This window comes from Staurois parvus, unplaced genomic scaffold (assembly GCF_062004578.1).
Source record: "Staurois parvus isolate SC_StPar_1 unplaced genomic scaffold, SC_StPar_1.0 ptg000071l, whole genome shotgun sequence".
In the NCBI taxonomy this organism is placed as follows: Eukaryota; Metazoa; Chordata; class Amphibia; order Anura; family Ranidae; genus Staurois; species Staurois parvus.
The window spans coordinates 3,993,933-4,230,312 of NW_028317867.1; the positions used below are offsets into that span (position 1 = coordinate 3,993,933).

General features: G+C 42.6%; 2 protein-coding genes across 9 annotated transcripts; both read left to right on the forward strand.

The window, feature by feature from the left end:
- The first annotated feature begins 26,009 nt into the window (after positions 1-26,009).
- EXOC1 (exocyst complex component 1) lies at positions 26,010-131,502 on the forward strand. 8 transcript variants are annotated; one of them, XM_089669268.1, is made up of 22 exons: positions 26,010-26,083; positions 40,871-41,026; positions 59,760-59,890; positions 61,999-62,158; positions 65,299-65,319; positions 66,316-66,503; positions 67,750-67,977; positions 71,249-71,381; positions 72,754-72,863; positions 76,197-76,250; positions 84,554-84,694; positions 87,937-88,042; positions 90,428-90,463; positions 91,228-91,272; positions 99,166-99,329; positions 101,463-101,573; positions 116,300-116,367; positions 119,062-119,290; positions 120,518-120,701; positions 123,056-123,255; positions 124,066-124,260; positions 126,966-131,502. In XM_089669268.1, the coding sequence occupies exons 2-22, from the start codon at positions 40,903-40,905 to the stop codon at positions 127,116-127,118; spliced, it is 2,781 nt and encodes a 926-aa protein (XP_089525394.1). In that variant the 5' UTR covers positions 26,010-26,083; positions 40,871-40,902; the 3' UTR covers positions 127,119-131,502. The 8 variants fall into 8 exon arrangements, with proteins under 8 accessions (XP_089525394.1, XP_089525396.1, XP_089525398.1 ...); XM_089669270.1 differs by lacking the exon at positions 90,428-90,463; XM_089669272.1 differs by lacking the exon at positions 76,197-76,250.
- A 7,313-nt stretch (positions 131,503-138,815) lies between these two features.
- Positions 138,816-224,752, forward strand: CEP135 (centrosomal protein 135). Its single transcript, XM_089669277.1, has 27 exons — positions 138,816-139,472; positions 155,567-155,710; positions 155,880-156,029; positions 161,028-161,218; positions 164,786-164,953; positions 167,096-167,237; positions 167,398-167,482; positions 169,934-170,062; positions 173,857-174,072; positions 177,365-177,430; positions 179,037-179,187; positions 179,270-179,493; positions 192,732-192,887; positions 193,238-193,399; positions 195,588-195,665; positions 200,911-201,062; positions 201,163-201,278; positions 207,150-207,304; positions 209,046-209,101; positions 212,037-212,205; positions 212,772-212,882; positions 215,975-216,160; positions 216,279-216,488; positions 217,753-217,955; positions 219,271-219,375; positions 219,504-219,656; positions 222,768-224,752. The coding sequence occupies exons 3-27, from the start codon at positions 155,917-155,919 to the stop codon at positions 222,787-222,789; spliced, it is 3,519 nt and encodes a 1,172-aa protein (XP_089525403.1). The 5' UTR covers positions 138,816-139,472; positions 155,567-155,710; positions 155,880-155,916; the 3' UTR covers positions 222,790-224,752.
- Positions 224,753-236,380: the final 11,628 nt, after the last annotated feature.

Below are 236,380 nucleotides of genomic sequence, written 5' to 3' on the forward strand. Positions count from 1 at the left end.
TAACATAATCACATACGTGTCTTGCTCTGTGACAGATTCTCTTGAATCTACATTTTGTATAATACATTGCTAGTAGATTATTTTACCTCCTCACATGAGCTTTGGGTAGGAATGTGTGCTCTGAGTTGAATTGCTTAAATGTTAACAATTGCTGAAATGCTATTAGAATGGTTTATTGTGTCAACCCCCTTGTCATTCCCAAGAATCAGTTTGCCAAATGTAAGTTTATTTTTCAAAAGCCCCAAGATGTAATGTGGGGCCCTATTTGGATTTCTGAGTGCCTTCTCTTTTAGACCATAGGTGTATCAATGTACAAAATTCATATAGAAATAAGCAGATATAACTTACTCGGAAAATTACATAATGTATCTAGTGTTATTAGGTTAATGGTCCCCGAATGTTCACAGAATTGAACCTAGGCATGTTCAGCTTATCAGTAGAAGGGAACTTCAGACTTGTTTTTGCACATGAGCTTTCTTCACTCTACATCTGCCAGCGTCTATCTTTTCAACTAGTGTCAAAAACAGCCAGATCTAGTGATTACTTAGGAATACAACGACCCCCAGATTTAGGATCTTTCTGAACATTTACATGTAGATCTTTCACACAGTTAAAAAATCCAGGATATCACGAATAATGCATTATATAGTTCTTCTGAAATAAGTTTTTCTGGTTCCTGGTTATAGGCACTGTATGCTTTCATCACAGGAACGGCATGCTATTGGTAAAGAGTCTGAAAGTAACCCAAATGAGGAGTGCATTTTTCTGGTGAGGAAAAGGTGCAATGCAAGTGCCAGTAGTGATATGTATGTTTTAATTTGGAGCACTTTACTAGTTCATGTGAGAAAATTGAGTTTGCTGGTAAAACATACCTCTATTTCTTGGCAAACCCCAGCTTGGAGCAAACTGGGCAGGCTCCCTGCAAATTTTGACTTGTGCAACTGGATTTCTGATTACCTTACACCTTACTAACCAATCCATGACTGCTGCCCCTCTCTGCCCATCTCTTCACTGGCTTCCCCTACCCCATTGTATAAAATTCAAAAATACATCCACAACATACAAAGCCATCCACAACATCGCCCTCAGCTACATCACCAATCTCATCTGCAGATATCCCCCAAAATGTCCTCTCCACTCCTCCCAAGACCTCCTGCTCTCTGTTCTCTAACCCCTCCCATGCTCGCCTCCAGGACTTCTCCAAAGTCTCTCTCATCCTCTGGAACTCCCTGCCCAAATATGTGTGGTCAGCTCCTACTCTATTTGCTTTAAAGTGATCCTTGAAATCTCATTTATTCAGGGAAGCCTACTCCACCTCCTTCTGAGAACTGTACTTGAGTCACCTCCATCAGATCATCTCCTGCAGCTATTATCTTTTGTATTACCCCCCCCCCCCCTTTAGATTGTAAGCTCCGTGAGCAGGGCCCTCCTATTCCTTCTATATTGAACTGTATTGCAATTGCACTGTCCCCTTTATATTGTAAAGTGCTACGTAAACTGTTGGTACTATATCCATCCTGCACAATAATAATAATTATTATTATTATTTGTTTATGCACACTCTGCGAAGCTGCATATATTTTTACTTGCTGGTTATATTCTCCTAAACCAAGTGAACTGTTAAGAGTTAATTGAGTGCAGCAATATAACAAATTGTCAGTAAATTACACAAGATGATTTATTTGTTCATATATTTTGTACCTTACCATGTCTCTCACTTCATGAATTTTATATCATAATGCATTTTAAAAGCGCTAACAGACAAGACCAGCATAGATCTAAAATGCCTCCCAACAGCTGTGAGTTGTCAGCAGTCTCTAAAACACCAAATAAAGAGCATGTTGTTTCCACATAGTTGTTACAGTGTGCGCTGTTAATAGCAAAGAAAGACATACACATTAGAACGTTACTTGCAGATTAACGAGTATGTCAATAGGGATGTGAAATCCATTTGCACATGTCAAAGTTCGCACTAGTTTGCTCCAAGCTGGGGTTTGCCAACAAATGGAGGTATACTTTACCAGAAAACTCAAATTTCTCATGTGAACTGGTAAAGTGCTCAAAATTAAAACATACGTATCACTTCTCGGACAAGCACTGCACCTCTTCCTCACCGGAACTATGCACTCCTCTTCTGGGTTACTCTTAGGCACTTTGCAGGATCCCATGGGAATCCCACTTTTAACACTTTCCTTATCTAACTAATAAGGTCCAAAGAATATGAAAGCTCTGTACTGCTACATACTTAGTTCGTGCTGATCTTGAATACTCTTTACCAATAGCATGTGTTCCTGTGGCAAAACCATACAGTGCCTATAACAAGGAACGAGAACAACCTATTTCAGAAGAACTATATAATGCATTATTCATGATATCATGGATTTTGTTAATGGTGTGAAAGATCTACATGTAAATGTTCATAAAGATCAAAAAATCTGGGAATCGCTGTATTCCTAAGTAATCACTAGATCTGGCTGCTTATGCCACTAGTTGAACAGATAGACACTGGCAGATGTAGAGTGCAGAAGGCACCAGGGCAAAAACAAGTTTGAAGTTCCCTTCTACTGATGAGCTGAACATACTGTACCCAGGTTTGATTTTGTGAACTTTCAGGGAACATCATTGAAGTTCAGATCCAGAATCCAAACCCCACTGAAATCAATGAGAGCCAAATGGTCCTTTCCATTAATGGCCAGTTTTCCAAGCTAAAAGTCAAAGAATTGGCGAAGAAAGGGCATGAACGGGCTTGTCACTGACCTGGGGGACACATATCAAAGAAAATACATTTTTTAAATTGTCATTCAATGGGTAGAGACCATTTTAGAGAGGCTTAAATGACAACATAAAAAATATACAATTCCTTGTAGTTTATGCTTCTCCTCCTCACACGCCGATCCTGTGTGAGGAGGAGAAGCCAGTAACAGTGATTTACCACTATTTATTTACATTTGTGATCAGCTGTGATTTGAAAATTTCATTAGCTCCTCATTGATCGCTGTGCTGCACACCCTGAGTGGTGTGACCGGGAGGTAAGATATGCCTGCCCGGCCGTCAATCTGCTATAGGCCGATTAAAGTGCATCATTCTCATCAAGTGCATGTCCTCCCTGAGTTCTTTTAAGTTGATATACCTGAAGTGATCCCCAATGAAGAAAGAAAGAAGGCCCCTTGTGGTCCCCAGCATCTGGACAGTACTGCCCATGTGACCCCTCTAATTTTTCCCCAGCTGTTTCCATGTTGCATAAAATGTAATATTTATTCGGCAAGGACCATGCTCCCCTCTGCATGATGTTGTGTGTTGGGTTACTGTGGCACCAATAACACCCAAAACCTAATTCTTCCACCTCTGTTTTACAAATAATAAAATTAATATTTTTTTTTGGATGGATAAACACAATTTTGGTGATAAATATCTGTGCTGCATGACGGTGCATTGTCCCTAAAATTAGACAACACTTAGCGGCAGTAATGTATTTTGATTTTGTGCTGCCCTAGGCAAGACTAAAATCAGGCGCCCCCCCTCTAAATTTGTCCCACCCCTTCATGTTTAAGATCAACCCTTCATCTGTAAACTCCACCCCTTCCTCTTTAGGCTCCACCTGTTCCTATCAGAGCTCCACCGATTCCTCTATGTACATCAAAAGCAGATATATATATACATTAAAAGCAGATATATTTTGTTGTATGTATGGAAGGATGGGTGGATGAATGGAAGAAGGGAATGGTGGATGGGGGAACAGATGCATGGGTGGATGGATGGAAGAAAGGATGGATGGATGCACAGATGTCTGGATGGATTGGTGAATGAATGGAAGAATGGAAGGCTGGATGGGGGACGCTTCAAGGTCCCTCTGTCTGGAGATGAGCCCCTTCCATCCTGGGCTCCCTCCCAGGCTTCTGCGGCTCAGTCTCACATCTCCATCTTCCACCCGCACACTTTCCTGCTACTGAGCAGGGTCCAACGCTTTTAAGAGTGTCCCAGTCCCTTGCCAAGCCTTCTGTTGGGGATTGGCTGAGGTCCCACAAGAGTGCAGCCGGCCACTCCTCAGATCCACCCACTGCCTCTAGAGCCTCCCTCTAAAGCTCCAGAGTAGGGGGAAATTCCAGAGGGACTGGCCTGCAGAGCCTCTCAGCCCTGACCACAATTTGACCCCAGTCTGGCTATTACACCTGGGCTGCTACTTAACCTCTGTCTAATCTAGCTCCCCCTAGCTACCTAGGAGAGCACTACAGTAGTAAGCAATGATGTCATAAATGGATTCCATTTATGTCTGTTGTTTACTAGGTGACATGTGATTGCACAGCGCACAGTAGCCCGATACGGAACACCACAAACGGCTATGTCCTGTGGATGCACTGGTCGCAGACTGCAAGGGGACACATGCAGGGCGTATGATTGAGTGACATACAGGTACAATGCGGAAGGCCTCTGTTAGATATCAGGGGGCCCCGTACAGCCTACCTAACAGGGCCCCCCGACCACCAGATAAATATCAAAATTATATTTATGGTACAAATACACTAAAAACATTATTAATGTACACAATCCCAACAAATGTCCTGTTAAATCTAAATGATAAATCTGTACTGAGTTAATAAATAAATCTCTGTGTGTAAATGAGGTCTTGGGGCTCATTCACATGGGTGCTGTGGCCTGTAGAGTGTGAATCAGTGGTTTGTTTATGTGGCTGGAGCCGCTTGGAGCTGTTTGCAGGCAACCAATGTTACATTATGGAAACACTGCAGATCCTAATTTGACAGGCATATAGGTGCAGGTATACAGCCCTGAACACAGACAGTGAGCATTCAGGACCACTTCCCCGCCCTGCACACCTGTCAGATTAAAACCTGTGTTCATACAGCTGCTGTGTCTCCATTGTATGACAGGTGGCTCCGGCCATGTGAATAGCCCACTCATTCATGCTGTACAGGCCAGATGAACTGTGTGAATGTGTGGCATTTTTGACAATTTGTTTTCCTCAGCCCATTCATTTCAATGGACTGCTTAATGTGTGGGAACATGCAAAAATACTGCAGGCATATTATTTTAAAAGTGTGTTGCACCTAAGCACACAGTAGTGCAGTAACATGCGTTTTGGTGGCTGTGAATGCATCTGTGTTTACTAGATTTGTGGAGGTGCAATCAAGAATTTTTGGTATCTGCGCACATCTGCAAAGGGCATTGCATTTCTTTGCTGTGCAGGAAAATGCACGCGTTTCTGCACCAAAAATGGTGTGAACAAATTCTAAGGGTCAGTTCACAGTCTAGATGTGTTCTGGATGCGTTTTTGCTTGTGCATTTTTAAGCATTTTTAGCATGTTCCGGTGCTTTTTTAATGCGTTTTTGACGCTTTCCAGTGCGTTTTTATGCATTCTAGTTCATTTTTCCCCCTCTCTATTTCTTCAATTTAATTAGGTACATCTACGTTCCAGTGTGTTTTTGGTATGTTCCGGTGCGTTTTTTATGCATTTTATCGCATTACAGTACAGTTCTGTGCAGAAAAAATGCAGCATATTCTACTTTTTTTTCTGCAACTGAAATGCACTAGAACAGTAAGCACTGATGTGAACTATGACATTGACAACCATATAACCTACTTTCTGTGCATTTTGGATGCAGAAAAAAGCAACTGAAATGCATGTAGTGTGAACTGGCCCTAAAGGTATTATAGGTAAGGGAACGGGACTGACCAGGAATTGTGAAGGCAATCAGTGGTGAGATACAATTAGGAATCTTATAATAATGCGAGATTTGAGCTGTAGGTGATAGGAAATGAGACACATTAACTAGATCAGTAAATAAATAGTTAAATAAAAAGAGCTGAGCAGTGATACATAGATTTGCAGATGGAACAAGTGATGACCGAAGAGGACGTCAAGTTGTATAAGGAAAGAGAGGCTTGTAGCAGTGAACAGAAAGGGATCAGCAGTTTGGGGGAGAGGAGAGAAACAAAGTTGCAATCAAATGTAAACAGAAGGAAACTATGGTGTCCGTTTATGAACCAGCAGTAATAGATCGCTGCTCAGTCCTCCGGCATTCTCGGAGAACACAGTTCTCCTGTGAATGCCGTTTATGAAGCATATGTAGATCAGTTCTCCAAACGAAGGGAGAACGGTCTCCAAACGCTGGAAAACGGCTGATTTTACTATAATCTTGCGAGATTACAGTAAAAGATCAGTTTACTAAGCAGAGGTAAATTATCTCTGCTTAGTTTGCGGTCCCTCTGATTCTCCAGCTCTGGGCTGGAGAATCTGGAGGGAGAACACAGATCTCCAGTGAAGGGCTGAACATGTTTTCCTGAGTGTTATAAACTGAATGACCAGAGAATAGCTGTGATCCTCTGAATCGCAGCTATTCTCTGTGTCATAAAAGGACAACTTAGTGTCAAACCTGTGGAGCAGAGCAGGAGCGCCTCTAACATCACAACTAGAGATGAGCGAATTATTCAAAAATTCGATTCGGCTGATTCGGCGAATTCGCGGAATAAATTCGATTCGAGTTGAATATATTCGCTGTGAATTTAACTTATAAAAAGGGTGTTTCTAGGCTTCAGAGAGCCTTTATATTAGTGCAGAACACTGTACCTTTAATTTAAATGCCCTTGGAGTCTGCTGGGGAAGAGAGATAATACTGTCAGTCAGTATGACATGCAGATGAGTGCCGTCGATCTTAGAATCACCGCACACTTCACTCATTTGGGCAGTCACTGGGCCAAAACCAGAGTGTGGAGCCACAGTGTGGCGGTGGAGGCAGCAGCAATGGGAGGCCATACAGCACCCTATGAAAAAATGGAACCCACCAGCAGTGTGAGGAGACCTGAAAGTGGCACATGGCAGAGTGTGGCGATGGAGACAGCAGCAATGGGAGGCCGTACAGGGACCCATGACACACTCTGGACCTGGCAGCAGCATGAGGAGGCGGTACAGGGGCCCATGACAGATTACGGGCCTGGCAGCAGCATGAGGAGTCGGTACGGGGGCCCATGGCAGATTACGGGCCTGGCAGCAGCAATGGGAGGCCATACAGCACCCTATGACAAAATGGAACCCACCAGCAGAGTGAGGAGACCTGAAAGTGGCACATGGCAGAGTGTGGCGATGGAGACAGCAGCAATGGGAGGCCGTACAGGGACCCATGACACACTCTGGACCTGGCAGCAGCATGAGGAGGCGGTACAGGGGCCCATGACAGATTACGGGCCTGGCAGCAGCATGAGGAGTCGGTACGGGGGCCCATGGCAGATTACGGGCCTGGCAGCAGCAATGGGAGGCCATACAGCACCCTATGACAAAATGGAACCCACCAGCAGTGTGAGGAGACCTGAAAGTGGCACATGGCAGAGTGTGGCGATGGAGACAGCAGCAATGGGAGGCCGTACAGGGACCCATGACACACTCTGGACCTGGCAGCAGCATGAGGAGGCGGACCAGGGGCCCATGACAGATTACGGGCCTGGCAGCAGCATGAGGAGTCGGTACGGGGGCCCATGGCAGATTACGGGCCTGGCAGCAGCAATGGGAGGCCCGTAATCTGCCAGCACCCTATGACAAAATGGAACCAACCAGCAGTGTGAGGAGACCTGAAAGTGGCACATGGCAGAGTGTGGCGTTGGAGACAGCAGCAATGGGAGGCCGTACAGGGACCCATGACACACTCTGGACCTGGCAGCAGCATGAGGAGGCGGTACAGGGGCCCATGAAAGATTACAGGCCTGGCAGCAGCATGAGGATTCGGTACGGGGGCCCATGGCAGATTACGGGCCTGGCAGCAGCAATGGGAGGCCCGTAATCTGCCAGCACCCTATGACAAAATGGAACCCACCAGCAGTGTGAGGAGACCTGAAAGTGGCACATGGCAGAGTGTGGCGATGGAGACAGCAGCAATGGGAGGCCGTACAGGGACCCATGACACACTCTGGACCTGGCAGCAGCATGAGGAGGCGGTACAGGGGCCCATGACAGATTACAGGCCTGGCAGCAGCATGAGGAGTCGGTACAGGGGCCCATGGCAGATTACGGGCCTGGCAGCAGCAATGGGAGGCCCGTAATCTGCCAGCACCCTATGACAAAATGGAACCCACCAGCAGTGTGAGGAGACCTGAAAGTGGCACATGGCAGAGTGTGGCGATGGAGACAGCAGCAATGGGAGGCCGTACAGGGACCCATGACACACTCTGGACCTGGCAGCAGCATGAGGAGGCGGTACAGGGGCCCATGACAGATTACGGGCCTGGCAGCAGCATGAGGAGTCGGTACGGGGGCCCATGGCAGATTACGGGCCTGGAAGCAGCAATGGGAGGCCATACAGCACCCTATGACAAAATGGAACCCACCAGCAGTGTGAGGAGACCTGAAAGTGGCACATGGCAGAGTGTGGCGATGGAGACAGCAGCAATAGGAGGCCGTACAGGGACCCATGACACACTCTGGACCTGGCAGCAGCATGAGAAGGCGGTACAGGGGCCCATGACAGATTACGGGCCTGGCAGCAGCATGAGGAGTCGGTACGGGGGCCCATGGCAGATTACGGGCCTGGCAGCAGCAATGGGAGGCCGTACAGGGACCCATGACACACTCTGGACCTGGCAGCAGCATGAGGAGGCGGTACAGGGGCCCATGACAGATTACGGGCCTGGCAGCAGCATGAGGAGTCGGTACGGGGGCCCGTGGCAGATTACGGGCCTGGCAGCAGCAATGGGAGGCCCGTAATCTGCCAGCACCCTATGACAAAATGGAACCCACCAGCAGTGTGAGGAGACCTAAAAGTGGCACATGGCAGAGTGTGGCGATGGAGACAGCAGCAATGGGAGGCCGTACAGGGACCCATGACACACTCTGGACCTGGCAGCAGCATGAGGAGGCGGTACAGGGGCCCATGAAAGATTACGGGCCTGGCAGCAGCATGAGGAATCGGTACGGGGGCCCATGGCAGATTACAGGCCTGGCAGCAGCAATGGGAGACCCGTAATCTGCCAGCACCCTATGACAAAATGGAACCCACCAGCAGTGTGAGGAGACCTGAAAGTGGCACAAGGCAGAGTGTGGCGATGGAGACAGCAGCAATGGGAGGCCGTACAGGGACCCATGACACACTCTGGACCTGGCAGCAGCATGAGGAGGCGGTACAGGGGCCCATGACAGATTACGGGCCTGGCAGCAGCATGAGGAGTCGGTACGGGGGCCCATGGCAGATTACGGTCCTGGCAGCAGCAATGGGAGGCCGTACATGGACCCATGACACACTCTGGACCTGGCAGCAGCATGAGGAGGCGGTACAGGGGCCCATGACAGATTACGGGCCTGGTAACAGCATGAGGAGTGGGTATGGGGGCCCATGGCAGATTACGGGCCTGGCAGCAGCAATGGGAGGCCTGTAATCTGCCAGCACCCTATGACAAAACGGAACCCACCAGCAGTGTGAGGAGACCTGAAAGTGGCACATGGCAGAGTGTGGCGATGGAGACAGCAGCAATGAGAGGCCGTACAGGGACCCATGACACACTCTGGACCTGGCAGCAGCATGAGGAGGCGGTACAGGGGCCCATGACAGATTACGGGCCTGGCAGCAGCATGAGGAGTCGGTACGGGGGCCCATAGCAGATTACGGGCCTGGAAGCAGCAATGGGAGGCCATACAGCACCCTATGACAAAATGGAACCCACCAGCAGTGTGAGGAGACCTGAAAGTGGCACATGGCAGAGTGTGGCGATGGAGACAGCAGCAATAGGAGGCCGTACAGGGACCCATGACACACTCTGGACCTGGCAGCAGCATGAGGAGGCGGTACAGGGGCCCATGACAGATTACGGGCCTGGCAGCAGCATGAGGAGTCGGTACGGGGGCCCATGGCAGATTACGGGCCTGGCAGCAGCAATGGGAGGCCGTACAGGGACCCATGACACACTCTGGACCTGGCAGCAGCATGAGGAGGCGGTACAGGGGCCCATGACAGATTACGGGCCTGGCAGCAGCATGAGGAGTCGGTACGGGGGCCCATGGCAGATTACGGGCCTGGCAGCAGCAATGGGAGGCCCGTAATCTGCCAGCACCCTATGACAAAATGGAACCCACCAGCAGTGTGAGGAGACCGAAAAAGTGGCACATGGCAGAGTGTGGCGATGGAGACAGCAGCAATGGGAGGCCGTACAGGGACCCATGACACACTCTGGACCTGGCAGCAGCATGAGGAAGCGGTACAGGGGCCCATGAAAGATTACGGGCCTGGCAGCAGCATGAGGAGTCGGTACGGGGGCCCATGGCAGATTACGGGCCTGGCAGCAGCAATGGGAGACCCGTAATCTGCCAGCACCCTATGACAAAATGGAACCCACCAGCAGTGTGAGGAGACCTGAAAGTGGCACAAGGCAGAGTGTGGCGATGGAGACAGCAGCAATGGGAGGCCGTACAGGGACCCATGACACACTCTGGACCTGGCAGCAGCATGAGGAGGCGGTACAGGGGCCCATGACAGATTACGGGCCTGGCAGCAGCATGAGGAGTCGGTACGGGGGCCCATGGCAGATTACGGTCCTGGCAGCAGCAATGGGAGGCCGTACATGGACCCATGACACACTCTGGACCTGGCAGCAGCATGAGGAGGCGGTACAGGGGCCCATGACAGATTACGGGCCTGGTAACAGCATGAGGAGTGGGTATGGGGGCCCATGGCAGATTACGGGCCTGGCAGCAGCAATGGGAGGCCTGTAATCTGCCAGCACCCTATGACAAAACGGAACCCACCAGCAGTGTGAGGAGACCTGAAAGTGGCACATGGCAGAGTGTGGCGATGGAGACAGCAGCAATGAGAGGCCGTACAGGGACCCATGACACACTCTGGACCTGGCAGCAGCATGAGGAGGCGGTACAGGGGCCCATGACAGATTACGGGCCTGGCAGCAGCATGAGGAGTCGGTACGGGGGCCCATGGCAGATTACGGGCCTAGCAGCAGCAATGGGAGGCCGTACAGGGACCCATGACACACTCTGGACCTGGCAGCAGCATGAGGAGGCGGTACAGGGGCCCATGACAGATTACGGGCCTGGCAGCAGCATGAGGAGTCGGTACGGGGGCCCATGGCAGATTACGGGCCTGGCAGCAGCAATGGGTGGTCCGTAATCTGCCAGCACCCTATGACAAAATGGAACCCACCAGCAGTGTGAGGAGACCTGAAAGTGGCACATGGCAGAGTGTGGCGATGGAGACAGAAGCAATGGAAGGCCGTACAGGGACCCATGACACACTCTAGACCTGGCAGCAGCATGAGGAGTCGGTACGGGGGCCCATGGCAGATTACGGGCCTGGCAGCAGCAATGGGAGGCCATACAGCACCCTATGACAAAATGGAACCCACCAGCAGTGTGAGGAGACCTGAAAGTGGCACATGGCAGAGTGTGGCGATGGAGACAGCAGCAATGGGAGGCCGTACAGGGACCCATGACACACTCTGGACCTGGCAGCAGCATGAGGAGGCGGTACAGGGGCCCATGACAGATTACGGGCCTGGCAGCAGCATGAGGAGTCGGTACGGGGGCCCATGGCAGATTACGGGCCTGGCAGCAGCAATGGGAGGCCCGTAATCTGCCAGCACCCTATGACAAAATGGAACCCACCAGCAGTGTGAGGAGACCTGAAAGTGGCACATGGCAGAGTGTGGCGATGGAGACAGCAGCAATGGGAGGCCGTACAGGGACCCATGACACACTCTGGACCTGGCAGCAGCATGAGGAGGCGGTACAGGGGCCCATGACAGATTACGGGCCTGGCAGCAGCATGAGGAGTCGGTACGGGGGCCCATGGCAGATTACGGGCCTGGCAGCAGCAATGGGAGGCCGTACAGGGACCCATGACACACTCTGGACCTGGCAGCAGCATGAGGAGGCGGTACAGGGGCCCATGACAGATTACGGGCCTGGCAGCAGCATGAGGAGTCGGTACGGGGGCCCATGGCAGATTACGGGCCTGGCAGCAGCAATGGGAGGCCATACAGCACCCTATGACAAAATGGAACCCACCAGCAGTGTGAGGAGACCTGAAAGTGGCACATGGCAGAGTGTGGCGATGGAGACAGCAGCAATGGGAGGCCGTACAGGGACCCATGACACACTCTGGACCTGGCAGCAGCAAGAGGAGGCGGTACAGGGGCCCATGGTAGAGTGGCGAAGCGTAAGCAGCTTAAATTGAAGGCCATACAGAGGCCTATGTTAAAAATAATAACATGTTTGGGGCATGATTCATGGCGGATTTAGTCAGTTGTGTCAGGAACTGGTGGTTTGAAATCCAGACTAATCCATGCCTGATTCATTTTCACAAACGTGAGTCTCTCCACACTTTGGGTGGACAGTCGTGTCCTCCGCGGAGTTACAATACCTCCTGCCGCACTAAACACGTGCTCCGATGCCACGCTACTGGCCGGGCATGACAGCCTTTCAAGGGCAAATTCAGCTAGTTGGGGCCAAAGGTCACGTTTCGTTGCCCAGTAGTCAAGGGGATTGTCTACCTCGGTTGGCAGGGTGCTGTCCAAGTAGGCCCAAGCCTGTTGTTTGAGGTCCTGCTCCAGGTCCACCTGATGCTGCTGCTGCTGCGGCTGGTTAGTAGTTTCCTCACTGCGCTGGTGAAGAAAGCTACTCATCATCGACTGCAGACTGAGGCAGCCGCTGCTGGTGGAGCTGCCACTGCTCCTACCACCCCACCCCTCCCCTGCTGCCATGGCAGCGGAACGCGAGCGCACAGGGCCCACAGTGTCTGAGGATGGACGTTGGCGCAGAAAGGCAGAGACCAACTGACTACATAGGTGGTTTTTATAGTACGTTATTTTGGCCTCCCTCTCAGCAGGTGTGAAAAAGGCCACCATTTTTGAACGGTAGCGAGGGTCCAACAAGGTGGACAGCCAAAAGTCATCCCTCTGTCTGATGGTTATTATTCGGCTGTCGCTACGCAAGCAACCGAGCATGCTATGGGCCATTTGTGCCAAGGAATGCGAGGGACTCCCTGCCTCCATCTCCACAGCATACTGCCACGGTGCGTCTGGGTCCTCTGTCTCCTCCTCCTCCTCTACCAGATGCTCCTGCTCCTCCACTCCTGTCCGCTGAGTGGAAAAACCACCCATTTCACTCAATAATTCCTGAGCACCAATGTCCTCCTCTACCTCCTCCTCTTCTTCCTGTCCTGCCCCCACAGGGGTCATGTGGCGTCTGAGATCTGTGCGCCACGTCTACCGCACCCTGACCAGCCATTGTTAACAGCATTTGTTCCAGGACGTGCAACAGAGGAATGACGTCGTTCATCCCATAGTCCTGCCGACTCACGAATAGCGTGGCCTCCTCAAAGGGCCTGAGCAAGCGGCAGGTGTCACGCATGATCTGCCAATGGCTGACATCTAAGTTACACAGGGGAGTACCTTTATCCGCTTCTAACATCAGGAAATCGGTGATGGCCTTTCGCTGTTCGTAAAGGCGGTCTAACATATGTAGGGTTGAATTCCACCTTGTTGCAACGTCACAGCATGAGGAGTCGGTACGGGGGCCCATGGCAGATTACGGGCCTGGCAGCAGCAATGGGAGGCCCGTAATCTGCCAGCACCCTATGACAAAATGGAACCCACCAGCAGTGTGAGGAGACCTGAAAGTGGCACATGGCAGAGTGTGGCGATGGAGACAGCAGCAATGGGAGGCCGTACAGGGACCCATGATACACTCTGGACCTGGCAGCAGCATGAGGAGGCGGTACAGGGGCCCATGACAGATTACGGGCCTGGCAGCACCATGAGGAGTCGGTACGGAGGCCCATGGCAGATTACGGGCCTGGCAGCAGCAATGGGAGGCCATACAGCACCCTATGACAAAATGGAACCCACCAGCAGTGTGAGGAGACCTGAAAGTGGCACATGGCAGAGTGTGGCGATGGAGACAGCAGCAATGGGAGGCCGTACAGGGACCCATGACACACTCTGGACCTGGCAGCAGCATGAGGAGGCGGTACAGGGGCCCATGACAGATTACGGGCCTGGCAGCAGCATGAGGAGTCGGTACGGGGGCCCATGGCAGATTACGGGCCTGGCAGCAGCAATGGGAGGCCATACAGCACCCTATGACAAAATGGAACCCACCAGCAGTGTGAGGAGACCTGAAAGTGGCACATGGCAGAGTGTGGCGATGGAGACAGCAGCAATGGGAGGCCGTACAGGGACCCATGACACACTCTGGACCTGGCAGCAGCATGAGGAGGCGGTACAGGGGCCCATGACAGATTACGGGCCTGGCAGCAGCATGAGGAGTCGGTACGGGGGCCCATGGCAGATTACGGGCCTGGCAGCAGCAATGGGAGGCCGTACAGGGACCCATGACACACTCTGGACCTGGCAGCAGCATGAGGAGGCGGTACAGGGGCCCATGACAGATTACGGGCCTGGCAGCAGCATGAGGAGTCGGTACGGGGGCCCATGGCAGATTACGGGCCTGGCAGCAGCAATGGGAGGCCCGTAATCTGCCAGCACCCTATGACAAAATGGAACCCACCAGCAGTGTGAGGAGACCTGAAAGTGGCACATGGCAGAGTGTGGCGATGGAGACAGCAGCAATGGGAGGCCGTACAGGGACCCATGACACACTCTGGACCTGGCAACAGCATGAGGAGTCGGTACAGGGGCCCATGACAGATTACGGGCCTGGCAGCAGCATGAGGAGTCGGTACGGGGGCCCATGGCAGATTACGGGCCTGGCAGCAGCAATGGGAGGCCCGTAATCTGCCAGCACCCTATGACCAAATAGAACCCACCAGCAGTGTGAGGAGACCTGAAAGTGGCACATGGCAGAGTGTGGCGATGGAGACAGCAGCAATGGGAGGCCGTACAGGGACCCATGACACACTCTGGACCTGGCAGCAGCATGAGGAGGCGGTACAGGGGCCCATGACAGATTACGGGCCTGGCAGCAGCATGAGGAGTCGGTACAGGGGCCCATGGCAGATTACGGGCCTGGCAGCAGCAATGGGAGGCCCGTAATCTGCCAGCACCCTATGACAAAATGGAACCCACCAGCAGTGTGAGGAGACCTGAAAGTGGCACATGGCAGAGTGTGGCGATGGAGACAGCAGCAATGGGAGGCCGTACAGGGACCCATGACACACTCTGGACATGGCAGCAGCATGAGGAGGCGGTACAGGGGCCCATGACAGATTACGGGCCTGGCAGCAGCATGAGGAGTCGGTACGGGGGCCCATGGCAGATTACGGGCCTGGCAGCAGCAATGGGAGGCCGTACAGGGACCCATGACACACTCTGGACCTGGCAGCAGTATGAGGAGGCGGTACAGGGGCCCATGACAGATTACGGGCCTGGCAGCAGCATGAGGAGTCGGTACGGGGGCCCATGGCAGATTACGGGCCTGGCAGCAGCAATAGGAGGCCCGTAATCTGCCAGCACCCTATGACAAAATGGAACACACCAGCAGTGTGAGGAGACCTGAAAGTGGCACATGGCAGAGTGTGGCGATGGAGACAGCAGCAATGGGTGGCCGTACAGGGACCCATGACACACTCTGGACCTGGCAGCAGCATGAGGAGGCGGTACAGGGGCCCATGACAGATTACCGGCCTGGCAGCAGCATGAGGAGTCGGTACGGGGGCCCATGGCAGATTACGGGCCTGGCAGCAGCAATGGGAGGCCATACAGCACCCTATGACAAAATGGAACCCACCAGCAGTGTGAGGAGACCTGAAAGTGGCACATGGCAGAGTGTGGCGATGGAGACAGCAGCAATGGGAGGCCGTACAGGGACCCATGACACACTCTGGACCTGGCAGCAGCATGAGGAGGCGGTACAGGGGCCCATGACAGATTACGAGCCTGGCAACAGCATGAGGAGTCGGTACGGGGGCCCATGGCAGATTACGGGCCTGGCAGCAGCAATGGGAGGCCCGTAATCTGCCAGCACCCTATGACCAAATAGAACCCACCAGCAGTGTGAGGAGACCTGAAAGTGGCACATGGCAGAGTGTGGCGATGGAGACAGCAGCAATGGGAGGCCGTACAGGGACCCATGACACACTCTGGACCTGGCAGCAGCATGAGGAGGCGATACAGGGGCCCATGACAGATTACGGGCCTGGCAGCAGCATGAGGAGTCGGTACAGGGGCCCATGGCAGATTACGGGCCTGGCAGCAGCAATCGGAGGCCCGTAATCTGCCAGCACCCTATGACAAAATGGAACCCACCAGCAGTGTGAGGAGAACTGAAAGTGGCACATGGCAGAGTGTGGCGATGGAGACAGCAGCAATGGGAGGCCGTACAGGGACCCATGACACACTCTGGACATGGCAGCAGCATGAGGAGGCGGTACAGGGGCCCATGACAGATTACGGGCCTGGCAGCAGCATGAGGAGTCGGTACGGGGGCCCATGGCAGATTACGGGCCTGGCAGCAGCAATGGGAGGCCGTACAGGGACCCATGACACACTCTGGACCTGGCAGCAGTATGAGGAGGCGGTACAGGGGCCCATGACAGATTACGGGCCTGGCAGCAGCATGAGGAGTCGGTACGGGAGCCCATGGCAGATTACGGGCCTGGCAGCAGCAATAGGAGGCCCGTAATCTGCCAGCACCCTATGACAAAATGGAACACACCAGCAGTGTGAGGAGACCTGAAAGTGGCACATGGCAGAGTGTGGCGATGGAGACAGCAACAATGGGAGGCCGTACAGGGACCCATGATACACTCTGGACCTGGCAGCAGCATGAGGAGGCGGTACAGGGGCCCATGACAGATTACGGGCCTGGCAGCAGCATGAGGAGTCGGTACGGGGGCCCATGGCAGATTACGGGCCTGGCAGCAGCAATGGGAGGCCGTACAGGGACCCATGACACACTCTGGACCTGGCAGCAGCATTAGGAGGCAGTACAGGGGCCCATGACAGATTACAGGCCTGGCAGCAGCATGAGGAGTCGGTACGGGGGCCCATGGCAGATTACGGGCCTGGCAGCAGCAATGGGAGGCCCGTAATCTGCCAGCACCCTATGACAAAATGGAACCCACCAGCAGTGTGAGGAGACCTGAAAGTGGCACATGGCAGAGTGTGGCGATGGAGACAGCAGCAATGGGTGGCCGTACAGGGACCCATGACACACTCTGGACCTGGCAGCAGCATGAGGAGGCGGTACAGGGGCCCATGACAGATTACCGGCCTGGCAGCAGCATGAGGAGTCGGTACGGGGGCCCATGGCAGATTACGGGCCTGGCAGCAGCAATGGGAGGCCCGTAATCTGCCAGCACCCTATGACAAAATGGAACCCACCAGCAGTGTGAGGAGACCTGAAAGTGGCACATGGCAGAGTGTGGCGATGGAGACAGCAGCAATGGGAGGCCGTACAGGGACCCATGACACACTCTGGACCTGGCAGCAGCATGAGGAGGCGGTACAGGGGCCCATGACAGATTACGGGCCTGGCAGCAGCATGAGGAGTCGGTACGGGGGCCCATGGCAGATTACGGGCCTGGCAGATGACGACGAGGCTGCCAAGTGCGATCAGCCTCATCATCATCAATTAGGGTCTCCGCCTCACTACTAGCCCCCTCGGCTGCGTGTGGGTCAGGAGACAGACCTGTCTCTAGACCGGCTACCGAGCCACTCTCCTCGCCACTACTTCTTCGCCTGGCTGCTGAAGAGGCGGATGTCTCCCCCCGTTCCTGACCGCCCTCTGTTAGCTCTTCCTCACTGTACAGTGGGGCTGAGCCCACAGCATGCGATACTTCGCTTGGTGAGGGAACACCAAAGGACAGGGGCAGGTAGAGGACACGTGATTTCAGTGGGCTTGCTCCCGGGCCATGTCAACTAACGGTTGTGTCTGACGTACCCACCGACCGTTGGCTGTAGGTGTCAGAGGTGACCTGGGAAGAGGAAGACGACCGAGCCAACCAATCGATGACGGCAGGGTTGTCGGTGGAGACACGACCGCTGGATGACACCGGGAGCACTGGCCTCTGGCTGCGACTAGTGCTGCCTCGACCCCTTCCTCTGCTGCCACGTCTGCTCGCTCCTGAAACATTGCCTCCTCTGCCACTCCTCTGCGTGTTGTCTGACATACTCTTTAATTCAATGATTCTGTGTCCCTGAGTAACAATTCTGTGTCCCTGAGTAACAATTCTGTGTCCCTGAGTAACCATTCTGTGTCCCTGAGTAACCATTCTGTGTCCCTGAGTAACAATTATGTGTCCCTGAGTAACGATTCTGTGTCCCTCAGTAACGATTCTGTGTCCCTCAGTAACGATTCTGTGTCCCTGAGTCACGATTCTGTGTCCCTGAGTAACGATTCTGTGTCCCTGAGTAACGATTCTGTGTCCCTCAGTAACAATTCTGTGTCCCTGAGTCACAATTCTGTGTCCCTGAGTAACGATTCTGTGTCCCTGAGTAACAATTCTGTGTCCCTGAGTCACAATTCTGTGTCTGTCCCTGAGTAACAATTCTGTGTCCCTTAGTAACAATTCTGTGTCCCTGAGTAACAATTCTGTGTCCCTCAGTAACGATTCTGTGTCCCTCAGTAACAATTCTGTGTCCCTGAGTAACAATTCTGTGTCCCTGAGTAACAATTCTGTGTCTGTCCCTGAGTAACAATTCTGTGTCTGTCCCTGAGTAAAAATTCTGTGTTCCTGAGTAACAATTCTGTGTCCCTGAGTAACAATTCTGTGTCCCTCAGTAACGATTCTGTGTCCCTCAGTAACAATTCTGTGTCCCTGAGTAACAATTCTGTGTCCCTGAGTAACGATTCTGTGTCCCTGAGTAACGATTCTGTGTCCCTGAGTAACGATTCTGTGTCCCTCAGTAACAATTCTGTGTCCCTCAGTAACAATTCTGTGTCCCTGAGTAACAATTCTGTGTCCCTGAGTAACGATTCTGTGTCCCTCAGTAACGATTCTGTGTCCCTGAGTAACAATTCTGTGTCCCTGAGTAACGATTCTGTGTCCCTCAGTAACGATTCTGTGTCCCTGAGTAACAATTCTGTGTCCCTGAGTAACAATTCTGTGTCTGTCCCTGAGTAACAATTCTGTGTCCCTGAGTAACAATTCTGTGTCCTCGAGTAACGATTCTGTGTCCCCGAGTAACAATTCTGTGTCCCCGAGTAACGATTCTGTGTCCCTCAGTAACAATTCTGTGTCCCTGAGTAACAATTCTGTGTCTGTCCCTAAGTAACGAATCTGTGTCCCTGAGTAACAATTCTGTGTCCCTGATTAACAATTCTGTGTCCCTGAGTAACGATTCTGTGTCCCTAAGTAACGATTCTGTGGCCCTAAAGTCTCTCTGGCCCTAACTCTGTCCCTAATACAGACAGGTCTGTCTCTCTTGAATGACCGGAGGCTAATGGAGAATTCTAAGATGGCCGCAATTTATAGCTCCACCATTACACAGTGCTGGCTGGCTGGCTGCTGATTGGCTAATGCGATCACATGTCATGAATGAATGCATTATGGGTCAGCGCGCCTTGTCTGCGCGCCTTCCCAGAGATCCCCGCTCCGTCGCCACATATGTCGCCGCCATTTTTGGGAAAATTCGATTCGTGCATCCGAAGTTTGCTAATTTTCGGATTCGGCGCGAATCGAATTTTTCCTGATCTTCGAAACGAATTCCACTTCGCCATGTTCGATTCGCTCATCTCTAATCACAACACTGAGCCGCTGTGTGATAGAATGACAGGAGGCTAACAATGGAATTTAGCAGTTGCAGATGGGCTTGTCAGCTTCCCGGACCCCCCTTTGCAGCTGATGCTGCCAGGCTCCCTACAAGAAGGCCGGGAATACCCCCTTATCAGTGGCCCTGACATTGTGGTGCCTGCTCAAGCTGCAGGTCAGCAGTACAGCTCAAAGATTCTGTATAAGGGCTTGTTTACACATGCAATACCACCTAAAGAGTTGTCGTTGGTGGACAGAGGGCATTTAACAGGCAGTAACTAAAAAACCAAAAAATAATTCTCAGCTGAATGGGTTGCGTATGGCGGGTGGTAGTCCCCGACAAGCGTGGCAGTGGGGATAATTTTTTTTTCAACTTCTTTTTTGTTGAAGGAATACATTTTGCTGCTCCACAATGCAAAGCATCACAGCCCCCGCATATGTACATGTCAGTCTGCTTAGGCAGTGGTAGAAACACGGCATGTTTTTACCTCCCCCAACTACAAGTGTAAACAAGGACTAACAGTCAAAACAAACACCAAATTACATTAGAGTTTTTTTATTAATGGTGGAGTTATTTTAAATGCATGTTTTGTCTGTGGTCCTCGAAAGGTTTTCAATACCACAGGACGGAGTGCATTAAACATGTCATCACAGAAGCAAATGTAGAGATATTTTACCATTATGGTGGTTGTAGATGTTATACAGATGATACTGTTCTATTTCATTTGTTCTGAAGCCACCTAGATGCCATTATTGCTAAGTTTAATAGTAACAAACCTGAAAGGACATTACTAATACAGAAACACAACATTCCAGTCTAGGAGGAAGTCCTGAATACTTCCTGGCTCTTCACAGCTTCCTGACTTGAATTTATCAAAAACAATGCTTATCATCTCCAACATACTGAAATGTTGCTGCAAAGACTCTGTGCTGTAGGCAGGGGCGGAATGACAACTCATGGGGCCCCCAGGCAATAGGGGATCATGGGGCCCCTATGTCCTTGCCCAAACTCAAAAAAGCCTATGAAAAAGGTACCAGGGGCATCTCATGGGGCCCCCTACTGACCCCGGGCCCTCGGGCAGTGCCCGAGTTTCCAAATGGTCAGTCTGCCCCTGGCTGTAGGTATTTAGTAAACCAGTATGGACTTTGTTTACTGTGCAAGGCCCTGCCACTGTGAAATTGTTTGGGAAAAGGACACAGGGTTCACACGTGTGCAGAGTGTGGGACTCCGGAGTATCAATTTTGGGCGGAGAAAACTGTCTTTACAGCTTTCTCTAGATTTTGGTATTTCCGGATTGGGTTCTGTAGTTTGGAGATTTCAAACTGTGTTGGAAAAAATCTCCAACCCTGTGTCCACGGTTTGTGAAGACTAGTAGGGTGTGTGTCCGGGTGCAAACAGTGCCTTATAATGAAGACTTTATGAGAGCTCAGGGCAGTTGCAGTTGGAGCTACTGCCATTCAGAGACCAAGCCTTTGTGTGAGGATAGATGTGTGCTCCAGCCAGGAGAGGTGACCTCCTTGGGAGACAGGTTGGAGAGATTCCCTTACCTGCAAGACTGGGAGAGTTTGGACAGCTAAGCAGGTTGGCAAAGGACCGGGAGAGCTGAGGCAACTAGAGTCCAGGAGGGAGATCTGTAAGTCTTGAGTGGGAGAGCCTGGGGTGGTATGAGACCCTATCCAGAGGCCAGGAGTGGGTCCATACAGTAAGTTACTGCAAGCATAGACTGGGTGAGCTTGAAGAGTCCAAGGTCTGAAGACCTAAGAGAGCAACAGGGCTGCTGACAGGAGAGCCAGGAGACTCAGCACTTTATGTTAATGTTGTTGCTGAGTAAAGCTGAAACCCCTGTGTGGGAATCTTGGCTGGAACTTAAATTTTGTTTAACCACTTGCCCTCCTGAGGATTTACCCCCCTTAATGACCAGGCCTCTTTTTGCTACTCAGCGCTGCACTAATTCAATTGATAATTGCGCGGTCATGCAATGCTGCACCCAAATGAAATTTATATCCTTTTTTTCACACAAATAGAGCTTTCTTTCGGTGGTATTTGATCACCTGTGCGCTTTTTATTTTTCACGCTATAAACAAAAAAAGACCAAACATTTTGAAGAAAAACTATATTTTTTACTTTCAGCTATAGAAAATATATAGTAAACTCAAAGTTAGTTATAAATTTAGGCCAAAATGTATTCTGCTACATGTTTTTGGTAAAAAAAAATCCCAATAAGTGTATATTGATTGCTTTGTGTGAAAGTTATAGCGTCTACAAACTATGGTATAGATACTGCAATTTACGTCATTTTTTTGCTATACAGCACTACGCTAGTTTAACAGACGGTCATGCAATATGGTACATAAATGAAATTTACATCTTTTTTTCCCACAAATTGAGCTTTCTTTCGGTGGTATTTGATCGCCTGTGTGTATTTTATTTTTTGTGCTATAAAAAAAAAAGTCTGACAATTTTGAGGAAGAAAAACAATATTTTGGACTTTTTGCTACAAAACATGTCCAGTAAAAAAAAATGTAAAAATCAAATTTAGTCATAAATTGCTGCCAAAATGCATTCTGCGACATGTCTTTGCTAAAAAAAAACCAATACGTGTAAATTAATTAGTTTACGTGAAAGTTATAGCATTTACAAATGGCGGGAAAGATACTGGGATTTTTAATTTTTTTACACTAATAATGGCGGCGATCAGCGACTTATGGCGGCGATCAGTGACTTATGGCGGCGATCAGCGACTTATGGCGGGACATTCTGACACTGGGGGGGAACTGACTTGGGGTCACTGACATCCCCAGTGACACCAATACAGTGAGCAGTGCAAAAAAAAAAACCACTGACACTGTACTAATGGCACTGGGGAGGAAGGGGTTAACTTTATTATTCAGTGAAAGGGTTAACTGTGTGAGGGGAGTGTTTTACTAGGGGGCGGGGGTGTGCACTGCACGGAGACACACTGATCCGGACAGATAAACTCTTCTGTCCTGATCAGCATGTCAGGAGCTGTCAGGGAACTGACAGAGAGCAAAGCTACTGCAGCCCTGCTCTCTGTCAGTGATTGCCGCTAATCGCCGGGACACAGCCAGTAACGATCGGCTGTGACCCGGCGACTGACATCCGCGACCGTGATCAGCGGGACAGGTAGGGCGGCGGCGCGCCTCGCGTGTGCCCCCTACCTGTTTTGAAAACACACGTTTGAAAATGTGGTTTTGCCCAGCCGTGCCGCCCTGCCAACATATTTCTACAGTGGCTGGGCGGCATGTGGTTAATAAAAGTGGGCTACCAGGCCTTGAAAACTGATGTGGACTTCCTTAAAAAAGTTGACTACATTGAATGTTATCACACCATCTCTCTCTCTCTCTCTCTCTCTCTCTCTCTCTCTCTCTCTCTCTCTCTCTCTCTCTCTCTCTCTCTCTCTCTCTCTCTCTCTCTCTCTCGTATTCCAGTCATTGAACGCTGTATCCAAATGAAAGTCTTATGACTTTGTTCACACAAATAGAGCTTGTTTTTGGTGGTATTTGATCACCACTGGATTTTTTTTTTATCAATTGCTAAATAATCATAAAAAGACCAAACATTTTGAAAAAAAAAGTCTTTCTTTGTATTTTGTAAATAACTAATTTTTCTTCATAAATGTAGGCCAAAATGTATTTTGCTATATTTCTCTGGTAAAAATAACACAAATCAGTGTACATTATTTAGTCTGTAGGAAAGAACCTTGATCAACTCCCAAATGCAAGATGACCTTCAGGCACAGAGTACAACTGTGCAACTCACTATGTGCTATATGTCGCAATCTGAATGACAAGGGATGCTATGTTAGGAGACCCAGGACGACACAGAAACATTGAAATTCCAGATTGGAGTTTGCCAAAACTTACCTGAGGAAGCTAAAATCCTTTTGAGATAACTTTTTGGTAAAGCCCATCATTCTACTATTTTCAAAAAAAGTAATGAGGTCTATAAAGAAGAGAATACAGTCAAACATGGTGGAAGTTCACTGATTTTGTGGGGTTGCTTTGCTGCTTCAGGCACTGGATGTCTTGACTGTGTGCATGGCATTATGAAATCTGAATACTAACAAAGAATTCTTGTGTGCAATGTAGGGCCCAGTGTCAGACAATTGGGCCCTCTTCAGAGGTCATGTGTCTTACAGCATGACCCAAAGCACACATCAAAAAGCACCCAGAAATGATTTAAGACAAAGCACTGGAGAGTACTGAACTGGCCAGCAATGGGTCCAGATTTCAATCCCATAGACACAGATTATCTGTGGAGAGGTCTTAAAACAGCAGTTGAGAAAAGGAACTCTTCCAATCTAAGAGACCTGGAGCAGTTGGCCAAAGAAGAGTGGTCCAAAATTCCAGTAGAGTGGTGTAAGAAACTCATTGATGGTTACAGGAAGCGATTGATTTCAGTTATTTTTTTCCAAGGGGTGTGCTACCAAATATTAAATTTAGGGTGCCAATAATTTTGTCCAGTCCATTTTTGGAGTTTTGTGTGGAATGTGACAGATTTTAGCTTTTTGTTTCTCCACTTTTTTTGTGTCAAACCAATACAAACAAAAGAAATAAATGTGGGAATGCCTAAACAATTGTAATTCCAACAACTTTCTGAGCTAGGTGGTTCATTATCTGACAGAAATGCAGACGTGTCAATATTTTTCACCATGGCTGCATATTTGAAAATCGATCAGTCCCTGATCTACCAATGGCCTATCTCATTTCTTGAGGCCCAAAAATGCTATGACAGTACAAATACCCCCCCCCCCATGACCCCTTTTTGGAAAGTAGACAGTCTGAGGTATTTAGTAAGAGGCATGGTGAGTTTTTTGTAAGTTGTAGTATTTTCTATGAATTTTTTTTAAATTAAGAAATTAAAAAAAGGGGTTTTCTTTTTAACATTTTTTTTAACATAGTGTTACATAGACTTTTAGTAGCAGTAGCGTTTGACACGTGATGCATGTAAACGCAGTTTAACACTAGGTGCGTTTAGCAAAATTAAATAAATTATTATTCTGGCCAATGGAATTAATGCCCAAGTGCTTGATGCCTGTAAATGCGCCTAAACTCTTGTAAAAGCATCAGGTGTTTTTTCTGACAAAATGCTGCTCCCAAGGGGAGGAGCATTTTAATCCCCTTGGCCCTGAGCGTATGCAAATTTGTGGCCTCACTAGACTGGCCTTTTTTCTGTGGTGCCGCTAATTTGCGTACATTTGTGCTGGAAGCAATGCCTCATGGCGCACTCCTAGCATAAAGACCGGGGGGTCAGTGAGAGCCCAAAGTCCTGTTCTAATAATCGGGTCCAGGAACTTCCGATTCAGGGTCACATGATTGCTGTGAAAGCCTCTGATTGGATATTACAGTGATCAGTCACTGTGAAGCCCGCCCCCCCCTTGTTTTCTCTCTGAATGGAGGAAATACCTTGTATCTCTCGCTGTTCTTTCAGAGAGAAAAAAAAGATAAAATAAATAAATAAAAATAATAAAAGAATAAATAAAAATACCTAGATCAAGGTTTGACCTAGGTCACTCCCAGCGCTAGTGTTTGGGTCAAGGTCAGTATTTTTTTTTTTAATCAGTATTAATGTCAGTTTGTGGCAGGATAAAAAAAAAATAGAATAAAAAAAAAAGCAAAATGCACACTATTGTCTCTGGGCCGTACTATGGGTACAAACAACAAATAACACATATGTGATAATGCTGCGATCGACTGGAGCAGGAGATATTATTTTGGGTGGCTCTTTGGTGGTAGGTTATGGTAGTAGCAAGAAATATACAACTAAATTAAAAAAAAAAAAATTTCTTTACTATTGTGGGTCAGTTTTCCTTTGATATAAAAAAAAATCAGGAGCTATCCATTACCATTCCCACCAAATGAAATCCCAATTTGTCCGGAAAAAAAAAAAAACAGGTACAATCCACCTGGATGTACAAAGTAGTGGCGACGATATATACAGTTTTGCTAACGCGTGTCAAAGTTGCAAAATTGTGCTTAGGCATTAAGATTTTCCCCTTAGGCATGAAGGGGTTAAAAAGTCCCGCGTGCATGATGCGGACACGCCAGTGTGCATGAGGTCCTATCCATACATTTCTGTTCCTAAAAATACAAAATCTTGTAAAACAAAAGCTGTGGAACACACTAAAAAACCCGTTTACACATTACAGTCCATTTCCATCTCTGTCTTTGTTTAGTACAAATAGAGCAGAAAACGGTTAGAATTCTGCCCCGTTTGTATTGCTGTGACTAATTTTGGGAAGCTTTCCTGGCAGCAAACTATTACATCTTGTCTTACAATGAATAAAGTTCGCTATATTTGTATCATGGCTTCCTGTCTCGCAAGGGCTCTCTGGGAAATGTAGTCCGGCAGCTGCGCCTGTTCCTGCCCGGCCCTGAGAAGAGAGAGCGGTGTCACCGGGGATCGGTGAGTGTGGGGCGGATAGAATGAACGATGGGAGGGGACTCCGTGCTGTGTACGATGACTGGGGCTGCTGCGGAGAGGTTTCTGATTGACATGAAGTGTTGCTGGGCCCGGCCTGTAGCACTGTTTGTGATGAGGCCAGCACCAACCCACCTTCCCCCTGTATCGGGCGATCCAGGAATGGAGGGAGAGATGTGTGATCTGATCTGCCCGGCCTGCACCCGACTCTGTTTACACAACAATGGCTGACCCCCTCCTCCAATCATTATACAGGGCCATCAAGAACCCGGATCTGCTGCTGTGTTGTCTGTCAGCTTTGTACTGTTGTGGAATTCCTGGCAATCACTTTATACGTGACTGTACATACAGTATATATAAACAGGGCTTTTTATTCTCAAAAAATAATAGCAGGAACTCCCTTCTTCTGAGTCACGTCTTGTCTCCGCCCCCGACCTACCTCCGATCACCGTCCCTTGGTCCCTCCTCCTACCCACCTCTCAGTATCTCCCCTTTTAGGACCAGTTCATACTACATGCATTTCAATAGCTTTTTTTCTTTTGCATGCACAACACACATAAAGTAGGTTATATGGTTGTCAATGTCATAGTTCACATCAGTGCTTGCAGTTCCAGTGTGTTCCGGTTGCAGAAAAAAAAAGAATGTGCTGCTTTTTTTCTGCACAGAACTGTACTGAAATGCGTAAAAACGCACATGTCCCTATTTAGATTGAAGAAAAAAAGAGGGGAAAAAATGAACTGGAATGCACATGTCCCTATTTAGATTGACGAAAAAGAGAGGGGATAAAATGAACTGGAATGCATAAAAAACAGACTGGAACACGTCAAAAATGCACTGGAATGCTCAAAAAAGCATCAAAAACGTGCATGCAAAAATGCATCTGGACTGCTTTTCTATAATGTGAACCGGCATTTAGGGCTAGTTCACACTAGATGCAGTCCGGTGCAGTTTTTCTTTTCTGCATCAAAAATGCATGCAGTGTTTTTCATGGATTCCAATGGCTCTGATTCACACCAGCGCAGTCAGAAAAATAAGTAGAACATGCTGCATTTTTTTTTGCAAACAACCATACTGGAACATAGCAAACTGCACCGGAACTACATGTGGTGTGAACTGTAAGTAAAAATGTATCCGGAATGCATTTTTGTAGTGTGTACTGGCTGTTAGGGCCAGTTCACACTACATGTGTGTCAGTTGCTTTTTTTTTTCTGCATCCAAAACGCATAGAAAGGTTATACTGCAGTTGTAGGAAAAAAAGTAGAACATGCTGCATTTTTTTTCTGCACAGAACTGTACTGGAACGCAGTAAAACACATAAAAAACGCACCAGCACGCACCAAAATGCAATAAAAATGCAAATATTCCTATTTAAATTAAAGAAAAAGGGGAAATTAACTGGAATGCATAAAAAATGCACTGGAACGTGCCAACAATGCAACACGCTAAAATCGCGCATGCAAAAACGCATCTGGATTGCATTTCTATAGTGTGAACCGGCCCTTAGAGAATACAAAGCCAAGTATCATTTTGTGGTGCTAAGTAACTTGTAATGATAACAAGAAAATCAGAAAAATAGATCCCCGCAGCCAGCAGCAATACCCCCCCCCCCCCCTCGAGCAACAATGGGTCCCCAAAACAAAAAATACTACCCTAGCAACAATAGATCCCCCGCAGCTACAACAGATCTCCCAGCAGCCAGCATCAACTCTCCAGCAATAAGACCCCTCCCTCAACAGAAGATTACTTACAGCAATAAATAGATCCCCCACCAGCAATAATAGACCACACAAAAAAATAGTCCCCCTTCAGTGACAATAATCCCCCAGCAGCCTGCAGCAGTAGATCCTCCAGCACTCCTCGAAATTACATACATTCAGTGCTGGAGGTGCTTGAACTGCGTTCCTCTGTGTTCCCGTGGAGAAAAAGCCCTGCGTATAGGTGACTTATGCACCCACCAGCCAGAAGATTATGACCATTGAAAGGTAAAGTGAATAACAATGATGATCTGATTCTAGTGACCTCTGAAAGTGGGTGGGATGTATTGGGCAGCAGGAGTCTTGGTCGAAGCACACAGCTCTGAAGGAATGGCACAGGTATGCTTCAGAGTTCATGCACCGCTGATGTCACTGGCTTCTGCTTGCTAGAATATCACCGACATTTAGGAGATATTCATTTTACCTACAGGCAAGCTTTATAATACGCCCACCTGTAGGTAAGAATAAAACTTTACTACCACATTAATGCTGGTCCCGATAGAATGGTGTCAGAACGGTGGAGCACTCAGAATCTGGTGTTGCTGTGTATGACAGCCAATCAGCTTCTAACTTGAGCTTGTTCAATTAAGATTTGGCAATAAAACCTGGAAGCTGATTGGTTTCTATGCACAGCTGCACCTGATTTTGCACTCTGCAGCTTTAGTAAATAAACCCCACGGTGCATTGCAGTTTGTTGTTGGGTTGTGTAACCACAGACTGGTCAGGGTGCCTAATCCGTGTCCACAGCCAAAACCACCTACAGTGGGCATGTGAGTGTCAGAACTGGACCATGGAGCAATGGAAGAAGGTGGCCTGGTCTAATGAATTCAACAATGGATTGAGGAAAAAGAGTTCAGGGTGTTGATTTGGCCTCCAAATTCTCCAGATCTCAGTTAATTGAACATCTGTGGAGTGTGCTGGAAAGATAAATCCACTCCATGGAGGCCCCACCTCACTACTTACAGGACTTAAAGTAATAGTAAAGGTTTTTAAAAACAAACATGTTATACATACCTGCTATGTGTAATGGTTTTACATAGAGCAGCCCTGATCCTCCTCTGGTCCCCCACTGGCACTCCTAGCCCCTCCCACCTGCCAAGTGCCCCCATAGCAAGCAGCTTGCTATGGGGTACCCAAGCAGGCTCGCTCCTTCTCTGTTTACACACAGTGCATTGCTTGGCCCCACCCCCACTCTCTCCTCTTTGGCTCACTGGCTGTGATTGACAGTAGTGGGAGGCAATGGCTCCTGCTGATTTCTCCGCCAATGAAGGAGGAGAGACTCCAGAAGAGCTGAGGCTCTTGTGCACATCACTGGTTCAAAATGGGGCTCACGTAAGTGTTAGGGGGGCTGGGGGAGCTGCTGCACACAGAAGGTTTTTTACTTTCATGCATAGAATTCAATTAAAATGGGCAGCACAGTGAATAAATAGTTAGCACTTCCACCTGGCAGCACTAGGGTCATCAATTTGTATTTCAATGGTTTTTATTAATGTATAACAATTAACACAGGAGCAATAAATCACGCCCACGCAGGGGCTATCAATTGCACATAGAGGAACTAGAAATTAGAGAAATCAGTGCTCTAACACCAACAGAGCAAAAGATACACCCATGCAGGGGCCATGAATGGCACTTAAATAACAAAACATAAATATAACACTGATAATAACTCAGACTAAAGGCAACTACCGTATTTTTCACTCCATAAGACGCACCTGACCATAAGACGCACCTAGGTTTTAGAGGCGAAAAACAAGAAAAAAAAATATTCTGAACCAATGGACTGCAGACACAGTACAGGGGATGACCAGAGACTGCGGACACAGTGCAGGAGATGACCAGAGACTGCGGACACAGTGCAGGAGATGACCAGAGACTGCGGTCACAGTGCAGGAGATGACCAGAGACTGCAGACAGTGCAGGGAATGACCAGAGACTGCAGACAGTGCAGGAAATGACCAGAGACTGCTGACCTTTGGGGAGGGAAGGGGAGCGGGTACCTGAATTTGACAGGTACCCGCTCCCACTTCCGCGGAGTTGTCCTTCTCTCTTCTTCCCGGGCCGGCTTCTGTGACAGCCGGGTGGCCACTGCGCATGCGCGAGAAGCGCTGTGCTTTATGAATGGCCCGGCGCCTTCTGGGACCTGTCGTGTCCCAGAAGACACCGGATCATTCACAAAGCGCAGCGCATGCGCAGTGGGCACCCGGCTGTCACAGAAGCCAGCGCGGGAAGACTGTGCAGCGCTGGAGCGAGGAACAGGTAAGGCCCTGCAGGAGAGAACAGCTGAGCGGCTGGCCCGGTATTCTGACATGGTGGCGGCAGAAATATCGGACCGGCCGCTTTATATTCGCTCCATAAGACGCACTGACATTTTCCCCCCTTTTTTGGGGGGAAAAAAAGTGCGTCTTATGGAGCGAAAAATACGGTATCCACTGCTACACCAAACCAAACAGAGAAAAAAAGGGGGGAAAGGAAGGAGAAGTACAAAAGAAAAAAGGATAGCCAAACCAAGAGCAGGGATCCAGGAACGCCAAAGCCGAACAACATCACATCCCCAGGCTAGCCGGGGGGAGCTTGGGAAAGGTACCGTATTTTTCGCTCCATAAGACGCACCTGACCATAAGACGCACCTAGGTTTTAGAGGGGAAAAACAAGAAAAAAAATATTCTGAACCAATGGACTGCAGACACAGTACAGGGGATGACCAAAGACTGCGGACACAGTACAGGAGATGACCAGAGACTGCGGACACAGTACAGGGGATGACCAGAGACTGCGGACGCAGTACAGGAGATGACCAGAGACTGCGGACGCAGTACAGAAGATGACCAGAGACTGCGGACGCAGTACAGGAGATGACCAGAGACTGCGGACGCAGTGCAGGAGATGACAAGAGACTGCGGACGCAGTGCAGGAGATGACCAGAGACTGCGGACGCAGTGCAGGGGACGACCAGAGACTGCGGACGCAGTGCAGGGGACGACCAGAGACTGCGGACGCAGTGCAGGGGACGACCAGAGACTGCGGACGCAGTGCAGGGGACGACCAGAGACTGCGGACGCAGTGCAGGGGACGGCCAGAGACTGCGGACGCAGTGCAGGGGACGGCCAGAGACTGCGGACGCAGTGCAGGGGACGGCCAGAGACTGCGGACGCAGTGCAGGGGACGACCAGAGACTGCGGACGCAGTGCAGGGAACGACCAGAGACTGCAGACAGTGCAGGGAATGACCAGAGACTTCAGGAGATGACCAGAGACTGCAGACAGTGCAGGGAATGACCAGAGACTGCTGACCTTTGGGGAGGGAGGGGGAGCGGGTACCTGAATTTGACAGGTACCCGCTCCCACTTCCGCGGAGTTGTCCTTCCTTCCTTCTTCCCGGGCCAGCTTCTGTGACAGCCGAGTGCCCACTGCGCATGCGCGAGAAGCGCTGCGCTTTGTGAATGGCCCGGCGCCTTCTGGGACCTGTCATGTGTCCCAGAAGACACCGGATCATTCACAAAGCGCAGCACATGCGCAGTGGGCACCCGGCTGTCACAGAAGCCAGCGCGGGAAGACTGTGCAGTGCTGGAGCGAGGAACAGGTAAGGCCTTGCAGGAGAGAAGAGCTGAGCGGCCGGCCCGGTATTCTGACATGGTGGCGGCAGAAATACCGGACCGGCCGCTTTATATTCGCTCCATAAGACGCACTGACATTTTCCCCCCTTTTTTGGGGGGAAAAAGTGCGTCTTATGGAGCGAAAAATATGGTATATTGCAACCACGGCTCCCATATTTTCAAGAATTTACATTGGGAGTCGTTGCAGATACTCTCCGTCTATTCATTGAGCATCATAGCGGTCATACAGTCCCGCACCCCCTGAAGAGGGACAAACGGGCTCTTCCAGGCCTGAGCAATTGTTCTAGAGGCCGACAAAAACAAATAGGAAGCCAACTTCTGCTGGTGAGCCAAGAGGCCCGGTATGGGACAATGAAGCAAAGCATACCGAGCATCCCGGCGTATAGAAAAACGGAACAATAATAATTTGCAGCAAACCGTGAGTCATAGGTGGGGGTCAAGCAAATGCCTAGGTATTCAAGAAAAGAAGAGGCCCATTTATAAGGGAAGTGGGATTGTAGGCGCGAAACCAGATCTGAGACCAAAGTAATATTAAGCGCGGCAGTCTTATTCAAATTGATACAGAGACCCAAAATCAAAGAGAAGCGCTCAAGAAATACAACAAATTTGGAAGCGTCGTCAGGGGATTAGTGAGAGTCAAGAGGGCATCGTCTGCAAAAAGGTTCAACTTGAACTCCTGTCCCGCGTATGGAACCCCCGATATATTACAATCAGTCCGGAGCGCCATAGCCAACGGCTCAAGCGCCAGGACAAAGAGCGCTGGGTTCAGGGAGCATCCCTGTCTCATACCCCGCCAAATAGGAAAGGGATCTGAGAAATACCCAGCGTATTTAACGGAAGCCGAGTCCCCAAAACCCCAGCGAGACCGCACAAACCGCAGATGTTCCCAGGATAGAGAATCAAAGGCTTTATATATGTCTAAGGACAGTAAAAATCCTGCTATTTTCCGCTGTTGTAGAAAATGTATAAGATGGACCACCTTACGAACATTATCACCCGCCTGTCTCCCAGGGACGAAACCCACTTGGTCTCTGTGGATCAGTCTACACAAGTATTTATTGATACGAAAGCTAAGAATCTTGCCCAATATCTTCAGGTCTTCATTAAGAAGAGAAATGGGCTGAAAGGCTTGCAGTTCCTGCACATCATCGGTCGTCTTAGGAATCATGGAAATATGAGCTCTAAGCGCATCCGGAGAGGGCAATGAGCCCTGACGTAACTCATTAAAATATTCAGCGAAGAAGGGTGCTAACAGGGTTGAAAATTTCTTATAATAGAGGCCGGAAAAGCCACCTGGACCCGGGGCCGCGGTGGACTGTAGAGATTTAATAGCATGGAGCACTTCCGATACGGTGACACCGGCGTTGAGGGCCTTCTGCGCTGCCTCAGATAGTCCAGGAAGTTGGAGGTCTTGAAAGAATGTCTCTGCCTAAGCCACAGGGAAGGGATCTGGTTTGGCGTAAAGGCTCGAAAGAAAGTCTGCGAAACGAGAGACAATCTGCTGGGGATTAGAAGTACAGCCATCCACGGAAAGTCGCAAGGGTCATCAATTTGAATCCCAACCACGACTCTAGCTACCTGGAGCTTGCATGTTCGCCCTGTGTCTGCATGGGTTTCCTCTGGGTAGTTTGGTTTCCTCCCACACTTCAAAGACATGCTGGTAGGTTATTTGGATCCTGTCTAAATTGGCCCTAGTATGTGTATGTATGAATGTGAATTAGGGACCTTAGGTCCTCCTTTAACCCTGGTTCACACTAATGCAATGCAGCACATCGCATGTGATTTGCACAGGAGCCTCACCACATTCCTGTGCAAATCGTATGCATTTTCTGTGCAGTGCAGTTTGAGCCATACATTTTTTATGGCTCAAATTGCACCGCATCCACACCAAAATAGTGCAGTACCCTTTTTTTTTTTTTTTTTTTTTTTTTTCCGCTCCAGAATCAGAACCCTTGCGTTACGATTCTGCACATCAAACTGTGGTTTGCGAACCGATTTCGGAGTGTTGTTAACTTAAAATACAGACCATCAGTTGTTCACATGAACGTTGTACAATTATGATGCCGTGCAAATTCCGCACCGCATAAGTGTTAACCAGGGCTGGGCGTTAGGGACTGATGTGATAGTACAATATACAGTATCTCCCAGAAGTGAGTACACCCATCACATTTTTGTAAATATTTTATTCTATCTTTTCATGTGACAACACTGAAGAAGTGACACTTTGCTACAATGTGACGTAGTGAGTGTACAGCTTGTATAACAGTGTAAATTTGCTGTCCCTTCAAAATAACTCAACACACAGCCATTAATGTCTAAACCGCTTGCAACAAAAGTGGGTACACCCCTAAGGGAAAATGTCCAAATTGGACCCAATTAGCCATTTTCCCTCCCTGGTGTCATGTGACTCGTTAGTGTTACAAGATCTCAGGTGTGAATGGGGAGCAGGTGTGTTAAATTTGGTGTTATCAATCTCACTTTCTCATACTGGTCACTGGAAGTTCAACATGGCACCTCATAGCAAAGAACTCTCTGAGGATCTAAAAAAAAGAATTTTTGCTCTACAAAAAGATGGCCTAGGCTATAAGAAGATTGCCAAGACCCTGAAAATGAGCTGCAGCACGGTGGCCAAGACCATACAGCGGTTTAACAGGACAGGTTCCACTCAGAACAGGCCTCGCCATGGTTGACCAAAGAAGTTGAGTACACTTACTCAGCGTCATATCCAGATGTTGTCTTTGGGAAATAGACGCATGATTGCGGCCAGCATTGCTGCAGAGGTTGAAGGGGTGGGGGGTCAGCCTGTCAGTGCTCAGACCGTACGCCGCACACTGTATCAAATTGGTCTGCATGGCTGTCATCCCAGAAAGAAGCCTCTTTTAAAGGTGATGCACAAGAAAGCCCACAAACAGTTTGCTGAAGACAAGCAGACTAAGAACATGGATTACTGGAACCATGTCCTGTGGTCTGATGAGACCAAGATAAATGTATTTGGTTCAGATGGTGTCAAGCGTGTGTGGCGGCAACCAGGTGAGGAGTGCAAAGACAACTGTGTCTTGCCTACAGTCAAGCATGGTGGTGGGAGTGTCATGTTCTGGGGCTGCATGAGTGCTGCTGGCACTGGGGAGCTACAGTTCATTGAGGGAACCATGAATGCCAACATGTACTGTGATATACTGAAGCAGAGCATGATCCCCTCCCTTCGGAGACTGGGCCGCAGGGCAGTATTCCAACATAACAACCCCAAACACACCTACAAGATGACCACTGCCTTGCTAAAGAAGCTGAGGGTAAAGGTGATGGACTGGCCAAGCATGTCTCCAGACCTAAACCCTATTGAGCATCTGTGGGGCATCCTCAAACAGAAGGTGGAGAAGTGCAAGGTCTTTAACATCCATCAGCTCCGTGATGTCATCATGGAGGAGTGGAAGAGGACTCCAGTGGCAACCTGTGAAGCTCTGGTGAACTCCATGCACAAGAGGGTTAAGGCAGTGATGGAAAATAATGGAGGCCACACAAAATATTGACACTTTGGGCCCAATTTGGACATTGTCACTTAGGGGTGTACTCCCTTTTTTTGCCAGTGGTTTAGACATTAATGGTTGTGAGTTGAGTTATTTTGAGGGGACAGCAAATTTACACTGTTATACAAGCTGTACACTCACTACGTCACATTGTAGCAAAGTGTCATTACTTCATTGTTGCCACATGAAAATTGATTCAAAGCAAATTTGTCAAGCTATTACCTTACCATTCTATGCATTAAGGTAAAAAACATTCTGGGTACAGCTACCCCCTCAGCCCCCCTTTATACTTACCTGAGCCCCATCTCAATCCAGCACATGAGAGCTGGGGTCTCTCCTCTTTGGCTAACACAGCAATGGGAGCCATTGGGTCCTGCTGTTGTCAATCACATCCAGTGAGCCAATGAAGAGAGAGTGAGGGGCAGAGCTGAGCTGCGCTCTGTATTTGAATGGACGATGTCCATCCACAGGAGCGTGGCTTAGGAGAGTCTTGCTATTGAGGGCACTCGGCAGAGGGGAGGAGCCAAGACCGCTGGCTGGGGACCTGAAATGAAGAGGATTGGGGCTGCCCTGGGTAAAACCACACATTGCACAGAGCAGGTAAATATAATGTGTTTGTTTTTTTTAATTCAACCTTTAGAATCACTTTAGGCAGCTCATACTTCAAATTTATGGGCCATTGAATGTGTGGGTTGGGGCATCACTCCCCCTGAGTTATTGTATTCTGACAGTGGGGAGACTCCAGTGTGATCCAATTACTGGAAACCACGTGACTGGAAGTGACGACCGAAAGTCCTGCCTCTACTCGTTTCATCTATATGACATCTTCAGGAACCTGTCTGGACAGACAATCAGACATCTCCATTTGTTCATAAATACAGCAAAGAAGAAATGTGCCCACCGCCTAAGAGCCAGGTTCATAGGTAACAAAGTTAGCTTGGCCTAAACTTCATAGGTGTGTTTTAACAGATAAGTATGGCTGATGTCTTCTCCCTCAGGTTATACTTTGTGTTCTTTTGGTTGGTCTTGCAGTGATTTTGGTGGATGTGGCCACTTTCTGGCTGTAGTAAATCTAACGTGGTGATTGGCACTGTGGTTGTATACTGTCTCCTTCTTTTTTTTTTTTTTTTTTTTTTTTTTTTTTTTTTTGATCTGTGATTGTAGCAGTGGTCACTCTCAGCTGTAGTGATTGTATTGTCACTTTGTTCATTGTTCTGCTTTCTTTCTCCTCTTCTTGTGTATATGAATAGCTGGTTGAGGTTTGAATATTTGTTGCTGGTGTAGACTGCTGTCAATTCTAAGAATTTTTGGACAGTCTCAGGGTATCTTTGTCCCCACACAGTCTGAGCTATCCTTCAGTAAAGTGATTCCAAAGGTCTGCTGTTTTTTTTTTTTTTTTCTATAAATAACAAACATGTCATACTTACTTGCTCTGTGTAATGGTTTTGCACAGAGCAGCCCTGATATTCTTCTTCTCGGGTCCCCTGCTGGCGCTCCTGGCCCTTCCCCTTTGACCAGTGCCCCCAGTAAGTAGCTGCCTGCTATGGGGGCACTTGGTGCGTGCTCACTCTTGAGGAGCCCCGCTCTATATGTTCATAAAACACATAGAGCCGCAGCTTGGCCTCACCCCCTGCTCTCTCCTCATTCACGGCCCCTCCTAAACATTCCAAAGCAGGGAAACCATGTAAAGATTTTTAGGCTGGATTCACACACATGCGGTGCGGTTTTGAATGTTCGTTTTGACGGCGAGTTACAAAGCAGTTGTTCAGCAATTCAGGGCCAGTTCAGATGTGGTTTAGGACAGGATTTGGAGAAAGAAAACTGCTGAAATCGTGTTAAAAAACTGATGACGTGCGATTCAGAAGCGGTTCCCGTAGATGTCAATGAGCCTGAATTCACACCTGAACCGGACCACACTGCTCCGAAAGCTGACAGGACTCCTTTTTTAATTCACACTGAATCTGCACTCAGGTTGCACCAGAGATATGTGAACAGGCACAATAGAAAGTATTGATATTTCACATGTGTGAATTGGATGCGGGTCAAAACACATCCAATTTGTATATATGTAAACCGGCTCGTAAAAGAGAAGGTTTGGGGTTTATTTTCCAAATTATATTTACCTAGGTGGATGCTGCATTGGTCCCCTACCGGATCTAAGTGTGAGAACTCAGCGATCACATTGCTGCTGTGAGCTGTTAGTCACCGCTATCTGCTCTGGGGAGCGAGGGATGGAGAGGCTGGCTCAGGCTCTCACCGGCTCTTTCCCCAGCCTGGACCAGCTGAGTGACGTCAGCCAACAGCTAAAAACGGATCACAGGAGTGCAGGAGGAACTGCACTCCTGTAATCCACAGAGTACAGCCAAAAGATCTTTGGCTGTACTTCTCCTTTTAAGTAAATAAAAAAGCACTTAAAAAGGTAACCAGCAATGTTTTATTTTTTCTAAAGTTATGGTATGTTTAAGTGATTGTAAACATTCTTTTTTTTTTTTTTTTTTTACAATAACAAACATGTCTAACATGGTTGCAAAACCATTGCACAGAGCAGATTCGATCGTCCTCTTCTCGGGTCCCTGCCAGCGCTCCTGGCGCCGAATGCCCAGCATGCCGCTTGCTTCGGGTGCAATTATGCGTGCCCGCTCCCAAGCCAGCTGTGTATGTACAGTACATAGTAATGGCTCTGCCCCACCCCCTATTCCCTCCTCACTGGCTGTAATTGACAGCATCAGGCGTAACAAATAAAATAAATGTTATCCCAATTTGGCTGCAAAAGTGGCATTACACTTTACACAAAGAACTCTATCGGACACTGCTACCTGCTTTTATGAATGGGCCATGAATTGCAGGCCGTGGCATTGCAGTAGATTTTGCAGTGACATTGCAGTAGAGAAAGTTATCAGTGATTGACCTGGCTTTCAGTTGTTGCTATTGGCTACTGTGGTTTGCTTTTTTGCCTCTTCACTTGTTACCGCTTTTATTGAATAAGCCTGAAAGTATTCACAAAACGCTCTGCTAGTGTATAATATCTTCACCCCATTGGAACAGATGTTCGCAATATACATTGTATTGCTAAAAGTATTGGGACACTCCTCCAAAACATTGGATTCAGGTGTTCCAATCACCTCCATGGCCACAGGTGTATAAAATGAAGCATCTAGGCATGCAGACTGCTTCTACAAATATCTGTGAAAGAATGGGTCGCTCTCAAGAGCTCAGTGAATTCAAGCGTGCTTCCGTGATAGGTTGCCATCTGTGCAATAAGTCCATCCCTGAAATTGCCTTTCTACTAAATAGTCAACTGTTAGTGGTATTATAACAAAGTGGAAGCAACTGGGAACAACAGCAACTCAGCCATGAAGTGGTAGGTCACGTAAAATGACAAATGGGGGTCAGCGCATGCTGAAGTGCGCAGAAGTCACCAACTGTCTGCAGAGTCAACAGCTAAAGACCTCCAAACTTCGTGTGGCCTTCAGATTAGCACAACAACAGTGCATAGAGAGCTTCATGGAATGGGTTTCCATGGCCAAGCAGCTGCATCCAAGCCTTACATCACCAAGTGCAATGCAAAGCATCGGATGCAGTGGTGTAAAGCACGCCAACACTGGACTCTAAAGCAGTGGAGACATGTTCTCTGGAGTGACAAATTACGCTTCCCTGTCTGGCAATCTGATGGATGTGTCTGGTTGTCTGGGTTTGGTGGCTGCCAGGAGAACTGTACTTGCCTGACTGCTTTGTGCCAAATGTAAAGTTTGGTGGGGGGGGGGGGATTATGGTGTGGGGTTGTTTTTCAGGGGTTGGTCTTGGCCCCTTAGTTCCAGTGAAGGGAATTCTTAAGGCGTCAGCAAACCAAGACATTTTGGACAATTTAATTCTCCCAACTTTGTGGGGACAGTTTGGGGATGGCCCCTTCCTGTTCCAACATGACTGCGCACCAGTGCACAAAGCAAGGTACATAAAGACCTGTATGAGTGAGTTTGGGGTGGAGGAACTTGACTGGCACTGGACTGCCCGATAGAAAACCTTTGGGATGAATTAGAGCGGAGAATGCGAGCCAGGCCTTCTCATCTGACTGGACTTTGGAGTCGTACAAGTGTGACTGGAGCCTAAGCAATGAATTGTTTGATAACAAAATTGTGCAAAGAATACTTTTTTTTCAGTAGCAAAATCATTTTCACCAATATCTTCCATTGATATTAGTCTTTATGGGTTGTACCTCGATTGTTACATTTATTGTTTGGGTTTGGTCAGTCTTGTGAAAAATCTTCCAGTGTATGGCAGGCTTTAGAATTCTCTGATAGAAGTTGGTGAGTTTCTATCAGGTTACACACTTTTTCGTTAGCAGTGACATTCCTTGCAGTGAAGCTAATGTCATAGAACAGCAGCTATCAGAAGAAGCTTCTCATTCAGATTCACTATAAAGTTGAACTTTACCTTAATTTAAAAGAATCTGTGCAAAAATCCCTTTATAATAACCTATACCTTCATTTCAAACACATTATGATAAGCTCCCTTTGCTTTAAAATCATTGTGTACTATTTGAATTACATTTTTAATTTGAATACCATAAGTAAAAGCCTACCAAGGGTGACAATGCTGCAGGGACTGCAATTAATTTTCTGCAGTGTTGTCACCCTTGGCAGCAGTGTCACAATGTTAAAATATAACTAAAGGCAAAACTTTTTTTTTAGTTTTGAACAGAGTGGAAATTAAAACACCTGTTTTTTTTTATTGCTGTCTGTGCCCCCCATTACCCTCTCTATTTGCCATGTTTACCATTATCATTGAAAGTGAAATTTAAAAAAAAAATAGTAAATTGTGGGTTTTCCTAAATTTTCCAGTGGGCACTCTAGTTCTGGTGACCTGGGGGGCCCCAAGGATTCCCTTAACTTGCAGGGATTTCCTCTCACTTCCTGTTTTGGAAATGAAGGTAAATCTCCCCAATGGGACACAGATGGCAAAACAAAAATAAAACTGACAGGCGTTGTGACCCTCCATTACTCTATCCAAAATTAAAGTTTTGCCTATAGTTCTACTTTAAAGCAATACTAAAGGTTATTTTTTTTTATTTTTTGAAAATAACATGTTATACTTATCTACTGTGTGCAGTGGTTTTGTAAAGATCAGCCTGGATCCTCCTCTTCTCGGGTCCCCTGCTGGCTCCTTCTTTCTGTCAGGTCCCCCCATAGCAAAAAGCTTGCTATGGGACACCTGAGCAGGCATGTTCCCAAGCCACTGCTCTGTGTGTCCATTCACACAGGGAGCTGCAGCTTGGCCCCGCTCCCTCTCTCTCTCTCCTGATTGGCTGCCTGGCTGTGATTGACAGCAGCAGGAGTCATTGGCTCCTACTTGCTGTCTCGGCCAATGAGGAGGCAGAGACCTGAGACAGCTAAGGCTAATGTGCACATCACAGGATCGATGGAGCTCAGCTAAGGGGCACTACTGAACACAGAAGGTTTTTTACCTTCATGCATAGATGCATGAAGTTAAAAAACCTTGAGCCTTTACAACCACTTTAGCTCTCCCTGTCACTGCTGAGCTGATTGAATAATTAAACTGGAGAAAGTGATGCAGAACACCCTCTTGGATGTTACTGATAATATCACAGGACAAAAAAGAGGATTCCTTCATTCCTTGGATCAGGTGAGTAAAAAAATAAATAAACATAAGACAGATTGCCACTTACTGAGAGAAGGGGGAGCTGCCGGGGGAACATTTGATCTTTACATTGCATGTGCAGTGTGCATACAAAAATGTAGTTTTTGATCCTGGAAGTTTCTATCATTGATGTTTTGATGTGTCAGTGCTTCCTGAATATTTTAAGCTTTTCATTCAAAGGCTGAACAAATTACCTGATTGACATCTCTGTCTTTTTCTACAGCTTGAAATAGATGTGAGAGAAATTCTGTGAAGATGACTGCTATCAAGCATGCCCTGCAGAGGGACATATTCACTCCAAATGATGAGCGCCTCCTCAGTATTGTGAACGTATGCAAAGCTGGAAAAAAGAAGAAAAACTGCTTTTTATGTGCCACAGGTAAGTCAGTACAACAGTGTAACTGTCAGCTTCTTCATATATAAAAACGTGAGTGCCGTTCAAAGCGCTGTAAAGCTTCCTCCCCTGCAGTTCAAAGCACAGATGGGTGCTGATGTGCAAACAAGCTCAACCGGGCAAACAGAAACACATCGGAAGACAGAAGGTGGAAGTGTATAACTAAAGGCAAAACTTTGTTATTAGTTTTGGACAGAGTGGAGATGGATTAAAACACCTGTTGGTTTTTATTGCTGTCTGTGCCCCCGTTACCCTCTCTGTTTGTCATGGTAACATTATCATTAAAAGTGAATGTAAGAAAAAAATAGCAAATTTTGGGTTGTCCCCAGAAAAGTAATAGAGGGGACATCTTCCAATGGGGACACTAGTTCTGGTGACCTAGAGGATGGGGGGATTCCCTTAATTTGTAGGTATTTCCTCTCACTTCCTGTTTTGGCTATGGGAAAGGGATTGATGGGAATTCTCTCCAATGGGGCACAGATAGCAAAAACAAGCTTGACAGTGTTATAATTCTTCCTTACTCTATCCGAAATAAAAGTTTTCCTTTTATTCTCAGTACCCCTGTGAGTTACTGTATTATTGTTTACAAGTTTACTATTGCAGTGTGTAGCAGAAGCAGTGATTGGCTGTCTGTGCTTGAGCTGCTTATTCATTTTAGTGTGGAGCTCTAAGGGGGAGCAAGTTCTTAACCTCTTGCCAACCGCGCTGTAGCTGAATGACGGTTACAGCGTGGTTGTCCAGTTCTGGGAGGGCGTCATATGACGTCCTCCCAGAACTCGTCCTCCTGCGCGCTCCCAGTGGTGCACACCCGGCGCTCTCCATGATCGCTATATCCTACAGACACAGCTGATCACATGATGAGGTAAAAGGCCAATCACGGCGGTCTTTTACCACGTGATCAGCTGTGTCCAATTGCAGAGCAGATCACAATTTAAATGCAGTTGCTGGTTATGGGCTGCACTTTCCTCATGCTATCACAGTGTGCGGAAAGTACTGCCGATAACTGGCACATGACATTGACAACATCTGCACCGATCATCAGGGCACTGATGATCAGTGCTGCATATCAGTGCCTCCTCGTCAATGCCCACCAGTGCTGCCTCATCAGTGCAGCCTATCAGTGCTGCCCAGGGGCGGACTGACCATTTAGAAACTCGGGCACTGCCCGAGGGCCCGGGGTCAATAGGGGGCCCCATGAGATGCCCCTGGTACCTTTTTCATAGGCTTTTTTGAGTTTGGGCAAGGACACGGGCCCCATGATCCCCTATTGCCCGGGGGCCCCATGAGTTGTCAGTCCGCCCCTGGTGCTGCCTATCCATGCCACTTCATCTGTGCTGCCTATCATTGCCCATCAGTGCTGCCTTTTAGTGCAGCATCATCAACGCACATCAGTGAAGGAGAAAAATTATTTGTTTGCAAAATTTTATGATAGAAACAAAGAAAAACTTTCTTTTTTTTTTCCAATTTTTTGCTCTGTTTTTGTATATAGTGCAAAAAAAAACACCCAGTGGCGATTTAATACTAACAAGAGAAAGCTCCTATTTGTGTGAAAAAAAATGATAAAAATTTCCTATGGGTACAATGTTGCATGACCACGCAATTGTCATTCAAAGTGCTACAGTGCTGAAAGCTGAGAATTGGCCTGGGCACGAAGGGGGTAAAAGTGCCCAGTAGGCAAGTGGTTAAAGTCTAATTGTTGAATTAATTTCCTAGAAAATGATCCGGACTAGGACTCAGTGCAAAATGAGCCTTAAACACATCTAGAGCACACCGTTTACATGTTTGCATGTTGGTAAAGCACTTTAAAACACAACAGCACTAGTAATGCACCAGCCTTAGGGCATTACACTTCCATTCAAAATGATCACAGCTTGTAAGCACACCTCAACTTGTATGTGTTTCAGCACTCTATAACACACAGATTGTATTCATATGTGTATTGTGGTGCAGTGTGTTAAAAAGAAATGGTGCTTGGCCAGTTTTGGGTGTATTGGCAAACCATTCAAAATTCGTGATCTGCCTTAACATAACAAATGATAATGCACCACACATGGTTAAAGTGGGCCTAAATCTGCACTTCATGCAAAAACCGAGGAATGTGGATGTAGAAACTGTATGGTATAGTGTTGTATTATAACTCACTCAGTGGAAGTAAAGGCAAAACTTTTTTTTTTTCTTTTTAGATAGCGTAAGGGAGGGTTAAAACTAGTGGTGTACCGAAATGAAGATTCTAGTTCCGAAAATGAAAATTCAAAATGCACTTGGCCGAAAACAGAAATGTGCAGTTTTTAAAAACGAATATATATTTTTGGAAAAAAATACACTTTGATTTAAAAAAAAAAAATATATACTCCAATTATTTTGTATATGAAAGAGGATGTTATGGCGATTAAATAGATGCCCAACATGTCATGCTTTAAAATTGCGCATGCTCGTAGAATGGCGTGAAACTGCGGTACTTATTAAATTTCCATGGGTAATGCTTTAAAAATTTATACAGGTTAGCAGTGTAAAGTTACACAGGAGGTCTAGTGCGAGAATTATTGCTCTTGCTCTGACATTCGTGGCGATACCTCACGTGTGTGGTTTGAACAATATTTACATATGTGAGCATGGCCTAAGTATGCGTTCAACACTCCGTTCGAGCACGGTGGGATTGGGGCACTTTTAAACTTTTTATTTAATGGGTTTTATTGTTTTTTGGTTTTTTTTGCACTGTCCTTTTTAAAAAAAAAAGTTAATCACTTTTATTCTTATCACAAGAAATGCATGCATCCCTTGTGATAGAAATAATAAGTGGCAGGTCCTCTTTATGGAGAGATATGGGGTCAATAGGACCCTCATCTCTCCTCTGCAATATAAAGCATTAGATAAAAAAATAAACATTGATTTAGTCCTACAAAAAAAAAAAAAAAAAAGGCCAGAACAGGAAGTGACATTGCTCCGGTACTCCAAGGGCATAGAGATGAGTGGTGGCCATCTTTCCTACACTCCTCTCTATGCCCAGCACTGGGATCGATGGTTTTTCAGGTAAGACTGAGAACTACTGAGTGGCGGCAGTGGCAGGCAAGCGGGTGACGAGGGGTGGGGTTTTTTCTGCACCTGTATCGGTGTTTTTTTTTCATTTCGGTCGATGGCCAAAAGGGGTGTTTTTGGTAGCCGAAACGTTTCGGTTACCGAAATTTCGGTGCATCCCCAGTTAAAACCCCTTACATGTTTTCATGCTTTTTTTTTGTCATCTGTTTCCCATTGGGGAGATTTCCCTTAGTTCATAGTCCCTAGTCCATCCAGGGTGGCAATATTCATACATACAGTGGGACCATGGAGAATACACACTCACACACACTATTTTCTTGGTGGTCTGCCAAATGGAGGGACTGACATGTTGTGCTGCAACATACAGCCCAATCCTAAAATAAGCTTATAAATCATTCTAAAGTAACATTGTCTCTCTTGCCAAGTATCATTTCTTCACTTCACTGCATCAAAGTGTATCAAAACCCAAAAACAAAAAAATGTATTATGTTACAGTTTATCAATCCTTAGATGTGGTGACTGAAATTTCTTTCCAGGTATTCTTTTTTTATTTTATTTCCCCTCGTGATCCTGCCAGTAACACACTTTTGTCCTAGGACGACAGTATTTACTGTACTGTATAATAACAGAGACAAGCTGGACCACAGACCCACCCCCCACCCCCCCACTCCTATTCTCCATAATGTAGAGGAGGGTGCTTCTGGAGCTCTCAGAGTAAACTAAGAACAATGTAACTGAACAGCCAGCACAGCAAGTTATAAGTTAATTAGGTTTATGGCAAGATTAAAATGTACTTTTCTGAGCTTCTTAAACAGATGTAACAAAAAGCTTTCAGTTGTATATTTAACTGTTAACAGAAGCTTATTGTTAGGCTTTTGATATACTGTAAATGTGTAGATGTTAAAATAAGCATTAAAGTGGTATTAAAGGAGAAGTACAGCCGAAGCTCGTGTGGCTGTACTTCTCCTGTGGATCACAGGAGTGCAGTTTGTTCTGCACGCCTGTGACCCATTATCAGCCTACAGCAGGCTAAAGTCTGCTGTCGAATGATGTCTCAGAGCAGGTCTAAGCTGGGGAAAGATCCTGACACTATGTCACCTAGCATTGGTGCCTGGCTTCACCACTTAGCGATCTGCTGAGAGCCTGAGCCAGCCACTCCCGCTTCCTCCGCAGCTCAGTAGTGCTCTAGTGAGCGCAGGGGTGGGGGAAAGCAGATAGCGGTGACTGACAGTCACCAGCTCTCTGCTCGTTGAGAACTGAGCAATTGATGGTCTTTGATCGCTCAGTTCTTGGTCTTAGAGCAGGTGGGGGACAGATTCAGCATCGGACTGATGCTGCATCCACCTAGGTAAGTATGATTTCTAAAACAAAGAAAAAACATACTTCTCTTTTAAACGCAAACCCAACATTTTATTATATTGCAGCTTACCAATTCTTAGATGGGATGGTTGTGTTTTCTTTTTTAAAGGCTTGCTTTCCTTTATTTTTAGCTGGTGGTCTGGACAGTAATCCTTTTGCTTTTCAACAGAACAAGCTGTTGCAGATGTAGCTGTTACAGGGTTGAGGAAAACCTTTTGGCACTGACAGGGATGCTTACAATTATCACCTTTTATTTATTTATTTATTTATGTAAATCTTTTATCACGCAAGAAAAAAAACTGTTTGCTGTAACTGCTTATAAAAGGTTAGCTGGAGTTAACTAACAAACTAACAATTTGTTAGAGAATCTAAATTTGCTAGTGCATCTAACACTCCCCTCCTCCCAGCTTAACAATGCTGCTATCCAAATGTGCCTCTGTGCTCATTCATCCAGAGTAGAGGAAGCTCTAATACAGGAGGTGTGTTACTGGCCAGATCACTAGGTGAAAACAGAGGAAAAAAGTCTACAAAAGGAAACTAATGCAGCCATTACAGAACTGATAAGCTGCAATATATTACACTTGGTTTTGGTTTAATACTGCTTTTAAAGTACTTGTTTGTAATGCTTTTATTGCTGACCCTCTGGCTTTAGTACTTTGAGTGGCAGACTTGGAATAAATATGCAGACCGGGACTTTAGACATTTCTCCTAATTTTTCTGATATGCATACCTGTTTCTGGTCACTGACTAAGTAAGTACAGTATTTAATGTGGTTGTAAGGGGGATATATATATATATATATATATATATATATATATATATACCTCTTTTTAGGTCCCACACCACTGCTTTTTGCTCCACCTCTTCTCTGTATGCCTCCATAGGAAGCTGCTTCCTATGGTGGCACACCTATAGGCTTGCTCCTGTGCCAGGCTGCGTGCGTCCATAGACACACACAGCACGGCTTGGCCCCACCCCTCTCCCTCCACTGTTATCACTTCAGCCTGTGAGGAGAGAAACACAGACAAGAACCACTACAGACAGGCACAAGAACCAGCACAGACAGGCACAGTGCTGAATTGAGATAGGACATGGGTAAGTATAAGTGGAGGGGGGGGGGGGTGGAAGGTTGAAGGGGGCAATGCAGCTAGTGGGACATTTTTTACCTTGATGCATGGAATGCATTGAGATAAAAAATGTAAAGCCTTTAGAACCACTTTAAGCAATCACAGCCACCATTTTTTTTCTTACGACATGTTTAGTGGCCTCAATTTGCCTTAAATGAAGCCTGGAATATGTATGGAACATTTAGAGTTAGAATGATCCTAATCTGTATGTAGTGTATCAGAAAGTATTGAAGTTATTGGTTCAGTCTGACCGTCATTCTACTAGTGTCTTTGGAAGGAGTTGGCAATGGCAGTCTATATAGCCGATCAGGTTTCCTTTAATGAACTGCGGTAGATAGAAGGTGGGGTTGTAGTTTCAATCTAATATATACTGCAACACAGAGCTCAGCTGTTTTATTTCCCTTGTGTGTTCATCTGGTGGTTATCCTTTCCTGCTAGGAGATTGCATGCTAACCATGACCTGTGCTTTTACAGAGTAATATTGGCATGATGAATATCCACTTAGGAAACCTTTTATGGCACTTCATTGGCAATGTTGATGGATGTTTTCACAACAAAGTGAGTTACACCATTGTCCAGTAAACCCTATAAATGCCACTTGCTTTTCCTGTATAAAACCGCCAAGGAATGCAAGTAGGATTTGGACCTGTATGAAACAAAAAATGGAAAAAGAATTAGTTTTATCTCTCAACCAAATTACGTTGGTATATACATACAGGTGAAACTCGAAAAATTAGAATATCGTGCAAAAGTTAATTTATTTCAGTACTGCAAATTAAAAGGTGAAACTAATATATGAGATAGACTCATTACATGCAAAGCAAGATAGTTCAAGCCGTGATTTGTCATAATTTTGATGATTATGGCTTACAGCTCATGAAAACCCCAAATCCACAATCTCAGAAAATTAGAATATTACATGCAATCAATAAAACAAGGATTGTACATAGAACAATATCGGACCTCTGAAAAGTATAAGCATGCATATGTACTCAGTACTTTTGCAGCAATTACTGCCTCAATGCGGTGTGGCATGGAAGCTATCAGCCTGTGGCACCGCTGAGGTGTTATGGAAGACCAGGATGCTTCAATAGTGGCCTTCAGCTCTTCTGCATTGTTCGGTCTCATGTCTCTCATCTTTCTCTTGGCAATGCCCCATAGATTCTCTATGGGGTTTAGGTCTGGTGAGTTTGCTGGCCAATCAAGCACAGTAATCCCACGGTCATTGAACCAGGTTTTGGTGCTTTTGGCAGTGTGGGCAGGTGCCAAGTCCTGCTGGAAAATGAAGTCAGCATCCCCATAAAGCTTGTCTACGGAAGGAAGCATGAAGTGCTCCAAAATCTCCTGGTAGACGGCTGCGTTGACCCTGGACTTAATGAAACACAGTGGACCAACACCAGCAGATGACATGGCTCCTCAAATCAACACAGACTGTGGAAACTTCACACTGGACTTCAAGCATCTTGCAGTGTGTGCCTCTCCATTCTTCCTCCATACTCTGGGTCCTTGGTTTCCAAATGAGATGCAAAAATTGCTCTCATCAGAAAAGAGGACTTTGGACCACTGAGCAACAGACCAGATCTGTTTTTCTTTAGCCCAGGTAAGACGCTTCTGACGTTGTTTGTTGTGCAGGAGCGGCTTGACAAGAGAAATACGACATTTGAAGCCCATGTCCAGGATCCATCTGTGTGTGGTGGCTCTTGATGCACTGACCCCAGCCTCAGTCCACTCCTTGTGAAAGTCCCCAACGCTTTTGAACGGCCTTTTCCTGACAATCCTCTCCAGGCTGCGGTCATCCCTGCTGCTTGTGCACCTTTTTCTTCTACACTTTTCCCTTCCACATAACTTTCTATTAATGTGCTTTGATACAGCACTTTGGGAACATCCAACTTCTTTTGCAATTACCTTTTGAGGCTTTCCCTCCTTATGGAGGGTGTCAATGATGGTTTTCTGCACAATTGTCAGGTCAGCAGTCTTTCTCATGATTGTGATTCCTACTGAACCAAACTGAGAGACCATTTAAAGGCTCAGGAACTGTTTGTACGTGTTATGGCTTAATTAGCTGATTAGAGTGGGACACTTTGAGCCTAGAATATTGCACTTTTTCACAATATTCTAATTTTCTGAGATTGTGGATTTGGGGTTTTCATGAGCTGTAAGCCATAATCATCATAATTATGACAAATCACGGTTTGAACTATCTTGCTTTGCATGTAATGAGTCTATCTCATATATTAGTTTCACCTTTTAGGTTGCATTACTGAAATAAATTAACTTTTGCACGATATTCTAATTTTTCGAGTTTCACCTGTACGTACGTATACTCTACTCAAAAAAATTAAAGGAACACTTTGAAAACACATCTGATCTCAATGGGGAAAAATGCTGGATAGCTATACTGATATGTGTTAGAAATATAAGGATGCCTCATCATTTGATGGAAATGAAAATTATCAACCTACAGAGGACTGAATTCAAAGACACACTGAAAATCAAAGTCAAAAAATTATGCAGCAGGCTTGTCCATTTTGCTGAAATTTCATCGCAGCAACTCAAAATGGTTTGTATGGCCCCCACGTGCTTGTATGTATGTCTGACAATGTTGGGGCATGCTCCTAATGAGACGACGAATAGTATCCTGGGGTATTTCCTCCCAGATCTGGACCAGGGCATCACTGAGCTCCTTGACAATCTGAGATGCGACCTGGTGGCATTGGATGGATCTAAACATGATATCCCAGAGGTGTTCTATTGGATTAGGTTAGGCAAGCGTGGGGGCCATTCAATGGTATCAATTCCTTCATCTTCCAGGAACTGCCTGCGTACTCTAGCCACATGAGGCCGGGCATTGTCGTGCACCAGAAGTAACCCAGGACCCACTCCACCAGCGCAGGGTCTGACATTGGGTCCAAGGATTTCATCCCGATATCTAATGGCAGTCAGGGTGCCATTGTCTAGCCTGTAGAGGTCTGTGCGTCCCTCCTATGGATATGCCTCCCAGACCATCACTGATCCACCACCAAAACGGTCATGCTGAATGATGTTACAGGCAGCATAATGTTCTCCACTGCTTCTCCAGACCCTTTCATATCTGTCACGTGCTCAGAGTGAACCTGCTCTCACCTATGAAAAAGCACAGGGCACCAGTAGTGGACCTGCCAATTCTGGTGTTCAATGGCAAATGCCAGTCAAGCTCTATGGTGCTGGACAGTGAGCACATGGCCCAATAAAGGACGTTGGGCTCTCAGGCCACCGTCATGAAGTCTGTTTCTGATTGTTTGGTCAGAGACATTTACACCAGTGGCCTGCTGGTGGTTATTTTGTAGGGCTCTGGCAATGCTCATCCTGTTCCTCCTTGCACAAAGGAGCAGATACCGGTCCTGCTGATGGGTTAAGGACCTTCTATGGCCCTGTCCAACTCTCCTAGAGTAACTGTCTCCTGGAATCTCCTCCATGCTCTTGAGACTGTGCTGGGAGACACAGCAAACCTACTGGCAATGGCACGTATTAATGTGCCATCTTGGAGGAGTTGGACTACCTGTGCAACCTCTGTAGAGTCCAGGTATTGCCTCATACTACCAGTAGTGACACTGACCCTAGCAAAACTAGTGGAAAACAGTCAAAAAAGATGAGTAGGGAAAAAAATGTCAGTGGCCTCCACCTGCAAAACCATTCCTGTTTTGCGAGACGTCTCATTGTTGCCCATCTAGTACACCTGTTGTTAATTTCATTAACACCAAAGCAGCTGATACTGATTATTAACCCCCTCTGCTACTTAACTGACCAGATTCATATCCCAGGAGTTTAATTAACTTGATGCTATAATGTGATTAAAAAGTGTTCCTTTAATTTTTTTGAGTAGTGTATGTGTGTATGTATGTATGTATGTATGTACCGTATATAAAAATGGCATCCATGGGAGAGTTCCAAGGTGAAAGCCACTGCTAACTAAAAAGAACACAAAGACTCATCTCACATTTGCCAAAACACATCTTGATTATCTCAAAGACTTTTGAGCAAATATTCTGTGGACTGATGAGACAAAAGTTGAACTTTTTGGAAGGTGTGCATTCCATTACATCTGGCGTAATACTAACACAGCATTTCATAAAAAGAACATCATACCAACAGTCACACATGGTGGTGGTAGTGCGATGGTCTGGGGCTGCTTTGCAGCTTCAGGACCAGGACGACTTACCATAATTGATGGAACCATGAATTCTGCGCTCTACCAGAATGTCCTGAAGAAGAATGTCCGTGACCTCAAGTTCAAGCACACTTTGGTTATGCAGAAGCACAGTGATCTGAAATATACCAGCAAGTCCACCTCTAAATGGCTCAACTAACAAAATTAAGGTCTTGGAGTGGCTTAGTCAAAGTCCAGACTTAAATCCGATTGAGATACTGTGGGATGACCTTAAACAGGCTGTTCATACCCGAAAACCCTTCAATGTGGATGAATTAAAACAATTCTGCAAAGAAGAGAGGGCCAAATTTCCTCTACAGCGATGTGAAAGACTTATTGCAAGTTATCGAACGCTTGATTGCAGTTGTTGCCACCAAGGTTGGCACAACCAGTTATTAGGTTTAGAGGGCAACTACTTTTTCACATAGGGCCAGCCAGGTTTGGACAGCTTTTTTCCCTTAATAAATTAAATCATCATTCAAAATCTGCATTTTGTATTTACTCCGGTTATCTTTGTATAATATTAAAACTTATTTGATGATCTGAATCATTTAAGTTTGACAAATATGCAAAAAAAAATAATCAGGAAAGGGTCATATACTTTTCTCTAGTCCTCTTCCAGGACAGCACACCTGAAATATGATTAGCTCCACCTGTCAGGAAACACAATCAAAAATTTCCCGCCCTTTCATCCCCACCAGTTTTTGATTGTGTTTCCCTGCCGCAAAACATTTGTTATTTTTACAGACCTAAGGCCTAGGGCTGGAAGATTCCCCCTGGGGTTAAACAGCTGACCTGGAGAGGGCAGGCTGTAACTGGGGTCACTTACCCACTCCAGGGTTCCCAATGCATTGGAGTTTCCCAGGCACTAGGGAGGTGTGCCTGGTGTTCCAGGGACGAGCGTCCTTCCTCCCTCTTCCGAGGCAGCGGGGAGGCTTGTCCAGGTGAGGACCGGGCCGCGAGGTGGCTTCACACGGGTATGGGACTGCTGGCTGGCATTTGAATCGCGTGGCACGCCCCTGTAGGGTGAGTGTGGCGACCGCTGTGGATCTGCTGCTAGTCCTGCCAGAAGGCAGATAGAGAGCCCAGGGTCCGTGAGTGCAGGACTGGAAGTGAGAGCAAGGCTGTGGACTCGCTCTCAGTACACTTCAGGTGAGGGTGAGACTTCTGCCCTAAAGATGGCAGCACTGCTCAGTGATTCTTTCCTCATGAGGCCAGTGAGCAGCCTCCAGGAATTACCCCTGGGAGCGTGGACCCAGGAGCCTAGTGAAAGCAACGCAGTCCCAAAGGGCCCTGCTAAGGATGGAAGAAAAGGCAGTGGCTGCAGCCAGTGAGAAGGCCATGGGCGGTGAGTCTGACTCGACTGGTGGGGGAGAGGAGGGGAGGTAGAGTCCTTACCCATTCCCTCACAGTTGTGCCTTGGGGATGGGGGGGATACACCATTTTAAATGGGCTCCTTGTTTATCTCTTCCTAGAGCCTTGTGGAACTACCCAAGAGAGCACCCACAAGACACTTAAGGATAAAGCCAACCTCCCCCCCCACGCTCCAAATGGTGTGGTTATTGCAATGATAAAGTTCCGCAAGACCATGGCAGATCCTTGTGTTACAAATGTATCCACAAGAATTCAGGAAAAGAAACCCTTTTTTATCGGTGCAAACAGAGATGTTAGCCACCTTACAATCCTTCAAGACGGCCCAGACATCTAGAGAGGTGGACACTCTGTCACCTAGGGAGGGGACTTCCTCCCTGGCGGGGACTTGGGTGGGGAAGCAGTGGAGGAGGTTTGTGTCCCTCATCCTCGCAGGTCACAGAGGAGGAAGACCTAGAGAAGGCCGAGGTTTCTCACCAAAGCTCCCTGGAAGAAGAGGAAGAATTGGAAGTTGATAGCCAGGCTAGCGAGGAATCTAGACAAGGTAGACACCTTTTTGCGGTGGATGAAATGGAGGGGCTCCTAAGGGCTATTTACGCCTCAGAGGACATCCCAAAACCACCAATGCAGGCCTAAGCCCAAGATAAGATGTATAGGAGGTTGGTGAAACCGCAAATTCGAGTACTACCTGTACACCAAAGTCTCAAAGATATTGTCTTGAGAGAATGGAAACATCCTGTGAGGTGAGTCCTAAAATTAAAGACCTGTAAAAGACAGTACCTCTTTGAGGAAGAGGAGGAAGAGAAATTCTTTTAGATGTTGCGCTATCGCAAGTGTCTAAAAAGTCTAACCTGTCCTTTTTGAGGACTTTGGTAACATCAAGAATCCGATGGACCGTAGGTCTGAGATGCTGTTGCATAGATCCTGGGAAGCCAACTGTCACATACCTGATAGGAGACTGAAATGATGAGGTCGGCCTCATTTGTGTAACTAGCCCTGACCCCACTGGAGGTGGAACAGAGGGTGTCTAGGGACCAGGGGGACAAGAGCGCCAGTATATGTTGTTTGCAGCTCTTGCGGTTGGTGACCTTGGAAGACTGATGAACCTGCAATTCAGGCACAGTAGTAATATGCAGAGCTGGTATGGTAGATCGCCAGGTGTGCACCAGAGCAAGGCAGGAAGCTGGGATGGGAGACATGATCAGTGTCAGAGGAGTAGCCAGGGTCATCAACGGGCGGACAGCGAGGTACCAAATCAGAAGCAAGCCAAAGTCAGGAGCAGAGTCGAAGTCAGGAACCAGTATCAAGCAGGAGAGTAATCAGAGTCAGGTCAGGATCAAGCCAGGTCAGCAACAAGGAAATCATACAGGAAACAAGCAGGAAACGGGGAACAGCTGAAGACCAGTCAGCACTCGGCACAAGCAGAGGCACCTTTTAAATAGTACGTCTGTATTAAAATTACCTTTTTACTGAGATCATTGTACTATTTCAGGACGCTGCCAATCATGGTCCCCAAACGGGAACTGTTATTACTACAAGCAGCGGTCCCTAGATTTATATGGAGGGGAAAACGCCCTAGGATTAACAAGTCTACCTTATTCTCCCTGAAGAGGCATGGCGGTTTGGGACTCCCTAATCTCCTGGCATATTTTCAGGCAGCCCAAATATCAGAGTTATCGTGTACTACGGCCAGGGGATATGTCCCCCAGTGGGTCGGGATTGAGGCTCCTTCGTGCCATCCATGCGCTGTGGGTACTCTCATGTGGCTTCCCGGTGGATTGCGTCCTCCTATTTTGTGTCCTACTCTATCCTATTCATTATCGGTGTGGGATAGATGGCGAGCTCGCAAACCTTTCTCCTCTCCACATACCCCATTAGCCCCAGTGTTTGGTAATCCTGAGTTTGCACCGGGTCTATCTCCATCAGTGTTCCAGTGGTGGATTAATAAGGGTCTGTTACTTATCGGAGACTATTTAGATGGGTTTAGTCCTCGGTCACTTCAGCATTTTTTGACGACATATCAGATGCCTCCCGGAGAAATATTTAATTATCACCAACTTCTCTCTTTTATCATTAGCAAACTTAGATTATTCAGAGAACCCTGTGCGCTTACTTCCCTCGAGGTCTCCTGTGGAGCGGGTGGGATGATGCGAGGTCGTTTATCCTTTATTTATGCTTCCGTTGTTTATCCCCTCGCTAAATTGTCCTACATGACCCAATGGGAGTGGGATTTAAATAGTTCATTAGATTTAGATACATGGCGGAATGCGGCTCGTACTTTATTGAAGATCTCGATTAATACTGATCTTGTTGAATCCAATTATAAAACGCTACTTCGCTGGTATTTGGTTCCTACTCGCTTGGCCAAAATGTACCCCTCAGTATCATCTAGCTGGTTCCGACGCTGTGGTCAAGAAGGTACTATGTTCCACGTTTGGTGGAAATGTCCAGTTTTGAGTAGGTTCTGGATCCACATATTTAATTTATATATTCGGTAACAGGAGTTAATATCCGTAGATCACCGGAAGTGGCATTGTTTCATATACTTCCTGCTGACGTTCCCAAAAAATTTACTAAACTAATTTTATACCTCTTAATGGCGGCTCGCATTACCATAGCTAGAAGTTGGAAACAATCTGTGATCCCGTTAGACAGGGTGAAACATAAACTTAATTGGATAATGGTAAACGATAAACTTATAAGTTTTGTCAATGACAATGTGTCCAGATTTGAGGGGACTTGGGAGCCTTGAATTAGTTACATTTCTGTATCGTGAGAGTCTTACAGCTGACCCCCCCCCCTTATTTTTTTCCTTTTTCTTAGGAGCTGTTTCCTCTTTCTTTTCTCTCTTTCTTCTCTCTTTTTCTACTTTATCCGCTGCATTGTTTTTGTTACATTTGGTTTATTCCTACAGTTCAGTCTCTGTTTGTTTATTGATTGATGAAACCTGTACGTCTTGATGGTAATGTCACTCTGTGTGTATCCTTTTTGCCATTGTTAGTCAAGTTTTTTGCGTGCCTATCAGTGTTGTGATTGTGATTCTATATAACGTCCCACCATGTAGGTGGACCCCTTTTTTTTTTTTTTGCCATCCTGTTTTATGCTATTATAAGTCTGTTTCTCAATAAAAAATATTGAAATATAAATAGTACGTCTGACGCCAATCTTCGCCGTGTGTGTACGTGTGCGCGATCGCGCATTTCTGTGCGCATGCGCACGTCTATTCGCCAGCCGTCTCACGGGAATTCCCTTACAGTGCCCCCCCTTAGGGGCAGCCTCCGGTTGCTTACTAAAGCTTGTTTTTCAGGATGAAGATGAAGGTAAGCCTTCACTAACCGTGGAGCATGGACATTAGCAGATGGTTCCCAGGAATTATCCTCTGGACCGTAGCCTTTCCATTTGATGAGGAACTGGGTCTGACCACCCCTCTTTCTACAATCCAGGATGGCCTCCACCTCCTATTCTTCATTACCTTCCACCAGTGGAGAAGGGGTCTCCGGATCTCGATTTGGAAATACACTTGGTATAGTTGGTTTTCACAGGGAGATATGGAATACCGTATGAATCTTCATATTCTTTGGTAGTATTAATTTGAAAGCCACAGGGTTAATTTTTCTCTTAATTGTAAATGGTCCCAGGTACCTTGGACCAAGCTTCTTTTGAAGGACCGTTCAATTTTAGGTTTGTGGTAGATAACCAGACTTTATCTCCTGGTTTCAGATTTAGGTTGCCCCTTCTTTTTCTGTCAAAAATTTTTTGTTACTTGCTTGAGCCTCTAAAATAGTTTTTGTAGTATTTGGCCGTTCCTACTGAGGAAATCCATCCTTTCTTGTACTGCTGGGACAGCGGGTTCCACCTGTATTTCAGGAAGGAAGGAAGGGTGATATCCATAGTTGGAGTAAAAAGGGGACTGTTTGGTAGCAGAGTGGATGGAGTTGTATGCAAATTCAGCTAACGGAAGGAGAGACACCCAGTCATCCTGTGAATAAGATGAGAAACATCGTAGGTATTGTTCCAGAGTCTTGTTTGTCCATTTGTTTGCGGATGATACGCAGAAGAGAAGCGAAGTTCGATCTCTAGTGCCTCACACAGAGCTTTCCAGAACTTAGAAGTGAACTGTACTCCCCGATCGGACACAATATTGTTAGGAACACCATGTAATCTTACTATTTCTCTGATAGAAGCAGTCTCAGCGGCAGAAGGAGTCCCTTTCAAGGGAATGAAGTGAGCCATCTTTGACAGACGATCAATCATGACAAAAATAGTGGTGAACCCTTGAGATGGGGGAAGCTCTACAATAAAATCCAGAGAAATCATACTCCATGGCTTTTCAGGTACTGGCAGAGATTCCAACAGGCCCCAGGTTTTGACTTTATCAGACTTGTTTCGGAGACATACTGAGCAAGATCTAACATAGTTCTTACAATCCTTCATTAAGTTTGGCCACCAGAAGCAACGGGAGACCAAATTTGAGGTCTTTTGGATCCCGAAGTGACCCGCTAAAGGATGATCATGACATCTTTTAAGGATGAGAGTTCTGAGTTGTTCTGGTATGTAAATTTGTTCCTTGTGAAGGTACAGACCGTCTCTTAGCTGAAGATGCATCTGCAAGGGGGGTGGATGATCATCAACCACTTCTCTTATTTGTGCCACAAGGAGTAAAAGTTTGTAGGAGTAAAAAGTTCTTAGCTGGCAGAATCGTGTCAGGTTCGGATGGTACAATTGGGTCATGAAACATACGTGAGAGTGCATTGAGCTTACCGTTCTTTGATCCTGGACAGTATGTCAAGTGAAACACAAAGCGGAAAAGAACAGTGCCCACAAGAGACTGTCTTACCGTCCTTTTGTCAAAACCCTAAGAATGAAAGGGAAAAAAGTTTTCATTTCTTAGATGTCAGAAGGTGTTTGCTGACATATTTGGAGTAAGTGACTTCAGGAAGTCTAGTCACCTTTTTGCTTAGTGTCCCAAGGAAGGGACAGCAAGCATCTAAACCAACAATATCTAGACGGATCAGACAAGCCATCTCCTTAGCTTATGAGCAGTCAGGGGTTACAGTTCCTTCATACCTGAGGGCTCACTCTGCTAGATCGCTGGCGACCTTTTGGGTGGAAAGGGCAAGAGCATCAGTTGAACAGATCTGCTGAGCAGCCACATGGACAAGCCAGGACACCTTCATGAGACACTACAGGGTAGAGATGTTGTTACCATAGGACCTGGCGTTCGGTAGGAACGTATTTCTAGGCAGTAGTCCCACCCTAAGGTAGGCCTGAGTTCTTTAGTTCCTTGCTTGTCTCTGGTTTGCTGTCCTGGAAGATGACGAGAGAAAAGCACCAGTTACACTTACCGGTAATGGTGTTTCTGGGAAATCTTCCAGGACTGCAGGCCTACTTCCCACCCTTATCTGGTGTTGATTAAATTGGCAGAATACTTTTCGTGCATCGGGGTGCGGGAATACTCTTGCATTAACTGAGAAAGGGAGGAAAGGGCGGGGGATTTAAACTCTGTCAATTTTTTATTGTGTTTCATGTCAGGTGGAGCTAGTCATCTCTCATCTTTCATGCTGGAAGATTTCCCATAAAAACTGCGACCGGTAAATGTAACCGGTACTTTTTCACAGCACTGTACATTATGCAGGCATATGAGTATCCCAATGTATTAGAGGGTCAGGCAATCTAAAAGGGATATTCTAGTTATAGGTGGTTCCTGGTGAAGTTCTTAGCTTCTTATGTTTCGAGGTTTCCAGTAGATACCTCTGCTCTCAGTTGTGGGTGTTTGTACCCTCCACATTTTCCATAATACAGAATACATTTAAAAATGAAACTGATAGCAGATATGCAGACTTGGGTTCTGATCTTCTCTCTTGAAGAACTATGCCTAACAAAGTATTTTCATCATGTCTGGTGGTGCTTAATGCCTACGAACCACACTGCATGCTGTGGTTTGACCCGCAGTCTGCTATGTCACTACAGGGCACAGTAGAAACTAAGGCTGGCCATTGATAGCCTAAATCATGGGCGACTCCGACTAAATCGGCTGAAATTCGATCCGTGGGTGGCTTTGCAAACATCATTTTCTACCAGGCTCAGTTGATTTTTAAAATCACTTTTTTGTTGAGCAAGGTGGTAAACTATTGGCTGCTGAATACAATAGCTGACAGAAGAAATGCCCCTATCCACCTGTTTAGCATGGATGGGAAAATGTAATAATTTTCTTTCATTTTAAATCGGATAGCATTTCTCCTGGAGCTTGCTGACTGATGCATCATTAGCGTGCTCTGATGGTAGCGGCCACTGAGAGGCATGCAGTTTGCAGCAGGTAATATGCTATCTGACACAAAAGAAAGTATCATCTAGCAGTAGCAATAGCACCCTTACGTGCTGCTGGACAGGTAGGTATTAAACATGTTATTTTAAAGGGGCTATCGGTTCACATTTTTATATTGGCAATAGTGATATGAACGAAGGCCATTGGACTTTCTCAACTTGTAGCAATTTGGGCAGAGATACAAACCTGACTCAGGAATATACACTAACAACACATAATAGGGTTTTATTATTCATCATATGTGATTATCCATCATTTTTCGTTTTCTTGCTTCACTAGATATCACAGGTACGCGAGGGACTTGGACAACAGGTGCAGGCAATCTAGATGGAGAGTTAGCTTACACAGTAACTAATGGCTGCTAATGCAGGAACTGCTTACTTAACCTCCAATTACCTTTTTATGTTTTTTTTTTCTGAGCAATTAAAGCACTTAGTAATGTAAGGTTAGCTGTATCCTATGCATTGTGTATTTAACGCTTTAGGTTTCAGGTCATCCAAGCTGTTCTATATTATGTTTTGCTTTTCTCTGTCATGCACACAGCAGATGTTGCTGGTCAATTTCAGGGTCCAGGTAGCCAGTGTACCTTGGTATTACTTATGCCTACAGTTTGGAAGTTCACATTATTGTTTTTCGTTAGCCACAAAGCCCTTAAAACGTGTACTCTCTCATTAGTACTGCTTTCTCTTTAGGGCCCATTCACACCTCTCCAGTACAATGTGATTAATTTTCAGTGGCACCCCTATGCACGTGCTTTGCAGCACACCACAGCACACAGTAATGTACTATTGTGCATTGTGATGAAGTATACCTGAAAAAATGATGTATGTCCAATTTTTGGGATGTTGTCAGTGTGTTTAAATGAAAGGGGCTGCCATATTGTATTGCATGCTAATGCAATGCAGCAAAGACAGAACAGTGTGAATGGGTCCTTTATACATGCTGAAGAGTTTGGAGTAAGTGTGACTTTGAGAGCTCATTCATGCTATTGTGTTTCAGTAATTTGCAGCAATGCAGGTTGCATTTGTTGGTGCAATGCAATGTCATTTATTCTGAATGGCACCCTGCTGACGTATGTGCATTGCAGCACACTACTATGCACTGCCAGAAATGGTGCATGCATCATTTTTGGTGTGTTGGCAGCCCATTCATTTTGAATTGTCTGCCATGTTGCAACATACATTGACACATTGCATAACATGTTCAAACATGCATCTGCTTTTGCTGGTTTTGATAGCAGAGTTCTTTTTTTTTTTTTTTTTAATCCATTGTGATTTTCACATTAAATACAAAACTCTCCAATTTTTTCTAAAGTAACAACGGAGCGTCCAGTTCATGTTCGAGTGGTGAAAGTAAAGAAATCTGACAAAGGGGATTTCTATAAGACCCAGACCACATGGCTGCTGCAAGACCTGACAATGGTGGATGCCAAAGATGACCTCAAGGTAAGCTGTGTTTTCACTCACGCGGACTTTTACCCAGTAAATATTGCTGCTCATCTGCCGGGCTTTAAATCTACTCTGTTGTTTAACTCAAAGGGTAAATAAAACAATTCCCCTTAAAGAAAATAGTAGATATTTACCTGTACCACTGTCTGAACCGTTGAACACAATTGTCATAAAAAGAAATCGCCCTGTGAAGTCTCTTCAGACACCAACACTTCTGGGAAAGTCAGTCTTTGGTTTTCTGCTCTGCTCAGTGGTTTTTCCTTCCCACTCGTACATCACTACTGTGTCCTGTAGGGACATAGGGGTAAGTGGTAGAAGAAACCATTGAGCACTCCTGGAAGTGTTGATGTCTGAAGAGACTTCAAGGACAATGTCTCTTTATTAGACCTTAGGCAACATGGGCAGTGGGAGAAGTAATTACTCTCTACAGGAAACTATTTAATTTCCAGCTCCAGGCAAAAATTACATTTAAATAGTGCATTGTTCATCAGTTACTTTACTCTTCAGTCTTGATTCCAAATACCTCCTCCTATGCCACCCCACAGTGTAATCCATCAAAGTCACAGTTTCCTTTATGAGCCAAGCTAACTTCTTGCCCTGGAGATTGCAACTTTCTCCCTGATTGTAATCTTCCTGGGCACCAGTCCCTTCACCATCTCCATGAGTTCTTCTACCTCTGGAGCCTATGAGAGAGGACCTGGCTGCTGGACGTGTTGCCTCCACCAATTAGCGGTGTCCAGATCAAGCAGGCGATGATGTGGACACCCGAAGATGGACCCCAGAAGTAAACAGAAGATATGAAAAGGATCGGGTCAGCAGCATCACTTGACCACAGCTTCAGGTAAGTAAATTGCGGATAGTTTTGTGTGTGTGTGTTGTTTTTTTTTTTTTTTTTTTTAATGGCAGCAGTTATTTAGAGGAGGGTGAGAGGAAGGCTGGGCTCTAATGGTGAAGTTTAGTTAATTTTTTATTTTATGGGATACACTGTAGGTCCAGGAACATTTTGGTTTTTTACACCTAATGAAGAATATCCTGCTAGTTGCTTTTTTAGTATGAAATTATTGCCTGCAGTGATGACTGGTCCTATTCACATTGCTGAACATCCTGGCAGTGTTTGGGTAAAGTGGAATGAAACCTCCATCAAACTTTTTTTTTTTTTCTTTTTTTAGTCATTATAAGCTATTATGCACAGCAAATAAGCTCGTTATGGCAGACTTACCTGGCAAGTGATCTCTACCGCTGCGCTTCAGTGTTCCCATCAGTTACAGGCACTGTCATCTTTTCCCAGCCTTCCTTTTGGATTCCGACCCTTCGGCCGCTTGGCTGACTAGGCTGCAATAACTCTTCATGCGCACAGGAGTCACTTAATCATGGCACAGATCAGTGCTGTAAATGTATGCTAACAATGTAGTACCAACGGTTGCCCACCCCTTTCTCTTCTACATTGAGATCCATCTGAGTGAGGATGAGGCTCCTGCCATTGATCTGCCCTTCACCTATAGTGAAAACTATGCAAGTGCTCTTCTGAATGGAGGAGAGAAAATGTAAGGCAACCATCCTAATTTACTACAATGTTAGAGACAAGGAAGTTAGTTCTCTCAGCCCTGGAAGTTCAGCAATGTGTAGAGGACCTGTTTTCACCGCAGGAACATTTCTACACTTAGGAGTAATGAGCAGGACATGGGATATACTTCATTAGTGGTATGTAATATTACTGAACCTATATCCCAGAGAAAGCATTAACTAAACCTCAGCTTTAGTACTTTGCAGTTAAGCACTTTAAAGGATTCATGCTACAGGCCTCATTGTTTTTTAGTTAGTATGCTAATAAAATAATTCTCTGTATTGATGTGAAAATTTTATTTGACTTTGTGGCAAATCCAGACACTGTTTAGGTCTGTTTTTATATGTGGTTTTTACAAAAGATACACACAGATTTCATCCAGGAGTCACACAATTTTCAAATTGAATTCAAATAGAAAAGCTTGCGAGTCTTTGAATGAATCCTGGGCGACCGTTTACTAATACACCCCCTAGTTCTTGTATATTGATGACCGATAGGTGGGTATTACAACTGTGCCAATATGAATCTATTTTCTTTCTAGGAAAACCCTGACTTTGATCTGCATTTTGATAAAGTCTACAAGTGGGTCGCCAGCAGTCCAGCTGAAAAGAATGCTTTCATTTCCTGTATCTTGAAACTAAACCAAAGATACCTGAGAAAAAAAATTGACCTTGCCAATGTCAGTCCGCAGCTTTTGGAAGGTAGGTCCTTAGGAGACTATATTTCGTCATCAATGGAGTTAATCATCCCACACCTAAATAAAAGGAAATCTTATTTTGAAAATGATGAGCTGTGGGAAATGTCAGTTAAAAATTACACTGATGCCTTCTTTTTCCCTTCAGTCGGGTAGTAGCTTGTTACAGTTCAGGAACTGGATCCATATTGCATAGTCAGCATTGCTGAAATACTGTGTATATTATATGAATAAAGTTAAGGCCCCCACTGACTTAACCCTTTCACTGCCAGGTCCATACAGCGTTTGGACCTATAGCACTGCTTTTAGCTGGCCAAATCTGTATGGACCTGCCATCCTCCTCTGCTATAAGCTCATGCTCCAGACTCCGCTGAACAAAAGGATAGCTCTGACTTAGCGGCTAACAAGCTGCTGATCAGAGCTATTAACCTAAAATGTGACAGTGTCCCCCACCCTCTCTATACAGTGGTTCTCCCTGCCTGCCCTGCTTACTCCACCCCCCCCTTCGCAAACCACAACATGTTTTTACCAGCCCCTTTCCTTTCCTCAATGAATACAGAGACAGGGGTCACTACAGATCACTTCTGTATTCCTTAATCACTGACAGATCGTACAGGGGGTTTTTTTTGGTTTTTTTTTTACCTGTTTCATGAAAAAAAAAAGGTGAATGCACCTTTTCCAAAACTCATCCGCGTCTTTTTGACCATGCGGCTTCCCTGTGGTTACTGCACATGCAATTGAGCTGTGGGCCTTAAAAATCAGTAGCACTTTTCTTTTTTTTTTTAATTGTATTCTACTGCTGATGTGCTTTCAGAAAATATATGGTTTTGGGGGTCTTTTACAAATTCTGAAAGCTGTAAGTGAAAAATTAAAACCTTCAGATTTTTTGAGAGATGTGGTTATTTACATTTTTGCGTACATTCAATTTTCACCATTTTTGCAAAAAGGCGCAATTTAAAATGGACAAATATTTGTTATTTATTAACTCCGTGCAGGTTAAACTTTTATATTTAGCAGCAATTTAGTAAAATTTGCTGTGTTTTTATCTGCTAATAATAATTTTATCTGCTAATAATAATTTATTACTTTGACAAACATCACGGAGTCTTAGAAATCAGTAGCACCTTCTTTTTTATGCTACTGGTCCTGTGCTTTCAGAAAATATATGGTTTGGGGGGGTCTTTTACAAACTCTGAAAGCTGTAAGGTAAAAATAAAAAGCAATGGAAAAATTGCAAAAATGGTCTGGCCAGCTGGGTTTAAAGTAGAGCGCAGGGCCTGGCAGCGAAAGGGTTAGAGGCTAAGTTCACCTTTTACATAAACTGTCCTATGCAGACAAGGGGTTCCAGCAGTTTTAAATGCACTCTGTGGGGTTTGTTAAAATATATAGTTAGACGTATACCTTTTAGGTCATTTCTGTCCATCGTGCATCCTGGCCACAAAATTCCTTTGCTCTATTAACGTGGAAGAAAATTTGGGAAAATGCATCTAGATCTTCTGTTTGTGTGGTTTTTAAGGAAAATATATACAAGCTCATGATGTTATGGTACAAAACACCTGAAGTTCTTCATGCTTATAATCCGAATGCTTCTCCTGCCTGCTGGCGCTGTGGTGGAGACCAGGGTTGTCTCTATCATATCTTTTGGACATGCAGCTCCATTACTCCTTTCTGGAAAGATGTTCTCTCCCTGTTACAATCACTAATGCGTACCTCTCTCCCACTTGATCCACTACATTTTTTGCTAGGTCTACCATTTCCTGGTCTACCTAAACCATCCGGAAAACTTGCTGTACATGTTCTGACCACGGCTAGGAGAAGCATTCCTATGTGTTGGTTGTCTTCTACCCCTCCTTCAATGTCGATTCTGTACAAACTTATTGCTGATGTTAGACAGATGGAATACTTGACTGCACTACATAATTGTTTGTTTACTGTGTTTGAGATGATTTGGCTCCCATGGGATACCTTCATTTCCTCTATGCCGGCCCAAAATGTAAGGTCCTGATAACCTTCACACTGTTATTTTATGTTTCTGTTGGTCCTGTCCTTACGCAGTTTTGCCATCGATGTACCTTTCTGTTTTGCTTGTTTTCTTTTCTTATCCTTTTTTTTTTAAACATACTGTTTGTATATTTTTGAAAATCAATAAAAATTGTTATTACAAAAAAAAAAAAATTCCTTTGCTTACATCCTGTACTAAGTGGGGGACATAGCAGGTGTTGTCACTCACTCTTAGCTTGACAGGCGGCAGTGCGCTTCCCGTTTCTAAAGCCATGTAGTGCTCTCTCTCTCTCCCCTCACTTATCCAAGCAATGACTGAGCTCAGCGTTCCTGGGATTAGGTGACAAGGGAACATGTACTATGCATTCACAGCTTTTGAAATGGGAAGCTCATTTTGTTTCTGCAATGCTGGGGGCAAGCGCCATTGGCTGCTGTGTCCTGCAGTTAACCTAGAATGAAAGGATGTATGAAATGGAGTTTTTCAGCCAGGCTGCATGGCGGACAGAAATGGCCTACAGATATGGCATCTGCTTTGAACTATATTTAAACAAGCAGTATACTGCATTTAAAACTACTGGGGCCCATTGTCTACATATTACAGTTTATGCAAAAGGTGTACTTGGCCTAGAAGTCAGTGGGAGCTCAATGCGCATGCTTGGCCAGCATTGAACAGGTTGTAAAGACCAGAGGAGGATGCAGCTCTGAAACTAAGATAAGTAAGCAATTGAGGAATAAAGGAAGGAATGGGGGCGGGGGGCTGAAGTTTGCGCAATTTGACTTTAGAGGGGGTATTTTAGAGAAACTGTTTATGGAGCTACAGCTGTCCTTTAACAGATCTATTTTGCACATAATATCAAGTGATACAGCTACTGGTTCAAGGATAACATGCGAACATCCTAGAGAAGCCTGTCCTTTGGAGTACTATAGTTAACTCTTTGCATGTCTTGTTTTTGACAGTCAAGTTTTTTTTCTCAAGTCTGTTTAGTTGGTATTTGTCGCACAACAAAATATGTCTGTTGGGTTCTGTACTGCTAATGTTTGTTGGTATATGCCGCACCTGTATGCATTCAGCCTTTGTCTGTCTGGCTTTAATACTCTTTTGCTTACTGTCCTCTGCTCTTTTTCCCCAAACCTATTACACTTCAGAGCTTCCTAAAGTTTCAGAAGGTGGGTGTCCTCGTTTACTTCTCTTTCCCTTATTCAGCGACTGTTCATCTTTGTTGCAATTTTGTATCTACTGTCGAAAAGCATTGTTCATAAAGCATGGTGTCACTGTATGTCTTCAGGATGGAAATACTGCTTTATGTGCATACTGTACACAGCAGAAGAGTCCCGGCTACCAGCTGTGCTAATTATTCTCTATGCAGAATGGATGCTGACTCAGAGTGCATTAGATAATGTAAACTATTCATTTTAGCGCTATGGAAAATATTTTACAGTTGCATTCTTTGCTTCTTCAATTGTTTCAGATTGCTTCCAGTTGTGGAAAAAAAGCAATAAAATTATGTCTTGAAAAATATTCAGCTTTGTCCATTATCGAAGAGTGACGCTAGTGTCTATTTTTAAAGGATAAGCTCACCTTTAAAAAAAAATAATGAATGCACTTTTTTTTTTCTTTTTTTTTTTTTGCAGGTAAAGAAATTTGCGTTTTTTTTTTTTTTTTCTCCAATACAGACAGGCAGTTACTGAATGGCAGGAAGAATCAATGAACTGACCTTGCAGTTCATTGAGGACTGCAAGTCATCGGCTGCAATGGCTGATTGTACTTGTAGACATTCATTCACAGAACACTATGAATGGATGACGTGGCCATGTGGGTGAAGGGGACAGAAGGGGGGCGGAGATGGTCCCGCTGTCACCAGGAGGGGGCAGATTGGGAGACGAGGCAGTGGATGCTATAATTGCTAGTATAAACATATTATTCATGCCCATCTTATTATTTTATTCCATCCCTTGTTTAAGTATTGTTAATTTTTGAACCATTATTTTTTTGTTTCTCTAATCTTTCATTTTCCATTCTTGCTCTCTAAATCTGTAAACCTGACCTTGTGTGTTCCCATGCTGCAGAGCCTCTGCCCAGTAACTGCTGATTTCTTGTGCCATGGATTCTAACAGTGTATTCTTTCCTTAATTATTTTTGCCTTCACCTGCATCATCTTGAAGAGTCTGTTCCTAGTGGAGAGAACCAGAGTGTGGCTGGGGGAGAGGAAGAAGCAGCTGCCGAATACCAAGAGCTGAATGCTAGGGAGAAGCAGGATATCGAGTTCATGATGGAGGGCTGTGAATATGCCATTTCCAATGCTGAGGCCTTTGCTGAGAAACTTTCAAGGGAGCTACAGGTCCTGGATGGGGTATGGCCTCTATATTGTAACATGGTTATTGAGGAAACATTTAAAGTGTTTTTGAAGGCTGACTTTTTTTATGTATGAAGGTAACCCCCCAATACTCACCTGAGCCCCTGATCCAGTGATGTGCACAGGAGCCTCGATTGTCCTGGGTCTCTGTCTCATTGGCTGAGACAGTAGCAGGAGCTATTGGCTCCCACTGCTGTCAATCACATCCAGTGAGCCAATGAGGAGAGAGAGGGGGTGGGGCACATAGAGTGGGACTCGAGAGCAAGCATGTACCAGTGCCCCCATAGCAAGCTGCTTACTAGTGGGGCAGTGGTCAAGGAGGAGGAGCCAGGAGCACTGGCAGGGGGACCTGAGGAGAAGAGGATTGGGGTTGTTCTGTGCAAAACCATTCCACAGAGTAGGTAAGTATGACATGTTTGTTTTAAATATCACTTTAAAATCTTCAGTGCTACTTTCCCTTATTGGCATGGATTAGCAGAAGTTTCGATTTCCACCAGAAAACAATCTATATGAACTTTGTGCTTGTGTTTGCATGGGTTTCCCACAAGGGCTCACCTTTTTGTTATCCGCAATCACCCAGTTCCTGTAAACTTCAGTTACCGTCTTCATTTTGCCTCCACTATGGCCCAGGAGCATTCTAATGCTTTTAAGTAGTGTTTGGGTTTCCCGATGCAATGTGGGTGTTTTAGTGGTCAGTTGAGTTGCACCTGCATTGCGTGGGATGTGATGGGAATGGCTTTTGCTGTGCCAACATTTCACTTTTTGCAAATATGGAACAGTGCTGCTGATGATATATGAACAGATATTTTAGGAACAGCAAAAAGTTACACACAGCTTGTGATCTGGCTTCACTGAAGGCCACAGCCACCAAACAAGGGATGCAAGTTGGCTATTATAAACATATTGGGAGTGATTTACTAAAGACAAATAGACTGTTCACTTTGTAAAGGAAGTTGCACTTTGTGAGGCAATTTCCTCTAGAGCTTAGTGAAGCTCTATTGTCTTCTGTCAGCCAATCATGTGAAATCAATATGTTTTTTTTTTATTATTTTTCTTTCATGTGATTGGGTATCCTTTGCAAAGTGAGATTTAACAACATTCTCTAAGCTCTGGGGAAAATTCCGTTGCAAAGTGAACAGCCTATTTGCTTTTAGTAAATTACCCCATTATGTCACATGTAATTACACTGTTATCTCTTCCAATCTTGTGTTAGTCTGCTAAGGATGTTTCTCGTCACTTCCAGGCAAATATCCAGTCCATCATGGCTTCAGAGAAACAGGTTAACATCCTTATGCAGTTGCTGGACGAGGCCCTAAAAGAGGTGGACCAGATAGAAGGGAAGCTGAGCAGCTATGAAGAGATGTTGCAAAGTGTGAAAGAGCAGATGGATCAGATTTCTGAAAGTAACCATCTCATTGAGCTCAGCAAAACCAACAGTGAGAGACTGCTGGGCGAGATTGAGTTTCTTGTTGTAAGTACAATGTTTTTGGAGGTTCTTTCAGCTGCACAGATTGCATTGGGCCTATACTGTACAATTATTTGTGCCACGTAAAATCCGTTTCCTTCAGATAGCAGTTTGTAATCACTGATTTGAGGAGCATTTTGTGCAGCAAGCAATTACTAGCATTTACATTACTTTTTAAAAGAGAATATACAGTTGTTTCAGCATTATGACAGGAGTGGCTTTTCCTACACAGCAGTCATCCTGTCATCTCTCCATTCTTCCAATCACAGAATGCTTTGTATTCTGTGAATGTATTTACAAAATACAAAGGATTCTGTGAATAAATACAGGAGAAGATGAGTGGATATGATGATTTATGTGCAGGAGAGCCATATTTCTGCTGTTGGAGCTCCAGAAGTGTAGCAAAAAACTATACGATTGAATTTTGCTTTGGTGTTAATGAAATTGACAACAGGTGCACTAGATGGGCAATAGTGAGACTCCCCCAAAACAGGAATAGTTTTACAGGTGGAGGTCACTGACATTTGTTTCCTTATTCATCTCTTCTGACTGTTTTTCACTAGTGTTGCATTTGGTTAGGGTCAGTGTCACTACTGGTAGCATGAGGTGATACCTGGACCCTACAGAGGTTGAGCAGCCAGTCCAACTCCTCCAGGATGGCACATCAATACATGCCATTGCCAGAAAGTTTGTTGTGTCTACCAGCACAGTTTCAAGAGCTTGGAGGAGATTCTAGGAAACAGGCAGTTATTCTAGGAGAGCTGGACAGGGCCATAGAAGGTCTTTAACTCATCAGCAGGACTGGTATCTGATCCTTTGTGCAATGAGGAACAGGATGAGCAATGCCAGAGCCCTACAAAATGACCTTCAGAAGGCCACTGGTGTGACTGTCTCTGGCCAAACAATCAGAAACAGACTTCATGAGGGTGGCCTGAGGGTTCGATGTCCTTTAGTGGGTCCTGTGGTCACTGCCTGGCACCATAGAGCTCGAATGACATTTTGACATTGAACACCAGAATTGGCAGGTCCTTCACTGGCACCCCATGCTTTTCACAGATGAGAACAGGCTCACCCTGAGCACATGTGACAAATGTGAAAGAGTCTGGAGAAGCCGTGGAGAACGTTATGCTGCTTGTAACATCATCCAGCATGATCATTTTGGTGGTGGGTCAGTGATGGTCTGGGAGGCATATCCATGGAGGGACGCACAGACCTCTACAGGCTAGATAATGGTACCTTGACTGCCATTAGGTATCGGGATGAAATCCTTGGACCTATTGTCAGACTCTACGCTGGTGGAGTGGGTCCTGGTTTCCTCCTGGTAATGACCTCATGTGGTGAGAGTATGTAGGCAGTTCCTGGAGGATGAAGGAGTTGATACCATCGAATGGCCCCCACGCTCGCCTGACCTAAATCCAATAAAACACCTCTGGGATATCATGTTTCGGTCCATCTGACGCTGCCAGGTTTCACCCCAGACTGCCTAGAACTGCCTAGGAGCTCAGTGATGCCCTGGTCCGCATCTGAGAGGAAATTCCCCCGGACACCATCCATCGTCTCGTTAGGAGCATGGCCCGATGTTGTCTGGCATGCAAAATGGACTAGCCTGCTGAATCATTTTTTCACTTTGATTTTCGGGGTGTCTTTAAATTCAGTCCTCTGTAAGATGATAATTTTCATTTCCATCAAACAATGGGGCATCTTTACATTCCTAACACATTACCTAAGTCCATATTAGTATAGATATCCAGTATGATATTATTTCCCATTTAGATCTGATGTGTTTTCAAAGTGTTCCTTTAATTTTTTTGAGCAGTGTATTTTTTGATCATCAACGGTCCCGGATCTCAACTCCTTGTTTAACTTGACTGTTCCAGTGAGACCTGTGGTTTATTAATATATGGCTAACCTGTTTGCCTATCTCACATGAACTGATGGGTATTAATTATTTTTCTACCTATAAAGTATTTTATAAAGTGGTTGTAAAGTATATATTTTTTACATTAAAATAATGAACATGTTGTACTTAACCTGCTCTGTGCAATGGTATTGCACAGAGCAGTCCCTAACCTCCTCTTCTGGGGTTCCCCTCCAGCACCTTCAGCTCTTCTCTTTTGTGTGTGCCCCCATAGCAAGCTGCTATCTTTGGGGCACACCTGTGGACTCTTTCGTGATATATAGACACACACAGAATGGCTCGGCAACCAGCCACGTCATCCTCACAGGATTTGATTGACAGGAGCAGGAGCCAAAGGCTCCCACTGCTGCCTCTGTGTCCTGTGAGAAGAGGAACACAGACCAGAATGACTGCAGAAGGGCACAGCGCTGAATCAAGATGGGACTCACGTAAGTATATATAGGACTTTTTTTACCTTAATGCAGAGAATGCATGAAGTTAAAACATATCCTGGCTTTAGAACTATTTTAAATATTTCACACGCGTATAAAAATCTGCATTTTTTGCTAGAAGTTCATTTACCCCACAGTTCTCTACCCAAAAAGTACATATTTTCTGAAAGCAGGAATCCTGGAAAACAAAATGGTGGCATTTGCAATTTTTTTTATCTCCATAGCCACCACTTTAAAAGCCTTTACACCATGGTAATTGTTTATGATTCTAGATTTGTTGCTCTTATTCTGACATTCACAACGATATCGCATATGGATTGTACAAGTTATGTTTACATATATGTGTTTGCACTATGCTGCATGTTTTAATTGGGGTGTGTTCAGAGGTGATGAGGTGCTTTACATATTTAGTTTTTAGTTGCTTTTGTTTATTTGTTTTTTTTATATATTTTTTTTATACATTGTTTTTCTTTAACTTTATTGTCCCCACAAAGGGGCGAACATGCACACTTTCAGAGCCCCATAAAAGGGATCAGGCAGCTCTAGAGCTTTTATCTGAAAGCCTTTCACTGGTTGATTAAGCCTAACTCCAGGTTTTCATGAGGTTTTAAATAGTTTGAGTCGTGCTAGCAGAAACCTCCGCAGCAGCTGTCAGCTCTGTATACATTGTTTGTAACCTCAGCTACATAGAGTATACAGCTCTGTGTTCCGGAAGAGGGGCTGGAACTTTGTCTTACTCTGGAACAAAATCAAGTTGGACTGAGTGGTGCTCATCCATTCACAGGGAGCTTTATAGTCTATGAATGATTACAAAGCTTCCTGTGATTCTCTGAGGCAGTGATCTTGATGTCATGTTGTTGAGGCTACATAATACCAATAAATATCATTGTAGTCTATATTGCTAACCAGCTGTATTGGATTGTTCTAGAACCACATGGACCTATCAAAGGGTCACATTAAAGCCCTTCAAGAAGCTGACCTTTCTTCCTCTCGTGGTATTGAGGCTTGTACTAATGCAGCGGAGGCTCTTCTACAGTGTATGAATGTATCTCTTCAACCAGGTATCCACTTTATACAACATTTCTAATATGAGAGTGTGTGGTATTTCATTGTCTTTGGGATCAGCTCTTTGATATTATCATGCCTTGACCACAAGCCACAACCGCAAAGTAAACAGTTTTAGAAAAATAATGCATTTTACAGTATCTGCTTATGGTTTCCTAAATGTACAGTGCATACAAAGGTCATGGCACCATTAATGTAGTGATAGATCCTGAAAATGAACGGAACTGACCTTGGTGGAACTTTGAGAGGAAAAGGCTGTGGTTTGTGTGTTACTAGGTTTGCATACGTTTCTCTGAATCACACCACTTGATGTTGATGCATTGGGGTTGATTTTCTAAAGGTTAATATTCTATTGACAAAGCTAGAGAATTTTCACTTTGCAAGGGAATTTACCCTTAGCTTAGTGAATGAGGTGAAGCTCTGCTGACTTCCATAATCCAATCATGTGCAAGGAAAAATGCTGTTGTGTATTTTTTTTTCCTTGCACATGGTTGGGTAGTTGCAAAAATTTTTTTTAGAACATTCACTAAGTTCTGGCAAAAAAAATTCCTTTGAAAAGTGAATAGCCTATTTGCTTTGTAGTAAATCACTCCCTTGTCTGCTAGGTGATAAACACCTATGACACAGCACCTAGTATAATTGGTCAAAGCCTGCAGACTTTTAGCTTTTGTCAGCATTTTACCTGGCTTAGAAAGCGGTACATATGCAGTGAATTTCTTTAGTAGTGAGAGAGAATAATAGCCATGCCAGTTGCTGCAGGGAAGCTGAGAGCAGTCAGGGTCACTTCACCTGACCTCTCCATTGCCTTTGGACAATTTGACTATTAAGGGATGACTGTACCCATCTTCACTGTGCGGCTGTGCCTTGTGCTGCATTGCCTTTTCTTCTGGAAGTGTCCCCGTCAGGTCCTCCACATTGTGCATCTGTTCATTCCTATAGGGAGCCATACTCATGTTGGCCTCCAGCATTCTGTGAAGAACACTTCCCATAGGAATGCATGGACTGTGCATATGCAGGGTGAAGAGGACCCGGCTGAAGTAACATTTCCTAAAATATACATGGTTACTGCAGTTGCAGGTCTCCTCTTGATATTACTAGTTGCTTAGCCATGATGCTGACCAGCTGGATTCAATATTTGTCTTTTTGAACATGCTCTGTAAAAGAAGTTTCGTTTTCATTATCTCGCTGCTTTTTTCTAAGCACCTTCCTGAGCAGAAACCCCTCAGAATTTCGCCTGTATGCACTGGGCACAAGAATTTGGGGGCAAATAGTAATCTGTTGATGTTGACTTTAATCTGGTCTGTAGTAGTCAGTTTTTTGCTTTTGTTGACCTCTTTTATATCCTACTGACTTCTTGTTCCTTTTTAGGACACTCAATGCTTCAAGCTGTAAAACAGCAACAGCAGCTCTTCACTGACCTCAGAGAGCAGTTTGCTCGCCGACTAGCCAGCCACCTAAACAATGTATTTGTCCAACAGGTACTTCTACCACTTCATTTCTACACTTTATTATGTTTATTATGAAGCCGGAACACATAACCTTTGTAGCAAAGTATAATATAAATATGTGAAACAAATACATGGAACTGAAGACCCAAGCAGCTGATAGAAACCCTTTAGGAAGTTTAAGTAAAGCACTAAAAGAAACGGAAATACCTCTGTTTTTATTTTATGGATTTTGCAAACACAAAGTTCACTCACCATAACAAACCAGGGATAACAGGTAAATATCAGAGAAAATTAGCTCCTGGCCCTTTCCAAGACACTGCAATTAAGGCACTTTAGATGGTTGTCACAAGATGTCCTGCAAGTTGGTGCTGACTAAAGAAACCTGTCAATAGAGACTTGGGGCTGCCAATATTCATATCTTTCTAAAGATGTTAGATCCCTAGCTGATATCCTCCCAGTGTCTCTAATGCATTAAGTGACACACCCAAAACAAGAATCAGATAAGCCAGAGAATTACAGAAGTCCTTCCCTGCATACTTGTTTCAGGTAAGTCTATTAAAGTATCAAATACAGTCACCGGCCTCTTTGTTAGATGCACCTTGCTAGTGCCAAGAAAATATCCCCCACATCATTACACCACCGCCACCAGCTTGAACCATTGATACGAGGCAGGATGGATCCATTCTTTCATGTTGTTTACGCCAAATTCTGACCCTACCATCTGAATATCGCAGCATTGTCTCCTTCGACCTCTGACATCAACAAGGCATTTTTATCCACACAACTGCTCACTGAATATTTTTTCTTTATTGGACCATTCTCTGTAAATCCTAGTGGTGGCTGTGTGTGAAAATCCCAGTAGATCAGCAGTTTTTTAAATTCTCAGAACAGCCTGTCTGGCATGAACAACCATGCCACATTCAAAGTCACTTGAGTCCACTTTCTTTGACCATTGTGATGCTCAGTTTCAACTTCAGCAAGTTGTCTTCACCACATCTACATGTCTAAATGCACTGAGTTGCTGCCATGTGATTGGCTGATTAGAAATTTATGTTACCAAGCAATTGCACAGATGTACTTAAAAAAGTGGCGGGTGAGTGTGAGTAAGTGTAAATTTCTAATCTATGACAATTTCTACCTATGACACAGGTAGATAGCGTTTTCAGAAGTAGGGTTTACCAATGGCATCCTACAAGTTTCCTTCATGACAGATTTCCTTAAATGTGACATGTCAACCCCACTAGATATAGTTTCTGCTTCTAGAAAGGGGGACATAATCCTCAGAAGCTGAGTTAAACCGGAACTAAAGGCACTGTACTTTCCTTCTCTCCAACAGACCAGGTCCCTCGCCAGCACCAGCATCTCCCCGGTTGCCGGTCTTTGGGCATCTCCCATTAGTCAGAGCGAGATGACGTAACTTCTGTGCATGTGCAGGAGTTAGTTATCCTAGCACACAGGGACCGTAGTGACGATGTAAGCTGAACTGCACAAGTGCAAATCTGTTTACATGCTGCAGAAGACTGCAAACAGGCAGGAAGGCGTATTTTATTGCAGAAGAGAGACTACATGTTTCTTCTGCAATAATAGCCTGCCTGCTAGCAGTCTGTCGTAAAATGCATTCATTTCCTCTTTAAAAAAGAAGCTTTAATGATAATGATCCTCATTTGGTGACACATCTTAGCAGAGCACATCTCTGTACAGCTTAATGGTTTTGCAGTTTGAATTCTTTATTCTAGAATATCTGCAAATTGTTTCCTATGCGTTGAGTGTCTGCGTTTATTTTTATATAGTTTCCTAAAGGACTACTGCTGTGCTTTTTGATTTCCTAGTCATACGTTCTCAAACTTTGATACTACTTTACTGTGTCAGAATGACATATATAAATATTTATTTAAAGTACTTTACATGCTTTCTCCACTGTACTTCAAAGTGGGTAATAAAAAAAAAAAAAGTGCTGTCATTTTATATTCAGGAATTGAAAATTGGTTCTTTCTAAGGAGTTAAACCAATGCTTACTCATAATAAGAGGAGGATAATTTATTTTGTAGCATTTCCACTATATATTAATTGTGTGCTTTTGGGCATGTAAGTTCTTTAGCTCTGGATTTATTATTTTAGTCCCTGGCTTCAATATTTTTGACACTGTCACTATAGGTTTAATAAAAAAAAAAAAAAAATGGCATCCTTATAAAGGAAGACACTATACTTACCTTTCTGGTGGCCTGTATATTCCAAGGGTGTGAATACCTGCTCCTCCTTACACTTTCAAAATGTCCTCCCTTGGGCTTGTATGCCACTTGGACGAGGAGACATTGCGTGCAGTTGAGGTCAATTACCTGCTGTGGCTTGGGGGCTTGAGGAGGTAGAGCAGGATTCATTATCATTTGCATTACCGAGGAATCCGGATTCAAGGATGCTACAGGTTCACTTTAAAGTATATGTAAACCCTCACGTTGTAAAACAACCCATTCATTTTAAAATAGAAATGAAAGGCAAAACATTTGATTATAGATAAAAAAAACAAAAAAAAATAAAACATTTCCCCTTTGGTATATAAGTGATCACATTCCCTCTCTTCTCAGCTGCATAAGAGCCTGGGAAGGAGAAGCAAGTCTGATCATTGGAGGAGAGCAAGCTGAGTTCCCAGCACAGCTAGAGAACTGACCACGGTGTGTTCTCCTGCTTGGTGTGTTCAGTTTTGTTTTTTTTTAAATCCAAACTCTTTTATCAGTAGCAATTGGCGAGATAAGAAAGGTAACAGGTTACCTAATGTACAATTATACAGTATTGCATAGTATAATCATCTTCATCATAGGTCAAGCCAGCCTAATAAAGATAGCAGCACAAGAAAGAACAATAGTGCAAAGTTTTGCAGATATTCTGCAGAAGACAAAAGCACTATCTAAAACTGTTCTTCTCGATGTTATTTAAGGCACAAAGCTTTTAAATAACAAGTACAGAAACTGTAAAACAGTTTCTATCTACTAAGGCAAAAAACCAAACAATGGCATTGTTAGTGTCTCTTACAGCGACGGCAATCTATTCATCGCTAACTCCGATGGGGCAAGTCTGGGGATATCCAACTAGCTTTGTCAGACTAAATGAAATTTGGTCAGTTTTTAATAGGAAGGCAGAGGGACTGGCAGAAACGCCAGGCACTTCACACAAAGGAAGCAATACAAAGAGAACAGGATATGGTACAGTAGGCACATATCAGCAATATGAAATGTTGGGTTTACATACTCTTTAGGTTTATTAGGTTATAACATCATCAATATTTAATCTTCCTGCCTACTTGTTTGCATTTTCCCCTTTTTCTTTCTATGTAAAAATTTTATATTTTTATATTTTATCTTCCACTAGTTTACTCAGATGTTCCCTCACTTATATAGCAGGTCCTACTATCTCTCTATGGCAGTGAGTACTCTGTGTGGTGATGAAGGCAATGTTTGTGTGCTGTTTGTATGGTTGATCTTCTGTTCTGGCCTCCTATTGCAAATTTTCAGTACTAACAAAAATATGTGTGGAGTAGCCTGCAGTTATTGTGTACTCAGATGGAAATGTCTAGATTTTTGTCTTTATATTAAAGTGGAACACTTTTGAAATATATGTTTTTACCAGATTTGAAATTTTGTACAGCCAGTCTTGTAACACATCTGTAGCCCTCTGCGTACACATGGACATGATGATGGCGTGCTGATATATTGTCCAGGCCTGGGGTAGAGATGTGACTTAGGAAGCTGTATTGTTGAACCAGAAATGAGTGTGTCACCTGCCTGGCTGTCCATTATAACAGATTTCTATAAAACTCAAGAATGCCTATATAGAAATATACATTTTTAATTGTGCTTTTAGCGTGATTTAGAGTATAATTTAAAGGCAAACATTTTTTTTTTAGATCTGGATAGAGTAGAGAGGGATTACAGCACTTTTCATGAAATGGGGCATAGATGGGGGGAAAAAAACTGACCAATATTAATCCTCCTGTAGTTGTCCAAATTTAAAAAAAAAAAGTTTTGCCTTTAGTTCTACTTTAAGAAATTGTAGGGTTTTCACACCCTTGGGTTCCCCATCTTATTGGATCTTCAAATTTTTATTGGGCCTCCTTTTATAAAAGCCCTGAAAGCTAATTAAATATAAGAGCAGATAAATGCAAATGGAAGGCTTGCCTACCTGCCAACCCCCCTTCACCCAAACAAAAAGCTGTGAATAAAACTTTAACAGTAAACATACGATAAGCTACTTACCTCTGTCTAGACTTCTGGGAGCTGCAGATACGTCGTCGCCCTTCACTGCTGCCTCCTGGTCACTCGTAATCCTGCAAGAATGCACTCCTTCAATGGAGTAGAGTGCATTCTCATAGGTTTTTGAGTGCCCAATTATCACAGGAGGCAGCAGTAAGGCACAGCGTGTAACCCATGCCTCACAGACGCGAAGATTGAGGTATTTTTTAAACTTTTTTTGTTATTTTTGTTTTTTGAATGCTAATTTTGCTTTGGGAGGTGGGGTGCTGGCAGGGAAGCAGACTTTCCTTTTGTCATGGAAGGTCTGCTTTAAACGTACACTTTATTCATAAATGATGATCTTTTTTGCATTTAAACTAAACCTGGAGTAATATAAATGGCCCTTTAATAATGTAGCCCGGTATTTCTGCTGCCAACAGCACTGCCTACGCTGTAAAACTGTTAAATCCTCTCCCACGCCTGATGAGAGATGAGTAAAGCCGGTCATAGAGTGGTTGAATCTTGGGCGGTTCAGCAGGCACTGGCTGAGATTCGAACCATGTATGGGCAGGCTAAAGGTATTCAAGTTGTTCGATCGAACAACTTCAGTACAACCAGCTTGTCGCGTTTTTATATGAGATTATTGCTAGTATCACTGTGTTCTTCTGCCGGGGACAGCTCCCCCTGCTAGAAAAACACAATGGCTCCACGGGAGGGATTCCCCCATCAACACAATTGAATGATTTTCTTTCCTGCAGAAAAATCACACCATCTTTGGCTGGCTTTAGTTGCACGTAGACAATATTACCTAGAAATACATTAATCGTAAATTGAAAAGACATTTCAGGTTTTTTTTAACAAGTGATTTTTATTGTAAGTTTTCAATAAACGTTTCCCCATTTTATCATTGAAGTTATATTATCTGTATTAGGTTAGAAAGTCACTTTAATAATTGTAGTTGCATTTGTTTTGTTCCACTTTTTATAAATGAATCAAAAGTCAAATGAAAGTGCTTATTATCGGTTTGATGTGCCTGCTACTAAAGTCTTTTCATAATATGGTTGCTGAACTAACCTATGGAATGAAAATTAAAGCCAGGAGCTACAAATGCTTGTTTCTATGTAAGCTGAAAATGTTTTTGCAGTGATGAATACAGAATAACTGTAGAGACTGCTGATTTCCTTTTTCTTGGAAATGTCTCTATAGGACAACGTAGAAGGTTATGTTGTCTTTTATTATTTTCGGCAAGCAGTGTTTGTGTATTGAAAGTCTTTAACAAATAAACCTTTTTTATGACACAGTAAGTGACTCAGACCAACAATATTTCTTCTGTTAAGAGGCGTTATCCTTAAAAGGCTGGCCACAACAACATCAAGCTCATATTAACTTATTTCTTTTTTTTGATTTGATCAGAATTTTGGATCGTAATGGGTAAAATTTTCTTTCAGTGTGTCACAACCCTTTGGAAATTGTCGGCCATTTCCAAGCTTGACCAATCATTTTTTTTAATTTAAACCCTCTCAGCTGTAATGTGGAGAAGGATGGGTGGCCAAAAATATACGCATTTGTTTACCTTTCTCAAAAACTGCCTATAGGGGCATGGGAACACCATGCACGGTTACAATGTCTTAACCCACAGCACTTAGTATAAAAAAAAAAAACTACTTATTTACCATTTTCATTGGTCATGGGGCCAGTCAGATATCACAAGCCCTTCCTCTTCTTTCCTGGCTGCAGGGGGTAGGGTACTTACTGTACTAAAGCATTGCTTGACTAATGACTGTGGAGTGCATTAGTACTTTAAGCCCAGGGTGTGTGATGATGCTGCACACTCATAGGACGTGGGTTGAAATGATGATGGCTGTCATTCAACCAAGAAGTCTCAAGAACATCTGGTGGTGGAAATAAAGTACTGTGAGGAAAGGTGGGGGGGGGGCTGGGCAGTACTCGATTGAAGGCGAGTATTGCAGAAGAAGTTGCTTCTTGTTAAACATTTTTGTTGGTTTTAAATGAGTTTATTTGAGTTCTACATTAAATGAGTTTGAATCAGTTCTTACTGTCTGTCTACATTTCAAATCACCAGCATTTAGGAGGTCCAGTGGACCAAGTTTCATTTTAATGCCACAACCTATTGGGAACTTGGTGTTATACTATTTATTTGAAGTGTAGTTTATCTCAGAAAAAAAACACATTTCATGAAGTCTGTTTTCATTACGAAGGTTTATCTTTTGGAGTGGCTGTTATGCAGTAATCTCTGCTTTACCGCAAATAACTAATATTTATTAAATCACTCCTGAAATAATTATTCATATAAACAGTGAAATTGTAATATGAGTTTCTAATGGTACTCTTCTGTGGTTTGCCTAATTAGTCTGGTAAAAGATTATGCAATTTTCTTTCTTTCAACCACGGGTCTGTGTTAATGGGGGAATTCCTCCCGCTGCGTTATTGCATTCTGACAGTGGGAGGTTTTCCCATTGTCAGAATACAATGATCATTGCTGGTGGCTATGGTTGCTGGTAGTGATCGCATTAAAAAAAAAAAAAAAAAAAAGGATGACCTGCTGGTTGCATTGAAGTTGATTGAGAGATTGACTTCAGTACAATCAGCCTATCCATAGATGGATCGAAATTTTGATCCATCTATGGCCGGCTTTAGAGTCTTTTATATGATAAATACTTTGTATCTATTTGACCAGTCTTATATCTTTGCTCCAAAGTCTGAGCTTGTAAACAGAGCAGGGTAAAATGTTTTGTTTTTTTTAAATGTCCCACAAGAGTACAGTACAACCATATTGTGAGATTATTATAGATCTGAATTATCAACAGATCTACAATCAATTGAACTGAAACCACCAGGAAAAACATGCAGTTAATTTGAACAGTGTTAAAATAAAATTACACACCCATACCTTCTTGTGTCATGGCTCATGTTTTCTTATGGCAAGATTACAAAGGAAAGCAATAAGTAATTTTTGCTTATGATTGCTCAATAACTTTGAGGTCACAGTCTAAAAAGAAATATGAAAGAAGCTTAATAACATAAAGAATATTGTACAAGAGAAAACGGGAATAAAGAGAAATCAAAGAAAAACAGGAAAAAAATAATTATTTGACGCTGAACAGCAACATGTGTGCAAGAGTGATGGGTTGCTGGGTTGGCACAGGCAGCCGGCCCCCAGGCACAGGCGGACCCCCCCCCCCCTTCCATCAGATCAAAGATCTTGAGGGCTATTGGTATCCATTTTTGTATGATAAAACAATATCCAAGACTCTCAGGCACTGAGATTATCCTCCCATGAAATTATTTACTCTATGTTTAACTTTTGGTAATGGAATAAACTGTTGTGTTTAACTTCTAACAAATGTCAGCTGAGCTGCATTAACTATTTAGGGGGTTAAGTTGGTATGTCAACTTTACTTTGTAAAAGGGCCTGCAAGGACTTTTAGGGTTATCCTAATTAAATAATGATTTGAAGAGGGGAAATAGCTTTCCTGGGCACTTCCACCTGATATGGAACATATCCCTAGCAGCCGCAGAAACATTTATCTGAATAACTAGGATAAAGAGACAAAATTCTGAAAGGAACTATATACTATCTCGTCATAATTTTATACTCCCCTTCAGTAATATTTCTAAGCATTTAGCACCGTTGTTCCAAATCATTGATCAGTTCTCCTCTAATTTTGTCTTTTGCAGTCCCTACTCCCCATTTTCTTCTGTATTTGTGGGTTGTGGTAATTAAACTGTGAATATAGGATTGAGCTCAACATTAGGGTCATACAGAAAAATATGTTCAAAACGCTATAGGGATTTAAATGGGCCCCTAATTTTTATTAGGGAGGAGAGCCAGTGTTGTATTTTCAAAACCTATAATTTTCTGCTGGTGGAGATTCCTTATGTTCTTGTGTGTAAGACCAAGTTAACTATTATAGAGGAGGTTAGGAAGTGATGAACTTAATCATAACTTTTAGAGGACCACCATAGAAAGGCCCTACGATCAATAAGACCTGTATAATCTATTGTATCAATTCAGTCTTTAGATTCCTACCCTACACTGAAACTACTGTTGTGGATGAACTGGACCATTAAACAAGTACAATGTTGTAGGTAAAACAAAATCAAATGTTCAATATATATAAAATGCTACTTCTGCTAGTCTGTAGCCTTTTCCTTTTTGCGAACTTTATCTCTTTCCTGTTGCAGTCCAGAATCTCATAATTCATGGGACCATTTTACATAAGATGACTTGTTTACAAAAATTCATGGGATCATTTTATGTAAGATGACTTGTTTACAGCACCTTAGACACACATATATCTGATTAATACCATCAAGTGAGCCATTCTAGAAAAAATACATAATTAATGGAGCAAGCATAATGCCTATGACAAGTATTTCATAGTTAAACCCAATTAGAGATTCAGGAGTAAGCCTTTTACTGTAGCAAACACCTTACTAATTTATGAGAAGCTTTCCCGTGTGTACTAAGCAGTTTTACTGTGTGAAAAACATGCAGGGTGTGCATGCTTCAGTACGGCAAATGTATCAGCAACTGCGGTTGACAGGGGTTTGTTAAAATTTTCTTCATAAATTGGCCAATGTTGGTCATACAGATTTTTTTTTTGTCCATGGCAGTAAGATGAAGGATTTCTCCAAAACGGTCAGAGACCAGGTGATGGTATCTGTTTATACTGATGTTTGGTTCCCAATACTGCATACTTTTGGTGCAAAACCTCTGTCATTGACATGGAGGCTCTCAGAGCTGGTTAAGGTGAGAATACAAAAGAAGGTTTAGTTAAGGAGTTTGGTTAGTGTTAGGTTTAGAGGTTGGGTATTGGGGGGTTTGGTGTTGGGGGTGGGGCGAGTATTTAGGGTACATTTTTTTAGGAGGAATGTTAATTGTTGGTGTTGGAGGACTGTTCAAGTGACAAGTGTAGGGTTTAATAATTAGTGTTAATGGCTTGCTTTGTGGTGTTTGATATTGTGAGAAATAGCATCAAGGGTAGAGCTTTTGAAGCACACAGCCACTCTTTTTCTTCTTTTTAAGGGGTTTCCCACGCAGGGCTTTGTCGGCATTTCACTCTTCAAAAACACAGATATTTAGCTTCCCGGCTTGTACACACAATTCTGCCGCTCTGGCCTTCAACTTCAGGCTCACAGCTGTCTCCTGCAGACTCCTTCCTAAATGGCTGTTGTGCACACAGCTAGCAGCCCCTTTGCTGCTCTGGCTTCCACCTCTCCTAGGTGGTGCTCTCCTAACTCCTGGGCAATGACCTCCTGTTGGCCGGGGTGGATCCCAGAACCCTAGTCAGGTTATTACTTAATGCCCTGCACACACCTGTATAATTAGTGTGCTGGGCGTTAAGAAAACATGGACCCAGGATTGGAGATTTTATCCCTCCCAAATCACTTTGAAATTTCCAGGCTCCAGATCCCAAAACGGACTTTACGAACAGATGAGGAAAATGAAAAGCCAGTTTCCTCTGCATTGAGTAAACCCTCTGGAGTCCCTCAACCTGTTTAGTTGAGAATCCTGGGGTATAACCTTGATTCCCACTGTGAGAGTGCCCAAAACTGCCACATATACAGTATTTGTTTAGGAAGGGGCTGTGTTAGAGGTACTTTAGTGCTTAGTAGAGTAGGGGTCTGCTTCAGTATAAACATTAGAATCTCAGCACCAGGAAAGCCAAAAGCTACCAATGGCGGACTCCCAACACTGAGAACAAGTGTCTTGATGGCTTATGCTTAACACAAAAATATTGGCATCCTTAATCTTTTCAGCATCAGTAGTCTTTCGACATATGGAAGATTTGTATATGCAGTGCTGACCTTTTTTTATTACTCGAGAAACTTTCTTTTTTCCAATCCAGATTAGGGAGAATTGTATTAGATGCTCAGGTTTCAAGCAAAAAAATGCCTTAAACTTGGAGGCATGTGGAGTAAGTAAAACGGCTCCTTAAGAGGAAAGTAATTTTGTTCTACTTCCTAATGGCACTTTTTATACTCACAGTATTTCGTACAAATCTCAATATTCCAGATTCCCCTCAGTAAATCACTTCTGTCATCAATATGTTGTACGCTCCCTTAGGTAGCCATACATTTATAGATTTTGCCACTAGCACTGTTCTTCTTGCCCGGTCATACCGAGTGGGACTTGCCATGCGATCTGTCATGTCATGCGATTTTCAAATCGCTTTTCAAGTCGCACCATATTGTCTGCAAATATTGTGGTCATATCGATGCGATTCCGACTTGGCCGGAGCCGCACCGATTTCTAAAGTAGTGCATGTACTACTTCAGGTTCAATTTGCATAGACATCCATGTCTTGCAAGCAGCAGACGTCTTACAAGTTGAACCTGAAGTTAGAATGACATCCGACTTTGAAATCGTACGACTTCCAGTGAAGTTGCGTGATTTCAAAGTTGGATCGGTGTAACCGGGGACTAAAAGGACTTCTGCTGTTATATAACTGTTTTTTTCCGGGTTCCAAAGTAACAGCTTCCCTATGTGTAATATTTAGTTGATACTTAAAAACTTCCTTGACATAATGTTTAAGTGCTTTTGTGGAACTAAAAAGTAAACTGAAAGGCTGTGATAAAAATGGGCCAGTGAGAGTGCTGTTTCGAAAAGAGGCATTTGCACATTTTTTTTCACACACAGATTTTTTTTTAATTCCCAAATTCTCATTTTATATAGGAATGCAGAGTGGCTGATTTAAGTTGCATTCTAGACAGATATTAAAGAAATCATTGCAACTTTATATTCGTGCAATACATCATTTTATTGTGTTTTTATAAATGTAAGTAGTGTAAATATCCAAATTTCAGCCTCTTGCAGTCCCTATATGGAAGAGCTATAACTGGGGGAAGGAGAAGCTACAAAAGGAGCCAACCAATTGTGCTTGCTAAACCCACAACAGTAAAATCAATCTGTATATACAGTAAAGCATGTTTGTTATAGGCACTGTGGAACCTAAGGGGTTAATCCTCTGCATTGTGTAAAAAGGCTGTTTGATCCTTTCTTCTCTGCAAGTGACCACCTCTTATCTCCAGACTGAACCGTAGGCAGCACATGCTCAGTTTGGTGTGCATTGCTAGAGAGGTTTTTTTTTTTCTTGGGAGAGTGCATGTGGTCAGCACAGGGCCAATCAGCACTGTTCAGACAGAAGTCAGGGGAATTGCATCCTCCTAGAGCAGAAAGAAAACTCCTCCTACAAGCTTTAGTTAGTGCTCTGCTGGACACTGATAGAAGTCACAAGACTGCTCTAACTGCTGATGATAATAGGTATTTTGCAGTTTATATTTACTAAAATAATTTAATTTCCATGTTCTGTGTACTATGGGAGACCAGATATAGTGAAGGCATGGTCCTGGGTTTAGTAACACCTTAACATTTATATTAAGCAGTTTGCCTGGAGTTCAGCTTTAAAGAAGATGCATGTGTGGTACAGGTTTTGCTATAAAAATGCGTTTTTCTTTGTGATCTGTACATAGGGCCACGATCAAACTTCCACGCTTTCAGTTGAAATGACCCTACCAAACCACCATCCTTTCCACCGAGATCTTCTACGATATGCCAAACTGATGGAGTGGCTGAAAAACACTGAATATGCTAGATATGAAGGACTTATGAAGGTTCGTATTTTACTTTTTTATGTAATCCTTCGCATGTTGAGACCCTCTAGGTCAATTATATACAAATATTGAGAATTTTAGCAAACGTCATTGTAGATTTTGCCTGCTGCTGTTTTGTTAAAATTTACAATTGGATTTCAAACACTTTCTACCTCCTAAAAGCTAAGTGGGAATATCTAGTGGCTACAACCACATGGTCAGTCTGTGTAATAAAAATCAGCAGTGAGTTACATGAGCAGAAAATTGTGTTTTCAGGAGCCAATTTATATAGAAAATACAAGTGTTGGTATGGTCACAAGGAAGCAGTGTTTTGAATTTTGGGCAGTTTTAAAAAAAAATCAAGTGGCTACTGATTAAACGTGGTGCATTTAAAAAAAAAAAAACACTGACAGAATTACAGAATGTTCCATGCGAAGCAATTAGATATGCTTTATCAATGTGTTTCCACAATAGGAAGTTTGGCTTTAGGTGATGTGAAGTTGCTTCAATGAGCATTCTTGGGTACTTTTGCTCTAACAAGGCGATACCACCAGTAGGTAATCAAATATCAAGTAACCTCCAGTAGAATTATGGAAAATTCTGAAAAATCAATTCCTCAGAGCTTTTCGATCTTTAATTAATTAATTTCAATTGACAGCTCTTAAAGTTTTGCCCAGACCTGCTACTTGAATGGAATCCAAGGGTGTATTAAACAGGTTTTTGTTCCTTTTTATATTCCCTTGTTTGAGAAACAACTTCAATCCTGGTCATTCAAAATTTCTTGTCACTGTAGTTGAAAACAATTGTCAGCTTGACCCCACTAACCATCTGGAAATCTAATGAATGTTTTCAAATAAAATCCTACTAATGTATGACCACCTTAAATGATAAATTCACCTTTTATAAAAAAAAATAATAATTAATGAATATCTTTTTGCAGGTAAAAAAATGCGTGTTTATTATTTTTTTTAATCTGCAGCCTGTAAAGCATTGCATCGGTGATCAGCAGATTGTGGGTGCAATGCCAGAATCATGCAGAAACTCAATAGAGCTGTCTACCCATACCTTGTACGGGCAGACAATTACTGAATTGTGGGAAGAATAAATAAACTACAAGGTGGCAGCTGACCATAGTTGTAGTTCATTTATTCATAGAACTGTGAATGAATGATGCAACTGTGTAAGAGGAGCCCCACACAGCCACAATGGTTTTAAATTGTGACACCTTGTGTGGGGAGAAGATCCTCCGCCCGCTGTCACAGGGACAGGGGGTCGGGGAGAGCATACAGGAGCTGGAAAATGTTACATTTTCTACATTAAATTCAGAGACAACATGTATTGTTCCAAAAGTAAACTTCTCCTTTAAGTTCAAGACTGGAAGTTCAGGTTATTACAAATACCCGTTGGTGAATAGTTCTCTTTAGCGGTATGCAGAAGAGATGGGGATGATAGTTAAAACTCCATTCAAACACTAGAATAAAGACTTTCATTTATTGACCTAAGCAGACTCGTGGGTAACTTGATAAGGCATTCTGTAACTTTTACAGCACATTTAAAATCAGGAAGTGTGATAATCGAGATGTGGTGAAGCATGTATCCATGCCAGATTTCATATTATTTAATCAATAATCTACTTCCCCTCTGCTTTTACCAGGGAATCTTACTCAATACAAGCCATTATTGATTAAACACAGTTTATTGCTGGAAGCAAAATGTATCATTAAACCTAATTAATGAATGGCCTTTCTTAAAGGGCGCTTGTTGACATATGACCATGCCTATTTTTATATCGTATTTAAAGAAGATGAGCAATAATTCTCTGAATTCCGAGCTCTCATTAAAATATAATTGTATACAGATCCATTAGCATTTCGTTTTATTCAGGTTTCCAAATTCTGTTGGTTTCCATGGTAATGTAACAGACGAGAGCACATACACACAGTAGAGTCAACAGCAATCAATTCCAAAGTTCCAACCACACTGACTGGCTATTCACATAGGAATAATCGGCAGGGAGTGCCTGGTCATGATAGTTTGGCTGAAATCAGGGTGTGGATCATCTTGGGTCTAGGGTTCCTAGGATTTCTTGAATTGTATCTCTTTACATGGGAAACATTTATTTTGTTTTTAAGTCCAGTTTGTTTAGGAAAACTGCTATTTAATAGAACAATCCCCTATTAGGCTTCTGCTAATGTGGTGTTTAAAATGCACTTTCGTAGCTTGGAGCAGGGTTCTCGACCTTTTTTTCAGTCACAGCAAGTACCTTGTTTTTTTGGGGGGACCTTCATTTGGTGGAGAATATTAGGTAGCCCTGATATTTTTTTTCTGTTTTTTTTTATCATCAAAAGAAAATTGTCCCAAATAGCAAAATATCAGTGTTTTAAACGTTTGCTGTATATTTTACTGTTTAACCCACCATCAAAAAAGCCTGAAATAAATGACAGACCTGCATGAGTATATCACATACATTATGACTGCATTATTTGTTGTTTGTACCCATATTAGAGCCAAGAAACAATAGTGCGAATGTTGCTGAGGTTTTTTTTTTTTAACCCACATAAACACACTAACCCCAAATATAAAACTCGTTGGCACTGGCCCAGACTTTTTCTCTAGTGAGGAGAAGAACTTACAGTTTATCATACAAAAGCGGGTTCTAACACTAGTGTCACAATGGATGCCTATAACGTGATCATGTGATTAGGTGTTGGTCTTACCAGATTTGATTGTCACTCTAGACCAGAAGCTACCAGTGACAACATGATCTCTGTGGGATGCCGTTGTTTGAGGGCACTTCCGTTAAAACCAGCAGGCACTCCAGGGAGCTGTGGCACCCCAGATGAGAAAGGCTAGCTTATATTACTCCTCAATTGTTCAAGCTGGGCCTTGATTTCACTTATATTTCCAATCAGGAGATATGTTTGCTTCCTGCTTATCAAAACAAAGCAGAACAGTGTTGATTGCCCCAGCCTGTAAGTGCATGCTTCAAGTAGTTGTAAACCTCAGTGATGCTAAAAACATTTTTGAATACTTAAATTTACGCCTTCAACGTATCCATGTTGAAAACGTGTCTGTTTAGCCAATTTTTAGGTTTACAAACCCTCTCAGTTTAGGCAATGTTTTTGTCCTTTGTGGGAGTGGCTTCCACAGCAAGTAAGAAGTCTGAAGCAAATTGGCTTTACGGTCAAAATAAAGAAGTTTGTCAAAACTGAAAGGAAATTATGATGAAGACTTAATGAATGTGTGTGTTCTTTTGTTTGTAGAACTACATTGATTATATTGTGCGGTTATATGACCGAGAGATCAGGGATTTCTTCGAGGTGGCTAAAAACAAGATGACTGGTGCCACCAAAGAAGGAAAGAAGTTTGGTAAGCTAAATGAGTAAATACGCTTTATGGAAGTGTTTGTTACATAATAATATATGTAATACATGTTTTCTGTCTTCTGGAATTTCTTTTGAAGAGACGATCTCTGTAGCTGTGGAGTAAATTGCCTTATGTGACAGACCTAAAAATCTGTTTTTTGTTGTATGATTTTATAATCCCTGTTTTTTCAGAAGCCTATTGTTTGAATAAAACATATAGTGTGCTGGAAAATAAGACCTTTGCTCTACATATGGGACTTTTCAAATAACCTAAATCTTTTATCTCTGGAAGTGTGATGCATTCTTTCTTCACAGCACTGGACCTCCTGTAATACCCGGCACATAAACACTAAAGCTGGCCATTTTCTTACAAAGAGAAAACAAATTCCATTATCCATGTCAAACTGTGTGAATGGATCAATCTTGTGGCTCTTGTATATTGACATCCAGCCCTAGCAGCTGTCAAAATATCTTAACAGGGGCTGTATCAGTGGCTGGATACAGCAGTTTGACCAACACGTTTCCACCTGATACATTCAGTTTTTCAGTCAAGGGATGTCAGCTGGGTAGGGGTCAACAAGGTCATCCGTTAACGAATTTCGATCAGTCCAACAGGAACCAGACAAAATTTGCTCTGTGTGTGGCCAGCTTTAGAATGGAGGAGAGAAGAACAGCACTGTGAGCCAATCTGTGATCCTCTGCTTTTAGTCAATAGAATACAATTATATAAGGAAGGAAGAAGGATTGCCCATATTGGTGCACTGCTTCTCTTTCTGTCCAGTTACAGGCCATGATCAGTTTGGTGACCAAGCGATTTTGCTAAACTATGAAGCAAAAAAGTGAGGTCACCTGGTCATTGTGCTTTCTGGCAGGATTGCTTTAGGTTGGATGGACAGAAATAAAAACCCATTGTAGGTTCAACAATGTATATGTATATATTATAATTGTACATTTAGACTTTTTGCATAGGTTCAGCAATAAAAATCCAAACTCAAGCCAAAATTTTTTTCTGGGTTAAAGTGTGAAAATGTTAAAGCGTCTATCAGCTGCCTGTGTCCCTATCTGGGGAAAAAGTCCCTCACTTCCTGCCCGTTGTGAAACAATGTGACAGGGATAGGAATTATTAGCTAAAATCTATGAAATGTGAGTGACAGTAACAACAAAGGGTTCTTTGTATTAGAAGAGCTGGAAATTGTTACGTCCACTATCAGGCTTTTGATGGCTTTATGTCCCAGAGACACCTGTTCTCCTAATTTCTTCTAGTGTCACTTGGACAGAAAGTACAGCGAAGTCTCCCAATTTAGATCACAGACAGGAATACAAACCTGAAAGAGGAGATTCTCAATGCAGCTAGCAAATAAAAAAAAAATAATATACCATCTACAATTGCTACACAAGTCATGTTGTAAATTAATCTTGTTAATAATTACATTTCTCTTTCAATCTGCAGTGTTGCAATTTTCTATAAAAATTCAATGCAATATGGCAACCTGGAGGCATTCTGTACACAGATGGTGTACAGGACGCCCACCAGAAATGTAATTTCTTTCTTGTGTGATTGGCTTACTGATGTTCCCAGAAGTCTGCACTAAGATACAGATTTTGGCCATCTCAAAAAGAAATTATATCTAAAGGGATTCAGACCCTTCCACTTACCTCAGTAGAACCCTGCAAGTGCAGCAGCTGATTGATAATTATACAGTCACTCTCATTCGCATTCACTTTGTACATGGACAGAAACAAACAGCTATTTCTTCAGAATAACAAAAGGTAGGAATTTGCAACAAAGTTTGTTCAAATCCTTGCAATGTACATAGATTACCCAGAAGGTAATGTTTTTTTTTCTCAACAAAAGTGTAGTTACTCTTTAAAGTTTTCTGTTAAATTACAGGTGTCTAATAAACTAATATGTATACACCTGTACTCCTATCTATACCTGTGGAATACCTGCATCATTAGTTTCCACCTATGAAACCGTTGCATAGCTTGTTTCATGTAGAAAGATAGATATGTTAGATGGAGGGAAACTATCAATGTAGATCTCTTGGGCTATCTAATTACTACATGCAGCAATGCTGTGGCCTCTGCTAAATATGAACAAGATGTATTCAGATAGACCATCTCTGAATACAATTCCCTCTAAAATTTGGTGCTTTCCAGCTATTATGTAGCCCTTGCACAGCTTACATGTGGGATATATTTGAATTCTGCTCTATCAGTTTGTCATAGAGTGCTCTATGATGCTTGCACTTCATTGCTTGTGTGAAGAGTCATGCTTGCTGATGGTTGGAGGTGTGTAGCTTGGCATGCCTGGTTTTGTGGTGGCCTTGTTATATGTTACATGGTATCAGCTGTCTTCACACTACACGTTTTTCTCCTTTTAATGCAGATAATGTTGGTTCAACAAGAATAATCAATAAAAACGGTAAAGGAGAAGGCAAAAACATTATTGTTTACTAAGTGTATGAAATACCCCCTGATGTTCACCTCCTAAGTCAGAAAATCCTTGTCTTCTTGTGAAATAATCTTGTCTTGTTTCTTACTTAACTTCATATTTACCCACAAGAATCTCCAAAAAAACAGTCAATGGGGCTTCTTCTTTAGAAGAAGACAGTGTGCTGGCACTGGCAATCAAATACATTTTATAACTTTTATTCAGCTATAGATTTTAAAAAAAAAAAAGAAGAATTGAGTTGTTGTGCATAACACACTTTCCCATTTTTATATAGGTTATTATTGAGGGTCATATTTGTTATTTTTACCAGTAGTCCAAGTATAAAAGTCCATTAAATGAACATTGACCATGTTTACACAGTATAACAAAAAGCAAGTTACCCATGAATGAATTTGCATTGGTCCTTTAAACAGGCATTTAGGCGTAGTTCATTTCCCTGTCTTTGCTAGTGCCTTTTTCATGCCTGAAATATACATAACTCCATCATCCCTTACATCATACATAAGACTGAAGTTCTAATACAGCTTATGACTGTGTGTGTGTTTTTACATGATTGTAATATGTCAGATTGTCCATGTAACTGTTTACAGCTTAAGATAACCGTAACTGCATAATATAGCCTTCTGCATGTCTTTCTTACTAGTGCCTAACTTGCTTCTTGTGCACGGTCTTTGCTAAATGCCTGTTTTCTAATGCATCTTTGTCTTTGATGCTTGCAACTTAATTCATCCCAGCTACGCTGCCTCGAAAAGAGAGTGCCGTGAAACAGGAGACAGAAAGTGAGTATGAGCTGGTCACCTTCAACCAGCAATCCCTACTTGATGCATTTTTGATCTGAGGATAATATATAATGATCTTTGTGGGCTCTGCTTGGACAGACTGTTACAGCCCTGTTGGCCATAGGTGAACAGATTTTTCTGCTAAAATAAGATTAAGCATTGGCAGTCTAAAATGAGATTAAGCATTGGCAGTCTAAAATGAGATTAAGCATTGGCAGTCTTTTTGTTAGTGAGTTATGAACCATTTAAGGCAAAAGTAAAAGCAAAATTTCAAGTGACCTCTGGAAATGGTAATACTGAGAGGTTCCCCTCGTCAAACAGTTCCTGGGGTTTATCATAACTAGGAACTATAATAAGCAGACTACTAAAATTTGGTTTTGTGGCATAGCCATAAAATGGGGTGATTCTCTATAGGACATAATGTATTTTACCTTAAAACAGTACAAACAGTTGCCAAGAAGTCCTGCTGCCAATAATAATGAGGTTGTGGTAGGTAGACATAACTCGTCCATACTACAGGAAGAACAAGCAGAAAGTAGAAGAACAAAGAAAATTTAGTTTGGGGTTCTCCAGTACCCCTAAACTATACTGTCGTCAGGTTGGTGTGCTGGTTTAGCAAAAATTGTGCAATGCTTCTAAGACCTAATGGGTAGCATATTTAACTACAGGCTTCCTTTTAGAAAATAACTTTGCGAACCACAGATTCTCTTGATGTTTGGTTTGCCTGAATGCAGATCAGTCTGGTGTGCAGAGAATCATGCATATCCTGATTCTGGTGATTTGAGAGTCAGTTTGCTCACCCCAGTGTGCCTTTTAAATTATTGTGCACTCAGAAGTATTTTCTGTTTTTGGAGAGGTTTATCTAGACAGACATTTAGTAGCTAAAAAAATATGTTCTCATAGAATAGAGACAGTAAACTGAGCTGGGCAAACTGCATTGTCTGTATAAGAATGCATTTGGAAAACTGATAAATATTGGAGCCTGTCATCATGGGTGCAGTATCTGTCCAACTAAAGCCAGCACTGTTTTTTAGTATTTTGAAGTTATAAGTATGCTTTAATTGCATGGTGTTGACTTATGAATTCTCGTTAAATCCTATGCATGAACACTAAAAAGTGCTAGAAGGGATCTTCAAAGTAAAAAAAAAAATGTTTCTATTTTAATTTGAGAGATGAACCTGCCTACCTAATGGGACAGAGGGTAGAGAACAAGTCAAACCCTACCTCAGGTCCTCTGTGTTTCCTGTACTGTGGGATTGTACTGGAGGGTCATTTTCTGTTTCATCACACACAGAAGCATCAGTTTAGAAGGATTATTGTAGGCTTACCTTTCTTGTGTGAGGTGTGACCGTTTAATTCCCGGAATGGACTGGTAATAACCCTATCAAACGTCTGCATTCTTCAAAAGATAAGATGAAATTTGAAGCCGACGTTCTTTCTGATCTTCTGTCATGAATAGAGGTGCCATCTTTGTGGGAATTCCTCTCATTGCCAAATATTACATTAGTATCGATCTCACTGTTTCACTCTTCATGCTCAATTTATCTAGCATCATTCGCACACTCAATCGTTGATCTGATCGTAGGAGGGTTCACACTCTGTCCACATTTGCATCCATCCTTTGCATTTTTGACTGGTCACTTCTTCTTCCATCATCTTGGAAATCTTCCCTCCCCTCAATAAACCAGTTTGCCATTCAAAAACACTCGATTCTTCATGGAAAGTTCATCATAAGCCTGCTGTAACAGAGATAAAGTTCCACACTTTTGCCAATTTTTACTCAAAATTTGATGTTGATCCCTTGCTCCAGATTCCTGTCGCTCATTTTCCACCAATAGCGCAACGCACACAAGCCAACTGATCTGTGACCCAGGCGAGTACTATTTAGGACATGTTGGAACACGTTCTTATGCAAATGGCTGTGTAACTCACCACCATAGTGTTACGCCGCAGGCATTCTGGGAATTGTCACATTGCAGATTTTCAAGCAATAAGGGCAAGGTGGATTTCTATGGTGGTAGTGCTACTTTTAATAAACTTGCTTGAACAGTACTGGCCAAGGTGCATTATTGTCAGATAAATATTAAGGGTTGAAGATTCTAGTTGGACAGTATCCCTCAAAGGAAGGTGTTTCTCCTCACAGCTCTATTGCATCTTAGATCTCATTTGCACCTGAATGATTTGAAGGTCATTTGCCAAAATGCTTTAAAGCTCAACATCAATATTTCCATTCTGTTCATAGGTTGAAGCTTATTGCTTGAAGCTCAAAAAAAGTACATGAGCTTCTTTAAGGCGAGCAGCACATTTTTGGCTCCTGTATACTTAAATAGAAGCACCTAAAACGCCTGAAAATGCACATAACACATCTTTTGAACCATTTTTTGACTCGCCTCCGCTTGGTAACAAGCTGTCCATTGACTAGTTAAAACTACTTTAAAGCACTTCACTTCCAGTATGTTGTTGTCTCTGCTGCTGGGAGCATGGCTGGAGGGGAGTCTGGTCTATTTCTGAATGCCGTGATAAAAAAGATCTAATTTAGGTCTAGGGTCTAACTAAACCCAGTGGCGGAACTACCAGGGTTGCAAAGGCTGCACTTGTGACCCCAGGCCCTGGTGTTCCACCACTGTTGGAGGGGCCCTCTGTCTGAAGGCTCACCTCTAATTATGCTCATGTACACTGTAAACTCAAAGTCACTGCCATAGTAATCGCACAGTGCCACTCACCCAGCCACTCTCTGCGGCTGCCCATTGATTCACAGCTGCAGGCAGGTTGGGCATGGGGCGGAAGCTTGAGGAGACCCTATCTTGTGATATCAGGATAGGTGTCACAGGAGGCATGTGCAGGGAGCCAGAGAGACTAGGAGAGGGAACCAATTCAACCAGTTAGTGCCACTGATGACTGATCCCATCTCCACCGAGCACTGCCACAGAACCCAATCCCCCTGCCACCACTGCAACTGATTCCATCCCCCAGCCTCAAGGACTGCCACTGACCCTATCCGCCCACCAACACGGTCACTCATCTCATCAACCCCCCCAGCACTGCCACTGATCTGATTCTCCCCCTTCTCCCAGAACACTGCCACTCATCCCATTCCTCCCCACCAGCACTGCCACTCATCCCATTCCTCCCCACCAGCACTGCCACTCATCCCATTCCTCCCCACCAGCACTGCCACCCATCCCATTCCTCCCCACCAGTATTACCACTCATCCCATTCCTCCCTACCGGCACTGCCACTTATTATTTATTACATCGAGTTTATATAGCGCCAAAGGATTTGCTCAGCGCTGTACAATAGGGGGGACAATACATGGCACAGTACAACAAAAACAGACAGCGTACAAGGGGTAAGAGGGCCCTACTCTTTCAAGTTTACAATCTAGGAGGGAGGGCCACTTAGCCCACTCCTCCTCACCAGCACTGCAACTTATCCCATTCCTCCCCACCAGCACTGCCACTGATCCCATCCCCACACCACTGCCACTGATCGCATCCCCTCCCCTCACCAGCACTGCCACTCTTTCCACTCCCCCACCCATCCCCCAGGACACTGCCACTCATCCCATTCCTCCCTATCAGAAATGCCACTCATCCCATTCCTCCCCACCAGTACTGCCACTTATTCCATTCCCATAGCACTGCCACTTATCCCATCCCCTCAACAGCACTGCCACTTATTCTGTCGTTCCCCCCCCCATCACTGCCACTCATCCCATGAAACCCCCCCCATCACTGCCACTGATCACATCCCCCTTCCCCCACTGCTATTGATCCCATCAACCCCCAAGCACTGCCACTAATCCCATTCCCACCACCACTGCCACTGATCACACCCTCACCAGCACTGTCACTGATCCGATTTCCCCCCTCCCCAGCACTGCCACTGATTCCAACAACCTCCCAGCACTGCCATTGATCCTGTCTCCTCCAACGGGTCTCATAAAAAATAATACTGTAAATTAAATGGTAAAAATAAAAAACTACTAATACCAGTGGCAGAACTACCAAGGTAGCACTTGCAACTGGACCCTGGCGTTCTGACACTGGGCTTGGAGGGATGTGTCCCAGCCGGGGGGCCCTTCATGGATTTTTGCACTGGGGCCCTGAAGGTTCTATTTATGCCTTTGACTATACCCATCAGGCTAGGTTCACGGTGATGTAGTTTGATTTTGATCCGATTTTTCATTGCGATTTTCAAGTGCAGTTGCAGTGCACCTTGATACGATTCTGATAAAATATTGACATGATTTGGATCCAGCTGTGATTTCTGTGCTGGGGAAGAAAACCTGCTGCAATTTGAAAGCATTTTGAAAGTGTTTCCATTGAAGTCTCTGGACCATAGAATCTTGATTCCCATCTGAAATTGCATTGGTGTGAACCAGGGCTACATCTACAGTTATGGTTTTGCTTAGTTGGCTTTTTGCAAGACTGCAGTAGGTGTATGGATAGTCAGGTAAGAAGGATCATCTCTCGGGTTAAGGATGACATCATAAAGGTTTTCAGGAACTGGAATTACCGGTAAATCTAATTTAAAATTCTTTTGTAGGGAACAAAATTAGAAGAAAAATATATTGGAGTTGATTTATTAAAGGCAAATAATCTGTGGACTGCAAGTGCAGTTGCTCTAAATCTGAGGGGAAGCTCTGCTGATTTCTATCATCATATAAATAATAAAATTGTGAGCTGGTGCCTTTTAATGTGGTGCCTTCATCCCCCATTTTGCATTGACAAAGAACAGGAACTTATTTGATTGACTTTAAATGAGGTACAACATTTGCATAAAAAGATTTATTGTACAATAGATGAAAATATTTTTTACATAAATTAATCAATTTATAAAATGGTAATCTGATTTGAAAACACTACCGTATATGGTATACAATCTGTATGATATTCACATAATAATACATGTATAAATTCAAGTATTTGACAAAACAATAATGGGTACGTCCTTTGGCCCAACACATTTCATGACAATAACTCCAGTGCTTCAGGAGTGGACTCCCAATATAAAGTTTGTAAGCCTAGAAAACAGTATCATAGAGTGTGTTCACAAAGTCCCCTAAAAACAGGGGGAGGGTAGAGATGGTACAGTATTTATGCATATAAATGTCCATTGTTTTCTATCATTCAATCTTGTGCAAGCAAAAGTGCTGTTTTTTTTTTATTTTCCTTGCATGTAATTGGGTATTCTTTGCAAAGTAAACCTTTACCTCATTTACTACACCCTGGAGCAGGTGTCTCCAAACTTTTTAAACAAAGGGCCAGTTTACTGTCCATAAAGCTTTTGGGGGGCCAGATCATGGTCACTTGGAGTAGAAAATATCCTGGCATCCATGAGAGTAAACCGTGAACCATCTGTAGTATCAGGTGGAGGAGTATTTGGTGTTAGTAAGGGGAATAGTTCTGCATCCTTGGTGTCAGTGGAAGGAATAGTGCCCCTTTGTTGGTGTTAGTGGCAAAAATTATTCCCCACTGTAGGTGCCAGTGGGAGGGATATTGCCCCAAAGGCTGAATAAAGGCAAGCAAAGGGCCGCATCCCGTCCCAGGGCCACAGTTTGGAGACCACTGCCCTGGAGAAACTGCACTTTCAGTGCAAAGTATATTTGCCTTTAGTAAATTAACCCGATTTGTTTCTTGGTCAGTTTTTCCTGATGCTTTTTTTATATTTGTATCAAATATTCATTTTACAAATGAACATTTATACAGAGTGAATGCATGACACATGGCTTGAAAAGCACTCTAGGCTTGCTAGCACGAAAACCTAGCACTACATACTCTACATATATGAATGCACCCAGTGTTTAGCCAAGTAATATGGACAAGTGCAGCTTGGCCTAACTCTTTTAGGAGAAAGAAGGTTGAGGGATTTGACCTCCTGGGTGAATAACAAAAAAAATGTCCAAGAAAGTATATGTTAACAAAATTGCAGTTTTCTTTTTTTGCAAAATCTTTTTGTACAGAAGATAAAGAATTTGAATGTAACTGGTCAAAAATGAAATGAGGATTTGCCATCCAGCTCTCACATTTCCGTAATACTTTTAGAGATCACGTCAGTGGGTTTATTGTCATGATATAGAATAGATGATCCCTAGTGTTTGTGTTTTTGTTTTTTTTATAGTGCAGAGAGATACCTATATATATATATATATATATATATATATATATATATATATATATATATATATATATATATAAAATTTTCTTCTTCCAATTTTCAAATAATATTTCCCAGTTTTTTCCTAAAAGGCTATTTTTTAACTGGTGATAGTTGTCAGGTTTTATGAAGTGATAGAAGCCAAACTCCAAAGTGTTGTTGACAAAATCTACTCTTGCAGTGGGCCCCCCTTGCACTGTAATGGTTAAATATTCATTTTTACTAAAATTGTTGCACTCAGAATCTGGTGCAGCTGTGCATGGTAGCCAATCAGCTTCCAACTTCAGCTTTTTCAAGTACGCTTTGACAATAAAACCTGGAAGCTGATTGCTTTCCATGCACAGCTGCACCAGGTTTTGCACTCTCCGGTAACTTAACCCCCATTATGTCTGGGGGTAGAGAAACAGGCTGTATTACTTACCATGTCTCCCTGCTCCAGCAGACTTTGGTGCTGTACTCCTCTCCCTGGTGTTCTGGTTTGTGTGCTGTTTCTTCAGCCTCATCACATACAGTGTAGGACTATTAACCTTGAAATTTAAATAGAAGAGGTAGATGTGCAACCACGACAGAGAGTACCTTTGAGGGGTGGCTTTGTGGGACTAGTCACACTAGTGGAGGGAACCTACTGGAACAAGGAATAAGGCTGGCCATACATTATACAATTATCTTCCAATTTTCTGCCCAATTTCCTTTGGATTTACCTTCAACTGTGTAGTGCAAGGGCCTGCCTATTTGGATACAACTGAAAGTGTTGTTTAGGTTTGTCCTCCTATTATATGATTTTTGGTAAATCTAAACCAAAAATCTCCAGATAATTGTATAATGTATGGCCAGCCTTAGGCAAGTATTATACCTTATTCATGCACCTCTAGACATAACAAGATTTAACCCTTGCAGTGCAGGTGTCCCACTGCTAGGGTACTTTTTTGCCTTGATTTGGGCTTTAAAAAGAGTGAAAAACAATCAGCTGTTTGTGATGGTAAATAAATAACTACACCCACAGGCCCATATTATTGTTTTCTTGGAGAGTGTGGGGATAGCAACACACATTTTCCTAAGACCCAAGCTGTATATACCTTCTTAGATATTACTGAGCAGTTTCAGGCCCTTAGCTTGCAAACTCCAACTACAAAATAGCTTGCAAATTGCAGTCCTCTTTAGGGACACCCCACTAATTGATGTTTAAGATATGAAAACAAAGAACTTTTATAAGGGTCAATTCACCAATGCTTAATGTATGTGGTATTTTCTTATGTGTACTTATTAATTTTTCTTAACTGAAAAAAGATCTTTTCAGTTCGCTAAAGGTTTGATCTCAGAGATCAGCCAAGATTTCCTGCATTCTTCTCTATGCTGGCTTTGTGATGCTGAGATTTGTGAGGTCGCCATTATGAAGACCAATTATTCCAGAGGGAAAAGAGGCACAACAAAGCATAGTTGTGTGTTGGAGTATGCAGCACCCTAGGAGCTGTATTCTCTACAGGTCAGTTAAGATTTGACAGGTTCTCCCTGAGTTCTCTAATAATAAAAACAATAATAGTAGAATAATAGCTATGTCTTTCCAGGGCAGGCTTACAAATAAAAATAAAATTACTTACTGTGCCACCAGAGCTTTAATTACATTTAGGAAAGTCAGGACAGGGGAGGTTAGTTGGTCAGTATAGCCAGCAGTACAGATGATCATGATATGTAGATCTGAATTATACAACTTGTATTTTTGTGATGGAATCTAGGTCTTCATGGGAGCTCTGGAAAATTGACGGGATCCACATCCAGTCTGAATAAGTTGTCAGTCCAGAGTTCAGGAAGTCGCAGGTCTCAGTCATCTTCATTACTGGATATGGGCAACATGTCTGCCTCTGATTTGGATGTCGCTGACCGCACCAAGTTTGATAAGGTATTTTCAGGTTATCCTTTTAGGCTGTTTGCAGTGCTATTTTGTGTTATTTGGTTTTATACAAGAGTGACTAAAACAAACGTGTTTGTTCTAATTATGTCATAAAGTGTATTTAAACCCAGAAACATGTAAAAGTGTGCTATATCGCAGCTTACTAGTCCTTGTTCCAATAATTTTTAATAGTTTTATTTAAAAAAGATTTTACAGAAAAGGTACAAACAAATATGGCATCCACTTCTTGCTTAACTGTGGCCAGTCAGAATAGGTTACAAGTAGGTTGCAAGAAACAACAAGCAGTCTGAGATACAAATCTGTTATTTAAGAAAATGACAAAACTAGGTCCCCCTATGAGACTTGGGGACATCAAATACTCTACTGTTGTGATCTTCCAAAAAAAAAAGGATTTTTATCAAGACAGGTCATATAATCAACTACGGCCTGTATGGCCCTGTGGATTCCCACCAACAGTCTAGTGTTTAGAAAATGTAGATAGGACCTGCCCAATTCCTTACTCAGTACTTGGGGAAATCCAAAAATTCTTATTGTTGCAGAGGGAGGAAGCTAAGGTCAAAAGAATCAGATCAACGTAACAAAATGAGTTTGTAAAGTCTGGTGTAGAAATGCAAAAAAGCTTTCATGATCCTTTCTTTAGTAGTTTGGAGGATGTAATTAGCATAATAGATTCTAGGAATGGTGAAGGTTGTGTTCTGTTTTTTTTCTCCATAATACATTTTTATTGAATGAAAATGGCAAGTGCTTACAAGGTGGTCCACAGACATTTAAAATACAGATCAACATCCAATCTAGTACCATAGCATGAGTAATTGTACACAATGTAGGCACAATATTTAATCAGAAGAACATCTGTGGTGTTAAGACCCCAAAGGGGTACAAGCATATGTTCTGGTTTATCTCAAAAGGCAAGGAAGGAAACTGTATTTATCCCCAGATTCAGAAATATGCTATGCCTGACAACGGAGTTAATGTCGGCCATTGCTTTCTCCTGAGTTAGGTCTACATTATCATGCATACTCTTTCCTTACCAGGCCATTTTTCAGTTTTCAGTACTCTGACAGCTTGACTGAAAATTATAATTTGATTTAAAGGTTTTTGAGACCAATAGAGCTTTTATTTGGTGTATTTAATAACTGATTTTTATTTTCATTTTATTACTGTATAAAGGAGAAAAGGATAATAATTTTGAAAACAAAACCTGCCTATTTTATTTCTTAAGACCCTAAAATGCTGTCAGTTAATTTGTTTAGGGCATAGCATATACTGTGCAGGAGTCAAGACAGGAGTTGCAGATATCAGTGGTCAGGAGTTAGTGCCCCCATATTGCTGGTCAGTGGTGAATGCTCCTTTAAAGTTGGTAGATAATGGTGTGCAGCCTGCCAGATTAGGACCGATTAGAATCTGGAGTGATATCCCCATCATTCGGTATTGGTTCCCTGCCAAGTATTGTTAATCTGTAATGAGTGCCCCATAACTGTTGGTGGTCAATATGGCCTGTGTGTACCCCCTCTTCCTTGCTGCTTGGTGTACCCTACTTTTCTATTCTGTGTGCTTCTCTTTAGTTTGTGGTCAGTGGATGTAGTATTGTTTACATTAGAAAAGTAGGAAGGCAGGAGATCCCAGAGAATTAGTGGGGGGGGGGGCTCTTGTAAACACAAGCATTGTTTACATCTGTGATCACTGTGATTGGCAATCATCACAAGGCATAGAGCCACTCTGATTAACTTTGTGCATTTTGCCTGGGATCTAATGTAGTTAATGACTGTTGATCACAGGCATTAATTGGGCACACTGGTCACATGTCTGTTTTCTGCGGTGCAGTTTATAAACGGCTGTCCAGAAAAAAAGCAGCCGCTATTGTCTCTCTCTAAGTTCTAGTTCCAGGGAAGACAGGTCATATTCCTATCATGGAAGAATTATCTCTGCTTTTGCAGTAGCAGCCTTTAATTGACTGTACGTATATATGTGTATAGCCACCATTAAAGTGTGTGTGGGTATTTTCTGCCTTTGTGTTTTAATTATTACCTTTTGTGTTTTATGTTATTGTCTGTCATAGTTTAAAATGCTTAAATATGCCTAATGAGGTCTACACAGTCAATCTATCCTGTATTTTCTCAGATATTTGAACAGGTCTTAAGTGAACTGGAGCCGCTTTGTCTGGCAGAACAAGACTTCATCAGTAAATTCTTCAATCTATCTCAGCATCAGAGCATGTCTCGGACATCTATGGTAAGGTGCACTGTTTATTTATTAATGGTAGTTGTGTTAGTTTTATTACCATTTCTGTCTAGTTTATTGTTTTCAAGCCAGGCAATAAAAAGCTACAGAGTGCAAAAAGAAAAAAAATAGAGGAGGAAGCAAAATTATATGCCTTATTGAAGCCAGAGGTTAAATAAGTCTCAATGGGAAGATTATATGGCCATTTAACCACTTCATTACCAAGCACTTTTACCCCCTTCCTGCCCAGGCCAATTTTCAGCTTTCAGCGCTGCTGCACTTTGAATAACAATTACACGGTCATGCAACATTGTACCCATATGAAAATTTTAGCATTTTTCTTCACACAAATAGAGCTTTTTTTTGGTGGTATTTAATCACCAGAGAGTTTTTTTTATTTTTTGATAAAACAAAAAACACCTGAAACTTTTGGAAAAAAACACACTTTTCTTCGCTTCTGTTATGAAATTTTGCAAATAAATAACATTTCTTCATAAATTTAGGTCAAAATGTATTCTGCTACATTTCTTTGGTGAAAATAATAATAATAATTGAATTTTTTTTTTTTTTTCAAATCTTTCTATTTTTTTTTTTAATTTTTTATTTTTTTTACTATTTTATTTTTCAGCACACTGTGACCAAAGCAATACAATGTTACCATAGTAACATTGGACTACTTTGGGCAAGTAATCAGGGTTTTTTAACACATTATGATTGCTTATACCAATGTATTTCATTGATATTTGCAATCATTGTTACTGAATGAAATTGATTCATTCAGTCTTTTGTTGTGATTAGCTGTGATTGGGCAACGCTGATCACATGATACAGATGGGCTCTGATTTGCCCTGTCTGTATCATGTGACTGTCTTGACCAGTCACAGCTAACAACATAATTATATACAATGGATGGGATGACAGGAAGCCATCCATTGTATACAATTCACTTGTTATCTGCTGTGATTGGTCACAGCGGTCACATGACACTGGTAATGCCGGTGTAGTCATATGTCATCAGCTGTGTCCCGTGGACACAGTCGGTGGCAGATCGCGCCGCTCCGCGGCCGCATGAGCGACTCGTTTTGACAGGATGTTATATGGCGCCCAGTCACAACGAGGAGTGTCCTGCCCGGCCATCAATCTGCTGTAGGCTGGCCAGGAAGGTGTTAGTGTATTTTATGCATGTTACCTGTAAAAGTGTCCTTGGTTTAAACATCCAGAAGCCTTGAGACTGAAACTGGGCACCGCCATCTTGAATGTGATGTCAATAGCCCCAGCACATTTAGTGCTACCACTTAAGTGGCACTCTATAGAATTCACTCCTTCCCAGGCAGCTACATAAAAGGTTGTGTATGGTTGTTAGGGGAGAGACAGGGATGCTGGGCCAGCACCGACAGTAACTAGGTATTCTAGGCACATGCAAGTGAATGAAAAAAAATTCTTATTTGGGGAAAAACACTACAAATGAGCATTTATAAAACTTGATTTTCTGTCTTTTTACCTGTAGTTTTTATTTAAGTTAGGGACAAGGTCTCTATGGAATTGACCCTAAAGAATGCTCTGGCCTTTATGTAAACCTGTTACTGACGAGACCACTCATTGAAACTACATATATTCTTTGTGGTAATGCGTTGATATGAACACACTGAATATTTAAGAATATCGTTGCTTACTTTCCAAGAGCCAATCCGTTTTCAAGACAGTCCTATCTTGGATAGATAACATGGCAGGCTGGAAATCGTATCTCCTGTAAAAGCTGAAATCTTCCTGCCCTACTTATTCTTTGACACACAGTTTATGTTTGTTACAGGTTATGCAATATGTCCCCCTGCTTGGAACAATACATATTTCAAAAAACTAAATGGGCTTTATTTGTGGGGTTGGGTGCTTTAAATTTTAAGTTTGGAAGATATACCACTTAATGGAAAATGGATACCTAAAACCATTCTAATTTGATACATACTGTATAATTTTATATATTCTATTGAAATGCCATTTGCCATCCATCTGCGAGGAAAAATGTCCCACTGCTGCTTCTGCTTCCATGGTTGTTTATTCTGTACCCTTTGAGGGTACTGACATCTACAGTCTGGTTACCCTGTGGTTTTAGGGTCTACCTTATCTGAGTCCCTGTCAGCTTGGTCGGTCAGTCAGGGGTGGTCCCCATATCTCCCTGGGCTATCTCCAGACAGAACAAACTAGTTTTCTGTTGCAGGTATCCTTAGTTGAATACAGGGAATACCATAAGGACATCATGGGACGTGTCCACCTCTGGTTAGTTCCCTCTTCCTTGGCTACTCTGCAGATTTGTGAAAAGAGCCTTCCTGGCATTGTTTCCTAGTCTAAACACAGGTGAATGTTTTTTGTTGTCCTGACAAGATTCCTACCCCTTGTTCCACAGATGATGCTGCTTCATTGGATCTGAGGAGCATGGAGTATTCTTGGTCCTGTGACTCTTGAAGTCATGAATAGGCAATGTTGTATCTAGTCTCATCCTCAGCTCCATTAGGGTGTAACCTGTCTCACCCATTTTATGTTCTAACCTACTTGTGTTTCCAATGCATCTTACCCCTTCAGTCATGCTGACTTTGTGGGATCAACTTCTGAGTTCTCTGCTGGACATGGGAGTCATTTTCACACCCTTCTGAAGTTGTAGTTTCTAGTGAATTTTACTGTTCTCCCTGATGAGTCTCACCTTGAGGTGATTAGAAAGACAGAAGCAAGAGTGATGGCAGGAAAAAGAGCAAGTGGTCCATTGAGTCTGCCCCGTTTTTCTTTATTTAAAAAAAAAAAACATATATGTATATATATAAAATCTTGTAAAATAGGTACTGAACAAGTCACCATCTTTCTAGGTAAATGCTATTGACATGAAATTTACACCACATGTCGGTAACAACCCATGCAATCCATACATACAAAGAAACCAAAACAAATAAGTTCAGAAATTAAGTTGTGTAATAAAATGGAATGACACAGGGAAAAAGTATTGAACTTGCTAACTAAAATTTATTTAATAGGTCGTAAAAATCCTTTGTTGGTAATGACAGTTTCAAGATGCCTCCTGTATGGAGAAACTAGTCTCATGCATTGCTCAGGTGTGATTTTTGGCCCATTCTTCCACCCAAACAGTCTTCAAATCCTAAAGGCTCTGTGGGCCTCTTCTATAAATTCTGATCTTTAGTTTTTTCTTTAGATTTTCTATTGGATTCAAGTCAGGTGATTGGCTGGGCCAATTGAGAGTTTGCTTGGCTTTGTGTTTGGGATCATTATCTTGCTGAAATGTCCACTCTTGTTTCATCTTCATCATCCTGGTAAATGGCAGCAGATTTTTTATCAAGAATGTCTTTATATATTTTTTCATTCATCCTTCCTTTAATGAAATGGAGTTTCACTGTTGGTATTGTGTTTTTGGGGCGATGCACAGTGCCATTTGACCTCCCGAATGGTGTGTATTATGACATCTAAAGAGTTAAAGTTTGACCAGACTATATTCTCCCAGTATTTCACAGGCTTGTCTAAATGTTGTGCCGCAAACTTTTAAATGAGCTTTAACATGCTTTTTCTTCAGCAATAGAGTCCTGCGTGGTGAGTGTGCATACAGGTCACGGAGGCTGAGTGCATTACTTATTGTTTTCTTTGAACAATTGTGCCTCCTAATTCCAGGTCTTTCTGAAGCTGTCCAGAAGTGGTCCTTGGCTCTTGGACAACTCTTCTGATAATTATTTTCACTCCTTTGTCAGAAATCTTGCAAAGAGCACCTGGTCATGGCTGGTTTATGGTGAAATGATGTTCTTTTCACTTCCGGATTATGGCCCCAACAGTGCTCCCTGGGACATTCAGAAGTTTAGAAATCCTTCTGTAACCAATGCCATCAGAATATATTTTTCAACAATAAGTTTGCTAAGGTCTTGAGAGACCTTTTTGCTTTTACTTGTCATGAGATGTTTCTTATGTGACACCTTTGTAATGAGACATCTTTTTATAGGCCGTCAGTTGATATTAATTTTGCACTGACAAGGGGCAGGACTGCTTTCTAATTACTATTAGATTTCAGCTGGTGTCCTGGCTTTCCATGCCTTTTTGCACCTCCCTTTAAATCATGTGTTCATTACTTTTTCCCTGTGTCATTCCATTTTTTAACACATAATTTTATTTCTGAACTTATTTGATTTGGTTTCTTTGTATGTATGAATTGCATGGTTTGTTACCGACGTGGTGGAAATTTCATCTCAATAGCACCTTTCAAAATATATTTACCTAGAAAAATGGAGAATAATTATTGTACCTGCTGTGTGTGTATGTATGTATATGTTTATATATATATATATATATATATATATATATATATACACATATATCTATATCAGCACTTTTAATATATTCACATATATATATATATTTGTTCATTCACATCATTCCCTAACCCTCAAGGAGTGTACAATCTAGGGTTTTTAACTCACATCCATATATACACATACTAAGGCCAATTTAGACCGGATGCAAACTCCAGGCACGTGGTGCCGTGGTCGGGATTTGAACCAACAACCCTTGTACTGCCAGGCGGAAGTGCTAACCATTTAGTCACTGTGCTGCCCGTATATTATATAGTGCATTCATAGAGTATTCAGACCTACTTCACTTTTTCAGTTTTGTTATGTTGCAGCCTGATGCTAGAGTTGTTTAACCACTTGTCCTCCAGAGGATTTACCCCCCCCCCCCCCCCCTTCCTTACCAGGCCATTTTTTGCTATACGGGACTCCATTAATTTAACTGACAATTGCGCAGTAATGCAACGCTGCACACAAATGAAATGTATGTCCTTTTTTCCCCCACAAATAGAGCTTTCTTTCATTGGTATTTGATTGCCCCTGCGATTTTTTCTTTTTCATTTGTGCGCTATAAACAAAAAAAGACCAACAATTTTGAAAAAACGCCCAATATTTTTGACTTTTTGCTATAAAACATAGCCACTAAAAAATTTTTAAAAAATCAAATTTCATCATAAATTTAGGCCAGAATGTATTCTGCTACATGTCTTTCTTAAAAAAAAAATCCCAATACATGTAAATTAATTGGTTTAAATTTATAGTATCTACAAATGGCGGTATATATACTGGAATTTTTTTTTTATACTAGTAATAGCGGCGATTAGTGACTTATAGCAGGACTGCGGTGGGCATTCTGACACTTTGGGGGGGAGACTGACTAACTGCCACTGACATCCCAATGACACTAATGCAGTGATGCTAATAAAAAGCACTGACACTGTACTAGTGACACTGGGCAGGAAAGGGTTAACATCTGGGGTGATCAAAGGGTTATCTGTGTGCTGTTTTACCATGTGTGCTGTGTGTGTTTTACTAGGGAACCATGCTGCTTTGTATTGCTCTGCTATGTCGGTGCTGACTGGGAAGAGATCTGTGTTGTTCCTCGGCTTTCAGCAGGTGCCAGCGGGGATTCTCCAGCTGGGACCTGGTGATTGACAGCTGTAGCCACCAATGATGGCACAGGTAGGGCAGTGCGCTTACCCCCTACCCGGAAGTGCAAAATCACGTATATATACGTGTATAAATACTGTATATTAAATACTGTATAATAATATACGTGATTTTGTGCAGCCCTGTAGCAGTAGTTCCGGATGAATTCATTTTTTTAATTAATCTACACTTAGTACCCCATAATGACTAAGTGAAAGCATAATTTTAGAAATGTTTGCATATGTATGCAAAAGGCACTTGAAATTTAGCTCAGGTGTTTCCCATTTCTCTTGATCTTTGCTGAGATGTTTCCACACCTTGATTGGATTCCACCTTTGGTAAGCCAAATTGATTGGACATGATTTGGAAAAGCACACACCTCACTATAAAAGGCCTCACAGCTGACGATGCATACTGTATCAGAGCAAAAGCCATTAGGTCAAGGAAACTGCCTGCAGAGCTCAGAGACCGGATTATTGCAAAGAACAGATCTGGGGAAGGCTAAAAAAAATTGTGCTGCACTGAAGGTTCCCAAGAGCACAGTGGCCTCCATAATTCTCAAATTAAAGAAGTTTGGCACAACCAGGTCTCTACGAAGAGCTGGTCAACCAGACAAACTGAGCAGTCGGGGAGAAGGGCCTTAGTAAGAGAGATGGCCAAGAACCGGATGGTCACTCTGACTGAGCTCCAGAGATCCAGTGTGGAGATGGGACAAAGTTCCAGAAGGACAGCCATCACTGCAGCTGTCCACCGATGTGGGCTTTGTGGCAGAGTGGCTAGACGGAAACTTCTCCTCAGTGCAAAACACATGAAAGCCCATTTTGGAGTTTGCAAAAAAAAAACACTTGAAGGGCTCTCAGACTGTGAGGAACAAGATTCTCTGGTCTGATGAAACCAAGGTTGAACTGTTTTGCCTCAGTTCTAAATGTTTCGTCTGGAGCAAACCAGGCACTGCTGATCACCTGCCCAATACCATCCCAACAGTGAAGCATAGTGGTAGCAGTATTATGCTCTGGGGTAGTTTTTCAGCAGCAAGGACTGGGAGACTGGTGAGGGCTGAGGGAAAGCTCATTGGAGCAAATTGCAGAGATATAATCAATGAAAACCTTTTCCGCAGGGCTCAGGACCTCAGACTGGGCCGAAGGTTCACCTTCCAACATGACAGCAATCTTAAGCACACAGCCAAAACAACACAGAAGTGTCTTAGGGACAACTGTGAATGTCCTAGAACATCTCTGGAGAGACCTGAAAGTGGCTGTCCACCAACGGTCCCCATCTAACTTGACTGAGCGTCAGAGGATTTGCAAAGAAGAATGGCAGAAAAGTCCCCAATTCAGGTGGACAAAGCTTGTCACATCATACCTAAAAAGACTTGAGGCTGTAATTGCTGCCAAAGGCGCTTCAACAAAGTACTGAGTCCAGAGCACCTGCTGCCATTTTTCTGCAACCCAGTTCCTATGTTTCCGTGCATATTTTAATCGCTTGGCCTATTTTCCATGTCCTATGCACAAAAACATAGGACCTGAGGTGCAGAAAATTAGCAGCAGGTGCTCTGGGCTGATGAATCAAAATTTTAAATATTTGGCTGTAGCAAAAACAGTTTGTTCATGAAGGGCTGGAGAGCGGTACAATAATGAGTGTCTGCAGGCAACAGTGATGCATGGTGGAGGTTCCTTACAAGTTTTGGGCTGCATTTCCTTACATGGATTTGGAGATTTGGTCAGGATCAATGGTGTTCTCAACGCTGAGAGATACAGGCAGATAACTTATCCATCATGCCATACCATCAGGGAGGCATGTGATTGACCCCACATTTATTCTACAGCAGGACAATAACCCCAAACATGCAGCCAATGTCATTAAGAACTATCTTCAGCGTAAAGAAGAATAAGGAGTCCTGGAAGTGGTGGTTGGGCTCCCACAAAGCCCTGATCTCAACATCATCCAGTCTGTCTGAGATTACATGAAGCGACAGAAGGATTTGAGGCAGCCTATATCCACAGGAGATCTGCAGTTAGTTCTTCAAGATATTTGGAACAACCTACCCGCCGAGTTCCTTCAAAAACTCCTATGCAAGTGTACCTAGAGGAACCGAAGAATCAATGTTGTGTTGAAGGTAAAGTGTGGTCACACCAAATTTTGATTTGGTTTGGATTTCTCTTCTGTTCATTTACTTTTCATTTTGTTAATTGATAAAAATAGATATTTATGTTTCTATTTCTGAAAGCATTCTTAATTTACAGCATTTCTTACACCTGCCTAAGACTTTTGCACAGTACTGTGTGTATGCAAGCTTACTGGCCACTTTATTAGGTACACCTGTTCAATTGCTTGGTGACACAAATTGCTAATCAGCCAATCACATGGTAGCAACTCAATGCATTTAGGCATCTAGACGTGGTGAAGACGACTTGCTGAAGTTGAAAACAAGCATCAGAATGGGGAAGAAAGGGGAATTAAGTAACTTTGAACTTGGCATGGTTGCTGGTGCTATGGTTTGCTGGTCTGAGTATTTCAAAAACTGCCGATCTACTGGGATTTTCATGCACAACCATCGCTAGGGTGTGCAGAGAATGGTCCGTAAAAGCTAAAATATTCAGGGAGTGGCAGTTGTGTGGATGAAAATGCCTTGTTGATAAATGTCAGAGGAGGATGGGCAGATTGGTTCAAGATGATGGGCAACAGTAATTCATGTCAGTAAGGACCAAAATCTCTGAGGAATGTTTCCAACGCCTTGTTGAATCTATACCTCAAAGAATTAAGGAAGTTCTGAAGGCAAAAGGGGGTCCGACCTGGTACTAGCAAGGTGTACCTAATAAAATGGCTGGTGAATGCATTTTACTTTTTGTCTTGAGTATAGAGCTATGAATTTCCCAAGCATGTTTGAATCCGCGCACTTTTGACTGTTCTGTTTTCCCAATCTCTCGAGGTATGAAGTTCTCTTTTCAGAACTCTTATGTGGTTAGGTAAGCAGAGGCTTAGGACCCAACTACTTAGACTGGCTGGCTTTATCCTTCCATTGTTTTAAACCTTTTACTACTAGGGACTTAAGCCCTTTCCTTGTTAACTATGTCGGATTGGTTGTTTTTATCCCTCCCTAAATGGTAATTTGTTATGGTTCCGCTTTTTTCAGGGTCAGGTTGTCCAGCTTCTGGTTTGGGCTATTCTATAGTGCTTTCCTCTGGCATTTCCTGTGTCCTTCAATGGACTTCAAGAAAAGGATTTTGCAATGAATACAAAAAAATCGAATTATTTTGGTGGCTAGTGGCTACTGTGGAGTTAAACCAACAGTTTACTATTGTGGTCAACAGTTTCTCATATCCATCAGGAACCCTGGTGATGCTCCAGATCTACACATTTGCTGTGGCCATGAGGCCCCCCTATCTTTCCCTCTGAAGAATGCAGCAGAAGGGTTGGATTACTGGAGACCTAAAACATAAAAGCTAATGGCTAAGTCCACTGGACTTCAACTATAACTGAAATATCATTTGACCCTTTAAATATTGGGGTTCAGATAGGGGTATGAATAGTTTGAATGACAATTGCGCAACACTGTACCCATATGACTTTTTTAGCATTTTTTTGAGACCGATAAAGCTTTATTTTGGTGGTATTTATTCACCACTGGGATTTTTTTTTTTTTTGCTATATGAATGAAAATGTCCAAAAATTTTGAAAAAAAAGTGTTTTTCTTGTAAAAGTTTGCAAATAAATAATATTTCATCATAAATCTTGGCCAAAATTTATTCGGTTATCTTTTTAGTAAAAAAAAAAAAAAAAACCCAAATTATTTTATAACCAAAAATTATGATTTTTAAAACTTTTTTTTACATTTATATTTTTTTTTATATTATTATTTATGGTTTTTTTTTCTACATACTGTCAACCTAGCAGTAGAGTGTCACCATGGTGACACTGTGCTACTTGTGGGGGCGATGAAGATTTTTTTATTTATTTTATTTTTTTTTACACTGATTGTTTTTACACCCATAAAGGCTATAAAAGCAATCATTTCTCCTTCTCTCTGGCTGCATTCTTGCAGCCATTAGGAACTACTGTGTGAGCTGTGATTGGTCACAGCTTGTCACATGGCACAAGGCTGTTGTGAATAGCCTTGTACCATGTGACCTCATTCACAGATTTCACACGTTGTAAGCAATGATGTCAGAAGTGACATCTTGCTTACTGCTATGTATGTGATCACTGATTGGCCAACCAGTGATCACATGATCGGGACCTCGCACAGAGGTCCCGTACGACGATCAGTGTTTCACTGTGTCCGGAGGACACAGCGGGCAACGGATCGTGGTGCTGAGCACTCCCAGGGAGCGCAAACAGTCCATAATGGCGGGTGCCGTTAATGAATGGCAACCCGCCCCTGGACTGCCACCGTCCGGCCATTTATATACAGCGGCCGGATGGCAAGTGGTTAAAGGTTCTGTTTTTTGGGGTTTTTTGTTTTGTTTTTGTTTTTTTTAATAGCAAACATGTTCTACTTACCTGCTCTGTGCAATGGTTTTCCCCCAAAGAATGCAGTAGGGTGAAAACGTTCTTCCTTTACAACCACTTTGAGGTTGGAAGCCCAAATAATAGGTTTGCTCTTTTTTGCTTTGGCTATGTTTATTGCTGAAAATGTATTTCCTAGAACTATTGTGCCATCAAAACGAACATGCTTTTATCTATATATCTAGATATGATAATTTGTTCTCAGACCAGGTTCTCCTGTAATAACACACCACTAAAAACAGCAGCAAATGACTTATGGTCTAAACCAAAATACGGTTACTTATTGTCTATCTATTAAAAAGTATCTAGGAAAATAGCAGAAAGCTTTTATGTGGAGATGAACAGTTGAGTGAACCACAAAATTGCTACCCAATATTTCTAAGGGAACACAGAGGACTAATTAGTAAATCCAAATTATGACGTTCTGAATTATTAATTTCACTCATCTGTTGTGGTTTTGTAAAAGTCTGGCTCACATTTTATATTGTAATTCATAAAAGCTAATGGGTGAATGTGGAAGCTTGTGCACCATCATCTTATCAGTCTGATCAGAAAGGAAGCAATTTATTATTTAAATAATAGCTTATGGTATCAGAGTGGTGTTATTAATGCAATGTGTTTGTAGAGCAAGTGTAAAGATGACTAAGAATAGTAAAACTAAGTAGTTTGAGAGTAAAATCCCACCAAACCTAAATAAATCCTGAATCTGAAGTAACCAGCACTGGAACTGACTCATTACTTGCAACAGCTACAACTAGGGTCTTTCTTCCACAAGAAAAATTTCAGTCTCTTTGATCTTAGATTCAAGCTCTACAGTCAAGGAGTCATCCAACTCTGTTTTTACCTGAGAATCTTGGGCCAGATTGTAGCTTTCTTGGAGACAGTCCAATTTGCCCAGTTTCACTCCACACCTCCACAATGCAACATTACGTCAACATGGGACAAGTCAGTCTATTCCTTGGACATACTGATTTGTTTTGCAAGGAGGACCCTGGCTTGGTGGCTCTGGAATTGGAAAAGTCCTTCCTTCACGTCTTTTGGAAGATCTTAATGATGGGCTAGGTAGGAGTCCTATGAAACTTGTTGGTGAAAGAGACTTGGTGATTGTCAGAGTCATGTCTCCCAATCAACATCCTGGAGCTTTGGGCGATTTGACTGTCTGCAGTGTTGAACCATCCTGCTGGAGGTTCATCTGAGCTGAATTCAAGGAGACAATTCCAAGGCAGTAGTTTACATCAACCATGAGGAAGGAAACAGACATTGTGGTGGTGCCAGAGAGTAGACTGCATCCTGTCCTGAGCAGAACTTCATGCTCCCACTTTGTAGGCTGATTACATCCAAGGCTAGACAATATGCAAGCTCCTGGACCCAGCGCAGTGGTCCCTACACCCAGAGATGTTCCAGGACCTGCCAGGTGTGGACTTCCTGGCCTTCTAGTTTAACAATCTTGGAAAAGTTTATCCCTAGGTACAGGGATCCTCCAGAGGAAGCAGTGGTTGCTCTGTGGGATCAGTGTACGCTAATTTATCTCTTTTCTTCTCTAAAGCTTCTTCCTCATCTGCTGTACAGGATCGAGATGGAAGGAAATTACATTGATCCTTATTGCTCCAAACTGGTCTAGGCAGATTTCATATGCAGACGTTCTGTGTGCTCTGCAATATTGACAGACTTTTCTGTCTCAAGGACCAGTTTGCCTTTCTGCTTTTCAGTCACTGACTCTGACAGCATGACTGTTGAGAAGTCTAGGTTTTGAGAGACAGGGCATCTATGAATCTGTGAGTCCTCTATTTTCAAACATGGAAAGCACACTCGCTTAGTGTGTGTCTTGGGGCTTTCTTCCCTAGAATTTTATCTGTGGGACAAATCTCCTTCCTGCAGCTGGGTCTGGGCAAGCATTTGGCTCTTAGCACTATTAAAGGTCAGGTTTTTGTCCTTTCTGTCTTGTTTCAGAGACCATTGGTCCCTGATTTAGACATTTGTACAAGGTGTCTACCATCTAGCGCCCTCTGTTCGTTCCCTTTTGACTCTGTGAGATCAGAATCTGGTCCATGCTGCACTCCAGAAATAGCTGATTTAACCCATTAGAGATATCCGTTCTCTACTCTCACTCACAAGGTAGTATTCCTTATAGCCATCACTACCGTGAGGGGTGTATCTGAATTGGCGGCCTTTTCCTGCAAGCAAGATTTTATGATTTTGCATTAGAACACAGTGCCATTGAGGCCCATGTATTTTTTCTAGCCTATGGTAGTTTCTACCTTTCACTTCAGCCAGGATACTGTTTTTCTGTCCCTTTGTCTGGCTTCAGCTCCCCAGAAGGAAATTTCTGTTCGTTGGCTGGATGTGGTGCAGGCTGTGAGAGTCTGTGTATTCTCTACTGCTTCTTTCAGAAAGATTACACATTCCACTATCACTAGGTTGCTCACACAGGTTTTTCTATTATTTATTACAGGTACTTATATAGCGCCGTCAATTTACATAGCACTTTACCAGAGTATCCAAAGGAAACCCACGCAGGCACAGGGAGAACAGCAAACTCCAGGCAGGTGGTGCTGTGGTCTTGATTTGAACCAACAACCCTAGTACTGCCAGGTGGAAGTGCTAACCATTTAGCCACTGCGCTGCCCAATCCTCTCCATTGTGTAAAAACTCTGTTTGATCCTGACTTCTCTGATCCTCCCCTTCTTTCAGTGCCCCGCTCTAATCTCCTGATAGGACATATTGTGTGGAGTCACTCTGCACATGCTCAGTTTGGTGTTTTTCTTGGGAGAGTGCATGTGATCAGCACAGGGCCAATCAGCACTGTCCAGACAGAGTTCGGGGGTCCTGCATCTTCCTAGAGCAGAATGAAAACTCCTTCTTCAAGCTTTAACCAGTGCTCTGCTGAACACCGATAGAAGTCACAAGACTTCTCTAACTGCTGATGAGAAAAGGTATTTAGCAGTTTATATTTACTAAAATAATTGAACTTCCATGTTCTGTGTACTGTGGGAGACCAGATATAGTGACTGCAGAGTCTTGGGTTTAGTAACACTTTAAAGTAGATAGGCAAAACTTTTTTTTTATTTGGATAAAGCAAGGGAGGGCTATAACCCCTGTCAGATTTTTTTTTTTTCGCCATCTGTGTCTCATTTGGGAGATTAACTTTCACTTCCTGTCCATAGCCAAAATAGGAAGTGAGAAAAACTTTGAAATTAAGAGAATTCCCTGGGGACCCCCAGGTCACCAGAGCTAGTGTCCCCATTGGAAGATTTCGCCTTTATTACTTTTCTGGGGACATCCCAAAATTCTTTCACTTTCAATGATAATGGTAACCAGGACAAATAGAGAAGGTGAATCTCCTTAATGGGGGCACAGACAGAAATAAAATCTGACAGATGTTCTAATCCCTCTGCACTCTAACTAAATTGAAAAAAAGGTTTTGCCTTTATTTATACTTTAATTGAACACCTGAAGTTCAAAGCTGATTGCCATGCTGAGTTGCAACAGATTTTGCACTCTCCAGTTTTAGTAAATCAACCTCTATGTGCTTTGCTGGAAAGGAAAGTAACGTTGAGAGGAACAGTCCAGGGGTGAAGATAGATGGAATTCTGCAGCCCATCAGAGGAGAACGTGGACAGGGCTGACAATGCTGAATGGGATTTTGTGCAGCACAGGTAGTGTTGGAGGTTAAGCATACAAATAAATGAATAAAAGGAGATCAGTAAATATTAAAGTGATATTAAGCACATAACAGTAAAATCAGTCTGTATATGCAGTAAAGCATGCTTGTTGCTCACTGTGGAACCTAAGGGGTTAATCCTCTGCACTGTGTAAAAAGGATGTTTGATCCTGTCTTCTCTAAACCTCCAATTCTTCTACTGTCAGCAATCCATATGCTGATAGAACAGAGCCTTGGGGGCAAGCTGCACATGCTCAGTTTGGAGTGTATTGCTAGAGAGTTTTTTTTTTCTTGTGAGAGCGCATGTGATTAGCACAGGGCCAATCAGCACTGCCCAGACAGAGGGTCTGGGATTATGCAGCTTCATAGGAGAGAATGAAAACTCTTCCTACAAGTTTTAGCCAGTGCTCTGCTGGACAATGATGGAAGTCACAAGGCTGCTCTAACTGCTGATGGGAAAAGGTATTTATCAGTTTATATTTACTAAAATAATTGAATTTCTGTGTACTGTGGGAGACCAGATATAGTGAATGCAGGGTCTTGGGTTTAGTAACACTTTAACTTGCAAATCTTTGTTACTAATGAACCACTTTCCAGTTGATTTTGCACAGTGATTGTAAAATGTTTGGCAAAAAAACTAGATTTTGAAAGTAGAAATCTTTAGAGCCCTTTCACATAGGTGTTCAGTCTGGAACCATCTGTCAGTTTTTCAGATGGATCCAGACTGAAGCACAATGTGCATCTATGGCCAAGTGGATATAAACAGATTGTATCCGCCTACATCTGTGTCTGTTCAGGTCCATTTGTTTAAATGGAACAAGGCTTTTCCTGTTTAGATGGATATAAACTGATGCTATCCATTCCATTTTTGTCCATTTTCAGGCAAGAAACGTTTTTTGTTTATAATTTTGTCAGCTATGATTGGTTTCTGCAACAACTAAAAAAACCCAGATGTAAACCTCATGTAAACTGAACTGAAGTGCCAACTGATGTAAACTGAACAGAAGATGGATGTGCACACTGTTGTAACCTGAATCCATATATTTCAGTTTTTATTTATTGTTTTCTTATCCTTTTTCTTTTTTTTACAGGGTGAAGTTGATGATTGTGATGGTGGTGTTACATCTCGACATCAAACTACTGCTGTACTGTCTTCAGAGTAAGTTAGTAAATGAAAGAAAATCCTAACTCAAAACAAGCATTTAAAGTGGTTATCTCTTTTAATATTAAATAATAAGCAGGTTTATACTTAACTGCCCTGAACCTCCTCTTCTGGGGTCCCCCACTGGCGTTCTGGGATTCTCCTCTTCTTTGTCTTCCCCCATTTCAAGTTGCTTGCTATGGGGGTAAGCATGCAGGCTTGCTTCCAAACCCAGGCTGTTTGTGTCAATAGACACACACAGTGCAGCTTGGCTCCTTCCTTTGCTCTCTGCTCACAGGATTTGACTGACAGCATTAGGAGCCAATAACTCCTGCTGCTCTCAGCAAAGACTGTGAGACCAGAAAGAGTGGGACAGAAGACCTGCAACTGGGCACAGTGCATGATCAATACAGGTCTCAGGTAAGTATTAGGGAGGGGTAGGAGGCAGGGGCGGACTGACAACTCATGGGGCCCCCGGGCAATAGGGGATCATGGGGCCCCTGTGTCCTTGCCCAAACTCAAAAAAGCCTATGAAAAAGGTACCAGGGACATCTCATGGGGTCCCATACTGACTCCGGGCCCTCGGACAGTGCCCAAGTTTCCAAATGGTCAGTCCGCCCCTGGTAGGAGGGCAACAAATAGTGGAAGTTTTTGTACTTTAACTACTTCAATACCAGGCACTTTTAACCTTGCTGCCCAGGCCAATTTTCAGCTTTCAGTACTGTCGCATTTGAATGACAATTACACGGTCATGCAGCGCTGTACCCAAACTAAACTTTGTAATTTTTTTACACAAATAGAGCTTTCTTTTGGTGGCATTTAATCACCACTGGGTTTTTTTTTTTTGCTAAAAAAGACCAACATTAAAAATGAAAAAAAAAAAAAAATTTCTTTGGTTCTGTTGTAAACGTTTGCAAATTAATGTTTTTCATGAATTTAGGTCAAAATGTATTCTGCTATGTTTCTTTTGGTGAAAATAACGCAATCAGTGTTTATTATTTAGTCTGTAGGAAAGTTTGAGTTTACAAACTATAGTATAAATCTGAAAACTGATCAGTCCTGCTGTACTAAGGAACCCCAAATGTAAGGACAGTACAGATATCCCCCAAATGATCCCTTTTTTTGAAAGTAGACAGTGCAAGGTATTTAGTAAGAGGCATGGTGAGTTTTTTAAAGTTGTCATTGTTTGTCATAATTTTTGGGAAAAATTAAGAAATGTAAAAAAAAAAACTTTTTTTTTTTTACATGCTGTTACCAGTTTTTTTTGTTCCTTATTATTACATTTTTGTTTTTTACCTCACTGTGCCCAGAGCAATATAACATTACCATAGTAACATTGAATTACTCTGGGGAAATGATCTGGTTTTATTATTTATTTTTTTTTTTACACATTGTATACATTGATATTCACTGCTTTAAGCAAGTATTTTACTGAATGAAATTGATTGTTTGTTTTGCTGTGATTAGCTGTGATTGGCCACAGCTAATCACATAGTACAGATTGGGTTGTGATTGGCCCTGTCTGTACCATGTGATCACTGTGACCAGTCACAGCTAACACAATTCTAACAATGAATGGTATGAATTGAAGCTGTTCATTGTTTACAATTGTCATGTGATCTGTTGTGATTGGTCACAGCAATCACACAGTACCGGTAGCGGCCGCTACACTGATCAGTTATCGGTTCTGTTCAATGGACAAAGCCGGTGACAGAAAGCACCCTCAAGGCTCGTTCTAGGAGGACGTCATATGACTTCTGCCGAAAGTCTCGTCTGGCCTATAGCAATTTGGCGTGGTTAATGCAGAGAATGCATTACAATAAAAAACCTTTAGACTTTAGAACTTCTTGACTGGCGGCACTGCTAGGTATTGACTGGCGGCACTGTTAGGCACTGACTGGCACAGCTGCTGGGCAATGACTGGCACAACCGCTGGGAACTGACTGGTGGCACTGACTGGCAGCACTGCTGGGCTGCACTGATGGGCACAGGTGGGTGGCACTGCTGGGCACAGGTAGGTGGCACTTCTGGATGGCACTGCTGGGCACAGGTGTGTGGCACTGCTGGGTGGCATTGCTGGGCACAGGTGGTTGTACTGCTGGGCACACGTGGGCGGAACTGGTGGGTGGCACTGCTGGGCGCCGATCATCAGGGCACTGATCATCAGTGCCCTGATGATCGGTGCCAATCCCTGCTCTAACTGCCGGTTCTCGGCAGTACTTTCCTCACGATCTGACAGCGTGAGGAAAGTGCAGCCGAGAACCGGCAATTGCATATCCCTGTGATCAGCATGTCATTGGACACCGCTGATCACGTGGTAAAAGGCCACTGTGATTGGCCTTTTATCACATCACGTGATCAGCTGTGTCCGTAGGACACAACGATCACGGAGATCGCCGGGTCCGCGCCCCCGGGGGAGCGCAGGAGAGCACGTTCTGGGAGGATGTCATATGACGCCCTCCCAGAACTGGCCGGCCGCAGTGTAGCCGTCATTCGGATATCTGCGGTCGGCAACTGGTTAACTCATTGTGCAATGGTATACAATATAACTAGATTCACATGTTTTCCAAAGCACATGCAAGATGGCCAGCTGTGTCAAAGTGATTCCTCTCTGGCCAGTTCCTACTCCTACTTTGCATAATGCTAAATACTTACTTGGACTTATAGTACCAAAATCATAGATGCAAAATAATTTTCATTTTTTTGTTGTAGGAAGGAAATGATCCGACAGATGATGACTCATATATTCCGCTGTATTGAACCAGAACTGAACAACCTCATTGCTCTGGGAGACAAGATTGACAGCTTTAACTCTTTGTATATGCTTGTGAAGATGAGTCATCATGTCTGGACAGCAGAGAATGTCGATTCCGCCTCCTTCCTCAGCACCACACTTGGCAATGTCCTGGTTACTGTGAAAAGAAATTTTGATAAATGCATTGTAGGTGCTGACTTAGCTTAGCTGTAGTTTCCATGTTATCATGCTATCTGTTTACGTGTATCAAACTCCCTCTGCCAAAAAAAAAGTTATTATATAATATAGTGCAGTTTATTACCAGTCCTTGTATGTAGTTTCTGCATTAATTTTGCAGGATTTTTATTTCCTCTATCTTCACATGGTAATCCTGCAAATAGCTCACACATGTCATTGTATGTTGCATCTATGGTTATTACCATAGAACAAGACTATCTTAAAGTGGAGTTCCACTCACTCTATAAAAAAATAAAAGTCAGCAGCTACAAAAACTGTAGCTGCTGACTTTTAAAATAACAGCCACTCACCTGTACCACGATCCTGTGTTGCCCACGCCGCAGCCCGTTTCACCGGCTGTCCTGTATTCCAGGTGCTGGCATCTTCAGTGTGGGCACCAGGCTGTGACAGTTTGTGACTTCACAGCCGGGTGCCCACTGTGCATGCGCGAGTAGTGCTGCGCTTCTTGAATGACCCCGTCGTCTTCTGGGACCTGTCATGTGTCCCACAAGACTTCGGGGAGGGAGGACACCTTCCGTTTCCGATCGCCTAGATGATTGCAGCGGTAGTGGGACTGGGTACCTGTCAAATTCGGGTACCCAACACCCCCCCCCCCCCGCTCCCCAAAGGTGCCAATCCTTAATGGGGAGTGGGGGACCAATCTTTAAAGTGAACGTCCCCTTTCGGGTGGAACTCCCCTTTAATCTGTCTCTCCTAAATATTGTTAGCTTCATTCTAAGCACACCTAGTACACGTTGTAAGATCAACAGATGTAGTACACGTTTCTATTGCTTAAGTAATTGTGACAAGGAGATCTGGTACAGGCATATCTGAATATTGAGATCACTAAGTTAATGACTTACAGGATAACTGTAATCTTAGTATAGTTACCCTTTAAATATACTCCCCTCCTCAAGTCTAACACTCATCTGTCCCCATATTGTCAAGATCTTCACTGTGTGGCCTGTTGGCAACTGTTCAGTGACTGCTTCAATAGTCTGCCATCCCAGCTCTGCTTCTTCAGCTTATGCATGCTTCAATCTTCATTCATTCCTATGGAACGGTCAATATTTTTTGGAAGGAATTATTGTGTACTTCCCCCATTGTTTGATATCTCTTTCCCATTTTTACAATTAATACTGTTCATGTGTCGATGTTGTGCGTGACATTTATATCTATTCTGTTTGTATTTTTCAGAGTAATCAAATCAAGCAGATGGAGGATGTAAAAATCTCAAAGAAGAGTAAAGTTGGCATTCTTCCATTTGTGTCTGGGTTTGAAGAGTTTGCTGAATTGGCAGAGTCAATCTTTCGAGGGTCCGAGAGACGTGGAGATTTAGACAAAGCTTATACAAAGCTGATTAAAGCAGTTTTTATAAATGGTAGGTAACGGTAGGTTTCTATTGTTTCCAGTTTTCTTTTTTTTCCACATCACCCATGAATGCCAACAAAGCCTCTGTGTAATGTGACAGACCTGAATCCATGGCACTTAAACTTTTATTACCTGCCCTCACAAAGTAATCACTACATTGTCCTAGTGGTGAAGCCTGTAGGGTCACAATCTATGCAGTTATAAAATTTCGGCCTCTGCCTCCACCATGCTTTCTGCTGTCAAATGCAAAGCTTGGTGGCCCTTAACACTGCTATGGTGCAGCTCCTCTTAAGCGGTCATAGCCTTTGTCCCAAAGAAAGAGGGTTTCTACTTAAACCTGATTATTGTCCCCAGGGAAAAGAGGGCCACCCTCCCCATCCTGAATCTAAAGGTTCTCAAAACTATTCCCTGGTTGCAGAAATTTACTGGGTCATTGCTGCCTTGCATCTGGGAGACCTTCTGGCCTCTATGAACATCAAAGACTCAAAGAAATGTAGATCTGATTCTGGCTTGGGCAAAACATCACGTTCTAGGCCTGTTCACCATTGACATCCCAGGTGTGAAAATTGGAAGACATAATCTTCTCACCCCAAGGTGCTTCAAGGCCTCTGTTGCAGGTGGGGGATGCTCCTGGCTTCCAGATTTAACTATAAACTTGTCAGGTTTGTTTCCAGTTCCACGCCATGTCATTTATTCCCTGACTTCCGTGAATGAATGAACTTCAATTCCTTGCAGCCTTAGCAGCTGTGGGCTTGTAGTTTTCAATGAACTGCCATGGTGCTTTGGAGCTGTCTGGCCATAGCATGTCTTCCTCTGTATAACTGTGCTCCAAAGTTTGAATACCTTCTGAGAATTAGTAATATATATGTACTGTTTTTAAAGAAAAAATGAATGAGCAACAAAACACATTTCTTTTATTTCTTATGGGATTCATATTCTTCTGTAGGTCATAATAGAATGGAACAATCATAAAACAAAACATGGCAACAAGTGAACAATTTAAATGACCTCTGTTCAAAAGTCTGCATACCCTTAGTTCTTAAAACTGTGTATTGACCCCTTTTAGCATCAATGACAGCCTGTAGTCTTTTGTAATAGTTGTCTATGAGGCCCCAAATTCTTGCAGGTGGTATAGCTGCCCATTCATTTTGGCAAAATTCTCCAGGTCATGCAAAGTCTTTGGTTGTCTTGCATGAACCACGTTTTTGAAATATCCCCACTAGCTCGATGATATTAAGGTCATGAGACTGTGAAGCCTTCACCTTTTTCTGCTGTAACCACTGGAGGGTCAAATTGGCCTTGTGCTTAGGGTCATTGTTATGCTGGAAAGTCCAAGAGTGTCCAATGCGCAGCTTTCATCCAGAAGAATGGAAATTGCCAGTATTTTATGATAACATGCTGCGTTTAGAGCTCACACCCCCCCAAAACTTTAGTGAGCCACTGCCATGCTTCACAGTGGGGATGGTATTCTTGTCACTATAGGCCTTGGTGATACTTCTGCAAACATAGCGCTTATATTTGTGACCATGAAGCTCTATTTTGGTCTCGTCGCTCCAGATTAGTGAGCCAAAAGCTGTGAGGGGTCTCAAGGTGTTTTCGGACATATTGTAACCAGGCTTTTTTGTGGCATTAATGCAGTAAAGGCTTATTTCTAGTAGCTCATTTGTGTTCAACTATCATCATATTAAGTGTGCTTGAAAAAAACACACCATCTTTTTCCAGAGCAGCCTGTATTTCTCAGGTTACCTGTTTCTGGCAGTTCTTGATGTACCTGACCTTGATCCCCAAATTTTTAACTTCGTAATGAGTGAATGGTACTGACTGGCATATTCAAGGCTTTGGATATCTTTCTTATATCCTTTTCCATCTTTAGGAAGTTCATTTATCTTGTTATGCAGGTCTTTTCACAGTTCTTTTCTGCTTCCCATAGTTCAGTATCTAGACTGCTCAGTGCATCCACATGAGTGTTAACAAACTGATTGACTATTTATACACAGGCACGAATTGCAATCACCTTGGGTGTCTGTACCAAGGCCAACATTCCAAGGTATGTAAACGTTTGATCAGGGCCATTTGGGGGATTTATGTTGTCATCATGATTTAAAAAGGAGCCAAACAACTATGTGATAATTAATGGCTTCATACGATCTATATCGTTTAATAAAAGACAGTTTTTTGGCATGACCAGTCATATTTTCAATATAAATGACAAAATGTCATGATTTCTGCAAGAGTATGCAAATGTTTAAGCACAACTGTATGTTAGGGATGCTAGGTTGTTAACTCTGTCAGGTCATATAAATGGTCCATGCAATCTGTTCTTTAATGAGAGATCATTAAGAAGTGTTTCTTCTTTTCTTTCAGTTGAAAAAGTTGCAAATGAAAGCCAGAAGACACCCCGGGATGTAGTCATGATGGAAAACTTTCATCACATCTTTGCTACTCTCTCCCGCTTAAAGATTTCTTGCCTGGAAACAGAGAAGAGGGAAGCCAAGCAGAAATACAATGATCATCTGCAGTCATATGTCATATATTCTTTGGGACATCCACTGGAAAAACTAAATGTAATGCAATCTTTAATTTCTAATGTTCTAGTGTGTCATTTTTTACAGTGCAAACTATCTGTAAACCTGACGGAAATTTTTGGTCTGCTTTTTTTTCAAGCCTTTTAAAAAAAACACTCCATTCCTAATAGGGGAATGTTAAACAAATCTTACTGGGAATGCTGACTGTTGCACAAAAGCTTGAGTTCTGCTGAAACCTTTTGCATTTGTGCACAGTGATGCTATACAAGCTGAAACCTGCATGAACCTAAATTGATCATTTTGGAGGGAAGCATGTACTTGTTGCCTAAACGGCTGGGACAAGCTTCATACAGATGATCTATGAACATACGGTATATTTTCATGATGTATAAACAATTGATTTTTTTTTTTTCTTTTGCTTTCCTTCTACTTTTAGCTGCAACTTTCAGCCATATGCAAAATGCTGCAGCAGAGCGAGTGTTGGGCTGCAGCCAAAGGCCTCTTGCACATGGGAGTAAAAAAAGCTGAGCTTTTCTTTACTGATCTGAAATGAAATGCATTGTTGTCTATGGGACATTGCACATAGTGCTGTATTACTGAAGTTTACTCAGCTGTGTACAATTTTACTCGACTGCATGTTCACGCACCTTGCTTGCCTATACTCAACATTACTCAGGTCTTTACACACAGTTTTTGGCCCCTTGCACATGGGCTTCATAAGTTCCTGAGTAAACATCAGTAAATTATGACGTCCGTGTGCAAGAGGCCTAAAATAGCTTTTGTTTGTTTGCTTCTTTCTTATGTTTGATAATGTTAATTCTTTTACAATATTTCTTTATATCATGTCAGACATTCTTTGAAGGGGTAAAAGCTCGCGTTGCACAAGGAATTGGCTATGAAGAAGTAAGCTACCAGCTGGCTTTCAGCAAGCAAGAACTGCGTAAAGTCATAAAGGATTATCCTGGTAAGGAGGTAAAAAAAGGATTGGATAATCTCTACAAGAAGGTGGACAAGCATTTGTGTGAGGAGGAGAACTTGTTACAGGTAACCTTTTTTACTTTTTTTTTCTCTTCTCAAAACATACTGTTTTTGAAAGAATGTTTTCTTGATCCAGCTTTCCCCATAAAAAAGATGTTTAAAAAGAGAAGGAAATAATAAAAAAAAAAATAATAAAAAAAAATATACACATCCTCTAATAACGCAATGTTAGGTTCCGGTGAACATGTCAGATGCTCTGGATGACTCTTGGCTTTCTTGTACAAATGTGTGTAATGTAATTCAGAGGTTTAGCATTCACCTGGTCTATGAAAATGGCATTGTTGAACTAATTCTGGTTTGTAGAAGAGACTCGGTCTTCTCTTGAAGTGAATATAAACTCAAATACAAAAATGTCTTATTCATTTAGACAAATGCTGCTGATGTAAATCTTGCACTTCTGGGTTATGCTGTTGCTTGCAGGAAATTGGAAACTAGCCAAAAGTATAAGCCCTCCCACTGCCATCTTGCACCAGTTTTTGCTAGTGTCCTAAGAGAATGGATGTCCTCTCTACTCCTGAGATAAATGAGCCCAATTCTTTGACTTTTCTCTTCTTTTTATCAAGACATTTTTCATTCTGTCAAGGGTGTTCAGATGCTGCAGAGCAAAAAGAGCAAATTTTTCAGCTTTCTGGATCATCTGATCCTTAACACAGACATGTAGTCCATACCTAGACTTCACTGTGAGGAATGAGCCAGCATGTAATGTGACCTGCAGGTCTAGAGCAGTCATACCTTGGCTAGTGCAGTCCTGTCTAATTTTGGGTGTTATAGCTGACTTAGAATACAGGGATCACAAGTGCCCTTCTATGCCCTCTCCTTCCAGAGTCTGTCTGACTTCAATACAACTACTGCTTCTGCATTCAACTGAGGTTAATGAGAAGTGTGCATAATCTCTGTTGGATGGCTCACATGTGCATACATGTCTTCAGCTGGAGCAACCTGCATGTGCAATCCCAAAAGCTACCAGTCTGAGTTCTGTTAAAAGTCTCCAGGCTAGTAAAATCTTTCCCTTGCACTTACTACAACCCATTTTCTTCAGTGACTGGTCTAATTCAGTTGACCTGGCCATTTCCTGCTTGACCAAAATTATTACTGTTCCTGTGGACTATATCCCAGTATTTAAAGTCCTTATGGATAAAAGGCTGGAAGCCCTCTCTAAGGACTTCTTTTCCTCAGCTGGCCCTATCATTGCTACCATGTCCATCTGCCAAACCATTGGTAAATGGTACAAGGGTATGGCTAGAACTCCTGGATCTTTCCTAACTGATCCTTACATTCTCCAACAATTAGAACTCATGCCTTTCACTACTATATTGATGACTTTGTGGATATTATAAGCCTCAGATCCAGAATAGGTCTCCTATCTCCAAACATAGCAAAAGACCCTTTTGCTTGGATGTTGTCTGCGGAAAATCAGTGCAAAAAAAGCATATTGCTTATGCATTTTGATGGTGAATGCCACTTTGGTGCACCTTTTGATGACTTTATCACTGATGTCACCAGCAGGAAGAACAAAAGAAAGCTAAGCCTCAGGCTGGTAAACCCTTTACATCTGAGCCTAAGAAGAGTTCCTTTTGATTTTCCCTAGCATAGAATTTCAAGTACAAACCTGGGACTTGGATACCCCAACTTGTCAAAGTGGGGAGACATCTGTTAGATTTTTCCTTCTGCTGCTTGGATGTGGTACATTCTGTTTATCTATCTTTAGACTAAGTGTTCCTTTTAACTGGCTATTTTTGTCATTCCTGAAGTCCAGTTAAGTACAGACTGCTTCTTTGTGCTTCTGGGTATATTTTAAAACTGTTTTAGGTGATTCTCCAGTTAAAGGAATTTCTAAAAAATGCTAGTTGCCGATTTGTCATATTGATTCACTTGCCTCTGTACTTTAAAGTGGAAAAAAAGGCTACACAATAACCCACCTGTTAAACGTTGCTTTCCCATTGCTTTGATACCCTCTGCAGACCTTTTCTATTGTCACCATCTAAATTCCTCATATCAAAGTTTTTTTTCTTTTATGTGGTGACCACAAAGCTCCAAGTAGTCTGTGCATGCCATTGAGGGACAACGACACTGCTGTATCCAATAATGCAATGACGTAATTTGCCGGCATTCATTGCACATGGCATTGTCAGCTGGGTGAGAGTTCATGCCCACCATTCACAACAACAGGACAGAAAGCAGATAGGGTCTGAGTTTTGCAGTCACAATATTTGATATGTTTTGTGGCCTTTCCCTCTACTTTAGGTCTCTGACTTGAACAAGTATAATGATAATGACATTTGAGTTCTCAATGACTACTGATCTGTTAACTGACATTGATGTTGAAACCAGAGGCTAAGCATAACAGCAGGGCATTTGAATTTCAGGAGGTCAGCAGTCACTTGTCCATCTCAAGATTGTTTTGTTTTGTTTTTTTTTTGCAAATTAGACACTTCAGTTGGACTTGTTTCAGTTGCCCATGTGTTTAAAGATTATTGCAGTTTGAACAGTGTGTGAACAGTGATGGCGTCCAAGGTCATAGTCTAATTGCAGTAACAATTCAGAGTGACATTGGAGCTGAGAAATGGTCCATCTGTGCAGGCCAGATTAATGTCTTGTGTGGGGTGACCTTACATCTGCCCTTATACAGTTTCTTTTTTTTGTCGTTTTGCCTCATCAAGTTAGTGCATTCCTAACTTTAGACATTTGTTATGTTTTCTGTTCCTCCCTAGGTGGTCTGGCACACTATGCAGGATGAGTTTTTCCGTCAGTACAAGCACTTCGAAGGTCTGATTGAGAAATGTTACACTGGAGCTGGAATTACCATGGAATTCACCATCCAGGACATCTTGGAATACTTCTCCAGTATTGCACAATCTCATTAACAAGTCAATGTGTAATAAAGATCAGGGAACTAGCACTTTAGGTGTCATTTATATACAAGGATAAGAGTGGTGGAACTGTCTTTTGACTGGATAAGGAAGCATTTTGACCATCATAAGTGTAGTACAAACATAATATGAAGCAAGTACGTTTAAGCCTACCGCCATTATTTAATGCTAAACACTGTAATGTAGGCGTGGTCCACTTAATTGTTTAGAGAACTGTAATATTGTAATTGTCATGGACAAATAAGCAAATTGACACTGGGCTTACTAGACAAATAGCAACACTGTTCAGTTACCATAAGTCTTTCATGAATAAATATATAAGCTAAACAAACATGTCAGCTTTCAAGTTAAGCAAGAATCGAAACAAAATTACTGCAATGATGACTATATTCACATCTAAAGTAAAAGTGTCAATATCAGTGATCCACACATTTGTTAACCTTACAAGTATTTTGCACACATTTTGTATCATCAATGTTTTGACAAGGTCTTTGGAATAGCTGAACCACAGAGAAGATAACCATTTATTTAAATGTGTACATAGGTAGTGGGAGGCTATGCACAGACCAGGAATAAAATGGATTTTTGGCAGTACTTTTGTCTAACAGATTTGCACCATATAGCAGATTGCACAAAATGACAGTATATGTTGGATACATTCTGCTCAATTGCATGTTCAACATTCTTAACAAACAAATAGTCTGCTTCTCAGTATGCATCAAACACTTATACCATGACCTGCTACTCTGAAGGCTGTTTATTAGTGGGATGTTCAAACCACTGACATATGGTGGATGAAGCAGTAAAGTGGTTGATTTTATGATAAGAATATTGAATTAAGGTGAATATCTGCTAAATATCTGAATACATGGACATACACATCCTACCCACATTCACCACTATTCACCATTGCAGCGTCTTGTGTCACCTGGCTGCGTGTTCAACCAACAAAGAGCACAGTAACAATGCTCTTCTGTGCTCCCTTCCCTCCTGTAAGCTGCCCAAATTCCAACTCCTGCAACAACATGCTAGATGGATTTATGCAATGAAATAGTCTGCATAGCCTTTTTTTAATGATCTCTACAGGGGATTGTGGGAGAATAATACATATATCATTTTCAGGTAGTTACTTTTAATATTTTAAGATACATTCATTGATTTTTTTTTTTTTTTTTTAAGAGACTTGGTGTATTTCCACTTTTGTAGCAAAATTGCATAGTAACTACTTTATATTTATTATGTCTCCATTTGCATAAGATAACATTAAAAAAATAAAATAAAAATTGCAGCTTACCTTTTTAGATGCTCTATTCTGGACCCTTCAGCAAGGAAAACCCTACTAGTTTGTCTTTGTTTGAGGAGGCGTGGCACCTGCGTTTTCGTGTCTGTACTTTGCAGAAGGATATTCATTTATCAATTGTAACTAGATCTCAACACTTTAATATAGCAAAAGTTCAAATATTCAGAGGGAAAAATTCTGGCATTGTATATCAATGAGGACAGACTTAAGCCAGCCATAGATGGTTTAATTTAAACCATCTATGGGCAGGCTGATTGTACTCAATTCGATAGTCGTACTGCTTGGTGGGTACAACAAGCCTGTTGGATGTTTAACGTGAATATTCCACCCCCCCGCCCACATGGAGAACACAATGGCTCAGCAGGAGGGATTCCCCATCACTGACTGTGTTGATGGGGGACTGAAGCGATTTCCTTGTCTATGGCCGACTTTAGGATAGACTCAATCTGATGTTGTTCAAAAAATCATGCAGTCAGCCACGACACCTCCTCCAAAAAACATTTAAAAGGTAAGAAATGTTTTTAGTAGCAATGTAGACATGCTGTGTGAATGGGAACACATAACAAACTTTTAACGGGGTTTTCTCAAATTTGACTGCAAAAGTGGAAAGGTTTGCCTTAGGCTTTACTTTGGTTTCTCTAAAAGCAGAACTTTACCCAAAAGGGGAAGTTTCGCTTGTTTACATCCCCCCCCCCCCCACTACCACATTTTGGGCTTTTCTTTGGCGAGGGGGGGGGGGTACCTGGTTTTCACAGGTACCCGCTCCCACTTCTGGTCAGATGCATTGCGGCGATCTGAGCTGGAAGTTTGGCCTCTCCTGCTTCCCCTGCAGCCTTATGGGGCACATGTCCCAGAAGGCTGCGGGACCATTCACAGCTCGCGCATGTGCAGTAGGGAACCAGCTGTGAAGCTGCAAGGCTTCACTGCTGGTTTCCCTTAGTTAAAGTGGTAGTAAACCGCAAAAAAAAATTCTAAAAAATATTCTCCCTGCAAGCTAAGAGCATAATGTGCTAGTATGCATTGCACACTAGCACATTATGAATGACTTACCTGAAAACGCACCCCTCCAGTGGAGTGTTGTCATGGCTCCCCGAGGCTTCCATCTTCACCTGGTCTTCCTTCCAGGTTCGCGAGTTGCAGCCATCTGATTGGCTGGACCGTGAATCACTCCCGTGCATGTGTGAAGGGAGTTTCGTCTGTGGCACGACTCTCTCAATGGACGGCACGCTTTACATTGACAGCACAGTGCGCATGCGCAGATGATATCACCGACACTTCTAGAGTAAATATCTCCTAAACTATGCACGTTTAGGAGATATTTACAGTACCCACAGGTAAGCCTTATTAAAGGCTTACCTGTAGGTAAAATATGCAAAAATGAGTTTATTTCTACTTTAGGATTCCAGCTTTGAGGACATCGCTGGATCCCTGGACAGGTAAGTTTCCTTATATTAAAAGTCAGTAGCTACAGTTTTTGTAGCTGCTGACTTTTAATTTTTTGGGGGGAGCCTGGAGCTCCTCTTTAAGCACTTTACTCAATGACATGGACTGTCTATGATTTATTTTTGCCGCTAATAAATTACTGTAATGCCATTTTAGCAATGATCTGCAACAAATTTCTACACTGGACTGTTTCGTTTTTTTAAAGTTGGCAACAGTGTGCTGTCTTGAGTTTATGGATTCTGAATGCAGTGAAAGTTATATCCTGTTAATCTACTAATGTCTCATCTGTAAAACAGAACTTGTTTCTCACAAAAACCTTACAATGCCCTGTCTTTAAAGAAACACTTGAATGTCTGTCAGTTTCCATTTGTTCCTAACTTTGTAGGTTTTCATAATAGTATTTATACAGGAGTCCCAATCCAATAGTTTGTGGGCTTTGAATTTCAGTGCCCAGATTATTCCTAAACTATATTGTCCAAACAGAGGAGACCTTATTATTTAGTTTACTTGATATGCCCACCATTACTATTACAGGCATTGTATATGCAGAGTACAAAATTTGGCCTGTGAAAACCTTTAATTATTGTTACTTTTTATCTCTAGACATGGCACACAAGATGATAAAAGTTGGGTATTCCTAATTAAGCTAGTGCCAGTTATGTGCCAAATCCTTGTGATTGTAAAGCAGCCCATAGATGACTAAAAGTAAAGAAAATCACTAGATTCCCCCATAGACAGTCAGTGTTGATAGAGGAATGCCTCTCACAGCGCAATTGCGTTCTGCTAGCAGAGGGGGCGCAGGAAGCCTTCCCAGCCAGCAGAACACAGTGATTACTGCTAGCAGTGATAGCTGCCGGCAGTATTCAAATCTAAAAAATCTGGAAGGCTGCTTGCACCAGGGGTGTATTTACCACAAGGCAGTTGCCTAGGACGGCATTTTTTGGGGGGGGCAGCACTGCCCCTTGGAAGAAGGGACACACGGCATGGGGACCTGGTGGGTTCCGAGAGATGCTGTGGGTTTCAGGACGGTGTATGCACAGCCTGACTTGTTCCTGTGGATGTCCGGAGCTGTGAAGGTGAATGTCTTTCTCTCTCACCATGGGGGCAGTGGTAGTGGAAGGCTCGGGTGGAGGGCAGGTGTGTTCTTGGTCAATGTCAGGCTCTATCTGTGGGGGGGGGGGTGCGCGCCAATTTTTGTGTTGCTTATGGCAGCACAAAACCTAAATACACCACTGGGTTGCACCCAAGTCGATCGATGGATCAACTGGGGTACAATCAGCCTGCCCATACATGGATCGAATCTCGGCCAATCCTTGATGAACAGGCCGAATTTTGATCCATGTATAGCCGGCTTTAGTGTTCATGTTTAACACTGCCAGCAGGTTGGCTTGGATTGGTTAGTTAATCTAAAGCTGACCATAGAAGTACTCTCTAGCAGTGTGGTTCATCAATCAAACTGACCAGATTGTGTGCAAATCTAGAGTGGAAAAACGAGGGAAAAGCTGAAAAACTGTGTCTAAATGTATACTCATTTGTTCCTTATTTACTTTCAAAATCCTATTACCATTTAAATTTGTTTTCAGTGGAATTTGTATCTTGTGGAATATTGTACATATTAAAAAGGATGACTACAAATCACAATGGTCACGTTTAATTTCAGAGATAAATGCTATGGTAATTTAGGTGCAATACTTTATAGTGCCAGATGGGCAATGCACACAGTTTTTTTGAGCTCCTAGAACAGGGGTCCTCAAACTTTTTAAACGGGGCCAGTTCACTGTCCCTGAGACCGTTGGAAGGCCGGGCTATAGTTTAAAAACAAAAAACAACGAACAAATGCAGACACAGTACAGGACATGACCAGAGACTGCGGCCATACAACGGCAGCGGGAATACTGGGCCAGCCGCTCCATAAGACGCACAGACATTTCCCCCCAAGTGTGTCTTATGGAGCAAAATAGTGCCCCATCATTGGTGTCAGTGGGAGGAATAGTGCCCCATCATTGGTGTCAGTGGGAGGAATAGTGCCCCATCATTGGTGTCAGTGGGAGGAATAGTGCCCCATCATTGGTGTCAGTGGGGGGAGGAATAGTGCCCCATCATTAGTGTCAGTGGGGGGAGGAATAGTGCCCCATCGTTGGTGTCAGTGTGTGGGGGGGGGGTAGTGCCCCGTCATAGGTGTCAGTAGGGGAAGGGGATAGTGTCCCAACATTGGTGTCAGTGGGAGGAATAGTGCCCCATCATTAGTGTCAGTAGGGGGAAGGAATAGTGCCCCTATGTTGGTGTCAGTGGGGGCAGGAAAGTGCCCCATTGGTGTCAGTGTGGGGGGGGGGGAATAGTGCCCCATCATTGGTGTCAGTGGGAAGAAACGTGCCTCATCATTGGTGTCAGTGGGAGGAATAGTGCCCCATTATTGGTGTCAGTGGGAAGAATCGTGCCCTATCATTGGTGTCAGTGGGAGGAATTGTGGCCCATCATTGGTGTCAGTGGGAGGAATAGTGCCCCATCATTAGTGTCAGTGGGGGGAGGAATAATGCCCCATCGTTGGTGTCAGTGTGGGGGGGGGGGAATAGTGCCCCGTCACTGGGGGAAGGGGATAGTACATTGGTGTCAGTGGGAGGAATAGTGTCCCATCATTGGTGTCAGTGGGAGGAATAGTGTCCCATCATTGGTGTCAGTGGGAGGAATAGTACGTCATTGGTGTCGGGGGGAAATAGTGCCCCGTCATTGGTGACAGTGGGAGGAATAGTGCCCCATCATTGGTGTCAGTGGGGGAAGGAATAGTGTTCCATCGCTGATGTCAGTGAGGAGGAGGGATAGTGCCCCATTGTTGGTGTCAGTGGGGGGAGGAATAGTGCCCCATCATTGGTGTCAGTGGGAGGAATAATGCCCCATCATTAGTATCAGTGACACCAATGATGGGGCACTATTCCTCCCACTGACACCAATGACACTTAACTTGCTGACCCCTGTTCCAACATGGTGCTGCTGCAGCAGCACCATCTGCACGGCACACTTACCTGTCAGCTGTCCTTCACTCCGGCCTCTCCCTTACTCGATGTTCGCGGGGCCGCTCGGCTCCGCCTCCTCGCAGGAGATTGGCCGCCTGTGTGCCTTTCCTGAGCTACAGTTCTGGCGCCCAATTACCGGTGAGGAAGCAGAGCCGAGCGGCAGGAGGGAGTGGCCAGCGTGAATGAAGGAGCAGCAATTCCTGGACTGGATCGTCGTGGGACTGGGACCAGAGCCAGGTAAGGTACAGCAGCCCCCTGCCCACCCCTGTGCTAAGTGTCCCTTCCTCGCGGAAAATACGCCCCTGCCGGCATGCCGGATAAATGGCCTCGGCGGGCCGCAGTTTGAGGACCCCTGTCCTAGAAGCTATTAGCAGGGCTGTCTTAATAGCATCATGGGCCCCTGGGAAAAGTAATGCACTAGGGCCCCTACCAGTCTACTCCAATTCATGTATCTACATTCAAGAATTAAAACATAAATATTTAATAGAATTTAACATATTTATTAGTAATTTCAATTAAATTGATTTTAAACAATAAGAAAACATGCTGTAAACCAAAGACTAATCAACACAAACTGCATAGTATGTAGGGGGGTGGGCACAATACTGGGTTTAGGAGAGCAGAGTACAGGTTCTGAGATGCTGCCATCCCGGGACAGCTTAGTAAAAAATGTGACTGTCCCGGCAAATCCAGGTCAGTTAGCAAGTATGATGTAATGCAAAATTATCATGGGGCTCTGGTTATTAGCATTAGCTAAATAGTGTTATCCTATTTGTTACTGCACACTACTTGAGGCTACTGGTGTTTTTTGAGCATCTAGGAGCAGAAAAAAAATTTTTTTGTACAGTTTTTTGGAGTGTTTTTCCAGCAGAAAAAAAAAACCGCTACTAAAACGCGCCTAACAGCTTTTTTTCTTACATGTGCTATATAAAAGCTAATAAAGGGATAACGCTCCTAAACTGCTATTAAAAACCACTATTACCAGCATTTGTTTTCCACTACTTTTTGAGCTTTAAAAAAAACCCTAGTGTGCATGAAACCTTAAAGAGATTGTAAAGATTTTGTAAAGACCTGTTGATCCTGCCAGTAGAACCCTTGCATAGGGGCTTCTTTGGATAAGTGACATCACTGCAGCACTGTCACCCTTGCTGCTGCTTAGTTACTGGCAAAATTGACAGCCCTACTAGTAAATAGCAACACCTAGGTCCACCTGTCACTCTTTAGGTTGACAGCACATACAGTGGATATAAAAAGTCAACACACCCCTGTTAAAATGTCAAGTTTTGTTATGTAAAAAAATTAGACAAAGATAAATCATTTCAGAACTTTTTTCACCTTTTAATGTGACCTATACACTGTACAACACAGTTGAAGTGCGGTAAACATAAAAAAACTAATTATTATTAAACAGGATTTATATCGCGTCAACAGCGCTTTACAATATAACGGGAGACAATACAGTTCAATACAAGAGGGAAATGAGGGCCCTGCTCCTTGGAGCTTACAATCTAGGAGATAATGTGGTTGCATAAGTGTGCATACCCTCTTATAACTGGGGATGTAGCTGTGTTCAGAATTAAGCACTCACATTCAAAATCATGTTAAATAGGAGTCAGTACACACCTGCCATCATTTAAAGTGCCTCTGATTAATCCCAAATAAAGTTCAGCTGTTCTAGTAGGTCTTTCCTGACATTTTCTTAGTCGCATCCTACAGCAAAAGCCATGGTCTACAGAGAGCTTCCAAAGCATGAGGGATCTCACTGTTACAAGGTATCAGTCAGGAGAAGGGTACAAAAGAATTTCCAAGGCATTAGATATACCAAGGAACACAGTGAAGACAGTCATCATCAAGTGGAGAAAATATGGCGCAACAGTGACATTATCAAGAACTGGACATCCCTCCAAAATTGATGCAAAGACGAGCAGAAAACTGGTCTGGGAGGCTGCCAAGAGGCCTACAGCAACATTAAAGGCACTGCAGGAATATCTGGCAAGTACTAACTGTGTGGTGCATGTGACCACAATCTCCCATATTCTTCATATGTCTGGGCTATGGGGTAGTGTGGCAAGGCGGAAGCCTTTTCTTACGAAGGAAAACATTCTAAAAAGACATCCCCTGTTCAGGAACAAATAGAATGGGCAATTTATGATGGTTGTGTAATTCCGTTGAAGATTTTCACTCTTCCTAGTTATTGCTGAGCTCTATCCATTGGTAAAAGGGTTGTCCGTAATTGATAAGGCTCTTTCAGTCTTAAAGGCTAAGTTTACCTTTAAGAAAAAAAATCATAAATGCATATATGTTTGCAGGAAAACAATGTGCATTCATTTATTTTCACAGAAGCCTGCAAAGCATTGCACTCATGAACATTGGATCGTGAGTGCAATGCCAGGCTCCTGTAATTTCTTCCTCCAGCTCTCTCTGCATGGGCTTTCATTTACTGAGCTGGAGGAAATGTCAGTGAACTATGAGTGCAGTGATTACTGCTCATGTCATTGATAACTACAGTACAAGTCTGCTGTGGTGACAGACAGGACTTGTCGCTTAATAATTCACAGATCTGTGAATGAATGATGCGGCTGGGTGAAGCCCTGTACAGCTGTGTTTATTTTAAAAGTGACAGCGGCTGTGGGGAGAAAAATCGCTGCATGCTATCACGGGGGGGGGGGGGGTCCTGATGGTGAGTGGAGTTTTGCAACATGTTACACCCTAAATATAGATGCGGAGTTAGCCTTTAAAACAAATGGCCCACTATACCAATTAAGCATTTTCCTTCATTCAACGATTTTGCTAGGAGAAAGTTTAAGGTGCACTTAAAGGCTCTCTTTACTGTTGCTGACTCTGCTCTGCAGCCAGCTATTGCTGTTATTTCTATATGTCAAACTTCAGTTAACTGGACTAGGGCAATGAACAACAAGCATGACCCTGTATTCCAGGGTCATTTCATTTCTTAACGGAGAAATTACCTTCTGTCTTGCCTTTTTGCATGGATGCCTTGGAACATTTGATTAAACAAATTTCAAGAATTGGCCCTAATCTACAATCCTGTGCTCAGAATTATATGGCTAAAAACCTGGACAGCAGAAGTTTCCTGTAAAAGACACTTAACATGCATGGTCTTTGAAGGTGGAAGTCTTTTTGGTAAGGCACTTGACAAATTCATTACAGATGTTGCAGGAGGGAAGGCTTTTTTTTCCACAGCAGAAGATTGACTGTGATAAGAGAGTAGGGGGCAGGGAAAAGCCATGTTGCCTGTGTCTATGGATGTAGGCAGCACTGTTTGAGATGGGCCACGATAGGAAGTGGTGGAGGCAGAGCCAGAAGCTCCGATGGGGGACCTGAGAAGAAGAGGTTTGGGGCTGCTTTGCACAATTCCATTGCACAGGGCAGGCAAGTATAAACCTGTTTGTCTCTTAAAGTGATTGTAATCTCTATTTTGTCTTCTTTTTTTAATAACAGAGGGGTCTTTGAGACTGCCAATAGATCTTCTACAGTATTGTAAATCCCACTTTGCCTGGTATGAACACAGACGCTCCCATCCCAGAGATTTATTGGTGCCTCTCATTCTGGCCTTCCTCCAATCTGTACTTGAATAGAACTTTCAGCACCCTGAAAGAACAGATTTCAGCCTTGTTCATTCTCTTTAAAAAACCATGGACGTCACTCTCCTTTGTCAAAACCTTTTATACAAGGTTTTTCTCAGAGTAGCCCTGTAACAGACCCAGCTGGGACACGGGCTTTTGGAGGAGACTGCAGGCTAGCATCTGAGGGGGGCTCTACTCTTTGGGAGGTGTGTACCTTTGGAGTAGTTTACTTAGGATTAAAGTCCATGTTTTCCCAAAACACAGACTCTAAGAACTGGAGGACCAGGATACAGATATGAGGTCTCTGTGGCCAAACCAGCATTGACTGCTTCAACCCCCCCCCCCCCCTTCATAGACTCAGAGACTTAAAGAAGATGTTGATATAATCAGCTCAAAACAACATGATGCTGAGGACTCTTGCTGTAATTTGTTTATTAAGGTGTTATGTGATTACTGTCTTTTTACCATTGTGTGCCTCCTAGGTATGCATTCCCATAGTTAATTGGGTCACTTATTGTTTCTGTCTGCTAGTCCTCTTGGAGATGTGAGTAGTAGTATATCAATTTTACCTTCTTACCAAACCATTGTGGGATGTTTATCCTAATGTGTGATATTTGGTTTTATTGTTCATGTGGGAACTGCCCCCATTACTGAAGTGTATAACAATCTGTATTTCTGTTCAATAAACAGATCCAGTTTGGCATCTAATCTAGTGTTGTCTACTCTTGGGTGCAATGCTCTGCTCTAATACCTTGGCCCTGTGAATCAGCAGCGAGGAAGCAGTTCTCTGACAGAGTCACCCAATCAGGGGACAGGTGTTCTGTCACAAGCCCCTCCCCCCTTCTTAAACCCTGTGCTTTCTTGGGACCTCATCTTGGTCTTCTCTGCAGAAGCTAACTTTGGAACCCGTGAGGAATATTTCCTTATATAAGACCTTTTGCAAGGTAGCCTTTCTGGTCATCAACTGTCAGACATGTCTCAGAGTTGGTGTCTCTCTCATAATGTGCCATTCCTCATCCTTCACAATGACAAAGTAGTCCTGCACACAAGACCATCCTTCCTTCCCAAGGTAGTATCAGACCACTTCAATGAACATATAGTTCTTTCCATCTTTGTGCCCTGCTCCAGCAAACCCCAAAGAAATTGCTCTTTATTGTCTGGAAGTAATCGGACTACTTCAGTGCAAAAGCTTCTATTGGGACAATGGACTTCCTGTTCGCCATGCCCTCAGGATCTTGCAAGGGACACCCTTCTTTCAAGTCAACAATTGCTTGCTGGATCAAGCATCTGATCACTAGAGCTCCTCCTCTTTGCTTTTACATTCCCACTCAAGATCAGTGTGTGTTTTTTGGGCATTCTGGCAGCAAGCCTCTGTAGCCCAGCTTTGTAAGGGTACCACCTGGTCTTCAGTTCACATCTTTTCAAAGTTTTACCAGGTGAACATCCAGTCTTCTGCAGATGCAGCCTTGAGCCACCTGGTTCTTGCAGTGACACACTTAACTTGGGTCTTTTGAACCTTTTGTTGTTCTTGGGTCTGTTGGCCTATTTGTTGCCCGCCCTTCTCATTCATGGCTTGGAGACTTCCAGGGTCTAGGAATACTCAGTCTGTGTCCTGTGCTGTACGATTAAGAGGCATTTTACCCATAAGGGGTCTTTCAGACGGGTGGGAAAATGGAGCATTAGTAATTACCTGTGGATGATCAGGGCTGATCAACCACAGCTAAATGCTACATGTCCTATTAAATACGGATGGCAGCTGATTGCAGAAACCACACTGAGTCTCCCTTTGGAATTCATACTCGGCCTCTAAATACACGTGAATGAGGCCTTGCTGTTTCTTCTAGCAATGTAATCTGTGAGTCAACCAACAATGCACCCTTGTGTGGCTGATAGCTTATCTAGAGTGGATAAAGTGGTTCTACCGGCTGAAGGTAAAAAACCTTCAGTGTGCAGCTCCCTCCCATATACTCACCTGATCCAGTGATGTGCCCCAGAGCACAAGCTCTCCTGGGCCGCTCTCTCCTCATTGGCTTAGACACAGCAGCGGGAGCCACTGGCTCTCTGTCTGACACTTCCAGAAGTGTCATTTACCAGTGTCCTCCACATCAGTCCAATATGTAGGGGTGGGTGGAAGGAACCATTCAGCCCTGTGGGGGACACAGAACACCAACCCCCCACTGACACAATTTCTGAACAGATTTTGCAGAAAGATTCTTCCTGATCAGTAAAGCCAATAAAAAAGAAAAAAAAAACCTTTTAACATGCCAAGCACAAAGTCCCAGGCCTATCCTACTTAATGGAGAAGGAAGTGATGTCACTCTGGCACTTCCTGCTCCCAGGGACAATGACATTGGGTGAGTTTGGAGCTCTCCAGTATGGTGACAGGACGATCATGGCTCTACCAATCCTCTTTACTCCCACCAAGTCTTCTGATCGGCTGGGGTTGTCCAGGCACCATGTGACTCCTGTCCTCCGGGTGGATCTGTGATTGGCCGGCTGAGTGTACACCTATATGATCTGCATCCTGTCACCTTCCTGTGTAGCAGTTCAGCGCTGACAGCTCCGCTTCTCCGTCACTTCCTCGGCAATAGATTAGTACTAACAGGTCCCGCTCGGCTCATGTCCCACATTACAACGATCAGGTACCGCTCTGACCAATGACAGCTCACTCCTAGCTCAAGTCCTAGACTTCACAGGAGGCGTGTCTATCGTGGGCGGAGCGGCAGCCTTCCCCCGCCCCACCTGACCAGACACTGTCACAGTTGGTTCTGGTGATTGGGGACGTCTGGGGTGTATTCGCTGAAAGGGGCGGGCGGAGGAGCGTTGCTATGGGTGGCCGGCTGTGCGCTTCCTCAGCCCAGACCGGGCTTCCTGCGCGCCATTTTCGAACCGCTCCTCAGCCCGCCGCTCTGTATCCTGACCAGTGTCAGCTTCCTCAGCATGTGTCCTAGCAACCCCTGGCCGGACACTGACAGGAAGACGTGAGGAGCTGGACTCTGCACTGTGCTGTGTAAGTGGCCGGGGAACCCTCAGCTGCGACTCCTGCTGTCTCCTGTCCATAGGAAGTGTGCGCCTTCCACATGGGCAACCTGGGGGTCTTGTGAGAGAGAAGAGATTTAGGGGGCGGTATGTGTAGGAGAGGAGTGCGGAGGGTCTGACAGGGGGGAGGGGGGGGTGTGTAAGAGAGGAGTGCGGAGGGTCTGACAGGGGGGAGGGGGGGTGTGTAGGAGAGGAGTGCGGAGGGTCTGACAGGGGGGAGGGGGGGTGTGTGTAGGAGAGGAGTGCGGAGGGTCTGACACGGGGTATGTGCAGGAGAGGAGTGCGGAGGGTCTGACAGGGGGGAGGGGGGGTGTGTAAGAGAGGAGTGCGGAGGGTCTGACAGGGGGGAGGGGGGGTGTGTAGGAGAGGAGTGCGGAGGGTCTGACTGGGGGGAGGGGGGGTGTGTAGGAGAGGAGTGCGGAGGGTCTGACAGGGGGGAGGGGGGGTGTGTAGGAGAGGAGTGCGGAGGGTCTGACAGGGGGGAGGGGGGGTGTGTAAGAGAGGAGTGCGGAGGGTCTGACGGGGGAGGGGGGGTGTGTAGGAGAGGAGTGCGGAGGGTCTGACAGGGGGGAGGGGGGGTGTGTAGGAGAGGAGTGCGGAGGGTCTGACAGGGGGTATGTGCAGGAGAGGAGTGCGGAGGGTCTGACAGGGGGGAGGGGGGGTGTGTAGGAGAGGAGTGCGGAGGGTCTGACAGGGGGGAGGGGGGGTGTGTAGGAGAGGAGTGCGGAGGGTCTGACTGGGGGGAGGGGGGGTGTGTAGGAGAGGAGTGCGGAGGGTCTGACAGGGGGGAGGGGGGGTGTGTAGGAGAGGAGTGCGGAGGGTCTGACAGGGGGGAGGGGGGGTGTGTAAGAGAGGAGTGCGGAGGGTCTGACGGGGGAGGGGGGGTGTGTAGGAGAGGAGTGCGGAGGGTCTGACAGGGGGGAGGGGGGGTGTGTAGGAGAGGAGTGCGGAGGGTCTGACAGGGGGTATGTGCAGGAGAGGAGTGCGGAGGGTCTGACAGGGGGGAGGGGGGGTGTGTAGGAGAGGAGTGCGGAGGGTCTGACAGGGGGGAGGGGGGGTGTGTAGGAGAGGAGTGCGGAGGGTCTGACAGGGGGGAGGGGGGGTGTGTAAGAGAGGAGTGCGGAGGGTCTGACGGGGGAGGGGGGGTGTGTAGGAGAGGAGTGCGGAGGGTCTGACAGGGGGGAGGGGGGTGTGTGTAGGAGAGGAGTGCGGAGGGTCTGACAGGGGGGAAGGGAGTGTGTGTAGGAGAGGAGTGCGGAGGGTCTGACATGGGAAGTATGTGTAGGAGAGGAGTGCGGAGGGTCTGACATGGGGAATATGTGTAGGAGAGGAGTGCGGAGGGTCTGACATGGGGGGAATATGTGTAGGAGAGGAGTGCGGAGGGTCTGACATGGGGGGAATATGTGTAGGAGAGGAGTGCGGAGGGTCTGACATGGGGGGAATATGTGTAGGAGAGGAGTGCGGAGGGTCTGACATGGGGGGAATATGTGTAGGAGAGGAGTGCGGAGGGTCTGACATGGGGGGAATATGTGTAGGAGAGGAGTGCGGAGGGTCTGACATGGGGGGAATATGTGTAGGAGAGGAGTGCGGAGGGTCTGTCATTGGGGGGTATGTACAGGAGAGGAGTGCGGAGGGTCTGACATGGGGGGGCATGTGTAGGAGAGGAGTGCGAAGGGTCTGACATAGGGGGGCATATGTAGTAGAGGAGTGCGGAGGGTCTGACATTGGGGGGTATGTGTAGGAGAGGAGTGCGGAGGGTCTGACATGGGGAATATGTGTAGGAGAGGAGTGCGGAGGGTCTGACATGGGGGGAATATGTGTAGGAGAGGAGTGCGGAGGGTCTGACATGGGGAATATGTGTAGGAGAGGAGTGCGGAGGGTCTGACATGGGGGGAATATGTGTAGGAGAGGAGTGCGGAGGGTCTGACATGGGGGGAATATGTGTAGGAGAGGAGTGCGGAGGGTCTGACATGGGGGGAATATGTGTAGGAGAGGAGTGCGGAGGGTCTGACATGGGGGGAATATGTGTAGGAGAGGAGTGCGGAGGGTCTGACATTAGGGGGTATGTACAGGAGAGGAGTGCGGAGGGTCTGTCATTGGCGGGTATGTACAGGAGAGGAGTGCGGAGGGTCTGACATGGGGGGGGCATGTGTAGGAGAGGAGTGCGAAGGGTCTGACATAGGGGGGCATATGTAGTAGAGGAGTGCGGAGGGTCTGACATTGGGGGGTATGTGTAGGAGAGGAGTGCGGAGGGTCTGACATGGGGAATATGTGTAGGAGAGGAGTGCGGAGGGTCTGACATGGGGGGAATATGTGTAGGAGAGGAGTGCGGAGGGTCTGACATGGGGAATATGTGTAGGAGAGGAGTGCGGAGGGTCTGACATGGGGGGAATATGTGTAGGAGAGGAGTGCGGAGGGTCTGACATGGGGGGAATATGTGTAGGAGAGGAGTGCGGAGGGTCTGACATGGGGAATATGTGTAGGAGAGGAGTGCGGAGGGTCTGACATGGGGGGAATATGTGTAGGAGAGGAGTGCGGAGGGTCTGACATGGGGGGAATATGTGTAGGAGAGGAGTGCGGAGGGTCTGACATGGGGGGAATATGTGTAGGAGAGGAGTGCGGAGGGTCTGACATGGGGGGAATATGTGTAGGAGAGGAGTGCGGAGGGTCTGACATTAGGGGGTATGTACAGGAGAGGAGTGCGGAGGGTCTGTCATTGGGGGGTATGTACAGGAGAGGAGTGCGGAGGGTCTGACATGGGGGGGGCATGTGTAGGAGAGGAGTGCGAAGGGTCTGACATAGGGGGGCATATGTAGTAGAGGAGTGCGGAGGGTCTGACATTGGGGGGTATGTGTAGGAGAGGAGTGCGGAGGGTCTGACATGGGGAATATGTGTAGGAGAGGAGTGCGGAGGGTCTGACATGGGGGGAATATGTGTAGGAGAGGAGTGCGGAGGGTCTGACATGGGGGGATATGTGTAGGAGAGGAGTGCGGAGGGTCTGACACGGGGGGTATGTGTAGGAGAGGAGTGCGGAGGGTCTGACACGGGGGGGGTATGTGTAGGAGAGGAGTGCGGAGGGTCTGACACGGGGGGGGTATGTGTAGGAGAGGAGTGCGGAGGGTCTGACACGGGGGGGGGTATGTGTAGGAGAGGAGTGCGGAGGGTCTGACACGGGGGGGGTATGTGTAGGAGAGGAGTGCGGAGGGTCTGACACGGGGGGGGTATGTGTAGGAGAGGAGTGCGGAGGGTCTGACACGGGGGGTATGTGTAGGAGAGGAGTGCGGAGGGTCTGACATGGGGGGAATGTGTAGGAGAGGAGTGCGGAGGGTCTGACACGGGGGGAATGTGTAGGAGAGGAGTGCGGAGGGTCTGACATGGGGGGGGGGGTATGTGTAGGAGAGGAGTGCGGAGGGTTTGACATGGGGCGGTATGTGTAGGAGAGGAGTGCGGAGGGTTTGACATGGGGCGGTATGTGTAGGAGAGGAGTGCGGAGGGTTTGACATGGGGCGGTATGTGTAGGAGAGGAGTGCGGAGGGTCTGACATGGGGGGGGAGGTATGTGTAGGAGAGGAGTGTGGAGGCTCCGATGCAGGGCGGTATGTGTAGGAGAGGAGTGCGGAGGGTCTGACATGGGGCGATATGTGTAGGAGAGGAGTGCGGAGGGTCTGACATGGGGGGGGGGGGTGTGTGCAGGAGAGGAGTGCGGAGGGTCTGACATGGGGGGCGGTATGTGTAGGAGAGGAGTACGGAGGGTCTGACATGGGGCGGTATGTGTAGGAGAGGAGTGCGGAGGGTCTGACGGGGGGGGGGGGTATGTGTAGGAGAGGAGTGCGGAGGGTCTGACATGGGGAGGGAATGTACAGGAGAGGCGTGCGGAGGGTCTGACATGGGGGGGTATTTGTATGTTCCCCTTCAACATACAAATCTATAAGTTGGGGGGGGGGGGGGGAGGTGCTCTGGGTATCCCTTTTCTGTCCCACATGTGTTATGCAGAGTGTCTGAACGAGACCTTTCAGACTCTGGGATTTAGATTTTAAAACCGTTTTTCTAGTTAATTTAGTTGTCTGTTTCTTTACCTGGAATGTGTACAAAATCCTTCCTGTCTAAGTGGTGGTGCACAATATTCTGGGTTGGGGAAATCTGGAGTCCTGAGAAAGACAGATGGCAGCAGGAGCCCTGGGTAAAAGCAGCCTTTGTAGTTGATTGTCAGTCTGGGTGTATGGCTTTCTTTCCATGCCCCCTAGATTTTGGGACAAGTAAAATAAAATTTTTTGAAATGGGATGCATGCATGGGTTAAAGGGTGATGTTTATTAGCCTGTGTGTGTGTGTACACAGTTGTGCTCAAAAATGTACTTACCCTGGCAGAAATCGTGAAATTTTCGATTTGTTATTGAAAATATGACTGATCATGACAAAACAGTGTTTTACTTAATCGCTTGCCAACTGCACACTGTAGCTCTACTGCTACAGTGTCGACCGGCTGTCAACAATTATATGTGTGTGTGTGTGTATATGTGTGTGTATATATATATATATATATATATATGTGTGTGTGTGTGTGTGTGTGTGTGTGTGTCGATCAGCGAGTCCCAGCCGTGAATTGCTATGGTTGAGTTGCCAAAAAGTAGCTTTTACTGCACCAATGCTACAAAAAGCCCTGTGACATTGGCACAGTAAAGGCTTTTTCCTGGCAACTCAGCCATGCAGCTCATTTTTGTTCAAGTGTCGTCGTATTGTGCTCCTTCAAAACAATCACACTGTTTTTTGTGTTTTTGTTTTTTTTTCCCCAGAGCAGCATGTATTTCTCCTGGGGTTACCTGTGGGTTTTTCTTTGTATCCCAAACAATTCTTCTGGCAGTTATGGTTGCAATCTTTCTTGCTCTACCTGTGCTTTGATAGCAAGAGATCTTTGAATTTTCCACTTCTTAATAAGTGATTTAACAGTAGTGACTGATATATTCAAGGCCTTGGATATCCTTCTTTTTTTTTTTTTTTTTATATATATCCTTTTCCTTCCTTATAATGTTCCGTTACCTTGTTATGCAGGTCTTTTGACAGTTCTTTTCTGCTCCCCATGGCTCAGTATTTAGCCTCCTCAGTGCATCCACGTGAGAGCTAATAAACTCCTTGACTGGTTATACACTGATACTAATTGCAATTTAAAAAGCCACATATGTGGGAAATGAACCTTTAACCGCTTCCGCGCCGCTCTATAGCTGAAATACTGCTACAGGGCGGCACAGGTGTGTAAAATCACATATATATATATATATATATGTATATGTGATTTTGCAGTTCTGGGTAGGGGGCTCGTGCGAGCACCCTACCCTGCACCACCATTCGCGGCCTCGGCTGTCAATCAATGGGACCCGGCCGGTGATTCCCCGCCTGCACCCGGCAATCTGAGGATTTCCGAGGGGGGATAGACCTGTATGTAAACAATACAGATTTCTTCCCTGTCACCTCCTGCACACTGCTTTGTATGGCTCTGCATAGCAGAGCCATTCAAAGCAGTGTGCTTACAGTGAAACAGACACACAGCGCACACAGTAAAACAGCACTCAGTTAACTCTTTGATCGCCCTAAGATGTTAACCCTTTCCTGCCCAGTGCCATTAGTACAGTGTCAGTGCTTTTTATTAGTACTGATCACTGTATTGGTGTCACTGGGGATGTCAGTGATACCAAGTCAGTTCCCGCCCAGTGCAATAGGAAGAAGGGTCAGCTGCACACCGAAGGATAGATGAATATAGTGTGTATTTATTGATCCATAGGACACACAAAACACCAGGACATGAATACAGGACCTGTTTTTTTTTTTTTTTTTTTAATTTAAATATTTATTAAATTTTTCATATTAATACAAAAACCCAAAAAGGGAAATAATTCTCATACAGGTATACAATTATATAACATTTCTACCTTTCCCTTACTGAAGACTCTTTTCCTTCCCTTCCCACTATCCCCCCCTCCCGCCCCTCTTCCCCCCTGCTCCCCCTCTGCAGATTCTAACCCTCTCTAATCTCTTGAGGCCTATTAATTTTTTATTTATTTTTTGCTAACATCCTAGTTCATATCTTCCTATATTTCTCTTTCAGTCCTGCTCTTTCCCACTTTTCCCATCTCCTGGAATAAACTCCCATCCTATCTTCTTGCATATGGTATGATCTTTCCATTCTACCTATCTGGTTTACTCTATTAATCCAGTCTACCTCCTTCGGTACCTCAACTTTCCCCCAAAACTTGGGTATCAACCCTTTCGCCGCATTCAAGAAGTACCAAATCCCGGAATCTTTATATTTATTTAAAGATGTCTCCACATTGTGTAGGAGGCACGTCGTTGGGTCTAATCCTATGTCAATTTCAGTTATTTCTTCAATTAATTTAACTATTATCTTCCAAAAAGCCTGGATTTTCGGACATTCCCACCATATGTGAAACACCGTGCCTATCTCTCCACATTCTCTCCAACACATATTTGAGTTTTCCCCATTCATCTTGTGCTCTACACTCGGTGTAATGTGCCATCGTGTCACACACTTATAATTAACCTCAACCTCTCTTATACTAACATTATCGTGTATCAGTCTAAACATCTTTCTCTGTCTATCTTCATCAAACCCAACTCCCATATCCCTTTCCCATTTTGTCATAAAAATTAACTTTGTGTTTGTGTCTAATTCTGTGAGTATTCTATACACTTTTGAGATACCGTGCTTCCCATCCCTTCGTGTCTCTAACAACCTTTCAAACATATTCCACTCCTGTTTTAGTCTCAGGGGTTTCGGTAGATTTCCAATAAAACTTTTCAGTTGCTGATATTTCCACTCATCTATTCTAATAAAAATATCTCCCTTCTCTATTAACTCTTTAAGTGATCTCAATTCTCCCTCCACCAGGACATCTCTCAATTGGGTATCCTCCTTTCTAAACCATCTCCCTGATATCTTATTCTTTCCAGGGGGAAAGTACTCAGTATTTATAAGAGGCATTAGTGTAGAATTAAATTCCCATTTCATGTTTTTGTGTAAATTGTCCCATACCCTAAAGACATTTAAAGTGTAAATACTTGTGCTTTCTTTAATTCCCCTAAACTGTGGTGGGACCCATATCATCTGACTCAATCTAATGCCACTAAGATCATTTTCAATTGTTACCCAGCTTTTCCCCTTGTGGTTAAATGTCCAATCGTATATTCTTGCTAAAACCACTGCTTTATAGTATCTCTTGACATCTGGTAGACCCAATCCCCCTTTCTCTTTAGTCCTACTCAATGTTTCATATGCTATTCTGGGTTTTTTATTCTTCCATATGTATCTTGTTAACATTTTTTTCATTATCTTAAAGAAGGCTTCTGGGATTTTAATTGGTACCATTTGAAATCTATACAGTATTTTAGGCATAACTACCATTTTGACTAGGTTTATACGTCCTATCCAGGATGGGTTTCCTCCTTCTAGTCTTTTTAAATCTTCCCTGATTTCGTTTATCAAAGAGATATAGTTTAATCTATACAAATGCTTAGGTGAGGCAGTGAGTTTTATTCCTAGGTATTTTATCTCTTTTTCTCTCCATATAAAAGGGAATTCTTTTTGTAGTTTTTCTTTTTCATTCTTTGATATATTAATATTCAGGATCTCTGTTTTCGCTGGATTAATTTTTAAATTTGATAGTTCACCATACTCTTTCAGAATCTTCATTATATTTGGGAGAGTTATTCGGGGATTCCCCACATAGAACAATAAGTCGTCCGCAAAGGCCGCTACTCTATGTTCTGTGGATTCTATCTGAATTCCCTTTACCGATCCACTATTTCTTATTATTGACAACAGAGGTTCGAGTGACAATACATATAGCAGAGGGGACAGTGGGCAGCCCTGTCTTGTACCATTAGACATTCCGATGGGTTCTGATCTCTCCCCATTTACCGTGATAATTGCAGTAGGCTCCCTATATAATTTACCTATCCACTCTCGCATTCTATCACCTATCCCCAACACTTTTAAGTTGTCCATCATAAAGCCCCAGTCCACTCTATCAAATGCCTTTTCAGCATCAATTGACAAGAGCACCACCGGGGCTTTCCCTTTTCTACTTTTCTGAATAAGCATCAGGGTTCTCAAGCCGTTATCTCTGCCTTCTCTCCCCGGTACAAAGCCCACCTGATCTCCATGGATCCATTCAGGCATCAGATTCCTCAACCTGTTTGCCAACACCTTTGCATACAGTTTAGTGTCTACGTTCAATAATGAGATAGGCCTATAACTGGAGCACTGAGATGGATCTTTTCCCTCCTTGTGAATAAGCACTACATGGGCCTGTAGGGACTCTCTCCTCACTTCCATCCCCCCTCCCAGAGCATTCATATATTCCTCCAACTTGGGTAGAAGTACTTCACTAAATTTCTTATAATACTTAACTGTGTATCCATCCGGGCCTGGGCTTTTTCCTCCCCCTGTGCTTCTTAATGCTATTTTAATTTCTTCCTGGGAGATTTCTGCATCCAGGGAGTTCAACTGTGCTTCACTTAGTTTTGGTAATCCCGCATTTTTTAAGTATGTCGTCTTTTTTTCGTTAATTCCCTCTTGGGCTTCTTTTAGGGGGCCTTGGGGGCTAATATTATATAACTTTTTGTAATACTCCGTAAACTCTTTAATAATCTCTTTATTTGAGTGGACCAACTCCCCCTTTAAACTTTTTATCTTTTCTATATAATTCCTAGTTTTCTTTTTATTCAAAGCTTTCATTAAGTATCTTCCTGGTCTGTCTCCCCATCTATATCTTTCGTTCAAAACCCTGTTGTATACTCTTCTCTTCTCCTCATCCATCAACCTCTCTAGCTCATCTTTTTTGTCCGATAACCTCTGTCTCGTGTCTTTTGTTATTTTCTTCTTATGGATCTGCTCCAAGTCTAATATTTCTTTTAAGAGCCCACTGACCCTCTCTCTTCTTTCCTTTTTCTTCCTTGCTCCTGCCGCAATCAAGATTCCTCTTATGAATACCTTATGGCTTTCCCAGACTGTAGCTATCGATACATCCTCTGTTTCGTTCTCCTTAAAGTATACCTTAATCTCTTTCTCGATTTTCTGAACTACATCCTTATCCAGAAGAAGACCCTCATTTAACCTCCACCCCATTCCTCCCGTCCACCTTCTTCCCCATCCCATTTTCATTACAACCGGGGCATGGTCCGAGAACGTCCTTGTCTCTATGTCAATTTTAACCAGATGATCTATAAGTTGATGGTCTATTAAGATGTAATCTAATCTCGAGTATATCTCATGTGCATTAGAGAAGAAGGTATAGTCTCTGTCTTTCATATGCTTTATTCTCCAAGTATCCACTAGTTGATATTCATGCATCACTTTTTTCAGAGCTCTCAGAGACCTACTCCCCTCTCTTTGCACAGAAGAGGTATTATCCTTTTGTGGGTCCATACAGAAATTTAGGTCTCCAGCTACTATCAGGCGCCCTGTTTTAAATTCCATTAATTTTTTCAGCAGACCCTTCATATACATCTCCGGGTTTTTATTAGGGCAGTATATATTGGCTAAAGTACACTCAATCCCCTGGAGTCTACCTTTTAAAAATAAAAACCTCCCCTCAGGGTCGGTTCTTCTATCCTCCAGCTCAAATCTCATATTCTTTGCAAAACCTATTGCAACCCCTTTCGCTCTTTTAATTGGAGAGTCTGCATAGTACCATGTTGGGTAGTGTTTAGATTTCAATTTCACGTTTACCTCTATCTCAAAATGCGTCTCCTGTAAAAATACCACTGATGTAGCCCTATGATGTAACTCGTTAAACAACCTAAATCTCTTCCCTGGACAGCTCAACCCGTTCACATTATAGGTTATAAACTGTATTTCTTCCATCATTCCCAATTAACTCCATCTCTCTTCCAAATTGCCTCTTCCTCTTTATCTCTTCTGTCATGTAGAATATTGACCCAATACCTCCTCCCCTCCCTCCCTCCCGCCCAACTCTCGTCCCCTCCCTCCCCCCTTTCCCTCCACCCCTCCCTCCCCCCCACTAGGCAACTAATGCACCTACTAATCATTTGTGTTTCTAAGAACCACTGTTGATTATTTTTGGGGTTTGAACTCTGTCCATGGACAGCTCCTCCTCCTTCCCCCTCCTCCCCAGCTGTTCCCGTCCGTAATCTCATTTCTTCCTTTGCTTTTAACAATCCGCGGTTTCACCCCTAGGGAAAATCTCAGGAAAATCTCTATTTGGACAATAATTAATTCTGCTTTCTCCCTCTAACAGTCTGCCATTCCTTTTGTCTTGCTTCTCCTCCTTTATTTTCTTCTTCCCATCCAAGGATCTCCATCCTCTGCAACTCAAGTTTTTCACAAAAAACTCTCATATCTTCTGGGAATCTCAGGTAGGCTGTTATCCCATTTTTCCACCCAATCAGACAAATCGGGGTTCCCCATCTATAGAGGACCTTCTTTTTTCTCATCTGCTCTGTCAGTGGTTTCAAAGTTCTTTTTCTCCACAAAGTTTCTGGTCCAAGGTCTGCAAAGATCTGAATAACCATTTCTCCATATTTAATCGTTTTTTTCCCTTTAATCTTCCTCCAGATCTCTTCTCTGTCTCCATACCTATGTAATTGGACTATAACATCTCTTGGATTTTCCTTCCCGTCATTTTGAAACTTTCCTTTTCTCCAAACACCATCTGTTTTAATCACTTCTGACGTAGCTCTATTCAATATGGAATTTAAAATTTTACATATTTCTTTTTGTAATATTTCCCCTTCTATGGTCTCTGGGATTCCTCTCAGCCTTAGGTTGTTCTTCCTGTCCCTATTTTCTTGTACCTCCAATTTATACCGCAGCTTTATTTGCGTTTTCTCCATATTTTTTACTTTTTCCTCCAATTGAGATATATTCTGGGCCTGATGTTTTACTTTTCCTTCCATTTCCTCCACTCTTGTCAGCACCTGTCCCAGATCCTTCCGTATAGTTGCCATTTCATTCTTTATTATCTTTTCTAAGGCCTCAAACATTTCTGCCATCTCTTTTTTATTTGGTGCTTGTAGGTCACTTTCCATTTCTCTCCCATCCACTATTTCTGATATCTGCTGGTTAGTGACATCCAAGCCCAATGATAATCTAGGGCTTTTTTCCAGACTGGTATCCCCTTCTCTTTTCCCATTTATACTTTGTGATCTTTCTGGGGTTATATTTCCCTGCAATGTATATTTTTTAATTGTTCCTGATTGGGATCCTTTAAGACCACTTCCTTTAATGCTCTTATTCTTCATGTCTTCTATAGAATTCTTTTATTCCATATGCTATTAAATAGTATACTTCTATAATATGGTCCCCTTTTTGCCTGTTAGTTTGTCCTCTAGTTTTCCTGCTTTAAGTACTAAGTTAGTCTCTCTTTCCAGATCCCCTGGGAATCCCCTCCTTTCTCTTCTCTTTTGTTTTCTATTATGTTGTGTCACATGCAACAAGTAAATACGAGGGAGACAATTTTTCAGTTTTCAGCAGCTTCCACTCACCCAGCTCACCCCTCCTTCTCCTCGGGCTGGCTCCAGCTTGCTGTCTGTAGTTCCAGTTAGGTTGCTTGGGGATTCCACAGGGTCCTTTCCTTTTACTTTTCCCACTCTTATTTCTTCTCCTCTTGGGGTATTTTTGGTACCTGGAGCAGCAGTTGTTTTTCCCTTTCTCCCCTTCGGTGCAGGCTCAGCAAGGGGGGTACTCGGAGAAGCCGCCTTGTCTCTCCCTGCCTCTTGTGAGACGCCAGCCGGCTTTCTCCTTTCCCAACACTCCTTTGCGGCTGGTCACATGGTCCCACCGTCCTCCTGTCACCTCGGCAACCCGGCTTCCCGGCTCTCTCACTTGCCGCTGACCGGGCTGCCGGGTAGACCTAGCCCGCAACCACAGCTCCTCTCTGCCTCCGCACCAGGGGTCCACTCTGCCGTCAATTACCCCGCTCTCCAGGTAAATCTTCGGCCGCTCATGCCTCTGTCCGTGCGGGGTAGCTGGGGAGGGTCTGGACGGAGGAGTCCCGTCGGAGAGCTCCTATCGCATGCTCTCCGGCGCCGCCATGTTCAGGCTCCACCCCTCGAATACAGGACCTGTTAACGCGTTTCACACGATCTCGCGCTTAATCATAACCACGAGATTAAGCGTGAGATCATGTGAAATGTTGGACATGATGAGGTTGTGCAAGACAGTTTCACATCACATTCTAATAAATCCTTTTGTGATGCACATAAATCCCCAAAAAAACTCCAACTATTAATATACTCAATGTAACTTCAACTAAATTGTGTTTACATAAATCCACACTCAATTCTGTCTTTAAAAAGCAAAAAAAAAAAACAAAAACCCAAAAAATATCAAAATTATAATAAAATATATATATAAAAATTATATATATATAAAAAAAAAAAAATTGTGTTCAATAAACCCAAAGTGTCCAAGTTCCAAAAAAATTTTTTCTTTCAATCCAGTAAAGCAGAAATTGGTTCTAAGACTCCATGATTACCTCAAAGAAAGAAAAATAGAAAAAAAAGAAAATTCATAGTGTATTACCCTTTAAAAATATATATATATACACTTCACTCTGTGCACAACACAAAAACACACCAAAAATTATTTTGTGCAAAATAAATCAAATATATATCACAATCCAAATAAATAAATAGGTAAAAAAAATAAATAAAACCCAAATCGTGAAAAACGTGATCACTCCAATCACAAGTGAATAGTGATACTAGGTACTAGTACCCTCTAAACTGCAGCCAAAAGTGATGCTAGGTACTATTACCCTCTTCCAGTATTTTCAAGCATGAGCTGACATAGGAAATCCGTATCTCTCAATCCTTCGTTTTCAGAGGTATTCCTCCCAACTCATAAAAGCATAAAAAGGCTCTTAGGCAGAATCCATGAAAATGGACAAATTTTAATAGTAACTCACATATGAAACAGGGATATCCAGCTTCACATATTCCTCTTTCAAGTTTCAGGTTGAAAATCACATGTTTCCAACCAACAAAATGGCCGCAGCGACACTTCCGGTTAGCGTGCGTGCGTGATGACGTCACTACACTATGAATTTTCTTTTTTTCTATTTTTCTTTCTTTGAGGTGATCATGGAGTCTTAGAACCAATTTCTGCTTTACTGGATTGAAAGAAAAAAAATTTTTGGAACTTGGACACTTTGGGTTTATTGAACACAATTTTATATATATATATATATATATATATATATATATATATATATATATATATATATATATATATATATATATATATATATATATATATATATATATAATTTTGATATTTTTTGGGTTTTTTTTTTTTTTTTTGCTTTTTAAAGACAGAATTGAGTGTGGATTTATGTAAACACAATTTAGTTGAAGTTACATTGAGTATATTAATAGTTGGAGTTTTTTTTAGGGATTTATGTGTATCACAAAAGGATTTATTAGATTGTATACTTTCTAGGGAGAAAGTTGTGATTTTGTGTGAAGGGTTATAATATAGGAGCTTATTGATTGAGTTTCACATCACAGGTCATACACCATGGCAAGACACAAGGTAATTATACTGCATACGTAGAAGGCAGGCAAAGATTTCATAGCAGACTGGGGTTCCAAGCTCATTTGAAAAAGCCCAAAGAAATGGGCAATGTTAGGACTGCAGATGCAGTGGTCAGCCAAGGAAACTTAAAGTGGTTGTAAACCCTTACACATACCCTGTGAAGTATCTGGCTTCTGGTGATACAGACATTAAACAAATCCTCCCACATAAGTTGTACCTGTTTAGCTGAAGTTTTTTCTTTAGTACATTCATTCAAAATCCAGCATTTATAAAGCTTGCCTGAGTTGTCGGGGAAAAAAAAAAACAGATGGAGAGCTGAAATTGCACGCTGCAGAGCTCGGTGAGGAGAGCTCATTTGAGGGAAAGGATACACCCCTTCACAAATCACGCAGGAACAGAGCTGAGGATGTCAATCTGCAGGAGATCCTTCCCTGTCACCCTTTTTTTTTTTTTTTTTTTTTTTTTTTTTTTTTAGCAAGGAAATCTTGTCAGAAATCACTCATGCAGATAGCAGAGGAATGAGACAGCAGAGAAAAATGACACTTTGTGTTCATATTTCATGTCTGAGGTTTACAACCACTTTAATGCGCAGAAGAAAGACACATCATACTAATTTCCCTTTGACGTCGGAAGATGTCCAGCAGTGCCATCAGCACAGAACAGGCAGAAACCAATGGGACCCAGGTTACACCTATCTACTATCCAAACAAGCCTGGCCAGAAGTGGTCTTCATGGGAGAATTGCAGCCAAAAAGCCATACCTTCCGACATGGAAACAAGGCTAAGCAACTCAACTATGCATGAAAACATAGGAACTGGGATGCAGAAAATTGGCAGCAGGTGCTCTGGACTGATGAATCAGAATTTTACATTTTTGGCTGTAACTGGAGAATGGTACAATGAGAGTACACAGGCAACAGCGAAGCACAGTGGAGGTTCTTTGCAAGCTTGGGGCTGCATTTCTGTAAATGGAGTTGGAGATTTGGTCAGGATCAATGACGTCCTCAATGCTGAGAAGTGCAGGCAGATACTTAGCCATCATGTCATACTATCAGGGAGGTGTGCGATTTGTTCTGCAGCAGAGCAGCGACCCCAAACTTACAGCCAATGTCATTAAAAGAACTACAGTATATTCACTGCAAGGAAGAACAAGGAGTCCTGGCAGTGATGGTTTGACCCCCACAGACCCCCAACCTCAATATCATTGAGTCTGTCTGAGATATTGTGAAGAGACAGAAGGATTTTAGGCAGCCTACATCCACAGAAGATATCTGGTTAGTTCTCCAAGATGTCTGGAACAACTTACATGCCAAGTCCTTTCAAAAACTGTGTGCAAGTGTACCTAGAATTCATGCTGTTTTGAAGGCTAAGGGTGGTCACACCAAATTTTGATTTCTCTTCTGTTCATTTACTTCCATTTTGTTAATTGATAGAAATAAACTATTGCCCTGAAGTCCCCACACACTTCTGTGGCCCCCCTCTTTGGAAACCCATGTTTTCCCCCTGGACAAAACTATCAACGGTTTACATGGTGGGTTAACATTGGCCTTTACGGGATAGCCCATTTTATAGACCACAAAGGAATTCCAGTCCTCGCTCTCTTTGCAGACCTTACAAACACCCCCCTTGGAGACCTTCCGCCTCTGCCAGATCACTCACTATTTACAGATGTTGAGTTGGGACCAGGTGGAGATCTCTACCAAGACCTACTATGAAAATAGGTGTTTACATGGTCTGGGGCAGCTGGTTGAGGACCACCAAACTTATACTGTTTAAATGATGTACATGATTTTTGTTTTGTTTAATATGACACCATCGCTTTACATTTAATTGTATGTATCTGTACTTTAATACTTTGTCCAGATTTCTTTAATAAAAATTATTTGAAAGAAAAATAAACTTAGTGTTACTAAAACCACACAGTAAAATCAGTGTGCATGCAGTATAGCATGCTTATTATACTCACTGTGGAAGATTGATCCTGCCTTCTCTGATCCTCCCCTTCTACTGTCTCCAATCTGCTGATAGTGCAGAGTTCTAGGAGTCGCTCAGTGATTCAGTTTACTCATGCTCAGTTTAGTGTGTATTGGTAGTTTTTTTGGGGGTGAAGGGTGCATGTGATCAGAACAGGGCCAATCAGCACTGTCCAGACAGAGGGTCAGAGGATATGCAGCCTCATAGGACAGTCAAAAAACTCCTACAAGATTAACCAGTGCCCTGCTGGAAACTGATAGAAGTCACAAGACTTCTATACTGCTGATGAGAAAAGGTATTTAGCAGTTTACATTTACTAAAATAATTGCATTTCCTTGTTCTGTGTACTATGGGAGACCAGATATAGTGAATGCAGGGTCCGGGGTTTAGTAACACTTTTTTATTTCTGAAAGCATTCCTAATTTACAGCTTTTTTACAACTGCTTAAAACGTTTGCACAGTAGTGCATATAAGAAAAACTTAAAGGGGATCTGTGAAAGATAATGTTTTCCTTTTTCTTTTCAGAATCTACTGCATCGTCAGACTTGTTTAACACACTGGTTTTACTGTAGAAGATGTAAGATGTTCAGCTGATGCATGTGGAAGTCAGATGAATGAAGGGGCACTTCCTGTGTAAAGGCTTGAACGTCGGCTTGTCACTATACAAAAGTGAGTGAAAATTACTTGGATCATGTTTTATTTATGTGGTTTGCTTTAGTCATTATTTTATATTGTTTTAGCTTAGGCAATAGGTAGGCACACATTTGGATCTTTGTCAGATTAAGCAGGCTTTTTAAAGGTTTAAATTAATGTCTTTTTTTGTTTGCATCCACTGAAGCTGGGTCCTTGAGTCTGTCTTGGTAAGAATTTCCACAATGAGCACTGCCGCAGAAAGAAAATTTATTAATCTGCGCAAGCGCCTGGACCAGCTGGGCTACAAGCAACCACTTGGCATTGAATCCTTACCTCTAGTTGAAAAACTCTTCAGGTATTTTCATTTTAATAGATCTCTGTGTGCTTTTCCTTTTTTATTTCTATTTAAAGTACTACATTTCAGAGCCCAACTTCAGTGTTTACAAAAATGTTATCCAAATATATTTGCTTTAGGATTTATATTAAATTTACATTTTGATCTTTTTTTATAATTTCTCTGTATCTTCCCATCAACACAGTTTTCTGTTTTTGTTAGTTGTCTTGGGTGACCTGCTCATAATGCTAAGTCCTATGTATGCTGTAATGATTTCACAGATGCTCATTGTTCTAATAATCTCACTTTGTGCTCTACCACTTCAGTTGATATCTATTGTTAGTGTATGCCTCGGCAAAATGTAAAAACAAAACATGCAGTACAGTTTTGCAATACATGCACATTTTACTATGTTTTATCTCTTTAGGGCTGGTTCACACCTGTGTGTTCCACTGCAGATTGACTTGCAGCCAATTAATTTCAATAGGCTGCAAATCGCACCGGCCACACAAAAAGTGCATGTACTACCTTTGAAAAAAAACGTGCTGCACAAAATTGCATGGTACTGCGGTACCATGCAATCTGGTGCCCATAAATGCACTGTTATCATCTGCATCTGGGGTGCTGTTAACATATTGGCACCTGCAGTAGAATTCAATGGCAGTGTGTTTTGAATGCAGTGCAGGAAACATACATGGAATGCATCTTTCCTTAACTGCGTTTTGGTGTGAAGCGGCCCTTTAAAAACGGAAATAAACCCCTTTTATCAATCATGCAGCACAAAGGACTGGTATTGATTAATGATGAGCTAGGGCATGTTTAGACTAGGATCCGAACCCACTTGTGTGAACCCATCAGGAAGCTGTTAGCTGCAGAGGCTAATTATCTACGTCCAGGACATTCCTTCTCCTGCAGTTGCAGGTATACAAGGGACATCCTACACGTGACGGCTGTCTGGTGGGCTTGCACATATGGATTCAGGTCTTAGTCTGAAGCATGTCTGAGCACATCACTGGTATGCAAAGACCATGGATTATATATTGCTATTTTCAGGTGATTAGACATTGGCAAAAACCTTTGCTAGGACCACCTCTAGAGCATACAGTATAACCCTGCCTACTATGTAAGGCTCCATATTTTATTTTTTTTGTTTTCCTTTTTCAAACCAATAAAGTTGTATAATCCGGCTCTATCAACATCTGACTGCTTATTGTCTTGCACTACCTTGCAGGATCAGTTATTCTCACCGTATGTGTGAGGAGCACTTTTGGCACTGGAGCTTGCATTATAGCGGTAGTAAAACGCAGACATAAAATGTGCATACTAGCGCATTATGTAAAACTTACCTTAAAACGAAGCCCTCTAACCGTGAGCTGTCACCGCTGTAGAGGCTTCCATCTTCATCCATCTTGCTTCTAGGTTTGCAAGCTGCGTTCTGATAGGCCGGGCTGCGATGACGTTGCTCCCGCTCATGCGCGCGGGAGTCCCATGTCATGGTATACAGCTCTGAAGGAATGGTACGGGTATGCAGTTTCTTCAGAGTGCATGTGCCAGAATAAATGAAGAGAGAATATCTCATAAAACGGTACATGTTTAGGAGATATTCATTTTACCTACTGGTAAGCTTTTTTTATAAGCTTACCTGTAGGTAAAATTAAAAAACAGAGTTTACAACCACTTTAAAGTAGAACTATAGAGTGTGTGTGTTTTTGGATAAAGTAGTGGGTGGGGTGGGGAGTTATACTTTCTGTCCCATTGCCAAAACAGGAAGTGAGAGGAAAGGATAAGTTCACCTTTTAACAAAAAATAATTGCACATTTTTTTTGCAGGTGATTAAAATGTTTATTTACTTTGTTTTATTTACCCTTTTTTGGGGGGGTAACCTGGAAAGCATTGCACCAGCGATCAGCCGATCGCTGATGCCATGCTGGACTCTTACGAGACTGTTGGTGCAATCACTGACAGGGAGTATCCATGAACTACCACAACGCCATGATAGTTCATTGAGAACTACAAGCCAACAGTAGCAAAGGCTGTTGGTACTTGTAGTTCATTGATTCACTGGGATCTTTGAATCAGTGATGCGGCAGTGTGGGCGGAGCCCCGCACGGCCACGCTCTCTTTGAATTGTGGCAGTGAGCCGTACTTGACCCACACAACCGCGTCATTGAGAGATCCCTGTGCATCAATGAACTATTTGTGGGGGAGATCAGGGGGCGATGCTGAACATGTTACACCCTAAATAGGGGTGTAACATGTTCAGAAAAGTAAAATTACGCTTGAAGATAATCTTGGGGCTTCCAGGTCACCAGAACTAGTGTCCCCATTGGAAGGTTTCCCCATTATTACTGTTCTGGGGACAACCCAAAATTTTGGATTTTCTTTACTTTTCACTTTTGATGATAACGGTAAACAGAATAAATAGAGAGGCGGTGGAGGTAACATTAAAAATCTGTCAGGTGTTCTAATCCATCTAAATTGTGTCCAAAAATTAAAAAAAAAAAGGTTTTGCCTTTTAGTTATACTTTAAGCTCTTAACTTGGCACGAATTGCATCATGTGAATTTAGCTGCAGGGTGCCATACATTTCCAGGGCTATGGTCTATTTCTATGGTTCCCAGATCCCTTCAGGGTTATGCCCACTGATGAACAAAACCTGGCACTTAATAGGCCCAGCGTTGTGGATAAAGTAAGACAGTTTCCTTGTACATGTGGACTCTTATTCCTAGCTTTTTTTTTTTTTTTTTTTTTTTTTAATTAGCTTTTGGTAAGGTACAAAATGAGCCTGTAGGGCATACTCTGGCTCCAAAAAACAGTTGAAATTACCAACCAACTAACAGTAACACACTGCACTAACCATCAGTACCATTCGGTGGTGACCTGAACAGATTGCCAAATAAAAGACAAAAGGAGATTGACATCCTAGAATAGTCATGCTCCATATCATGGGGATGCATGAGAAAGTAGTCAGAGGGGGGCTGGGAGGTGTGAGACACCTCAGAAGGAGTTAGCACTTTACTATGAGGCTGAGATCTTAAAGGTAGAAGCAAAGCAAGAGGTGGGTCTAGTAGGGGGTATACTACATTAAGCAGCTGTCAAATTCGATTCAACCAGACATCCGAAACTTTATTAAATTTCTTTGAACACCTTGAATAATAAGTAGCTTTTCTATAAGGGAACCACTGACAAGCAACATCCATACTGCAGTGGTGGGACCAGTTGAGGTTTTCCAATGTAGCACTATCCTGGCATAGAATAGTAATGAACCATGCAAAGTGCGCACAGCTATTGTATGTGCCAAGTCCTCAACCAGTCCCAATGTACAGGTTTCTACTAGGGGAGGAACACAGATAGTAGGCAGTGTAAAAGTTAAAGCAAGCACCTCCCCCCCAGTAGGACTGTGTGGAAGGACATGACCACAACATATGCATGTAGTTAGCTTAGGGCACCATACACCGCCAATGGCTCCTGCTGCTGCCTCCATGACCAATGAGGAAAGAGAGCACCGAGGAAGGCGCTGGGCACAGCACTGGATCAAGATCGGGCTCAGGTTTGTATGTAGGGGAGCTGGGTGAGATCCTATACATGGAAGGTTTTTTTTTTTTTGTTTTTTTACCTTAAGGCAGACAGTGCATTAAGATAAAAAACGTTCTACCTTTTAGAACCACTTCAAGAGATACAAGCTATGGCCTTGCGACAAATGTTTTTTTTTTTACTTTGGTCAAATTAAGTGCACACTAGCCTTTGCCTAACAGCACCTGATTCTCCACAGCCAAATCAGATCCCTAGGGGTACTAAAAGACTGGCTAAGTCTAAAAACTTTCTTCCCCATACACCCACAGGTTGTGCACTGAGGTTGAATATGCCGTGAAGTTTTCACTCCTCCGAAACCTTTTGTTGATATTTATCCAATAGAAAAGGATTTTAAAAAGAAACCGTCTGTTTGAGTAGTGGAGCCTACCATTTTAGTTCTCAATAAACACCTCACAGTTTTTTATTGTGGATGTTCTCTCTCTTAGGGATTCTGTTGATGGCCATTTTGAAGCCCTTAAAGCAGAACTTCACCCAGAAAGGGAAAGTTCTGCTTGTCTTCCTTCCCCTTTAAGTTTTGGCCTTTGTTGTGGTGTGTGTGTGTGGGTTTTGTTTTTTTTTGTTTTTTTGTTTTTTTTTTTGTGGTGGGAGCAGGTACCTGGTTTGAATGGTACCCACTCCCATTTCCGTGGCTATCCTTTAGCCAGCTGTATGTCCACTGAATAACCCAAGAGTGAAGTCCTGGCTTGTACAACCTTAGTATTAGGTCATTGTGTAGAACTGTTTTAAATGTCTTGCTGAGATCGAGATTGTAAAATTGAGGCTGTGTCCACCGCACCTCCCTGGTACAAACATTGGTGATATGGTCAGAAAATTCATTCAGATTAGACTGACATGGTCAGCCATCAGTAAAGCTTTTGGGTAAAGCAAGCTATGTGTTTTTAAGTGTTCAACAATCCTTTTCAGGAGTGATTCCCTTAAATTGACTACAACTGATGGTAAACTCACTGGCCAGTAATTGCCAGCTTCTACCATGCTGCCCTTTTTGTGTATAGGTACAGTATCCGCTGTCCACCAGTCATGGGAAAGTTCTCCTGTTAGATGAGATTAATTAAAAAGATCCATTAATTGTTCAACAACTATACCTCGAACTTCTCTTAGAACGCTGAGATGAATACCATCAGGGCCCATTACTTTATTAATATTTAACCAAGTTAATTCCTCTGCTAACTTGTTTCATAGAGTATCCCAGAATGATGGTACATCCATATAGATAATGCTAAATGAGTAATGCACTTGACTATAAAAGTTACTGTAAATCTGCAAGAATCCACCTCAGTATTGTGAAAGTAATTGATTGTATAAAATGAAAGTCGGTATGCGCAGAGATTTTCAATTTTTCCATATCCGAAAAGCTATTGTATGACCTTGCCTTATGTTGAGCCATATAAGCCCTTGTCTGACATTTTGGTTTGTTTGCATTTCACAGTGACCTTGTTCATACTACCGAAAGCCTTCGGAATGCTAAGTTAAGTGTTAGCAAAAATGAGAAGGAGAATAAGAATTTTGACTCTGTGGTAGAACCATATAAGGCAGAGAATGCAAGACTTGTCAGGGAAAACAATGAGCTGCACTTGGACCTCCTGAGGATCAAAGAGGAATCAGACCGACACATTAAAGGTCAGACACTGGGCCTGAGAGTCTGACATGTCTGCTTGAGTGTTTGTCTGTGTTGCCAGGTAATACATGTCATTTTAACAGGTTTGTTGTGTCCCAGGATGTCCTCAACAGTCTTTAAAATTGTGATTACTTTAGTGTAGGTTGATGTATATTTAAAAGGTGCCTGTCAGAATAGTTGTCACAAATGAGGCTCTCTTCCCACGCTAGAATTGGCCATTACTTGACTCCTAAAGTCTGGGCTAGTTGCTGTGGGGTTGATTTTACTAAAACCGGAGAGTGAAAAATCTGGTGCAACTCTGCAGAGAAACCAATTAGCTTCCAGTTTTTTTAAAACTGGGTTAAAAAATTTTTAACTTTTTTTTTTTTTTTTTTTAAAGCAGATTTCGACTCACACTGTAAACAAATAAGTCAGGTTCTACTCACTTCCCTTTGTTGGCAGTTACCTTAATCTGCATAACAGTGGCAGAATGGGAAAGTTCCCTCCAAAAGGATCTTTCCAGTGCTGGGATACGCTTCTCCTTATTTGAGCATGTGAGCAGATGTCTGGAGCCTTGTCCTGTTTTTATGATGGCTTTTTTAAAAGCATCTAAACTTGTGTCTTGCATAGGTTTTATGTCCATACAGATGCGCAGAGCATTCTGGTTAAGATGCTGAAACACTCATGCCACTTATGAAAACCATCTAACCAAATTGGCCTTAAAGGGACTTCTATTCTTTTAGTCCTAAATTTTACACTAATCAAGAATGCCAATGCCATGGAGTGCTTGAGCATACTCCTGCATCAACATAGGTGTAAGGAGAGGTCGGCTGAACTCCATCCTTCTCCGTCATCTACTCCAGTGGTAGGTTCCCCCAGGGCCCTCAGACCCTGACTCTGACAGTTTATGCAGCTTGAAGTCCGAGAGAGGCGAAGCCCTTTGGTCAGCATTCTCTATCAAGGCATACCTCCACTTGGGTAGTTTTTCTTCTCTGGCATTTAGGTGCAAAAGGCTTTCCCTTTCACTCACATCCTTTGCCTCTGATGCCCCTTTCAGCTACTCCTCCTTATCCCTTTTGTGCTCCAGCCCGTGTGTTAACTTGGTGCCTTAAATTGTCCCCTATTTGGACCACCCTTCTTTCCCTCAAGGAAATCCCTTGCCTTTGGGATATGATAAACCATTCATGGTGTATGGTACCTCTCAGATCCCCTCCTCCAACCTATTAGGTCAACGCGTGACCAGCTCCAACTGTTCCCTACCTGTCACCCTGGGGTTACCTGCTATTTTTCAATCTTAGTTCCTCTGTTCACCCTAATACTTTACCTTGGCATCCCCGTTTATGGAGCGCTCAGAAAACTTTCTGCAAAGAGAGCTTCATGGATCCTTGGTAACATCTTTCCCAAAGGCCAAACACCTGCAAAATCTGATAGGATCATGTTTCACCTGACTCAGGCGTTGATGACTGCCAGTCACCTGTTTGCCAGCTTAGTTTCTTAAGTACAGTAGGTCCACAGCCTTTGTATCCTCAGGTCTATCATCCTGTTGGAGGACCCTTCTCCTAGGGTTGTCTGTCTCCCTTCTCTTCTTTTCTCCCAGTCCTCTTCAGCCCCCTTCTGAATGGAGAGCCACCATCAACCAGACTGTCTATTTCTTCAGAAATGGTAGTCCCTTACATGTTTGGGCTGGTTTCCTGGTTCAGTCTTCACTGAACATCACTTAGTTGCTGTTGTGCCCCCACTGAAAGAATGGGAGTTCTGCATGTGGCAGAAAAGGTAACCTGGTCCCTGCTCTAAAGAATGCCGAGTCTTCACAATAATCATGTTGTCTCTTTTAAAGACTTTGCCATAGGAAGCCAGTAGCCTTTGGGCTGAGCAGAGAGGTTCATACACCTAGATGTGCCTCAAATACTGCATGGCAGGCAAAATGCACCAGTCTTCTGCTCCAGAAATCCTCTGCTGGAAACCAAACTGGTCTTGTGGACTTCGAGGGACTTGTCCACTTAGGGCCAAGTCCTCTTTTCTTGTTAGTTCCTTAACCTTTTAGGGAACATGCTTCAGATGCTTTCTCCTATTATGTCCTATAATGGGTGAGCTCTCTTAGCGCATCTGAAAAGAACTCTGCAACTGACCCTGCAGTAGTTTGTGGGGTCCTGAAACCTTTGTAGACCTGTATCTGGAGTTTAGTAGAACTCTTCTAGGAAGCTTCTAGAACAGCTGTGAGTGCCAGGGAGGATGTATAGTCTTGTCCTTTTGGTTAAATGACAAGCACCAAAAAGTCAGAACAAAGAGCAAGGCCTTGCATTCATCTCTCTCCACCCTTTGCAGGTTTACCTCCTATACACATTCTTCCTTCAGTCTCAGTGACTTTGTGTGATCGAACCCATGAGTTTTTGTGTATCTAGAGAGGTACTTCAGACCCATGGTAATTTATTGTGCGTTTTGCTGTTGCATGTTTAACCTGTTGAGTTTCACCTTGCAAGCATAGTTGTCTGGTTAGGCAACCTTCTTTGGCACAAATTGTTTGCGCCTTTTGATCATAAGGTGTCACGGGTTAAAATGGCTTTGAGACGTTCCTTGTAGACTGGCTGGTCTAATCACCTGAAGCTGTTGTCATTGGTCCCTTCTTGGAGTTTTTCTAAGCGTTAATATTTTTTTTTCTGTTGACCACATCATGTAGTAGGTCTTCTTCCCCTTGCCAGAATTTGTTTTATTTTTGGTACAGTCATTGGTCTTGAGGAACAAATTTTTATTAATCATGTCCTTCTTCTGGTCGTGTGGATAGGACCCGGTTTGGGGTTTGGCCTCATACAATCAGATTCTGTTCTTTATCCTTAGGGCAGCTTTTGGGTTGTAGGTAGGTCAGTTTTTCAAATGAGCCTGTGGATAATTATTGCTGCGTTACTCACCCCTCAACTGGACTGACTTTTTTTTTTTTCTTTTTTTCTTTTTTTCGTTCTTTCTTTTTTTTGCTTCAACCGTATCTGCATTCCTGTGCCCATTAGTGGATGGGAAATAAAATAGGATTTTTGTATTGTAAAACCCTTTTCTTTCTTAGGGCAGTCTCCACCTCTGTGTTTCTGTTCATGCACTTGGTCCTGCTTTCTACAAACTGAGGAGTCATAGACAGAGGAGGGATTATTTTGGGGCTGGACTACAACTTATTTAATTGTCCAATCTTCCTGTACAGTATATCCTGATGGTATCTAAATTTCTGTGCCCCTCCAATGAACTACAACAAATAGATTTTACAGCAAGCACAAAAATCCTGTTTTTGTAAACTACACCAGAAAAAAAAAGCACAACTGACATCTGACTGTTTTGGGTAACCTCTCCAATTTTCACGTGTGTATGTGTTTTTGGCTGGTCTCCTGGTTTCTTTCTGTGCATGAGTCATTGAACCAGTGTGTGCATGTAGATTTCAACGTCCTAACTTCACTGGCTGCATGCTTATTCCAATTAACTTAATCAGGAAGGCATGTCCAGAGATGACACAGCTATCATTAGAAGGAAGTCAGCAGTGATGTTTATAGAATGCTTGTTTTATATATTGTTCCTTTATTTCCTTGATTGTTTGTTTTATTTTCTTGAAGACTTGAAAGCTTCTCTAAGAAAACTTGAACACCAGACAGCTGACCTGAAATTTTTAAATAACCAGTATGTCCATAAGATCCGGTCAATGGAAAAGGAGAGTAAAGCTAAAACAGAACGGATTCAGCAGCTGCAAGAAAAGAACCTTCAAGCTGTAGTACAAACACCAGGTAAGAGTTTGCCAGTTGGAAACATATCTTATGATTGTGTGTCTGTTTTTTTTTGTGTCTGTAAACCTTTTTTGCTAATTATTCATTAAAGAGGAAAAGTTATTGTAGCTGCTGTCTTCCAGCAGCCGATTCTTCTTACAGCTGTGGATTGCTGGCACCGCCACCTTGGATTTGAGAGCCAGGTGTGGCTTTCTTGGTGAACCACAGCCTGCCACCCTTTGCATATGTGAAAACTCATGCAGCGCTTTGTGCATGGCGTGCAGCTTCCTGGGACATGTGAAGTGTCCCAGGAGGGAGCAGGGCATAGAGCATCATGCTATTCTAGGTGAGTATTGTGGAAGTAGGGGCAGGTACCAATTAAAATTAGGTAGGGAGGGAACCAACTGGACTTCACTTTTTAAAGTGACGCCATAGATGGCGTTCTGAGATATATGGGTTTATACTGCTACCTTCAGGAGAATTGGACTTTGGCAAAAAAAAAAACCCATAACATAACCATTCCCATCCTACTTGATTCTCCTAGAAAACTAGCAAGAAACTGATCATCTTTTCTTGTCTGAGAAATGTCAACCATCTTTCCTATTTATCAAGAATGTATTTTTATTTTTATTTTTTTTTTTATCTGTTAACTGCAGAGCCAAAATAGTTCCCTTTTGGTTTTATTTGTGGTATGATCCCTTTTGGTGGCCAGATTACATTAAGAGGATGTGGGGCCTGCCTGTACTGTGACCATGTGTAGTGTGTGAATGTAACTATTCACATAGCTACAACGAAAGTTCACTGTTTTTTTTGTAAAATGATTATCTCCCAGATTCAGTTGGACAATGCCACTTTTGTGACATACATCAACCATCAGGGAGAGAACCATAAGTCTTGCAGCTCAAGAGAAACTGACAAGATTTTACCTTAAGAAGAACAATTTATTCCACCATTGTCCACCATGCCGTGCACATTCCAGACATTAAAATCTGTCAAGCTGATTCCTTCAGTCAAAACACCACTCCCCCAAGTCCTGATGTTGTTAAGACCTTTGCTGCACGAGGGGAACATAGACTAGGACCTTCCGGCTTCCAGACTAAACAGAAAACTGACCAAGCCTGTCTCCACGTCCAGTGACCTGCTAAGATAGCTGTGGATGTTCTGGTGAAATCTGGTGTGGAATCATTTTAGCCTGATCTACTCCTTTTCTCCTCTGAAGCCCCTTCCTCATCTACTTCTCGGAAATTATACAGAGGGTATCCTGGTGCCACTCATCACATCGAACTGTCCCATGCATATGTGATTTTCAGACGTCCTGGCAAGACTGTCCATGAGCTCTTCTAGGTTGAGTGGATCATTTGTCTCAAGGACCTGTTTTCCACCCTAGTTCACATTGTTGGCTTTATTGCCATGGCTGTAAGGCCCAGGTCCTCAGGAATAGGGGCTAGGCTTAACCTGAGATTTTATTACAAGCAAGGTTGGCTTTATTATGCAGTTATCCTCTCTTATTATGAATGTATATTCAAGGTATGCTCATAAACATCAAGGGATTAAAGCAAGCTTGTTTTTTTTTTTGTTTATTTTGGCTGCCATGAGAGAGTGCACAAATCTGCAATGATACTACAGTTTCACAGTTTGTAGACGCTGTACTAGTGGAATAATAATGGGTGATTTCTGGTCTCCTCCAATAGGGAGGCCTAAATCGGTGCCACATGTGTTCCTCCTATGGAAATTTAGTGCAATGTGCACCTTTCAAAGAATGTACTCGGTGGGGAGGAAAGAAGTCGGAGAACATCTGACAACAAACAGAAGCCCATATGTGCGTAGCAGTTATTCCTAGATGTAAAAGATGCCAGCAAGGAGGAAGAATTTTGCTTTCTGTCTTGCATGCGGTTATGGGGAGTTTGCGGCGCTTCCCCACTTGCTTGAGTGTGTAACATTCAGGCTTGCTGCCCAAAGACCACTACATGTTGGATAAACCTACATGTTACGAGGCCTGCTGCCTATTGCAGCTTAAGAGGGGGGCAGTTGGTGGACGGCAGAAACGCGGCCCAACCGCACATTTTTGCTACCCCCAACTGCACACCTAAATGACGCTTTACTGTGTTTGCCAAAGCTAGGCATACCAAATTACATGCTACAATTATTTTTTAATGTTTATAGGTGGAAAAAAGAGAAACATTCCATTTAGGCGTCAGCGCATGCAGATTGACCAACCCGTCCCACCATCTGGAATGAACAGCCACCCTGTACCTCAGCCAGAAGATCCATATGTTGCTGATCTGCTGCAAGTTGCCGATGATAGGTCTGTCCTTTTTTGTTCTACTCCAAATAGCAGACTTTTCAGTGGAATGAAAATTTAAATGATCTTACTGCAATATGCAATCTGCTCAAAAGTATAATTCAATATAAAGCGATCCTTTCAAACTGGCATATAATTAAAATACACTTTTGTACATTTTCAGAATTCGGGAACTTCAGCAGGACACGGCCTCTTTACAAGAAAAGCTGGACACCTCTGAAAAAGCAGTTAACCAACTCACGCAGAAGGTTTGCATCACTCTGAAATGTATATATATTTCATACATGTACATAATGGATATTGGCCATAAACAAAACATTTTTTGTCAGATATGGCATACAGTATTTGGTAGATCATAAAAACTGCAATTAACATACAGGTGAAACTTGAAAAATTAGAATATCATGCAAAAGTTCATTTATTTCAGTAATGCAACCTAAAAGGTGAAACTAATATATGAGATAGACTCATTACATGCAAAGTAAGATAGTTCGAGCCGTGATTTGTCATAATTGCGATGATTATGGCTTACAGCTCATGAAAACCCCAAATGCACAATCTCAGAAAATTTGAATATTGTGAATAGGTGCAATATTCTAGGCTCAAAGTGTCCCACTCTAATCAGCTAATTAAGCCATAACACCTACAAAGGGTTCCTGAGCCTTTAAATGGTCTCTCAGTCTGGTTCAGTAGGAATCACAATCATGGGAAAGACTGCTGACCTGAGAGTTGTGCAGAAAACCATCATTGACACCCTCCATAAGGAGGCAAAGCCTCAAAAGGTAATTGCAAAAGAGGTTGGATGTTCCCAAAGTGCTGTATCAAAGCACATTAATAGAAAGTTATGTGGAAGGGAAAAGTGTGGAAGAAAAAGGTGCACAAGCAGCAGGGATGACCGCAGCCTGGAGAGGATTGCCAGGTAAAGGCCATTCAAAAGTGTTGGGGACTTTCACAAGGAGTGGACTGAGGCTGGAGTCAGTGCATCAAGAGCCACCACACACAGACTGATCCTGGACATGGGCTTCAAATGTCGTATTTCTCTTGTCAAGCCGCTCCTGAACAACAAACAACGTCAGAAGCGTCTTACCTGGGCTAAAGGAAAACAGACCTGGTCTGTTGCTCAGTGGTCCAAAGTCCTCTTTTCTGATGAGAGCAACTTTTGCATCTCATTTGGAGACCAAGGACCCAGAGTATGGAGGAAGAATGGAGAGGCACGATACTTGAAGTCCAGTGTGAAGTTTCCACAGTCTGTGTTGATTTGGGGAGCCATGTCATCTGCTGGTGTTGGTCCACTGTGCTTCATTAAGTCCAGGGTCAACGCAGCCGTCTACCAGGAGATTTTGGAGCACTTCATGCTTCCTTCCGCAGACGAGCTTTATGGGGATGCTGACTTCATTTTCCAGCAGGACTTGGCACCTGCCCACGCTGCCAAAAGCACCAAAACCTGGTTCAGTGACCGTGGGATTACTGTGCTTAATTGGCCAGCAAACTTGCCTGACCTGAACCCCATAGAGAATCTATGGGGCATTGCCAAGAGAAAGATGAGAGACATGAGACCGAACAATGCAGAAGAGCTGTAGGCCGCTATTGAAGCATCCTGGTCTTCCATAACACCTCAGCGGTGCCACAGGCTGATAGCTTCCATGCCACGCCGCATTGAGGCAGTAATTGCTGCAAAAGAGGCCCAAACCAAGTACTGAGTACATATGCATGCTTATACTTTTCAGAGGTCCGATATTGTTCTATGTACAAGTCTTGTTTTATTGATTGCATGTAATATTCTAATTTTCTGAGATTGTGGATTTGGGGTTTTCATGAGCTGTAAGCCATAATCATCACAATTATAACAAATCACGGCTTGAACTATCTTGCTTTGCATGTAATGAGTCTATCTCATATATTAGTTTCACTTTTTAAGTTGCATTACTGAAATAAATGAACTTTTGCACGATATTCTAATTTTTCGACTTTCACCTGTACAGCAACTTTAGGAAACTAAAGTGGAAGTTATATCACATGAAAGTGTTGGGGAAAATGTTGAGCTTCAATAACAGACTGACCCCAAGCTTATGTAATATTAGTGAACCTCTGGATAACAAGGATTTTTCAGTGGTTGGACAACATCTTAGCAAACTATAAAACTGTATGCACAACGATGCCATAAATGTCTATATTCAGCAGAAGGCTGGTGAAAAAAAAAAAAACACATTTCACAAAGTTAAAAAAAAAAAGCTACAACAATTGGAACATTGAAACAATTCTCATTCCTTTTGAAAGGACTTTAGAAATTTCATGTTTTTGTGTTACCTTTTATGTTTTTGATTTCTTTCTTTTTATTTACTGCTTTACTACCTGATCAACCACTAGTGATGTGGTTTATCTTTTCCTAAAGTTGTATCCTTCCTGACCATTTTACATGCAGTATCGTTTTTTGAATGTTACCTACTACTGACTGCTAGAAAATTGTTTGTGATGGAGCTCATATGTCTAGTGACTTACCCTTAGCCATTTCTGTAGAGTGTATAGGTTAAAATCGATCACCCACATGATCAATTAAGCTGATTAGTAGAGAGATTTTTATGAATGGGCTGAAGTAAGGAATTGTGTTTAGCAGATATTTTTAATGGACATTCTCTTAGCCAGCTCTCTATAATCTGGTAATGTACTCTAATGGTTAAGGTCTTTATATTTCATCATAGGTTGAATTAAGAGACAAAGAAGTAGAGCGGTTGGCATTAGCACTGGATGGAGGACGATCGCATGATGTAATTTCTCTGGAATCTAGATACAGAAGTAATGAGAAACATGTGGCCCATCTAAACCTTCAGGTATTACTTTGTCCCAAGAGGTGTGTTTTTGTTTTTTTTTGTTTTTGTTTTTTTGTTTTTGTTTTATTTTTTTTTGTTTTTTTTTATTAGTCAAATTCATTGAGGTATGCCATGAAAGAATAAGTGCATTTCCCCCCCCCCCCCTCCAACCTTACAGATCTCCCTCTCCACAGATGCATACTTATCTAGATCTGACACCCATGACCTTTGAGCATTGTTTACATCCAGCACTGCAAGTAGAGCCCCATGGAAGTCTAAAGGGCTAGGGCTCTACTGGTCAGTGCCAGCCAGGAGAGAGGTCTTCTGGCCCTGGGTATGTAAGGGCACTTTGTGTTAGCTGCAGGGTCTACAGCAGCTGACATTGTCTTGCCCTGTCTATGAAAACTCACTTGGTGAATAGACTGGTCAGGCTAAGTTTCAGAAGCTTCTTCATTAACCTCTTGCCGACCGCGCATAGCCAAATGACGGCTTCACCGCGGCCGGCCAGTTCTGGGTGGACCTCATATGACGTTCTCCCAGAACGCGCTCTCCTGCGCGCCCCAGGGGGCGCGCACCCGGCGATCTCCGTGATCACTGTGTCCTACGGACACAGCTGATCACGTGATGTGGTAAAAGGCCAATCACAGGGGCCTTTTACCACGTGATCAGGGGTGTCCAATGACACGCTGATCACAGGGAAATGCAAGTGCCGGTTCTCGGCTGCACTTTCCTCACGCTGTCAGATCGTGAGGAAAGTACTGCCGAGAACCGGCAGTTGTCAGAGCAGGGATCGGCACCGATCATCAGGGCACTGATGATCAGTGCCCTGATGATCGGTGCCCAGCAGTGACACCCGCAAGTTCCGCCCAGCAGTGCGCCCACTAGCTCCGCCCACCCGTGCCCAGCAGTGCCCCCACCTGTGCCCAGAAGTGCCACCTACATGTGCCCAGCAGTGCCACCCACCTGTGCCCCCCACCAGTGCCACCCACCAGTGAAACCAGTCAGTGCCCAGGGGTTGTGCCAGTCCGTGCCGCCAGTCAGTGCCCAGCAGTGATGCCAGTCAGTGCCGTCTATCAGTACCCATAATCAGTGTCACCTATCAGTGCTGCATATCAGTGCCGCCTATCCGTGACCCCTAATTAGTGCTATCAGTGCCGCCTATCCGTGCCACCTCGTTAGTACTGCCTATCGGTGCCCTTTAGTGCTGCCTATCAGTGCCGCTTATCAGTGCCCATCAGTGCTGCCTCATCAACGCACATCCGTGAAGGAGAAAAAATACCTGTTTGAAAAATTTTATAAAAGAAACAAACTTTTTTTTTTTTTCACATTTTTTGCACTTTTTTTATTTATAGCGCAAAAAGTAAAGCGCCCAGTGGCGATTAAATACCACCAAAAGAAAGCTCTATTTGTGAGAAAAAAATGATCAAAATTTCATATGGGTACAATGTTGCATGACCGCGCAATTGTCAATCAAAGTGCGGCAGCGCTGAAAGCTGAAAATTGGCCTGGTAAGGAAGGGGGTATAAGTGCCTGGTAGGCAAGTGGTTAATGTAAGGTTCTGGGAACCATTATTCCCAAGTTTTGTTGCAGAAGGGGCTAACACTGTACAGTTGAGCACTGACCTATTTACTGGGTGGAGTGGAGTGCACCCCACGCTATCTTTCCCATCATACAGCATTGAAGAAGCATCTCTACGACTCCTGCTTGCAAAGAGACACGTGGAACTTTGATGTAACTACCTACAGTGATTTTGGGGAACTCCAGCCATCTGACCTTTTTCTGCTACCACCAGCTGTCCAGGTTTTCTGAGTACCTGAGGCATTGCCTTTTACCCTGACCCTATAAGTTACCTTACTGCATTTGCAACAAGTTTGATTCTAGACAGTGGGAGGTTGGGTCCAGTTGTCTCCAACTCACATACTACTAATGGTTCTGTCAGTATTTAATAAGTGTTCAGCCCTATTTTGAAGAATTTTTACAGCCACTTTTTTAAATTTTTAAAGTAGTTATTCTTACACTTTTGATACTGGAACTGGTGTCCCTATTGAGAAATTTCCTTTCTATTGCTCTTTCAGTGGCAACTCAAATTTAAAAATTTTTCTATCACTTCTATGCAGTGGTCCCTAGGACCAATAGTGATAGTGAATCTTCTGTGCAAATATTGAGCAACATAAAAATCTTCTGGACCCAAAAATGCCACCTCTGTTGGCTGAAGATAATTTGGCGCTATGTTCCCATCTCTGATGATGCTTCGGAGGCTCACAAAACCTGTTTTGTAATGCTGTTAAAATTTGGTTTCAGTCCTCATTTTGTTGCATGGGTCGAACTTTTATGTTCTAAGCCCTTAGCCCATTTTGTAATAAATTATACCATCTCTGAACCATTTGAATTTTTTTAGAGGCAAAAGGCAGGGGTACCCTTTGTTGCCTCACCTATTTGCAATGGCAATTGAGCTGTTGGCTGAAGCCATGCATCCATGCTCAGTGATTCATAGAGTCTCCTTAAACGCACACATTTGGTGGATCCTCCGGAATTAAGGTTAAATGGGTGGTGGTGGATGGGCTTATTCTTGCTACAATGCTTATGCAAGGACCCCAGGAGTTGGACCATTACTGCTTGTCCATCTTTTTTGGATTCATGTTATAAGGGAAAATGCCAGAGCTCATCCTGCCCTCACAGAGGGAGCATAATGCAGCATCTGCAGGAGGTGCTGCAGATGAACCTCTTGATTGCTTTCGTAGAGAGTGGCAAGATCAACTTTCATGGTCAGCATGCCTTGAATACTCATGGCAATTAAATTGATCAGCAGTGGCTGCCTAAACAAAGCTTTCAGGTCTTCATGATGCATTGCCCAGGCCTATCTGCTGGCAGAAATCTCAGGCAGTGCATAACTCATATGGTCACTGAGTTACAGGGGGTTGAGGGCAGATACGGAAACCTTAACAATAGATAACTCACTTGACTACTTGGTGTCAAAGTTAGAGCAGTGGCCCGTGTTTGTCCAGCATGCAGTCAAACTTCTGGGTTGCCTTGCAGCCAGTTTCCTATTAGGGTATTTTAATGCCTTGGGTGTTTTTTGTGAAGGAAAAATAATCTACCTGTCCACTAATGTAGTGCAGATATTGGCTGCAGATGTGTCTGGTCTGACTAGGTGCAGATGTGCACATTGGACTGACTGCCTCTGTTAAGCACCTTTTTACAGAAGCTTACGAAAGGGAGCCTGAGCCACCAGAGGCTGTCTTCTCCCTCCTCGTTGTGCCTATCAAAGTAGATAAGAGGAGGCAGGCAGCAAGTTTCATTTGATGGGTATGCAGATGGACACTCGCCAAAGGGGGACAGGCTGCTCTGGTGTGTGCGCTTTGGTCTCCCCCTGGTGATCACTTTCCTGAGAGAAGAGAAGGTGCAGTATAGTGAGCTGCTGCTATCGCTCACTGTAGCACTCCCTGCACAGTGTTATGCACTTCAGGTTTATGCTGTCACTGTGCAATATGCAGGATCATTGCCTATTTGAGCAGTGTGCACTCACTTGTGCGCATAATATACATGGCCAGGTGCAGGGCCTACTATCTTTATACATAAGATGCCAGTTTGTTATCAAAGAATTCATTGTATAATGATTAGATCATCTGTGTCTTTTAGAATTATTACCTCAAATCGTTTTGCTGTGCTGATTTTTATATAGAGTGATAGGCATGAGCCACTGATATGCTGTTTAAATAGTTTTTAGTAAACAAAAGTCCCTGGCCTTTGCTAGCATTTTCAGACTTGCCTTAGAAAATGAGATTTATCATTGCATAATAATGAATGTTTTGCAGATTGAGTACCTCCAGCAAGCTAACCGAGACCTTGAAAAACGTGTACAAGAGCTGCTGGAAACACGACAGAATGTGACCAGTGAGGTGTTGAACCTAAGCAGCAAGAATGAGGAACTCTGTAAAGAGCTGTCAGAGATCGACCAGATGGCACAGCAACTAGAGAGAGACAAAGAAATGGCACTAGAGACTGCTGATGCTGAGATTGAAGAAGCAAAGGTTGGTGACACTGATCTATATCTGAAGTAGGAGAATTTGAATATCACTATGGGAGTTTACTAATCATAATTGATTGCTTAAAATTAGAGAGTGTTCCACAAACATGCATCTGCCCACTAAAGTCATGATGGAAGGACAGTGCTATGCTCACTGATTATTTCAGGAGTTTAGAGGTTACAGTTACATTGGGCAAAATATTCTCTGTCTTTAGGGTTCTTAACACTGCATGTAAATTAAACACTTGAGCACATCTCCCAAAGCAATCCTCTGGGATAAGTTAGTGAAACATTTTCTATACAATGTAATAATTGTGTTTTTAATGTATATGCCTGGAATTTAAATAATTTTATGCATTCAAATCTGTAGCTTATTTTGTGGAAAAGTTTGCATTTACACATGTTTGTAATGCCTCATCCGTTATACTATGGTTATACTATCCGTTATACTATACATTAAGAATGTGATAACATCACTGCCCCCCAGTGTCCCAGGAAGAAATGGACAGACACAGCAACTTTTGAAAAAAGCAGTTTGTCAGTTGGTGGAAATCAGTATGGCAAGCAAACATTCATAGTGTAAAAAAAAAAAAAAGGAGAACCATTAGCAGACAAAACAGTTGCAGAACAGTCTGAAAACTGCACATCCATTGGATAATCTTCCTCCTTGTATGAACAGTTATGTATATATAGTATTGACTACAGGGGTAACCCTCAGAACATGAATCTGCCAGCTAATGTGAGATAATAGATAAATTGGATAAATATTTTATTGTCATACAAAACAAACTACAGTGACATTTCTTCTTAAAACTGCCTACGTTTTGTTAAATATAAAAACAACAAACATGCTCTCCTATAATCATACACTCCTTTACAGTGCCTTGAAAAAGTATTGATACCCCTTGAAATTTTCCACATTTTGTCATGTTGCAACCAAAAACGTAAATGGATTTTATTGGGATTTTATGTGATAGACCAACATAAAGTGGCACATAATTGTGAAGTGGAAGGAAAATGATAGTTTTTCAAAATTTGTTTACAAATAAATATCTGAAAAGTGTGGCATGCATTTGTATTCAGCCCCTTAAGTCAATACTTTGTAGAACCACCTTTCACTGCAATTACAGCTGCAAGTCTTTTTGGGGATGTCTCTACCAGCTTTGCACATCTAGAGAGTGACCTTTTTTCCCATTCTTCTTTGCAAAATGGCTAAAGCTCTGTGAGATTGGATGGAGAGCATCTACCGCAGAATCTTGGATTTAGGTCTGGACTTGACTGGGCCATTCTAACACATGAATATGCTTTGATCTAAAACATTCCATTGTAGCTCTGGCTGTATGTTTAGGGTCGTTGTCCTGCCAGAAGGTGAACCTCCACCCCAGTCTGTTGCAGACTCGAACAGGTGTTCTTTTAAGATTTCCCTGTATTTGGCTCCATCCATCTTTCCATCAACTCTGACCAGCTTCCCTGTCCCTGCTGAAGATTACCATTCCCACAACATGATGCTGCCACCACTGTGTTCCACTGTGGGGATAGTGTTTTCGGGGTGATGTGCAGTATTTTAGATTTCCGCCACACATAGTGTTTTACTTTTAGGCCAAAAAGATCAATTTTGGTCTAATCCAACCAGAGCACCTTCTTCCACATGTTTGCTGTGTCCCCCACATGGCTTCTCGCAAATTGCAAATGGTACTACCTGAGCTGTGAATCTCTGCAGATCCTCCAGAGTTACCATGGGCCTCTTGGCTGCTTCTCTGATTATTGCTGTTCTTGCTAGGCCTGTCAGTTTAGGTGGACGGCCATGTCTTGGTAGGTTTGCAGTTGTGCCATTTTTGGATTGAACAATGTTCTCTGAGATGTTCAAAGCTTGGGATATTTTTCTATAACCTAACCCTGCTTTTAAATGTCTCCACAACTTTTATCCCTGACCTGTCTGGTGTGTTCCTTGGCCTTCATGATGTTGTTTTGTTCACTAATGTTCTCTAGCAAACCTCTGAGGGTTTCACAGAACAGCTGTATTTATCCTGAGATTAAATTACACACAAGTAGACTCTGTTTACTAAATGGGTGATATATGAAGGTAATCCATTAGATTTTAATTAGGGGTATTAGAGTAAAGGGGACTGAATACAAATGCACACCACACTTTTCAGATATGTATTTGTAAATACATTTTGAAAACTGTTTATAACTTTACTTCCACTTCACAATTATGTGCCACTTTTATGTTGGTCTATCACAAAAATTCCCAATAAAATACATGCACTGTACATGAATAAAAATTAGTCCATGTTCATCAAAAACCATACAGACTAAAAAAGGGGTGAGAAACTGCTGTAAGTTAAACAAGTCCCCACAACGAATTCATTTCTCCATTCATAGCCTTATTCGTTCTTAGAAACTCTCCCTAAATCTATTTTTTCTAGCCTGTATGTTTTTGAACCATCTACCCGATGGCAATAATTCAAAAAGATTATGTCCAGGATGGGACAGATCACTCACTTTTTCTTTTTGCTCTGCAGACACAACAGGACTGATACATTTTGTCAAAAAAGACAAGTTTACAGCCCGCAACGTACTGTGCAGTACTTCTTCTTTTTTTTTTTTTTTTTTTTTCTGAAGAGCAGCCTTTTCTGTTGGTGTAAATTGTTTTTACTTAAACCATTTTTTCTGAGAAGTCTCAGGAAGTATAAACGTTGCTGAGATTTGTTGTTAACAGCATTAATATTCATTGACCATGTTAAGTTTTTGTAAATCTAAATTCCTAGGAACTTAAAAGCAGGAACTCGCTCCACCAGTTCACATTTAATGAAAAGTGGTGCCAGGTCAATCTTTTTCTTGTTAATCAGTTCCTTTAGTTTTTCCTGTGTTTATCGACAGATTGTTTTCCACACACCACATCCACCACCACATCCTACTGACCTTCTTCCTGTAGTGCTCTTTAACCCCTCCTTTGATATTCTGCAAACTTTATGATACTATTTGTAGAGAAGTAAAGCAGGGAGTGCAGTCACAAGTGTATAAAGAGTAAAGATTTTATATATATATATATCTGTCATAATCTTGAAGATTAAGACAATCCTACCTTTCCCCACCCAAGGAAAGAGTTTGTGTTCACTAAAGTGTGTGTATGGAGCTGAAGATCATTGATCTATAGAAACCTGAATATATGTTGTACTTATTATCAGGTGGCCAGGGCCCTTCATGGGGTGTTGGGTCTGGAAGTATGAAAATAGTGGTATCTGAGCAAGTGCTTTTAATTTAATATAATTAAATGCATTTTTATATTTTAGAATGAAATAAAGAGACTACAGATGGATGTCCATAAACTTGAAAGCACTTTGGCACAGTACAAATCTGTAAGTAAATCCATCTTAAAATATATGAACATGGATTACATGTTCTGTGCTGCTGGGGTAGTACATATCTTTGTAAATTATTATTTAAGCAGTCTTTTACATTTTTCTTATATTGGTCCAAAACTTTTTAATTTGAAGGACAAATCTTCCTAAACAAGTCTCTTAGGCTTAAGACATCTACTGTACCTGAGAGTGCAGTGCTGAGATATAAAAAGCCCCAGTTCTGACCCTAATCTGATCATGCAGGTCTGGAAAGGGGGGGGGAGCGTAACATGCACCCCCCCCCCCAATGTAGACCACATGCCCCCAATATGGGAGGGGGATGCTTTGGGGCAGGGGGGGCTCTGCCTACCTCCCCCAAAGCACCTTGTCCCCATGGGGACAAGGGCTTCTGCCCCACAACCACGGCCGCTGGTTATGGAGGTCTGTGGGCGGGGGGCTTATCAGAATCTAGAAACCTCCTTTAACAAGGGGGCCCCTAGATCCCGGCACCCCTTCCCCATGTGAATGAGGTGGTTTTGTTTTTGTCTTTTTTTTTTTTTTTTTATCACTGTTATTGCTGTCACAAGGAATGTAAACATCCTGACATGTGACCGGTACTATTTATGGAGGGGCCTTTGCACTTTAAAGCATTTTTTTGAATGCTTTTGAGTTTTTAAAAAATGGCACTGTTTACATTCAGGTAACCCCGAAGTGATGCCAGGTTATCGCTCCCAGGTTATTATAGCAGAGAGCCAATCAAATCTGGCTTTGTCCGGCCAGCCAGCACGTCCAGTGGAACAGAGCCCGAGCAAGTGGTGGAAGGTGGCGGGGTGGACATCCCCCTCCTGCTGCTTGTAATAGCAATCAAGAGGCTAGTCTGCCATTCCAATCGCTATTACAAGGGAGCCGATCACCGGTACAATCACTTGAAGATCAGTGACATACCAGGTATGTGACTGGCCGGCAAGTTTAAAGCTGCAGCTTCAAGTTTTCTCTCGCACAACCTGCCACCATGCAGTAATAGCCTATGTTGTAAAGAGGTCTAAATAATCAATTTCCGAACAGCTTAACAAAGCTGCATTCATATCTGTGACACCAACGGGGGTCCCCGGCATTTAGCTGCGTGAGCAGCTCTGTTGAAGGCAGTCAGAGCCTGCCGGTTCCCGCAGCTAATCGCGATCACTCGCATGTAACCTTTCATGCAGAGGTAACCTGCGAGTGATGGGCTCTGGACACAGGCTCCCCCCCACAGCTAATTGCTAGGAACCCGCTTTGGCGTTCTTGCACGTAATTGGGGTCCAGCCCATTCACAGATGTGAGTGATAGGAAGGGCAAACCCTCCTTACTCTCACTAGCAGATACTGATCCATGTAGATTTTTAGACTGGGAGGATCAACAAGTGAAATAGCAGTCCTGGGCCTAAAAAAAAAAAAGCACTTCATGCTTTGCAAACCGTTTCATGAAAACGCTCAGAAGGTTTTGTGAAGTAAAATACCAAGTCATGAAACATTAAATCCATTTGTTTCTGAAAAATTTTAAATATTTATATTTTCCGTTTTTTTTTTTTTTTTAAACATGGTTTATGAAAATTTAATCAATTTTAATGAAGTTTGATTTCTGATAGGACCTTAACACTTGTGAATTTGAGAAAAACAAACTTGCCGATGAGCTAGAAATTAGAAAAGAAGAAAGTCGCAAATTAGAATCCCTCTTGAACCACTTGGAAAATGAGAAGCAGCGGCTTTCTAGCAAACTTGAAAAACAGATGGTAACAGGTAAGCCCAATAAGGCTTTATTTTATATATTAATTCATGTTAAAGTTCTGTAAAAACAAGAACTATGTTTTGCTGTTTTCAGAACGAGAGCTTGTGCTAGAAGCAGAGAGGATGAGGACACAGTATGGTATTTTGCGTACTGATCGCTCGCCTTCTAGGATGGACTCTTTCGTTAAGACTTTAGAAGAAGAGCGGAATCATTATAAAGCCGAGTTGGAGAAACTGGAGAGAACACTTAATCTGAGAGCAAGCTCGCAAAACCTTTCCAGGCTGGAGTCAAGCAGAAGGCACAGCTCCCCTGACAAGGTATTTGATATTTCCCCCCTTAACTGTGCAAACTGATACAAACAAGAGCAAATTTTATTCCCCAAGTCATCTTCCAGGACACCCCATGAGACATAGAGCTCCTTTCACGGGACAGGAAACGCGTTACCCCACAAGGTCTTTTTTTGTTAATTTAGCAAAAAATTAAAACCCCAGCGGAGATTAAATACCACCAAAAGAAAGCTCTAGTTGTGTGAAGAAAATGATAAAATTTTAGTTTGGGTACAATGTTGTATGACCGCGCAATTGTCATTCAAAGTGTGAGAGCGCTGAAACGTGAAAAATGGCCTGGGCAGGAAGGTGCCCGGTATTGAAATGGTTAAAGCTTTTGGTTTTTATAGCGGACTCTTCTGCGGAAGCAGTAAGAATTGCAGCTAGATCAACAGCTCTGGTAAAATCCACTAGGAGATCACTTTGTCTTAAAACTAGGTTCTGTGATTTCTCCTCCAAGGCTCGATTTGTTTGCGCTGCCCTTTACAAGAGAGAACCTGCAGGAGGTGCTAGAGCGCACGGCTGATAAGAAGGCCTTCCCAGAAAAAAAAAAGAGCGCCAGGTTTTAGGCGACTTTTTTGTGGCCAAAGGCAGCAAGCCAAACAAGGTAAAGAGGCCAGGCCAAGGAAGTGTTGGGGAGGCAACAAAGGTAAGGGTAAAAGAGGAATTTTGTTTAGTTCTCCTCAACCCCCCTCTAAGACCCAATTACTCCTTTCTCCCAGTGGGAGGAAGATTGGAGACCTTCGTCACAGCTTGGGAGTCTATCACCTCCAGTCCGTTTTTATCCTTCTGATAAGTCAGGGTTACAAGCTGGAGTTCGATACCTTGTCCCCCCCCAAGATACTTGATCACGAATGTTTCTTGGGATTGGGAGAAGGCAAGTGCATTGTGCTTGCAAGATGGTAGATCAGAGGGTCTTAGTCCCAGTTCCGAAAGAAGAGGGGTCAGGGATTTTATTCTCACGTTTTTGTGGTGGAAAAAAATCCTCAAGCAAATTTTGCCTAATCCTGAATTTGCGACCGCTCAGCAAGTCAAAGTACAAACATTTTCGTATGGAGTCAATATACTCTCTCAGGAACATTCTGTGGCAGGGTGTTTTATGGTGACTTTAGATCTGAAGGATGCATACCTTCATGTACCCATTCATCCCTCTTCTCAGAGGTACCTGAGAATGGCCATCAGGTTGAAAGAGAAAGTTCTGCACTGACAGTGCAGAGCACTCCCTTTCAGTCTTCAGCCCCACAGATTTTTTCCAAAAGTCCTGGGAGAAACGCTGGCTCCACTGAGATAAGGGGCATTTTGATACAGTAGTTCCTTATTTAGATCTCCTATTAGTGGCTTCCTCCGAAGAGCAGTTGTGGATAGATCTAAAGTTTATCCAGAAGCACCTTCAGGCACTAGGATGGGTGATCAATTGGGAAAAATCGAATCTGGAGCCATGTCAGTCTATAAGATTCTTGGGGTACATCATATACTCGACAGTTCAAAAAATTTCTCCCTGCAAACTAGACCAAGTGACGTACCGGATAGCGCAGCTGTAATCAAATCTTCCGGTTCCCGTAAGGGAGATTTCGGCAGTATTAGGTCTCAAGACAGTCTGTTTTCCAGTAGGTCTTTGGGCCCGTTTTCACTGAGGGCCTCTACTGCACTTTTGCTCAGAGCCTGGGCTGGGTCAAGGGTTACCCTAGACCTTCTGAGCAATCTCTATGGTGGTGGAAAACGGAGGCACATCTCTCCAAAGGAGTGGATCTGGCCGGTTTCCCAAAGGATAACGACAGATGCCTCCTCATGGGGTTGGGGGGCACACATACAAGAAAGGTTGACCCAGGGCCAGTGGTCAAGGGACGAGGCCAGATATTCCTCAAACCAAAGGCAACTCTTGGCTGTAGAAAAGGCAATGATAAGTTTTCAGGTGCAATTGAAGGGTCATCATTTGTAAATCTTCTCAGACAACAGTACGACTGTGGCTTATATCAACAAACAGGGAGGAACCAGTAGTCCGTGACTGCAATTGCGAAGAGGATCTTGATGCTCACGGAGGTTAATCTAGCATCAATCTCGGCCTTACACCTGAAGGGTTCCCAGAATGTATTGGCCGATTTTCTCAGTAGTCGGGTGGTACATCAAGAGGAATGGTTGCTGGCCGAAGAGGTTTTCTCTTGGCTCACGGATATGTGGAGTCAACTAGAGATAGACCTGTTTCCCTCTCAAGCAAATGCAAAGGTTGAGATTTTTCTTCATGAATCCAGGGCATGCAGCAGTGGCCTTAGATGCTCTGGCAAATCTATGGCCCTACAGTCTAGCTTATGCTTTTCCCCCCTACAGATTAGTCCCAGCAGTAATGCAAAAATTCCAGCTGGATCTCATCCTGATAGTGCCACACTGGCCAAAACGCCCTTGGTTCACCCTCCTGAAATCCCTAGCAGTTTGCCCTACAGTGTTGCTCCCAAAAAGGGAGGATCTTTTGTCACAGGGGCCGGTTCATTGTCCAGGCTTGGACACGTTAAACCTCTCAGTGTGGTACCTCAGAAGCAGTTGTTAAAACAGGAAGGTTTTTTGGATAGGGTAGTTCAGATGTTCATCAACTATCGTAAGCCGGTTACTAGAGCCATCTGTTTTAAGATTTGGAAAAAATTTAATTTGTGGATGACGGAGAAGGGGCATACAGTGACTTCCATTCAGACAATTTCTTTCAGGAAGGAGTAGGCAAGGGACTCTCTCTCTCTCTCTCTCTCTCTCTCTCTCTCTCTCTCTCTCTCTCTCTCTCTCAGCACCATAAAGGTACAGGCAGCAGCCTTGGGAGCATTTCTGAAAGTTTCCCTCCTGGGAGATCCTACAGTTTTTCCCACAGCTTTAAATCAGTGGCTAGAATGGGAACGGTGCCTTCGAAGTCCTGCCCTTCTTGGTATCTTTTCATTAGTTTTACAGGTGTTGACATCCAGTCCATTTGAACCTTTGACAGAAGCTTCCATTAACCTCCCTAGCAGTCTGATTATGTCAGTATTTCTGTACTCAAAGCGGTAAATTTTTTTGCATGGAAATATGTATTTTTTTTATTGTAGGCCTGTAATTTTTAGGAATCTTTAGGAATTAATCACTGAAATCTGTCCGAACAGATTATATATTTTATATGTTATGCCATTTACTATTATAGCGCTGCACCTTATATATGGTTTTGTATATATATGTTTATGTACTTTATTGGAAGGTTCTCTCTTGGTTACCTTTTGGTGTTCCAGCCGCTTTGAGATCTCCAGATAGCGCTTGCATATTATCTTTTGCATTTCTGTACCTATACCAGTTTTCTGCTAGTAGCTGCTATCCAGTAGCCAATTTGAGTATGGCTGATATTTTTGAAATTAGATCTTCACGAGTACGTATCTCTGAAGATGTATTTACTGTTGAGCATGATACAGATGACTTTACAAGTATTTTTGGTCACTTGCACAACTTAGCCTCAGCCGAGATTAGGACATTATGGGACATCTCCTTTTTAGATAAATATATTAAGGAAGATATGGTTCCGAGGTCCTTGAGGTGGGATATTCCCCCTGAATACGAAGATATCAATGGTAGTGTTGAATGGTATCAGTATTTTAATAAAGCAGGGGTGGATCTTTTGAAGTTTCTGATTCTAAGAAAGAAAAAGAAACTTCAATATCTCGACACAAAGATTAATAAAATTCGAGATAAACTCACCCCCTATATGGATGGGGAGAATTATAAGGCTGAGTCTAATAAACTAAAATCTTATATGGAAAACCTTGAAAAGGAACAAAGGATTAAAAAACGTAAAAAATACTGCAGAGATCTAAAAGATAATGATCAACTTGTTTTTAAATGGCAAACGGCACATGATGATACTCCACTAACATCAGCAGCCACTATAACTAACAATACTTATCAGACCCCTAAACCGCAGAGACCATCCCGGAAGTCCAAAGGACATTCTAAACAAGGACCTAGGACTTATAGCCAACAAAGGTCTGATACAGATTATGTATATAATGTACCCACCTATAATTCGTTTGACCCACTTTATAGACAAGATGATGCTGGTGTACGGAATCTTAATTGGCACCCTGGTCCACCTCATCCTAATACCCAATCCAGAAATTATTCTGGCCATAAACCATATCAGAAACAACAATACTATAGACCCCAATATGCCTCACCTAGGCACAATGAAGGTGGAAACCCTTATTGGAGAAATTCGGATTATAGACCTCCTCCGCCCTACTATCGGAATGATAATAGGACACCTAATACGCATAATGGTTATAATAATCCACCCAACAGAAAGTATACACCGGTTGGTTTTTTAGGAGGGAACCAGGCACAAAAAAGAAGTGCCACCGAAGAGGGAAAAGGGGAGGCAAAAGGGTCCACAAACCCAAAGAAACTTTAAGTGAAGGAGGTATTTTTAATTTGAGTGGTACTACCCTTACCGTTAAATAAAGGTCTCAAATATGCTCCTAAAGCGACTCTAAATAAGTTTCAGACTTATATAGACATTAGAAAATATGTGAGACAACTATCACTTAAGAAGTATTTTCATGCTAAACCATCGATACCTAATACAACTAATACTTCAGGGATTAATTCTAATCTGAGGAATACCTCTACTTTTAATCCTCCGCCTCAGACCAACTCTTATATTAATACCTTTAGAGACATGGTATTCAAGGATTTAGATGCTATTAGAGCTAAACCAGTTAATAAGCATGATCCTTCTAAAAAGGCCATTGAATCTCTATTAAAAAGGAAGGATTTAGTTATACGCCCGGCAGACAAAGGGGGAGGAGTGGTATTATTAAATAAATCGGACTATGTCAAAGAAGTGTATAACATTTTGGAGGATAAAGAAACGTACTTATTATTATCAAAAAACCCTTTGGGTCAATATAAAAAATTGCTCAAGGCCGTTATTCAAAAAGGGTATGATGACCATATTATCACGAAGAAATAAAAGCTTTTTCTTTGCCCGACGGCACCTAAACTTCCAATTATGTACATTCTTCTGAAATTACATAAGAACCCACTTCATCCACCAGGTAGGCCCATCATTAGTGGCATAGGATCTCTCTGCTCGAGAATTGGCGAGTATATAGATCATTTTCTACAGCCACTAGTCGCCAAGACCCCGGCCTACCTGAAGGACACCAAATAGGTGCTCCAGGATATTAATATTATGACTACGGGTGCATCTACTTTCCTTGTGACAGCCGATGTCACCTCTATACACCAGTATTAAACATTCTGATGGGTTAGAGGCGGTTAAATTCTTTTTAAGTGACTTTTTTGATATGACTGTTTTACAAAGCATTTATTTTAACCCTACTTGATTTTGCAATGACTAAAAACTACTTTTGGTTTAACCATCAGTTTTTTCTTCAGAAAACAGGCGTTGCAATGGGGGCAAAGTTTGCCCCCAGTCTGGCAAATCTTTTTATGGCCAGATGGGAGGAGGATGTCATCTATGCTAGAGACTGGCCTGAGCTTGCCTTTTATAGGCGCTATATAGATGACATCCTCCTCATATGGAATGGAGAAGAACAATCCCTCCTAAATTTTTTTACTACGTTAAATTTTAATACGCAGAATATCAAATTAACTTTTAATTACAGTAAAGCAAGTATTAACTTCTTAGATTTGACCCTTATCAACATTGAGGGTAGGATTGTAACAGAAACTTATTTCAAACCTACAGATAGGAATAGCTACATTCTGCCAGACAGCTGCCACCATCCTGTCTGGTTGCGGAATATTCCTAAAGGCCAATTCTCTAGAATTAGACGCAATTGCACTACTATGACTGCTTTCCATGAGCAAGCGTCAACGATTAAAGGAAAATTTTTAGAAAAGGGATATGAAGATACAATATTGGACCAAGTCATTGGCGATATAGGTAGATCTAATAGAGACACCATGCTCGCTAATAACACTGTTCAACAGGTAAAAAGTTTTGGGCATAAAATTAGCTAATCTTACATAATTTTGGGGTGCTGAAAACGAAAATGACCCTAAAAAATGTTGATTGGCTCTAGTTTCCATGATATATTCACTCATCTAATGACGTAAGCCATTCAAAATTATGATGCAACTTCAGCTGCATATTGCGCAATTGATACTGGTGACCAATAGAAAATTGCATGTATACTGAGATGATGCAATATTAGCCTTTAATTGCATCACTTCACTGCATAAAAGCTGCAGTATTTGTAGCTGATTGTAGTTCGACAGCATCTTTACATTTCGTTTTATGCTTATATAGGCTACTCAGTAATGCCTCGAACTTGTATGAATAAAGCAGATAATTTCTGCTATATCTGTGGTGAAATAACTTTTATCTCACAAAAAAGGAGGATAACAGGAATGATTAAGAAAGCCTACAACTTGTATTTTGGCTGCAAGATAGGAGACCAGGACAAGAGCTGGGCACCACATATATGCTGCAATTCTTGTGGGACGGTACTGGAGCAATGGTTGAATGGAAAAAAGGCATCTATGCCTTTCGCTGTGCCAATGATTTGGAGAGAGCCAACAGATCATGTTAGTAATTGTTACTTTTGTATGGTGCCTCCAATTGTAAAAGGGCTAAATAAGAAGAAAAAGTTATCTGTGCACTATCCAAATATTCCATCGGTAATACGTCCAGTTCCTCATGGAGAGGGGCTACCAATTCCTAAAGCACCAGAATCCTTCGTGGTTGAGTCAAGTGAGGAAGAACCTGAAGCGTGTATTCACGTGCAGTTGTAAGAGATAGCCCTTTCCTCGAATACAAGAGAAAAGCCAAGAGAAGCAAAACCGACACAAACTGAAGACAAAACTAATGAGAATCCTAAGTATTAAAATGATTCAACTTAGCTTATGGCTATAATTTTTCTTGGTAATCCTATGCAATATATTATGCCATTTAGGCTTTGTTATGTAGTCAATATCACTTGCTTTATATTTGTGGAAAGACATCTATCTATATAATTATTGTGCATTATGTAGTCATTACGCCTATAGTAGAAAACTTTCCGTTTACAGAAAAACTAGAGCCAATTGACAAATTTCATTGTTATATTTGAACTCAGAATGTGAAATTCATTAAGAAATGGATCCTTTTGTTTCCAAAACTGGCAAAAAATAAAAATTTGTTGAACAGTGTAACACTACACAAAGAATGAGTCGAGTTTGTCCGTTTATTACAGGATATTCGACACAGCATAAAGCTATAACTCGAATTATTAAAAAGAATTGGAAAATTTTAAAACTGGACCCTGTGTTTAAATCGCCTTCTACCTGAGAAACCAGAAATTACCTTTTAGAAAGGCCACTTCACTTAGAAACATCATATCCTCTAACATTGTAGATCCTCCTAAAAATATTACAATGTTTTCTGGCCTTAAAGGTTTTTTTCCCTGCAAAAAAATGTATTATTTGCAGATGTAGTATGTTTACTAAAAGAAGTCAATCGTTTAGTTCCACTGTAAAAGGGACAAAATATCATATAGACGATTTTATCACATGCACCAGTAAAAATGTGGTCTACCTCCTTCAATGCCCATGAAAAAATAACAGTACGTGGGACGTACCATTAGATGTTTAAAGGATAGACTCAGGGAGCATGTATCTAACATAGAAAAGGGATTTAAAGAACATTCCCTATCACATCACTTCAAAAAACGACACAATAATGATCCATCTTTATTGAGCTTTATGGGTAATGGAGTCGCTAATGCCCACTGGAGAGGATCAAATAATAAGAGAATAGTGTCGCAATTGGAGTCAAAGTGGATATACGAGCTCGGCTCTTTGCACCCTAATGGGCTTAATGTCGACTTTGATTTAAACAGTTTTTTATAGAGAATAGCTGATTAATTATTAAATGTTGTCTTTACCCAGCTTTACTGACTCATTGAGCAATATACTATCTATTTCATACATATCCGTTTCTTCTCCCTTCATATTTGCTGCTAGTCTTATATTTTCTATTTTTTGTATTCATTTTAATATATCACAATCCCCCTTTGTTATACTGTTTTAGGTTGGTTGACTTTTATGATATTCTTTTTAATAGTCATTATTTACCCCATGTTCGTTTTATATTTACAGTTGCAAGAAAAAGTATGTGAACCCCTTGGGATTACGTGGAGTTTTGCATGAATTGGGCATAAAATGTGCTCTGAACGTCATCTAAGTCACAACAATAGAAGAACACAGTCTGCTGAACATAATACTACACAAACATTAGATGTTGCCATGGTTTAATTGCACATAACATGTAAACATTCACAGTGCAGGGAGGAAAAAGTATGTGAACCTTTGGACTTAATAACTGGTTGACCCTCCTTTGGCAGCAATAACCTCAACCAAACATTTCCTGTAGTTGCAGATCAGACCTGCACAACGATCTGGAGTAATTTTGGACCACTCCTCTTCACAAAACTGTTTCAGTGTAGCAATATTCTTGAGATGTCTGGTGTGAATCGCTCTCTTAAGGTCATGCCACAGCATTTCAATCGGGTTGAGGTCAGGACTCTGACTGGGCCACTCCAGAAGGCGTATTCTGTGCTGTTGCAGCCATTGTTTTGTTGAATTACTTGTATGCTTTGGGTCATTGTCCTGTTGCATCACCCATCCTCTGCGGAGATCCAGTTGGCAGACAGATGGTCGTACATTTTCCTGCAAAATGTCTTGATAAACTCTGGAATCCATTTTCCCATCAATGACAACAATCCGTCCAGACCCTGAGGCAGCAAAGCAGCCCCAAACCATGATGCTCCCTCCGCCATGTTTTACAGTGGAGATGAGGTTTTGATGTTGGTGTGCTGTGCCTTTTTTTCTCCACACATAGTGTTGTGTGTTCTTCCCAAACAACTCAATCTTAGTTTCATCTGTCCACAGTATATTTTGCCAGTAGTGCTACGGAACATCCAGGTGCTCTTTTGCAAACTTCAAACGTGCTGCAATATTCTTTTTGGACAGCAATGGCTTCCTCCGTGGTGTCCTCCCATGTACTCCATTCTTGTTTAATGTTTTCCTTATTGTAGATGTGTCAACAAAAATGTTAGCATGTGCCAGAGATTTCTGTAGGTCTTTAGCTGACACTCTGGGATTCTTCTTTACCTCATGCAGCATTCTGCGCTGTGCTTTTGCAGTCATTTTTACAGGACGACCACGCCTAGGGAGAGTAGCAACAGTGCTAAACTTTCTCCATTTGTAGACAGTCTGTCTTACCGTGGACACATGAACATCGAGGCTTTTGGAGATACTTTTGTAACCCTTTCCAGCTTCATGCAAGTCAACAATTCTTGATCGTAGGTCTTCTGAGAGCTCTTTTCTGCGAGGCATGGTTCACATCAGACAGTGCTTCTTGAAACCAGTAAACCCAAAACAGGTGTGTGTTTTTTAAGGGCAGGACAGCTGTCAGCAACACATCCAATATCATCACACTGATTGGAGTCAAGGTTGACTCACTCCTGGCTCCAATTAGCTCTGGGAGAAGTCATTAAGCTAGGGTCTCACATACTTTTTCCTCCGTGCACTGTGAATGTTTACATGTTATGTGCAAATAAACCATGGCAACAGCTAATGTTTGTGTAGTATTATGTTCAGCAGACTGTGTTCTTCTATTGTTGTGGCTTAGATGATGTTCAGAGCACATTTTATGCCCAATTCATACAAAACTCCACGTAATCCCAAGGGGTTCACATACTTTTTCTTGCAACTGTATTTTAATCTTTTATATATATATATATATATATATATATATATATATATATATATATATATATATATAGCCTGCTTATTGATATCCTGTATGAGAAACCTCTGTATTAATTGAATTCTGTAATTAATCTGTTTTTATTGTATCTGACCATGTATTGTTTAGGATAGTCCTATTATGATACTTTATGGATTGCCCCAATTTTATATATCATTATTACTCTATTGGGGTACATCTAATTTGCTGTAAAACCTTTTAAAATAATCTGATCCTCTATTTTTATAAGATAGGATTTATCCTTTCTAGATTATCTGGCCCTATTGATTTATATTGTTTACTTGCGCCTGAACACTACCAATAAAATGGAGCCATCCTATAGGAGACACTTTCTGTAGGTCAGGGTATGATATACACTGACTTGCATTGATGATGTGCATTTGAAGACTGCCAACAAAATGGCGTCATCCTATGGTGGATATCAATGTAAACCGGATATCCACGACAAAATGGCGCCGACGCACTGCGCATGCGCCGATCGCCGGGAAAATGGCCGCCGCGATAATCGCTGGTGCCTTTTCCACAATGAATTTGATATTTAAACAGTTCTTTGGTGTCCCTGTATGTAAGCCCAGGACCCTTTGATAATGTGCACCGCACGAAACGCGTCAGCGGGGCTGCAGTATCTGGACGTCTGACCACCGCAGGTGGTCATCCTAACTATTATCTGGTCAGTGTTTCATTTACATTTTTTTGTATTTTATCTTCACTATTCATGTTGCACCTTTAAATAAACTCAGTTTATAGGGTATCACACTATGTGGTGTCCCTTATTGGGCTCTCTTCTATGAGAGTCCCCACTTGCAGAATCTACCTTAAAAGGGGACCCCAGATGGCGACACGCCAGAGACACGCATATGAAATTTGAAGTATATACCCAAGGTGCGATTGGAAGGTGTAGGATTCTATCCCTATCTTGGCAACTGATGATCGCTATCTGATATGACAGGATAAACCTTACATGCGTTTTTTTGACGCACATCTGGTGAGTGCGCAATTTTTACCTCAGATTCACCGTGTGCTACACAGAATCTTATCCCACGCACCTACTAGGATCTATTGGATCCCCACGTTTGACTTATTTTGGGACTTTTTTTCATCTCACTTAACCTCACCGCAGTGTGATTTGCACTTTAGTGTGTATATATATATATATATATATTTATATATATATTTTATATGTTATATATACCATTTACTATTATAGCGCTGCACCTTATATATGGTTTTATATATATATATGTTTATGTACTTTATTGGAAGGTTCTCTCTTGGTTACCTTTTGGTGTTCTAGCCGCTTTGAGATCTCCGGATAGCGCTCGCCTATTATCTTTTGCATGGTTGTAAGGAAATGTCTCTTGAATTGTTTGGATACTCCTAAATAATGCAAAAGGTCTGGTGCTCTATTTATCCTCTTTGCCAGCAAACGTCGAGGATTTCAGGCTTCTATGCAAACTATTGCCGGATGGATCAAGCAAGTCATTTCTTGTTGCTACCAAACCAAGGGGCTTTCTGTGCCTTTCATTAATGCACATTGTACTAGGGCCTTAGTTTTCTCGTCCTGGCAGAGAGAGCTGGTGCTTCCCTGGATTAAATATGTAAGGCGGCAACCTGGTCTAGCTTCTCGACATTTAAAGCACTACCGGGTGGATCTCCTGAACAGTCAGGTGCAAACATTTGGGCGTAAGGTCCTCCAGGTAGTGGTCCCACCCTAGGTTGGTAAGTTTTTGCTTATCGTCTCATGGGCTATCCTGGAAGATGACTTGGGAAAACCAGAGTTAGACTTACTGGTAACTCTATTTCCAGGAGTCTTTCAGGACAGCCGGATTCCCGCCTGATGCATTATGTTATGCTATGTTGTGTTTTAAAGGTCTGTCCTTCGGTACTTGTGGTTTAGAGGCTGGAGCTTGGAGGACCACCTTTTATTTTCTGTGGGGTAACGTGTTTCCTGTCCTGTGGGAGGAGCTGTACGTCTCATGGGCTGTTCTGGAAGACTGCTGGAAATCGTTATCTATAAGTCTAACTCCGGTTTTTATAAAAATTGCTTTGCGTTTATAGATTCCAATGCGTTTCATCTAAAGCATTTTTCATGGTTCCAAGTGGATACTGTATTGCCAGTTTCATCAACATCTATTATGTCCTATGGTTGGGCGGTTTTTATCTATATGTATATATTTCCTCTGATTTACCATTCCATATACTACCTGTACAGTTGAGTCGGCCTTGCTCTAAGTTAGTGGCTGTAGTTCGCCATTGCCGTTGCCCGTGAAGCCTTCTACGTCTTGGGCATCGACCTACTATAGCCCCCCTTTGCTGACTTTAATTATATGCCTTTTTGTATTTATGTCTGACTAAACTTTTCCCACCGATGGGTGGTTTTTTTAACCTAACAAAAGGGTTTCATTTTTATTTACTATTTTCATGTTTTCACTTTATTTGTACTGGTACGATATGATACCTTTTTAAAGCCCCATTAGCTTTTTAGGTTAGGGTTTTTGCTTAAATCTTTGCGTTTAGCAGATAACTGTGGACTAGGTTGAAAACTGCATCTGTTCGTGTACAATTATGTGGCATAGACTTACTTCACTCATCATCTCCATGTATTGAAAGCAGCTGCCACACAGTCCTTGTGTGAATTCAAAGACAATGCTGTAAAGCTGCACAGGTAAGCATTGTGAGACCTCCTACTGATGCATTATAGTGTATTTAAACCCAAAAACAAAATTTGATATACCTTCTCTTCATTTCATGGGATTGGAGTCTCTGTGGCTCACAGATAATAATTAGGACATCTGACAAAATTAGTTTCGATTTCCGTTCATTACAGTGATTCTAAAGGTTAAAAAGAATTTTAAAAAAAAGTTATACTTCACATGCTCCGTGCAATAGTTTTGCACAGAGCAGCTCCGATCCTCTTCTTTTCGGGTCCTCCACCGACAGTCCTTGCCAAGTGCCCCCTATAGCAAGCCTCTTGCTGTGGGGGCGCTTGTGTAGACATGCTCCTGAGCCACGCTCCTATGAATGGACATTTGTTCATTAACGCACAGAGCTTGTCCCCACCTTTGTTCTATCTCCTCATTGACTCTTTGAATGTGATTGACAGCAGCAGGAGCCAGTGGCTCCCAATGTTGCCTGAGCCAATGAGGAGAGGAGAGAGAGTCCCAGGACAGCCAAGGCTCCCATGCACATTGCTGGATCGAGATGGGGTTCAGGTAAGTGTAAGGGGGGCTGCGGGGCAGCTGCACCCAGAACGTTTTTTACCTTCATTCATAGAATGCATGAATGTTAAAAAAAAAAAAAAAAAAAGCTTCTGCCTTTAGAACCACTTTAAACAAGAAGTTACAAGGACACTGGTTCTTGGCAAGATCTTTTTTTTTCCCATTAAAGAATAGTAGTAGTCAAACATAGTATATATTTCTGGGTGTAGAAGTCAATTTCATTCTCTTTTCTCCAGAGCACAGGATACACTTCTGATCTTTGGCGAATCACCAGGGAAAGAGATGAGCTGCAGGAAATGTTGGATAGGTTTGAAAAACACATGATCGAGATTCAGTCCAATGTAAAAGTGCTCACAATGGAAAGGGACAAGTGTCGGGGGCTTTATGAGCAGGTAAATATTATGTTAAGCTGACTATTGGGAATTTTATGGTCCTTTGATTTGCATACATTTTATTAGTGACTGCAACACACAGAATAAGGCAAACTGTTTATCTGTAGTCCTTTTTCATCTGCAGCTTCAATGCACGTATATTGTTTACATTGCCATGCCATCATAATAATAGACCAATAGTAACTTGCATGCAAGTTCAACTCCATGGTTTTTATTAGCTGTATCAATCCAAAGTTGTTGGCTCTTGATTTGTGCATGTATCAGTGTCTGGAATAACCACTTTCTACCTATGTGGCTGAGTATTTGTGTGAAGGTCTTGTATGTATTTCAGATCTAGCATTCATTTACAGGCCCAGAATGAACTCGTCATCGTAAAGCGAGATCTCTCTCCTCTGCGTAAAAGCAGCTCTTCAGTTAAAGAATTGCTCCATCTAGAGGAAGAAAGAGATCTAGTCAAGTCTGACTTGCGCAGAGTTCAAGAGGAAAATGAAAGTCTCAGGGACAGAATAAAGGTATATTATGTTGTTTGTATTTCATTACCTACAAAGATTAAGATAATATAGAGAAGCTCATTTATTAATTTGAAAGTCCAGTCAGTTTTATGTTTTCAGAATGCCTGGAATGTCAAATATCTGTTACCTCAGACTTGGGGCTTGTTCATATTGTGTGCTATGACCTGCAGTTTTTGTTAAATGCAGATTGTAGCTAGGCCCCATTGTTTTCTATGTGTCTTGTTTACACCACAAAACTGGTTTGATGTGCTCTGGATGGCACCACCATCAGTCCACAGTACTGCTGTGCAGTGACATGAATGAAGTGTCATACATGACACTTCAATAAAATTTAAAAAAAACAAGCTGAGTGATGTGCTGAAACGCTGCATGCTGACGCACACACTGCTCTGGCCTGCACAGTAAACACCGTGGAGTGGTTTGTAAGTGAACCTTTCTCTAGCTTCCATACTGCAGTGAGTTTTATGTCACTATCCTTTCTGGCAGAATCCTAGGCATTTGCTGAGCACCCAAAATCTTGCTAGAAGAGAGTACAGCATGGTTCATTAGTGTTTTTTTCTTATGAGATTTTTAATACTTGCAAGAAAGGATGGTGACCTCTCCCTCACCTAGGCACCGCAAGGGGAAGCTGGGGAATGGTAAGTATATAGTTTACTGTATGGTCCTCCTGCTCTCAGATGTAACCTCTGAATGAAGCTGCTAACACCCTACCACATAGCACAATGGATAATAATAAAATGATGTGGTGCTGCGCTTTTATATACAACATACCAGAAAGAATAATAGCATGTAATAAAATCTACATATATACAAAACCAATATCTAAGTGTGCTTATATGTGACTAAAATCACAAGAAATCATGAGACAATAATTCCCAATAAACCCAAGGGTGATGATGGGAATGACCTCCCCACTTCTATGCTAAATTGCACACACACAAGGGAAAAAGTGAAAAATGTATCAATTTGGCACATATTATTTGTCACTTTTTCCCTTGTGTGTGCAATTTAGCACAGAAGTGGGGAGGTCATTCCCATCATCACCCTTGGGTTTATTGGGAATTATTGTCTCATGATTTCTTGTGATTTTAGTCACATATAAGCCTCTCACCCCTCCCTATGACAGTGGGTAGGGGATCCTCTCCTGCCCCCCGTTCTCAATATTTGAGAACCTTATGGCCGTATAGGGCTCCACCCACATGGCCGTGTCTCATTCAGTTTCCTGTGAATGAATGTCTACAAGTACCATCAGCCATTGCAGCTGACGGCTTGTAGTTCTCAAAGAACTATTAGGACGCTGATAAGTACTCTTATAGTCCATTGATCTTCCTGCTCTCAAGTAACTGCCTGCCTATAAGATTACGAGTCCAATGGTCTGCAGGCTCCTTAGAAAAAAAATAAATGCATATTTTTTTACCTGCAATAAAAGATGTGAATTCATTTTTTTTTTTTTTTTTTTTCAAAAGGTGAATATATCCTTTAGGAAAGATGTGCTTTGCAAAGATGTTTGAGCTTGTTGCATAGGATTGAATTAAGGAATTTTTGCTTATTTTAGTGGAATGGGACATAATGTCAGAGATCCAGTGGGGTTGCTTCACTAAGAAAAGTGTTCACTCTGGAAAAGGTGTATGAATTTTTCAAAATTACTGTTCATTTAGCATAATAAACAAGGTGACGTTGTGTTCACGATGAATACCGAATCATGTGTTAGGGCAAGTTTAAAAAAAAAACAAAAAAAAAACAGGATTTTTACTTGCACATAATTGAATAATTGAAGAGAATATAGCTCTCCCTTATTCATGAAGTGAACAGCACATTCATTTTGCAAATTAAACATTGTTTATTCCTTTAGTAAATCATCCTTTTTATTATCATCATCATCTTTCTGATACTAGCTTTGTATTTATTCTAGCCAGCTGGCTAGTGGGTGTCTAAATGTGAAATCTCTAATGCTTGGCATTTTTCTCCAAATAAAAAGTGAGAATGTTATTGAAAGGCAAGTTTACAAATACTATGATAAACATCTGAAAATGTATTTTGTAAGATTTGAAGAAATGCAGCAGTTTATAAAGTATGTTGAATCAGTTCGATCTTTAGTTTGCCAATGCATTTTTTTTTTCCAAGTGCTCATTAGCCTGCATCTATAATTAAACTGCTTAACTGACCTTTTTGGGGGTTTTTTTCTCAGGTGCATAATGAAGCATCAACAACGGAAAGATTCAGACTTGCTCATAAGATTGATGACTTGGAAAGCTCAATAAACATGGTATGTCGTGGCTGTGTTTCCCTGTATTAGTTAAAGTGTACCTTTAATACCAGGAAAGGGAAAGATATTGAAGGTATCTGCTCTTTTATACATACAAAAATAAAGATCCATACAGAAAAAAAATCTAATAAAAAAATTATTCCAGTGTATATATACCGCCATTTGTAAATGCTATAACTTTCACATAAACTAATTAATTTACACGTATTGGGATTGTTTTTTTTTTTTTTTTAAGCAGACATGTTGCAGAATAAATTTTGGCCTAAATTTATGACTATATTAGATTTTTTTAATTAACATTTGCTGGGCCTGTTTAATAGTAAATAGTCAAAAATGTTTTTTTGTTTATAGCTACAAAATAAAAACCACACAGGCGTTCAAATACCACTGAAACAAAGTACTATTTGCAATTGTCAGTTAAAATAACACAGCGCATCACAAAAAATGGCCTGGTCAGGAAGGGGGTAAATCCTCTGGCGAGCAAGTGGTTAATACCAGACATACACTGGCTGCACTTGGTTTTTTACAGTAAGACTACCACTTTAAGACCAGGCCAATTCTGCCATTCTTGCATTTAAAATCAGAATTTGTTGCTAGAAAATTACTTGGAATCTCCAAACGTGTGTATGTGTGTGTATTTGATTCATTCAGTCTTTTGTTGTGATTAGCTGTGATTGGGCAAAGCTCATCACATGATACAGATGGGCAGTGATTGGCCCTGTCTGTATAATGTGACTGCTTTGAACCAGTCACAGCTAACAACATAATTGTATACAATGGATGGCATGACAGGAAGCCATCCATTGTACACAATTGATATGTGATCTGCTGTGATTGGCCACAGAGGTCACATGACACTGGCAACGGGCTGGTGTAGTGATATGTCATTGGCTGTGTCCCGTGGACACGGCCGGTGACAGATCACGTGGTTCGTTTTGATAGGACGTCCTATGATGCCCACTCACAATGAGCAGTGTCCCGCCCCGGCCATCAATCTGCTATAGGCCGGGCGGGAAGGTGTTAAACAGAGGCCCTAGAGAATAAAATGGTGGGTGTTGCAGGTTTTTATGCCACACAGTTTACACATGCGTGACCTATGTATGCTTTCACCTTTGCAAAACCTCTTTGTAAACATTCCTTGTGATAGCAATAGGCAGTGACTGGTCCTCTTAACTGAGAGATCTGGGTTCTATTAGGCCCCAGATCCCTTGTCTGCCCTTTGAAAATCAAAGCTTTTCCTTGCCAGTAATGGCAAGTAAACAAATGTCAGAAACAGGAAGTGTTAAAATACTCATTACTGTCCTGTCCCCATTCGGCTCTATGGCAAGCCGGTGAAACCGTGGGCTTCAGTCCAGGTTTGCTGGTGGGATGGTAGAGACCGAAGAGGCTCCGCTAGGATGGCTTTTACATAAGAGAATAGTCGGCAAAAAAAATACCTGGATGATGCCTGTAGCTGCAGGCGACATCCCGTTATAGCCACTCAAACCGTCGCTTTACATATATACATATTGCAGTCAACAAGTGGTTAAATGCAAGTTTCACTTTAACATTAAAAACAAAAGAGAAGCATTTGATATAAAACAGAAAATGCCACATTTGGTCACTGGATGGCATGAAGTTTCACAGGAATTTACTATCCTACTTGGTGCTTGTTTAGTGGCCAAGAGCTGTATTTTTCATTTTATATCCATGAAAAACAAAACCAGCACAGGGAATAACCTAATAACAATCATGTTTTGTGGCCCCATTCACACAAAACAAATGTACATGCATTTTCACTGAGCGAATGACTATGTGATATATATGTATTCTCTTTATGCATAGTGCACAGTCTTCTGATAAGAAAGCACTTTGTTTTTTTTTCTTATAAACCTGTGGCCTATGCATATTTCAAACTATAAAGGAGCCCTATACTGTCCAATTATTTCTGTTATTCAAACATCCTTCTGAATTATGATTTTATAAAAAACGAAGATCAGACATACAATATGTTGCCAAAAGTATTGAGACGCCTGCCTTTACACGCACATAAACCTTAATGGCATCCCAGTCTTAGTCCATAGGGTTCAATATTGAGTTGGCCCACCCTTTGCAACTATAACAACTTCAACTCTTCTGGGAAGGCCGTCCACAAGGTTTAGGAGTGTATCTATGAGAATGTTTGACCATTCTTCCAGAAACGCATTTGTGAGGTCAGGTACTAATGTCGGGCGAGAAGGCCTGGCTCGCAGTCTCTGCTGTAATTCATCCCAAAGGTGTTCTATCAGGTTGAGGTCAGGACTTTGTGCAGGCCAGTCAAGCTCCTTAACCCAAAACTCATTCATCTAGGTCTGTGGACCTTGCTTTGTGCACTGGTGCGCAGTCATGTTGGAACAGGAAGGCGGTCATCCCCAAAGTGTTCCCACAAAGTTAGAAGCATGAAATTGTCCAAAATGTCTTGGTATGCTGACGCCTTAGGACTTTCCTTCACTGGAACGAAGGGGCCAAACCCAACCCCTGAAAAACAGCCCTGCACCATAATCCCCCTCCGCCAAACTTTATACTTGGCACAATGCAGTCAGGCAAGTACCGTTCTCCTGGCAACTGCCAAACCCAGACATGTCCATCGGATTGCCAGACAGAGAAGCGTTATTTGTCACTCCAGAGAACATGTCTCCACTGCTCTAGAGTCCAGTGGCAGTGTGCTTTACAGAACTGCATCCAACGCTTTGCGTTGCACTTGGTGATGTAAGACTTGGATGCAGCTGCTCGGCCATGGAAACCCATTCCATGACGCTCTCTATGCATTGTTTTTCTAATCTGAAGACCACACAAAGTTTGGAGGTCTTTAGCTATTGACTCTGCAGACAGTTGGCAATTTCTGTGCGTATTCAGCATGTGCTGACCCCACTCTGTCATTTTTTTGTGGCCTACCACTTGATGGCTGATTTGCTGCTGTTCTCAGTTGCTTCCACTTTGTTATACCACTAACAGTTGACACTGGAATATCTAGTATTAAGGAAATTGCACAGGTGGCAACCTATCACGGTACAATGCTTGAGCAATCACTGAGCTCCTGAGAGCGACCCAGTCTTTCACAAATATTTGTAGAAGCAGTCTGCATGCCTAGGTGCTTGATTTTATACACCTGTGGCCATGGAGGTGATTGGAACACCTAAATCCAATGATTTTGAGGGGTGTCTCAATACTTTTGGCAATTTAGTGTACTTGTCTTTATATTCTGATTCCCTTCCACCTATGGTGTTTGGTCATTTGGCCTGTGCTTTGATGAGGAACTTTAGTAAGTGTTAAATACATAGATGCAATGCATAATACCAGAGCTGTTTTACCTGCCAAAGAATTAGTCATTCTAGTTCTGAGACTTGTGTAGCTCTGCCACACAGCACAGCCCCATTGAGTAGGGTAGGAGACTATACAGGTCTTGTCCCTTCCACAGCCTTTAACTGGACAGTAACAAGAAAATCAGCAGTAGCTGATGAGCTCATCTGTTTTTGCCATCTTTGTTCCCCCCTTTCTATCAGCACGTTCCTTGTCATCACATTTGCATGCAACATACCTGCTTGACTCCCAGTCTGCATGCTGTGTTATAGGGGATTGCAAAAGGCTGATGCCAAGTCAAATTCAGGATGAAAAAATTTCCTGCTGTGGCTATTGTATTTTGACAGCTGGCCCCACTGGCTGTCAAAATACCCAAACAGCAAGTGCATTTAATTGGATGCACCTGCTGTTTGGTTAAACATTTTCCAGCAGGTTGGAACGTTTGACTTTGTGAACAGGGCTGGCAGAGACACCCACTGAGGTAAATTTATACAGTATTTGGCCAGTTTTAGTTGTTACGCTGCTCTCTCCTCAATACTCTGTCTCTAGCCCCAAACATGTATTCAGTCAAGGACTTTACTGATGTACACAGTTGTATCAGGTCAGTTTAGAAGTATTAGGCCAGAGCTTGAAATTTCCACTCGCCTGCTCGCCAATGGCGAGTGGAAATTATGGTGGGGGCGAGTGTGCCCCCCACGGCCGTCTTGCTGAGCAGGCTCGGAGCTCAGGCCGGATCTGCCATTGGCACTGGGAATCGTCAGACTGCTCAATAGCTGAGTGCAGTGAAAGCAAAGCAAGGAATGTGTGCTGTGCTCTCTGCCTCCCCCTAGAGTGCAGTACCCAGATCTGTGAGTTAACAACGAAGTACTGCAACTTTTTATGGGGGGTTGTCTGTGTATGCATGTACAATTGTATATGTATCTGTAAATGTGTCTGTGTGTGTGTGTATGTACGTGTGTGTACGTACATGTGTCTGTGTGTACATGTCTGTATGTATGTATGTACATGTGTGTGTGTGTGTGTACATGTATCTTTGTGTATGCGTGTCTGTACGTGCCTGTGTGTATGTACGTGTGTCTGTATGTGTGTTTGTGTACATGTGTCTCTGTGCGTGTGTGTACATGTTTCTGTGTGTGTGTGTGTGTGTGTGTGTGTGTGTGTGTGTGTACATGTTTCTGTGGGCATGTACAGGTGTCTCTGTTTGTGTGTGTGTGTTTGTTGGTGGTGAGTAACTCTAAGGCCTGGCTAGTAGCTCAGGACTTGAAATTTTAAGCCTTGTATTAGGCTCCATGCACATTAGCGTATTTTTAAGCTTCCAGAAGCTACTATGAGCATTTTTTTCTGCTCCTAAAAGCTAATCGTGTTATTCTACATGTCTATGCACACTATTTTTATGCTAGAAGCTTTTAAGTGGTGTTTTTTTTTTTTTTTTTTTTCCTGTACTGTAAAAACACTAATACTACTAAAATGCTAGTACAAGCCAGCACAAAAAACGCTATTTTCGGTTTTTGTCATCCAGCTTTTTCTTTCTAGCGTTTTTTGAGCTTCTAAAATATGCAAATGTGCATGAAGGCTTAAAGACAGTGAATCAGAACAAAACTGGCACCCAGCTTTTTCAGGGGCAAGTCAGTAATGACAGCTCCGTGAGAGAAGTAGGTTGATGCCTCATGTAATCATTTGCACCCAAGCACAAATATTTAGTGCATGGTGAGTATCTGTTATCCTGCCTTCAGTCAAACCGCTTAGTAATGTTGAAGGTAGCTTTGACAGAACCTCCAACGTGGAGATGTTCAGTGGAGTTTGATATGGACTTGTGTTAAACTATCTACATATGGGTATTGATTGTGAATCTGATCAGTTAGTTCAACCTTATTTTCCACACTAAGACACACAAGAAAATTTTCTGTACTTTGATTTGACTTCGTAGCTGGAAACTGAGCGATCTGAATTAAAAGTAACTATATCGGAAATGAAGGAAACTATATCGTCTTTAGAAAATGCAAATCGGTCACAGTCCGTTAATTTGGCTCAAACCCTGGATGACTCTTCACAGTATAAAGTAGAACTAAGCTCCCTAAGGTTAGTGGCATCATTTCATTATTGGATTGGAATGTTAATGACCGCATTACACCTGTACATGTATACTAACATTGGTTCCTCCTCCTGCTCTGCAATACAGGTTACTTAATGAACAGCTTCAGAAATCTTTGGAAGACCTCCAGCATCGTCTCACTGTGAAATTCAACGAACTGCAATTATCACAGGAGGAAATTGTAACATTAGAGGAAAGAATAGGTAAATTGCACATATAAGTGTAGCAATGTACACTATATTTACTATCCTTTACCTTACCGGTCCCAAGACAGACTCTGCTCTGATTGCTCTTCAAAACCTTTAAACTGCCATTTTTATAATGATTGGGGTGAATGATAAGCAAAATGGATTCCTACATCATTATCAAGATTTATCTTCTCTGTGCAGCCGTCTATGTAGCTCCAATGAGGAGCAGGGATGACATTCTCTGCTTCTCATCACAACAAAGTGAGAAGCACCTATTCAATTGAACGGGCAGTTTAATAAAGTGCGACCAACTGGCTGCTGTTGTAAGTTATCTCCTTCCTTTAGCTCTAGCACAACGTGTGATCGCAGGGAGAGAGGAGAAAATCAGCTGGAACCTTCAGAGAATGACTTCCTCAGCTTTTTCACTCACCGTGCCAGAGCAGGTTAACATACACTGCTCAAACAAATTTAAGGAACACTTTGAAAACACATCAGATCTCGATGGGGAAAAATATTATGCTGAATATCTATGCTGATATGTACTGGGTAATGTGTTAGGAACGTAAGGAAATGAAAATTATCAACCAAGAGAACTGAATTCAAAGACACCCTGAAAATCAAAGTGAAAAAATTATGCAGCAGGCTACTCCATTTTGCTGAAATTTCATTGCAGCAACTCAGAATGGTCCTCAGTAGTTTGCATGGTCCCCACGTGCTTGTATGCATGCCTGACAACGTCAGGGCATGCACCTAATGAGATGACAGATGGTGTCCTGTGGTATTTCCTCCCATATCTGGACCAGGGCATCACTGAGCTCCTGGACAGTCTGTGGTGCAACCTAGCGGCGTCAGATGGACCGAAACATGATATCTCAGAGGTGTTCTATTGGCTTTCGGTCAGGCAAACTTGGGAGCCATTCAATGGTATGAATTCCTTCATCCTCCAGGAACTGCCTGCATACTCTTGCTATATGAGGGTCGGGCATTGTTGTGTCCCAGGAGGAACCCAGGAGCCACTGCACCAGCGTAGGGTCTGACAATGGGTCCAAGGATTTCATCCTGATACCTGTAACAGCGTATACCCAGAGATGGACGCGGTTCAACCATTTTGGCTTCAACCTCCATCTTGGCAAAGGGATTAACCATCCTGACAAACATATTTCTCCCTCGTTCTTCCCCCCTCCCTCTCAGAGAGGCCCAGCGACATTTGGCCAGTATGTGTGTGAGTTAGGAATGTCATAGGAGCTATAAAGCCCCCCAAGGGAGCCAGGGCCTCCCTCTCCAAAGAACCTGCAAATTGTAACACCTTGGATAAGATAAGGCAAGCTTTCCCAGGAGCTGAAAGAGATTCCAACCTAATAAACCTAACTCAGCGTATGTGACAGAATCCGATAACCACTTTTCAAAATCCATTTTTCCCCTATGTCTCATATCTTGGAATATGAGAGACTTGCATAAAAACCAGACATATCGTCAGATTGGCCACGAGAAGGCGAACAGTTTGGTAGGTCACACGCATGGCCTCGAATACATAGGAAAGCCGAAAAATAGATCTCGTGAACCGTTCAGTGTGTAATGTCATAATTCATATCTAATCAATCCTCAGACGTGTCTGCCTAATAATCTACCCGCGGGTGGAATGTTACTTGTGCATAGGAAAAGTTTTTTATGGGCCAAAATATGAGTTAAGGGAGATTTTGGCTCTAGTTGAGGTATCCGCCCATACCTACACGCCCAAAACGGGGTATTGGTCCTTGACTTCAGAGACACCCCCTGCTGGGGACTAAAAATAGGCTGTCAGGCCTAATAGTGTGAGTTCAAGACGTCTCCCATTTTAACATCAATACCACCTGGGGAGACCCCTGCCCTTTTGCTCTGAAACATGGATCTACTAACCCAGGACTTTGGCAAGTACCTTAACCCTTTCACCTCTCTCTATCTCTTTGCTGTGCTGTTGGTTTCTGTATGTTTATATATATATATATATATATATATATATATATATAAAAATAATCTTAGTTACATCTTTTCTGTAAATATTTTTATTGCACCCGTTTGACCTTTTTAGTAATCAATCTTTCCTTCTGAAAGTGTTGAACTGTTTCTATAGTGCTTTATTGCAATTTACGAATTCCTGCCTCTAAAGAGAACGCTACTGTGTGTGTTTAACCCGCTGCATAATCGGCCTGCGGTGACCGTATTATGCAGATGATTATCTCAACCATTCTAGTGTTTTAGCGGATATCGCCGAGTTTCCTCTTTCTCTGTACAAAAAGGAGGTGGTGGCAGTGTGAAGGGTTAATTGCGTAATTAACCTGACCCAGTAACAATCGCTCAGGCTGCCGGTACATCGATTGTGGTCCAATTAACTGGAAAATCGTTGTGCAGGGTGCAGCTGAGTGTGGCATTGTTACACACGTGACATCGCGGTTTTAGATCGGCTAGTTCTTCGGTCACGAGTTTGGTGAGAAGGGCTGGGGTCTGACGTTACGATTGTGACAATACCTAATTGCAGGCAGGGTGCCATTGTCTAGCCTGTAGAGTTCTGTGCGTCCCTTCATGAATATGCCTCCCCAAACCATCACTGATCCACCACCAAAATGGTCATGTTGAATGATGTTACAGGCAGCATAACGTTCTCCACGGCTTCTCCAGACCCTTTCACATTTGTCACATGTGCTCAGGGTGAACCTGCTCACACCTGTGAAAAGCACAGGGTGCCAGTGGCAGACCTGCCAATTCTGGTGTTCAATGGCAAATGCCAATCATATTCTATGGTGCTGGGCAGTGAGCACAGGGCCCACTAGAGGACATTGGGCTCTCAGGCCACCCACCCTCATGAAGTCTGTTTCTGTTTGTGTGGTCAGAGACATTCACACCAGTGGCCTGCTGGAGGTCATTTTGTAGGGCTCTGGCAGTGCTCATCCTGTTCCTCCTCGCACAAAGGAGCAGATACCGGTCCTGCTGATGGTTTAAGGACCTTCTACGGCCCGGTCCAGCTTTGCTAGAGTAACTGCCTGTCTCCTGGAATCTCCTCCATGCACTTGAGACTGTGCAGGGAGACACCGCAAACCTGGCAATGGCACGTATTGATGTGCCATCCTGGAGGAGTTGGGCTGCTTGTGCAACCTCTATAGGGTCCAGGTATCGCCTCATTCTACCAGTAGTGACACTGACCCTAGCCAAATCCAAAACTGGTGAAAAACAGTCAGGAAAGATGAGTAGGGAAAAATGTCAGTGGCCTCCACTTGTAAAACCATTCCTGTTTTGGGGGTCGTCTCATTGTTGCCCATCTAGTGCACCCGTTGTTAATTTCACTAACAAGCAGCTGAAACTGAATAACAACCCCCTCTGCTACTTAACTGACCAGATCAATATCCCAGGAGTTTAATTGACTTAATGCTAGACTCTTCTCAAAATATTAAAGGAACCCTTTTTAATCAGTGTATAAATAGAACTATAAAATGTGTGTGAGGTCTAGTGTTTTTACACTATGGAAATTTTTTTTAGAGTGGGTGACCCTTCTATTCCATAGGATCAATTATATTTCTTGATAAATCCTATAACCCCCTTTGTTGAGCAGAGCTGTAGTATTGACAACAAGAGAAGTGTGTCTGTAAGGAAGTTTGTAAAGCTGACCATACACTATGCAATATGACTGTACAATCTTTTAGATCCACCATCAACTATGTAGTGCAAGGGCTTGCTTGATTAGATAGATAGGTGTGTCCTATTATATAGTTTTAGTAAATCTAAAGGAGATTGTACAATCAGATTGTATAGTGTATGGCCACATTTCTACACCTAAAATGAACTAGTAGTGCTTTTGGGGCCATTAATTAACAGCACCCCAAATACAGAAGCGCACACACATTTTGCCATTTTGAAAATATGTATTAAACTCGGCTAAACCTGCAGTAAAAAATGGTGCAAACTACCACACCAGAATTTCCCATGAGCCACTTTTTGTTGCAGGTAGGGCAGCCCATTGAAATCAATGGGCTGCCCTATGCATGACAACAGTGCAGAGAAAACATAATTTCTATAGTGTAAAACCATAAATGTTTTTATTGATAAAAACAAAATGATAAAACTCAAAATATAAGTGCTCCCAGATTACTGCACTTTCAGAAACCCATTCACTGCTCAATTTCCTCGTCCACAGTATTTACAGGTTTCGTCAGCATGGCTATGCCCACGCAACATGTTTCATCACAAATATCTTTGTTAGGAGTGACGTTCAAGCAGATGCCATTGTCCAAACTTAAACAGCCCCACACAAATTCCACCCCTCATTGAAACAAAGTACCCTGCAGAGAGTAAAACGGTGCACTACCCTAATTCATCCACCAGATGTCATGCTTCTGAATACATCCACAGTACTAATAGATTATACAGATGACAGAATTCACTTCTCGCATTTTACTTTACTGAAATTCATCATGTCCCCAGAAGACAGCCCTTTTAAAATGTAATTATGAAAACCTAAATTCTATATAAAAACCACATAAAATAAATTGCTGCAGTCAATCCATAATGTAGATAAAAAGGTAAACGTAAAAATAAGTTATACCCTGATCAAAATTACGTCTATTAATTATTACTCAAAAACCAATTCTGGGCTTAAAGTGGTTCTAAAGCCTTAATGTTTTTCACCTTAATGTGTTCTGTGCATCAAGGGGAAAAAAAAGACTTCTGTGCTGCAGGTGCAGTGTTTAGCTCTGCTACCCTGCAGCCTACCAAAGTCTATGGCAGGCTGTGGCTGGACGAGGCTGAATGCTGTACTGAGTGGTTCTCAAGTTTAGGGCCCTATGCGTTCAAGGACAAGTGCCCAGAATGCAAGATACCTGTGTTTTTCGAGCATTTATCTCCGAACGTGCCGGCCAGTCAGGATGGCTAAAGACCGGCACCCAGGAGATACCAGTGCCTCGCAGGCATCTGACTATAGGAGTCAGAGGTAAGTATTCCTGTCTTTAGTCCCACTTTAAGAATGAATGAAACTTCAGTGCATCAGGTTTACGTGTACTGTAGTGCAGCAGTATGCACCAAGTCTTAAATAAGACCTCCAAGAAAAAAACATTTAAAATTTTAAATCTGATGCCCTCCTCTCTTGTCCTCTTGCCCAATCAAAGCATTCTTTTATATCTATTCACAAAATTCTGAAATTTCTGAATGGGCAAGGGAGAGAGAGAGAGGGCAAGTAGAGTAGCTATTTTGTGGAAGCCTAGTATCTCTTCTCTCAGGGCCAGTTCACACCAGATGCTGTCCAGTGTGTTTTTTGTTTTTTCTGCATCAAAAACGCCTGGACAGTAGATTATATATGTTCCAATGCCGTAGTTCACACCAGTGCAGTCAGTTCTAGTGCAGAAAAAAGTAGAACATGCAGCATTTTTTCTGCACAGAAATTTACTGGAACACTGCAAAATGCATTTAAAAAGCAGCAGAGTGCATGCAAATGCAAAAACTGCACCAGAACACATCACATGAGAAAAAAAAAAAACAGGAAATCCTGAAAAAAAAAACTGAGGGGGAAAAAAACACACTGGAACGTATTAAAAGCACATTCATTTTTCTGGTGTGAATTTTAAGCAAAAATGCATCTGGAGTATATTTTTGTGGTCTGAACTGGCCCTCAGAAAGCTGAACTTTAGCGAAAGCTATACTGCTAGCACTAAGTAAACCTTTAATGACATCCACCTGGGTTTTTCATCTACTTTAATTGAGGTTTGGAAGCTTTTGCACTTGCAGTAGTATTTGTGTACAAATTCAGTGTTTGTTGGAAGCTGGAGCAGTATGTTCAGCTACAAAATATAGATATTTCTAAACCCTTTAAGCAGTATAGATCAGCGTATGCTTGACCTGAATTAATTTTGTTTTAACCCAAAGGGGAATTAAATCAAAAGGTATCTGCACAAGCCACAGAAATGGCCACGCTTCGAAATACGGTTTCCGTGTTGGACAAAGAGAAAGATAAACTACAGGAAACTGTGGATGAGAAGACTGAGCGTGTTGATTGCCTGGAGGATAACCTGGAAAATAAGGTATACTAGTGTTAAATATCGCAACACTTTTAATCTTTTAGTGTCCTTCTTAGGTGGCTATGTAAATTGTTCAAGTACCAGGTTGATTTAAAACAGTGACTTTTATTTAGACCACACTTGGCAACAACATAAAATGGATACACAAAATAAAATCCAGTTTAGTTTAATAAAACAAAAATACAAGAAATAAAAGCAGTAGCTATAGAAGTGTAGTAAGCTTTAGAAAAATATTGAGCTTCTTGGCTGCTCTGTTGCAAAGTAGTAAGTGAAGAGTCTTTATGCCTTTAGGGAAGAAAACAGGTAGTAGAGTAGCAAGGCTTGCAGGCCTTAAGTAAACAAAATGTCTGTGTGTCAGTTTCAGTGGGTATGGATGTCTGTCTGCCTCACTGTGTTACGTGAGTCTGTTCTTATATACTTTTCAAAGAATCAAATCATCCCACTATACAGCAATTTCCTAATTCAGTCTGAGCTAAATGTGTAATATTGGTAAGTGTTCTAAACATATGTATGGTTCTTAGCTGACAATATCTACAAAATACTTTGATAGAAACATTTGCCAGGAACATATAATACTGTTAAGTTAGACTGCTATATGATCGTTCCATACTAAAGGATCACATAACTACATTCTTCTTAAAACAGGCTCAACCTTCAGTTAAGGACTATAAACACATAAATGCATAGACCTCAACTATAACACACACTATTCCTAACAAACTAAATAACTAACTATATTAAATAATTGACTATAATTATAGATTAGAAATGATTCTCTTTATAAACAATATTTCTTATCTCTTATTTAATTTTTTACTGCATTTCCAAGTGGTATATTTTAGTCGGGGAAGCCATTGACCCACTGACCTCTTGGCTATGAAATATGGTGCACTTAAACACCTGCTTACGGAGCACATTCACATGGTTAATTTTAAGCTGACTTATGCTGAGTCTCAATATACAGATTGTGGAGAGTCAGAATTATTATAGAACACAGACGTCTGTTATAAGCTAAATTAATTAATTCAACTAGGAATGTCTATATAGCTGGAATACATGTTGTTTACAATTCTACGCTCATGAGCCACATAGACAAAATGGGATTTACTAAAGAAGTAGAGACTTCACTTTGCAAAATGAATGTTTACTAAGCTTAGTAGAACAGTGAAGCTGTGAGTACCCGATCATGTAAAATGGAAATAAGAAAAAAATAGAGTATTTTCCTGCACATTATTGAATGACTGAAGTGAGCACAAATTAACCATATTTACAGTGCTCGAATATCTGCTGTTATATGAACGTAGGCAGCCTCTGCTCCATTTAAACCTCCTCTACTCCTTCAGTAAATTGAATGTCATCTCCCTATCTGTAACGGTTAGGTATATGGGTTACATTGAGATTAAGGATCAGTAAGTGATTTATGTTATCAGGGGTGATAAATTATACTTTTTGGTGGGTTTTAAAAGAAGGATATATAATGTATATGGTAAAATTTGGTATTACAAAAAAATTTGCATGTCAACATTTCTGGGAATAAAACCCATGCACCGGCCAATTTTATTAATGTGAAATGTGCACATCTCTGCTGTTACATCAGAGTAGCCAGGGGCTCTGAAGAAACAGATTTAGTTCATTGGTGTCCACATAATGCTGAAAACTCTGTAAATCTTCATGATGCTTTAGTCCCGTTTTCTCCCCAAAACTGTTGATTTTCTAAGTTTTTACCCTGTGCTATCTCTTGCAGGAAAAAACAATTAGCAACTTAAGGCTTACTCTTTCGGAACTGGAGGCCACTGTTGAGTAAGACATTCTATTTCCTATAAATGCTATAGAGTTTAATAGTAATGTATATTATATCATTTTTTGAAGCAGGTTGGAATATAACCATTGTGCCCTGAGTGTTTTGTCATGCCACCTTGGTCAGTTTTGAAGTTTTTGAAAACCATACAAATAAAACAAAACCTGTAATTTACGCCTTCTGCTGGCACCATGTCACTGCTATAAAGTTCTGCTCATATGGATAGTTGGGTTTATATAGATCTAGTGTTAAATATTGAAACATTGTAAGGAATATAAAGCAAGGTGCAAACTGTTCTCAGACTCATGGCTAGCTTAAGTCCCCAAGGAGCTTAAAGTATACAGCCCTGGCCAAACGTTTTGAGAATGACACAAATATTAATTTTCACAGTCTGCTGCTTCAGTGTTTTTAGATCTTTTTGCCAGATGTTACTATGATATGCTGAAGTACAAGCATTTCATAAGTGTCAAAGGCTTTTTATTGACAATTACATTACGTTTTTGCAAAGAGTCAATATTTGTAGTGTTGACCCTTCTTTTTCAAGACCTCTGCAGTTCGCCCTGGCATGCTGTCAATCAACTTCTGGGTCACATCCTGACTGATGGCAGCCCATTCTTGCATAATCAATGCGTGGAGTTTGTCAGAATTTGTGGGGTCTCTTTTGTTCACCCACCTGAGGATTGACCACAAGTTCTCAATGGGATTAAGGTCTGGGGAAATTCCTGGCCATGGACCCAAAGTTTCGATGTTTGTTTTTTTTTTTCCCCAAGCCACTTGATTATCACTTTTGCCTTATGGCAAGGTGCTCCATCATTCTGGAAAAGGCATTGTTCATCACCAGCTCTTCTTGGTTGGATGGGAGAAGTTGTTCTCTGAGAATGTTTGTTTGTTTTTGTACCATTCTTCATTCATGGCTGTGTTCTTAGGCTAAATTGTGAATGAGCCCACTCCCCTGGCTGAGAAGCAACCCCACACATGAATGGTTTCAGGATGCTTTATTGTTGACATGACACAGGACTGAGTGTAGAGCTCACCTTTTCTTCTCCAGACAAGGTTTTTTCTGGATGCCTCAAACAATCGGAAAGAGCATTCATCAGAGAAAATGACTTTACCCCAGTCCTAAGCAGTCCAATCCCTGTACCTTTTGCAGAATATCAGTCTGTCCCTGATGTTTTTCCTGGAGAGAAATGGCTTCTTTGCTGCCCTTCTTGACACCAGGCCATCCTTCAAAAGTCTTCACCTCACTGTGAATGCAGATGTACACACACCTGCCTGCTGCCATTGCTGAGCAAGCTCTGCACTGGTGGTGCCCTGATCCCGCAACTGAATAAAGTTTAGGAGACGGTCCTGCCGCTTGCTGGACTTTCTTGGACTCACTGAAGTCACCTTCACAACAATTGAACCTCTCTACTTGAAGTTTTTGATGATCCAATAAATGGTTGATTTAGGTGCAATCTTAGCAGCAATATCCTTGCCTGTAATGATGACTGCGCATGTTTCTTTGCTGGTAACAATGGTTAACAGAGGAAGAACAATCATTTCAAGCACCACCTTCCTTGTTAAAGCTTCCAGTCTGTTGTTCTAACTCAATCAGCATGACCGAGTGTTCATCAGACTTGTCCTTATCAACACTGGCACCATATTAACGAGAGAATCACTGACATGATGTCAGCTGGTCCTTTTGTGCCAGGGCTGAAATGCAGTAGCAAATGTATTTTCTTTGGGGGGGGGGGGAGGGGGGAGATTAAGTTCATTTTCATGACAAAGAGGAACTTTGCAATTAGTTACAATTCATCTGATCACTCTTCATAACATTCTGGAGTATATGCAAATTGTCATAAACACACTGTGGGTGTGTGTATGTGTGTGTGTGTGTATATATGTATATATATATATATATATATATATATATATATATATAATATATATATTTATTTATTTATTTTTTTTATTTTTTATTTTTTTACAGTTAGGTCAATATGTATTTGGACATGGGCACAATTTTTATACTTTTGGCTCTGTATGCCACCAGAATAAATTAAAACTAACCAATCCAAATGAATTTGAAGTGCAAAATGGCCAGGATAAAATACCACCAAAAGAAAGCTCAATATGTGGGGAAACAATGACTTTAATTTATGTACAGCTTTGCACGACTGCTCAATTGTCCGTTAAAATAACGCAGTGCCGTATAGCAAAAAATGGCCTGGTCATGAAGCGGGGTAAATCTTCCGGAGGTCAAGTGGTTCAGTTATATTTTCAATATAAATACCAAAATGTCACCATTTCGGCCAGGGTATGCAAACTTTTGAGCACAAGTGTGTGTGTGTGTGTGGTATTTTATATTTATATACAGTATCTCCCAGAAGTGAGTACACCCCTCACATTTTTTGTAAATATTTTATTATATCTTTTCATGTGACAATACTGAAGAAATGACATTTTGCTACAATGTAAAGTAGTGTGTACAGCTTGTATAACAGTGTAAATTTGCTGTCCCCTCAAAATAACTCAACACACAGCCATTAATGTCTAAACTGCTGGCAACAAAAGTGAGTACACCCCTAAGTGAAAATGTCCAAACTGAGAACTGTACCAGATTACTAGCCTGGCTGGTAGGCAATGCAGTTTTCTGTTTGTAAGAATTATGTATTACCAACAGAAAAATGGAAATTAATTTTGTGGCTTTATTCATATGAATCATGAGACCTCAAACTTCTATTCTTCATGATCATAAATTAACCAGCATGTACTAGTTTACTTTCTGACACGTCTGCATGTATGTCTTTTGCTGTAAAATCTAAGACACGCTTGATTAAATTTTACTCGAAAAATATAATGTTCAGAATTTTGGTGCTTCAAATGTTTCTTTAAAATGTGTTTTGTGAACTTGTTTCAAACTGTATGTTTAAATGCAACTTATCCTTTGATTGGTAGCCAATTGAAAGATTCTATTGGTAGCAAAGATCGGGAATTATTAAGCCTCCGCCGCCAGCTTGATTCTATTAGTGCAGAGCTTGCAGAAAATGTAAGACTGAGAGAAATTTCCCTGAAGGAGAATAGAAGATTGCAGGATGACCTTGCCACTATGACCAGAGAGAATCAGGTACCCGAACTTAGATTTTCCTCCGTTATGTCAGCAGTACCACCTACCCTACTTCACTTTATAAAGGGAAAAAGCCTTTTAACTTATAATATGTACTTATTAATATCCTAGTTTACAACATAATGCCACACACAGCTGTAGATAGTCTATGTTGATGTAGACGAGTTCTAGCTTACATTACAAAAATTGAGCACACACAAAAAAGATACATCTTTTAGTGTGTTGATTTTTTGTTTTTGTTTTTGTTTTTTTTTCCCCCTTTTCTCTTTTTTGGGCTTCACTGGCACCGCAAATTCTCTTTCCCAGCAACAGGCTAAATATAAAGACCTCAGTTTTTTGTGTCTGTCTCCAGTCCTACACGCCCTTAGCACAATCACAACCACTGCTCTCCAGTTACCAACTTTCACATTCCTTATGTTTTTGTTTTTTTTTTTTTTTTTTTCTTGTTTTTTTTTTTTATTACTGTAACTGCAAAACTTGTTGTTGCACAGTAAACCTTTGCTGTGCTATTGTACCATCCTAGAAAAGTGACTGTTGTTTAGTGATTCATTTTCTTATTTCTCTAGACAGTTGCTTTGGAGTTCGAAAATGCAATGCATGAAAAAGAAGAATTAAAGCTAAGAGTTCATGGCTATATCTCAGAGGTTGCCAGAATTGAAACATTAATGGCAGCCAAGGTCAGTATATTGGTCTTCACTTCTGATAACCTACATTCTAGATGTACAGTAGTGGCATATCTTGACAGCCTCATCTTAATAAATACGGTCCTCTACACTTGTGACTGAAATAACCATCCAGGGACAATAGTCTACCGTATTATGTGGGGAGCAGTGGATATGGTGGTTTGTAAGCCACATAGATGCTCTGCGAATATCCTCAAATTGGCATTTTCTGTCCAACTCAAATGATATTGAACCAGAAAAACTGTGTAAGAGTCTGTAGTATCTATCTATTATCTCTTGGTGATTGATAGGGAGAACACATCCTAGCCAGGTCTTTTGTTTCTGCTCTGGTTATGCAGTGATTGTAGTGTGCCAGGTTGTCCCACTGCTTAAAGCAGGGGTAGGCAACCTTAAAGGAGTGGAGATATACCTTAACAACATAGGAGAAGTCAAAGATCACCGGGCAGAGTGTCGCCTCCTCATGCCTGATTTAAACCTCTTATTTCCATACGAACGTGTCCCTTGCATTGCACAGAAATCATGGGTTTAATTTAGATGGTGAGGAGGCACCACCTGTCAAACACACTTGGAGCGCTTTTCAGAGGAGCAGCAGTGCCTGCTGCACGTGTAAATTAGTCCTTAGTTGCATTCGGCAGTGGCACCCTTTCAGAAGGTGCGCCAAACCCACAGGATATAATAGAAGTCTATGGCTAAGCGCAGCAAACCTGCAGGAAAACTGCAGGTACTCTGCACTGCACCCACTGTGTGGGTATATCACAGTGCATCAGTGTGAGAGCAGTGCTATACTATTATGCCCAGTGTATTGCTTCACACTGCCTGAAGATATTTTCTTTCCTGCTGCTGGCACCACTCTGGAGACCACCAGCCAGGATAAGAGGTGAAGAGCAGTTGGTATCCCTCCTCGTGAGACAGGAGCCAGCACTGCAGAGGAGGCATTGGCTTATATGGCTCTTGCTCCCTACTACAGCTCCAACTTTACAAGTAGTTCTCTGCATTGCACATGATGCTCTAGGATGGCGGGTCAACAAGCCCAGACTGCGATCTACCAGTCACCTGGCCAAGATCTACTGGTAGATCATGATCTACAGGTTGCTGACCTCCAGCTTAGTGTTAATAAACCCAGGACCCTGCATTTACTATATCTGATCTTCCACAGTACACACAACATGGAAATGCAATTATTTTAGTAAATATAAACTTCTAAATACCTTTTCTCATCAGCAATTAGAGCAGTCTTGTAACTTCTGTCAGTGTCCAGCAGAGCACCGGTTAAAGGTTGTAGGAGGAGTTTTCGTTCTCCTCTGTCTGAGACTGCAGGACCCCTGGCCTACCGCCTGGACAGCGCTGATTGGCCCTGTGCTAATCACATGAACCCTTCCAAGCAAACAAAAATACTCTAGCAATACACACCAAACTGAGCATGTGCAGCTTGCCCCCAAAGCTCTGTTCTATCAGGAGATGAAATGGGGAACGTGGAAGGAGAGGATCAGAGAACACAGGATCAAACATCCTTTTTACACCATGCAGAGGATTAACCACCTAAGTTGCACAGTGAGTATAATAAACATGCTTTACTGCATATACAGACTGATTTTACTCTTGTGGGTTTAGTAACACTTTAAACCAGTATTCAACCCAAAAACAAAAATGTGCATTATTTCAGCTTCGCAATCAAATGTGCTGAATGCATTTGTTTTCTTTTTCCTTTGTTTTTTCTGGTGATCATGCCAGTAATGCACTTCCTGTCTTAGGGTGTCTCCTGTGTTAGGCTGGATGTTGGCGCAACACAGCCACCCTTGGACATTAGCATTGTAATTGGGGAAGAGGGTAGTGTTAGATGTACTAGCAGATTTAGATACATAAAGTGTTACTAAACCCACAACAGTAAAATCAGTCTGTATATGCAGTAAAGCATGCTTGTTATACTCATTGTAGAATCTAAGGTGTTAATCCTCTGCATTGTGTAAAAAAGGCCCTTTGATCCTTTCTTCTCTGTTCCTCCCCTTTTTCAAGCGACCACCTTTTATCTCCTGATAAGACAGACTGAACCGTAGGCATTTTGCACATGCTCAGTTTGGTGTGTTTTGCTAGAGAGGTTTTTTTTTTCTTGGGAGAGTTCATGTGATCAGCACAAGGCCGATCAGCACAGGGCCAATCAGCACTGGTCAGATAGAGGTCAGGTGTTTTGCATCCTCCTAGAACAGAAAGAAAACTCCTCCTACAAGCTTTAGCTAGTGCTGGGCTGGACACTGATAGAAGCCACAAGACTGCTCTAACTGCTGAGGAGAAATGTATTTAGTAGTTTATATTTACAACAAATTAAAGCTAAATTTCTGCTAACACTTTGTAAGCATTACGTTTTTGGTTTTTTTTTATTTTGAGATAAAAGTTTAATATAAATGAATAAAGCTGACCATTGTAAGCAACCCAGTCTGTGTTCAGAACAGAATTTAGATGGTCTGCATAATAAAACTTTTAGTGCTGTAATTTAGTTTTCCTTAATGTGTCTGAGCCAGTTTGATATTTTTCAACCTCCTTTAGCAGACAAAGCAACAGAGGAATGAAACAAACCATTTACTACTGCCAGGGTTCTTACAATGGTTCGCTTTTATTAATTTATGTAAAACCTTTATCCCAAAAATGGGAAAAAATATTTGCTGTCACTGCTTAAAAAATGTTTGCTTGAGTTCTTCTTCTCAGTTTCTTAGTCACGTACATCTAAATCTGCTAGTCCAACTCTGACACTACCCTCTCCCCAGACTGACAATGCTGCTATCCAAAGGTGTCTGCTTTACTACTTCATCCAGAATGCAGACACCCTAAGACAGGAGGTGTTACTGGCTGGGTCATCAGGTGAAATACAGGGGGGGGAAATCCTAATAAAAAAGGAAAACTAATGCTGTCACCGCATCTAAAGACTGGTAAGCTACAATATATTACATTTGTGTTTTGGGTTTAATACCCCTTTAAGTTTATATTCATATTCCTGTAAAAGGTATTGGACCGTAGATGACTGCATAAGAGAGAGGACCTTATTTTACTTTTCTATTTAATCAGTTAATCAGTATTGTCTTTTTATTTTTCAGGAGCAAGAGAATCGAGAGCTTCTAGATCAGTTCAGAATGATGCACAGCCAGGCTGAAGAATGGGAAGTTAAGGCACAAAACGCTGTAGGTGAGAGTAGCTCTGTAAAAATGGAGTTACTATCTGTTGATACAGATAGAAGACATTTGCGAGAAAGAGTGGAAGACCTGGAGAGCGAAGTCCGAGAGGTAAGAAGGATAGAAAATTCTGGAAAATTCTATCTATTACCAGAAATTCCTTTTCTCCTGGTTTTCTAATTTGTAGGTCTGAAAGAAAGAGAACCAATGTTTTTGTTCCCTCTTGCAGCACATGAATGCTCACCAGGCTTATGAAGCTCAGATATCATCCATGACTAAAGCAGTGTCCAAATTAGAGGAGCAACTCCGACATGAACTGGATGAAAAGGCTTTGATCCTGTCTGACTTGGCATCAGTCAGAGAGCTGTGCGTAAAACTGGACTCTAGCAAAGAGCAGTTCTCCCGGCAGCTAACTGCTCGAAACATGGAATATGAAAGAGTAAGTGTTCCTACTCAGAATTATCAGCCTGCTGAATGTTTGCAACTTTCCTGTAATATGCTGGAAGATACCAGTTTTGATACTAGAACATTTTCAGTGCCAGGAAAAAGTATTTTTGCACTTTTTGTCAAGCAATTTGAGTAGCCTAGCTATATACGTGATTTTGCATTTCCGCGTAGGGGACGCGCGCGCCCTACCAGGGCCGCCATTCGGCGCCTCAGCTGTCAAACACAGGGTCCTGGCCGGTGATTGCTGAGCTTCTCCGACGGAGGGGGGAGAACTGTTTGTAAACGAGTTCTCTCCCCTGTCAGCTCCTGCACACTGATTTGCATTGCTCTGCATAGCCATGCAAAGCAGTGTGCTTACAGTGAAGCACAAACACAGCCCAGTATGTGAAACTGCACACAGTTAACCCTTTGATCGCTCCATATGTTAACCTCTTCCTGCCCAGTGCCATTAATACAGTGTCAGTGCTTTTTTATTAGCACTGATCACTGTATTGGTGTCACTAGGGATGTCAGTGACACAAAGTCAGTTCCCCCTTGTGTCAGAATGCCCGCCGCAGTCCTGCTATAAGTCGCTGATCGCCGCCATTACTAGTAAAAATTTTAGAAAAAATCCCAGTATATATACCGCCATTTGTAAACGCAATAACTTTCACGTAAACCAAATAATGTACACGTAATGGGATATTTTTTAGCGGAGACATGTAGAAGAATACATTTTTGGCCTAAATTTTATGACGAAATTTAGATTTTTTTTTTTTAATTTTTTAAAACAATTTTGCTGGACATGTTTAAAAGCAAAAAGTCAAAAATATTTTTCTCAAATTGTAGGTCATTCTTCTTTTTTTTTTTTTTTTTTTTTTTTTTTTTATGGGGCAAAAAGTAAAAACTGCTAAGACGATCAAATACCACCGAAGCAAAGCTCTATTTGTTGGGAAAAAAAGGACGTAAATTTACTTTGGGTACAGCATTGCATGACCGCGCAAATGTCAATTAAAGTAACGCAGTGCCGTAATGCAAAAAGTGGCCTGGTCAGGAAGGGGGTAAATCCTCTGGAGGGCAAGTGGTTACAACACTTGATCAGCATCCTTCTTACCTATGTGATCTACTAATGTACACTGGTTATTTAACCACCAAATGGATACAGTCTCAGCAGAAGAGTACAGATGCAACTCTTTTTGATGATGCTCAATGTGGGCGCCTTCATAATGCCAAAGTCTTCAGTTTGTTTTTTATATGTGTGTTTTGTGTCCCTACAGCTCATGGGTGAATTGGATGATACAAAATCAGAAACTGAACTTCTTAAGAAGCAATTGGCTAGTGAGAGGCTTACTATTAAGAACTTGGAAACTTTGCTTGCCACCAATAGAGAGAGGGAGTTTCAGAGTCATCTTACTACCCATGAGAAGGACTCTGAGATTCAGCTGCTGAAAGACAAACTTACCCTTTCTGAGAGTAAACTGTAAGTATATTTCCTGCACTTTAAAGGGAATGAAGAACCTTTTTGACATTTTTAAGAATAAAATATAAACTAATAACTTTCTGAAAAATAGCAATATGTGTTAATAATTTAAACAAACTTTCTTTCTATAAACTGTAGTTTGATATGTACATGTAAAAGTGATATTTGCTGCCTATGTGTTCAGCCTCTCTTTCAATTTGCAGTATTATAGAATGGGTTTGCTTCCTTTCTGTAATACAAGTCTGTGTCAGCCACTTCATTGTAAACAATGGGGTAGATTAACTAAAACTAGTGAGCTCAGAATCTGGTGCAGATGTGCATGGTAGCCAGTCGTCTTCTAATTTCAACTTGTTCAGTTAAGCTTTGGCAATAAAACCTGGAAGATGACTGGTTTCTATGCAGAGCTGCCCCAGATTTTGCACTTTCGAGTTTTAGTATGTGTGCTGGTGTCTCTTTTGCAGGTTTGTACAGTGTGTTGATTTACCTGATTGTGTTGCAGAAAAGTGCAGCATGTCTGCAATTTTCCACTTCACACCAACATTGTGTTGGGAACAGGACACATGGGAAAAAAATTTCTAATTTTTGGTAAACACTGTATTAAATCAGAATATGTTTACCGAAAGTACAGTATACTTTAGAATTGAAACCTTTAAGAACTGTCTTCACTCCACACATTATATCTATACCAACACAACACATGCAGATCTTACTCCTACTTGGGTTGTTTGAATTCTCAAATGAATAAATTTACTCTTGGATTCTATGTGGCCTAAATTTGTCTGGGAACTTAAGTATGGAAGTTAAATCACAGCCAGTGAATGGAGATCTCTTTTAAAGATCTTGATAATTAAAGGATAATTTACAGTCTTTTTTTATGCTGTCAGTCACTGAACTCCTGCATGCTGGTTGGTGAGTTAATTCTGTGCCTATTTCTCAACGTTTGGATTATTTCAAATCAACAGAAACAACTTGCATAATTTTTCATGCACACCAGCAAGAAACTAGTAATGGGTGACTCATACTCTAAGGATAGAAAAGCTTGGATTCCAGTCTGAAGATTGCTAGATTTATATGTATTTAAATAGCTCTGTGTTAATGCATGCATCTATTGAATCTAATTAATCATTTGGGATTTTTGTATTGCCTGACAAACTAGTATATACGCAAATGAATAATTGGAATTCAAGAACCTCTTGTGAGTGTGTAAAAAGCTGAATGCAAATTGCTATCAGGTGTGAACAGCACCTACATTTTCTGACTTTTGAGTTCTGATTTAAGCTGAACTTTTTCTGAATGGTCTTTTTCTGGTTTATAGCAACTCCCAGTCTCGAGAAGTGGCTATGCTCCGAAATAAACTTACACAGTTGCAGTCTGACTATGATGTTGCAAGACGACAACTCACTACAGAAAAGTTTGAAAGGTAATCCTGTAATCATGGTCAGAGGATATATCCTAGCATATGAAGGGAGTCAAAGTAGTCTTATGTTCTGCTAAACAAACAAAAAAAAAAAGAAAAAGGTGGTAAAATTTGGTTTCTTTCTACCACAGGGAGCGAGCAGTTCAGGAATTACGCAGACATGGGCTTTCCACGTCATCATTGCGTTCATCACCACTAACATCCACAATGAAATCCCTTTCTCTATCTCCAGAACGCTCCATATTAAGATCTGTAGATCGAGCCTCTGATAAAACAGCAGAAAAGTAAGTCTGACTTTGCAGTTAGGTTACTGTAATTTTTTTCTTTCCCCCTCCCTGACTAAAGGTACAATCCTGACTGAAAATTAGGCTTTCATAGGTGTGGAGGCAGTTTTTCATCCATCTTGGTCATTTGAGAATCCCTTTCCACCTACCTCTCTGTCACAATATTTATTTCGTACAAGTAGCTTTAGCTCTCCTGAATCAAAGTGTCAATATTAGGACATTTCACTCAGCCACCAATCAGTTTTAAACCATGCTTGGAAATTTGAATGTGATCAATAATAAAGGAAGGCAAGAGAGAAAGTAACACAACACATGCCTTCTAATGATGGTAGGTGCTTTCTAGAATGTAGCTTACACAGAGTCCTTAAGAGACCTAGAGTGACTCCTGTAAAATAAATAGAATTTTACTTTACTTGAACTAACTAAAACCAACATTTGCAGAATGCCTTATACCCACCCTAGCCTTGTAGGTGTTGAAAGGCTTTGATCCAGAGAAGCTCTGGGCCCAGTGAACTAATTTTTGCAGCGCCATCACATCAATTAGCTATTTATACTTGCAGCCAAATGCATGTGGGACAAAATGTTTATATCTCATAAAGGTGTGTGTAAGATGACGCAGGAGGTGCAATATGGGAAGAGGACTCGATCATATGGGGCACAAAGGCAATTATGAAGAAGTTCTCTGTGCAGAGTCTTTAGACTGTATGGTACATACAATATGGAGAATTCTGCACACTTCTTGCAGCACCTCTGAAAGACTGAAGAATTCTCTAGAACAGCACGTAAACAAAGCAGAGTGCGCAGACTAAGTGTAGTGGGTATCATGCAATTTGTTAAACCAAAGACATGAATATAAAATTGCTTATCGTCAGTTGGTGGTCTCATCCAGATAGGGCATCAATAAGCCATCAGGACAGAGCATAGATATTTGCAGGAGAGACACCTGTAATAAAAGAGAAGACAGCAAGAGGTTGCTAAGTGCAGCAGAGAGGACAGTGGAATAGGACCAGGTAAATTGGCAACTCACTTTGGTATTTTAAGGATCGAATGTAATGGTACTAGTTATGGTCACCAGACAGTCCTGCTTCTGCTGTAATTTCGGGTCCAGGAACTGAACTGCCACTTCTCAGTGGTTGCATATCCTGGGATATCATGCAACCACTAAGCATCAGCAGCTCAGCCCCTGGATCTGGAACTACTGCAGCAGCAGGACTGTCTGGTGGATAGTCCCTTTTGGCTAACGCCTTAATGTTTTCTGTCGAATTTCACAAAGGGTTTCAATGATTTCCTATTTAAAAAAGGTAAGCTAAATGCCTTTTCCATAATTCCACTGGATCTATGGCGAGAATTGTTACTTTACTTAATTAGTTTAACCATTTGAATGCCGGGCAATTTTACACCTTCCTGCCCAGGCCATTTTTCAGGTTTCAGCGCTCCCACACTTTGAATGACAATTGCGCGGTCATACAACATTGTACCCAAACTAAAATGTTATCATTTTCTTCACACAACTAGAGCTTTCTTTTGGTGGTATTTAATCACCACTGGGGTGTTTATTTTCTGCTAAATTATCAAAAAAAGACCGAAAATTTGGAAAAAAAACACGTTTTTCTTTGTTACTGTTACAAAAGTTTGCAAGTAAATAATTGTTCTTCATAAATTTAGGCCGAGATGTATTCTGCTACATATCTTTGGTAAAAATAACCCAAATTAGGATGTATTTTTTAGTTTGTAGGAAGGTTATAGAGTTCACAAACTATGGTATAGATCTGAAAATTGATCAATCCTGAAGTACTGACAGCCAATCTAATTTCTTGAGGTCCAAGAATGTCAGAATAGTACAGATATCCCCCAAATGACCCCTTTTTGCAGAGTAGACAGTCCGACATACTTCATAAGAGGCATGGCGAGTTTTTTGAAGTTGTATTTTTTTTTGTCATTTTTTTGGAAAACGAAAAAATGCAAAAAATTATTTTCACTTTTTTTTTTTTTTTTTTTACATACTGTCACCAGTGCAGTACAGCGTCTTCATATAACTGGCATGGCAGTGATCAGGGACACTGACTGGTGACAGTATGAAAAAATTATATATATATTTTTATTTTTTTTTTTAATTTTTATTACATTTTTTTTCTTTTTTTTTTAAGATTTTTTTTTTTCATATTTCACTATGTCCAAAGTAGTACCATTGTACTACTTTGGAGAAGTGATCAGTATTTTTTTTTTTTTTTTTTTTTACACAAGCATTTACCTGAATGACCGATTCATTCAGGGTTTTTTTTTTTTTTTTTGTGCTTCGCTGTGATTTGGCCACAGCTAATCACATGACATGTGCATGTGATTAGCTGTGACCATTCACAGCTAGACAGTAGTATACAATGGATGGCATGAATGAAGCCATCCATTGTATACAACTGTCATGTGACCTGCTGTGATTGGCCGATACTCAGATCTGTCATCGGCCGTGTCCGAGGTACACGGCCGGTGACAGATCGTGCCGCTGCGCGGCACTGCAGGAGCACAGACTGTGCATGTGCGGGAGGACGCCATTTGGCGTCCAACCCGGAAATGCAGTACATTTTGCCGGCCGCCTTTTGGCTATTGGCCGGGCGTGTACTGGTTAAAGCTACACATTACAGCCACTTTTTAGTTTTACCATCAACTGGTATGCAAGGACCTACCTAATTGGATACATGTTGATAAAAAGGCAACTTTAACCGCTTTCCCGCCGTCCTATAGTAGAACTGCTACATAGTGGCAGGACTGCGCAAAATCACGTGTGTGTGTGTGTGTATATATAATGTATATTTGTGGAGAAAAAAATATATATTTTATGTACAGTGTTGCATGACCACGCAGTTGTCCGTTAAAGTAATGCAGCGCTGTATCACAAAAAATGGCCTGGTCAGGAAGTGGGGTAAATCCTCTGGAAGGCAAGTGGTTAAAGCGGACCATACATGTAGAGGGATACTAAATGTACATGTCATGTATAAACATTCTAATCCTTATAAAAAAAAATATATAATTGAGTGCATGGCCACTTGAGTTGTAAAGACGAATCCCAAAGTTTGCAAAAGCCGAAAGGAATTAACTTGTTTCTTTTCTTTTTAGAAGTGTGAGCTTTAAGGAATGACGGCTGTGAAAAAAAAAAACACAGAAGGACCAGCAAACATCATTGTTTACATCCGTTTTACAGTTTACCTTGTGTAATCAGTATTGCCTGAAAGCAATTATTTCTGTAATTAGATTGCATTGCCATGTTTCAGTGCATTCCAAAAATTCTGAATACGTACCTCATCTCCACGTACTTAAATATCATGTCTGCATTGTAGCAGAATATTATGAAGAGCTTACTGGAGTATTGGTAAATAAAAAGTTTAATGGGATTTATATGTGGTGCTACAAATAGTCAGTCAAAACCTTGAATACAGCCAACATTCTATTCCGTCCACAGAGTCAGAGTGACTATCATGTTTACAGTGACTGTAATAAACAGAAGTCCTACAACAGAAAGTTATTTCAGTGTTTAACAGAAGTTTTTGGATTTTCAATCTGCACTATACATGTATGAGTTTCTGTAATGTCTTATAATTGATTTTTCTTTTAACTTATGTGAGGTGGAAGAAGGTGTGTCTTTACTGCACTGTGTAACAGAATGCTTCTAGCCTGAGGCCGAGTGGCCAGTTCTCCTGAAATTTTCATATTATGAGGAGCAGCAGTGACTACATCAATTAAAGCTTAATTCCAGAATATTCACAGACGTCCTACCCCCTGTGTAACTAACTACTGATATGGAAAAAATAAAACCTAGCCAAATGCCCATTTTAAAAACTGAAGCCACAGGATGATCGTTTTTCTCTTCTGTTTGATTCCTGTGGTCTTTGGGTGTCTCCATCGCTGTCTGCTTGATGTGGACACCTCCTGTTAGCGCAGTTCACACAATGGCCAGATCCTCTACTATATGCTCCACAGAACTCATGGGGGAATTGAGGGGATGATAATGAGCAGGAAAAAGATGCCTGGTCCCCAGGACAGGATTTAGCTTTGATCATAGAGGAAACTATGACTTTAATCTATTACACTGCTGGATGACTTAGGAAGAGGTGTTTGAAATCAACACTGAGGAGTAAGGAAATTGATGCACAATGCACTATTTAAATTTTTTTTTTTTTCCTTGAGCTGGGCTTTAAATAGTATTTCTTTACCACCTTGTTCGTTTATCACATCATATTCTCTTAAAGTTTCCACTATACTCTTTGCCAGATGTAGTTTTGACACGTGGGAGCTGTAGATACACAAAATGCTCTACAGTTCCCTCTTGGCAATAGGAAAGTATTTCCTACATTGTATGGTGGGTGCCTCTTGGCCATACCCGGAGTAGATAATATTCATAGGCTTGATTGTTTTAATGCTCTGATAGTTGCCCTGAAGGGAGTAATGAAAGTATATGTACAGCTATCAGAGATACCATGCTTGTAATTTGTGTAAACATACCACCTATTAATGTTTTTGCATTACAAAGACTTAAATATATAAATAGTTATTTTTGGAAGAATGCTTACTTGAATAGCTGAAATAAACATGTGATGTCTAAAATGGAACATCTCATTCTTGGGCTGCTACTGTTAAAACTAAAGTCAGCGTTTTAGCCTTTTGTGGTTCTAAGCTGATGCCAGTATATGAATGTAATAGAAGAATACAATGGAATGATGTATTTCAGTGTTACACAAAACAAAAGAATTCTGGTACGAGTTTGAGTATACGGAAGAACGTAGCAGGTACTCCTGTAGCCTACACATTTGGGACTCATTTTTGGCTACAGCTTCCCTATACCAGCTAATGTTATCCTACGTACATGTTATTTTCTTAACATTGCTAACAAAAAAATTCACAGCAGTTATTAAATGTTAAGACCCTTTTCCCCCAGTGTTTGCCTCCATGTAAAATACTGTTGTACAATGTGTTTTTATTCAATATTGGATGCATGTACATTATTACTGCATTGTAAGATAACTCATTTTAAATTGTTACCATATATATTTATTTTTATACTTCATTACTATTTATAATAATAAATGTAAATATTTTAACGGTTATTTTTGTGTGTTTTGGTGTAATCATTGTTGGATTCCAGGTTAAAGCGGTATTAAACCTAAAAACAAAATTGCATTATTGCAGCTTACAGATTCTTCTATGTGTTTGTTACATTAGTTTTCTTTTGTAGTCGTTTTTTCCCCATTATTTTCACCTGTTAATCCAGCCAGTAAATTGTTACTTTTCAACCTCCTTTAGCAGACCAAGTTGTCCAGCAATTTTCACCTAAATTTTTAATTTATGTAAAACATGTATTCCAGAAGGGGAGAAAGATATGTTACTGCTTAAAAAGTGTTAGCAAGAGTTTGGCTTTACATTGTAGTGAAATCCACCTAAATCTACTAGTGAATCTAAAGTTTGCCATATATGGGTCATTTTTTTTTTTTTTTCTTGTTCAGCCAGTGGGGTGAACAAAACAAAAAACTGAACAGATCCCCCCCTATTCACACATTTGAGGTGGATGCACTATTGTATTCTGATAGCGGGCAGACATTATGTGCACTGTTAGTATCCCAGGCTGCCCCCACACAATACATAAAAAGGGGTGGGAAGACCAGTCGCAGCACAGAGCATGTCTTGTGGAACTACAGGCTGCAGCAGTGCTATCCTGGTGGAATTACTGCTTGCAGCAGAGCTCCCCTTGTGGTGGGTCTACAGGTCGCAGCAAGTATTGAGGGGCCAATCCACCTTTCCTTGTGGGGGCAGGGGGCTCTGGCAGATTTAGTGTACTGAAAGCCCAAGGAAGGGTCATGCAGCTTCCAAGCTTACCATTTATCGATGGATCTATATATTTCACGGGCTTATGACCTAAAAGAAAAAAGTTCCACCCTTTCAGGTGACCGCTCATTCCACCAGAAGTGTGGGTGATTCCTGCGCTATTTATCATAAGGTGTTGGTAGCTCAAGTTTGTAAATTTAATACCTGGTCTTTGGTTTTTCCCAAGTGGGTGTTAGAGCTGCTCGGAACGCTACCTTTGGTTGGTGGTTTTGCAGGCTGCTACATGAAGTTCTAGCATGTTCTGGTTTAGTTTGCAGCCAGTTGCCGTGTTGCCCTCCCCATCATTTTCAGTGCTTTGGGACATCCCTATCGTAATAGATGTGAAAATGCTCTATGTCCCATGAAATACAATAAAGAAAATGGGATTTTTGGTTTTACCAATACTATACTATCGAAAGCCAGTAAAAGTGCCTTGATCACCAGCAAGCACCAATACAGTGTGATCTAGTACCAATATAAGCAATCGTGCCCTCATTAGCAGTCAGCATCAGTACATTGTTCATTTACCAGTTTACTAATACCAGTGTGGTCTGATCGGCAGCCAGTACAGTATTAACCAGTAGATGGCATAGTTGGTAAGGTTGAATAAAGAAACCAGTTCAACCAGTGTGTGTGTTTTGTGTGTCATTACCATTTCCATATCCACGTATATTGCGTTTGCCAAGATGCCCATCTAAAAGTTTTTTTGAAAATGGACATTCCTCGCTGAAACTGCCAGCTATGGATGGGAGTTCAACAGCCTTACTGCTCTAATAATAGACAACTGCTTATGTATTTTAAGATTAAACCGCTGCTCATCCAATTCATCGAGTGGCTGCGTGTTTTCAGAAATGACCTGAGACGGAATAGTTTTCTCCCTATGCTAGAACCGCTATTTACAGTAGATTGTAAGCTCGAAAGAGCAGGGCCCTTGACCCCCTCGTGGTTTGTTTTGTTACTGTATTGTCTCATGTTCTGTCCCCCACTATATGTACTATGTACAGCGCTGAGCAAACCTTTTAGCGCTATATACTGTATCATAAGTGGAGATATGATTTTAATATACAAATATTATGAAGTGTCTCTTCTCCAAGGAGAATAAGTTTAAAGCACAACTTTACTCTCTCAATCATCATTGACTATTTGAATCCGTATGCTGCTACCATAAGTAAGTAGATAGGAAAGTATATTATATTTACTTGTTTTAAACTGGGTTTTTTTTAATACATTTCTTTAGTTTCTAGCTTCCACGGCTTGGCAAATGATGTAATACATCACAGAAGTCTTCAGGTGGGGAGGAGGGTTTTTCTCAGCTAAGCAGATCCTCCTGCCTGCATGCCTGATCTAAGGGCATATGGATTCCAAGAAATAAATGCTACATGAGTTATCTGCTCTTACTCAAGCTGGCCACCACCAAAAAAGCTAGGGGGTGTTTTTCAAAGTGGTTTCTCAGCAAAATAAAGCATTGAGACATGGATGGATGAATGCGTTTGCTTTTAATAGTAAAAATAAATTGAACAGCACTTTTGGTTTGTGGTGCTTTGATACAGTGTAGTTCTGTTTTCATTATTGTAGTTGCTGCTCAAAACTGAGGTCCTCCAGTCCCCTTCGCTTTGTTGCCCTTGTCTGGATTTTCCCCAGTTCAAGCACATCCTTCCTGAGGACTGGTAACCAGAGTTGGACAGCATAGTCAAGATGTGACCGAACCAGAGTTTTGTAAAGTAGTAGAATTAGTCTTGTCTGTTGAATAGATATCTTTATTGATGTTTGCTAGACGTATGCTAGCCTTGCTTGCTGCAGCTTGGCATTGCATGCTATTGCTGAGCCTGTGATCTACTAGGACTCCTTTTCAATCCTCAATTCCCCCAGGAGGTTCTCCCCCTATTGAGTAACTTGCATTCAAATATTTAGCTCCCAAATGCATTACCTTTTTTCAATAGTAAACCGTAAGTGCTATGTATATTTCTATTATTTGTAATTCTATATCCTACTGTGAAGTTATTGCTCTGCTTAGCTATGTATTCTTAGAAAACACCATGATTGAAGTATTTATACCAACCTCAATATAATTTATGAGCAAATGAAACAGAATTGGCCCCAGGACAGAACCGTGGGGTACCCCACTTACAACTCCAGACCATTCAGAAGATACAATATTTTTCCCCACCCTCTGGACATGCTCTGATAACCATTTTTTAATCCATGGAAATACATCATCGTCTATGCCAACAGTCCTCAATTTGTAAATTACACTTTTATGGTCAACTGTATCATATGCTTTAGCAAAATCCGAGTTGCAACACACTGATAGGCCTTACTCCAGATTACAGCCTACTTACTAATAGAATGTTAACAGGTTTGTCTGGCATGAACAATCTTATGAATCCATGCTGGTTACTGCTACTGATACTATTTTCATTAACAGATTCTTGGATATGGTCCCTTATCATCCCTTCAAATAGTTTGCATACTATTGATGTTAGGCTGACTGGTGTGTAGTTTCCAAGTTTATCCCTCTTGTCTCCTTTTTCCTGTATGTGGAACATAAATATTTTGTGATCACTGTTTTCTACTTCCACATCTGTGATCAAATCTGTGTTGGTAGTAATTAGTAGGTCTAGCAGAGCATTATTTCTAGTTGGGACTTCCATCAATTGACACATGAAATTGCCCTGTAAGACATTCCAAAAATGCTGAGCCTTAGATGACTGAGCAGATCCATCTGCCCAATCAATATCTAGATAATTGAAGTTCCCCATGACTAACATTACCCTGCCTTGCCGTCCTTTCCAACTGTGAGAAGAGATCAGTCTCCTTTTTATCCTTCAGGTTAGAGGGCCTGTAGAACACTATTAATTTCTTGTTTGTTTCCTCCCTTTGGAGCTCCATACATGAGGGTTTCACCTCTTCCCTTGCTCCATTAGCATTATCTCTCATATTTACTGGCAAATTATTATTGCCACACAAGCACACGCTTTTCCCTCTTCTGCTTACCCTGTCGCTCTGATACAGAGAGTACCCTGGGACAGTTGGGAGCCAGTCATGTGAGCTGTCAAACCAGGTTTCTGATACTCCCTCAAAATCCATGCATAGCAGAAGTTCAATAACAGCCACTTCTGATTTAGTGGATGAAGAGTTCCCTGCCAAAAGAGTCACGTGCTGGAGAAGTGGTAAGCTCTAGTAGTGGGGTGCTGCAACAGCATCCATAATGAAATAGGGCAACACATGGCCAGAGAGCCCATACTAGTGTCCTAGAAGCACTTTTAAATCCTTTGTGGCAACCGTCCAATTCAATAGCGCCTGTCACCCTCTTATTTACAGCCCAACCAGATATGCAGGTGGTAACAGAAATTTTACACCAATTACATTTTTTTCATTTGTGTCTCATGGCAGAACTATTAAATTTAACTGTGTAAGAAACCAATCTTTACTCCAAATTCTTTTTATGCCAGACCATTTGAGTGGAAGCTCATTAGTTTCAGAATTTAAATCCTTTCTTGGTCCGACTCTAAACATGGAAATCGGCAATTTAAAAAAAAAAAAAAAAAAAACACCTAACTAAAAATCCTATTGGTCCACGCGGTCGATGCACCACATTTCCTAATCTTTGATAATGTGCTCTGCACATGATAGAATAACAATGAGATTCACAATTTTAAAGACCTTGTCAAGTGACCCTGATTATGATATTCTCCACAAAACGTTAGCCGTTCCTCATTTTTTTTTCCCCCCAAATTTTCATAGGTGTATACACTCCAGAAAAACATCGATATTCTGGCATCTTTTGCTGACTGATATCTAAAAAGAGTGGGAAATTTGAGTGGAGAGTGAAAGTTTTACTTGTGATTGCTGGTGCTTGTAGTTGTTTTATTTTCTTCTTTGGGTCTTGCTAAAAGCTTTTATTTTTTTAAATCACTTTTTCTGTCACTTTTTAAATAGAATTTTGTTTTCTTCCTTTCCTTGCCTTCCTTCAGTCTGCTAATTAAATTGGTCACAAGTGAGACAGGTACTATATAACTTGTGGTAGAGCTCATTCTTGAGCTTGCCTGTATTTTGCTTGCTGGACCTTTGACCAAGTGGACATTTGATAAGGAGAGTTAAAAAACCGGAGTTGTAAACAGGAAATTATAACAGGAGTCTACTAACCTGTAAGTGACAACTGATATTTCCTGTTAATATTGTATCTGGGATAATGTGTGCTAGCAGGGTGGAAGGTTTTCTGCAGTGCACAGTGTGCCACATGTATACATCAATGGAGCAACAGCTCCAAGATGGATAACACTGCTACAGATGTGAGCGGGTTGCCCTTCTGGAAAGTCGCGGTAGAGATCTGGAGGAGCACGTTGCAACACTGGGCAGAACCGACATCCTTGAAAGGGGTCTTCTGCTCTCTGAGCAGGTAGCTAATGGGATTGATGTAGAGCGTGGAGGGACTAATCAGGAAGGAAGACGGGTTACTGTCACGAGAGGGAATGGTAGGGGCTTATAGAAAAGGGAGGCTGGCCCTGGGTTTGTGCACCCAAACAGATTTGCCAAGTTGGATGAAGATGTGGGGGTGGCAAGCTCAGGGGTGGCAGTTCTGGATGTCACTGCTCTCCCTAACAGTCGGAAGGGCCGATCATCTGGGAGGGGTGGTGAGGGTAGTGCAGGAAGGCCTAGCCAGCTGGTGGTAGTAGGGGATTCTATAATCAGAAGGACTGATAGAATAATTTGTCATCAGGATCGCCTCAACCAGATGGTTTGCTGTCTCCCTGATGCTAGGGTTCGGCATGTGGTGAACCAGGTTGATAAGTTACTGGGAGAGTCTGGGCATGACCCAGCTGTCTTGGTCCATGTTGCAACAAATGACAGAATACATGGAAGGTGGAGGCTCCTTAAGAATCAATTTTAAAGAACTAGGCTGCAAGTTGAAGGGAAGGACCTCCAAGGTGACATTCTCTGAAATATTAGCTGTGCCATGCGCAACTCAGGAAAGCCAGTGGGAGATTAGAGAACTCAATGCATAGCTAAAGACCTGGTGTAAGAGGGAAGGATTTGGGTTTCTAGAGCACTGGGCTGACTTTTCATTGGAGTGTAACCTATATGCTAGAGATGGTTTGCACCTAAGTGGAAAGGGGTCTGCTGTGCTGGAGGAGAAGTTTATGGGAAGGCTGGAGGAGTATTTAATCTAGAATCGAGGGAGAATTAGATTATAACAGGGTAGACCGATCAGACAGGGGTCAGTACTTATTGGTGGGTGGCATGGGGAAAGATGGTGGAAGGGCTACGGCAGATAAGGTTCCCATGTTACAAACATCCAGTGGAATTGGTACCATTTGTATGAAAATAAAAAATATTCAAAATACGTGTGCAAAAGGTGTTGATGAATTAAAGTGTTTGTTCACCAATGCCAGAAGTCTGCCAAGCAAAATAGGGGAGTTGGAAGCTTTGCTGCATGAACAGAACAATGATTTAATTGGTATTGCTGAATCTTGGCTTCATTTTTCACATGACTGGGCCATTAATATTCCTGGCTATGTTCTCTTTCAGAGAGACAAGGTAAATAGGAAAGGTGGTGGTGTCTGTCTCTATGTGAGAAGTGACCTCAGAGCAAGTTTGAAAGAGGATCTAGTTGATGGAGAGTGTGATGAGGCTGAAGCATTATGGGTGGAACTGCACATGGGGGTGAGTACTACAAAGGGTGGAGTTTGTTATAGTCCTCCCAGTGTTAATGAGGAGGCCAAAGTTAAAAAAAAGCTATAGTTAATAAAAAGCTTTTATTAAATATAAAAAGGAAGGAACGCTATCATTGTATAAACATTACAAAGAATATAACAGAATATGCAAAAAAGAAATAAAGGCCACAACAATTGAAAACAAACGACAGATTGCAAAAAATAGCAGGACCAACCCAAAAAAATTCTTCAAATATATTAATAGTTAAAGGGTCCAGTCCGAGCATATAGGCCCTTTACAAAATAATCTAGAGTGGCTGACTGGGGACAAGAGAAGGCAAATTTATTAAATACCTTCTTCAGCTCTGTGTATACAAAGGAGTATGGGGGAGCTCTTGTCCATAATGGGCATGGTATTGACACAGCTCCAGATGATGAACATTGGCTCACAAATGATATGATCCAGAAATATTTAGACCGAATAAAGGTGAATAAAGCACCTGGACTGGATGGCATACACCCACAGGTCCTTAAAGAATTGAGCGCTGTCATTTTAAAGCCATTGTTTCTAATTTTTAGGGACTCTTTAATGACTGGCATAGTACCATTGGATTGGCGTAAGGCCAATGTGGTGTCAATATTTAAAAAAGGGTCAAAATCTTTACTTTTTCTTTAATAAAAGACCACATAGATGAGTTCTTGCTAGGGAAAAAAAACATTTTAAGCAACAGACAGCATGGATTCATAAAAGACAGAAGTTGTCAAACAAATCTGATTTCTTTTTATGAGGAGGTGAGCAAAACCTTGGACAGAGGGGGTGGCGGTGGACGTTGTATACTTGGATTTTACAAAAGTGTTTGACACAGTTCCCCACACACGGCTAATGTGTAAGGTAAAGTCTACAGGCTTGGAAAAATCTGTATGTAAATGGATGGAAAACTGGCTAAAAGATCGTATTCAGAGAGTAGTGGTTAATGATTCATACTCTGAATGGTCTAGGGCGGGTGTCGGCAACCCGCGGCTCTTTTTCACCTTTGCTGCGGCTCCGGAGCACACTGCCCACCAGGTGATAGGCAATAGGGTTGCCGTAGCTCAGTGGTCGGCAAGCCGCGGCTCTTTTAACCTCCCTGGCGGTTTTCCCGAGTGTAGCTCGTGGTAGAATTTCTATACCACGAGCTACACTCAGGCTTACCATGCGGCGCTGCTCTGGGGGTCCCTGCAGCACTTACCTTGTCCTTCGTTCCCGCGATGTGTCCCCTGCAGCGTCCCCGGCCATCTCCTCCGGCCGATGCCGGCATCCGGCTTCTGTGTTCCGGTCCCCGTGACGTCGGGATGTACGGGCGCCGCCGGCGGCGGGAAATTTAAAAAATTTAAAAAATGTCTTTTTTTTTTTTTTCAATTTTCAATAGTAAAACATTGCTGTTTCATCCCATTTCACATACATATTGTCCCTAGTGCTTTGTCCTGTGCCCTGCCTGCATTTTGTCTGTTCTTTCTGCCTGGAAACTTAGAAAAGTCCATGGCGTCCAAAAAGCGTCCCTTTAGGTCAAAAGCGGTTTTAGACCGGCTAGAGAACAGCGATAGTAAATCAGAACCACTTGCAGAATTGAGTGATAATGATTTGTGGGGAAATTTTCCTAAAAATTACAGCCTACAATAAAAAACTATTTCCATGCGAAAAAATGGTACCGCTTTCAGCACAAAAAATCGGAAGGAATCATACCGCCAGGTAGGTTAATGCAGCTCTTCTGTGTGCCGGGCGCCCGCTCCCCTCCCTCCTCTCGGGCGGCCGCCCCAAAAGTCAGGACTCTGCAGCTAGCCTAGCAATGGGCAAACTACGGCCCGGCGGACCTTATAATCCGGCCCGCGGAGCGTGGCAAACATTGGCTGTCAGGATGTAGGCGGGGCAGCGTGACGAACTCCTCTCCTCTCACAGTCCGCCCTGAAGACCAGAACTGCGCGGGAACACGGCGAGAGGAACGCGCGGAGTACAGGTAAGTGAATTGACACAATATGGGAATGAATTACTATAGGGGGGATGAATTACTATAGGGGGGATGAATTACTATGGGGGATGAATTACTATATGGGGGATGAATTACTATAGGGGGGATGAATTACTATAGGGGGGATGAATTACTATGGGGGGGATGAATTACTATGGGGGATGAATTACTATGGGGGGATGAATTACTATAGGGGGGATGAATTACTATGGGGGATGTATTTTCAGTTTTAAAAATGTGGCTCTCAAAATAAATTTTAATCGTGGTTTTGGCGAGATTTGGCTCAGTTGAAAAAAAAGATTGCCCACCACTGACCTAAGGCTATGATTGTGATTATGATGATACACTGTGGCCCTGATTAACCCTTTGCTTACTGGGCCCTTAAACCCCCTTCATGACCAGAGCGCTTTTTGCAATATATGCAGTGTCGGATTTGTTTTAAATGTTGCAATGGTTTTGCGGCTCCCAGTCTTTTTTTCCCTCTCGGAAACGGGTCCAAGTGGCTCTTTATGTCTTAAAGGTTGCAGACCCCTGGTCTAGGGTTGTCAGTGGTGTACCCCAACATTCAGTGTTGGGACCCTTACTTTTTAATATATTTATAAACAATATAGGGTCTGGGATTAAAAATACCATTTCTTTGCAGATAACACCAAGCTGTGCAGTGGAATAATGTCCTTACAGGATGTCTTCAATTTACAAGCTGACCTCAATACACTGTTTAATTGGGCAACTATGTGGCAAATGAGGTTTAATTTTGATAAATGTAAGTTCTGCACTTGGGGGCTAAGAATATACATGCATCATACATACTAGGGGGAGTACAACTGGGAGAATCAATGGTGGAGAAGGATCTGGGAGTTCTGGTAGATCACAAGCTTAATAATGGCATGCAATGCCAAGCTGTGGTTTCTAAAGCGAGCAAAATCATCTCTTGTATTAAAAGAGGTATAGACTCCAGCGAGAGATATAATTTTACCCCGGTACAAATCATTAGTAAGACCTCATATGGAATATGCAGTTCAGAGAAAGTACAGAGAAGGGCAACTAAACTGATAAGAGGCATGGAGGAGCTCCGCTATGAGCAAAAAAAATTAGAGGAACTGAATTTATTCTCTCTTGAGAAGAGGAGATTAAGGGGGGATATGATCAACATGTATAAATACATCAGTGGTTCATATAGTGAACTCGGTGTAGAGTTATTCACCCTGAGGTCATCACAGAGGACAAGGGAGCACTCTTTACTTCTGGAGGAAAAGAAATGTAATCTCCAAACACGGAAAGGTTTCTTCACAGTAAGAGCTGTGAAAATGTGGAATAGACTCCCTCAAGAGTTGGTTCTGGCCAGCTCAGTGCATTGCTTTAAAAAAAGGCCTGGATTGTTTCTTAGATACACAGAATTTAACTGGATAATAACATTTATAGGTAAGGTTGATAAAGGTAATATCCGATTGCCTCTTGGGGGATCAGGAAGGAATGTTTTCCCCTGCAGGAGCAAATTGGATCATGCTTTGCTGGTTTTTTTTTTTTTGCTTTTCTCTGGATCAACTGTGGGTGTAGGACTATAATTTTTTTTTTAATGGTTGAACCAGGGGCGGACTGACCATTTGAAAACTCGGCACTGCCCGGGGTCAGTAGGGGGCCCCATGAGATGCCCCTGGTACCTTTTTCATAGGCTTTTTTGAGTTTGGGCAAGGACACAGAGGTGCCCCATGATCCCCTATTGCCTGGGGGCCCCATGAGTTGTCAGTCCGCCGCTGGGTTGAACTGGATGGACTTTTGTCTTTTTTTCAGCCAGACTAACTATGTAACTATATTGTATGTTAATCATCCACTATACAGGTAAGCCTTTTGTACTTCCTGGCTAGAAAATATAGCCTTGTCCGGAGGGGAGCTAGTACCAGTGGCCTGCTTGCTCTAAACAAATCAGGACTACTATAGGTGAAACTATACTAAGCCAGCCACATTCCCCGGCTTTACATACAGAGGCAAGCATTACAGCACACAGTTTTTGATTCAAAGTTTGATTTTTGTGATACAATGAGGTTTATATAATCAGGGCAAACATTAATAACGTTTCACACATGATATCCCCATATTCAGGAGGAGAAGAATAACTAAAATTTTTCAAAACATTTTTCCAAAAAGGTTCACTAAGCCTCTGCATATTCCATGGGGTGGTCATTTTGAAGGTATTTCTACTGTCCTGGCTTTTCAGGGACTCCAAAAATGTGCAGGGTAGTTAAGAAATCAGAGGAATAATTTACACCTCTTAAAAGCCTAAAGCAGCCCATAGATTATTCGATTTTCTTTCCCTCCACCACGAGTGGAAGGAAAGAAAATTGCTTGATTTCTTCCATCAAAACAATCAGTTATGTCTTGCCAGCAGGGAGTTTTCCCAGCCAGCAGAACACAATGATTACTGTTAGTAGCTATAGCTGATGGCAGTAACTGAATGTAATAAATCAGACAGCCTCGTTGTAGCCAAGTAGGTCGATGAATCGAATCTTGGAGGGTCCCTGCTGAACCATAAGAATTTTCATCCATGTATGGCTGGCTTAAAGGTGATCATTGGATTATGGGCCCCTTTACGCAGCTGGACTGCAGACACGTTTTACACTCTTTACAAAAGTAGCAGAATGTGGTTTGAGGTGTAATTTTAAGTATGCTCATACTGTAATTATGCTCATGCTGCTGAAATATCTTCATTCAAATTACAAGTTTGTATAAACCAAAAAAAAACAAATTTCATTAACTTTGGTTTTTAAAAAATCACTCACTAAATATTCTGGGGTGTCTACTTTCCAAATGGGGTAATTTAGGACTGTTTATGCTGTGCTGGCATTTTAGGGCCTCAATACTTGAGACAGTCAGTCAGAATATCAGATAAAAAAAAGGGGGAAAAAAGTGTGTGTGTAGCCCATATAGCTTTCACACAGAAAAAGGAAAAGAGATTTGCATAATTTATGGCCTACCTTAGTAATTAAGAATGACCAACAATTTGTGTCTTATTTCTTCCATAAACCATATAGATATAGTATGTTATCAAGAATGACCTCTGGTGCAACCAGTTGCCCATCCTAAAACAAACTGGAAAACCTGTGTGCAATGAAATCCAGTAATCAGATGAACTCCTTACCCCAATGTAAGCCTTGCAAGACCTGGCAAAATTCCATTCATTTACAGTATGAGCAGGCTGGTTGTACCCAAGTCGATT

Excerpts from the sequence above, each read along its gene's own strand:
- EXOC1 (XM_089669268.1), top strand. The coding sequence starts at position 40,903 with ATGACTGCTATCAAGCATGCCCTGCAGAGGGACATATTCACTCCAAAT. Across the intron at positions 71,382-72,753 it reads GAATGTATCTCTTCAACCAG|GACACTCAATGCTTCAAGCT; the intron begins GTATCCACTTTA and ends GTTCCTTTTTAG. Across the intron at positions 120,702-123,055 it reads TAAAGCAGTTTTTATAAATG|TTGAAAAAGTTGCAAATGAA; the intron begins GTAGGTAACGGT and ends CTTTTCTTTCAG.
- CEP135 (XM_089669277.1), top strand. The coding sequence starts at position 155,917 with ATGAGCACTGCCGCAGAAAGAAAATTTATTAATCTGCGCAAGCGCCTG. Across the intron at positions 179,188-179,269 it reads TGAAAAACAGATGGTAACAG|AACGAGAGCTTGTGCTAGAA; the intron begins GTAAGCCCAATA and ends TGCTGTTTTCAG. Across the intron at positions 193,400-195,587 it reads GTCTCAGGGACAGAATAAAG|GTGCATAATGAAGCATCAAC; the intron begins GTATATTATGTT and ends TTTTTTTCTCAG.